At 44.0% G+C, this 213,186-nt stretch overlaps 3 protein-coding genes, 2 non-coding genes and 1 pseudogene across 10 annotated transcripts; 1 reads left to right on the plus strand and 5 right to left on the minus strand.

Annotated features, from left to right (window-relative positions):
* Positions 1 to 8,658: 8,658 nt before the first annotated feature.
* ARHGAP40 (Rho GTPase activating protein 40) lies at positions 8,659 to 58,469 on the minus strand. The gene is made up of 15 exons (XM_058433120.1): positions 58,205 to 58,469; positions 36,183 to 36,382; positions 32,595 to 32,815; positions 30,668 to 30,743; positions 30,027 to 30,175; positions 24,454 to 24,619; positions 21,442 to 21,533; positions 20,749 to 20,826; positions 20,201 to 20,360; positions 17,520 to 17,602; positions 15,405 to 15,611; positions 13,098 to 13,238; positions 12,164 to 12,333; positions 10,600 to 10,655; positions 8,659 to 9,545 (listed from the first exon to the last, which is right to left on the minus strand). Exons 1-15 carry the CDS (start codon positions 58,465 to 58,467, stop codon positions 9,454 to 9,456), a joined length of 2,154 nt encoding a protein of 717 aa, XP_058289103.1. The 5' UTR covers positions 58,468 to 58,469; the 3' UTR covers positions 8,659 to 9,453.
* On the plus strand, positions 44,570 to 45,125 carry LOC116461002 (DNA replication complex GINS protein PSF2-like; annotated as a pseudogene).
* Positions 58,470 to 72,101: 13,632 nt separating the features above from the next.
* On the minus strand, positions 72,102 to 79,345 carry ADIG (adipogenin). The gene is given in 4 exon segments (XM_032142376.2): positions 72,102 to 72,464; positions 74,501 to 74,615; positions 79,218 to 79,299; positions 79,301 to 79,345. Coding segments are annotated over 4 exon segments (597 nt in total). The 3' UTR covers positions 72,102 to 72,109.
* Positions 79,346 to 81,747: 2,402 nt separating this feature from the next.
* Positions 81,748 to 187,701, minus strand: RALGAPB (Ral GTPase activating protein non-catalytic subunit beta). 6 transcript variants are annotated; one of them, XM_032141899.2, is made up of 32 exons: positions 187,475 to 187,701; positions 171,460 to 171,675; positions 166,929 to 167,131; positions 162,576 to 162,739; positions 160,136 to 160,322; positions 150,518 to 150,649; positions 144,348 to 144,526; positions 142,757 to 142,905; positions 142,411 to 142,627; positions 140,124 to 140,159; positions 138,708 to 138,909; positions 135,468 to 135,635; positions 134,894 to 135,008; positions 134,371 to 134,518; positions 129,204 to 129,268; positions 127,581 to 127,710; positions 125,240 to 125,373; positions 120,223 to 120,405; positions 119,016 to 119,167; positions 113,593 to 113,780; positions 111,220 to 111,326; positions 109,254 to 109,406; positions 106,417 to 106,626; positions 102,056 to 102,214; positions 97,813 to 97,978; positions 95,065 to 95,187; positions 93,309 to 93,445; positions 90,617 to 90,725; positions 89,766 to 89,844; positions 86,312 to 86,460; positions 85,665 to 85,831; positions 81,748 to 84,731 (listed from the first exon to the last, which is right to left on the minus strand). In XM_032141899.2, the coding sequence occupies exons 2-32, from the start codon at positions 171,643 to 171,645 to the stop codon at positions 84,702 to 84,704; spliced, it is 4,527 nt and encodes a 1,508-aa protein (XP_031997790.1). In that variant the 5' UTR covers positions 171,646 to 171,675; positions 187,475 to 187,701; the 3' UTR covers positions 81,748 to 84,701. The 6 variants fall into 6 exon arrangements, with proteins under 6 accessions (XP_031997790.1, XP_058288751.1, XP_058288752.1 ...); XM_058432768.1 differs by lacking the exon at positions 187,475 to 187,701 and adding an exon at positions 186,957 to 187,127; XM_058432769.1 differs by lacking the exons at positions 140,124 to 140,159; positions 187,475 to 187,701 and adding an exon at positions 186,957 to 187,126.
* A 20,230-nt stretch (positions 187,702 to 207,931) lies between these two features.
* Positions 207,932 to 208,065, minus strand: LOC116461539 (small nucleolar RNA SNORA71). The gene has a single exon (XR_004246078.1). It is a non-coding gene; the product is annotated as a small nucleolar RNA SNORA71 (small nucleolar RNA).
* A 1,163-nt stretch (positions 208,066 to 209,228) lies between these two features.
* LOC116461541 (small nucleolar RNA SNORA71) lies at positions 209,229 to 209,361 on the minus strand. The gene has a single exon (XR_004246080.1). It is a non-coding gene; the product is annotated as a small nucleolar RNA SNORA71 (small nucleolar RNA).
* Positions 209,362 to 213,186: the final 3,825 nt, after the last annotated feature.

A 213,186-nucleotide genomic window follows, 5' to 3' on the forward strand; every position in this document is an offset into this window, starting at 1 on the left:
GGACAGCAGCATGGGTTTGCCAGGAATCATTTTCCTTTCTACCACCCCAGCCTTGGAAAACCAAGAAAAGGGGACGACCCCCTCCTGCAGCCCACCATAATTCCCTGCAAGTCTGTGGATGAAGTCCCTTATGGATCCCTAAAAGCTTCAGTTCCACATATCCTGTGATCTCCAGGTGTGAGGAGCAGGCAGGAATGATGGGTCCTTGAAGGTGGTGGCCCACACCTGCCCACAGCCAGGTACCAGGCAGTATTGTCCACCGTCCCCGGAACAAGAGCCTGGGCTGCCCTGCCCCCAGCGGCAGACTAAGGAATATTCACCCCTGTCCCAGTGCTCTCAGATGCCAAAGAGCCAAGAGCTAAGGAGGACTTGGGAGGTGGAGGACTTGGGAGGTGGGAGAAGCTTTCTAAGCTGATTACAGCTTAGAAAGCTTCTCAAAGAGGAGCAACTTGAATTAGGCCTTGAGGAATGTATGAGACTCCTTTGGTGTGCCTGGGGCAGTGAGTCCCAAGCCTGTCTCTGGAACAGATTAGCAGCACAGTCTCCTAAAGGAGGATTTGGGGGCTGCATTTAGGGGAGCTGAGGGTAAACCTACGGTGGTCTCAGAATTCCCAGGCAGGGAGGCTTGATAGATTTAAATGTTTCCTGTCTTCCTAAATCTCTCAGGATCCATTTGCAGTCCCTGCCCACTCTGCCCCCCGCCTGCTTGCCTTCTCTCAATTCCAGCCACACCAGCTATGCAGAGTCCATCTCAGGGCCTAACATGCTGTTTATTCTGCCTGGGATGCCCTTCCACCTCTCACCCCACTCAAGCCTCAGCTTAATATCACTGCCCCAGAAACCTCCTGGGAAACCCCAGACCCAGTCCAGCCACCCCCCACCAACCCTATGTGTTTGTGGCTCCCTGTCCTTCTTCATCGCATTTACTGTATTGTGAGTATAGAAAAATGTGTGTGATGACTGATTTCTTTTTCCACCTGAGTGCAAACTCCAAAAGGAAGGTCTGTGTGGTGTTGAGTCAATGTTCCATTCCCAGTGCCTAACTCTCAGCAGACATTTTTGTTGATTGCATGTTGAAACTTTCCAACAGGCAGAAACTGGAGTGGTGGGAATGCATTCTAAGAAAAAGGGCCAACATATGCAGAGGCTGTGATGCAGGAGCAGAGAGTAAGTTCAGAGGACATTGGGGCCAAAAAAGGAGGGGAGAGGGAACAAGGAGGCAGGGAGAATAGCTGGGAGGGGCTCTCTCTGCTTCATGGGAGTTAGGGCTGGGCTTTTGGGTGGCCCCTGCTAGTGATGAGGGACCTTGGTGAGTGTGAATCCCCTGCAAAGGTGTCTCCTGGAGACACTGTGCCTTGGAGCAAAGGGATGCTTGAGTTGGGGAGCTAGGGGCTGGGAGAAGGGCTGGGGAATCGAAGGTCAGATAAGGGACATGGTACCCTACATTAGCCCCATGTGTTTGTAGAAATTACGGAGAATGTAACTCTAGTCAATTGAATTTCCAAATAAGTGAAGTAATACTGTCATCCCAATACAGATCTCTCAAGCTTGTGACTTCAGTGTGCTCCAACAAGTTCTGCAGATGGAGTCTTCCCTTCAACACACACAGGCTGGACGTGCAGGGGAATGACCACCCAAAGCAGCCTTGAGCAGTAACTGACCTTAGTGGGGGCTTTTTTTTTTTTTTTTTTTGACAGGATCTCGCTCTGTCACCCAGGCTGGAGTACAGTGACGTGATCATGGCTTACTGCAACCACTGCAACCTTGACCTCCCGGACTCAAGTGATCCTCCCACCTCAGCCTCCTAACAGGGACCACAGGCATGTACCACCACATCCAGCTAATTTTTAATGTTTTTAAACTGTAGAGACAGGGTTTTCTATGTTGCCCCGGCTGGTCTTGAACTCCTGGACTCAAGCGATCCTCTTGCCTTGGTCTCCCAAAGAGCTAGGATTACAGGTGTGAGCCACTGTGCCCAGCCCAGAGTGGGCTTTTCAATACTCCTGCTTCCTTGCTTCCCAGGGGCAACCAACCCTGAGAAGTGTCTCCATGGTCTCCCTGGGTTCCCTAGTGGGATTCAGCTCCAGTCACCCACAGAGTAGCTGGTGCGATGCAGTAGCTGGTGCGATGCGGTAGCTGGTGTGATGACGCGCTGCTTATTGGCACCTTCCCTTCCCTGTCTCATGTCCCCACTCCCCTGCTGCTGTTTCCTTCGCCTCCCACATAAATGACTTTCACTGGAGTCCTCGTCTCACTGCCTGCTTCTGGGGACCAACACTGAGACGCTGCCAAGCCAGGGGATGCCCGCAGGGCACTCTAGGGACTTCCTAATGGAACATCCAAGGCCTGGGCTCCACTCCTACCTTGGCCACTTCAGTCAGAGCACCCCTCTGTGGGTCACTGAGCACCAATTGGCCTCACTGTGGTCTTTGTGGCACTAGGCCTTTGCGACACTAGGCCAGACTGGTGCTCCCTGTGTCCTGGGGCCACCTGCCGTTGTTGGGGACAGGCCACTTCGGGCCACCAGGAGGCATGACCAGTGTGACATGGGAGCATCACTGAATGGCCAGGGAGGGCTCAGCCCTGTCCTCCAGCACTGGGGAAGTGGAGGGCATTCGTAGTTGCGGAATTTGTCAACTTGTCCTCCTTCTCACCTCTCTCCTTGGGGTCCCATTTCTCCACCTTGCCCACTTCCCACAGGGGCCAATGAATGGCCCGGATCCTCCTAGGATTGGACCCCAAAGGCCCCGCCCACACTTCTGGCCAGCCAATCACTGCCTCCGTTGAAGATGGGTACAAAGGGAGGGGTCTGGGTGGAAACCGAGAGAGGGAGAGAGAGAAAGAGAGAAAGAAAGAGACTAGAGAGAGCTCCTGGGGAACCTGATTCATCCCTTAGCCCAGGCTGTCCCGACGATCCCTCTGACCTGCACACAACGAAAGCGTCGACAAGGGCTTTGGCAGAGATCTTTCTCTTCCTTTTATCTGCAGAGCTCCTCTCCCAGCTCATCCCGTGGCTGGCCCCTTCTCATCATTTTGGTGTCAGTTCAAGGGTCGCCTCCTCAGAGAGGTCACATCTGCCCCACCCCAGCACCCATGGCTCCTGTCCGTGCTGATGGCTTTCTACTGCCAGAACCTGGGACTCTCTGCCTAGGTCCTCCTCTGGCAGAGGAGGGTGCTGAGCCTGCCTGGGGGACCAGGTAGAAATGCCGGGGGGCAAACGCCCTGGGAGTAGCCCTCCACCAGTAAGTGGTGGGGGTTGGTGGTTAACACTCTCCCTTCTTTTCTCCACGTGTCAGCGGCGTATTCTACGCTGCTTCCCGGGAACCCCTGCAGCGTGGAGTCCCAGTTGCCGTAACCTGCTCTTTAGCACACCTTCACTGGCTTCTCCCCTCCCCACCTCACTTCCCTATTCCTCCACTGCGTCTTTCTGGGATCACCTCCCAAATAAGCACCCTGCCCTCTGGTTCCTGGTTCAGGGTCTGATTCTGAGGGCACTCAATCTAAGACCCTTCCCTGGCCCCTCAAAGCAAAGATTTGCCCACATTCCCCACGTCCTCTCTTCTCTGTGTTTTACTTTTCTCAGCAGAATTGTATTACAATATAAAATCTTTTCATTTCTAGGTTAGTATATCTCTCGCTCGCTAGTCTGTGAGCTCCACAAGGGCTGGGACCTTCCTTGATTTACTCATCACTGTGGCCCCAGCCTAGCCCAGTGCCAGGCACACAGTAGGTGCTTGATATAATTGTTGCATGACTGTAGGTTTCCTCATTTCATCCTCATCATCCTCTTTGGTGATGTAGAAAGAGCAAACTGAGTCTCTAGGAGCGTAGAGATTCAGTTTGAAAATTACCTGCAAATTTTGGTTTGGGCAAATTACCTGCAGCCCCATACCAATAAATGCAGCCTTTCCCAGGAAAGCACACACCTGAGGGCCAAGTGACAGTCCGCGCCTGCTGAGGCTCATTTCCACCCTTTGACCAAGGAAACTCTCCTGGTTGAAGACATCTTTACAAATTCCATCCTCCTTCCTCTCAGAAGATGGAGGCAGCTAGGAGCTTGTATTAGCTTGCTAAGACTCCTATAATAAACACCACAGGGTGGCTTAAACAACAGAAGTCTATTTTCTCATAGTTCTGGAGGTAGGAAACCCAAGATCAAGGTGCCAGAAAATGTGGGTTTTGGTGAGGCTTCTCCTGTCTCGCAGGCAGTTGCCACCTCACTGCGTCCTCGCGCCGCCTGTCCTCTATGCTCTCATGGGGAGAGAGAGGGAGCTCTGGTGTCTCTTCCTCTTCTTGTGAATACACCAGCCCTATTGGATGAGGGTGCTACCCTTAGGACCTCATTTTACCTTCATTACTTCTTTAAAGGCCTTATCACCAAACACAGTCACCTTGAGAATTAGGGATTCAACATATGAATTTTGGGAGGACACGATTCCATTCACAACAGAGCTCCTTAAGAGAAACATGATGCCAGCCCATGCTGGCCCAGACTTCAAAGAGCCCGGAGGAGCTGGGCACCCACTGTGAGCTATGCTAATATAGCTAACCCGGCAGTGGAGCTGGTGCAGGATCATCAATCATGACGATGCCACAGAGTAGAAAAAGATGAACCCTCAGATAGCACCAAAGATGAATGGAGAAACTGACATGTGATTAAACTGGGATCCTCTGCTGGTGGCTGACAGCCCACTCTGAGTGCAAAGTTAGCACAGCAGGGCTTGGGCTCTCAGCACTCACAGAGGCCCTGCCTCACCTCCTGCCAAGGGTAAAGGATTTTCCCCCCAACCACATCGCATCCTGTCATCCCAACCCTGGGAATGAGTGAATGAGGTGTGCAAGGGGAACAGCACAGGTACTGGGAAGCACAGGAGGATAATACCATTAGTGACTGTTTTAGGCTGTCTGGCCTTTGTTAATAATTAATAATAATGAGAGCACTGGCTGAGCACTTGCTATAAGTACTTCAGATGCATTTTCTCATTTTCATACATGAACCCAGGGAAGTTAGAGTTAAATAAGGTGATGAGGGCAACAGCTTCCAGAGGAAACAAAAGGACAGAAAGGGATTCATCCATCCATTCATTCATTCATTCATGCAGCCAATTTTTATCAAGCACCTAACTAGTACCATTATATCCACATCATATCTATCATATCCATAGAAGTGAGAAAAGCCCACATAGTCTCTGCCTTCATGGGGCTACAACCTAGTCAGGGAGACAGACAATAAAAAACTGACTCAATAAGATAATTTAGGATATTAATAAATGCTAGGAAGAAAATTAATTAAAGTGATTCTAGAGAGAGTGACAGAAGAAGCAACTTCAGATAGGGTGGTCAGAGACGGCCTTTCAAAGGAAGGGACATCTGAGCTGAGATCCGAAGGTGAAAGGAGCTGGCCATGGAAGTAGCTGGGGGAAGAGTGTTGTGGACAGAGAGAACAGCAGGTGCAAAAGCCCAAAGCAGGAATGAACTTGGGGTGTCTGAGGAGTTGGAAGGAGGCTCATGTGACTGGCTTTGCAAAGTAAGGTGGGGGTGAGTATGAGTGAAGTGGTGTCACAGACATAGGGCTTCATAGGCCAGGGTAAAGAGTTGGGATACTTGTTTAATGGGATCCCTCTGGAAAGTTTTCAGCAGGAGGGCTTTCAGTAAGATTGAATTTATGTTTTTAAAGGCCCACAGTGGCTGCTATATATGAATAGAGAGGAAAGCAAGAAGGGAGAGCAGTTAAGAGGCATGGAGGCCATCAAGGCCTTGCACCATCTGGTGTCAAGATGTAAACTCTTAACTATTTTAGATTATCATCATTCTCATCAGTCACCACCACCACCACCATCATTATCATCACCCCACTACCAACACCATCATAATCATCATCACCTTCATCACCACCACCACCACCACCACCATCATTATCATCACCAGCACCACCAACACCACCATCATAATCATCACCATCATCACCACTACCACCACCATCATCACAATCATTATCATTACCATCATCACCACAACTAACATCATCATCATTTCCATCACCACCACCACCATCACCACTACCGTCACCATCATCAATGCCACCACCACCACCATCATGATCACTGTTATCCAAGGCATAGAGATGATAGTGGTTTGGATTAGGATGGTAGTAGGAACAAAGGAGTGAAGTGGATGGATTGGAGTATATTTTAGAGGGAGGTCCAAAAGACTTGTAGGTAGACCATGGGAGGTAGAGAGGACATTGGTGAACAGAAGCAGCAACCCTGGCTGAATCCCTTGGTATCTCCCCAACTTGAATAATTTGTCCAATTTTCCTACTGCTGTTCTTGAATCTTCTTGCCGTCACCTATCAGGCACTTGATCTTACTTCAGGAAATCATGGTATGACTGAAAAAGCCCTGGATTTGGAATCAGGCATCCAAGTTTCTCACCCTGTGTGTTGACTTTGAATCCATGGTTTAACTTGTCTGAAACTCAGTTTCTCCATCTGTAAAGTGGAACTATGGTAACACTCACCTCATAGGATTGTGGGGCTAGTGCTGGGCTACATTCATGCTTCATTACATCTTGGTTCTTCAGATGGGGCTGCTAGGGAAACTGAGGCTTCTCAGAGGCTCTTAACCAGCTACAAGCTTCAAATGCTCTATTGAGGAATTCCACGACAAATGTCAATCCCTCCTTACTAGGTCTCCTTGGTTTAAGAGAAATACCTTTTCTCATTCTGAGATTATTTGTATTGTGGGATGGGGGCGGGGAAGAAGGGACATTGAGGAAGTGACCATTATGAAAACACTTTTAAATATGGGTATTTATGGCAAAACATTCATATTTATGGTCTAAAATAGTAGAGCTTGCATCTTGACACCAGACTAACCTGTCACTTATCAGCCATGCAGACAAGTAATGTTAACTTTCTGAGCCTTGGTTTTTCCTCTCCTATAAAAAGGGAATAATAGTGTGTCACATAGGGTTGTTGTGAGAATCAAAGGAATTAATATCTGTAAAATGCCTGGTGCGTAGTAACTGCTTAGTGACAGCTGACATCATCACCATCATTGCCCAAACTAAGACACTGGATTATTGTGAAGATTAAACTTGTCAAGCTCTTGGCATCATCACCATCATCAGCAGCAACAGCAGTAGCATCACTGTCATCATCACCATCAGCATCATCATTATTATCACCATCATCTCCATCACCATCATTACCATTATTACCCTCACCGTCATCATCATTACCATTATCACCATCATCACCATCAGCAGCATCACCATCGTCATAACCATCAAAACCATCAGCAGAATCACCAGCAGCAGCAGCAGCAGCATCACTATCGTAATCACCACCATCATCACCATCAGCAGCATCACCACCACCACCATCAGCAGCATCACCATCATCATCACCACCATCACCATCGGCAGCATCACCATCACCACCATCAGCGGCATCACCATCATCATCACCACCGTCACCATCGGCAGCATCACCATCATTATCCCCACCATCATCACCATCAGCAGCATCACCATCATTATCCCCACCATCATCACCATCAGCAGCATCACCATCACCACCATCAGCAGCATCACCATCATCAACATGATTACCATCACCACCACCACCACAGCAGCATGAGCATCACCATCATCATCATTACCGTCACCACCACCATCACAGCAGCATTAGCATTGGCATCACCATCATCACCATCATCATCAGCATCAGTATCTCACCATCGTTGCCTAACAGGGTGAAGCAGGTGCTGTTGATGCCCACCCATATCCCTTCAGCACTTGCTATCTGTGTACAGTGGCCAATGTCTAGTTGCCGGTATCTGTATCTCTTCTTGAGGGCTTTCTCTGAGTATTGGAGCACAGTGTGCCTGCGCTCTGGCAGGCGGAAGTACCAGGAAACAAATACCTACACTCCTCAGGAGCAGCCCTCAACCAATGACTCACAGGAGTTGAATAAACACACTGGCTCCCTTGCCCCTTGGGTAGGGTGACTCTAAAGGACATCTTCCATACTGTTTCTCACAGTTCTCCAGTGGAATTAAGCTCGAGATGCCCCCAGTGGTAGCCTGCTTGTGATTGGGCACCCTTTTATAGACTGCCTCCCCCTCTTTCTCTCATATCCCCACTCTCTTGCATTTCTTAGGACCACTATTTGCACTTGAATCTTTGCCTCACATTTTGCTTCTGGGGGAACCCAAACCGAAGACACTGGATTATTGTGAAGATTAAATTTGTGAACCTCTTGACACATATTAAATACTCAGTAAACTCATTGTTAAGTGAACAAATAAGCGAAGCCTCACCTGGCCTGAGGATACAGACCCAGGGCAGAGGAGAAGAGAAAGGGTGAGACCTGGGACTGTAGGAGATGAGAGGATTCCCAGACAGGCTGTCCCTGCAATGCCCCCACCCTTCAGCAATGGGTGTCATTACTCCATGCCTCCCCATTCTGAGTTCTCTTCCTGCCCCCACCCCACCCCCGGTGGTTGTGGGTTCAAGGCGTGGCTGGATCACATGGGCCAATGCCCTTTGAGCAGTTCAGCAAGATGCTCTCGTCACCAAGCTCCCATGTCAACTCGCTGGAAGGACAACACCTACCGAGCACTGGACTGGAGAGAAAAACAGGCAAAGTAAATGTGATGTTGAACTTGTTGTGCCTTTAAACAATTACATTTACATATTATATTATAAAATGACAAGATTGTACAAATCAACATGTAAAGCGGGAGAGCTGTGAAGCGAAGTCTTCCTCTGTCCAGTTCGCCCGGGGCTGATCATGGCTACAACGTTGGCTTCCTCTCCCTGAGGCCCTAGCCCCTCATCCTGGAAGGATTCTGAGAGGGCAAGGGGCTTGTCCAAGGTCACAGAGCTCTCCTGGTTTTGTCTCTGGTGCTGCTGCTACTACACATTGTAGGGCCACTTTCAAAACAATTTTGCCTGGGGGGAAAAAAAAACCCAACTACCTCTTGATAAAGGTGTTGAATTTTTAATTTTCCTCCAGTCTGGAAGCCATGGACAGAAGCCCATGGAGATACAAGCACCCCAAGTGGTGGTGTCATACAGCAAGCGCGGTGTAGGAAGCAACTCTCTGGAGGGCTGGGGGGTGGAGGGGAGTGAGGGCTTTGTGTGCATGGTTAAAACATGAGAGCTGTGAAGGGAAGTTCTTCCTCTGTCCAGTTCTCCCAGGGCTGATCATGACTACAGTGTTGGCCTCCCCTCCCTGAGGCCCTAGCCCTTCATCCCCTCTGAGTGGAGAGAGCACTAGCCCTGAGTCTATTTCTAAGGGGTCTGAGAGGTATTTCAGAGAAGGATGCCTTGGAAGAAAACTCAGACCTTCCCCTGAAATAGCTTTGTTCTCATGCTGGGTACATGGACACAGAGCCAGCAGGGGAGAGGAGGAGGCATCCAGGCTGCTCCTGAGACTCACAGGGTTTAGGTGGGGCTCTGTTTAAGGACCCACTCGCCATGCGGGTTGGCACGGTACAGATCTAAGAGGTAGGCATCTGGGTCCAGGCGATGCTCATCTGTGGGAAGAAGGGGTGAAGGAGGTTGAGCGGGAGGCTGTGGGAGATGCTGTTCCCCTGCAGAGCCCTTCACCAGGCAGTGCACTGTCCCCTGGCTGTATGCATCTTGACTGCTACAGCTCACAGCTACCTCTTTTGCTGGAGAACTGAGCTCCACTGAGGGAAGATGCCTTGCCAGAAAAGTGACACCCCCTTTCCCCTGGGAAGCTCACAGTCGATGACTGACACACAGACTTACCAAAGACCAGTCTCCTTGCCTCAAAATGCAACAACTCTGATGTGATTTGTACTCTAGAGCCCCCTAGTGGATCAGGCCAAGCTCCAGGATGCTAACTCTCCTGGCCCCTGCCCCTTCCCTATCCTCCTTCACTCTGTCCCTTGGAACCCTTTTCCTGAGGGACACCCCCTCAATGCATCATGTACTACTGAGGCCATGTCTTAGCTTCTGCTTCTTGGCCAGTGGCCCTCAAAGTGTGGCCCCCCCGACCAGCAGCATCTGCAATTCCTGGGAACTCATCAGAAACACACATTCTTAGGCCCCGCCATCTGTGTCTTAGCCCTCCAGTGGAACCTGAGGTTCTGGTAAAGTCTGAGGATCATTGCTCTAGAAAACGCAAAGGAAACAGCTGCCCATCCTTGGTTCCCACAGAGCCAGGGACCTCCCAGAGCTGGATATGTGTTTGCAGAATTCCTTAAGGACTCCATGGCCCCTAGGCCAAGGATGAGGTCCATCCCAGCTAGGGTGTCCCAGAGGCGTCGGTTTCACTGGTGCTACTGCGAACCTTCACACTAAACAAATCTTCTGCCTCTCTCTGCAAGCCTGAGGCCAGCTCTAGGCAAAATCCAAACTCCAGGATAGGCTCCTAAGACTTGCATAGGCTAACCTTTAACCTTACAGCAGGACTCTGCCTGGTTTCATTGAAGACAGAGACCTGAGGGGAGGGCTCATCTGCAGACCTACTCTGGCCTCCCCAAGAAGGGCCCAGTGAGCCTTTGAGGTCGAAGAATTCCCAGGGACCCGGGCTCTGTTCCCGTTTCCCACAGTGGAACTTACTGATATTCCCTCCAACTTCATAGAGGAGGATGTTGGCTGACTCCATGGACCTGTGGCTGTAAAACAGAGAGAGAGAGAAAAAAAAAACAACTACTGCCTTTTTCTTCTGGGAACAGCAAGACCAACAACTGTGCATGGCCCCCAGGCCTGGAAAGGGCAGTCCTCACTGATTTTTGGTCCCGTGGGGGAGAAGCAGCATAAGGACCCTCCTGAGAGAGCTGGAGCCAGTGACAGAGTCCAGCACCCAGGGGCTGGGGAGAGGTAGCTGGAGGGCACGTGGTGAGGCTCAGCTAGGGGTGCACCCCGCTGCGAGGCCCCTTCCTTGTGGGCATCAGAATGGAGACTGCGAGGGCAAGGGAATAAGTGGTGACAGATGGGGACAGGAGCCTGCTGTGAGGGGAAGATTTTGAGTCAAGATGGATTATGGACATCGTATGATTACATATGATAATTATGCCTATCATCTAAGAATCACAATTATTATATGATAATTATGGGCATCCTGAGTTCAATTCCATGGCCTCTTATCTGCCATGTGGCCTCAGGCAAGTCCCTTCTCTTTTCTGAGTCTTAGTGCTCCCATCTGTTCAAGGAGGAGCTGGACCAGAGACTTGCTGAAGATGACAGTCTGAGGGTCCCTTGTGCCAATGCCAACAAGGAAGCTCTTGAGGTCTCGGGCTGTTTCCTGTACCCTGGGAATGATGGCTGCACATCAGCCCCTGACCTTCTTCCAGATCCTTGACCAGGCTCTGCTCCTTGCTGCAGGACCTTTACCATGCAGTTTTCTGTGCCTGGAAGCCTCACCTTGCTCCCAGATGACACCAGCTTCCTTGTCTTCCAGACACATTGTTCCCTGCATTTCTTATGAAACCTAATACAGTTTGTAACTTGATCTTTGATTCGTGACGATTTGCTTTATGTCCAGCTCTTCCTCAGGACTGTGAGCTCTTAAGAGCAGGGCCTCTGTCTGTTCTTTTCATGGCTAGTCTGTAATTCTCTTAATACATGGTGGCCAGGTGCGGTGGCTAACACCTGTAATCCCAGCACTTTGGAAGGCTGAGGTGGGCAGATCACTTGAGTTCAGGAGTTTGACACCAGCCTGGCTAACATGGTAAAACCCAGTCTCTATTAAAAATACAAAAAAATTAGCCAGGCATGGTGGCAGGCGCCTGTAATCCCAGCTACTTGGGAGGCTGAGGCAGGAAAATCGCTTGAACCTGGGAGGAGGAGGTTGCAGTGAGCCAAGATCGAGCCACTGCACTCCAGCCTGGGCGACAGAGCTAGATTCTGTCTCAAAACAAACAAACAAACAAACAGAAAAACATGGTGCCTAGTGGTAGGCATTCATTAAATACCTATTAAAATAAATGAGTGAGTGGTGGTCATGATGATTATTACTTGGAGCCAAGAAACTCTCTAAGGTTGGAGAACCCATCTGACCACCCCAGAAAGGGAAGGCCAGGTCAGGCCAACAGTATGTGTAACTCCCTGCTGGCCTTCAGCTCCGGGGTGCAGAGCCCTGCCTGTAGGGAGGAGGCTCCTGCCTCCAGGAGGTGCCCCTTACTGTAGAAGGAGGCTGTCCACATCCTTACTGTCTTCTTGACCCTCGGAACCAGGGCTGAGGTGCTCTGTGAACTGCCTCAGGACGTGGGCCACTTTGGTGCTGGGGGTGAGAGGCACCTTCAAGGGGTCCTTGATAGGCCAGACCACCTGGATCTTTGCCACCTTGGGAGTCTGCACAGAGAGAGAGAGAGAAAGATCCATATATATATAGGAGTCAGCTCGCCTGGAGTTCAAACATGGATGCATAAACACGCATATGTGGCACTTACACAAATGCCCACGCTGAAAACCACAAGATGCACACACACACGCACACACACGCACACCGGCCACTTGGGCACAGATCACAGACATACACATTCCGGATGTGTGTTTGTGTTTCTATGCCTGTGTTTTGCACTTGTACACATAGCAGGAGTACATGCAACGCACCCACAAACACAGACATGTAGGTTTGTATAAAGACCCACCACCCACACATCGTGCACGGTGCAGCCTTGACGCTCATCAATTTCTCTGATCGGGACTTTGATAAGGAACCGTGTTCAGGACCCCTCCCAGGAATACTCAGCATTTTTGGAAGGCTCTTCCCTCCTACTATCCCCCTCCCAGCCCGAATCGCCTCACACCCCGCAGAGCGACCCCCATTTTCCCAACCCTCGGCCAGGGGCTGCCTAAAAATGGGGCGGCGGTGGTGGTTTCTAGGGGAAGTCTCCAAGTCACTCCATTTCCCCTCCCCAACCCCCTTCTAAGCCCTCGTTTCGCAGCCACGCCTCCTCTCTCCCCGTGACGGCGCCGCAGCGCCTCCTGGTGGCCTCACTGGGCCGTTGCTGGCAGCCCGGTAGCGGGGACCTGGAGGAAGGGAAGCACCGCGCCCCAGGTGCCCTCCTGTCGCTTTGGCCCTTCTGCACCTGTCTGGGGTCGGGGGCACTCACCGCCTCGAGGCCATTCCCCGCCTTGTCCCTGTCTGCGTGCATCCTCCGCAGCCAAGTCTTGAGGCCTGCGTCGCAGAGCTGGGGGCGCCTGCTGCTGCTGTCGTTCAGTTTTCGCACCTGGGCGACCAGGAAAGAGGCGACCTGGCCAGAAAGGATCAAGTCTTGGCAGGGGGATAGGACTGCTGGGGGCGAGAGGCAGAGCCCCCTCCAGGGTCATCGTGGCCTCTTCCCTGGCCCAGCGTCCCACAGGGCTTGGAAATACGCATTTGTTGGACATGGGATGGAAGCACTGGTTTGGTGGAATGTGGAGGGGGCATTCAGCCCCTAAAGTGGACCTTGGAGTAGGGGACCCTGAGAGTGGAGCCCACCCTGAGGCTTAGTGGATAGTGGTCCCCTCAACAGAGGCTGGAGGGTCCTGCACCTGCTGAGAGATAGCTGCTCACTGGCACACTCAGGCAGGGGTATCCCCAAAACACACCTGGAGCAGGCTCTGTTCTGAGAACCCCCAGACAGCCCACACTGGGGGATTCCTACAGAGACCTCCAGATCAACCCATGCCTCTCTGTGGGATCTGAACCCAGCAGAGTCAGAGAACCCAGACTCCATGGACCCTGATAATAACACGTTTCTGTCTCCCAGGGTCTGACGGAACTGGAGTCGATTCTGAACTCCCCTCTTTGCTATGTGTGTGCTGTCTAAAGGTGACACACACGGGGAAGGGCGAGGGTGATGGGGGTTCTCCCCTTTCACTTTTTCTACATCTATGTTTTCTGAAGCTTTTCTAACAAGAAAACTTTCAGGAATTTCTTGAATTTTTAAAGCTTCCTCCAATAAAAAGAAGTATTACAATCCAATGTCTTTTAGTAGCAACATTATCTCAAAGGGCTGAGTGCAGAGAAGAAAGGAACTATGGGGTTGTAAGGGGTGTAGGAGGGAGGAGTAGGGGACTTTTGACAGAGGAGTTGACTCTTGAACTAGGAGGTCTTAAAGAATGAGCAGAGGACACCAGGCTTCTGCCCTTAAAAAAAAAAAAAAAAGGGAAGGGAATTCCAGGCAGAGTAAACTGCATAAGCAAAAATTCAGAAGTGTGAAGTACTAGATGAGTTTGGAGTGCCAGCTGGCATTTGCTGTGTTTAGAACACAGAAGAGTGCCCAGGAAGGGTCGGAAAGAAAGTGGGAACAGTCAGAGAGGGCGTCACTTGCTGGTTTCTGGAATAGGAAATCTAACCTAATGACCATGGAAGAAGGCAGGGATGGGGGAAGGACTGTGCGTGGATGGATGGGTAGATAGTGGGATAGATGCATGGTTTGGTAGATGAGTGGATGGATGGATGGGTAGATAGTTGGATAGATGCATGATTTAGTTGGATAGATGCATGGTTGAGTAGATGGGTGGGTGGATGGATGGGTGAATGAGTGGATGGATGGCTTGGTAGATGAGTGGAGAGATGCATGATTGGTGGATGGGTGAGTGGATGACAGATTGGCAGATGGGTGGATGGGGGAGTTGGAGGAATTAATGGATGGATGGGTGGGTAAATAGATGGGTGGGGGGGATAGGTGAGTGGGTGAGTGGGTGGGTGATGGGCAGTTGCATAAATGGATGGGTGGGTGGGTGGGTGAGTGGGTGGATGGATGGATGGGTAGGTGGGTGAGTGGGTGGGTGGATGGGGGACTGAATGGAAGGATGAATGAACAGATGGAGGGAAGAGGCTACACATCCCTAGGTGAGAAATCAGCCTGGTCAGCAGTGGTAGATGGTGCTACCTTGTGTTCACAGGAGTCTCAAGAGCTGGAGGGATCTCAGTGCTAGGGGCACCATGCATGCTGACACCGCAGAGGGGCCTCTCTCCTGCTCTGGCTCCTCTCCTTGCTGTCACTTGTTACTCACGGCAAAGCTCACGGTGGGGGCAGGGGGTCAGGGGTATCCTTGTTGTCTGGTTCCAGGCTCTATCTTAGGCAGCCCTGTGATCCTGGGCCTCAGGGATGGGGCTTTCTCAGCAGCATAAAAGCTTTGATGTGAAGGAATTATTTGCGCAGGAGTTGGGGGAACTCCTGCAATCTGGGATAGACCAGATGGCAGCAGACTGACTGACAGGCGTGGCAGTGGAGACAGAAAGTGAAGACACTTCTTCTTGGTTACTAAGGCAGGGGGAGGAAGAAAACACAGGCCTGTGTAGAGGTCAACAAAGGTCCTGCAAGGGACACACTAGGGAACTGAAAGGACAATGCCCAGGCTCCTGGACAGCAGGGGCGGCAGGGCAGCTGCACCCAGAGGAGGGATACCCAGCGCCCAGCAGCACTCACCGTCCACAGCAGATCCTGGTATTGCACCATTATCTGCACCACCTCGGCTGCCCCCTCTGCCAGCTGCTTCTCCTTGCCTTTGGGGAGCTTAGGGGGCCGCCCTTGGTGCAGAAAGAGGTTAGGGGCCATCACGGTGGAAACATTCCACAGAGTCATCTTGTTGTGCTGTTCCCGGGCCACCACCTTCCTGAGGAATTCCAGCAGTGCCTAGGGAAGGGTGCAGAGCCTCCCTCAAATCTCAGCCCATCCCTGGCACCTCCCCACCATCCCCAGGGCATCCTGATGTGTGATAAGGGGGTGCTAGGAAGGAGCCAGGAGCTAGGAGGGCAGCAGGAGGGGCTCCCATTCCAGCTGTGTCACCAGCCCACTCCGCAACCTTTCTGTGTCTCTGTTTCCTGCTCTGCAGTGTGTCCAAAACTCTTTCCCTCCCCTGCTCCCTCAGAGACTAATGAGACAACCGGGTCAGACTTCAACTTCCAGGTAGAAAAGGGCCACAGGTCTGGAACATGGGTCATTTCCTGGTGAGGCCCAGGATAGCTCCTTCTTTCTGGAGTCTAGATCTACCCAAAATGCAAAGGAAAGCATAGAGTAGCAGAGACGCTGGGAAGAGCAGCAGAAAGTGATAAGAGCTACCATTTACTGTGTATTCTTTGTGTTCCTGGGCCTTTAGTTGGTACATCTCATTTAATCCTCACAGCAACTTTATAAGGTAGTTTTTTTTTTGTTTTTGTTTTTGTTTTGTTTTGTTTTGTTTTGTTTGAGTCAGAGTCTCACTCTGTCTCCCAGGCTGCAATGCAGTGGTATGATCTTGGCTCAGCTCATTGCAACCTCTGCCTCCCAGGTTCAAGCGACCCTCCCACCTCAGCCTCCCAAGTAGCTGGGATTACAAGTGTGCACCACCACACTCAGCTAATTTTTAAATTTTTAATAGAGGTGGGGTTTCACCATGTTGGCCAGGCTGATCTCGAACTCTTGACCTCAAGTGATCCTCCCGCCTTGGCCTCCCAAAGTGCTGGGATTACAGGCATGAGCCACTGCGCCCGGCCAAGGTAGCTCTTATTATTGCATGCGTTTTATGGATAAGGAAACAAGCTCAGAGAATGTGCCAAGAGTCATATAGCCAGTAAGGACAAAGGGACGGAGTGAAGAAGGGAGGGAGGGAGGGATGGATGGATGGATGGATGGATGGATGGATGGATGGATGGATAAAGAAAAGATGAATAGATGGATGGATGAGAATAAATGGGTGGAGGAAGGAAGAACAAATGAAAGGGAGGTGGGAGGGAAGGAGGGAGGGAGGGAGGAAAGGAGGAAGGAAGGAAGGAAGGAAGGGAGGGAGGGAGGGAGGGAGAGAAGATAGGAAGAGAGGACACATATTGAGTACCCTGCAAAGCATCATCATCTACCCCATGATTCCTCATGAGTTAGCTTTTATGATTTCCAAAACAACTAGACAAGATGCTATTAATGCTATTATCATCCTCAGTTTACTGAAAAGGAAGCAGAAACTCAAACAGGAAGACCTGGGGCCTCCTCATAGGCTGATCCTGGAGGCACATCTTGAGTCTGACTGAAGGACAGTCAAGAGGGTGCAGGGAGCTGGGCCAAGGCCCAGCATCCACTCCCATAGGGCAAGGGGAATTTGCTAAGGGTTTGTTTCCCAAACTGGTTCTGCACGGAACACCAGTGCCGTGCAATGCTGTCCACAACAAAAGAGGTCCATGATCAACTGAGTTTGGAGAGTGCTGCATACTCTAATCCCACTTGGAGATTCTCTCAAAGCCTCAATATACCAAAGGCTTTGAGAAGTCCTGGGGAGAAAAGTATTCTTAACCTTGTTTCATGAACTCTGTGTTTACCCATCCATGCTTGGCCACAAGGTGCTAACACCTGTTAGCACCACGTGGAACTGACGCTCTGCAGTGCCCACTCCGGGACTATCCTCTTTCAGGACTCATCTACTTTCTTTAGGAAAAAGTCTCAAGAGAGGTCTGTGTGGGTCATCACTGAACCCTAGCACTAGGCAGAGTTGCTGAATGAATGAGCACATTTGGAGCCATGGCTGTGGCTGTGGGCTGAGATGGCAGAGTGGTGGTCGTGCATGGTAACTCTTACCTTTAAGGCATTTCTGTTGGGTTCTGGGAGGATGAGGATGAGCAGGTGAAGAACCTGCAGGCGCTGCTTCAGGTTGGGGATGTCTGTGGGAAGGGAGGGACCTCAGTCTCCATGGGAGGCTCAGGGACTCCCTCCCTCAGTCTGGTCTCTTCTTGGGGAAATTCCAGAGCTGGAAAGCCAGGGGACAGCCAGGAATCCCTTTTTTCATAAGGTGTGGGACTATTTCCTTGTCTAATGTTGGCTCAGACAGAGCCCTGACCAGTGCTGGTGGAGAGGTTCACTTGCTGTACTTTGTGTAACAAAATAAACACACGCATGCGTGTGCATGCAAGCACATGCCGCACAGACCTAGATATGCAGTCCAGGCTGCAGCCCAGGGTCAGAAATGCAATGAACCAGCAAATCACCCTTAGGAAGGGAGACAGAGAGCTCAGTGGGCCCAGATAGAAGGTTTTCGTGAAACCCTCTGTGTTGTGAGGGTTGAAAAGGAAAAGCTGTCTCACACCTGGTGTCAGGATCTCCAGGGAGAGGAGGTAGTAGTTATAGATTCAAAGAAGGAGTTCATCAGAGCCAGACAAGACCCAGCAGCTGAGAGCTGGCTGGAACCTGGAGAAGAGCTGCGTAGGAGACAGAGGCTGAGCACCCCGGGAGCCAGGCCTGCGACCCCATATGACCTAGCTACTTACCTTCCTTCCTGCCTTCCTCCCTCCCTCCTTCCCTTCTTTCCTTCTCTCACTTATCAATAAATATCTATCAAGTACCTGTCAGGTGCTCTGCTCGGTCTAGGAATCTTGGACAAAATAGTGAAGGAGGAAAATAAAGTCACAAGCTCATGGAGCTTACATTTCAGAGAGGAGACACAATACACAAGCAAAGAATAAATCAGAGTATGATGGGCATCCTTGCGTCATTATAGAGGCTGGCAGGCAGCATGGTGTGTGGGGTCACGGAAGGCCCCTCGCAGGCACTGACCGCCAGCTGAAACTTGAATGGCAGAAAGCAGCCAAATGAGGGTGGAGGGAGGTTCCATTCAGACACAGCAGCAAGTGCAGAGGCCCCGGGGAAGGAAAGAGGAGGGGGAACAGCAAAGCGGGAGAGCCTGGCCAGACAGTGGGGAAGGAGGCGCCCAGGAGGAAAGGGGGGCCAGGCAGGACCTGAGCCGGAGCAGGTGGGCTGAGTAAGAAGTGGAATCTTATTACAAGAGTGCTGTGGAGGGTGGGCAACAGCATAGGGAAGGAGTCTGATTTATGTTTCGCAATGAGGTTGAGGCCAAGCCTGATGGTTCATGCTTGTAACCTCATCACTTTGGGAGGCCAAAGTGGATCACTTGAGGCCAGGAGTTTGACACTAGCCTGGGCAACATAGCGAGACCCCCGTCACTACAAAAAAATGTTAAACAAGTATGCTAGGTGTGGTTTCATGTGCCTATATTCTTAGCTACTTGGGAGGCTGAGGCAGGAGAATCACTTGAACCTAAGAGTTGAAGGCTGCAGTGAGCTAGGATCATGCCACTGCACTCCAGCCTGGGTGACAGAGCAAGACCCCATCTCTTAAAAAAAAAAAAAAAGAAAAGAAGAAGAAGAAGAAGAAGAAGAAGAAGAAGAAGAAGAAGAAGAAGAAGAAGAAGAAGAAGAAGAAGAAGAAAAGAAAAGAGAAGAGAAGAAGAAGAAAGAAAGAAGAAGAAAGAAAGAAGAAGAAAGAAGAAGAAGAAAGAAAGAAGAAAGAAGAAGAAAGAAGAAGGAAGAAGAAGGAAGAAGAAGGAAGAAGAAGGAAGAAGAAGAAAGAAAGAAGGAAGAAGGAAGAAGGAAGAAGGAAGAAGGAGAAGGGGAGGAAGAAAGAAGAGGAGGAAGAAGGAGGAAGAGGAGGAGGAAGAGGAGGAGGAAGAGGAGGAGGAAGAGGAGGAGGAAGAGGAGGAGGAAGAGGAGGAAGAGGAGGAAGAGGAGGAAGAGGAGGAAGAAGAGGAAGAAGAGAAAACAAACAAAACACTGAGATTGTGAGAATCAAAGGTCAGAGAGGACCTCTCAGGATCCCTGTCCCTAGCTTGGGGGTAGAAATCAGACTGCCTGAGCCTTGAAGCTTTTTGGAGAATTCACAGAGACAGGGAGAACTTCACGGTTGTGAGTGAGATCTCAGGAGAGCTGCTGTATTTTTTTGAGAAAAATAGAAGTGACTATGTTTGTACATTGTGGATTGTGAAGAAGTCAGAAGTCCAGACAGGAACATATATATGCAGACTATACATACAGCAAGGTCCGTGCAACACATGCCAATCTGCAGACATGCACACAGATGGACATGCACACACGTGTGCCCACAGATACACAGGTAGACGATGCTGATAAGCTCAACCCCATGGATGTCAAGATGTGAAGGAAATGTCCACTCATCCACGTGAGAACTAATAGGGACTGTAGTGTGCAAAACCTTAGCTTCCTCTCCTCACACACCTGAACATGCACACCTGCCATACAACACACGCAGGACACGCATGCACATGCATGTGCAACACACATTGGGCTCACATGCTCACACTTGCTTCTTCCCCTATCAGTTTGACATTTCTGGAACAGACATTTCCAGGAACAGGGAGTCCTGCCTTTGCATGGCTTCCCCTCTCCAACCAAGGCCAGTGACATCCAACTCTCCATCCCTGCACAGGCTAAGGGCTTGGGCACACTCACTAGGCACCACGGCAAAGGCTGGGAGGTACTCAGCCGTGAGCAAAGGTGTCGGCAGCTTCCGGATGAACCTTTTGAGCAAATCGGAGGCGTCATTGTGATGAACCTCGTCCCAGCTAAAAAGGCCAGCATAGAAGTCTCTCTCCAGCTTCTGTTCCAGCCCCTACAGGAAGGCGGGGCATGAAAACACAGTTGGCCCGGGGCTCCGGTAGAAGTTGCTCTACCGCTTCTCTGGGGCTTGGTTCCTCATCTGCAAAGTGGGGACAACAAGAGCACCTCCCTCGTGGGGTTGAAGTAAGGACGAGATGGTCTAATGTGCGTGTCAATGAGCACAGAGCTCTGCTCATTAAACGTTGGTGGTCTGACTCCAGGGCCCACACTCTCTGCCACCACGCTTATCGTGCCACCTTCAGCCTCTCAAACCCTCGACCCACACAGAGACCAAAGACAGATCACTGGCGAGCCAGTGACTGGATTCCCTCCCGGGTTAACACACATGTGAGGATGGGGGAGATGCAGCCTCAGTGAAGCGGGTGAAGCCAAACCATTACCTTGACTCTGGCCTGGGATCCGGGCACCCTGAGAATGCCTTCTGTGTCCAGTCCTCTCTTTTCCAAACAGGACAGCAGCTGTCAGAAAGAGAAACCAGCATTTAAACCAGGAACCGCTGAAAAGCAGGATTCAAAATGATGTGTTTGTCTCCCATGAAAATCAGAAAGAGGGGAGTACCGGGAGAAGGGTTTCCTTCATAATAATATTAGTTTTTGTGACCACTTCCATGAGCCAGGCATTCTGAGAGTTTCATATACATTTTTCTCATTTAATCATTGATAAGAGGAGAATACTGTTATCATCATCCCAATTTACAGATGTTGAAAGGGAGGCTAATGAAAGTTCAAAAATCCACCCTTGACTTTAAGATTCAGAAGTTAAAAAGGAAAGAAAAAAAAATCCACCCCAAGGATCACTTGAGGCCAGGAGTTCGAGACCAGCTTGGGCAACATAGTGAGACCCTGTCTCTACAAAAAAAGTTAAGACAAAAATTTATAAAATAAAAACAACAACAACAACAATAAAAATCCACCCCAGGTCTCTGAGCTAGCAAGTACTACAGCCAAAATTTGAACCCAGGTCTGCCTGATTCTAAAGCCCATCCTTTCACCCCTTTGCTAGATGTCTCCTGACAACGGTCCCCTGAGCCAGCCTCCGAAGGATTAAATAAACCCAAGCTGGGGGCGACTTACGGCTTGAAGGACCAGCGGGACTTGTGTGCTGGGGAGGACTTTGTGGTCAGCTTCTAGCAGGCTGTCAAGGGGCACACCGAAGAGGCGAGTTTCTGCAGGAAGTCAAACAGCAGAGGCGCGTTTCACTTCCTGGAACAATCACTGGGCTCCGACCTGCAAGATCTCCTGGGCAACTAGAATCAGACGCCTTTTCCTGTGGAAGGACTGAGCTCTCTAGAGAATGGTGGACTCAAACCTCTCCTCTTGAGCAGAACATTTGGCCTCAGCAGTAATGAAAACATTACTGCTGAAGAGATATGTCTCAGAGCAGAAAATCTCAGCTGGTGAAAGAAGCATTGAAAGGGCCTGGTGCGGTGGCTCAAGCCTGTAATCCCAGCAGTTTGGGAGGCCAGGCGGGCGGATCACCTGAGGTCAGGAGTTCGAGACTAGCCTGGCCAACATGACGAAACCCTGTCTCTACTAAAAACACAAAAAAATTTAGCCGAGTATGGTGGCGGGTGCCGGTAATCCCAGCTACTTGGGAGGCTGAGGCAGGAGAATCGCTTGAACCCAGGAGGTGGAGGTTGCAGTGAGCCGAGATTACACCACGGCACTCCAGCCTGGGTGACAAGAACGAAGCTCCATCTCACAGAATAAAAAAAAAAGTATTGAAAGGGAAGCACGCTGCTGCTTCAGAAGGCACCAGGTATAAAAAGGTAACAGCAGTCCTGGGTAGAGCTCTGGCTCTGCAGGATGGGCCAGGTCCTAGAGAATGTATTCCCCGGGTCAATCTTAACCACCTTGGCTTGAGGTCTTCTCAGGCAAACCCCTCCTTCCACATTTTCTCCACACCTTCCTTCTTTCTCCCTTCCCCGGCCTACCCCACCTCTGCTAGATTCCTCCCCCTGGTCTTTTTTATTCACCATCCTCTTGTTTTAAAGAAACAAACCAAAAAACCAAACCAAAACAAACCAAAAAATCACAATGCATAATGTTGACAACGATGTAGTGAGATGAACGCTTTCATACACTGCTGAAGGGCAGTATTATCTCAGGAACTTAACTCATAAGTACAATCTAAAGTAATCTAAGATGCATTCAAAAGTATATATACAGCAGTAGTGATTGTGTCTTATAATAGGAAAGACATGGACATCAAAAATGCCCACTAATAGGGAAATGATTAAATATATTAGAATACATCCACGAGGAGAAAAATAGTGCAGTGATTAAAAATCATGTTTTCACCAGGCAAGGTGATTCATGCCTGTAACCCCAGCACTTTGGGAGGCTGAGGTGGGAAGATCACTTGAGCCCACGAGTTCGAGACCAGTCTGGGCAACTTAAAAATACTGCATCTCTACAAAAAATACAAAAATTAGCTGGGCATGGTGGCACACACCTGCAGTCCCAGCTACTCAGGAGGCTGAAGTGGGGGGGTCACCTGAGCCTGGGGAGGTTGAGGCTGCAGTGAGCTGTGATCATGCCACTGCACTTCAGCCTGGGCAAGAGAGAGAGAGACTCTGTCTCAAAATAAATAAATAAATAAAAATCATGTTTTCAAGGAATATTTAATAGTTGTGGTAAATGTCACTATTGTTCTAAATTCATTGCCCCTCTTTGTATCCACACCCTCTGCCGTGTGAATTTGCAAATCTTCCCATTAGGGAAGCACAGCATACTTCCTCACCCCTTGCTAGGCCATGTGACTAGTTTGGACCAATAGCATGGTAACCTACAAGGTGCAAGCAGAGGCTTAAAATGCATTGTGTGGTACAGTTTGCCCTCTGAGCTTCTGCTGTCATCATGAGAGCATCCTCCAGATGGCCAGCTGGTCCCAGGAGGACGAGAGACCTGTGAGCAGATCTACACTCAGCCAACAACTTGGAGCCAAGCCCAGCCTAGATCAGCCAAGCTACACCCAGTTTACCCACAAACATGTGAGCAAGAGTAAAGAATTCTTAAGTCATGAATTTGGGGGTTGTTTGTTATGTAGCATTATCATGACAACCACTAAATGATACAATAACTGGAAAATGTCCATAAATCTATTATATATAATATTCTATAATATAGATCTATAACTATAATATATTCTATTATATATAATGGAATTATGAAACAGGGTCTCATAGTTCTATATATACAGAATTGAGACAGAGTCTCTCTCTGTCACCCAGGCCGGAGTGCAGTGGCATGATCGAGGTTCACTGAAGCCTTCACCTCCTGGGCTCAAGTGATCCTCCCACCTCAGCCTCCCGGGTAGGTGGGACTACAGGTGTGCACCACCACGCCTGGCTACTTTTTCATTTTTTGTAGAGATGGGGTCTCACTATGTCACCCATGCTGGTCTCAAACTCCTAGGCTCAAGTGAGCCTCCCACCTCGGCCTCCCAAAGTGTTGGCATTATAGGTGTGAGCCACTGCTCCCAAACCATAAGTATATAATATTAGGTGAAAAAAGGATACACACATATACACACAAAGGAAGATAATGCACTAAAAGTGCTTTTCTGAATTATATTTTTTTCCTTTTTGTATTTTACTCTATTTCACAAGTTTCCCACAATGAGCAGGAATTATTTTCATATGCAGAAAAAAAAAATGTAAACAGAAGGAATTTAGAAGCTGAGCATGTTGGCCAGGTGTGGTGGCTCACACCTGTAATCCCAGGACTTTGGGAGGCCAAGGCAGGCGGATCACGAGGTCAAGAGATCAAGACCATCCTAGCCAACATGGTGAAACCTTGTCTCTACTAAAAATACAAAAATTAGCTGGGCATGGTGGTACGCACTTGTAGTCTCAGCTACTCGGGTGGCTGAGGCAAAAGAATTGCCTGAACCCAGGAGGCGGAGGTTGCAGTGAGCCGAGATCGCACCACTGCACTCCAGCCTGGTGACAGAGCGAGACTCCGTCTCAAAAAAAAAAAAAAAAAAAAAAAAAAAATGCTGAGCATCTCTTGCTGGGAGAGTCCGTGTGCAGCTCCCTATGAGGACTGTGGCCACAGGGCTTGCCCTGGGCCGGGGCTGCTCACCTGCCGCTTTCCACTTCCCCGCCTTGCTCCTCTTCAGGTCCAAGCCGAGGATGTCACAGAGCGCGGTCAGCTCTATGAGGGCCAGAGAAGGTACCTTCCTCATATCCTGCAGGGACAAGTCTCCTATCCTTGTCACGCCAAGTCTGCCTTTGGGGATGGTAAAGTTCTATTAATAGAGAGGGAAGTAAAGACAATTTGTCAGGCTATGTGTCTGATGTGTATTTTGGGGCTCCCCCTTCTCCCCAGGGCATTTAGGCAGAAGGAAGAGCAGCGTGGATAAGAGCGAGCACTCAGGAGTCCATCCTGAAATCAAGTCCAAGCTCCACCTCTTGCAAACGGAGTGACATTTTGAGCCCGATTCTCCATCCATAATCATAAAATAGAGCCTACCTCAGAAGGTTTTTGCATGTTTGTTTGTTTGTTTGTTTCTTTGGAGACACAGTCTTGCTCTGATGCCCAAGCTGGCGTACAGTGGCATGAACACTGCTCACTGCAGCCCCCACCTCCTGGGCTCCATTGATCCTCCTGCCTCAGCCTCCTGAGTATCTGGGACTACAGGTGTGCACCTCAACAGCCAGCTAATCTTTGTATTTTTTGTAGAGACAGGGCTTCTCTATGTTGCCTAGGCTTGTCTCAAACACCTGGGTTCAAGCGATTTTCCCACCTCAACCTCCCAAAGTGCTGGAATTACAAGCATGAGCCACCGCAATGGCCTCATAAAATTTTAGTGGGAGCAAATGACCTAATGGGTATAAAGTGCTTGGCACAGTCCCAAGCACACAGCGAAGCCCCAAGAAACAGAAACTGTTTTCACTGCCTGCCTCCCACAAGAGGACCTGGAGAAGAGGGATTACCCCATGGGCTTCTTATTATTGCTTCTACTCTGGTCCTTTTTTCCTCTGCCTCACCGGGTCTGTCCCCAGCCTTGGCCATGCCACCCGCAGAAATAAAGAATGCTCAACCGTGCCATCTAGAGGCCACCTTGGGAATCTGCAGGCAGCTCCAGGCTTTCCTGCCGCCCAAGGTCAGAGAAGGCAAGCTCCTGGGCCAGGCTTGCTCAGCACTGCCTGGAGGGCGTGGCCGGACCACTTCCCAGTGCCCCTTTCGAGTGCTCAAAGGTAAAGAAATAGTAATTGATGCTTATAATACAGCCTAGTGCTTGCGGCATGGGCTATGGAGTCACACCCCCCGGGGTTCAAATCCTGACTTTACCTGTGAGTGCACACAAATAATTTTACCTGTGTGTCCATCTGCAAAATGGAAGTGATAACAGTATCTACTTCACAAGACTGTTCGTGAGATTAAATTCAATAAAGTGTATGAAACATGGTGCCTGACACATAGTGAGTACTCAATACTTATTACTAATTTTTAGTTTATTAACACAATTATCATCAACTTAATAGAATGAAATTAAATCAAATATGTGAAGTACTTGGCATAATGCTAAGTGTGTGGTAAAAGATCAATATGTGATGTCTTTAGCATTATTATTATTATTCGGAGGAGAGTCTTGCGCTGTCACCCAGACTGCAGTGTAGGGGCACAATCACAGCTCATTGTAACCTTGAACTCCTGAGCTCAAGTGATCCTCCTGCCCCAGCCTCATGAGTAGCTAAGATTACAGGCACACACCACCACATCCAACTTTTTTTTTTTTTTTTTTTTTGAGACGGAGTCTCACTCTGCCACACAGGCTGGAGTGCAATGGCATGATCTGTGCTCACTACAATCTCTGTCTCCCAGGTTCAAGCAATTCTCTTGCCTCAGCCTCCCAAGTAGCTGGGATTATAGTTGTGCACCACCATACCCACCTAACTTTTGTATTTTTAGTAGGGATGGGGTTTCACCATGTTGGTCCAGCTGGTCTCAAATTCCTGACCTCAAGTGATCTGTCTACCTCGGCCTCCCAAAGTGCTGGGATTACAGGCATGAGCCACCATGCCTGGCCCACACCCAATTATTTAAAAATTTTTTTGTAGAGATGGGGTCTTGCTATGTTGCCCAGGCTGGTCTCAAATTTCTGGCCTCCAGTGATCCTCCTACCTCAGCCTTCCAAAGTGCTGGCATTACATGTGTGCACCACCACGCCTGGCCCTTTAGCATGATTAATTATTATCATCATTCATAATTTAATGGAGAAACACTGTCAAATAAAAAGACAAGATAATGTTGAATATTAATTATCTCTGATGTTTTAGAAAGAGAAATTCATTATTAAAAAATTTTAGGCCAGGCGCAGTGGCTCATGCCTGTAATCCAAGCACTTTGGGAGGCCAAGGTGGGTGGATCACGAGGTCAGGAGATTGACACCATCCTGGCTAACACGGTGAAACCCCGTCTCTACTAAATATACAAAAAATTAGCCAGGCACGGTGGTGGGTGCCTGTAGTCCCAGCTACTCGGGGGCTGAGGCAGGAGAGTGGCATGAACCCAGGAGGCAGAGCTTGCAGTGAGCCGAGATTGCACCACTGCACTCCAGCCTGGGCAATAGAGGGAGACTCCGTCTCAAAACAAAAAAATTTAGGCCGGGTGCAGTGGCTCATGCCTGTAATCCTAACACTTTAGGAGGCTGAGACGGGCAGATCACCTGAGGTCAGGAGTTCAAGACCAGCCTGGCCAACATGGTGAAACCCTGTCTCTACTAAAAATACAAAAATTAGCTGGGTGTGGTAGCACGCACCTGTAGTCCCAGCTACTCGGGAGGCAGAGGCATGAGAATCACTTGAACGTCGGGGGTGGAGGTTGTAGTGAGCCGAGGTTTCACCACTGCACTCCAGCCTGGGCAACAGAGTGAGACTTTGTTTCAATAAATAAACAAACAAACAAACAAACAAACATAAATGTTATTTGATGTACTATGATTAATGGAAAATATTATCACTAAGAGAAACTAGGTGTAGAGTACGTGGGAGTTCTGTTTTTGCAACTTGTTGCGGACCTAAGAAAATTCCATTTGAATGAGTGAAAGTACTCTCACATTGGAATAGAGGCTACTGCAGGGGGTGGGGCTGGTTTCCTAAGCAGTAGAGAGTGGTGGTCAGTTGGGAAGGCTCCGGGGTCAGGCTGCTGGGTGTTCCTGTCCTGGCCTTTGTGGGAGCCAATTCTGTCACTTCTCCTCTCTGAGCACCACGATATGGTTTGGCTATGTCCTCCCCCAAATCTCATCTTGAATTCCCATGTGTTGTGGGAGGGGCCCTGTGGGAGGTAATTGAATCACGGGGGCAGGTCTTTCCCAGGCTGTTCTTGTGATAGTGAATAAGTCTCACGAGATCTGACGGTTTTAAAAAGGGGAGATTCCCTGCACAAGCTCTCTTCTCTTGTCTGCCGCCACATGAGATATGCCTTTCACCTTCCACCATGATTGTGAGGCCTCCCCAGCCATGTGGAACTGTAAGTCCATTAAACCTCTTTCATGCCTTTATCAGCAGTGTAAAAACAGACTAACATATGCCACTTCTCTCTCTCTCTCTCTTTTTTTTTTTTTTTTTTAGGTCTTGCTCTGTGGCCCAGGCTGGAGAGCAGTGGTGCAATCGTAGCTCACTGCAGCTTCAACCTCCAGGTGCAAGTGATCCTCCTGCCTCAGCCTCCCAAGTGGCTAAGACTACAGGCCTGCACCATCACACCTGGCTATCAAAAATTTTTTGTAGAGATGGGGTATTGTTATGTTGCCCAGGCTGGTCTCAAACTCCTAGACTCAAGCAATCCTCTCGCCTTGGCCTCCCAAATTGCTGGATTACAGGCGTGAGCCACTGTGCCCGACCCTACTTCTCTTTTTTTCTATCATACAGTCAGGGAGCAATGAGGGCACTGGAAGCCTTGGGAACAATGCCCTGGGCCAGGGCAGCCCTCGGTAAAATGTTACCTAAGATTGCATCAACTGCATCATCATGTGGTCAAAGAAGAAACACTTCCTTTAGTAATAGAGGGACTGTGAAAGACTGTATTTCCTCCATGAGAGAAGTCAGAATAGTGGTTATCCTGCAGGGAAAGGAACTACCTGGGAAGGGCATGGGGGAGCTCAGGGGGTGGTGGGGTAGGAAGTTTCTTTCTTTCTTTCTTTTCCCATATTACAAGCCATCAAGCAAGGGAGGAAGTTTCTGTACTGATTTGGTGGTATTTACACAGGCATACACACCAAGCTGTACATGGTAAATATCTGTGCACTTAACAGCAAGTTATAATTCAATCTTTAAAAATCTAACTAGCAATGATTACATCCTATTTGGAAGGAACTATGCTGGGATAACTGAATATTTTGGGAAAAAAGAATGGCCAGGTGCAGTGGCTCACACCTGTAATCCCAGCACTTTGGGAGGCTAAGGCTGGAGGATTGCTTGAGCCCAGGAGTTTGAGACCAGCCTGGGCAATGTAGGAAGAACCTAACTCTAAAAAATTTTTAAAAATTGGCTGGGCATGGTGGCATGCAACTGTAGTCCTAGCTACTTGAGAGGCTGAGGTGTAAGGATAGCTTGAGCCTGGGAGGTTGAGGCTGCAGTGAGCTGAGTGAGATGGCACCACTGCACTCCCGTCTGGGTGACAGAGTGAGACCTTGTCTCAAAGAAAAAAAAAGAAGGAAAGAGGGAAAGAAAGGAAGAAGAAAAGGAAGGAAGGAAGGTAGGTAGGAAGGAAAGAAGGGAGGAAAGGAGGGAGGGAAGGAGGGAGGAGAAAGAAAGGAAAGGAAAGGAAAGAAAAAAGAAAGAAAGAAAGAGAAGGAAAAGAAAAAGAAAAACAAAGAAAGAAGGAAAGAAAGAAAAAGAAAGAAAAGAGAGAAAGAAAAGAAGAAAAGAAAGAAAGAAGGAAAGAAAGAAAAAGAGAGAAAAAGAAAGAAAAAGAAAGGAAGAAGAAAGAAAGAAAGAAAGAAGAATGAGGAGGAAGAGGGAAGGGAAGGAGGGAAGGGAGGGAGGGAGGAAAGAACAGAACTAAAATATTGGGTCTCTCTCTGTCACTCCAGGCACAAAATTAATTTTTTTTTTTTTTTTTTTGAGATGGAGTCTCGCTCTGTCGCCCAGGCTGGAGTGCAGTGGCGCAATCTCGGCTCACTGCAAGCTCTGCCTCCCGGGTTCACGCCATTCTCCTGCCTCAGCCTCTCCGAGTAGCTGGGACTACAGGCGCCCGCCACCACGCCCAGCTAATTTTTTGTATTTTTAGTAGAGACGGGGTTTCACCGTGGTCTCGATCTCCTGACCTTGTGATTCACCCGCCTCGGCCTCCCAAAGTGCTGGGATTATAAGCGTGAGCCACCGCGCCCGGCCACAAAATTAATTTTAAAAGTAACTAGAAAAACATGTTGATGGACAGTTATGAGCTTGCTGGAGGAGGGAAGGCTTTCTAAGGATAAAAACAAAGAGCATGGAGACAATACTGACAGGACTGTTAGACTGTAGGCATCCTGCTCCCCAGTCTTGACACCCAGCGGTCACTCAGTAAATATTTGTGGTATGAAGTAAATGAATGAATGATTCAACAACTTTTGTGCTGGATGCCTGTCAGTGTGGAAGGTGTGAAGAGACGGGTGCTGGTGCCTGAGCACAGGGGTACCTAGCCACCAGCCCTGTGGACAGCATCCTCACCGGCAGGGAACACTTGCCCCAGGCAGAGATGCCTCCCCGGGATGGCCTGCTCCTCTGCAGGAGCACCGCAGCTTGTTCTGAGTAGGCAGAGTCCATGTTGAAGGCTTCTTCCCTCCCAGCCTGCTCCTGCAGCCCCCGAGGCTCTGCTGCTGCAGGGGAAGCAAAGCAGAAAGGCAGTGAGAACCGGCCGCCAGGAAGCAAGTGCTTGGGTTCCGGACTTAGGCCCTTAGTCCTAAGAAGTGATCTCCCAAGCTCAAGTTCAAAGCCCCAGGATCAAATCATTAGGTTTAGGGCTCAGGCTCATTGCCCAGGAAGTGATTTCCTAGCTATGGCCCATTGCCCCCAGGAAATGATTTCCTAGCTAAGACCCTCACTGCCCCAGGAAGTGATTTCCTAGCTAAGGCCAATTGCCCAGGAAGAGATTTTTCCCATCTTGAGCCCCATGGGCCTGATGGCAACAGCTCACTTAAGGGCCCAACCTGTCCCCTCAGGGCTCCTCACTACTGCCCTTAAGCAGGGAAGGCAGGGAGTCAGCAGGAAGCAGGAAATGCTGGGAGGTGTGCACATTCTCTTATTTCACAGAGCAGCCCTTTATGCAGCCTAGAGGATTCTCAGGGTCCTGGAGAATGAAGACCACTTACCTGGAGGAGACTTAGAGGCCCCGGAACTGAGCTGGGTCCCCTTCATACTGGAGTCCCCATTCTCTGACGACATTTTCTATGCAAATTACAGACAGTGCCCAATTACTCATGTGGGAAGCCGACGATGCTCACACAACCCCCGGAGATAGGAGCCACCCACAACCCCTTTTCACAGATGGAGCTGCTGAAGCCCAGAGAGGCTGAGTTACTTGCCCAAGGTCCCACAGCTGCTAAGTCGGGGAATGGGCACTGGGGCCCAAGTCTGGCTGGCTCCAAAGCCTGTGGTTTTAATCACTGTTATGCCACTTTAGAGGTGCTCCAAGAAAGATGATGCCCACAACCTATCAGACTTCAAGTGTCAGCAGGATACACAGTGACAATAAAAAAGTATTTTGTGCCAGCCGGGTGCGGTGGCTCACGCCTGTAATCCCAGCACTTTGGGAGGCCAAGGCTGGCGGATCACGCGGTCAGGAGATAGAGACCATCCTGGCTAACACGGTGAAACCCCATCTCTACTAAAAATATAAAAAATTAGCCGGGCATGGTGGCGGGCGCCTGTAGTCCCACCTACTCGGGAGGCTGAGGCAGGAGAATGGTGTGAACCCGGGAGGCGGAGCTTGCAGTGAGCCGAGATGGCGCCACTGCACTCTAGCCTGGGCGACAGAGAGAGGCTCAGTCTCAAAAAAAAAAAAAAAAAGGACTTTGTATTGATAATGAGGTAGGAGATGGGACTTTGGCTGAAACAGGGAAGAGGCAAAAACACCTCTCCATAAGACATGCCCACAGTGCCATGACAGTTTACCATTGCCATGGCAACACTTGGAAATTACTGCCCCTTTTCTAGAAATTTCTGAATAACTCACCCCTTAATTTGCATGTAATTAAAAGGCAGAACTGCACCTGAGCTGCTACTCTGGACACACGGCCTACGGGCTGGCCGTGCCCCTGAGCTGCTGCTCTGGACACATGGCCTATTGGGTGGCCCTGCTCTGCAGCAGCAGTCACACCACTGTATCACTGCTGCCTCCATAAATTTGTTTTCTTCTACCACCAGCTCACTCTTGAATTATTTCCTGAGTAAAACCAAAAGCTTCCAGAGCTAATCCTCAGTTTAGGGGCTTGCTTGCCCTGCATCAATAACAATTATGTAGAAAGAACCTAGGCTTTCAGGCTCACCCAAGGACACACAGTGGCAACAGGCATATATGCAGTGGCATGCATGGGAGATGAAGACCTACATGCAACATAGGCACATAGTGGAAGGCAAGGAGACATACGTGTGCAAGCCAATGCACTCTAAATACACACACACCAACACACACAACAACACACACACACAACACACACACCAACACACACCCCAACACACACATGCACACCAACACACACACTCCAAAACACACACACACCAACACACACCCCCAACACACACACCCCAACACACACAACACACACACCCAACTCACATACCCCAACACACACCAACACACAGACAGCAACACACACACACCAACACACATACCAACACCCACACACCAACACACCCCTACACACACCCCAACACACAAACACCAACACACACACCCACACACACCCCAACACACACCCCAACACACACACACCCTAACACACAACACACACCCCAACACACACCAACACACAGACAGCAACACACACACACCAACACACATACCAACACCCACACACCAACACACCCCTACACACACCCCAACACACAAACACCAACACACACACCCACACACACACCAACACACCCCAACACACATACCAACACCCACACACCAACACACACACACATACACACACCAACACAGCCCTTCAGCAGGATCACTGCGTGTCTCAGGCTGTGGTGGCAGCACAGAGATCCCAGTCAGACCGGGCCTGCAATGACCTATATGCCACTTACTCCTGAATTGAAGACCCCAAAGACATCCCTGACATCTCTGACAGGTGTCTTCTGTTGTCTTCGCACTGAGCGAGCATAGATGTCCAGCCGGCGGCACACAGCAGCCACCTGGGTCTGTGTCAGGGTGGACAGGAGCTCCTGATGATCACCGTCCAAGCCCAGGCCACCAAGGAGGCCCGACAGGCCTGTGTCCTGCAGCCACAGGGATTCAGCTTCCCCTTCTGCCAACGGAAGTAGAACCCAGATGAACACACACAGCTCTGCACTCGGCCACACGTGCTAACCAAAGTTCTGCATAGAAGCACACACTCACCTGGACACAGGAGTTTCTGCATTTCTGATCGTGAGACCTATCAACACCAACCAGACTCTTTGGGGGAGAAGATCTAATGAGCCTTCTGAGAATTGGGGGCGGGGTGGGGGTACTGATGGCATTACCTAGTGTATGGATGTCAACCCATAACATAGCAATCCCTGGAAAACAGAGCTGGCTGAAGGGCCCTGCATGTTCGGATTTTGGACCCACTTCTCTCCAAAGTAATGAACCCACTTCTCCAAAATCTGGCAGAGACCACCACAGGGTCACATGGTGTCCCCTTGGGAAGCTGGTGCTGGTTGTTGATGTCCCTTTGGAAAGTCCTCCATATTCAAGACCTTATTTGTGTTGTAATTGTCCCCTCGACTTGCTTCCTAAGGAAACTATCATAGTCCCATAGCAAAACTATTCACTGGAATGGGAGGGTGAGTTGAGACTTCAGGATCTCGGGTCCTACCTCCAGGGATTCTGCTCCAGGAGTTCAGGCCTTGGGCCTGAGAATCTGCACTTGGAATGTCTTCCTCAGATTATTCTAATGCAATAGGGTCTTCAGACCACACTTGAGAAACACTGGCCTTATCATGAGGAAATGGACAAGAGCTCTTACTGGAAGTTGAACACATGTAAGAGAGGACTGGTAGGGTGTACAGTTGTACCCAGTGTTGACCAAGTTAGTCAACAAGGTAATAATTGTTTTAAAAACTCAAACAAAACTGCTTTTATGGCAGCCTGGGTTTTACAAATAATCCATGTCTTCCCCCAACACTTTCCTTGCACTTGGGAACCAGAACAGATGCCTCCAGGGCAGCTGCAACATTGTGGGTCCATTCCTGACTTGTGCTGGCTGGTGGAGGTACTGATTCTATCACGATACCACACATTTTTTTGTTTGTACACAATCCTTTCAATAAGCCACTGTTTCTTGAAATGTAGGCATTCACCTACCACCTTTATAATTTTTATCTGTATCTAATTATCCCTGTAAAATTCCTTACCAGATATATCCCCTCAATCATGGGCCACATTTTTTACTAAAACAAATATATTTTAAAAGGAAACAAGATCCCTACCATAAATGGAGCATCCAACATCACCTGCCATGAGTAGACATTGATGGGAAAAATAAATGATTGACAATCCCTCTTGTTCAAGTTGGTATCTGAATAAAAAGAAAAGATGGCCAGGCACGGTGGCTCATGCCTGTAATCCCAGCACTTTGGGAGGCCAAGGTGGGCAGATCACCTGAGATCAGGAGTTCAAGACCAGCCTGGCCAATATAGAGAAACCCCATCTATACTAAAAATATGAAAATTAGACGGGTGTGGTGGTGAATGCCAGTAGTCCCAACTACTTGGGAGGCTGAGGCAGGAGAATCGCTTGAACCCAGGAGATGGAAGTTGCAGTGGGCTGAGATTGTGCCACTGCACCCCAGCCTGGGTGACAGAGTGAAACTCCATTTCAAAAATTAAATAAATAAAAAGAAAAGAAGGGAAAAAAAAAAACCAGTCTTGGCTCCATGCCACTCAGGATCCCTCAGCCCTGTGCTACAAAAGCTCCTGTGTTTATTTAGTTGCGTAAAGTGGCTTCTCTCTGACCCACTCTGACTCCACTGCCTGTGTATTGTTGGAAATTAGATTGCTGGCCACATCATGATGCCAGAGAGGCCACATGGAGGACCTCCTATGCAGGGCATCTCCTGAAACCACTTCTACTGTAACCAGGGATTTTTTTACATTCACACTTGGAGGCGCTGCATGTGACTATTAGGCCCTTAGGAGGTCTGCATCACCACATGGTCTGTTTTGCCAACCAGGGGCAAGCCTAGCTGAATTACATGCCAAACCAGGAAGGGTTCCATGTGGAGCCCTTTCATTCCCTCATCTGCTGAACAAGTAAGGATGGAGTACGGGAATGTGCTTGGCTCTGTTCTAGGCACTGTGGACACAGCAGTGAAAAGGGCCGATGATGTCCCTGGCCTCATGGAAGTTACATTCTAGTGGGGGTCACAGACACATGCACAGTGAAGTGCACTAGGTAAAGTCAGGCAGTGATCATTGCTGTAGCAACGAACAGAGTAGGGCAGGGGCTAGAGAGTGATGGGGCAGGGGTGCTATTTTATGTAGGGAAGCTGGTGAAGACCCTGTAACATCTGAGCCCCGTCCTGACTGGAGAGAACAAGCCATGCAGATGCCTGGGGCAAGAGCATTTGAGGCCAAGGGAGCAGAGAAGACAAAAGACTTGAGGTAGGAAAGTGCTTTTAGGGTCAAGGACCAGCAAGGAGGCCCGAGGACAGAAGTAGAGTGACAGCCAGTCAGGGTGGGAGGAGAAGAGGCAGAGAGGAGGCACGAAGCCAATTGTGTAAAGCCTGGTAAGTTATGATCTGGTGGCTTTATTACATGTCCCCAAATTCTTTGACTCTCACCCCATCAAGGGGTGGAGTCTAATTCCCCTCCCCTTGAACATAGCTGCATGCAGGGTAACAGAATGCAGCAGAAGCAATGCTGTCTTTCTTCTAAAGCTGGGTCATAAGCAGCAAGACAGCTTCTACCCGGCTCTCTCTCTTGGTCTTGTGCTTGGAACCCAGCTGCCATGCTGTGAGGAAGCCCAGGCCACATGTGGAGGCGTCATGCAGGTATTCCAGATGATAATCCCAGATGAGGCCCCCTGATGGTCACATCCACCACCAGGCATACAGATGAGAAATCTTTTGAGATGACCTCAGCCCCAGCCACCATTTGATTGTAACTGCATGAGAGGTCCCAAGCAAGAACCGCCTAGCTGAGCCCACTCAACCCCTCCAACAGTGACGTATAGTAATAGTCATAATAATTGATTATTGTTGCATTATGCTGCTAAGCTTGAGGTGGTTTGTTACATAGTAGTAGATAACAGGGACACATAATTGTTTATTACTCTGAAATAGATGGAGAGACATTTGAGGATTTTGAGCAGAGGGCTTAGAATTTCCCTAGAAAGTTAGCTCTGTAGACAGGAGACTGTTTTGTGTTCACTGTTATATCCCCAGTGTCTAAACAGTGCCTGGCACATAATAGGCACTCAAAAATATTTCCTGAAGGACTCACTCTAAGAAGGGACATAATCTAATTTACATTACTAAAAGATCGTCTTGACTGTGGTGTGGAGAACTGCACCAGTCCAGGCAACAGAGAAAATGCTGTCATGTTCTGGTTCATATCTGGATCCTTTCACATTTCTCTGCCTGGAATCAAGCCCTCCCACCACCCCTACAGGCCCCCGCCAGGGTTTCTCACCCTCTGGAAGCTGGCCTTCATTCCCGCCACTGTCCTCTTCCCTCAGCTCATCTCTCTGTTGGATCTGTTCCACCTCCATCCAAAAGCCATCCATGCTGGAGCTCTCCGCTCCAGTGGAACAGCCAGCAGAGCCAGCAGGGTGTAGTCGCAGGGGATTCTTCTGGGGAAGCTGATTCATTCGGCCTGAAGAGGGGCCAGAGCTGTAGCAAGTGGGGAAGGTGCAAGGAGGTCAGCAAGTCTCTACTTATGATGGGGGTTGTGCTGAGGCTTGTGGCTCTCCAGAAATCAGCCTGGGGCCCCTGGGGGCTAAGCAAGCTTCCTAGGCATGTTTCTCAGGGTGATCTCAGCAAACTGACTGGTGACCCATCACCCCTGTGGGATCCTTGGAAACCAGCAATGCTGCAGGGGACAGAGCAGGGCCAGACTGCTCTGCTTGCTTTCACCTTCTTGGTCAAGGCAAACAGTCTTGGACACACCTACGGTAAAGGCAGCATTCCCAAGAGGGGATTAAACACCAGGACAGGTGAAGAAATGACAGGGCAGTGTCTCACGGATCTCAATGAATTTTTACCCAGAGAGTCTCCTGTCTCCTTCTCTCACACCTCCCCCTTTGTAAGTCTGGCTGCCAAGCCTTGGTTTTCCTGTTTGTATCACAGGAGCATCTCATCTCCTGCCCTCTCCCAGCCAGCTTTGAACAGAGCAAGTACCTGATCACGGAGGTGCTATATATCAGTGAGCCAATCTCATTCTCTCAAGGTGTTGAACCAAGGGCAGAGGGGTCAGTATCAGGCATGTGAACTGGAAGCTGTGTGGGGCTGGAGTGGCCAGTCTTCCAAGAGAAGAAGAGAGGAGACCCTCTGCAGGCATGGAGGGATGTGGGGTAACCTAAGCTTGATATTCCAGGTCCCAGTTGCAGCCTCTCATGATCCAGGCTATGTGGTTTACCCCTAGAGCCCCAACTCCCACATCCTTCTCTTTAATCCCCCTCTTCTTCCCAAGCTACACTCAATGAATTTCTGCTTCATGCAATCAAAGAATCTCAGGGTAAGACAGTGCAAGTCTCCTAGTCCATATAAATGAAGTCCAGGACTTCAGATGAGCTTAGGGACAAAATGTCTCTGTTGCTGGCCCAAATCCTTGAGAAACGGTAGGGTTGGTCATAATGGCAAAAATACTAGACTGGAATCACGTAGACCCTGACACATGCCAGCAAATAGATCATAAACTACCCCTGCCAGAAGAGAGGGAAGAAATCCATTTTCCCAGTTTCCTCAAGTGGGAAAAATGTATATTCTGCAAGTTCTATAGATATTTAAGCTCCCTTATGGAAACAAACAAAAGGCAAAGAAAACCAATAAACACAGGTGGTTTGAACTGCCCTATTAAAAAGCAAGATTCATTTGGATTAAAAAGGAAAAGTCATCCACATACTGCCCTTGTTTTTTAAAAAATATATATATATGCTTTTCTGTTTTTGTTTGTTTGTTTTTGGTTTTTGAGGCAAGGTCTGGTTCTATGGCCCAGGCTGGAGTGCAGTGGCGTGATATGACTCACGGCAACCTCCACCTCCCAGGCTCAAGCCATCCTCCCACCTCAGACTCCTGAGTAGCTGGGACTACAGGCACACACGACCATGCCTGGCTAATTTTTGCATTTTTTGTAGAGACAGAGTTTTTGCCATGTTACCCAGGCTGTTCTCGAACTCCTGGGCTCAAGCAATCTGCCTGCCTTGGCCTCCTAAAGTACTGGGATTACAGCAAATGAGCCATTGAGCCCGGCCTTAAAACACATTTTTGTTAGCTATATTTTCCATTATAAAATCAATATGCAGTTATTGTAAAAATTCCCAGCAATGCAGAAGTGAGCAAAGTAGAAAATCAGTCATTCTCCTGCGGCTACGACCACATTTTCCATGCTAACATTTTGGTGTGCAGACATCTCATGTTTCTCCCCAGGCATATTTAACCTAAAGGCAGGCACTCTCTTCTTCACTCAGGGGACATTGTTTTGGGCTCATGTCAGCCAAGACACAGAACTCAAGTCCTCCACCAGCCCCACAAGAGTCCCATGCACGCTAAGCATTTGATAGCTCTTTGCTGAGGAGCTGGATGCTCACAGGAAGGTCCCCCACACAGTGCATTTATTTGAAATATCCCCATTTCCTTTTGATGGAGATTTGGGTTGTTTCTATTCATCAATATCACAAATAATACCATCTGTTACCTTTGCTCCTTTGTACAGTAGAAGAGAATCCTAGAAGTAGAATTGCTGAATCAAAGGGTTTGTGAACTCCTGCCACATTGCCTCTAAAAAAGGACTATTTTATTGGATGTTTGTTTGTTTGTTTTGACTTTACCCCTGCTGCCTGCTTAGCCCCCCTCTTGTGGGATCCCATCCCCTGGAGTCCCTGAAGCTGTATTTTGCCCTCAGCCTATGACCTCACTCACTGTTGTCCCCCCAGGTTCTGGAGGTGTAATCCAGGACCTAGGGCCAGCTCCATGGATGTGCGACCTGTGCAGTCACACAGGGCCCGGGTTTGGAAGCAACCCACACTTGGTTCAGAGCTCCGCTGTCACCATCTCAAAATTCTTAACAACGTTTGGGCCGGGCGCGGTGGCTCACGCTTGTAATCCCAGCACTTTGGGAGGCCGAGGCGGGCGGATCACGAGGTCAGGAGATCGAGACCATAGTGAAACCCCGTCTCTACTAGAAATACAAAAAAATTAGCCGGGCGTGGTGGCGGGCGCTTGTAGTCCCAGCTACTCGGAGAGGCTGAGGCAGGAGAATGGCGTGAACCCGGGAGGCGGAGCTTGCAGTGAGCCGAGATCGGGCCACTGCACTCCAGCCTGGGTGACAGAGCAAGACTCCGTCTCAAAAAAAAAAAACAACAAAAAAAAACAATGTTTGAATGAGGGACCCATGTTCTTTCTGCACACGGCCTTTCCTGCCAGGATTTTACCATAGACCCTGGCTTGTGGCTTCCTCCCAAGCGTCCTGCCCACACAGAGCTCAACTCCGAGTCCTAAACAATTCCATCCTGAAACAGACTCAAAATGTGGTAAAGCAAAGAAACCTCCAGTCGGCCAGAGCCTGAAGGAAGGGACAGGGCACAACCTTCTGGCAAGGGCTCCGGCATTTGCACAGAGCAGAAGCTTCACTGGAGACCAAGTCCCAGTTAATTATAAAATTGGCTGTTACGCTCTATTTATGCTTTTCGAGAAAACTGCTAGTCAGTGCCTCCTGCGAATCTGTTTGACACCCCATGCTGGGGGCACAGCTCCGTTTCTTTGGTTGCTTTGCGATTCACTTTGAAATTACCAGCATCTGTGTGTTTTCGTGACAATTTGAAAACTGCAGCAACTAAACCCAAGCAAAATTGTCAACACTATCACCATTTGATAGCTAAGCAGTGAGGGGGCAGCAATTATTTCTTTGGAAGAACATTCTGAGGAGGTCAGAGAGGGGCACAGGAAAGAACAGAAACAAAATGAAACACCCACAGTGCTAAAGGTGTCATTGTTTCCAACATCGCATTTTGCAGCATGGCGGTGAGTACCCCCCTTCTAGGAAGAGAATGATAGGAAGAGAACACATCCGCAAAAGGTGTTCAGAGCCTCACAAATACAGCTGATGTTTTGTTTGTTTTGTTTCCAGCGCTTTGTTGAGCTATAGAGCATGCAGAAAAGTACGCGGGTCCTAAGTATACAGCGCAACCTCCAGTTGTAATTTGTTTTTTAAACCTTTACCGAGTACTTACTACATGCCCAGCGGCAAACATGTTCAAGCATCAGTTTATTTCTTTTTATTTTGAAAAGGGTCTTGCTCTGTCTCAAGGGCAATGGTGCCATCATAGCTCACTGCTGCCTCGAAGTCTTGGGCTCAAGTGATGCTCCCACCTCAGCCCCCCAAGTAGCTATAATCATAGGCACATGCCACCATGCCCAGTTAATTTTTTATTTCAGTAGAGATGAGGTCTTGCTATGCTGCTCAGGCTGCCCTCAAATGCCTTGACTCCAGTGATCCTCCCAAAGTGCTGGGATTCCACATGTAAGCCATCAAGCCTGGCCAAACCTCAGTTTAATACATCAGTCCCATGTGGGGGTGCTATTGTTTCCAATTTACAGACAAGGAAACAGACCCAATAGGACTGGGGGACCCACCCAGACTTGTCCCATTGGCAAGTGGCAAAGCCTGGATTTGAACCCAGGTTGCAAGCCCCAGTACCAGGCACTTAACTGCCACACTAGATGATTTAGGGAGGCCCCAGGTGTGAATGAAGTAATCTGAATGCATTTTCTCTTCCCCACTGTAGACACCGTGCCCCTCTCAGAGTTCCCTGTCTCATCAGATGGTTCCATCAAGCACTCTGAGAGCCACTCCTCACACTCTTTTTGGTGTCTCCACATCCCATGAACCCCTAATGAATTTTACCTTTCATACAACTCTTCTATCCACTAACTTCTGAACCACCACTCTGGTCCAAGCCACCATCACTTCTCGCCTGGACCACAGCCTCATCGCAGTCTTCCTATGTTTCTTCTAGATATCCTTCTCTGGTTCAGAAAGATCTTCCAAGTTCACAAAACTGGCCTTTCACCGCATCTAGGAATCCTCATGGTATCCCAAGACCCTGAGGATAAAATCCAAAATGCCTTATGAAGGCATTGGACTGACCTGCCTACGCTTCTAGCCTCATCTCACATACCTCCTTCTTCCCTCTGCCTGGAATGTCCTTCCCTTGTTTGCTAACTACCCTTCAGGTCTCAGACTCAAAGTCACTTCCTCAAACACAACTTTTCTCATCCCTAACCTGGATTAGGTCTCTGCTATTTGCTTTTCCATAACACATTCATTTCTATTGGAACTATTTCTTTCTTGGCTTCTCTATTCCCCGCTGTCTCCCCAGTGCCTAGAACACTGCCTGGAATATAGTAGTTGTAGCAGATATCATGTATGGTCCCAAAATTTTTTTACAGTTCTCCCAAGGGGAGGTGGGGCCTATGTCTCCTCCCCTTGAATCTGTCAGGCTGTGACAGCCTCAGCTAAGAGAACACAGCAGAGGTCAAGCGATGAGACTTCTCTGTCTGGTCATAGTGACCAAGCTGATCCCACCTGGTTCTCTCACTCTCTGCTTGCTCCTTGGAATGGGTTGCTACGTTGAGAAGCTCAGGCCAAGTGCCAGGTCACATGCAGGTGCCCCAGTCAACAGCCCTAGCCGAACCTCACCCTTGAATCATTTGAGTGTAGGTGTCAGACACATGAGTGGAGAAACTTCCAGACAGATGACTCTAGTCCCCAGCATGAAGTCATCCCCAGCCATTCAGTCTTCCCAGGTGACACCCCAGACACCATGGAGCAGGTATTCTTGCCCACTCTGTCCCAATTCCTTACCCATCGAATCCCTGAGCAGAATAAAATGATGGTTGTTATGTGCCACTGAGCAATAGATAAACAGATTTGTAAATTTAGAAGTCAAGAACTTTGGGCCGGGTGTGGTGGCTTACGCCTGTAATCTCGGCACTTTGGGAGGCAGAGGCGGGTGAATCACAAGGTCAGGAGTTCAAGACCAGCCTGGCCAACATGGTGAAACTCCATCTCTATTAAAAAATACAAAAAATTAGCGGGCATGGTGGTGGGCACCTGGAATCCCAGCTACTCGGGAGGCTGAGGGAGGAGAATTGCTTAATCTGGAAGGCAGAGATGCAGTGAACCGAGGCACTCCAGCCTCGGTGACGGTGCGACACTCTGTCTCAAAAAAAAAAAAAAAAAAAAAGGTCAGGAAATTTGGCTCTAGTGTCAACTGGTCTGAATTTGAATCCTAGATTTGTTATTTATTAGCAATGTCACCTTGGGGAGTCCCCAAACCTGGCTGGACCTTAGCTTCCTCATTTTAATATGAAACTAACAGAGACTACCTGGGGCAGTGTAGTGTAAGAGCCAATTCACGCATTCAGCAAATGTTTATCGAGCCCTTACTATGGCCAGTTACTAGGAAGCTAATATACATAAGGTGCTTAGAATAGCAAGTCCTCAGTCAATGTTAGTTTGATCAATATATGTTGCTTCTGGACTCTTCCTATCTGAGATTCAGACAGAGAAAGTGGCTCACTCAAGACTACCCAGCCAGTGAGTGGCCTCTAGTTCCTGTCCTGCAGAGTCACAGACCATGGAAGAAATATATTCCTGCAGTGAGTCAGAGGGCTGGATCCCTCACAGAGGCTTAGAGCCTTCCCGAATGCAAAGCCCTTCTCTCCACGCACATGAACATTCCCCCCAGGTGGCCTGGAAGATGAGGCAGGGCCTAGAATTCCTTGGCTCCCATTCAAGCTCCCCTGCTCATGTTCTGTGCAGCTGTTGGCATGTCCCTTTTCCTCTATGGACCTCAGCTTCCAAGTCCGTAAAATGGGAAGACAAGGGTAGAGAAGGGTGCTTTGCAAGATGATCTTAGTGAGACCCTTGCCCGTGAGGTCATAGCAGGCAGTGAGAATAATATGACGGTGGAGCAAAGGCCTTTCCCAAAGGGCAGGGCTGCAGAAACCCATGCAAGGCTGAGAGCCACAGAAGCAAAAGCCTGCTCAGCGAAGCCGAGAGCCTGCTCAGGGAAGCTGAAAGCCAGCATGACCCAGGGAGCAAGAATGCGGGCCATCGGGATGAGCCGGTGGAGGTGTGGCCGAGCCTCCTCTCCAGCAGCCAAACCAGATCAGCTCAGCCTGGACCTGCTGGGGCAGGGAGCATGGCCTGGCTTCAGCAACCCAGTCAAGGGCTTCCCCCAAGAGTGGTGAATAGGGCTTTGGGGGCAGCCTTCAATTCCACTGAATCTAGGAGGTGGAGGTTGCAGTGAGCCGAGACTGTGCCACTGCACTCCAGCCTGGGCAACAGCGTGAGACTCTGTCTCAAAATAAATAAATAAGTAAATAAATAAAAAGTTCCTCAAGCTCTGTACTAACAGCATGTCAGGAGGATGATTCTTTGATGTGCAGGAGGGCTGTCCTGTGTATTGTAGTAAGTTTAGCAGCATCCCTGGCCTGTACCCACTAGACGCCAAAGCATCCCTCTCAGTTTTAACAATGACACATGTCTCCAGACCTTGCCAAATGTTCCCTGGGGAACACCATCATTCTGGCTGAGAAACACTGCTCAGCATGGATTAATTCATTTACTCTTCACAACTTCTTATCCCATTTCACAGATGGTCAAACAGAGGCACAGCGATAAAGTGACTTCTTCAAGGTTACCTGACTAGTAAATGGCAGAACTGCATTTGGCCCCAGGAAGTCTGGCTCTGTAGTCCATGTTCTCAACCACTGTGTAATAAGCCGCTTGTACAATGGTCTTTCCTCAATTGTGAATGTTTTCTTTTCTTTCACTGGCTGGATGCAGCCTGTGGTTGGTGAGGGAATACCACCAGCTCAGATGTAGCCCCAGCTCTGCCTCTGATCAGCTGAGCTCTTATCCCTATCACCTGAGCCACAGAGTTCCTGGACTCTTTTGAACACATCCCTTGTCCTATAATTATTGTTGGGTAATGATATGTTGTGGAACGATGAATTAAGATTGTCCCCAGTGGGGCAGGCTGGAAGAGCAACAGATAGCCGCTGTTGGGCAGTGCCAAGCTTTACTTTGCCGAGCGGGGAATCTGGGGGAAGGTGAGAAGCTGAAGGTGAAGGGAAAGGAGGGAGAGAGGTGGGTGACAGAGCTAGCCACCATCAGGGAGTGGCTATGTGGGATGCCATGTGCCTTTGGCTCTGAGCAAGCCCAGGTATGCAATGTGCCTGGGTGGTGGGGTGGCCCTCTCACACCGCTATCAACACCATGAGAAGAGCTGTCCCTGGACAGCTGCCGCCTGGGTCTCAGAATGAACACATATGGCACAGACCACAGCCCAGTAAGCAGGGAGGAGTAAGTTCAGCCGGACCCATGGCTAGAAATGGAGCCGCCCAGCAGAGCCTAGGGTAGAGCAGCTAATCCCCAGCCACCTTCAGGCACAGAAGCGGGAGTACACGATTGTCGCTTCGGGAAATGATTGCTGCTGGGTTTGGGGATCATTTGTCACACAATGATAGCTGACAGGGACAGCATGCTATTGCACAACCCCAGCAGCTCTGCCAGAGGTGCGGTGAGCCCACTCTCTGCCACTCACACCATTCCCGGGTGCCAGGTGCACATGCCACTGGCTGTGTGCACGCTCCATGTTGCACCCTATCTCCAACCCCCAGATAAAGTGACACACCTGGTTCTGAGTCAGGAATCAACAAAGGATAGGAATTGGGGCTCTTAGAGCAGAGACTGAAAGGCAGTCTCGGGGAAAACAGTGGCCGCGGCGCCTCCTCCGGGATGCTGAGGAGCCCAAGGAGACCATGAGGCCCGAGCCGGCCACTCACACCACCATGGACGCGGCCGAGGTCGAGTTCCTGGCCGAGAAGGAGCTGGTTACCATTATCCCCAACTTCAGTCTGGACAAGAGCTACCTCATCGGGGTGGGTACCTGGGGCCTTTTAACCCTGGTTTACCAGTGGAAGTACCCCCGTGGCTGGCAATTAACCTGAAACAAAAGCAGAAATGTCGACTGCTCCCTCCAGAGTGGATGAACATAGAAAAGTTGGAGAAGATGAGGGATCATGAATGAAAGGAAGCTTTTACCCCAATGCCCAGCCTCTACTACATGGAACTTACCAAGCTCCCGTTAAATCATGCTTCAGACGACATCCCGAAGGCAGACGAAATCCGGACCCTGGTCAAGGATATATGGGACACTCATATAGCCAAACTCCGAGTGTCTGCTGACAGCTTTGTGAGACAACAGGAGGCACATGCCAAGCTGGATAACTTGACCTTGATGGAGATCAACACCAGCGGGACTTTCCTCACACAAGCACTCAACCACACGTACAAACTCGCACAAACCTCCAGCCTTCGGAGAGTACTCAGTCTCAGGACTTCTAGAGAAAGGCTTGGTGCAGGCGGCTTGCTGGGGGATGTGATGCTGAGGATGTGATGAGGTACTCATGGTTCTGGAGCTCTAGAAACACTTTTGAATGCATGAAAAATGTGCAGTGGTGCAAGGAATGGATTCATGACATTGTTGGAGAAGCAACAAGTTTGTGGTTAGTCCTTAAAACTTAGCTCCCTGGGACATTCTTCAATTCCACATCTATTTCTAGAAATCAGCCTTCTCCGCCCCCCCTTTTGAGAAAGAAAAAAGCTTTAGGCAAATAAGTTATTGTCCCTAGCAGAGCCACTTGGGTCTCCTGCATGGAAACTGTCACCTTGGGTAAGTGTTCAGTGACTGGTAGGTGTAGATATAGCAGAAGTGGCCATGTGGCCAATGGCTTTTTTTCCCCCCTTCTTGATCCTGATTTCTTGGGCTAAATTTAGACCCTCCCACAGACGTGGGTCACAGAGAAGGATGGTAGATGGTGCAGCTAATGATGCTGACCAGTGCTTATCCTCTAAGCCCCGATCCACAATAAAAATGGACCCAGCTCAAAAAAAAAAAAAGAAAGAAGGCAATCTCAGGGCACAGCCATGTGCATATGGGTGTGCCAGGGAATTGTGTGTGCACAGTCACTCATGAATGTGTACATAGCCTTGTGTGCCTATGAAGAGGGTCTCTCCTCTGTTGCCTGAGGACTTCACAGGAGGTTTGGATTCTTCATGCCCACCCATATAACTCACATAACTTAATACATGATGACTACGTAAATGGTGCCCCTCTGAGTGTAACACTCTTATGCAGTGCACAACCTGAACATCAGGACACAGCAACACTCACATCTACAAAGCAACCCCTGTGGGGACAGGGTTGGGATGGGTGGGAAAGAGATGTTATAAAAGGCAAATCTTACCTTTACATTTTTAGTATCGTCTTAACTGAGCTCCTAAAATCCCTCTATGGCTACAACTTTCCCATTAAGACAAAGAAGACTGGCTCATTCTGGACAGTGTGACCATTCTTTGAATTATTTTTTTTATTTTTTTTTATTTTTTTTTTTTTTTTTTTGAGACGGAGTCTCGCTCTGTCACCCAGGCTGGAGTGCGGTGGCTCAATCTCGGCTCACTGCAAGCTCCACCTCCCGGGTTCACGCCATTCTCCTGCCTCAGCCTCTCCGAGTAGCTGGGACTACAGGCGCCCGCCACCACGCCCGGCTAATTTTTTGTATTTTTTAGTAGAGACGGGGTTTCACTGTGGTCTTGATCTCCTGACCTCGTGATCCGCCCGCCTCGGCCTCCCAAAGTGCTGGGATTACAAGCGTGAGCCACCGCGCCCGGCCCATTCTTTGAATTATTAAACAATGCTCGCCATATCTCCTTCACATAGCAATTCTGCTAGAGCTGATCTGTGGGTTATGAAAGTCACAAGCATGGCTATTTTGTGTTATAGACAATAAGAATAAAATATTCTGAAATGTAATTAATGTAATTTAGCTTCCTGAATCACACAGGAGGCTGGGCTGGGAGACAGGGAAGGCACAGCTATGGGTGCCCCCTTTAGCTGTTCAAGCTGGGCACAAATCAGAAGAACAGAGGACCCATGCTGGGCCCAAGAAGCTGCATCTTAAGCGTGGGCACCTGGCCCAGAGACCTTCTCCAGGGCAGGGTGCTTCTCCACCCTGCCCATGGGCTGGAATCTCCCAGTGAGCTTTTCCAGGCCATTATGCCCAAGCAATGCCCCAGCCAGACCAGTGACACCCAAACTGCTGGGAATGGGACCTGAGCACCTATTGTTGATTCCATTGTGCAACCAGGGTTGGGAAGCCAGGAGTATCATTATGTTGCTGGGGTTCAGAGCATTGCATAGGTTTCAAGAGTTGGGTGGGAACTGATGGATTGCATCAAAATTCTCACATAGCACTTCTGGGAGGGGCAGCCTGCATTTTTTAGATGGCTGGGGGAGATTAAGGTACTGCCCATGACCTCTGAGATGACAAATATTCCCAACAGAAGATCACGATCTACCAATCTCCATCTGAGATAGCAAACTGCATCCCCCCACCACGTCCCCAACACACACACTGGATTTTCACACCTTTTAAATAGCTTGCCATCATTTGAAAATGAGGAGGTCTCACATTTTTAAGTCCTCTAGTTCCAATTTCCCTTGGGAAAAAATAATCAGTAGAGATGATAATCCTGGGTCTCTGTCTCTAAGTGACAATTGGCTGAAGCCAAGTGGTGGCTGCCTCTTAAAATGGGCTTCCAGCCAGCAGCACAGCCCTGTGGTGCTTGCCAGAGAAGCTTCGAAAGTCTTTAAGTTGTGTAGGTTTGCCCTGATCCTTCCTTCGAACAAGGTTATAGACAATCTTGTGTCCCTTCCTGAGTCACTTCGATTGTCATCTTGATTTGTACTGGCCAATATTGTAGCCACTAGCCACCTGAGCCCTTGAAATATGGTATTTAGTATGAAGGAGGAGCTGAATTTTTAACTCCTTCCTTCCTTCTTTTCTTTTCTTTCTTTTCTCTTTTCTTTTTTCTTTTCTTTTCTTTCATTTTGAGACAGAATCTCACTCTTTTGCCCAGGTTGGAGTGCAGTGGTGCAATCTCAGCTCACAGAAACCTCTGCCTCTTGGGTTTAAGCGATTCTCCTGCCTCAGCCTCCCGGCTGGGATTACAGGCACCTTCCACCACGCCCAGCTAATTTTTGTATTTTTAGTACAGATAGGGTTTCTCCATGTTGGCCAGGCTGGTCTCAAGCTCCTAGCCTCAGGTGATCTGCCCTTCTCAGCCTCCCACAGTGCTGGGATTACAGGTGTGAGCCACCTCGCCCAGCCAAATTTATTTAATTTTAACTAATTTAAATTTAAAACTAGATACTTGTTTCAGTTACTGGAAAAGGCCTAAATATGTTTAGAACAACTTGGGTACACAAATCTACTTTTCTGGCTGTATATTTTATGAAATCTAAATATACATTAAGGATTTCTGATGAAAATTTAGCATCCTATCAGAGATTGCTGGAAATGAAAAGTACACACTGGATTTTGAAGACTTCATATTTGAAAATGTAAAATATCTCATTAATTGATATTTTTATATTGATTACATGTGAAAATATTCTGGACATATTGGGTTAAATAAAATGTTGTTTTTATTAAAATAACATTAAGTGTTAATGTTGTTAATTTGATCATATAAAAAGTTTTAGACCAGGCACAGTGGCTCACACCTGTAATCCCAGTGTTTTGGGAGGCAGAGGCAGGAGGATCATCTGAGCCCAGGAGTTGGAAATCAGCCTGGGCAACACGGCAAGACCCTATCCCTACAAAAAAAAATTACAAAAATTAGCCGGGTGTGCCCAGGCACGGTGGCTCACGCCTGTAATCCCAGCACTTTGGGAGGCTGAGGTGGGACGATCACGAGGTCAGGAGATCGAGACCATCCTGGCTAACACGGTGAAACACTGTCTCTACTAAAAATACAAAAAAAATTAGCTGGGCATAGTGGCGGGTGCCTGTAGTCCCAGCTACTCGGGAGGCTGAGGCAGGAGAATGGCGTGAACCCGGGAGCTTGCAGTGAGCCAGGATGGCGCCATTGCACTCCAGCCTGGGCAACAGAGCAAGACTCCATCTGGAAAAAAAAAAAAAAAATTAGCCGAGTGTGGTGGTGCATAACTGAAGTCCCGGCCATTCAGGAGGCATGGGCAGGAGGATTGCTTGAGCCCAGGAGTTTGAAGTTGCAGTGAGCTATGATTGTGTTACTGCACTCCAGCTTGGGTAAAAGAGTGAGACACTGTCTCTAAAAAAAAAAAAAAAAAAAAAGTTTTAAATAGGCTTAGGGTCCTCCACAAACCAAAAATAAAATCCTAAGCCCCCCAGCCAATTGAACAGACCCAATCTCTTGGCCAAGGGAATCCCAGGGAAACCTGCAAAACTGAATTCGCAGCCATGATGGGTTGGGAAGTTGGACACACCTCATTATACGCTCCTCCCTTTTGTAGTTTCGGCACAGCATCTGACCAGCATTAATGTTAAAATAGACATCACAATGGCCAGGCGTGGTGGCTCACTCCTGTAATCCCAGCACTTTGGGAGGCTGAGGCGGGTTGATCACTTGAGACCAGGAGTTCGAGACTAGCCTGGCCAACATGGTGAAACCCCATCTCTACTAAAAATACAAAAATTATCCAGGTGTGGTGGTGGGTGCCTGTAATCCCAGCTACTTGGAAGGCTGAGGCAGGAGAATCGCTTAAACCCCAGAGGTGGAGGTTGCAGTGAGCTGAGATTTTGCTACTGGGTGACAGAGAAAGACTGTCAAAAAAAAAAAAAAAAAAAGAAAAAGAAAAAGAACAGACATCACAAGACTGACAAAACAGACTTTTTGTGACAACAAGATAACAAATTATAAACAGGACCTATGGCCGTGCCAGACAAAGGTGAACTTACACACCCCTACGAGCAACTCTGACCCGGTATATTGGTTAACAGACTTCCTTCTCTTAAACATTCCTTTCTGCTGACTCCAAATTTTTAGATGAGGCTTCACTCCTCTAACCAATTGCAAATTAAAGAATCTGAATCCACGTATAACCTGTAAGCCCGGGCTTCAAGATATGCTGCCTTTTCCGGCCAAACCACTATACAGCTTCTATGCTTTGAATTATGTCTTTGCCTATAACTCTTGTCTCCCCTAAAATGCATAAAACCAAACTGTAATCCGACTGCCATGGTGACACCTTCTCAGGACCTATTGAGACTGTGTTCCCCAGGCCAGGGTCTCTTACATTGGCTCAGAAAATTCCTTAAAATATATTACAGAGCTTGGTTTTCCCATTCACACCTCGGTTCCACAATCCTCACCATGGCCTGAGATGTTACACTCTGCCACGTGACTCCCTGAGGGTCCCACTTAACCCTTGTAGGCACCAGAGTTTACAACTCCTGGTCTATAACATCTTCCTAGCTGGTTTGGGGTAGGAGGGTGGTGCAGTGGGGAGAGCTTTTTAAAATCTTATGTAAGTTGTGGATCCTCTCTCCGGAGAATTGCACACACACAGAGATGCATAACATTTAGCAAATAATTTCAGTGGTTCTCGGATCTTTGAAGGTCCATCCTTGAGCCCCAGATTAAGAACATCTGGTCTTTAAAGCCTTCAGAAAAGACCAGCAGGAAGAGCATCAGGCTGGTTGCCATGGTTACACCTCCTCTTAGGCTGGCCTAGGGGTGAGGCATGGCCTCATTATCCCTGTCTTTGCTGCACATCTTCACAGGGAGGTCCTCATCGCTCACTCTTCCATTGCACACTCAAGGGCTTAAGAGCCAGATTGTCATCCCACCTTCAGGTCTCCTGGCCCTGGGGTTGCCGCCGGGCTCAGGGCTTGAAAGCAAACCGCAATCCCATCTCTCCTCTGCCCCGCTCTCTCCTTCAGCCAGTGTGAGCTACGTATACCTCTCAGAGGCACCAGGCTCCCTCTTGCCCTGGAGTTTTGCCCAGTTGGCAGCTACTGCCAGGAACACCCTTCTCCTTCCCATCCTTGGCCTGCTCAGTGCCTACTTTGGGACTCAGCTCAGGCATCACCTCCTCCAGGAAGCCTTCTCTGCAGCCCTCCTACAGGCGTTGGGCTCATTGATGTCCTGGCACTTACCGCCCTCCATAGTCATTGCCTATTTGTTTTCTTCTTTAGACTGGGATCTCTTGAGACCAGAGATACTCTATTTATTATTGTATGAGCCCAGCTCCCAAAACAGAGCAGATATTGATAAACATTTGAAGGATGAATAAATTTCACCCAGTGGTTCTCAAAGTGTAGGCCCCAGACCTTCAGTATCAGCATCACTTGGGAGCTTGTTAGGAACGCACATTTTCAGCCCTCACCCCAGAACTACAGAATTAGAAACTCTGGGGGTGGGGTGCAGCAATCTGGGTTTGCCCAAGCCCTCCAGGTGACTCCAAGGCACTGATCTAAGCCCCAGGTTGGAGGGAGGCAGGATGACTCCTGGGGGTGGAGGCAGGGGACTGAAGTTTGGCAAAGCAATATGGAAGAGTGGCTGCGGGTAGGCAGAATAACCCCCCCCACTACCCACTACTCCCTGGAATCTGTAAATGTGTGTGTTACATGGCAAAGGTAGGATGGAGGTTGCAGATGGAATTAAAGTTGCTAATCAGCTGATTTTGGGGAGATTATTCTGGGTTGCCTAAGCGGGCCCAATGAAACCACTAAGGTCCTTAAATGGGGAAGAGGGAGGCAGAAGAGTGAAAACCAGAGAGATGGTAGCATGAGAAGGACTCAGCCGGCCACTCTTGGCTTTGCAGATGCAGGTGGACCACAACTTCAGGCAGGCAGGTGGCTTCTTGAAGCTAGAAAATTGATTGTCCCTGAGAGCCTCCAGAAAGGATCACAGTCCTGCCAACACTTTGATTTTTAGACCAGTAAGACCCATTTTGGACTTCTGACCTCCAGAACTCTAAGATAATACATTTGTATTGTTTCAGCCACTAAATTTGTGGCCCTTTGTCACCACTCCAACAGAAAACATTGACTACAGTGGCTAAGGACCAAGGCCCTGAAGTCACACTGTCTGGGCCTAGGTCTGTCCTCTTGATGTGCGGCCTATAAAATCAGGGTGATGGTGGGATAGTATACAGAAGGCAGTGAGGATGAAATAAAGTAAGGCCTGTAAAACATTCAGCCCATAGTAAGTACTCCAAAATCATGAAAACACAAGGCTGCCTTCTGACCAACGAGCAGCCAGCAGCAGCCGACAGTCCTCTTAAGATGGGGCAAACAGCCTGAGGGGACAGAGCGGTAACTAGAGAACAAAAGGAGGAGTGGGCTGAGAAGAGGCTTCCTGGAGGAGGTGGTGTTGAAACTCAGTTTTAAAGAAACAGTCAGTGAATGTCAGGGAGGAAATGAGATATGCAAATCTCCCAGGAAGGGGAGCAGGTCTTTATGCTGGGAAGTACAAAGGAATTTTCCCTGGGTGGATAGAAGTCTGTATTAGGGTCTAACCAGAACAAAGTCAGTAAGAAACAAATGGTAGTAGAGAACAATTCTCCAAGCAAATTAAAATCCAGAAGCCATAACAGAAGAAAGCTGAGTTGATTACATCAAGACTTAAAACTTTTGTATGACAAAAGACACTAGAAGAAATGTCATAGGACCTTTTTCCTCAACTGAGAGGAAATATCTGCAACCAATGATAAAGTGTTACTATTCAGTCTATGTATATAAAGAGTTCCTGGAAAGCAACAAGAAAAAGAAAAAAAATACCCAAAAAATCTGCTGGGAAAGTCGGCAGCAGATAGAAATCCACAAGCCACAGGAGATAAATGCAAATACCCTATGCGAAAAGATGTGGAGCCTCGCAAGTAATCAGGGCAATGCAAATTAAAACAAGGATGGACTCTATCAGATTGGCAAACACAGAAAAGATTGCCAACACCCAGTGCTGGCAAGTGTCGAGAAAAGACATTCTCACACTTGGATGAACATCTGCTGGTCAATTTGGGTAGAGTCAGTGATGCCTGACAGGAGGGGAGGTGGACTAGCGGCCTCCACATTGCAGGCAGGGTGAGGACCCCAGGGTTGTGAAGGGCGGCAGCCTAACCGCTTGGTGTAATTAACACCTTCACCTCTGCTTCATTGTGAGAAAATAGGGAAAATAGGAAGCTCCATCCGAAGGGACCTGCCCTTCGCTGGTTTGTAAGCAGGATCTGGGGAGGCCCCTCCTGCTGGAGAGCCCTGGAGGAAAGTGGTTTGCAAGGACTTTTTCCTGCAAAGCTGGTCAGAAGCCCCCAGCGGCAGCCTGGTTCCCGGAGCTGCGGATCTGAGGTGGCCGTTCTGGGTTTCGAACCAGGAGGATGTGTGAGTGTGAACGGCAGCCACTGTCTGAATGGCACTGATTCTAAAAATGAAGGATCAGGCCCAGAGAAATGAGGGAACTTTCCCAATGATGAGTGGAGGATTTAGGACTCAAATGCAAATATTTCCGCCATGCCAAGGAGTCAGGAGTCCTGAATGCACTTGTCCCGTGAAAACAAGCCTGTGCTATTTGGAGTCAGCTCCAAGAACTTGCCCTTTGACCACTGATATCTGACACAAATTGTTCCATTTCTACATGGTGGGCACTGTACTAAGCCCTCACATGCATTAATGTCATTTTATCCTCACAACAAGTCTATGAAGCAGGTACTGCTGTTCACAACCATTTTACAGAAAAGGAACCAAGGCTCAGAAAGATTAAGTAACTTCCCCAGAGGTCCACAGCTGATAAGTGGTGAAGCTGGACTTTCAGATTCAGGCTGTCCTTCTACCCCTGACACATTTAAACCATGTGTAGGTGATTTATTCAGTGGCTGGGTTCACATACAAGAGGGTGTGTCTGGAGAGACCAGTTGACATTGACCCCAGTGGCAGAGACTTGAGCTACAAATGAGCAAAATATGAGTGAAGGTGAACCTTGTAAAGGTGATTGATTCTACAAGCTATCTGTGTGCAATCAGCCAAGTCCTTTAACTCATTATTGATTAAGGAAATCTGGCTGGTGCACTAGACTGAAAATGGGTCTTTCTGCCTCTCTGATCTGCCTTTGAACTCTGTCGGACACTGAGCATGTGAAAAGATGCTCAGCCTCACTAATAATAATAAAAAGGGTGAATTAAAACAAGAGACAGGTTTCTCCCAATCCAATTAGCCAAGACTAGAAATGAACAATAATGTCTGGTCAAGAATGTCATGTATATTAGGAAACAAGCTCACACCCACTTGGTGAGTCTAATTGGGTACAACCTTCCTGGAAAACCACCCAGAATATGTTTCAGAATTTTAAATGTATACACCTTTGGACTCAGTGATTCCTATTCTGAAAATGTATCATAAGTACACAAAGACATATGTCCAAGAACATTGCAGTATAGTTTATAATAGCAACCAAAAGAGAAAAAGAAGCAACCTAAATTTCCATCAACAGGAGGCTAGTTAACAAAAGTACTGTCCAGTCATAAAATGAAACATCACACAGTCTTTAAAGAGGATAATGTAAGGGCAGGTGTGATGGCACATGCCTGTAGTCCCACCTACTTGGGAGGCTGAGGCAGGAGGATTGCTTGAGTCCAGGAGTTTGAGACCAGCCTGAGCAACATAGGGAGACCCCATCTCTACAAAAATTTAACAAATACCTAGGTGTGGTGGTGCATGCCTGTGGTCCCAGGATCACTTGAGCCTGGGAGGTTGAGGCTGCAGTGATTCCACCACTGCACTCTAGCCTCAGCCTGGTCAACAGAGCGAGACTCTGTCTCCAAAAGAAAAAGAAAAGAATAATGTTGATTTCTATGTCTTTCCAGGAAAAGATATTATAAAGATGGAAATGTCATTTATAAAATAGTATACATAATATAAACCAATTCAAGTATGTAAGTACAATTGTGTGCATGAATTGCATCATAGATACATTTTACATATACATATATGTAAATATTTATGAAGCACAAAATCCTATAGGATGTGCACTTAACTTCTCACAATTGCTGTTCTTGTGGGTTGGAGGTGGGAGGGGCAGGTGGATTTCACTTGCTACTTTTTTTGTATTTTTATACCAATCATGAATTAACAGAAAATATATTTCTACGGGGAGCAAGGACAAGGGGAATCCCAACAGAGTAACCTCACTCCAACTGGGTCTTTGAGGCACCTCCCAAGGCCAATATTGCATGGTTTTAAGATGAAGTCCACATAGACAGTGAATTCGGTGTACCCTTCACATTATGGGACGTTCTGTTTGATGGCAACATTGACTCTATTCATCCCTGCTCAGGCCTTTCCGGTCAGCATTTAGTGTATGATGTGGTAGTGAACAGTGTTATGTCTTCCTCCTGGACCAGCCTGTGGGCATCTTAAGGGCTGAGAGAGCATCTTATTCACGCCCACAGCCTCATGTCCATCACAGGACTTCACGTAGAGGCAGTGAGCATTTCATTCATCAGGCAAATATTTCATGAGCGCCTACAGCAAGCCAGCCCTGTGCCAGTGCTGGAGAGCCGTGGGTAAACAGAACAGATCCAGGCTTACATCCTGAAGGTTGTCGTCCTGCTGGAATTTGTTGAATAACTAAATGACTCACAAGCAAGGGACGGGTGAGATGAACAGACTCAAAGGATTGGGGGAGCTGACCTAGTGACCTTGTGAGCCAATACACAAGAACATTGGCCTGGAGCAAACAGACCAACCCTGTTCCAGAGAAGTAGTTTTCACTTTTTTTTTTCCTTTGGCAGTGGAATGTCTTCTCAATGAACAAAAGAGGTAACGGTGATATTATTATAAGCTGATTTTATAAGTTTAATTTAAAGCATTTACTGATCATACAATCAAGATAATTTTAGTTGACAAAAAACATTTGGGATACCTGAGTGGAGGTAGTATTTTTACTAGATGTTTAATACTTGAAAGATATAATAAAAATTAAATACAAATAAAATGTTTGCAGAACCCTGGTTTAAAAACCACTATTCTGGGCCAGGCGCGTTGGCTCACACTTGTAATCTCAGCACTTTGGGAGGCAAAGGCAGGTGGATCATGAGTTCAGGAGTTTGAGACCAGCCTGACCAACATGGTGAAACCCCGTCTCTACCGAAAATACAAAAATTAGCCAGGCATGGTGGCGCACGCCTGTAATCCTAGCTACTCAAGAGGCTGAGGCAGGAGAATCACTTGAACCTGGGAGGTTGCAGTGAGCCGAGATCGTGCCATTGTACTCCAGCCTGGGCAACAGAGTGAGACTCCATCTCAAAAAAAGAAAAACCACTGTTCTGGAAGTAAAAATGTTGCTTTTGTTGTTTTGTTTTCAGTAATAAAGAGAATGAATGGTTCAAATTTTAAACTCTCTTAAGTATTATTCATCTGTTCATTCAACCAGTAGCTATTAAGCACATTCAGTGGGTCAGGAGCTCTTATAGTGAATTCAATATTAACTGCCTCAAAGATCACAAGGAACCAGGAGATTAAGGCAGGGTGGTGGTGGAGTCAGGGGAACAGCCATAATAGGTAGGTAGATAGGTAGATGGATGGATGGATGGAAGACGGATAGTTGGATAGATGGTGTGATCAGCTGAATAACAGCTCCCCAAGATGTCCACATCCTAATCCTCAGTATTTGTGAATATATGTTATCAGGCAAGGGGACTCTGCAGATGTGATTAAGCTAAGGATCTTGAGATGGGGGGATGATCCTGGATTAGCCAGTGGGCCCAATGTCATCACAAGGGTCCTTATTAATGAAAGAGGGAGGCAGGAGAGTCAGAGAAGGAGACATGGGGATGACTGTGGAGGTCAGAGTCAGAGAGATATGTGAAGGTGTTACAGAGCTGCCTTTGAAGACAGAAGAGGACCATCAGCCAAGGAATGTGGGCAGCGGCAGAAGCTGGAAAAGGCAAGGAAACAGATTCCTAGAGCCTCCAGACAGAATGCACCCCTACAGACCCCTTGATTTGGGGATTTCCAGCATTCAGAACTGTTAGATAACACATTTGTGTTGTTTTAAGCTACTAAGTTTATGTGATTTGTTATAGCAGCAATAGAAAACTAACATAAATGAGAGAGAGAGACAGAGAGAGAGATGATAGATAAGCTTATGTGATTTGTTATAGCAGCAATAGGAAACATAGATAGATAGATGAATAGATAGATTAGATATAGAATAGATAGATAGATGGATAGATTAGATATAGGATAGATAGATAGATAGATAGATAGATAGATAGATAGATAGATAGATAGATAGATAGATAAACTTGTCTTTGGCTTCTTAAAATTGATTCTCATTAAAATCCTATCCTGAGTAATTTTTGCCTGGGATGGGGCAGAGCCCCACACACATAAGAGCTCAGCGAACATGCTGTATGAATGAAATGGTCTCACTAAGCTCCCCCTCCCTTTCCTGAGCCTATAAGTTGTTCCCTTAAGGGAATTCTAGGACTCAGTTGTCCTATGATCAGGATCACCTACTCCCTGAATCTGCTTTCTGAGTACAGACCACGTCTAGTCTTCAGGTCCTTGGGTGGCAAATGAATGGGGCAGTGGGGGTCTCCTGCTGCAGGTGTGTTCCAAGCTAGAACACTTTTGGAGGGCAGGGTCTATTAAGATTCTAACATTCCTTTTAAACTTGCAACTGCAAGTCTAGGACGTGAATTTTACCCATGCAAATCCCCAGAGATGTTCATTGCTGTATTGCTTAGAATCGTTAAAAATTGGAACCAACCTAAATGTCCATTAGCCAGGAACTGATTCAAATTAACCAAAGATATCCATAAAGTTGGATCTTGGCAGGGCATTAAAGTGAATGAGTTGGATCTTTATGTTACTGACATGTAAAGATGTCCATAACATTAACTGAGGGGTCGCAGGGGAAAACCTTACAAGCACATGTAACACAAGAGCCTATTTTTGTAAAACTATACAAGTTTAGGTTTGTATATGTCAAAAAGTTCTCCCAAGGTATATGTCAAAACTTTAACAGTAGTAAGTTTTCAAGAATGAACATATGTATTCCTGTACTGTTTGACTTTCTATAATAATCAAATTGTAATATGATGTAATTAGAGTGGGGGAAATGACTATTTGAAAATTCTAGTCTGGCTGTCAGTGGCAGGCTGAGCAGGAATAAGGGGTGACCAGTTCTCAGCTGAGGTGACCACACGGCCACACTGACCCAGAATCTTGACCCAGAGACTCCTGAATCTTGAGCCCCTGGGCCCCCTAAGACTCTCTACATCCAGAGGAAGAGGAAATGGCACATACTGGCGTCACTCATGGTCTCTAAGAATCTGAAAATCAGTCACCCCTGTAGGAGGCCAGTAGCCTGAACCCAGGGCAATGCTGTGTCCCAGGAAGGGTCTGGGTTTGGAGTCCCATGGACCAGGGCTAAAAGCCATCTCCACCACTTGACAGCCAGGTGACAGGGCTCTCCAAGCCTCTGTTTCCTCATCTGTACGATGGAGGAAGATTCTTGCGCACAGGGACGTTGTGAAGACAGACCGCACATGCCCCTGGCGCACAGTAGGGCCAACTTCCCTCCCGCTCCCGTGACCCCTGTACCTGCAGCCCAGGTCGGCCCAGTGCTGGGTGCAGCGCCTGGCAATGCGGGCCCGCGGGATCCGAGGACATGGTGAGGCTAGGGGCCCTGGGGCCAGCCTCTCCATCTGGGCCGCGGGGAGGAGAGCAGGCTCAGCCATGGGCTGGCACCTCGAGGATCCCGGTCCGTCGTGGTGCTGCCGCCGTGGGGCTGACTCGATCGGCAATGTGAGAGGAAGGAGTGAGGTAGGGCCCCCGTGGCGCACCCAGTTGCCAGACACCCTCATGCAGGACTAATGTCCAGCCTCCTCCTGGGGCGGGGCTGGCTTGGCCGGGGCCACCTACAGGCAGGCACTAGCGCGCGCACACACACACAATCCTGAGTCCTGCCCGCCTGCACTGGAACTTCGAAGTGGAAACGGCGCCTTTCAAAAACTGTCATGAAATATGATCTGCATGGCCACTATTATTACCTACAACCATCCCGATTTCCGAGTAAAACCACATGAATAAAGCACCTGGCTACTAGGGGTGGAAGAAAGTGCTCAGGACCCAGGGGTTTTTATCTGGCTGGGCTATTCCCTCTGAGGCTTCTCTGAGCCACGGTTCTCCTCTGTGAAATGGGGATGGTGACATTTGCCAGGAGACAGGAAACAAGCAAGCAGGAAGGTGTCAGGGTGTAAAGAGAGCAGGACCTGGGCACTGGGGCGGGAGGATAGGAGGGGAGCAGGAAATGGGAGTGGCAAAGTGAGGGGACGTCCAGAGAGCCTCCCGGGATTGGTCTTTTGGCTGGGATGTAAAGGAGGAGGAACTAGCTGGGGAAAGGCTGGGGAAGGGGAAAAACCCAGGGAATTTAACCCCCTCATCTGTAAAATGAGAACCCATTCATTCACTTAGCAAATCTTTATGGAGCTCTGTAGGGGCCCTGGGGGAAGCGACCAGAGTGTTTGAAAGCAAAGAGCAGGAGCGTGTGGACTCAGCTGAGAGGAGAGCAGAGGCTGAGTGTCAGGGTGGGGAGTGGGAAGGGGTTTCCAGGTGCCAACAAGGACACAAGCCAAGGTGTAGCAGTAGGGCATTTGGGGAACCTATGAGAAGCGCTCCTGCCAGCTTCCCTGGCGGTGTCTTATTCTCTGCATCCGTTTTGGACCATGAGCCCCTTTTCTTGCCCTCTGGCCAGGACTGAATGCCATGGACTTCACCAGATTGCCCAGGACCGCCCTGCCCTCCTCTAAGCCTCCAGGTGTCAGTGAATCTTTCCAGAAAGCATATTCGCCTGTACTCCAAGAAGAGAGGCCCCAGAGTCCTCCTCAAGGAGGGCCCCCAAGTCTATGGGTCCCCACAGTCTGAAGCTCTGCTCTGGCCTGAGGGAGGCAAGAAATGGGTCCCAAGGGCCGGGCGCGGTGGCTCACGCTTGTAATCCCAGCACTTTGGGAGGCCGAGGCGGGCGGATCACGAGGTCAGGAGATCGAGACCATGGTGAAACCTCGTCTCTACCAAAAAATACAAAAAAATTAGCCGGGCGTGGTGGCAGGCGCCTGTAGTCCCAGCTACTCGGAGAGGCTGAGGCAGGAGAATGGCGTGAACCCGGGAGGCAGAGCTTGCAGTGAGCCGAGATTGCGCCACTGCACTCGAGCCTGGGCGACAGAGCGAGACTCCGTCTCAAGGAAAAAAAAAAAAAAGAAATGGGTCCCAAGAAACTGAAAACAGGGCCCCGCTGGAGCCACAGAGCCCAGGAGCATGCATGGTTCTGGCATTAAAGATGAGAAAGGCCTCAAAGCACAAAGGGTCCTGAAAAACCCCAAGTCTCAGGCGGCTGTCACTGGCTGGAACCTGTGGACTAGGGCTGTGCAGAAGACCACCTATCCACTTCTCCTGAGCCTCCTCCTGAGGAGGAGACAAGGGAACCACGCCACTGTGAGGCCAAGGAGCTGGGGTCCAATATGTAAGTGAATTATCAGCCGAAGTGGGTGCAGAACTACTTTGGGAGCCATAGGGAGTTTTGAGTGGGAAACATGGTAGGTGCTTAATAAAGGTTGGGTGGATGGATGGATAGATAGATGGAAGAAAGAATGAAAGATTGGTTGGGAAAATGGGGGATGAGAGAAGGGATGAATGGGAAGGCAATTGAATAAGAGGATGATGGTTGGTTTGATGGGTGGATGGATGGATGGATGGATGGATGGATGGATGGTTGGATGGATGGATGTGTGGGTGGATGGGTAGGTGGAAGAGTGAGTGGCTGTGGGCATGAATATGTGAGAGCATGAGTGAATGAATGAATGAATCAATGAGCCGTTAGGTGAATGGGTGGAAGAGTAAGTGAGTGAATGAATGAATAAATGCTTGAGTGAGTAAACAAGTTAGTACCTGAGTAAATGAACTTCTAGTCCGGAACTGTAAACCTAGTTCATTGTTACCTTCCTTAGGTGCAAAGAACCTTTCAGAAGAAAGCAGGAAGGAAGAAAGAGTGGCCTGAATCTTGGATGACCGCACTTTCAAGCCTCTGTAAGGAAGTGCCCTCTTCGCTTCCTGGAGAGCTGTGTATACTCAGAATGAAGCCTGGAGAAGTGAGTGTACCTGCACTCAGGGCAACATTCCTCACCCCCGGCTGAGCCCTGTCCCAGCCCCCACCTGGAGTATCGGGCCAGGCCGGTTAGGTCACAGTGGAGTGGCTCAGACCTGTTGGCCCTGCACCCTGGCAGCTCACCAGCACCTCCCCAGGCAGCCTGCCATCAGCTAGGTCTCTCACTATTGCAGAGACTCATTCCAGGTCCCTCAGACCCAGAAAGCCCCCCAGGGCCTGTGTGCTGTGTGCTCAGCATTTCCTCCCCGCCTTTCTGCCCCTGCAAGCAGCCCCCACTCCACACTACAGCACAGTCCTATGTAGTGTGATGAGGTGGAGCCTCATAGGCTTCAGGCTGATCCTCAGCTCTGCCATTTAGGCTGTGTGACTTCAGGCAAATGCCTTAACCTCTCTGAGTCACAGTTTCCATATCATTTAAATGAAAACCTTGCCTGGCTTGAGGGGTGGTTGTAAGGATTTGGCGGGATAATACACATCAAGCACTTAAATGGGGCCTGGCACACAATGTACACAGAGCATCTAATTTCCAGGTGCTCAACTTCTTCCTTTTTTTCTTTTCTTTTCTGAGACTGGCTCTCACTCTGTCACCCAGGCTGGTGTGCAGTGGTGTGATCATAGCTCACTGCAGCCTTGACCTCCTAGGCTCAAGCGATCCTCTAGCCTCAGCTTCTGGATGCAGCTAGGATTTACAGGCATGCGCCACCACACGCAGCCATTTTTATTTATTGTTTTGTAGAGACAGGGGTCTCACTATGTTGCCCAGGCTGGTCTCAAACTCCTGGCCTCAAGTGATGCTTCCACCTCCACTTCCTAAAGTACTGGGATTACAGGCATGAGCTACCATGCCCAGCCAACTTTTTTCTTTCAAAAGTAATTTATGGAATGAAGTGCCAGCCAAGCACTGTGCTCACAGCTTTACGTGCATTACCACATTCAATCCTCATGATAACCTCTCAAGAGAGTGTTATGGGTTCAAGTGTCCTACTAAAAACATATGAAAAACATGTGAATGCCTAAGCCCCAGTACCTCTGAATGTGACTGTCAGGCCTCTGAGCCCAAGCTAAGCCATCATATCCCCTGTGACCTGCACATACACATCCAGATGGCCGGTTCCTGCCTTAACTGATGACATTCCACCACAAAAGAAGTGAAAATGGCCTGTTCCTGCCTTAACTGATGATATTATCTTGTGAAATTCCTTCTCCTGGCTCATCCTGGCTCAAAAGCTCCCCTACTGAGCACATTGTGACCCCCACTCCTGCCCACCAGAGAACAACCCCCCTTTGACTGTAATTTTCCTTTACCTACCCAAATCCTATAAAACAGCCCCACCCCTATCTCCCTTTGCTGACTCTTTTTGGACTCAGCCTACCTGCACTCAGGTGAAATAAACAGCCTTGTTGCTCACACAAAGCCTGTTTGGTGGTCTCTTCACACGGACGCACATGAAATTTGGTGCTGTGACTCGGATTGGGGGACCTCCCTTGGGAGATCAATCCCCTGTCCTCCTGCTCTTTGCTCTGTGAAAAAGATCCACCTACGACCTCGGGTCCTCAGACCCACCAGCCCAAGGAACATCTCACCAATTTTAAATCTGGTAAGCGGCCTCTTTTTACTCTCTTCTCCAACCTCCCTCACTATCCCTCAACCTCTTTTTCCATTCAATCTTGGCACCACACTTCAATCTCTCCCTTCTCTTAATTTCAATTCCTTTCATTTTCTGGTAGAGACAAAGGAGACACGTTTTATGCATGGACCCAAAACCCCGGCGCCGGTCACGGACTCGGGAAGGCAGCCTTCCCTTGGTGTTTAATCATTGCAGGGATGCCTCTCTGATTATTCACCCACGTTTCAGAGGTGTCTGACCATGCAGGGATGCCTGCCTTGTTCCTTCACCCTTAGTGGCAAGTACTGCTTTTCTGGGGGACAAGAACCCCCCAACTCCTTATCTCCGTGTCTGTACCCCTTCTCTGCTTTTCTGGGGGGCAAGAACCCCCTGATCCCTTATTTCTGCACCCTGACCTCTTATCTCTGCACCCCGATCCCTTATTTCCTTGCCCCAACCTCTGATCTCTGTGCCCCGGTCCCTTATTTCCACACCCCGATCCCTTATTTCTGCACCCTGACCTCTTATCTATACACCCCAACCCCTTATTTCTGCACCCCAACCTCTTATCTCTGAACCCCAACCCCTTATTTCTGTGCCCTGACCCCTTTCCCGCTTTTCCGGAAGGTAAGAACCCCTGAATCCCTTCCCTCCATGTCTCTACTCTCTTTTCTCTAGGCTTGCCTCCTTCACTATAGGCAAACTTCCACCCTCCATTCCTCCTTCTTCTCCCTTAGCCTGTGTTCTTAAAAACCTAAAACCTCTTCAACTCACACCTGACCTAAAACCTAAACACTTTATCTTCTTCTGCAACACCGCTTGGCCCCAATACAAACTTGACAATGGCTCTAAATGGCCAGAAAATTGCACTTTTGATTTCTCCATCCTACAAGACCTAAATAATTTTTGTCAAAAAATAGGCAAATGGTCTGAGGTGCCTTACATCCAGGCATTTTTCACACTTTGTTCCCTCCCTAGTCTCCGTTCCCAATGCGATTCCTCCCAAATCCTCCTTCTTTCCCTCCTGCCTGTCCCCTCAGTCCCAACCCCAAGCATCCCTGAGTCTTTCCAGTCTTCCCTTTCTACAGACTCATTTGACTTTTCCCCTCCTCCCCAGGCTGCTCGTCGCCAGGCCGAGCTAAGTCCCAATTCTTCCTCAGCCTCTGCTCCTCCACCCTATAATCCTTCTACCACCTCCCCTCCTCACACCCGGTCTGGCTTACAGTTTGGTTCCGCAACTAGCTCTTCCCCACCTGCCCAACAATTTCCTCTTAGAGAGGTGGCTGGAGCTGAAGGCATAGTCAGGGTACATGTGCCTTTTTCTCTATCAGACCTCTCTCAGATCAGTCAACATTTAGGCTCTTTCTCATCAGACCCCACTAAATATATACAGGAATTGCAATATCTAACTCTGTCCTACAATTTAACCTGGAGTGACTTAGATGTCATCCTGATTTCTACTCTCTGTCCCCAGATGAACGGGAAAGAGTTTTTTCTCTAGCCCAATCTCACGCTGATAACTGCTGGCTTCACAAGCCAGACCTCCAGGAAGCATTAGAGCAGTTTCCCGAGAGGACCCCCAATGGAACTATCAGGCAAATTCCCCAGGTATAGCTAGGCGAGATTACATGATTTCCTGCCTAGTTGAAAGGCTTAAAAAGGCAGCTTACGAAGCTGTTAATTATGACAAGCTTAAAGAAACTATCCTAGGTAAAGACAAAAACCCAGCCCAGTTCATGGCCCACTTAGCAGCAACCCTTAGACGATATACCGCCCTAGACCCAGAAAGGCCAGAAGGCCGCCTTATTCTTAATATGCATTTTATCACCGAATCCACTCCTGACATTAGGAAAAAACTTCAAAAATTAGAATCTGGCCCTCAAACCCCACAACAGGAATTAATCAACCTCGCCTTCAAGGTGTACAATAACAGAGAGGAAGCAGCCAGGCGGCAACACATTTCTGAGTTAAAATTACTTGCCTCTGCTGTGAGACAAAACCCAGCCACACCTCCAGCATACAAGAACTTCAAAATGCCTAAGTCACACACGCCTAAGCCACAGCAGACAAGCATTCCTACAAGACTTCCTCCATCAGGACCTTGCTTCAAGTGCCAGAAATCTGGCCACGGGGACAAGGAATGCCCACAGCCCAGGATTCCTCCCAAGCCATGTCCCATCTGTGCAAAGATCCACTGGAAGGCAGACTGCCCAGCTCGCCCCGCAGCCACTTCTAGAGCCCCTAAAGCTTTAGCCCAAGGCTCTCTGACTGACTCCTTCCCAGATCTGCTCGGCTTAGCGACTGAAGATTGACGCTGCCCGATCGCCTCGGAAGCCCCCTGGACCATCATGGACGCTGAGCTTCGGGTAACTCTCACAGTGGAGTGTAAGTCCATCCCCTGTTTAATCAATATGGGGGCTACCCACTCCACGTTGCCTTCTTTTCAAGGGCCTGTTTCCCTTGCCCCGATAACTGTTGTGGGTATTGATGGCCAAGCTTCAAAACCCCTGAAAACTCCCCCACTCTGGTGCCAACTTAGACAACTCTTTTATGCATTCTTTTTTAGTTATCCCCACCTGCTCAGTTCCCTTATTAGGCTGAGATATTTTAACCAAATTATCTGCTTCCCTGACTATTCCTGGACTACAGCCACATCTCATCGCCGCCCTTCTCTCCAACCCAAAGCCTCCTTTGTGTCTTCCTCTCGTATTCCCCCACCTTAACCCACAAGTATAGGACATCTCCTTCCCTGGCAACTGATCACACACCCATTACTATCCCATTAAAACCTAATCACCCTTACCCCGCTTAAGGCCAAAATCCCATCCCACAGCACGCTTTAAAAGGATTAAAGCCTGTTATCACTCACCTGCTACAGCATGGGCTTCTAAAACCTATAAACTCTCCTTACAATTCCCCCATTTTACCCGTCCAAAAACCAGACAAGTCTTACAGATTAGTTCAGGATCTGCGCTTTATCAACCAAATTGTTTTGCCTATCTACCCTGTGGTGCCCAACCCGTACACTCTTTTGTTCTCAATACCTTCCTCCACAACTCACTATTCCGTTCTTGATCTTAAAGATGCTTTTTTCACTATTCCCCTGCACCCCTCGTCCCAGCCTCTCTTTGCTTTTACCTGGACTGACCCTGACACCCATCAGTCCCAGCAGCTTACCTGGGCTGTGCTACCGCAAGGCTTCAGCGACAGCCCTCATTACTTCAGCCAAGCTCTTTCTCATGATTTACTTTCTTTCCACCCCTCTGCTTCTTACCTTATTCAATATATTGATGAGCTTCTTCTTTGTAGCCTCTCCTTTGAATCTTCTCAACAAGACACACTTCTGTTCCTTCAGCATTTAATCTCCAAAGGATATCAAGTATCTCCCTCCAAAGCTCAAATTTCTTCTCCATCCGTTACCTACCTCGGCATAATTCTTCATAAAAACACACGTGCTCTCCCTGCCGATCGTGTCCGACTGATCTCTCAAACCCCAACCCCTTCTACAAAAAAACAACTCCTTTCCTTCATGGGCATGGTTAGATACTTTCTTTGGATACCTGGTTTTGCCATCCTAACAAAACCATTATATAAATTCACAAAAGGAAACCTAGCTGACCCCATAGATCCTAAATCCTTTCCCCACTCCTCCTTCCGTTCTTTGAAGACAGCTTTAGAGACTGCCCCCACCCGAGCTCTCCCTGACTCATCCTAACTCTTTTCATTACACACAACTGAAGTGCGAGGCTGTGCAGTCAGAATTCTTATACAAGGACCGGGATCGCGCCCTGTAGCCTTTTTGTCCAAACAACTTGACCTTACTGTTTTAGGCTGGCCATAATGTCTCCGTGCAGCGGCTGCTGCCGCCCTAATACTTTTAGAGGCCCTTAAAATCACAAACTATGCTCAACTCACTCTCTACAGCTCTCATAATTTCCAAAATCTGTTTTCTTCCTCACACCTGATGCATATACTTTCTGCTCCCCGGCTCCTTCAGCTGTACTCACTCTTTGTTGAGTATCCCGCAATTACCATTGTTCCTGGCCCGGACTTCAATCTGGCCTCCCGCATTATTCTTGATACCACACCTGACCCTCATGACTGCATCTCGCTGATCCACCTGACGTTCATCCCATTTCCCCACATTTCCTTCTTCCCTGTTTCTCACCCTGATCACACTTGGTTTATTGATGGCTGTTCCACCAGGCCTAATCGCCACACACCAGCAAAGGCAGGCTATGCTATAGTACAAGCCACTAGCCCACCTCTTAGAACCTCTCATTTCCTTTCCATCATGGAAATCTATCCTCAAGGAAATAACTTCTCAGTGTTCCATCTGCTGTTCTACTACTCCTCAGGGATTATTCAGGCCCCCTCCCTTCCGTACACATCAAGCTCAAGGATTTGCCCCCGCCCAGGACTGGCAAATTGGCTTTACTCAACATGCCCCGAGTCAGATAACTAAAATACCTCTTAGTCTAGGTAGACACTTTCACTGGATGGGTAGAGGCCTTTCCCACAGGGTCTGAGAAGGTCACCGAGGTCATTTCTTCCCTTCTGTCAGACATAATTCCTCCGTTTGGCCTTCCCACCTCTATACAGTCCGATAGCAGACCGGCCTTTATTAGTCAACTCAGCCAAGCATTTTTTCAGGCTCTTAGTATTCAGTGAAACCTTTATATCCCTTATGGTCCTCAGTCTTCAGGAAAAGTAGAACGGACTAATAGTCTTTTAAAAACACACCTCACCAAGCTCAGCCACCAGCTTAAAAAGGAATGGACAATACTTTTACCACTTTCCCTTCTCAGAATTCAGGCCTGTTCTCAGAATGCTACAGGGTACAGCCCATTTGAGCTCCTGTATGGATGCTCTTTTTATTAGGCCCCAGTCTCATTCCAGACACCAGAACAACTTGGACTGTGCCCCAAAAAACTTGTCATCCCTACTATCTTCTGTCTAGTCATACTCCTATTCACTGTTCTCAACTACTCATACATGCCCTGCTCTTGTTTACACTGCTGGTTTACACTGTTTCTCCAAGCCATCACAGCTGGTATCTCCTGGTGCTAACCCCAAACTGCCACTCTTAGCTCTTGAAGTAAATAAATAATCTTTGCTGGCAAGGCTATGCTGAACCTCCTTAGGCTCTCTCTAATTAGATGTCCTGGGTCCTCCCAATTCTTAGTCCTTTAATACCTGTTTTTCTCCTTCTCTTATTCCATTTAGTTTTTCAATTCATACAAAACTGTATCCAGGCCATCACCAATAATTCTAAATGACAAATGTTTCTTCTAACAACCCCACAATATCACCCCTTACCACAAAATCTTCCTTCAGCTTAATCTCTCCCACTCTAGGTTCCCACGCCGCCCCTAATCCCACTCGAAGCAGCCCTGAGAAACATCACCCATTATCTCTCCATATCACCCCCAAAAAATTTTCATCGTCCCAACACTATACCACTATTTCGTTTTATTTTTCTTATTAATATAAGAAGATAGGAATGTCGGGCCTCTGAGCCCAAGCTAAGCCATCATATCCCCTGTGACCTGCACGTACACATCCAGATGGCCGGTTCCTGCCTTAACTGATGACATTCCACCACAAAAGAAGTGAAAATGGCCTGTTCCTGCCTTAACTGATGATATTATCTTGTGAAATTCCTTCTCCTGGCTCATCCTGGCTCAAAAGCTCCCCTACTGAGCACCTTGTGACCCCCACTCCTGCCCGCCAGAGAACAACCCCCTTTTGACTCTAATTTTCCTTTACCTACCCAAATCTTATAAAACGGCCCCACCCCTATCTCCCTTCGCGGACTCTCTTTTTGGACTCAGCCCGCCTGCACCCAGGTGAAATAAACAGCCTTGTTGCTCACACAAAGCCTGTTTGGTGGTCTCTTCACACGGACGCACATGAAAGTGACTTTATTTGGAAATAGGGTTTTGACAGAGATAATCAAGTTAAAATGTGGTTGGTAGGGTGGGCCCTAACCCAATAAGACTGGTGTCCCTCTGAAAGGGGAAAATCGGTCCCCGACACAGGCGTGCATATCAAGAAGACGATAGGAAGACACACAGTGGGGACACTATGGGAGGGCAGAGGCCATGGGCTGGGTGATGCTGCCACAAGCTGAGGCACATTGGAGCCACCAGAAGCTGTCAAAGGCAAGGAAGGCTCCTTCCTCTGCAGGGTTTGGAGGGAGCCTGGCAATGCCCGTACCATGACTGTGGACTTCTAGCCCCCAGAGGTTTGAGCCCACACGCTTCTGTTGTTCTAAACCACCCAGCTTGTGACACTTTGTCACGGGAGCTCCTGGAAACAAATGCAGAGGGGATTGGCCCTGTTTTGCAGACGATGACACTGAGGCTGAATGGGATGGTGATGGGCAGGTGAGGGGCTTGCACTCGGGAGTCCAGGCCTGTGGCCCCAGGGTTAGGGGTAGAAAATAAGCCTGTGCCTAGAAGATATGCTGTGACATGGGTGTGGCATTCAATGAGATGCACCGACAGTCAGATGCACCCTGCTTTGCTGATGCCCTGCGATGCTCCCACATCATGCTGGTGACTGTCCTCCCTGCGCCCCTCAGCCTGGGGAGACAGGTTTGCTGTCCCGAGTGCACCTGAGTTTCCTACAAACATCAACCGCACAGCCTTAAGCCCCATCATTCAGCTCTAGGAAGAGCCAGCGGCAGCCCTGTGGATCTGGAGACACACATCCCAGTTAAGAGTCAGAAAAATGGGCCACTTCATGGCTGTGTGACTTTGGGCAAGTTGCTTAACCTCTCTGAATCTCGGTTTTCTCGTCTGAAAATGGAACCATGATCCGACTGAGACGGCTGTTGTGAGGATCCAGTGGGATAATGCGTGGGCACTCAGTGAGCCGTGGCTGCTACGTGGGGATGATGTCTCTCGGGAGCCTGTGACTAGAGTGTCACGGGATGTGTTTACCAGTCACACACCCATCTGCTCTGTATGAGTGTGCGTGTGTGCGTGCGTGTGTGCGTGTGTGCGTGTGTGCGTGTGTGCATGTGTGCGTGTGTGCGTGTGTGCGTGTGTGCCAGAATGGGGACCTCGTCCACATCCGCAGAGGCCCGGGGTCTCAGCCCTCACCCAAAGCAGGAAAGGCGTCTCCTCACACTCCCCACAATTGTTCTCCAGTGCTGTCACCTGCTCAGGGCCCTGAGGAGCGGCCTCACCTGCCTTCTGCCTCAAAGGTTCCACGGGCATGGCAGACGCTCTCCCCAGACCCCAGTGCAGGGCCCACTGCACTCACTCTCCTCGGGGATGGCTCCTCAGCAGGTGGGGCAAGAGGGTTGGGGGGCTCTGCTGGCTTTTCTAGGCCAGAAGGGAGGCTGAACAATAGCCCAGCAGCCCCTCACAGCACAGCAGGGCAGAGCTGAGTAAGCAGTGCACGGAGACTCCACACAACGGGGCACCTGGTGACAATGCAGACAGTGCAAGGCAGAGCTTTGGCCACAGGGAGGAGTTGCCAACAGGGTTCATTCAACGCCACCCCTGCAGCTCCCAGGAAAACCCCATGGTGACAAAAACTCATCAGCTGGAGCAAGGCTCGTGTGGAGAAGGGAGGGTTTTGTGTGTGTGTGTGTGTGTGTGTGTGTGAGAGTGCGCGTGTCTATGGATGTGTGCCATCTAGCCCAGGTTTCTTCCTCATTCTCATTTAAAAGCCACAGCCTGATTGAAAACAAAATATTTAAATGTGTGAGTGCATGTGTGTGTCTGTGATAGTGTGTCTGTGTGCATGAGGTGGTGTGTGTATGTGAGTGTGTATGCGTGTCTGTATAAGGGTGAGTGTGTGTGTATGAGTGTGTCTGTGACTGTGTGATAGTGTGTATATGTGAGTGTATGAGTGCGTGTCTGTGTGACAGTGTGTGTGTATGAGGGTGTGTGTGAGTGTGTGATAGTGCATGTGTGTGTCTGTATGTAAGAGAGCATGTTGGGATTGCACAGTGGGGCAAAGGGCTGGGGAACCAGGTACTTCTAATATACTCTTGGGGCTACTTTTTGGTCGGGCAACTTAGCAGTGTCTGCAAAATGTAAATGCATGTCTTATATTCAACAATTTCTCCTTTCAGAATGTGTTCTCTGGATAGAAGCACACTTGTGGGCAAGGATTTAGGTTCAAGAGTGTTCACTGTAGCCTGTGGGTGAGAATAGAAACCTCATGCAGCAAATTCAGTGGGGCTCAAATCCCAAAGGGTGGCTTTCTGCACCTGACGAGGAGCTCAGACTTTAGCCCGCAAACAAGGGAAAGCATGGAAGACGTGAAGCCGGGAAGGGACATGTCCCAATTTGTGCTTTGGGTGGATCACTCCAACAGGGCAGAAAGAGCAGAGACCAAGGCCAGGAGACCAAAGGCCAGGAGACAAGCTAAGATTTCAGGCTCAATTATCTCTCCTTTGGACATTTAGAAGTCGTGGTGGCTGGTGGGGTGTGGAGTGAGGGAGAAAGAAGGGATAAAGATGATGCCCAGTTGGTACCTTGGAGGGCCTGTCCCTTTATCCCCCCACCCCCATCATCCTGCAGCCTCTGGAACCTTAGGCCTCCCACCATACCTCCCCCAGCACCCCACCTGGGGAAGAACTGGCACGGTGGAGTGGGACCTGGGTCTGGAGTCATGGAACCTGGGTTCAAATGCCAACTCTCCCAGTGTAACTCTGAGCAACTTACTAACTGCTCTGTGCCTGTTTCCCCATGTGTAAAACAGAGGTAACCAACCTACCTTGCAGAATTCTTTTTTTTTTTTTTTTTTTTTTTGAGACAGAGTCTCGCTCTGTCACCCAGGCTGGAGTGCAGTGGCACGATCTCGGCTCACTGCAAGCTCCGCCTCCCGGGTTCACGCCATTCTCCTGCCTCAGCCTCTCCGAGTAGCTGGGACTACAGGCGCCCGCCACCACGCCCAGCTAATTTTTTGTATTTTTAGTAGAGATGGGGTTTCACCGTGGTCTCGATCTCCTGACCTCGTGATCCGCCCGCCTCGGCCTCCCAGAGCGCTGGGATTACAAGCGTGAGCCACCGCGCCCGGCACAGAATTCTTACAAGGGCTAAAAACAATCATATGTATTTGTTTTTGTTTTTGTTTTTGTTTCTTTGAGACCGAGTCTCACTCTGTTGTCCAGGCTGGAGTGCAGTGGCACGATCTCAGCTCACTGCAACCTTCGCCTCCCTGGTTCAAGCGATTCTTGTGCCTCAGTCTCCCGAGTAGCTGGGACTACACGAGCCATCACACCTGGCTAATTTTTGTATTTTTAGTAGAGATGGGATTTTTGTCATGTTGGCCAGGCTGGTCTCAAATTCCTGACCTCAAGTGATCCACCCGCCTTGGCCTCCCAAAGTGCTGGGATTACAGGTGTGAGCCACTGTGCCCGGCCAGCAATCGTATGTATAAAGCACATAGAAAAGTGCCTGACATGTGTAGTAAGCACTCACTAAATGTTGAGCTACTCCTATAGCTATTCCTACTCCTACCAAACTAGGCACTTGGTAGACACTCTGCAGCTATTTATCAAATATTTGTTATTAAGATCAGCCTGAAGTCCAATCAAGGAGTGAATTTGAAATCAGAGAATGGAAGCTCAGAGCAAGCCCCCCATCCCCGTTGAACAGATGGAAGAGGGTTGGGCTTTCCCAAGAAGGTCCTAGATGGCATGAATCAGGGCCAGGGCTGAGTCTCGGACCTACGCTGGTTGAATGAATGACTTGGTCAGGCCTGGTAGGTTTGTCAGGGGTCCCCCGGGCATGGGAAGACCCTCGCTTCTTTAATATGGACCCACACCCTCCGGCCCAGCCCTGCTTTAAGATCCCTCTGAATTAAATTGGCCAATTTCTCCCCATGGGCCTGCTCACTGCTCCCATGCCCTCTCAGACTTGAGCGGCTCCCTGCAGGGCTGGAGGTCATCTGTGATGCTGGAGAAGGGCTGGGTCCTCTGGAGGCTTTCACATGTTGGTCTGAAGAGGAGATGAGTTGGGAGTTCCAGGGAGGCACCGCAGTTGCCAAAGTCCTCTTGCCTCCCTGGCAAGTCTGTCCCATCCACTTCTGCCATTGCCACTGCCCTGCTGACTCCAGGAAAACCACACTAGAAACAAAAGGAAGGTTGAGGCTAGGGATGCCATTGGGATGAAAAAGTAAGAAAGAGGCGGGTAAGGCCAGACGAGGTGGCCTGTTTTTTTTTTGAGACGGATTACACCTGTAATCCCAGCACTTTGGGAAGCCGAGGCGGGTGGATCATCTAAGGTCAGGAGTTCGAGACCAGCCTGACCAATATGGTGAAACCTTGTCTCTACTAAAAATAGAAAAATTAGCCGGGCGTGATGGCATGTGCCTGTAATCCCAGCTACTCGGGAGGATGAGACAGGAGAATTGCTTGAACTGGCGAGGAAGACGTTGCAGTGAACTGAGATTGTGCTACTGCACTCCTGCCTGGGCAACAGAGAAAGACTCCGTTTCAAAAAAAAATAAAAAAGGGAAAAAAGGAAGAAAGAGGCATGTAAGTGATGGGGGTGGGAAGGGCTGTGCATAAATGGGATAGGGTTCTTGTGCAGGGTCTGAAAATCTTTTCTTATGCCACAGATGATATAAAAACAGGTCAAGCTACATAATTCGCAGGGCCCAATAGCAAATTAACACGTGGGACCCCTTGTTCAAAAACTAAGAATTGCAAGACAGCAATAGCCGAGCATGAAACCAAGCCTTGGACCCTTCTGAGCCTGGGACCTTGTGGGACTGCTGGTTACACATCTGTGGAGCTGGCCCCGTACACGAATCTCGGAGGGCATGCATAGGAGGAGTGAGTTTTCCTGGGAAAAGGACCCTCAGTGGTCAAGGTAGGACCCGAAAGGCTAAAAATCATTACAACTGAGGTTAAGTGAGGGGCCCTCCTTTTCACCACCTCCTCCCTCCACTCAGGCAGGGTCAGGGGCTAGTGAACATGCTGCATGAACCAGCTTCAGAGTAGGGCAGGCTACGGTGGTCAAGGAGACAGAGAAAGGCGGGCACATGAGAGATGGAGATTAGAGTTGGGAGAGAGAGGCGAGAAGGCTGGCTCCCGGGTTCGTGACTCGGGCAACAATCAATCGACAGTGGTGCTATTCATGGAGATGAAGAAAAGCTAGCAGAAGATCAGGGTGCTGTTTTGCTTGGCTAGGTGGCAATGGGAATCAAGATTCCTATTCTAGGCATGAGAGGGTGTCAAGCAGACAGATAATAAAGCTTGGGAGGAGATTAGATGAGACACACACATTTTGGGGCCATTGGTATAGAGATGGCATCTAACCCCACCGGAATGGCTGAGGTCTCCTAGGAATTCAATGGGTGCAAGGGCTCTTGGGTACAGCATCTGATTGCCCTGACATCTCACATGAGAGTATGTGTGTGTGCCTCATTTGTAAATGTTCTCACTTGTAAATGGAGGTGAGAATCATATCCTCATCATAGGATTTCATAAGTAAGCTTGTGGAAGGGGAACGCTTAAGACAGGCCTTGGTACCTATTGAGCCCCCAAGGATACCAGCCATTGTAATAATAATAATAATAATATCATGTCATCCTTCCACAAATATGTATTGAGCCTCCAGTGTGTGTCTGGCAGTGTTTTGGGGCTTTGGATGCAGCCACGATTAAACGTGTTAGAAGGCGGTAAGTACTACAGTGAAAGGAAAGCAGAGCAGGGTAAGCAGCACGATGCAGAGGATGGGGTGGGGGCTTCAATATCGAATAGGGTGGCCAGTGGGGCCCTGCTGAAAAAGTTGACATTAGAGCAAGCCCTCAGAGGTGAGGGAGTGCCCCACACAGATGTCTGAGGGAACAGCTGGCCAAAGACCGTCAGGAGAGTGGTGGGGGTGAGGCCCTAGGGTAAAGGGTAGGGGAGCTTTGTAAATGCTCCTTGTGGCACAGGGGGCTGGTCCTCCAACAGGGCAACACCAAGTCTCCCCCACGATGAAGCAGAAGGCTCTCACATGCTGGAGAGGGCCCGTTGTCCAGCATGGCCAGGGAGCATACCTCTAATATGGTGGAGGCAGCCTCTTGCCCACATAGCAGCTGCCCAAGGCTTTGGGTGGGCCTTGACGCTCCCCCTGGTCCCTGGAAGGGCCTCACCTGGCACAGCAGGCTCACTAGCAGGGCCTCGCCTTCTCTTGGCCGTGGAGTGTCCCCTTCCAGCAAAACTTGGCTGGGCCTTTGCTCCAGGGCTCCCAATCCAAGCATACATCGGAGTCATTTTCCTCTGAATCTGTGGAGATATGAGGCAAGGCCTCTCGGATGGTCACATCCTGTCTCCTACCCCTGACCCAGGAAGGAGTCCCCTGCCAGGCCTGGGTATCCCTGCAGCCTTGCCTGAGGCTAGGGCCAAGGCAAAATCCTATGAGCCAGCCTTGAGGCCTCAGGAAAACTTCAGAGCCTTAAAGGGTGACCAGGGACCAAGAAAGAAGGTTGCTCCTGTGACTCGGAAAATGGCCATATCCATCTACTAGAGGGGAGGACACAAGGTGAGCAAATGACATACTGTACTGGACATGGTCCAGGAAGAGGCAGTGAAGAGACACAGTTATTGACCCATCCAGGCATTTGTCCACTAGTTCATTCATTAACAAATATCTGAGTATGAAGGCACAATGATCTCCACTGTAGCACTATTTTGTGATGAAACACACACACACGAACAATAAAACACCTGGAAACTGTGTCCACGTCCACAGATCACAAGAGCTCTGGGTGACTAAGCTGTGGCACAGTCACACCACATGGAGACCTGGACCCTCCGTCTGATGGCTTGTCATGAAGCTGTTAAAATGTTTGCATCATATCTGTATCTTCTGACTTGCAGGATATCTACAGTATATTATAAGCAGATTGAAGAGAAATGTAGGATCTTTTTGTTTTGAAAAACAAATGCTGCACCATTCCCCAATTTGTTTTGAAAACCTGCACATGTTAATGAGTTTGCTAACAGACTCATCTTGGGGAAGTAAGGTGAGAAAAAAGAGGGGATGGGGAGGATTATTTTTCTTACTAAACTCTTGCATTGTTTCACTAGTTGCAGAGAAGTAACAAAGGTTGTTTGTACAATGGGCATAATATCAGCATCTTCTAGGACGAGGGTTAGCTGAAGGCAGACATGTAAAACTCAGCACAGGACTTGGCACAGGCCTTCAACAGCGTTGGCACTTAGTATGTCTTAAAAGTCAGTAGGGGCCTGGCACAGTGGCTCATGCCTGTAATCCCAGCACTTTGGGAGGCCATGGCGGGCGGAACACAAGGTCAAGAGATCCAGACCATCCTCGCCAACATGGCGAAACCCCATCTCTACTAAAAGTACAAAAATTAGCCGGGCGTGGTGGTGCACACTTGTAGTCCCAGCTACTCGGGTGGCTGAGGCAGGAGAATCGCTTGAACCCAGGAGGTGGAGGTTGCAGTGAGCCAAGATTGCACCACTGCACTCTAGCCTGGTGACAAAGCGAGACTCCGTCTCAAAAAAAAAAAAAGAAAAAAAAAGTCAGTAGGATGGCATGAAGAGACTGTTCTTCACTAGAGAGAGTATTTTTTGAACATAGAGTATGTGCAAAGTGTTGTTACATTCATTTTCTCATCTAATCCTCTTACCAACTTCCTGAAGTCAATTACTAGTATTTTTTGTACTTTACAGATGAGAATGGTGAAATCACTCGTCCAGGCTCACAGCCAGGGAGTGGTACTACTGGATGCAAATTCAGCCTCCCCACTCCACAGTTCCATTGGGTGTGTTTGGACTCGGGATTTAAAGGCAGCTTTGAATTGCATATCTTGCTCCAAGGCCCACCATGAGGGGTTGTTGCGCCACTCTTCCGTTTCAGCCCCAAACCCATCTCTTTGGAGGTTTCCCTTTATCGTTCTGCAAACTACTTTCAAATCGCAAAAGGAAAATGCCGGCAGCAGGGCATCTTCCCCTTGAAGGGTGTGTGTGGCTTCCTCCACCTTATGGCCATGTCATGACCAGACAGTAGCACTGTCCCCACTGACCAGCTTCTGCAGGAGTTGAGCTGCCCATTATCATTTTTGCCTCAGTGCCAGTTTCATCAGGCAGCTCTCCTTTCTTCCCCATTTGCTCCTCCTTCGACTTGGGAAAGTGCATCCTGTCGGGTATGCCATGCTTAACCCTCTGTATTCTGAGGCCTGAAACTGCCCTGAGGAGCTAGCAGGAGTGTTGGGGGGTGGTGAGGAGGAGGCGGCAGAGCTACTCCTGTCTGCTTTTCAAACTGGATTTCAGGCAAACTGATTCCAATAAAGGGATCTGCAGCAGAATAGAAAACTGCAGGTCTGGGTGTCCTGACCCTCTTAGCCCCCAAACCCTGACCTTGGGTCAGTTCTCAGCACAAGGGCAAACACACACAATAATACCGGGAGTTTTAGAAGATGGGGAACCTGAGGGAGGAATGCCCACCTCACTTTAAGGACGGTTTCTCTTCATTGCAAAATTAACAAAGGACTTACTTCAAAATGCCACATGACACCAGGGAGTAAACAGCCTCTCAGGAGAAAGTCTGCAGAGGGGTTAGAGTGGGGTAGGTTGTGGATGGTTTTGGAGTTGGGCCTCCAAGCAGAGTGAATGCTGGAGGAGATTCATGCCGCAGGCCTTGGCCTGGGTGGTAGGAGAAATGTCTCCACTCTGGAGAAGGCATCCAAAGCCACACCACCTGCATTTCCTCCCACATTGACAAAACCAGCATTGGCTGGACTATTTCCTCAGCCTACAGGAACCTACGATGTGCCAGGTGTGTATGTGTACTGTGTGCCCTGCCCTGTAAGTACCTGATATGCATCGACCACTGTCACAACCCCAAGGGGCAGGTACTAGTGTTGTCTCCATTTTGTAGATGAGAAAAGCAAGGCTCAGAGAGGTGCCCACAGTCACGCAGCTGGTAGGTGGCAGAGTCGGGATTTGAAGGCAGACAATTGGCTCTCTTAAGTAGTTCACAGATGTATGACCTTGGACAGGTTGCTTCTCCTCTCCAAGCCTCAGTTTCCCCAATTGTGATGTAAGTATTATTAAGCAGGGCTATTCTGAGGATTAAATAAGATTATGCATGTCCAGTGTTTAGCACAAGGCCTGGTATACAGTCAGTGTTCCAAACAGGTTCACTATTATTAGGAACTATTAACAAGCAAGGATGAGGCCGGGTGCAGTGGCTCACGCCTGTAATCCCAGCACTTTGGGAGGCCGAGGTGGGTGGATCACCTGAGCTCAGGAGTTCGAGACCAGCCTGGCCAACATGGTGAAATCCCATCTCTACTAAAAATACAAAAATTAGACAGGTGTGATGGCGGGCACCTGTAATCCCTGCTACTCGGGAGGCTGAGGCAGGAGAATCGCTTGAAGCCAGGAGGCGGAGGTTGCAGTGAGCCGAGATTGTGCTACTGCACTCCAGCCTGGCTGACAAGAGTAAGACTCCATTTCAAAAAAAAAAAAAAAAAAAAGATGAAATCTGAACCCATATCTTCCAGACTCCAGAGAGACAGCTTTTATCGCCAATATGCAAACAAGGCTGACTCCCCACCAGCTGTGGGGCCCAATGCCTGAACTGTGCCCCTCAGGGAGGGCTGTGGTCTACCCTGGGACTATGAGGAGAATATACTTTAAATAAACATTTTCTAGAAACAAGAGGACATCCCAAGCTCTTGGCAGGAACTCCCAATAATTACACAATTACAAGCCCCTACATTTGAGATCATGGGGCTAGCTGGGGTGTGGGGAGGGACTTCTCACCCTGCCTCAACGACATCTGACCATTGCTGGCGGCATGTGCTGCGCCCTCCCTGCCTAGCTGGCCAAAGGTCATGGCACTCAGCAGCAGGAGGTGAGAGGTCAAGTGGTCCCCACAAAGAGGCTTTTTTTTTTTTTTGACACAGGGTCTCAATCTGTCTGCTGGAGTACAGTGGTGTGATCTCGGCTCACTGCAGCCTCGACCTCCCAGGCTCAAGCAATTCTCCCACCTCAACCTCCTGAGTAGCTGGGACCACAGATGCATGCCACCACACCTGGCTAATTTTTGTATTCCTTGTAGAGACGTTGCCTGGGCTGGTCTCAAACTCCTGGGCTCAAGCAACCTGGCCACCTTGGCTTCCCAAAGTGCTGAGATTACAGGTGTGAGCCACTGTGCCCAGCAGGAAGAGACCTCTTGCTGAAGGGGATGCTCAGGGAGACACATGCCAGAGAAGCAGAAGTCCCACTCCTGCCACACAGCAAGGCCATATCCTGGCCCAGCCACCCCCAGCTTCCTCCACAGCCAGCTTCGTCCCACCTCTTGCTCCTCTTGATGGCATGCTGAGGTCAGAATCAATGTCAGCTGGCTCCCATGAGCCTGTCTCCCGAAGAAGCCGGATCCTTTCTGATACACGGCCTAGGCAGAAAACAGTGAGTGGTCTGCAGGTACCTGAAAAATGCCTAAGGCTGCTGTATCCCATCGTGCAAGCTGTTTACTGCACAAAAGCACCCAGTTGAGAGGGTGAGCGGGGCTGAAATCCAGCCCACGCTCTGCTCACAGAGCCTTGTGCCCCAGCTGAAAGGGGCACCTAGAAGTTCATCTGCCTGGAGGGATAACCTCTTTCTAATTTGTTCAAAAGATCACTCTCGAACTCTAGGTTCAAACTCTAGGACTCACTCTCGAACTCTAGGTTAAGAAACCCTAAACAACCAAACCAATCCTTTCCACTTAAGAGTTGACTGCTTGTATCTAAGCCAGCACTTAAAATGACTGAATGAAGCCCCTTCTGCAGTTGTTTCAGGACACACTGGCCTATTCGGCCCGCTGCCTAGCTCCAGGATTAGGGCCCTGCCTGGACGGGGTAAGAAGCTCACCTTGGCTAAGTAAGAAGCGTAGCCAGATGATCAATAAGAACAACAGCAAACCCAGAGGGAGGCAGAACCAGAAAACCAGGAAAAGAAAATGTGAGGTCATTCACCAGCGGCATCAAAGGGTACTTCATGGCGCATGTGGGGCTAAGCTGGGCCAGCCTGGGCTGGGCCGGCAGGGCTGCCCCAGGGGACCTGGCAGGCTGGGCCACGCTCTGCTCTCAGCCCAACTGTGACTGAACTGTGACATAACAAGGAAGTCACAGTGTACTTCAGGCAAAGCATGCAGGGGACACTTTTTGGAGGGAGAGCTGTTCTGGATGAAAGGGTGGGAAGTGAGGCAGTGAGACAGACAGTCTGGCTGAGAATTAAAAAGCCCAGGTTTCCAGGCAGGCCTGGGTTTGAATCTCAGCCCAGTAGCTATTGGGTTCATGACACCCCTTTGACCCTCTTTCTTGTAAGATGGAGATAATTCTGTTAAGTTAGAAAAATAGATGGGACAAAAATTACCCCAGGGATCGGTGTTCATATATCTGAGGTCACAGACCTCCTCCAGGAGCCAGCTGGGTCCCCAAATCCTATAATATCAGCTGTGTGTGCCCACATCCACACTTGGTGGGGGTGCTGGGGACTGCGGCAAACTGGATGGAGCTTACTGCATCCTAAGCATGCAGTGATGGCAGCTCCAACGAATAACTGCTACGGGTGAAATGCAGGTCCATTACTGCAGGACTCCTAACTTTCCCAAGACAGGCAAGAAGTCTGGATTTCTATGTGAAATCTCCCAAGTTTAAAATGTCAGATCAGACCTTGTTAAAGCACTGTTGGCCAAACAAAACATCTGCCAGGCTGGATTGCTCACTGGGCTGCCACTTGAAACTTTTAAAATCTAACACACAGTAGATGATTCTAATGATTACTAGATTAAATTACTATGAATGATTATTACTTAATCTGAAAGCTTCTGTGCCTCTCCTTATTAGGGTTTTCAGTGAGGGGCTTCTAATGACTTGAATCTTGTTCCTTTATCTCCTGAGTGGCTGGAATACTTCCACATGCCATCCTCATCTTCTCCTATCTGTCATCCGTTCACTCATCAAGTCTTCAGTAAACCTCCCTGTGTCAGACCATGGCAGAAAGGAGGCTTCGGGCTTCCCACTGGAGTGGCTGCTGCACGGTATTCTCCAACAGGACCCTTGGACCACCTGCCTGTGACTACCAGCAGGTGGGTGGGTGCTGGAGTGTATTTATTAAACATGCCAATTCCCAGGCTCACCTTCGTCTCCTCAGACCTCTTGGGAGTGGGGGTGTGGCTTGGGATTCAACACACTGATAAGCAACCAGAATGATTCTGATGCAGGCTTGATTTTGAGACCACAGCATCTCATGACTAAAAAGCACCTGTTGAAAAGGCAAACCCAGGTCCAGGCGGGGGGAGCAGCTGCAGGAAGTGGGTGGTAAACCTAGGGAGAAATATGGAGCAGAAAACTCCCTTATAAGAAAAGACACCAGTTCAAGGAGAAGGACGCATGGGGCCAGCAACAGGAAAAAATACGAGCATGGGAGGGGCTGGGAGAGCTGGGGCATGGTTTCAAGAGTCCTAGCCCGGCTGTGGGATGGCCAGAATTCCTACAAGAGGAAGTCTGGGAAAATGGACTAGAATGTGTGTCCAAGAGGAGCAGTGCCCTGGCAGGGTGCTCCTGATGCAGGGCCCAGAGGCCAAGAGAAGGAGGAGCAGGCGGTCTGGGTTGGGAGTGATTCCCTGGCACTGGGTCCTGAAGGGGCTGGGGTCAGAGAGAGAGAGAGTTGAGCAGCATAGCTGGGAAAGGCTTGAGCACACATTTTTTTCCTGGCTACAAAACCTTTCCAGACACCAAAACAGGGCTACTGTGCAGTCAGCGTCCCTGGCCACTAGGCCCAGTTGGAGGTCCTGTTGTGCGTGGGCAGAGCAGGCAGAACACACACTGCAAGGTAGGCAGCTCCCAGGCACAATTCAGAGAACACACGTCAGCAGCTCTTGGCAGAGGCATGACCACAATGGTTCTCAAGGTTGTTTCAGGTGGTCCATTCACTCCACTATGTGTGATCTAGGCCTGAAGGCACTCATCTGGCTCCAAGATGCCTTACACAAAGGGGACAGTGGGCGGCAGGGGATGATCTCTGCACCTCCCCCTTTTCCTGACTGTCTAGCCCTGCTAGGGCTCAAATATTCTGCACGCAGAGGGCACAGCTGGCACTTTCTTGCTCCCATAACATAATCATCTATCTCCTCAGCAATTCCCAGGCCCTGAAAGGTGAGCCTCTATTGGCAGTGTTTTAATTATACAAGCTCCTTCCAGCAGAGAAGGCCAAATATTTTTCTTAAAATTAATCAAACTTTGAGTATTTCATGAAATACTCATTTAATGTTCATTTAAACTACAGATCTAAATTATAAAGGGCAGCCAAAGCCGAGCAGACATCCCCTGAAAGGGTAAAATTAACAGCACCAGTGTAGGAGTAAAGCCCCAGCCTGTATCCAAAAGCACATACAAAGTTATTAGATAAGAATCTCCTTAAAATTTAATTGACTAAATGTATTACATTCAATATTTCATGGGCTTCTTCTGGACAAAGGATCAGCATAAATACAAACAAACCTCTGGACCTTCTTCCCTAACTGACGAAGATGAAACACAGGAGGCAAGGGGCACGGGCACGCCTTCATATTTACACTTTGCCTTTACTTTACAGTTCAGTGCCGGAAATATTTACAGAAAATACAATAAGAAAAAGATCATGTCTTGGCAACAGACTGAAATTCATACAAACTGTATATATGATTTCAAGCAAATAATGATACTGCTTATTTTTTAGCCACAACTGCCAAGCCCTTCAGAGGAGAAAGATGTCTTGGTCACTGTAAGAGATGAGGACTTGGGAAACTTGGTTTGCTTCAACAAGTATTTATTGGGCGCCTACTATATGCAAGGCACTGTGGAATCCCAAATTATACCTTTTCCCTCACCATTTAAAAAAGAAAAGCATCTGAAGAACATGAGTTGATATTCTGAGAAAAACACTATTAAGTACATGGCTTCTTTAGCTACTAAGAAACCCACCGTTTGATTCCACATCGTACGGATGAACCACCTCCAATCTCTCCAACTCAGGAAAAGAGGCTGTCATGGAAATCTTTAAAACAGACCATCTGACTCCAGTGTCATTTCATGTAAACACAGCAATCAGTTCTTTTCAGGAAGAGAGAACCTGAATGGGCTTTAAAATGGTGAATACAGAACTACTGCCAGCAGGAGTGTCAAATTACCTCTAATACATGTTTCTTTTTTTTTCTTTTTTCTTTTTTTTAACCATCTACCACAAAACACATCTTTGAGCAAGGCTAACTTCCACTTTGGGTAAAGCTCCATCTTCCAGAAGAAATGAATAAAGACTCTGCCTCTCTAGAACCCAGTCTGCAGAGTCTGACAAATGCTTCCCTAGTGTATGGAGAAGGTAACCATTCATGAAGGCCTCATACACAGAACCTGCAGCAGGTAACTGACATTACTGGCCAAAGGTGTGGTACTTGTATTTATCAATGAATCCAGAGGAAAATGGACTGCCCTGAAATAAACGATCTGGAAATGAAGGAAAATGTGCATGTGTGAGTGTGTGTGTGTGTGTGTGTGTGTGTGTGTGTGTGTGTGTGTGTCTGATTAGCCCTTTCAAAGGCCCAATGGATGGAAGAGGGTCTCAGGAGGAAGCCCTAGACAAAAAGGAAAGCTAGCTAAATAAGGAAAGGATTAACAAGGTAAAAGCCCTCCTCACTGTCCTCCGTGCTCCCAACCAAAGGGGAGGAGAAAAGCTCCCTCCTGCAACTTAAGGCAGTAGAAGGGCAACCTTACTTACCACCTTCCTCTTCACAGAATGCCACACTCATCCACCCCCTGGCATACCCAACAGATATAGCAACTGAACTGTTTACGCCACAGACAAAAGTGGTCCTGGCTTCCCGCCAGAGGCTAGAACATATGCTGGCAAATTTATCAATGGACTACTAAATATTAATATTAGGTATTAAATATGTTCCTCCAGTGCTATTCTACTCAAAGTGATTTTTAACACAGGCAGGTGGGTAAAAATAGTGACCACGAACTCAAATCCATACTAGTGAAAGAGCTAAGGGTTCTTCCCACTCCCTCTTTGGGAAGATGTTATTTTGAGCAGAAGGAACCAGCGCCTGGTAAGGTATGGGTATCCCATATTCCACTGGCTCCGTACGCACTGGGAGTTTCATGCCTTCGGGGGCTGCACATCCTTCCTTCCCTGGAAGACGAGGGAGTCTCCCAGATCACAAATGCATTCAACATGATTGTTCATGTATCAAATACATTGGAATTACAAGGAGTTGCCAGAAATTAGAGCTAACTGAAGGATCTTGCAAGCCCAACCCTCATACACACACACAGCACATTTTTCTGAAATTAACTATGCCAAAGGTAAAAGTTTGATCTGAAGAATCACACTGAAGAAGTACATCTACATCAGTTATTTTTAACCTCTGGAATGCTGTAAGTTACATATTAATTTATAGCCTTCTCTGCTCACTTCAACTAGAACAAGAGCCCATTTTCCCCTCAAAATGTCAATCTAGAATTACCTTGAAAGTTATTAAACCTCATCTTCTTCCTGTGAACTACTAGAACATTTTTAGGGTAGAATTTGCTCATCTTTATCCCATATGCCCTCTCCCATGCTACCATCTGGAGACATCAATTTATTGCCCTTAAAAAGAAAATCAACTACTGAATAATACTATAACCTGAATGGAAAATGGAGTCATAGAAAGAGGAGGTTATCTTTACCTGAGCTTAAAACAAACATGAAGAACAAGTTATGGCAAACTTTAAACCAAGAGCTGCTATGCCCGTATTTCTTGCTTATAGATGGCAAAATGCACATTTCTGGAATAAGAGACATTTGCACAGGGAATTAGGTCCCACACTATCCCCACTCCCTAAGTAAACCACCAAAACATCAAACCAAACAGATTGTTGTAGCTCTGACCCATAGTCTACTGACATCAGAGTTCAAGTGGGAAAACACCCCTTATACAACTGTGATCGTTCCTCTTTGGACTTTAAATATCACTTATTTTCTCAACATAAAATAATCTTACTAAAGAAGAAAGCACATGAGAAGAGGATAAATGAGCAGTGTATACTATAGCACTGTAACAGGAATCCTTGGATGTTCTGGGTCTGGCCACCTCAAAAGTTTTATCCCTGCAGAAAAGTAGCAGCGAGGTAACAGAAGTATTTCCAAAACCTGGCAGGGATCTGTTGGCTGGCAAAGTCCAGAAAACATGACAACAGCCATTTCTTACAGTAGCCACCCAAAGAGGTGGTCACTCATGTTTGTCAATTATGAGGAAATCCAGTAGTTCTCTGGGAGAGATCTGAATTAGTAGCGTTGAGAGGCTATTCCTGAACCCCATGTTAGAATCCTTCATAAACTACTGCAGTTTGCTGCTTGGTCCTGAAATAAGAGACAATGGATGAAACCAAATAATCTTCAACCCTTATTGTGAATTTACATTTCTTTAAATGATATTTAATCAATGAATCACAAATGTTTAACCTGTCATTATGTCACCCCGCTGGACAATAATGGAGAGAGTGGGGGTATCACTGCTGTCTTATAACTTTTAACCCCACAAACTTTATTTGCATCCCCATTAAAGGACAAGGCCATGCTCCATTTCTGATCTGTTCCTGGGTTGCTCAGAAACTGAGGCTTTCAGACAGATCTGTGCAGTGATGAGAAGGACAACTTTTTGAAATGTGGAGAAAAAAATATGACATCTTTTAAAGTCAGGCTTCTTATCTGAGCAAAAAACATGTATCATCTTTTCTTTTTGTCAGTGTGACAGCTGGATGACAAGAAGACCTACAAGTGAGTAGAAGGCTGTGACTTCTTTCCTTCTCCTCCATGCTATCAACATGAGTCTTTAAATGTCCTGTAAGATTCTGAGATTTTAATTTTGAATACAACCTCCTAAAAAGTGAGGTATAAAACTATCTTCAACTTCTATATTGCAAATTTGTTGATACTACCAATGCACGTGTTTAACTGAGATGCATAAAAGCCTTTCTCCTCAAAAGGCTTATGTTTAACTAAAATTGTCACTTTTAAAAGAAAGTTTATGGCTAAAATGTATATCATCATTATCAGCAGGAGTATGATTGTGTCTGGGAGCCCATTTCACTAGATAGCCCAAAGTCTTCTATCAAATGGGTTATAATGTGTTTCTTCTATTCTGGTGATTAAACAGTAAGCTCTTGGGAGTGATTTGTTTTTATTTTTACAGTGATCACCTATCAAACTGTTCTGCTGTGTTATAGTTCCCAAACTGGGGTTCAGCAGTCTTAGAAATTCAGTGGTCTAAGAACTGCAGTTCTTGAGTCCAACCTCCTGGAAAAGTGAAGTATAAAACTCTGGCTCCAACTGCTTGTTCCGGTACTTGTTGACAATGTCGGTGATTTTCTGTTTCCGGCGGACATGGGGGGGACTGTAGGAGTCACTTTCCAGTCTCTTTCTTCTACAAATGTTAATTACAGTCTGCCTCACCAGAAAGCCTTGAAAATAGAGAGTTTTAAAATAAATGTTAGAAACTAGTCACTTACATAGGTGAACTATAAAAGTATTCAGGTGAACTATTCTCCGCATACTCAAACTATTTCATTCAATTTGCAAACTTCCCATCCCCAGAGAGATAGACATAGTGCTAAGATAAAACTGTCAGAAGAAACACACAATGACAAGGGAAAGGAGAATCAAAATCTAGTCTAAAAATCTATTTTCTGTCCTGGATTACAAACAGCTATCTTCAATATTTTAATACTAGAAGTTAGTGAGGTTTTACTTATACTTACTAGATTAAGGACAGATTAAAAAAGAACAAAACATGTTCCCTTTTTAACAAGAGCCATACCATTTCCTACATGTGGAAGCTATTAAGTAATTATCACCATTTCCTTATTTTTACTTCTTTTTGGTTTATAAAAATGATAAAGAAAAAGAAAATTTAACTCTTCAGCCACATATGAAGACCTTACCAAGAGCTCGCCTGCTGACAATCATCCCATCCACAAGAGGGATGACCATGTTAAATTTTCCAATGGCTCCTTGAATTTTTATCCGGAATAATCCAGTGTTTAAAGGGTGGATGAAGATGACAGGAACTTCTTTTTCAAGAGTCGTAGATCTTAAGAAAAGAAAATTTTTATCTCAGACACCCAAGAGTTGAAGTCCCTCACATACAGCCTAAGATTACTAAAGGGACCTGTTGCTTGAGGGTGGTCTGAGAAAAGCCAAGGGGTCAGTGTGCTCAGAATCTGCTTTCTGGGAATCTATGCTGCTGCCCCCTATAACACCTGGTCCTAAAGGTCCATTACTGGGTTAACCTTTCTAAGCTAACAGAAAGGGACTGAAAACATATATATGCTTGGAAAACCAATAGGGACACTGGGTGGAAGGAGAGGCCAGAGAACTCTACTGCATGGAGTTAAGAATCTAGCAACCAGCTATGGGACTTTCACTTTAGTTCCTCTTCTTGTAGAGAACAAAAGTGTGGCCGGCCATAGTACAAGGAATTCCAGCATAGTCAAGGCTGGTAATCCCAGAGGAGAAGCAGGAACACAGCTTCGGCCCATGACAGGAATCCCTGATATAATTTTTTTTCAGGGTGGGGAAGGAAGTTGGGAGAGCCATTAATCTAAGCCAGCTACAAATGTCCTTCTCGGCTATGGTGATAAATGGCCACACTGTGGCAGGGCCAAAGCCCTCACAGCCTCTGGCCAGGCGGCAGATGCTAAAGTTGGCAACTGCCCCTATGGAGGGGTGAGTTACTCATTACACACCAGGGATAGGCCAACCCATCTAGTATTACATGTTATTTGTGATGCTACATGTTGGGGTCTCTTTGCAACACAATGAGTTTTCTTTCTATATAGGTAAGGTGATTTTGGCCAAAGCAACACTGAATCAATCTTTCAAGACATTAAAAAAAAAAACCAGAAAAATCAATCCTTGAGTAATTCTGTCCCCAAGACAAATTATAAACTTTGCTAATCTACCAATAAAGTATACATTTTACTGTCAAATTGTATTACAACCTTTGACCTAAAAAGCTGAAAACTTGAGAGGCCGAGGCAGGAGGATCGCTTGAGCCCAGGAGTTTGAGACCAGCCTGGGTAACATGGTGAGACCTTGTGCCCAGTTGTTTTTTTTTTTTTTTAATTAAATTTTTTTTTAATTAAAAAAAAAAAAAGATGAAAACAACGAAGACAGTATATGATAAGTAAGTCTCTTCTAATTAGTTCCAGAAAAGTCTACTCATGACTATTCTATAGTCTCTTCTTTAGCAAGTTAGTGTCATAAAGAAAAAAGGACTGTTCCAGATTAAAAGAGACTGAAGGAATTAAAACCAGATATATAGTCCTGGAGTGAATTCTTTACCAACTGTGAAGAATATTTTAGTAAAAATGAAGAAATTTGAATGTTGGCTATTAGATAATATTAAGAAAGTATTACTAACTTTATTATTGCGATGTTATGTTTAGCTATCTGAAAAGTTTCTTACTTTTCAGATGCATACTGATGTATTTGGAACGTTAAGATATCTGTAATTTGTTTTAGAACACCAAAGCATAAAAAACATGGAAGTTTTAAGAATGACTTGCCCTCTTTTAGAAGTTTAAAATGATAATGCTAAAATAAATCATCTTTACTGACTTCATTTCAACAACAATCATCTAACAATATTAGAATAAATTCATCTTATATGCAATTTGAATCAGCACACATAACTAAAAGGAACTTAAAATATCAAGTTTGAGGGTAGCTCTGTGATGAGAGAGATGCAGGGTCAATGCATTTGGGGTCAAAGGCCTGGATCCAGGTAGCTTTCTCCTGCATTTACGGGATGTGTGATACTAATGAATAACCTCTTTGAGCCTATTTTATCCCACTAGTAAAACAATAACTGTTGAACTCTTAGAGTTATAAACCAAAAACAAGCAAGCAAACCTTGAAAACTACAAAGCCTATACAAATATATTGTTACCATTCTTAGAATCAGATTATTCTCTTTTTATCCTTCTTGTGTATGGGCAAGTAAAACAGAAATTTTAACCCAATTATAAAGTTAGTATTACATTTTGCTTAGAAACATGTTTCCGTTAATTAGCTCATATGATTTAGGATATTTTAACTGCTATTTGGCCACACTGTTTTGGCCAATTTAACTCCATTATTTCAATATAATATTGCTACCCTATTATTATGGTCTTTATTATTATTTAATTGCCTCTACTTCTCCATTTTTCTTTTTGCTCTAGATAAATGTAAAACAGTAATTAATTATACTATTAAAACTCTTGCTAAAGCACCCAACATCACTAATCACCAGGGAAATGCAAATCAAAATCATAATGAGATAGCACCTCATTCCAGGTAGGATGGTTATTTTCAAAAAAACTAAAAGAAAACAAGTGTTGGCGAGAATGTGGCGAAAAGGGAATCCCCTTGTATGCTGTTGGTGGAAGTGTAAACTGGTGCAGCCACCGTGGAAAACAGTATGGTTCCTCAACAAATTAAAAACAGAATGTTCATATGATCCAGCAATCCCACTTCAGGGTGTATATCCAGAGGAACTGAAACCAGGATCTCAAAGAGATAGCAGCACTCCCATTTTCACTGCAGCATTCTTCACAATAGCTAAGACATGGAGGCAACCTAAATATCCATCAATGGACGAATAGATAAGGAAAATGTGGTGTACACATACAATGAAATATTATTCGGTCTTAAAATGGAAATCCTGCCATCTGCGACAACATGGGTGAATCTAGAGTACATTATGCTAAGTATAAGGCAGGAACAAAAAGACAAATTCCACATGATATTACTTATATGACAAATCTAAAATAAACTCAGAGAAGCAGAGAGTAGAATGCTAGTTGTCAGGAACTGCAGGGAGGGAAAAATGGGGAGGTATTAGCCAAAAGGTGGTACAAAGTTTCAGTTATGCAGGATAAGTCCTAAAGATCAACAGTATAGTACAGTGGCTACAGCTAATAATATAATATTGTATACTTAAAAATTTGCTAAGAGGGTAGATCTTATGTTAAGTGGTTCTTATCACAAAATAATAATAATAATGAATTAAGTGGGCAGGAGAAAACTTCTGGAGATGGTAGAAGTGTTCAGGAATAGATTGCTGTGATGGTTTCATGGATATATACTTATCTCCAAGCTCATCAAGTTGTATACATTAAATATGTATAGCTTTTAACAAGTCAATCAGTTATACCTCAATAAAGTGGCTTTAAAAAAATCCATGCTATAATAATTTGATAACCTTGTACACTGTATACAAACTTCCTTTGATCTTTTTTCTGTTTTTATTTCTAATTGTCTACAACTCTTTCGTTTCATAATTCCTTATTAAGCTGCAATCAATATGTTAAAAAAAGACATGCTGATGAACTTCAAGCAAATAGAGTGTACCTCAGTGAAGTGCTACTATTTGCAGTAGTTTCCACACCAGTACTGATCTCTGTCATCAGCTCTGAGAGGGGAAAGTTTTCTGGAAGAAAATAATAGCATTACAATTAATATCTCCCTCATTTTCCCAAAAAGATAATAGGAAATCTAATTTTCTAATCTCTTTACATAAGTGAGTGGCAAATATATGGACTGTGCTGTCCTGAAATACCATCTTAATTATTCTCTACAAATTAAAAAATTCTCTCTCAAGACATTTTTTAGCTAATTTCATCTAAAGCAAAGAGTTTTTAGAAAATATGTTCTGTGATCTTTGAGGGCTTGGTTGAAAAGTAACTATCACACTTTGCCACAAACTCTGGGCTGGATGGGATTTTAGGCAAGTATATATTTCTAATGCTCTAATGTTGCTTACGTAAAAATCATGAGAAACTTACCCAGAGCGCAACTCTTAAGGACAAAGTAAGCTTTATACTAAAACGAGACAGTAGGGCACATGAGTGGAGAGAGGGTAAGTGAAGTGCTTCCCCTTCCCCTTTCCAGAAGTCCTGGGATGACTGAGACCAACTGGCAACAAATCACTGACTGTGATGTCAACATGAATAGCTAAAAGCTTTGTATCTACTGGTCTCATCGAATCTTCACAACTATGAAAAAAGTACCAGGATTTAACAGAGGAGTAATATAAGGCTTAAAGAAACTGAGTAGTGGAGCTGGGGTACAAACCGAGGCTTGCTGAACTCCAGGACTAGCTCCTGGCCACACCATGCTTATGTGCCCACTCCCTGTAGACATTTAGCAAGTCATTGTCACATATTGCCATTTTATTTATGGACAAAGTCCTCATACAGTACCTATATCATCATAGCGTTCCACCCAGACTACAGAAACTCTTGTCTCAGGTCCAAGGGGAGGAACAGGGCGACCCTGAGGCAGCTTCCTCATTCTGGAACTGGGACTGAGCTATAGGAAGAAGACAGACAGCAGGAAAGACAACAGCAACAAAAAACGGGCTTAATAAAACTACCCAGTCATTCGTCAAGGTGCTCAGTGACATAAGTATCAGGTCATGGAAAATCACTTTACGAGAAAGTGTACACATTTGCAACAAAACTCTTCTTTGGCTCCTGTTCATCAGTCTTAACCTAGGACAAGGCTTAAAACTGTCAAAGAAAAAAAATGGAAGGAATACTGAATAATTATAATTTGCATTAATAAAAACAAAATTTACACAACGTATCTTAATGAGGGCTTAAAAGATTTGAGTCTATCTCTGTTAGGGCCAGAAAGCAGTACACTTCCCCATCACAGCAACATCACTACTTGTCTGGGGATCCTAATCTCTAAAATGTCCCATCACAAGTTAATCCTAGATCCCAGACCAAATGTCTCCTACTGCAATTTATGCTTAATTGCTTTTTCTCATCAGTAGAAAGAAAAACGAGTTGTTTGGGCATTCATTACCATGCAGTGTGCTTCCGGCTTCCCGCCACCCTAATCAACTCTAAGTTTCACTGCAAGGTTAACAGGACTATGTGGCTCCCCTTTAGCAAACTGGTACCCTGAGCTGCACCTCTTTTGAGGCATGCAGCAGAGCTAAGTTTGTGCTAAAGCCCTAAACAAAGCTCATGTGTACAGAGGGGAGAATCTCATACTTGAGGTGAATTTTAAAACTAAAACTGCTTTATTAGCACAGAAATATACATGTCTTTACCAGATGACCAGAGTCCATGGCAAGTCCCCCCAGATGCTTGTATCTACTCTGACATTCACAGAAAATGGCCAGACCAAGAGATTTCTCCCAAACTAGTGACAGACATTTGGCCATATTCACAGAATACTTTCTTAGTATCAAGGCCCCTAATTAGCTTTGACTCTCTGACTTCTTCCCTAGATTTAAAGAGCTCCTGTGATTAGGTCAGGTCTACTTGGAAAATCTCCCTTTTGATTAACTCAAAGTAACCCAATTAAACCCACAAGATCCCTTTGCCAAATAATGTAACATAATCACAGTTATCCTATCATATTCACAAGTTCCACCCACACACAAGGAGGGGACATTGTACACAGGCAAACGTCGCTGGGAGTTACCTTAAAATTTTGCCCAACACCCTGGCATTTTTCCTGCAATCTTGCTAAACTCACCTCAATAGTTCTGGTGGATTTTAAAAAAGATTCCTGAGGGTTTTCTACTTACATGATCATGTCATCTGCAAATACATACAGTTTTAGTTCTTTGTTTTTAATCTTTATGTACTGTGTTTCCTTTTGTCTTATTTCTCTGTGTAGGTCCCTCCTCTATCATGTTGAATGTTAAGTGGTGAGAATAGGCATCCTTGCCTTGTCCTCCACCTCAGAGGAAAAGCATTCAAGAATAATGTACAATGTATAAATATAATGTTAGCTGTAGGTTTTTAGTAGATCCTCTGTATCAAGTTGAGAAAGTTCTATTCACAGTTTGCTGAGAACTTTTCTCATAAATGAGTACTGAATTTTTGTCAACTGTGTTTTCTCCATCTATTGAGATAACCATATGGTTTTTTTTTTTTAGTTTGTTAGTGTCTGCAAAGTACAGTATAAGTGAGAAACAAAAACATGGTGCTTTATCTGGGTTCTAAGGAAGAACTGTGGTGGCATTCAGAAAATGAGTATAAGGGCAGCTAATCACTGAATACTAGTTCTGTCCGCAAATCTCAAATAAAAAAAACTTTTAAAGTAACTATTAGATTTGGCTAAAATCTTGCATTACTATGCAATACTGACTGATCATCTCTAAATTGTACTCTGTAAAACCTTTTAAAAACTCCTGATTTTCAAATCAGTCTACTCCAGGGACTATTACACCATCTGGCATTTTTTTCCTAAATCAGTTTTAAAGGTAAAAACCTTCCCGTATTCTCTTTTAAGCATATACTTACATTAAAAATATTTTTCACTGTGGAAGGAAGCAACCTAAAATCCTGTACAATGGAGGAACACCTTTAGTTAAGCTGACACTTCTGTCTTTGTTATGATTTGTTCTAAGTCAATCTTCCTACACTTCTGACCTGATTACAGATAAAGAAGTAACATTTGCTGATAAGGTAAGAAAAAAGATAAAGCAAAAAGCTCCTCTTGTAGTAGGTGCTGTGTTCCTCACTCAGAATATTTATCCATATACTGAGTTATTCTCCATAATGTTCCTATTTTTATATGGTCAGACTTGTTTAAGATGAACATTGCAAGATTAAAGATAAAAAACATGTAGTTACTACAGTAACTTTAGTGGATATTTCAGGGACAAAATTAAAACCTAGGCTTAAAAAGGAATCAAGTACGGGACCAGAATGGTGAAATTAAGAGAAACCACAAAGGCTGTCTCAGAATGAACTATTTGTTACAGGCTGAAAAAGAGAAAACCGTGAGAATTTCATTTTAAAAAATTAAGTTGCTAAGGAATCAGTACTCTGATATAAATACTCAAAGTTAAAAGCTTTTCAGGCAGGATTCTATAATTATGCTGATTTCACTACAAAATTTTGGAGACCTATCAACAAAGTAACTTACCCTCTGTGAGGAATTAAGATTGTCTGTATGATTGGGGAAAAGCTCAAGTGTCAGGGATGGCTGTTTCAGAATTCCTGGCATAAGATCCATATTTGAATCACTATCTTGGTCCGAGATGTTACTTTCCAATGAATCAGCTATGGGGTAAAGGAAAAAAAGCAACTATAATACATACCACTTATTTGGAGCAAGGCTGTTAAAATTAATTATGCTCACCAGTCTAACCTAAATCACTTAAACAAAGCATTGCTTCGAGAGCAAGGGCTGACAAACTTTTTTCTGTAAAGGATCAAGTACTCAGTATTTTAGGCTTTGCTGGCTATACAGATCTCTCGCATATTCTTCTTTGTATTTTATTTATAACCCTTTAAGAATGTAAAACCCATTCTTGGCGGCATTTGGCTTGTGCCACTATGGTTTGCCAGCTCCTGCTCTAAAGGATAACCAAAATAAGACTAGAAAATATTTGACGTTTCAGATGTAGAATATAATAAATGCCATTATTACTCTCTGAATTATTTAGATTATATATTCAATCACGTAGCATTGTGCCAAACAGGCACCGGGACATCCAGAAGCTACAGAAGATCTAGTCTCTGTGATTAAGAGCAATCTGGTTGGAGATAAGTACACAGAAAGTTATCCTCCACCCTATCCAAAAAAATCCCCAAATATCAGAAATAGGAGGAAGCTGAGTTGGAGTGGGCACAGTTGGCATAGGAGATGTTTCACAACAGGAGACAAAGACCCAATTGCAGGAGCTACAGAGTAAGGACAAGGCTCTAGCTCTGGGAGGACTTGTCTGGTACTAACAGGCTGGGCCAGAGAAACCAGGCAGGTATGTCTCCAAAGAGGATGGACAGGTTCTGGCTTCTGGAATTATAGTAGTAAACCAGAACCTTGACGGGAAGCCCAACAGCTGTTATAATTCAAACCTAAACCATGGAAGGTCCAACCTTCCAGGGACACAGCTAGCCCCAGAGAGTAAGACAGGGAGGGGCCTAGAGTGAGAAAGCAAGGGTCCAAGTACAAAGGTTAGGCAGCTACCAAGGTAGGGCACAACAAAAGTCATTAGTCTGGAAATGAAACTGTGAAATCGTGACATATGTATCCCATCCTACAAATGATCTCAAAGAAGAAAGTGAAGTTTCCCACCTACTGCCTGACCACCTACTCGGTCAGGCATGAACAAACAGGCTTAATTTGCAAAGAGCAAAGGTTCTGGGCAAAATAAAACTGTGAGTTCAGACTAAGAAGTAATAATTACTCCCAATTCTTAAAAAGAAAAATCTTGGACCACCATCTTTTCTAGGCTGCTTAAGTTTCTCTTGCTCAGTGTTAGAAGAATGGCCATATGCTATCATGAGATACTTCCAGTTGTAGGATTCTAGGTGGTTCCATGCAAAGGCTCTGATACGGGAATAGAAAAGTAGGTGAGGGATCACTCGTAATTAGAGAAAGAAATGAACTGAAAAATAAGCCTATGTATTGATTAATTAAAGAAAGCAAAATATCAGTTGAAATGGGATTCCTTCACTATTTAAAGATTATTAGAGGGTCAGTCTGCTTGTCTTTAACTACTTTCCATTAAAAAGTTAAGAGAAGTCATCTTGTGCTTCTGCATATTCTGTTATAATGCCTTAGAAGCTAAAGAATGCCTTGGATCACTTCAAAATCTCTTCTAATGCAGTAATATCACACAACCCAGGAATATAAAAATAGATCCTAAAACAGGACCATGCAAAAATGGTCTTACTTAAGGACTCCACAGGAGAAGGAACCACAAAAGCAATTTCTGTAAGGGCATCAGCATAATACAGCACCTTCTTCTGTCCATTGAAAATGCTAGCTCCAATGTCTTCAGAGGAAATCACTTCTTCTGGGAAAAAGAAACACTACATTACTGCTTCAAAAAGTAGAAAAAAACCAGTATCATCTTGCTATATGAAATGTTAACTGGTTAATAAAGTGATAAATAGAATATATGTTTCCAACAAGAACCAATTAATATGAAAGAATATAATGCTTATTAGATGTCTTTATTTTGAAATCATAAAATCTTAATTTCATAATTTCTGAAACGACTGTAGATCAGACCACTTCTGATTAGCAGGGCTTTTAATTCATGTGTATGAAGCAGATTAAGGGAGCAGTCCTTTGGATCCAGTAAATAAATAATCAAAAGGAAGACCATCCCAGTCCCTCAGAAGGGAGTTGGGCCAGAGACGCAGGCGGGGGTGGGGGGGGGGGGGGGGGGGGGGGGGGGGGGGGGGGGGGGGGGGGGGGGGGGGGGGGGAGGAGGAGGAGGAGGAGGAGAAGAGGGAGAGGAGTATGAAGAGGAGGAGGAGGAGGAGGGAGGAAGAGACAGAGAGAGAGAAGAAGACAGAGAAGACAGAGAGTGCACATGTGCGTTATCTCTGGACTCCTGCTTTTAAGGCATATCTATCCCTGGTCTCTCTCTATGGCTCCTCAAGTTGGCCTATGTTCCACCTTCCTCAACGGTCAGTGACACTGTATAAAAATGTACAGCCAGTTTTAGTAACAGTATCTGCTCTAAGCCAGGAAGACTGAATTAACAAAAGAAACATTCATGAGAGCTGTATAGTTCTCAATTAAAATGAACTCAGTGTCCTACCAGCAAAACATAAAAGACCAACAATCGGACCAAAAATTGGAAAGGGGAAATGGACAAGTACTTCTCAGGAAAGAAATAAAAATAAGATATGCTCAACCATTATTAAAAATTTCTCAGTGAAAAAATTGGAAGATACTTAATTCTGGTGAAGGTATGGCAAATAGGAGCTTTAGACAAGAGGTTAGCAAACTTTTTCTGTAAAGGACCAGACAGATAACATTTTAGGCTTTGTAAGCCACAGGGTCTTTGCCACAACTATTCGATTCTGTCATTGTAGCATGAAAGCTGTCATAGACAATGTATAATCTAGAGTGTGACCGAGTTCCAATAAAACTTTATTTACAAAAACAGGGCTTTACTTTTCTGAATCCTGGTGTGGGCTCTGGGCAGGCACTTTGTATCTGCTGTAGTAGATGCTGTGGTTACTATCCCAACAGCCACTCTATCCACCCCTATTCTGCAGCAGGCAAAATGTGCAGGTGGGACTGACCTCTGATACTAGTTCTAGCTTGTCTGTATCTCTCTACCAGAGTCATTCTATCTTTCTTACCATAAGGACAGGCTTGGGATAGTCTAATTGCCATATAGTTACGGATTCGGGGAGTAGGTGGTTCTGAGATCTGGCTAATCTCTCCTCTTCAGGCTGCTGTGGTACGTGAATGTAAAGCCTGGAATTGCCTTTCTGCACTATTAGAGAAGCCAGGCTGGGGACAAAGCCACAATATGGAGAGCAAAGCTAAAAGAAAACTGTAAACAAATAAAACAGGAATGCTAATCAAATGACACCAAAAACTTAACCAACCTCTGGAATTTTCAGTTACATGGGCAATAAATTATCTTCAAAATCTAAGGCAGTTTGGGTCACATTTTCTGATACTTGCAACCATAAGTATCCAACTGATAAATTTATCAAAAGGAAAAATGTGCACTGGGCATAGGCATTATCCACTTTAGAGAGGTAACACTAACTTTCCAGTGACCTCAGGAGCCCAGGAACAGAAAGCATTAGCCAGGTGGGGCAAAGGTCTTAAGTTGAAATTTATACTTGCTCTGCTACTTGTTATCTTGATTACAGTTCCCAGAGGATCTGAGGGGATGAGCAAGAATCCTCAGAGATGGTCAGTTGTTTACTACAAAGGTTTTGGTATAATATCCCAAGAATATAACCTTTAAGTGTGACTCTTTTGATAGCCACAGTTGATAAAACACACTGGTTAATATAAAACTACTTATAAGACAAAACATGCTTGTTAGGAAGCTGTATTGTTTGTATGGATGACCTACCATTTGTATAGAAAATTGAATCTTATGCATATTATAAAAAAGGAACTTATCAGCATTGTAATAAGCCAGTCATTTTGTATTAACTCTATCATTCTGTGTATATATATCTTTCATATACACTGAAAATGTCTAGAATATATAAACTATTATTAAGTTACCCTTTCAGGACTGGGATTAGGGGAAGGATACCTTCCCTCTATATACCTCTGTTTGTTTTTTAGAGACAGGGAGTTGCTCTGTCGCCCAGGCTGGAATGCTATGGCATGATCATAGCTCCAACTCCTGGCCTCAAGTGATCCTCCCACCTCAGCCTCCTGAGCAGGTAGGACTACAAATACATGGCCCTCAAGCCTAGAAATTTTTTCATTTTTTGTAGAGACAGTGTCTCGCTATGTTTTCCAGGCTGGTCTTGAACTCCTAGCCTCAGTCGATCCTCCCACCTTGGCTTCTCAAAGACAGGCATGCGCCACTACACCCAGCTTGGTTTTGTATTTTTAACAAGACTACAAATCATAGTAAAGGGGAAAAAAAAAACAAGACTAACAAACAAGAAACAACTGACATTTGAAACACTGTGAGTTTTACCTTGTTGAGATCCTTCACCATCATCACAACAATTAATAGACCAACTGGTAGAAACATGCCCAGTCCAACCAGGGTGTCTGCCCACATCTACTGACCAGCCAAGGGAAAGCAAAAATTCTAGGAAATGTGGCTGAACAGTTCTGGAAGACTCCACATTCTTTAAAATCTGAAATACATACCAATCAACAGCTATAATGAAGGAAACAAAAGAATATATCAAAATAAATCTTCATAAAAATTGGTTAGCTCTGAAGCTTGACAAATCATGTCCAAGCTCAGAATAAATTTGAGGATATATCACTATAGAGAAAAATGCATTCTCCAGAGTTAGACAGATTTGGATTGGCTGAGCCTTGGGCAAGTTTCTTAGCCGCACTGCCTCAGTTTCCTAATCCATAAAGTAGAGATAATAACAATGGTTGTGAAGTAATGCAAGAAAAGCCGTGAGCTCTCTTCCTGGCAAAACAATTACTGAACCAGGCATGTTTACTAAAAGACACTATGTCCCTGCCTTCATGGAGTTTACTGTCTGGTTAATGAGAAACATTACATAGGTATGCAATTATTTAACTATAAATCTTGATAAATGCTATAAAATCTACTAAAATTCAATAAACATTAGGTGTAATTAATCAATGAGTATGAAAATATCCTTTTCTTAGGCCAAAGAAGAGAATTCCAGGAAAAATGAAGTGGCCAGAAAGTTCTCTCCTCTTCACTAAGTACTAAATGTAATGCATGGGCTTTCTACTGGCCTCACAAAGAGTCCCTCACTCTAAAACAGTGCTTCTCATCTAGGGGTGATTTTGCTCTTCAGCGGACATCCAACATTTGGAGACATTTTTGGTTGTCATAACTGGTGAGGCACACTACAAATATCTAGTGGTAGAGGCCAAAGATGCTGCTAAATGTCCTAAAATACACAGGACAGCCCCCATAACAAAGAACTTATCTGGCCCAAGATGGCAATAGTGCTGCTCTTGAAAAACTCACTTCTAAAGGAAGGAAACTAAGAAATTCCTTTGCAAATGAAAAATAAAAGGGGGAGGGTGGAGAGCAGAGTATATCAAAATCATCTGGGAAATCTCCTAAAAATAAGGTTCTCTTCGCCTGCTCTAGACCTTCTACATTAAAATTAGTGAAGGCGGAATCCTGGAATCACTATTTCTAAAAATTCCTCCAAATGAATGTGATGCAGCCAGTCCACAAATCACTGATGTCATTCATACAATGCTAATCTATACCAAGATCATACAGAGGCCTGTGAAAGTCAAAATATAGGAAGTTACATCCATTACATCTGACCCACTGCAAATCATCTCAAGGTCATTACCTCTTAAACACAAAACCAGTCTATTTTTTTTTTTCTTTTGAGACGGAGTCTTGCTCTGTCGCCCACGCTGGAGTGCAGTGGCGCAATCTCTGCTCGCTACAAGCTCCACCTCCCGGGTTCACGCCACTCTCCTGCCTCAGCCACCCGAGCAGCTGGGACTACAGGCTCCCGCCACCAAACCCAGCTAATTTTTTGTATTTTTAGTAAAAACGGGTTTTACCGTGTTAGCCAGGATGGTCTTGATTTCCTGACCTCATGATCCGCCCACCTTGGCCTCCCAAAGTGCTGGGATTACAGGCGTGAGCCACCCCGCCCAGCCTAAATCCAGTCTCTTTTGAAGTGAACCTATTTAGTTTACCCATATCCCTTCACATTCTTATGGGTGCCAAGAAACTGACTTAACAACCATTTCTAGTTTTTGCAATTCAAATTTTTATCTAGAAGTAAAACTTTTCAATAAACAATTTTTGAAAATTTAGTCAAGAAGCAATAAGTGAATCAAATTCAACTTTCATGCTACTTGCTGGCAGACAGAAATTAATCTTAATCTACCCTGTGGCTAGGGAAGGCAGGTCTCAGACATTCCAAAGGAAGTCTCAGGAAATCTTCATTAATTCCTAGTCACCCTCACCTTCTAAAAAGCTAAGGAAACTGAACTGGGTTAGGGGGTGCCTCAAGGGTTTGTGTCTTCTTGTACAGGAAGGAGAAAAGTGGCTCCATTATTCTTATACAAACAACGCACTGACTTGCTGCAAAACAGATCCCCACCTCTATAATTAATCCAATTTTACTGAGGTTCTTCTAAAACACTTGACTCCATCGGTCTCATCTCTGGCTACCACCAGCCCACCTTCTCTTAAGCTCCAAGCATATTAGACCCCATAATGAATTTCATGAAGAAATACTCTCTTTACCCTGAAGAATTTACACGTTATTATTACTTTGTCAGTGACAAACTGCTTCTGCCTCCTTACCTACAGTTAATGCATACCTTAAATACCAGGTAGAATATCTTTTCCTCCAGGCCACCTTCTTAAAACCAGATTAGGTTTTCCTGCTATGGCTCCTATAACATGCTTTAATGACCCTATTAACACCCTTTACAATGGTTGTTTGCTTATTTAATCATCTGCCTTCCCTTCTATGCAGTAGTTTTAGGGGGCCAGAAATCTTGTAGATTTTGTTCAGCACTATAACCCTGGTACCTAACAACAGACACTTCCTAACTTTTTACTGACTCAATAACAAAAAAAAAAAAACTTTCTCATAAATCAATGTTCTTTTCTAGGAGCTCACAACTCATTTGAAACAGTGCTTCTAGTGTAAACATTTGGAAATTTTGGTAAATTTCTTTAGGCATGCTAATTTGATTAGCTGATGGTCTTAAAATGACTACAGTAAAATTCCAGGATCATGTAGTCACAGTGCCCTACACATCTGAATACTACATTTTACAACTCTTCCTTCGGCTCTTTCCTAGTTACAGTCGGTAACTTCCTGCCTATTCCTTATTTCAATTATTCCTTTCCAAAAAACACTTCAAGTCTCCTGCCATTTTGCTCTCAGTTTTCCATTCTCACCTACCTTACATTTTTCTTCATCCTTCTCCTAGTTGCTTTGTTCCATGTATCCAGGTATGTTTTACTTAGTCCTTCTGTTTTGTTTTGTTTTTGAGATGGAGTCTCACTTCTTCGCCCAGGCTGGAGTGCAACGGTGCAATCTTGGCTCACTGCAACCTCTGCTTCCCGGGTTCAAGCAGTTCTCCTGCCTCAGCCTCCCAAGTAGCTGGGACTACACGTGCCTGCCACCACGCTGGCTAATTTTTGTATTTTTAGTAGAGACGGGGTTCCACCATGTTGGCCAGGCTTGTCTTGAACCCCTGACCTCGGGTGATCCATCCGCCTCGGCCTCCCAAAGTGCTGGGATTACAGGCGTGAGCCACCGCACCCGGCCAGTCCTTCTGTTTTTCTCCTTTATTTCAGGTGTTATTTCCCCCACTGCACACTATGCATTCCTCAGCTGAAATGATCTGCTTCTGAAATTACTAGGAAGGTGAGCTGCTTCTCAAAAGGGAAACCATTACTTCTATATCCTGGGATGCTGAGGCACAGGGAAGATGTTCAATAAATATTTGTTGCTGTTGTTTTATTCTTCTTGAACCTTACTTTAACTTTTTATGACTAACCTTCGTTATTTCAGTTTCTTTTGCCTTATGAATCTGAATTCCTTAAGGGGAAGAAAGATATCCTACAGCTCCTATTTAAATCACATTCCTTAAGGGTCAAAAGACTCAGGACTCCAAGCATCATAGTTTTCATTAATTCTGTTTTCAAACTGGTTCACAGCAAGTCTTTAGGCATCAAGTATAAAATACTTCTTAGCATAGACAAGTGCATTCCATGTAAAATTTTGTATATGAAAATGAAACTTTTTAAGGAATGTGAGTCTCCCTCAAATTATCATGCCTAGAAAGGCACTGAAATTTGATAGCAGTCACATCTCACTCCCACTTGAGCTAAGTAATCACTTTGAAGCTGCGTGCTATATGGACTCTAGACTGCGTGTCACCACCAACAGTTCATTAACTAATCTAACAGTGCTGGACACCACAGCTCATACCCTACAGTTCAATACTTTATATCCACTCACTAATCAATGTTATTTCTATAAACCAATGAGAAGTCCTGAAAAACAACTTTTGTAATCACCTACTCTCCTGACTCATCCTTTTTATCTTTAAAAACTTGAGCCTCTCCTTTGTTCTTGGGAGCACTTTCCAGCATTTCCCAGGCCGCAGTCCTCAACTCTGGCCCAAATAAACTCTCCATATTAATTTTGCCTCAATTATTTTCTTTAGACGTGTATTTATAGCACAAAAACATACCAAAAAAAAAAATTTGTAACTCTTACCTCTTGGTTCGTTTTCTGACCTGGCTTCATATAGAAAATAAAAACTGTGTCAAAAGGACGACATGGCAAGAGATCCAGATACCCAATGTCATCAAAAAATCCAGGTATCGTGGAATCAAGTGCAATAAGGTGAGGAGGTAGACGACTATTTGCAGGTTCCTGCCACCAAAAGAAGAAAGAAGCAATTATTACCTATTTTCTTTCATTGTTATAATTATAAAAACAATACTTGCTCATGGCTTAATAAAAATTAAATTAAAAAATATAGAATGGTAGGAATAAACACAACCATAATCCTAAACTAAAGAAACTGTTTAACATACTTCCTTTTAGTTCTTTTATTTGCCTCTTTTTAAATTAAAGACAACTGAGATTATATTGTGTATATAATTTTTGGATCCTGTTTTCTCTATAATATTGTGCTTTCTAGAACTTACTTTTAATGTACCTTTTTTCTCATTCATTACTGGTGAAATGTGAAATGGTACAGCTACTTTGGAAGACAGTTTGGCAGTTTCTTACAAAGCCAAACATAGTCTTACCATGCGATGCAGCAACTGCACACCTTGGTATTTTCCCACAAACATCCAACAAAAGCCTGCACACAAATGTTTATAGCAGCTTTATTCATAATAACCAAAACGTGGAAGCAACCAAGATGTCTTTCAATCAATGAAGGGATAAATCAACTGTGATACATCCATACAACTCAGCAATAAAAAGAAATAAACCATCAAATCAAAAAGACACATTAAATGCATACTGAATGAAGAAACCTTAAATGCATACTGATAAAAGTGAAAAAAGCCAGTGTGACAGGACTACATACTGTATGATTCCAACTACATGACATTCTGAAAAAGGTAAAACTATAGAGAAACAGTACAAAGACCAGTGGCTGCTAGGTGTTGAGTGAGGAGTGAAGAGGGAGGGATGAATAGGTGGAGTACAGGAGATTTTTAGGGCAGTAAAACTATTTGTACAACTGTAATGGTAGACACGTCATTATACACTTGTCAAACCCCAGAGACCTGTACAGCACAGAGTGAACCCTATTGTAAATCACCAACTTCGGTTAGTAATGCACCAATACACTTTCATCAATCGTAACAAATGCACCACATCAATGCAAGATGTTAATAACAGGGGAAACTTGGCTGTGGGGAAGGTGTATGACAGCTCTCTACCCTTTCTGCTCAATTGTTCTGAAAACCTAAATCTTCTCTAAAAAAATTAAGTCTACAAATTTTTCAGAAATGCATTTTTGTTTTGTTTTCCTCTTAATCGCCTATCTTCTTTGAGATCTTGATCTTGCCAAACAAGGTTTTGCTAACCGTAGTATATCTTTTAGGAAAGCATCCTCCAGAGAAAGCAAGAATGATTGTCTTTCACACTGGCAAGGATTGTGAGTCTAGCCTTCTAGTCAATTACATAACATTCCTAGCAAGGTCTAGGGCAATATTCTATAATCAAAGACAATAATATTTCTGCAGTCAAACATAAGTGTATTCACACTAAGTGACATAAAACTATAAACAGCCTGATGTCAATTCAGGTCCAATTTTGCCACTAAATGAATTTACTACAAATATATAAAAAATTTTCCAGTTTTCAGTTTTTACTTTGAAATCACGGATAAGGAATTGTGGACCTGAAGCATGTTGCAATACACCTTGTAGACCAGAATGTTCTCATTCTTTTTTTTTTTTTTTTTAAGTAAGGTATTTCTTCAGCTTGTTCTTCTGTATGATCTTCTAAGCCAGGAACATAACACATACATATTTTATATCTCTTAATAATTATTAAAAATTTCTTCCTCTATGTCTTATACATAGTTTGTTAAGGTAACTTTTGTCAATATCACAGCTGTAAATGGGGCATTTTTGCATTGTATTTTTAACTGAATATCATAGACATGATCATTAATTTTTGTACTTTTTTGTATGGCAACCTTAACTCTCATTTATTTTAAAGATTTTATTGATTTTCTTATGGTTGTCAAACTAGAAGTCATATTACCTACAAACTGTCTTCTCATTTCCAATGATTTTTACCTCTTAGTTTAACATTTCATTGACTTTCCTCATTTTTGTACTGTACTGTAGTTATATAAGAATTTATCATCACAGGAAGGTCCTCATGTCTTTATTTTGCAATTTCCTGCTAATCTATAATTATTTAAAACTAGAAAGTTTAAAAAATGTCATTGACTAAAAAATTCTCTTTGTTAAATAGTAGTCAAGGTAGATAACTTTTACCTCTGATTTTAACAAAAGATTCCTCTAGTTTGCTCCTGGGTTGCCATTTAGAGAAATCTTTTAAAGTAAGAACCTACACTAGTAGTGCTGGCTTAGTTTGTTATTTTTTTAAAAATCAGAATATGATTCTAATAAATACGGACTTACTGCTTCATTGTCTGAACTGCTAATGGGACCAAATTATTTTCTTAATAGCTTTATTAATATTTCCCGGTAATTAATTGCTAAGTTCCTGGGATAAATCTTATTTGATCATGGAAAACAATTCACTTAACATGCTATTAATTCAGAACTAAGTCTGCTTAGCATTCCCTTTAATACTTTTGTACATACATTCATAAGTAAAACTGGTTTGTAGTTTTGTATGTATGAGCTGTCTGGTTTAAGTTATTAGAAATATTCTAAGGTTCATAAACCAGGTAACTTTATTTTTCCTATGTTCTCATACAGATGAGAAAGCATGATAATTATTTTCTCAAAAGCTTAAGTTTCAACTAGAACAGAAACAGAAGTGGAAAACTATAATCTCAGAAACAAGGCTATTAGGGCCTTTCTTGTGTCCCTGAAGTCCATAGGAAGCATTAATTTTCTTCTAGTATATTTTTATTTACTGCTTCTACTCTGTTCAATTTTCTCCACTAGGAATATGACTAATGATTTATAAGTTGTGTCTTTTTTCCTTGCCTTCCCTATTTACCACTATATTTCTTATAATTTTCCTCTCTCTGCTCTTTTATTCTGCATTTTAAGTTTTTATGTTCATATGCTGCATCAAACTCAATTTTCTACAAAAAAAAAATACAAAAATACAAAAAAAAAATTTTCCCTCTACATACTGAAATACAAAATCAAACAGCAATGTCCCCATTACTCTCCTACAAAGCTAAATGGCCTACAACCAGGTAGTTCCTAGGGAGTAAGGGCAGGGGACAATTTATGCAATAAGCAACTTCTTGCTTGGCAATCTTCAGTAGTACTTTTCAAAACAAACAGGACTTAGAATAAATTCCAAGTCCACCTCCAGACAAGTTATTTCACATGTTTGAGCCTCTATGTCCACATCTATAAAACAGGAATAGCATCACTTGTCTTGTACATTTTTTTTTTCCAAGAGACAGGGTCTCACTCTGTCAACCAGGCTGGAGTGTAGTGGAGTGACCATAACTCACTGTAACCTCGAACTCTCAGGCTCAAGCAATCCTCTTGCCTCAGACTCCTGAGAAGCTAGTATTATAGGTGTGCCACCACACCCAGCTAATTTTTAAAAACAATTTTTCGTAGAGATGGGGGGGGGTCTCACTATGTTGCCCAGGCTGGTCTTGAACTCCTGGCCTCGTGATCCTCCTGCCTTGGGCTTCCAAAGTGCTGGGATTATAGGCATAAGGCACCGCACCTGGCTGTAAAACTGTTTTACGGCTAATGGAATTAAGAATAATGGCAATATTTATCTTACAGGCTGGCTTACTTTGTGCTAAGTACTATACCAAGTATCTTCTACGAGTTAACACATTTAATCTTCACATGATCAATGAGATGGATACTTTTATCATCCTCACTTTATAGATGATGAGGAACTAAGACAAGATGAGAAACTCACAAAAGACCACATAGCTGGCAAGCAGTGATTCCAGGACATAAAGCCAGACAGTTTGATCTTACAAACTAGACAACATAAGAAGTGCTTGACTTACAAATACTACAGTTCTTTTCTAAAAGAGGCATGAAAGAGCAAAGTTAATTGTAGCTTATATTTTTAGTAATAATGCTTACCAGGGGAAGATTTTTAACATTCTTTTTCTAATTATCTATAGATTTCATTTATCTGTGTAATATGGGTACTGTGTTATCTAGGAAAATTCAGAGTTAGATGTATCATCAAACCAGTCCCCTCAGACAGAACTCTGAATGCATTCATGGGGAGACCTGTACTGGCGCACAAACTATAACCTAGAGCAGCACAGAATTTCATTTATTTGTACGCAGGGTAAAATTTTAACCAGTTTTTTTTTTAATTTGCTTCTATCCTCATAAAAATATTTTAGCTATTGTCAGCTGAATGTTAACTTGTGAATATATTTATTCATAAAAGTTCATGAAAATTACCTTCAGTGCTTCCAAGGACAAAAATCCAAAGTGTGAGAGAAAAAGGCGGGCTGTTTGGAATTCCTGGGCAGGAGGCGGGGGCTTGCAATCCGTAACTGGGTCAGGAAAACTTCTCTTCTGCAATTCCTCCTCACTCTGTTGCTCAAGGTGTATTTCATAAGCAATCTGCTGGGCCATGCCACTCCTTAATTTTTCATGTCTCTCTTCTAACTGTAATAAACCAAATATTTCATTTTTTGAAACTATTATCAAACTAGTAAGGCCAATCTTAAGTCTTTTTGTTTTGTTTTTTTTTTGAGACTGGGGTCTCTCTATGTTGACCAAGCTGGTCTTGAACTTCTGGGCTCAAGTGATCCTCCTACCTTAGGCTCCCAAAGTGCTAGGATTACAGGCATGAGCCCCACTGCACCTAGCTAAGTCAATCTTAATTTTAAAATGAAAATAAAGCTACAAACAACAAAGAAAATGAAGATAATTTTCAGTGATCAACATTTTGATTCAGTTCAATGTAGAGTATGCCATTAAGCAAACATGGTTCAAGGTTAAAACAAATGCCAAAAAAACTTCCCTATACCTTCAACAATTGCTCCTTCATGTTCTTGCTGTAAATGAAAACATTCAGTCTCTGGTTCCCTTCAAATAGGCAAGAAAGGGGGCAGAGCTGTCGCTGTCACCCCTCGCTTGCAGATCACTGTCCATCTTCACCCTGACATGCTCCCTGTGTTTTGAATTCCTCATCTGTATGGATGACATGACTGTACTCTTAGAGACTTCTCCCACCTTTCCTTCTGATCAGTCCTTGTTTAAAGTTCCATCCCCCGGTGAGTGACGATCCTTCTAACAACCTGGCTCAGAATTCTACAAGCTCCTCAACCTTTACAACTTTGGCCATCCATGAAAACAAACTTGAATCTGATATGTGCCCTGCTTTCCAGGGCTGTAAGTCTGAAATTCCCTCTCCAATCATAAGGCACCTTGTGCAACTCCTATCCCTTCACTCCCTGAGCTCGTGTTCTACTATTGCTGTGGGGCACTCAACCCCTCCCCCTGCTTTCCCACTCCACTAGCATCCTTCTGGCTTTATCTGCTTTCCAACTAAACTGAAGCCCCCACATCTAACAGCTAAATACCCTCTCCTTAAGCACATTAAATAGCTGTGTTGAACCTCCTTCCAAATTTCCACACCTGTCAATCTCCACACCAAATTCTTTACTTATGCTTCCAGATCCCAAGGACTTTTGAAGAAAGTCAGCAGAGTGAGTTAAATAACTTCACTATAGATAATGCTACTTAACCTCAGCTGCATTGCCTGGCAATTCTTAAGAACTGTCTTGGATCCCCTATTACACTGCCAAGAACCAGGATTAAAATTTTCATAAACTTCTTCAATTTCCCTCCTTTCCTAAATGTCTCTGAACCTTCACCTACTCCCTCCTTCTGTCTTAGAAGTATCTCTTTTCTAGACTAGACTCTTGACCCTACTGCCTCTATTACTTGTAAGTCCCACTGCCCATCTTACAGTGTTAGCCAGACCCCTCTCTACTAGTTTCTTCCTTTCAATCTATAAGCATGTTCATAATCCTCACATCCTTGAATGTAAAAAAATATTTAAAAACTAGCCTTTTCTGGCCAGGTGCGATGGCTCACGCCTGTAATTCCCAGCACTTTGGGAGGCAAAGGCGGTTGGATCACCTGAGGTCAGCAGTTCGAGACCAGCTTGGCCAACATGGTGAAATCCCGTCTCTACTAAAAATACAAAAATTGGCCAGGCGTGGTGGCGTGCACCTGTAATCACAGCTACTCGGGAGGCTGAGGTAGGAGAATTGCTTGAACCCGGGAGGCGGAGATTGCAGTGAGCTGAGAATGTGCAACTGTACTCCAGTCTGGGCAACAAGAGCGAAACTCCAACTCAAAAAAGAAAAAAAAAAAAACAAAAAACTAGCCTTTTCTTTCCTTAATGAGGCCATTTCCTCAAGCTATAATATTACCCATTCTGTTTCCTTGCCTTTACTGTTAACAGTGTAGTTTCTATTCACTGCCTCTCCCTCAATGCATTCACTCCCCAGCCCTTTGAACTGTCCCTCCTACTGTACACACCTGTTCTCAAAGGTCACCTAAATTTCATGCCAAAATCCAGGGGACTTTTTCTATTCCTTCTTCTCCCTGGTCTCTCCAGCATTGGAGAGTGTAGCCCTTCCTGTTCTCTCATGTCCTGACATACTTCTGTCCCTGACTTCTTAAAATTCTTCTCCCTTGACCTAAGAGACAGTTATCTTAATTAACTCTCTAAATTAATCTAAAGCCAAATAAATTTTTCCCATCTTCCCAAACCTATCCTCTTCCTAATGTTTGTATTTCTGTAAATGGCACTGATATCTCTTTGTCACTCAAGCTCAAAATCTAAAATTCTTTGGCTCTTTTCCTTCCCTCATCAATTCACGACTGCTTGGATCTACCTCCACAATACATTTTATATATTAAAATTCCGTATCAGTGAAATAGTCCTTCCTTTCTTATAAAGACTTAGATTTTCATAATAGTCACTGAACTGGTCTTCCTTCTCCAAATAACTCTATTACCAGAGTCTGATCATGTCACGACACTACTGAAACCTACCACGAACAGCCAGGCAGCCCAGCGACACCTCTAAGAGATATGCAGTTCCTTTCGATCAGCCACAATCTGTTTGTCTTAAACATGGTAACCTCCTGGATGATGGAGGCCCATGTCATCTTACAAATCATCTCCAACAACACTAAAAGCATTGTCTTGACCATGGAAGTCGTAAGAATGTTTCTATTCATCCCCTTGACAGCAGCTAAAAATAATGTACTTACTTCTTCAGTGACTATTTCATGCAAATCTGGAATGCTGAGATCTGCTTTCACAAAAGGAATCTTGTCCACCTCTTCAGGAAACGGCCGATGTTTCACAGAATATTTAAATCCAACGTCATTTTTAGGAACTGGGCGAGGTTCAGGCACAAAAAGCTGTTAAAACAAGTAACATTATGTTTATTACACAGGGTCCAATACCCATCTGTAATGACATGTATTTCCCTGGTCTCTTAGGGCCTGTGTTTCCCTAGGATTACATGTCACAAAAACTCACTCAGAACCTGCAAATGCTACAGATAACAATAAAGGGAAGCAGCCCGTGCCCCTCTGTACTCTATTTTCCTAAAAATATTCATTGACTTCTTACAGATCTCATGACTGACAAATGGGCTGTGGACCTCTACTGCTGCAGGCCTGAATCTCCCACATTCAGTGGTAATCCAATGGGTAAAGCATTTTGGAGCTTTAAGACTCAAACTTTCTTCCCCAGGGGCTCTCACATCATTCCATATAATTAAAGACAAATTTGGCTTCACTGGGCATCTCTAGAAAGTGATTTTAACAAGAACCTTAATACGGCTTAATTGAGAGTATGGGCACCACATCTAGGTCTTCATAGCTCCAAATCCATGCTTTAATATGTATATGGGTACATGGTGAACCCTAAACAAATTTTAGCTCCTTTCCTGGTCCCCTTCCTCTTCAGGCTTCAATGCTAACTTACTGGCTTACAGAGTTGCTGACAGAATGTGATCTGTACCCTCCCCCAAAAATAGAGTACTGGGTGATAAACACATTACATCTAACAGAGACATCTAAGATATTAAATGATTTTAGGCACATGTTCCAATTTTGTGGTGTCTCTCAAATGCTGGTGAAATATTAAGTCATATTTTAAATTTTTAATAGCAGAAGTAAAAGCTTACAATGTTATAAGTGAAAAGAGCAGTATACAAAATGACTCAAATTCTATTCAAGTGTTATTGTGTATGAAAAGAAAAAAAAAGGGAAGGAAATCCAATAAAATATTAGCAGTGGTTATATTCCTCTGGATAGTGAGTAAAGGTGATTTAAAATTTCTTCGTTATCTGAATTTTCCAACTTCTCAAGTATTATTCACATAATTACAAATGTAATAAAATAAACTGCACCCCAAAAGAGTTCATTAAATTATACACAGCATATGTGTGTGTGTGTGTGTGTGTATGTATTTTTTTTTTTTTTTAAATTAGGCTGGGCGTGACAGCTCTTATCTGTAATCCTAACACTTTGGGAAGCTGAGGTGGGAAGATCACTTGAAGACAGGAGTTTGGGATCAGCCTGGGCAACAAAGCAAGACCTTATCTCTACAAAAAATTTTAAAAATGAACTGGGTGCCATGCATGTGCCTATAGTCTCAGCTACTCAGGAGGATGAGGCAAGAGGATCACTGGAGCCCAGGAGTTCGAGGCTGCAGTGAGCTATGATTACACCACTGCACTCCAGTCTGGGCAACGGAACAAGACCCTGACTCTTTAAAAAAAAAAAAAAAATTTATACAATATATTACCCATTATTACATAAGAACAAATCATATAAAACAATTTCAAACTAAGTCCTGTTGATGGGCACATCAAAAGTCCCACCAAATTTTTTTTCACGTATGGTATATATCTGACTTTTATTACATGTAAAATTACATGGAAAAAACTGGGGTCATTGTCCACAACAGCAATTACTCCTAAGTAGATGTCAGAATCACCTGGAAAGCTTTCTGAAAAGACACCTGCCTTGAAGATGTCTTTAAAGAGTAATTGAGTACATCTGGAATTCTAGGTTCCTAGATGATTCTGATACGAACCCACTGACTGAGAATCTGGCTAGGGATCAAAAATATTCATTTGATCTGTGTCTTCTGTTGGAATGTTACCTAACCTTTAAATTACAAAACACACACACACACTTCCCTGTAACTTCTGATGAATACCTTCTGATTTGCTTTTGCTCCTCTGGGTAAAAGACAAAGCTGTTGTGCCCAAGCAAGTCTTCCAGACATCCCCCGGACCAGCACAGTGACAGAGGGGAAAAAATCATCTAGAATAAAATATGTACATAAAAGTTTTAATTTCAGACAACCACCATTTAAAATAAACTTGTTATCAACTGCAGAGCTTCTCATAATCAAAGGCCCAACAGTGTTTCCTAAGCTTTGATCTTTTGTGTACCACCTCTGTGGTTTCTGCCGTACCCGTACCCGTACCCGTGTACTGTAAGTACTATTACTTTGTATCAACCACTCTTGTGCATCTCTAAATGGAAAATCATGAATTTTGGCATGCTAATTATATAATCTTAAAGCACATGCTTAAAAATACATAAAATAATGTTCACTAATGTATCAACTAAGATCATCTCACATACCTCCAATGGTACATGTACACATCTGTGGGAAACACTGTCCTAGTAAATACTCTTAACCTCCCAATGTTGGAAACAACTTAAGTGTAGAAAGATAGACTGGGTGTTTGCAGTGTTAGTGTTATATCTGCCCATGCCTTTGTGTACCACTGACCACCACAGGCAGGCACTGTTCCATCTCAGCAGAAGTTCAGGGACATGATGGGTGTGGTAAAAAAAAAAAAAAAAACTCAGGAGGGACTTCCTGAGTGACCCAGATCCTTTTTTTTTATTCTTCCGTCTCAGATATGGAAGTCAAATGACTTCAAACTTCTCTATAATTTCTTCTTATTACAATAAACTATTAAAATGTCCTCGTAAATCTGTACAATTCCAATTGCTTATATTTTTGGTAAACTTCCTATGCAATGAAATTATTTGAAATGCAAGTAGGAGAATCTTAAAAAAGCTGGAAAAAGGCCAGGAAGCCTGAAGGGGACACTGGGATTTTGCAGACTCCTCAGCAAATGGCTTGGAGTAGGAGGCTGGAGGAATCATGAACAGGCACAGGCTAGGAAAAAAAGCCAAGCAAGCTCCAGGTCTAGGGTAGAGAAGGATGAGATGCCTGTAGAAAAGACTTGGGAGTAGCAGTTCTGAAGTTAGACAATAATAAAAGGCACCATTCCATTTCATATTAATGTCACCACATCTTACCACAACACAATAGAAGTTTATGATGGTATTCTTTTCATCTCAAACTACATGGAAATGTCTCACTTTCACTTTATGGATTTATGAGCTCCTACTCATATAATCAACAATACTGGCACAGAACTCTTCGCCTTTACAAAGGCAAGAAGGCAAATCTTGAATCACTGAGCAAATCCTATCACTGTGCGACAACAATAATAGAAAGGGACAATATAGGGTTTAGAAAATCTGGGCTCTAGTCCCAAGTAACCCTGGGCAAGTCATATACCCTCTGTGAGCCTGAGTTTTTTCACTCATAACTAAGGGAATTGTATACCAGGTGATTCCATGGGTCACTTTATACCCACAGATTCTGTAACCTTCACTTTCCTTCCCCTTCCCAGCAATAAGGGTCTGAGAACACGTTTCTTTTACATACTGGCTGATGCCAATTACCATCAGAAAAAAAAATGTACTTGTGGATAGTTTGGGTCGCAGTGATAATCACATATTGTGAGATGGCTTATAATTGAGGGGGAGAGAAAGGAGGAAAACAGTGCATGTTGTGTTAATGGAAAATCACTGAAGGATTTTCAGTAGGGCATTGGCATGGTCATTTGTAGTTGAGGATGAATACTATGGTGGCAGCAAGTAGGATGGAAGTAGGGAAAACACATGTTAGAACTGGCAAGGGGTTTGGGGGTTGGGGGAATCAGAGTAGGTAGGAAACAACTGTAATAATCTAGGTGAGAAATAATAAGGACCTGCACTTGGATGTATTGGGAAAATACAGAGGAAAGGAAAGATTCAAGGGTCCCTGGGAAGATGGAAACTTAGAAACTAATTATATAAGTGAGTAACAGGAAGGGGCAGGTAAAGATAACTCCTCAAATTTCTAGCCTGTAGGTAGCACCAACAATTGATACAGAACATGAGGAGTGAGAGGGAAGGGAGCAGAGGGGCAGGATCCAAAGTTCAAGGGGAAAGAAAAAGTGACAAAGATAAACAACACAATGGAACCCACTAAAACACCACTTTTTATAAAACTACAGAGCTGGTTCGGATGCACATCAAGAGCCTTTAAAACACTCTAAAAATATGTATATTCTATTTTTTGGCCCCCTATTTTTCAGGTGCTATTGTCCCACAGCTAGAAGTCTTTCTGACCTACTTAGAATCTGTAGGCTGTCCTTCCCTGATCCTGGAAACAGCTTCATGGTACTGGTAACACTGATTAAGCAGTAGAGAAGGCTCAAAGTACTTATAAACTTACTCTGCTCATTTCCAAGAGGTTGTTCCAGCATTGCCAGGATGACACTGTTATCCAAGACAAAGTACCGGAAACTATGCTTGTTTATGGTTGGCAGCCTGGAGTATTTAATCAAAGTGGTCTCATTCACAAGACTACAAGGAGAGGCAGGACCACTAGGTGACGGAAATGCGCCAAGCAACTGCATAATGCTATGGAGAATGGAAAAGATAACAGTTAATTCCCAAAGCAAAATCTTCAGTTTACCTTGTGCATCAATGTGTCCCCTTCTACTCTTCTGAATTTTAATTGACCACAGCCATGCTTCTTGACAGGTCAGATTTACTCCTTGTGGTGAATGCCATGGCATGCTGTCCAGACTCTCCCCTCCAAGATTAAAAAGCCCATTACCCCAGATGCATACTTGTATGTCTTTATTTCAGAGACATTTAATCTGCCTTTCCAGTCTGGTCAATATCCAGAAGAGAAAATGCAGTTAGGCTGGTATAATTTGATCTCAGTGACCTACTCCCTTACCAGCAACCTATCTGATATCTTAGAATCTTGCATGGAACACAGCAAGCTCATATTCCATATGCTTTGTGACAACCGTCTCTATCCCATTTTAGAAAACCAAAGCCATATTTTCTCATTATTGATCTCCTGGTGTTTAAAAGCCGTATTTTCTCATTATTGATCTCCTGGTGTTTTCTCCTATTTTCTGCAAACCATTAGAGGCCTGAACTTAATGCCAAGTTCTCCTGGTCCCTGAAGTTCTGAGACAGTCTTCCTTTTAAGAGGAGAGGAAACGGAAGAAAAATAATCTGCTGAGCAATGTTGACTTCCATTGTTAGAGATCTTTGGGTTCAAACCTTAGAGCGAAAGAGGAGAGGCCATTCAAGATGAGAGTTGAGATGACAAATGTGGTGTTGTGGAATACTGATCTTCCAATTGAGATGCATATGAAGGGCCAGATGATATTAGAACCACAAGATAAAATCTTTGTTTTAACTTTAAGATACTTTCTTTCTATGCTACAGTTCCTTCATTATAAAATGGGAATAATAATGGTACCTATCTGATAGGATTGTTATAATATTATGTGATATAGTATCATAATATCACAACAATTGACATAATATCCTAACAATCCTATTCTCATAGGTACCACTATTATTCCCATATAGCATTATTATTCCCATTTCATATTATACGAAATAACATTTCATATAATATCATGAACTTGCAGATAGATTTAAAAGTCCCTGTGGACCTGAAGGAAGTGCTCTGATGATGTGCTTTGTGAGCCTATCTGTTCAATATTTTTATCAAGGTATTTAGAATACACAGGATATGCTCATTAAATGTCCAGTTGACCAAAAGCTGAGCTGCAGAGATAATATACCATAGAAAGAGTTGAGATCCAAAAGAATCTTAAAGACTAAAAATAATGAGGTAAATCTTAGATAAAGAAATTTCAGGTTTAAATGTAAAGTTCTGTGCATTACTTTCAAACACTCCCAAACAAGTACAGGATGAGAAAAACAGATGAAAGGTAAACGTGTGAAAAGAAACTCAAGGATTTTAGTTGACTTAATGCAAATCGCCAAGTTCTCAAAAATGCAATGCAGTCTGAGTACATTTTAATGAAAATGTAATATTACATAGAGTTTAAAGATCATCAAATCATATCTAGAATATTGTACTCGGCTGGGTGCAGAAGGCTCACACCTGTAATCCCAGCACTTTGGGAGGCCGAGGCCAGAGGTCTGCTTGAGCTCAGGAATTTGAGACCAGCCTGGGCAACACAAGGAAACCTCAGCTCTATTTCTTTAAAAAAATACAGCTGCGTACACTGGCTCACACCTGTAATCCCAGCACTTTGGGAGGCCGAGGCGGATGGACCACCTGAGGTCAGGAGTTCAAGACCAGCTTGACCAACGTGGCAAAACTCCGTCTCTACTAAAAATACAAAAATCAGTGGGGTGTGGTGGCATGCGCCTGTAGTCGCAGGTACTCAGGAAGCTGAGGCAGGAGAATTGCTTGACTCTGGGAGGCGGCAGTTGCAGTGAGCCAAGATCATGCCATTGCACTCCAGCCTGGATGACAGGGTGAGATTCTGTCTCAAGAAAAAAATACAAAATAATAGAGTATTATACTCTGTAAACCACCTGTAAGAGGCGCATAGTCAAACCTATGCCAGTTGAGAATAACCAGGATGATAAAGGTACTTGAATCTTTGTAATACTTAAAAAAAAACAAACAAACTGAAGGTAATAGCAGAAATGAACCAGAGAGAACATGAAGACTGCTTTTGGATACTGCTACTGCTACTGCCTGGACAAAAAGGATTTAATGATCAAATGTATGAATTAGAACCAACACATAGAAGTGGGAGAGATTTTAGCTCGATGTAAACATCAAGTTTTTAACAATTAAAATGAAATGGGCAACCTTGGGGGTTAGAAAATCCCCAAATTAGAGGCTAAATAACTTGGTACACATGTCTTAAAGGTGACAGGCAAAGGGACTGTTGAAATGACTTCCAAGAGCCCTAATCCTGAATTTGTATTAGTGTACACAGAGAGGAAAAAAAACCTAACCAGCTAATCTGCACTCCATAATTTTCTACTACGTGTTCAGCACTATGTTGGCAAAGAGGCAAATGTGCTCCCCAGATTGGGGAAACAACACTAGCATGGATCACATGTAACCAGGTACAATCATGACAGTATAAAAATTCCATGCTGCACAGCAGGGTCAGACAGAATGAGCACAGAAGCTCAGAAAAGAGTCATCTTCAGAAGCAGAATAACCAAAGGCCCCATGGAGGTAGCTAGATTTGCTATAAGCACTGAACAGTGGAGGATATAGCCTAAGGAAGAAAAAAGAGGTCCTGAAACCCAGGGGAAGAGCATAAGCAGGTATAAGCATGGCCAGTTCATAGCCACAGTGCTCTATCAGGCCTGACAATGGCAGAAGAGACAAGATGCAAAGCAGTGGTGGAAAAGATCAGATGGTGCCCTTGAAAACCAGATTGAGGAGTTTAGACAACAAGGAAGGAAACAGATCTACTCAAGGTTTTCAATCATTCAAGCAGGAGGATCAAAACTGTGCTTAGGGATGATGAGTTTTGCAATAGAATACAAAATGAACAAGAAGGGCTAAGAGATCGAAAATAGGGCAGTTGGGCAAGAAGTGAGGAGGGCCTGGACTAGGAGGCTATCCAGGTTGGAGGGGATGGAGGAAATACTTTACAAAAATAAAGTCTATTTAACTCAGTCACTGGCTCATGTACATGGGGAATGACAGAAAGATAAATGGGAGAAACAGCCAAAGTTCTGTGTTTGCATAACTGGCAAACAGCAATGATACTAACATAAAGCAGCAATTGTGAGAGAACAGAGAAATCTGGTTAGAGACACATTTCATGATGACAGTTAAGACTGAAAACTGGAGATACCGTTTGTCAAGTTGCTAGCAGAGACAAGACAGCTGAAGCGAAACATATGAGCCATCTAGCTTACTGGTGAGGTTGAGAAGAAGCATCCCGAGACTCTACTCACCCTGAGCACATATCCAATCCTCATTGCCAGTCATGCACTCACAGGACACCCCATCCAGGCTAGGATGGAGCAAGCTTATTTTTGTATAATGAAGAGTTTCTAGTGAGAAATGTCTCCTCCTTTCTCTCCATATCCTTCTTACTCTTCAAGACATGCATCAAGTTTTAGTTCTATGACACTTTTTTTTTTCTGAGATGGAATCTCACTCTGTCGCCAGGATGGTGTGATCTCGGCTCACTGCAACCTCCGTGTCCTGGGTTCAAGCGATTCTCCTGCCTCAGCCTCCTGAGTAGCTGGGACTACAGGTGCGCACCATCACGCTCAGCTAATTTTTTTATTTTTAGTAGAGGCGGGGTTTCACCATGCTGGCCAGGAGGTCTTGATCTCTTGACCTTGTGATCCGCCGCCGGCCTCGGCCTCCCAAAGTGCAGGGATTACAGGCATGAGCCACCGCGCCCAGCCCTATGACACTTTTAAGGGTACCCTGACCCACACATGGTCTTCTTTCCGAACTTATATTACTTCTAGTATTCATCATCAGCATAAGCACATGCTTCAGCAGCTGTATTCACATTTTGTTTTTTAATTTTCTAGCTATTAGCCAAACCTCCATCAAGTCACCGAAAGTCCAGCATTTGCATAGTGAGCAGGACTAAATGACAGAAAGCATTCTTCTAAAAATTCACTGAATGACTTAAACCCACAGGAATAGAAACAAATCCAACTTCATTGTGCATGTCCCAAGTAAGCAACAGGCCACTGAACTCGCAGAAGATGCTGGGATCTTGGTAAGGGCTGACTTACACACAAATTTTCAAGCAGTTTTGCCTGCTACTTTACTAAGACCAAGATGCCCCAGCCCACACTAACTTGCCACTCCTCCTTTCTGCTTTTACATTTTCTGAGCCTTCATCCACACATATCCTTTAATAAGCCCCATCTTTCCATGTGTACCATGGTTCCACCTAATTTCCACTTACTGTTCCATTCAGTCCACAAATGTGGCTAAGCTGCCTTCCTTCCCTCTTTCCACTATGCTCACTTACAAGCCAAACAAAAACTCTCTCAACTTTCTCTGCTACTCTTTTTGAAGGTACCAAACTCCCTGTCTTTACCCCTTTACTACACCAAAATGCTCAAAACAGCAGTCTTGGTGCCTTTTTACCCACCCTGTACTCTGGCTTGCAGCTCAAACTTGACCCATCCTCTAAGAGTCAGGTCCAGTGTCATTTTCCCTAAGAATGTTACTCTGACTTCCCCTTATCTGAAAGTATTCATTTTCTCCTTCCAACTCCCCAGCATTTTATTTATACCTCTTCTCTTGGAGCACTTATTTTCCACCTAATATTATAGCTATTTGTGTTCACATTTTATCTTCCCTACCAGACAAGATGGTAGACATAGTGGTGACTAAATCAGACTTATCTTTATGATCCTGTTCTCAGCTCTTAAGAGAGTTTATAAATCTTGGTTGAATGAACCTATACTATGTAATATAAATGGTATAGCAGAGAATACAGACCACTGAGCTAGAAAGCAGATCTAACAGTGTAACCACAGAGAGACAGACACCATCTCTGGACTTAGCTATCAAAGTGAGGGGGTACAGTAAGTCTAGCTCTAACACAGTATTACTTGAATTAACATCAAACGGTATAGAAAAAGAAGGACTCAAACTCTCAACCCCAAGTTCCTAGTTTCTTTTGGTCAAACAGGTAAAAAAAAATGTAGATTTTCTTTTCGTTTTATTTCTGAAGAAAAAGTATTCTAAAGGGGCTGCATCACGCAATGCTGAACAATCAGGAAGGAAATGAAACAACATGGATCACTGCTAACCCCATCTAATTCCTAAGCACAATCCCTGCGTGGTCACTTCCATACCATGTTAGGGTGGCTTCAGCAGCATCCTTTACCCTCATAGATGCAGGGTTTGGCTCCTTATCTCCTTTGTACTTGACCTCTTGCTCGCTGTTCCTGGACTTACTTCCTGAGATACCCAGTTCCACAATCTCCAGTACTTCCTTAAGACAGTCCTAAAAGCAGGAAACACAGATCAATTTTTGGAACACACCTTTCTCATGAGAAGACAAGGAAATCCATCCAAACGCTAACAGTGGTTGCGTTTTGGTGGAAGGGCTCCAGTTTCTTGTTAATTTCTTTAATGGGTATATATTAACTTCATAGTAATATAATAAACTTTACACCCCCACCCCCTAATTTCTCTTTAAAGAACTAAATTTTGGTGTTTAGAGTGTTAGATAAATAAATTCAATTCAACTTTCTTGTAAAATTACCAAAGACTGTAAATCACAAAAGCACAAATCAAAGAGATTAAATAGTAATTCAGTTAAGCCTGGGATAGTGTAACCAGAGACAGGCACCATCTCTGGACTTAGCTATCAAAGAAGGGGGATGGTTTAAGACATATTATAATATCCAAAGGAAATCTTGTCATTGACATTTTTAGGTAATTTCTGGTATTAGAACTTCAGAAGCCATAATGAAAATGACTAAAATTTAATCAACAATATTATTCCTTAAACTACATAAAGGTTTCTATAAATATCGAATGATCTCTCCTTTTATTTGCGCTGTGAATTCCTTATAACACTTGCTTCCCTATAAGGAAGACATTACATGGACTAGTTATCTGCGTCCATTTGAGAATGAAGAAATGCGTATGGAGTAACATTTTCAATAGAAGCAACCTTTACAGATGAGCTGTGCTCTAGGTTTGCAGCCTGGCAATCATCTGCCCTTCTTTGTTTGGTGAAGGGTGACCGAAGTGCCTACTACCTATCTCCAGGCTACCATCCTTTCAAGAAAGAACAGTCTTGATAGTTCAGATAAATTAGTCAAGGTCTCATCTTTCTAAATAATTTCTCTGAGTTAATTTGCAACCAAATATAAGCAAAATGACGGTTTTCAAGTTGTACCCAAAAGGACAAGTGTTCCACTGTAATCTAACAAGTATTTTCAGTTTAAAGTGTGCAATACTGTATTTAAATTTAGATATTCTCTTTCAAAAGGCATTTTGCTAGCATACATTTTTGTTTTTACTTAATGGTTTAAAATAAAATAAACTCACCTTTTCGTCAAGCATATCAGGGTGCTCTGTCAGCCAGACACAGAGACACTGAAAAGCTGCCACTATCATGGAGTGCAGATCCCTGGAGTGTAAAGGAGCTGGCCGACTACACTGATACACAATGTAGGTGCACACAGAACTGATGGCTCGCTTCCGGTCTCCTGAGTCAACCATCACTTTTACCTGAGCATATTCATTTGGAGAACAAAAACAATCAGCCAGGAATTACTGTACCAATTTCAAGGCATTTGCACTGAAGCTTGACCTGTTTGACAATGTGACACACTACAGGAAGCCTTGCTTTTTTATATTATTTATATACAGGAACAGATTATTCAGATGTATTGTAATACTCCACAAAAAATAGTGGCATTTTTCAAGTGCTCAAACAATATTTCATTTTAGCATGGTCTTTCATGCCCTAAAACCCAAACCCATTGGGTATACCTGTTCATCATTGCCAGAGACTGAAAGAACATGGGCACATTTCTAAACCCCTAACCCAACCTCACAGTGATGCTGTAGCCTCTGCAGAAAGTTCTGTGCAGCTGCTCAGAGGCATAATTGTCATACAGCAAATTGCCCAATTTTTCAAGTATACAACTGGTCAATTCTGACATAAGTATGCACCTGTGAACTATCACCACAATCGACAGCGGATGTATCTATCACCTCCAAATCTCTTCATGCACCTTTGTGATCCTTCCTCCCACTCCTCTTTGCCCCTCTCCCTAAGCAACTGCTGATCTGCCGTCACAATAGATTAGCTTGCATTTTCTGGAGTTTAAATAAATAAAATCATATAAAAATCATACAATACGTACTTTTTTTGGTCTGGTTTCTTTCACTCAGCATAGTTATTTTCAGACTTAGCTACACTTTTGGGTGTATCAATTCATTTCTATTGCTGAATAGTAGTCCATTGCATGGATACACCACAATTTACCTAGTTACTTATTAATGGACATTGGGTTGTTTCCAGCTTCTGGATATTATAAATACAGCTGCTATAAACATTCATGTACAAGGTATTTATATCAATATATGTTCTGTTATCTCCTAGGAGTGGAATTATTGGGTCATATGTAGGTGTATGCTTACCTTTTTAAGGAACAGTCAAGCTGTTTTCCAAAATGGTGGTTCCATTTAACATTCTCATCAATAGTTCCTCCACATCCTCACCAACATTTGGTATGACCAGTCTTTTATATTTCAGCCATTCTAATAGATTTGCAGTGGTATCTCATCATGGTTTTAATTGAATTTCCCTAATAATTAATGATATTAAGTATTTTTTCATGTGCTTATTTGTCGTCTGTATATCATCTCTGATAAAACATCTATTCAAATCTTTTGCCCAATTTTTAATTGGGTTGTTTGTTGTATTATTAAGGGCTTTTGTTGTTGCGTTTTGTCGCCTTAAAAGATTTTATTAAAGGTCTTTTTTTTTTTTTGAGACGGAGTCTCGCTCTGTCACCTAGGCTGGAGTGCAGTGGCACGATCTCGGCTCACTGCAAGCTCCGCCTCCTGGGTTCACGCCATTCTCCTGCCTCAGCCTCTCCTAGTAGCTGGGACTACAGGCGCCCGCCACAACGCCCGGCTAATTTTTTTTTGTATTTTTAGTAGAGACGGGGTTTCACCGTGGTCTCGATCTCCTGACCTCGTGATCCGCCCACCTCGGCCTCCCAAAGTGCTGGGATTACAAGCGTGAGCCACCGCGCCCGGCCTTATTAAAGGTCTTTACAAGGCAACATCCAGACTCCAGATCCAGCTGCCAAGGAGACCCTATTACGCAGTTGGGGCTGGGTAGAGCATGGCTTCCTAATCATCTGTCCTGAGATGGGCATGGTGAATAGTATCTCATCTTTCGGGTCCACAGTGCTCATGTGGTCAGGCAGGTGATTCTTAAGGCCAATCTTACCACTTGGGCCCAGGACGCATGAACTTCACTCTGAAGCCCAGCACACCCTGTCTTAGCAGCACATGGTGAATGGCAGTATCAATGCAGTAGTTAACAAGGTCTCTGCTGTGGATCATCAGATCATACACAAAGTTCATGAATTCAGTTCTCTGTCCTTATAGTTTCCCTGACACCATGACCTCGTAGCTCTTGCCTCACTCTCCATAATGAAACACAGCACACTACAGAAGTCTCTCCTCACAGCAAACCCTAATAGTAGTTTACAGCACAGACTCTGGGCAATGGCACAGAGAATTATTTTAGGCCACCTTTTCAGCATAAAGCTTTCCCTGCCCTCAAGCCAAACCTCTTCTGAACTATCTCGGCCAATTCACAGATCCGGTGGTTCTTTTCACCAAGAACATTCTGCATCCTGGAGGTTAAAGTAGTGATTTCTATTCTGGTTGGTATAACTTGGACCTCAGCTCCAGAGTAGTCACCTTCTGCAAGCTTCTGAGTGAAGAACTCGCTCAGTTTATTTCTGAAGATGCTATCAAACTTCCTCTTCTTAGAAATTTTCACCACCATATTGCGGCTGTGCACCACCAAAAGGAAAGGCTATTATTGAGTTCTGAGAGTTCTCTATGTAATCTGAATACAAATTTTTCATCGAATATATGCTTTGTAAACATTTCCTCCCAGCCTGTGATTTGTCATCTCATTCTTTTAACAGTGTTTACTAAAGAACAGCAGTTTTAAATTTTGAAGTCCAACATATCAGTTTGTTCTTCTAGCGTAACAAATAAGAAATCTATCCCAAGGTCACAAAGACTTTCTCTTATTTTCTTCTAGAAGTTTTATTGTTTAGGTTTTATATATATTTTTTACGTAATAGAGACGAAGTCTCACTATGTTGCCCAGACTGGTCTCTTCCTGCCTCAGCCTCCCAAAGTGCTGGGATTATAGGCATGAGCCACCGTGCCCAGCCAGTTTGAGTTAATTTTTGTTCATAGTGCAAGGTATGAATCAAAATTTTTTTGTTTTTTGTGTATGACTATCCAATTGTTTTATAGTACCTCTGGTTGAAAAGACCATCCTTTCTCCTTTGAATTACCTTTGCACCTTTGTCAAAAATCAGATGACCACTTATGTATGGATACATTATTTTCTTCCACTGATCAATTTGTCCACCCCTATGCCAATACCAGGCTATTGTGATTACTGTAGCCTTACAGTAAATCATGAAATCAGGTAGTGTTAGCCCTTTATGAATTGTTAGGCAGGTCCAGAGCAGTGCTCCGTCTAGGACTAATTATTCCTTACTACTGAGTGTACTAAAGGTCACAGGAAACAGTACCTTGCTCTCAAAGACAGTGTGGTCCTGTATGTCTCACAAATGGCTGTTTTTTATTTTCTGTACCAGTAACTGCTTCTCGCAAAGTTATGATGTCTATCCTGGAGGATCTCTGAGGTAAGCTCTAAGTGGTGGTAAGAACACCTTAGGTTTTATTGCTTATTTTGTTTCTTACGGCTTAGGTAAGTCACAGCCTCATAACTGAAAAATAAGGATTTGAACCATATCATCCCAGACAGTAGCACCTGGTTATCAGCTTTTTGTTCACAAAATATTTTACGTATTTCCTCAATTATATATTATATGTAAGATAATCCTGTTCATCTTAGTGACAAGAAAACACCTAGATGTTAGAGAAAATGCAAAGAAAGTGAAACTCTCATACACTGGGAATGTAAAATGATTCAGTCACTGTGAAAAACAGTTTGGCAGTTCCTCAGAAAGTTAAACACAGGGTTACCATATGACCCAGTAATTCTGCTCCTAGGTGTACACCCAAAAGAACTGAAAACTGGTATTCAAACAAATACATGTACATACATGTTCACGGCAGCACTACTGACAACAGCCTAGAGATTAAAACAACCCAAATGTCCATCGAGTGATAAATGGGTAAACTGGGGTATATACACACAATGAAATATTATCCAATCATAAAAGGGAATACAGTTCTGACACATTCTACAACATAAATGAAACTCAAAAACATTACATTTAGTGAAAGAAACCAGACACAAAAGGTCACACATTGTATGATTCCATTTATATGAAATGTCCAGTATAGGTAGATCCACTGAGATGAAATGGTGGTTGTCAGAAGAGGGGGTAGGGAGACTGAAGCAAAATTGCTTCATGGGGATGGGGTTTCCTTTAGGGATGATAAAAACATTTTGGAACTAGAAGTAGAAGTTGCTCAACATTGTGAATGTACCAACAGTCACTGAATTGTTTGCTTTTAAATGGCTAATTTTATATTACACAAATTTCATCTCAAAAGAAACAATACACTCAGAGAAGCACAAATGACCACCAAGTTCTAAGGTTCCACAAAACTGAAGCAACAGCTGGGAAAGAAATCTAAAAAGTGTAGCCAAGGCCGGGTACAGTAGCTCACATCTGGAATCCTAGCACTTTGGGAGGCCAAGGCGGGTGGATCACCTGAGGTCAGAAGTTCGAGATCAGCCTGGCCAACATGGTGAAACCCCATCTCTACTAAAAATACAAAAATGAGCTGGCTGTGATGGCGTATGCCTGTAATCCCAGCTAGTCGGAGGCTGAGGCAGGGGAATCGCTTGGAAGCAGAGGCTGCAGTGTGATGAGTTTGCACCACTGCACTACAGCCTGGGTGACAGAGCAAGACTCCATCTCAAAAAAAAAAAAAAGGTGTAGCCAATTTTCACTTATCTCTGATAATGGAGGATGGCAGAGCCACAGGTAATCCCAAATGGCACACATTAGGATAATCATTTTTTACAAAATCAATATGCATTCTATTATTATATGCAAAGAAATAAATGGCAAGTATTGAAATGTTTCCTATAATTTAATGGTAAAAATCTCATTCATACTCTTTGAACCTATTTTTAAAAAGTAAAGTTCATTTCATAGAATATCACTTGGAGGCTCAATTTTGCACACTTTGGATATAAACTATGTTTGAGTATGATCAACACTAAAATACCCACACAAGGGGTCAAGAGATACAGAAAAAACAGCCAAGGCCCAAGGCTGTTGGGTTAAAATAAAAGGACTGTCTTCCTCACCTTTGCAAGGCCAGAGAGGAGCTCTAGAGCTGCCAGTGATATGCTCATGTCTTGGCGCCACTGGGAGTTGAGTCTTTGGGTGACGAGATGAATGCTGCGAATCAGGAGCCCAGCAGCTGAATCTGTATTAAGAGCTAGGATATAACCCCAATGCCACATCCCACAGGGAGGGAAAACAACTAAGCATTAGTAACGAGAAGCACAGCATCCACTAGGCACAGACCACAGCAGCCACAGTGAGAATGACGGGCACCCACACAGTGCTATGCTCCCCACCCCACTGGGTTGAATGCCAAGCCCGACTACACGATGCACAGGCACATGTGCTAGACCAGAGCAGCTTCTAGTTCCTGGTTCACGCACTTTCACACAACCGTGGGATTTGGCAGTTTCAGTGTCATTTTTATAACAATGTAATTTAAAGTTTCTAAATTATCAACTCGTAGAGAGCTACATTTTCAAAAAGAGTGATGAAAAGGTTATCAATTATTTCCTTGAAACTTTATAGAGGAAAGTTCTAATTTTACGGCCTCCTCAGATGCTAGGAATTACTCTAAAGCAAGCATCTGTTGAAATTACTTACAGGGTTTAAGCCATCAAAACTCACATGCAATGCCTTTTCAAACACACTTTAATTCTCCAGGATTACTTTAATACTTCTAAAAAAATTAAATAACCAAGCCACTGTATTTTTATTTGGGCTCCAATCTATATTTAAAAGCAATCACTAGTTAGCTAATAGGAAATTAGGAAAAATTAAATAAGGACAAATTAAACTGAATTTATAAAGGAAGCTTTAGGGACATTATACCTGTCGATCCTATCAGAAAGAGGGCAGTGACAACAGAAAAAGGAATGATCATTAAAGAGAGACACTCATGCGACACTAACACAAATCAGGATTTCTTAGTAAAAAATATTTTACAACATTACAAGCAGAGCTCACTAACACCAGCTCAAAATGCTGAAACGAACAATAATCACTTAAAACATTTATATTAGAACACATGCAGTAATGAAAAATTTCTTTTTTCTTTGTTTTTGTTTTCTTTTTTTTTTTTGAGATGGAGTCTTGCTCTGTTGCCCAGGCTGGAGTACGGTGGCGCAATCTCGGCTCACTGCAACCTCTGCCTCCCGGGTTCAAGGGAGTCTCCTGCCTTGGCCTCCAGAGTAACTGGGATTACAGGCACCCACCCCCACCCCCAGCGAATTTTTGTATTTTTAGTAGAGATGTAGTTTCACCACATTGGCCAGGCTGGTCTCGAACTCCTGACCTCAGGTGATATGCCCACCTTGGCCTCCCAAAGTGCTGGGATTACAGGCATGAGCCACTGCGCCCGGCCAGTACTGAAAAATTTATTTAGCTTAAACGTGTTTCAGAAAGCATGAAAAATAATTTTCAACCTATAGAATACCTAAATCTACATACACATGAATAAGATACTTTAAATAACTTCTTCACAAATATAATATTTAAATGTGTCAAATATCCACATAATGGCTTTATGTATCTGACATGTTCAAGGATACTTGCTGCAAACTTAAACCATAGAAACATGCCTCATGAATTCATGAACTCATGAACACGGCTCATGACATGCCTCATGAACCTCATGAACATGGCTCATGAACTGTCCAGATGATTAAAAGATTAAACTCACATCTAAGAATCTAGATATCACTCCAATCTAGCTGGATAAGTGCTCACAGATTCAATACACTGTTAGTACTTGTGTAGAAAAACATAAAGGTACCCACAAACTCACAGAATCCATAAAACAACTGCCCAAGGTAGCGGACAACCTTGTATAGGACGCTTGGCTGGCAAATGTTTTAGGTGGCAGGGCAGAAAATAAAAATATTTCAGGGCTAAAGAATCTAGTGAGCTATAGTAGGGGGTACATAGGTTTTAACATGAAGACATGCTCTCCTCTGGGCTGCTATCTAATCCATCCCCCATCACCCTCCTTGCCACACTGCAATAACTGGCTTATTGGACATCTCTGCCACTACACTGTGAGCTCTGAGGCAGAACCCACATCTTATTTGGTTCTCTACCACCACACATAGTAGAGAATTCAGAAATGTTTCCTGATCACCCATTACTATCAATTATAAAACCTAATATACTACCACAAATCTAATAAACTACCCAAAAGCTATACAGCTAAATTAAAAAGATTTGTTTTCTTTTTCTTAGCTTCTTAAGACTGACATCCTCTCTATTATACTTAAGTACACAAAAAACATGAACATTAAAATTTTTAATGTTTTTGTTTTATAAATGTAAGCATTAAAGTCATTCTATTAAACTTTGAATTTCAAAAGAAACACGACTAACCATAATCTCTTAAGAGAGCTTGAGCAGGTCTCTCACTATCCGGAGTCGTGGGCTCCGTGCTTCCACCACTTGCTGAACTAATACCACTATTGGTGCGACTATGACTCTTCAGGTTATTTTCTCCACCACCCTAGTCAAATGAAAATGAATCAAGTGTTTGAGGATTACATCACAGTTTACAAGTATAAATAAAGGTCAATCATTAAAAACCATGTTGATAAAGCAGAATGTGCCAACTGAATAGTACAAACTGATAGTAACAGAAATTGACAAGGGATTAAAACCACTGTGGTATTTTTACACACACACATCTACTGGAGGGTATGAAGGATTTGACTACTACAAGTGCCCATACTGGGGTCTTCTTTGCCACTATTTACAAAGGGCTGGCCCAGCTTTTTCATCTTTACTAGATTTCACTAGATTCCAGGTCCTTAAAAAAAATACCCTAGTGCCTCCCAAGCAAAACCTCAGAACAGAAATATAAGCTTAAAAGGTATGAATAAGGCCAGGCGCGCTGGGTCACACCCGTAATCCTGGCACTTTGGGAGGCCGAGGCAGGCGGATCACGAAGTCAGGAGATCCAGACCATCCTGGCTAACACAGTGAAACCCCGTCTCTATTAAGAAGCACAAAAAAATTAGCCGGGCACGGTGGCGGGCGCCTGTAGTCCCAGCTACTCGGGAGGCTAAGGCAGGAGAATGGCGGGAACCTGGGAGGCGGAGTTTGCAGTGAGCAGAGATCACGCCACTGCACTCCAGCCTGGGAGACAGAGTGAGACTCTGTCTCAAAAAAAAAAAAAAAAAAAAAAAAAAAAAGCATGAATAAACAAACAGCAACTTTCAAATATAGTTATATCAGAACACACAAACAATAAAATACTAGGGTTAGTTTTAACTCCCGTATGTATAGGGGCTAATAAAACTATCTGTTAGACTTCCCTCATTTTTCCCCCATATAAATACAGTTCATTATATTCAGATCAGTAATTATTCACCATCTACTGAGACATGAATGTAATTTCCTTAATAATAATTTGATCACCCATCCTACATCTACTCAGCTTACTACATCTACCCAACTTACTCCAGTATACGCTATTAACTCCCCCATTCTCTTGCCTCTACTCCAAGTATAGGGATGATATATCTTGAAGACAAAGCAGAGAGCACTGGAAGTCTCTGAGAAGCATTTTTTATTTAGAAGCATTGGTGCTTTGAGAGACTTGCAAACTTAGGTCTAGAGGGGTTAGAAAGAATTGATGGGTAAGAAAAAGTTAAACTAGTTGCTTGCTGGTTAGGGCTTTTCCTAGGTTATTCAACCAAGTTTGCCACCACAGCAAAACAAGTAACAGTTTTAAGCAGATACTGTTCAGGAATAAAGACTGGATTTAGCTGTAGTTTCTCTCATACAGAATATCTCGGGAACCTGATGTACAGCTGATGAGGCACTGAAAAGCAAACCTCAAAATATACATTATTTTTAAAAAGAAAACTTCTGAGCCAATGAGCAGGATTTACAAACCAAAGGCCTTTAAAATTCACAAAGATGGACATTCTGGAATATAATTTACATAAAATTCAAAAGTGATATTCTCTGACAGATTGCATGTATGCTTCTTACCATCTCCATCTGGCAACCAATAGCTTCCAAAAGTGCTGAATCTTGAACAATATTTAACATTGCCCCTACAACAACAATAAAACAGTATTTTATATAAAATACACAAGAACACTAAAATGGCTAAGACATTTTATATGATTAATAGTAGAGATAAGAATATAATTTTGGTTGAGCATTCCTGAAATACCCATGAAATTACAGTTGGCTCTTAAACAACACGAGCTTGAACTGTACATATGCAGGTTTTTTTCAATAAACATGTTAGAAAGTTTTTTGGAGATCTGTGACAATTTGAAAAAACTCCCAAACTGCATAGCCTAGAAATATTAAAAAAAAAAAAAAAAAAATGGCCAGGCACAGTGGCTCATGCCTATAATCCCAGCACTTTGGGTGGCTGAGGCGGGGTGGGAGGTCGAGTTTGAGACTAGCCTGGTCAACATGGTGAAACCCCATCTCTACCAAAAATATAAAAATTAGCCGGGCGTGGTGGCATGCACCTGTAATCCCAGCTTCTCGGGAGGCTGAGGCAGGAGAATTGCTTGAACCTGGGAGGCGGAGGTTGCAGTGAGCCGAGATTGCACCATTGCACTCCAGCCTGGACAACAGAGCAAGACTTCATCTCAAAAAAAAAAAAAAAAAAAGAGAAAGAAAAGAAATATTTAAAAAAGTATAAAAAGTTAAAATTGGCCAGGCATACTAGCTCATGCCTGTAATCCTAGGAGGCCGAGTCAGCAGGATTGCTTGAAGTCCTAGGAGCTTGAGACCAGAGTGGGCAACAAAGCAAGACCCTGTCTCTAAAAATAAATAAAAAATAAAAAGCTAAAATTTATCAAAAAACTTACGTACACAAACACTTACAGACCATACATGATGCCATTTGCAGTCCAGAGAAATGTAAACAAAGATGCAGGATTAAATAACTGCATAAAATTAACTGTAGTACATGCTGTACTACTGTAATCATTTTGTAGCCTCCTGTTGTTACTGGGGTGAGCTCAAGTGTTAATGAGTATCCTGCTTAAAATACAATGTGATGCTAACCATCTCCATGTGAGTAGTTCATCTCTCTAATAGACTGAATACTGCAGTAAACTGCATACCATGGTTCTCACATGTTTACTGCAACACCATGAACCTTGACTAACACCATAGGACCCATAGGAAGTGCCACTAGTGATGCTGGAAGTGCTCCCAAGAAGCAGAGAAAAGTCATGACATTATAAGAAAAAGCTGAGTTGCTTGATATGTACTGTAGATTGGGGTCTACAGCTGCAACTGCCCAACAGTTGAGATGATTTATCTTATAAACAATTTATGGTATCAATAAATACAGTACTATAACTGTATTTTCTCTTCCTTATGATTTTCTGTTTTTTGAGATGGAGCCTCACTCCGTCGCCCAGGCTGGAGTCCAGTGGCATGATCTTGGCTCACTGCAACCTCTACCTCCCGCGTTCAAGCAATTCTCTGCCTCGGCCTCTGAGTAGCTGGAATCACAGGCACCCGCCACCACACCCGGCTAATTTTTTTTTTTTTGTATTTTTAGTAGAGACGGGGTTTCACCATCTTGGCCAGGCTGGTCTTGAACTCCTGACCTCGTGATCCACCCATCTCAGCCTCCCAAAGTGCTGGGATTACAGGGGTGAGCCACCACGCCCAGGCTTTATTTATTTATTTATTTATTTTTTTGGAGACGGAGTTTCGCTCTTATTGCCCAGGCTGGAGTGCAATGGCGCGATCTTGGCTCACTGCAACCTCCGCCTCCCCGGTTCAAGCATTCTCCTACCTCAGCCTCCCAAGTAGCTGAGATTACAGGCATGTGCCACCACACCCTGCTAATTTTTGTATTTTTAGTAGATACAGGGTTTCACCATGTTGGCCAGGGCGGTCTCTTGAGCCACCCGCCTCGGCTTCCCAAAATGCTGGGATTACACCATTTATTTCTTAATAAAATATTCTTTTCTCCAGCATACTTTATTGTAAAAATGCAGTATATATTACTAATATGCATAAAATACAAAATGTATTAATCAACTGTTATGGGTAAGGTTTCTGGTCAACAGTAGGCTATTAGTAGTTAAGTTTTTAGGGAATCAAAAAGTTGTATGTGGATCTCAATTGCTCAGGGAATTGGCAACACTAACCCCCATGTTGTTCAAGGGTCAACTCTACTAATAAATCCACTGATGGGTCAGAAGAGACTCTTTAAAAATTCCCTAATTCTGGCCAGGTGCATTGGCTCATGCCTATAATCCCAGCACTTTGGAAGGGTAAGGCAGGTAGATAATTTGCTATCAGGAGTTCAAGACCAGCTTGGCCAACATGATAAAACCCTGTGTCTACTAAAAAATACAAAAATTAGCCGGGCGTGGTGGCGGGTGCCAGTAATCCCAGGTACTCAGGAGGGTGAGGTGGGAGAATCGCTTGAACCCAGGAGGCAGAGGTTGCAATGAGCCAAGATCGTGCCACTGCCCTCTGGCCTGGGTGACAGAGTGAGACTCCATCTCAAAAAAAAAAAAAAAATTCCCTAAAATAAATGTGGGCCAGGCACAGTGGCTCACACCTGTAATCCCGGCATTTTGGGAGGCTAAGGAGGGAGGACTAGGGGAGCCCAGAAGTCCAAGACCAGCCTGGGCAACAGCGCAAGACCCTATCTCTAACAACAACAAAAAATTAGCCAGGTGTGGTGGCACACGCCTGTGGTCCCAGCTACTTCAGAGGCTGCAGCAGTAGGATCACTTGAGTCCAGGAGGTTGGGCTGCAGTGAGCCATGATTGCACCACTGCGTCTAGCCTGGGCAACAGAGCAAGAACTTGTATTTAAAAATAAATAAATAAATAAATAAATAAATAAAACTAAATACATAAAAATAAAATGAATGTGAAGGTCAAATTTTGCTTTATATAAAAACATGCTCATTATCAGATATTTTTTAACTGGTGTAAAAGACCAGATGTAAGCATCTCAATTTTAAGGGTAATACTAACTAAGGAAAATATTATGGAATACTTTCAAAACTGAGTTCTAGTCTTAAAAATAAAACAAAAATTACTGTCTGTTTTTTTCTACAGGGAAAAAGAAACAAATAAATAAAACAAAAATTATAAAATAAAGTCATTGCAATACCTTTCTGACCACACTGCTTTTTAAGAATGATTAAAGCCACACAGTCTGGGGCTTGTTGACATCTACATACCCTGAAGTAAGCTTCATTTATTTATTATCAAGGAACCCATTGTCCTGGAAAGGCTAGGACAGAAATGAGATGGTGAGCCTAACACACTGCTTCTCATCCCAGTGGGAGGTACTCTTGCCCACTATGGATAAAGAGAAGACGGAAAGAGCTTTGCCACCTTATGGCAAGACTAACAACTGACTCTTCCTTGTAAAGTACATAGGGAGTGCCTCAGAGCAAGGGCATAACAAAACCAACTACTGCATCAATCGTAAAAATTATATGATTTCAAGCAAAATTATGTTCTTTAAATAACCTAAAACATTGTAACTTGGAGGTTCTCACATATCAAAACATCCCCCTCCACATAAACCACCCTCTGTGTTCAGAATGTATCTGAGACAGTATCAATGCCACTGGTAGACTCTGGTTCCAAACCTTGGTCAGACCGACCACATTAACTTCAGAAGGTCTCTAAAAGCCCAGCCTGAACAAGAATATAGCTATACATCGTAACTGAGAATATAAAGAGCAAAAAACTCCATTTGTGAGTCTAGAAAATCGTGTCCACAATTAATGGCTTTTGAGACTTATGAAACCCTAAAAAATTTTTTGCCCAGCTACAGAAAACTCCAGTCACCTACTAATTAGGTGTCTCTGGATAAATATGGTTCTTGGCCGTTGTGAGCCATCTCTTCAGGATCTGTCTCTCAGTTTTAGAGGCCTTTTAGAAACCATTTCAAGGACTGTGTTCCTGTTGGAAGGACATACACCCCACCTCCTCTGGGGGCATAAGGGCTTAAAGGGAATGTCTGATCCCACTTTTGAACAGATAAAAATCTAAGATGCTAGGAAGAAGCTGAATTCTTGTCTTGCTAATGAAGAGAAGAAAGAAAACCTCTAATCACTGCCAAGGTCAAGTCATCCTCAGAGATCCATTGCTCCATAAGCGGGGAGTTCTAACTGCCACCCAGGTTTGTGGGCTGGGATGGTATTTGCATTCACATGGTTCAGTGGGGACTCCTGTTAGGTGGCTAAGGAAAGCCCTACTTTCCTAAGAGCTTCCACTGTCAAGGGTGGTGATCTTAATAACCAGGATTGCACTTCAGTGGCAACAACTGAAAACCCTTTGCTTTCAAATGTAATACATTGCTGTTTACCCAATTTGAACATCAGATTAGAGGAAGAAAAGAAGAGCTCCTCTGTTCATCAGGGTCTCTCTGAAGATTTTCGGGGAGATAAGACTGTCCCTTAGTGCTAACACTAGATTTGTCAATCACTAAATACCTTATATTTTGAAAAACATGTAAAAAGGGGGGGAGTTTAAGCATTTAAACAAACAAGATAATTTCAGGTTTTGTGCTGTGAAAAAAATGATGAAATAAGATCATCTTTAGCAAGTATTGTTAGGGAAGCTCTCCCTTAAGAAGATGATGAAGAAAAGCTAAACAAAAATCTAGGGAAAGAACATCCCAGCAGGAGGGATATAAAGTAAGGTTCTGAAGAAATCATTAGCTAATGTGTTTGAGAAAAAAACGACTAGGAGGAAAGTGCAGACTGACCTGTAAGTAATGGGCAGGAGTAAGAGGAAGAGGCAGGAAGAAGAGGAAGAGGCAGGAAGAAGAGGAAGAGGCAGGAGGAAGAGGACGAGGCGGGAGGAAGAGAAAGAGGCACGAGGAAGGACAGCAGGAAGAAAGGAGGAAAGAAGAGAGGGATGGGAAGGAGAGGCCACGAGTGGAGAAACGAGAAAGGGGAGAAGAGAAAGAAAAGCAAAAGCACAAATAAATGACCAACCAAGACAACTGTAACACTTTATTTCCCTCATCTCACTGCTTTAAATTTTTTTACATTAAAAAAATAACTTGTGCCTCTGATTCAGAATAAGTAGAGCTACATTAGGTTTAGGCTCCCGTCACCAACTGCCGCCTCCTCAGCAGGCCTGCAGTCAACAGTACTTTGGTTTCACTTACAAAATAATGTGTGAATACAAACCTAATATCATTTGGGTGTTGTTAGGGTCCGTTTCAGTTTGCAAGGCACCTATTAATATATTCACAAGTCTCAACTTCAGGGATAGAAAAGTTATTGGTTTATCATAAGAAGAGCTGTCATCGTTACTAAACTTTCCTTCCAGGACCACCTATGGAAAAAACAAATAATATTTAACATCAGCTATTGCAGCTCATGACGCCCATGTGGGAACAGCTAGAGTGGAGGAACATATCAGTCTAATGAGAAAGGCTTTCAGTCTAATATTAGCCACTGTACTAAATCTGTCACTAACAATATGTTAATAGATGTCCTTAGCCTATAACTGCTTGAAAACTGGTAGAAAAACTGACAGAACTAAAAAAAAATCACAAGTCAACTTTGTTAATTCACTTGAAATAACTTGACGAAATAACTTGAGTTGAAAAATAAAAAAAGCTCCTGTTCCATTTTTAACATTCGATTTGACTTAAATTAGTACAAAAAACAGAATATAGAATATAAAAAAACTTTAACAAAACATTACCTCAGATTTGACTGTGCCAAAATGATGAGGGAGGGGCAACAAAGAAAGCAGGATATTAATGGAGGATCTTCGCAATTCTGTTGGATTTACATAGCTTTTGAATTTTGAGAGTTCTCTGCCAAAAAATAAAAAGCTATTAGTATTTTTGAACTAAACTACATTTTTAGCTACTGCCAAATACATATAATGCCAATTTTTCCAAATCCAAGCATTGTGTATTTGTGTGTTGTATATTTCTAAGTTAAACTGTTACTGAATTAAACTAGAAGTTGATTGACTGATTTCTTTATCTAAAACGTTAAGGCCTACTCTACAAAGGTAAGACCTCTGTGTTGGAGTTGTTCTTACCCTTCTAGACCAGGCCAAAAACGATTCAACAAGCCCACAGACAAATCAGAACTGAAGGAGTTCAGGGATGAGGTGGGTTTGGACACACTACACTCATTTAATGTCGCCTGAGTTCTCTTGGACTATGAAGACAACTGGACAGGATACATTAGGAAACTGGGGAGGAAGCACCAACAGACCAGGCCAAATCAGACAGTTGATATAATAGCAGAGAATGATAGCTTACCTGTCAGGCAGAATGGTTTCAAGAGCTGAAATAAAGTAAGGAACCACAACATCAATCCCTTTCAAGTCACAGCAGAACAAAGGAGGAGAGTTTAGAATAACGCTGGCCAAGACAGGATGGCACACATAATCATTTATCTGCAAACCTTGAATTAAAAGCATGTAAAATCTAGGAAAGCAAGAAAAAAATTTTAAACAAACTGCTGATCAAAAGTTTTCATAATTATTATCTGCTACATAGTTACTGAAAGTCTATTTCCACTCGTCACTATTTTTACCCTTTAAAGAAAGGGCATTATTGGAATTACTGGAATTTACTAGAATTTTATCCTTTAAAAGTTATTACTGGAATTACTGGAATTTTACCCTTTAAAGGGTATTACTGGAATTAGAACAACTCTGAATCACATACACTAAGACTCAAATCATCTTTCTTAATGAAGAAAAAAAAATTCACGTCTATTGCACCTTCTCAAAGCTTAAGCCTTGCAACTCAAAGTTCTAGGGGACTGCAAATAAGGCAACTAGAACAAAACAAAACAATAGGCTGCAGTGCTTTTCAATAAACTGGGGGAATTGCTGAGTTAAATTCCGTGAGAGAAAAATGTTGCAACATTTAGTAATTCCTAGGGAAAAAGGTGTGTTTACATTTTTGTCCCTTCCCCATTATTTTCGGGGGGACAATGAAAGAAAGAAACCTGCATTCGATCATCTGTATTCATCATGAAGGTCACCTGAATAAGATTCCTTTTAGGAATACACCTGAATATACCTTAGTTTTTAACTCCACCCCCACCCTCTAATTGACTTACTAAGCATTCAATCTCCTGTTACTCAAGAGCAACTACACTGTTATACTCTTCTATTGTGAGGTGCATTTCTCTTCTCTGCAAAACTCTTCAGAAACAACTTCATCACCTACTGGTTACTGCTCGACCCATTTCAATCTCTCTCTCTCCCTAGAACTCAACTAAAACCATACTAGCAAATAACCAATGGGCTCTCGATTGCCAAATCCAAGAGACATGACTAAGTCTTAACTCATTCTGCCTTTTGAAAGCATTCAACCCTCTGACTACTCCCTTCTCTCCTTGTTCTTCCCTGATTTCTTATGACCATTTTCTTTTACAGGTCCTCTTACTCTACCTGCCCCCTAATGATGGTGTTCCTCAGTCTGACAACCTTAGTTCTCGAAGCTCTCTCTTTTACTAATCTGATTTTAAACACTTCTTAAGTCACTAAATATAATCAAATCATTCTAACCCACACCTCTCAACTGAACTCCAGATCTATTAGCCCAAAGCTTACTGGATATCTGGATGTCTACTGATTACTATGGTACTTCTGTGCACAATATCTGGCACAAAGTAGGACTTAATAAATAGTTCTTGATAAATATCCCATAGGCACTTCAAATTCAGTCGACTCAAAACTAAACTAATCACTTGCCCTCTCATGAATCTGTTGTTTTAGTTTGTCCTACTACCACCCATTCAGTCTTATGGCTCAGTCAGAAAGTTCATGGTGATAGCCTTCTCCCCTACTACTAGAGTACCATTTAGGTTATCTCCCCAGCCCAGAGTTCCTGAGAAACATGCCCCCACAACAAGGGGGTGAGCTCCAACACCCTTATGTGACCCACCTTCACAACTGTAGCTGACTAGACCAGAGACAGGCAGATTAATTAGATCCTCCTTCCCAGGAGTTTATAATTAAAATTCAGAGATACTAATTGGCCCTGATGGTCACCTAGACCAAGGCCATGAAAACTGGGAACTTTTTTTTTTTTGGGGGGGACAGAGTCCCACTCTGTCGCCCAGGCTGGAGTACAGTAGCACGATCTCGGCTCACTGCAACCTCTGCCTCCTGGGTTCGAGCGATTCTTCTGCCTCAGCTTCTCGAGTAGCTGGGAGTACAGGCGAGTGCCATCATGCCCGGCTAATGAAAACTGGGAACTCAGAAGCACATTACAATATGAGAAAATGATCTGCAGAGAAGAGAAGAATGAAGCAGTTCTGGCAGACCAGGAAGACAGAGAAAGAGAGAGGAATAAAGTTGTTTTGGTCCTTGAGTATCTGCTCTTCATGAGGCCATACTGCATTTCCTGACCTTAGCATTTAATAAATATCACTAGCTTCTCACAACTTCTTCTCCTTTTACTTAAGTCAGATTCAGAGGGTTTCTGTTGCTTAAACCAAGTGCCGATAGTTAAGATAACCCTGCCTAGTTGCCTGTATATACCATTCTTTTTCATATCTATAAAATTCTGTACTTGGTTCCCTCTGATAGGGTCAGTTTAATTCTATCTCCTGAGAACCTAGCAAGTATGCAGGTATCTAAACACTCTGTTGATATTAACCTCACTTCTGCACCTGTGTGAATGATCAGTTAAGGAAGGCAAAACAGTGTCAAGAAGAACGGGAGGGCATTATGAGTTAATTTTGGAGAAAAGTGACAAAGTCTAAAGTATAATGGTGGGGATAGAGTGAAAAGAGAGATCAGAAAGAGGGCTAAGTAGAAGAAAGGCAAGAGTTGGTTGATCAACTAAAGATACAGAAGAAGAGGATTCTCAAATGACTCTTCGTTTCTGGCCTGAGCAACTGAATGGATGGCAGAGGCATTAACAAAGATGGCTGAAGCCACAGATTTGGAGAAGATGACCCTAACCAACTTCCTAACATAGGCTAAATACTACTCATCCTTTATAAGTCCAGCATAATCACTTAATCCCCCATAACTCTTTCCTGAATCCCCTAGAGCAAATAAATGTGCGCTGCTTCTTTCCCTGAATGCCCACAGCACATTATCTGTGCCTCTCCCATCAATATCCTATTCCTGCTGGATCATTGTTATGTGTGTACATGGCTTTGTGGCTTTGCCCAGAAAATAAGCTCCCTGGAGGCAGGATTTACAGCTGACTTATTTCTGGACTGCCTACATGGGAATACTGTGCTAAGAATTTGTTAACAAATTATTGTGGTCCTTCAAAATCTCTCCATATTAAAAAGATTCAAATAAGATGACATAAATAGCACTTCTAAAACAAAAAGGGTGTTAAAGGTCTTTACCAAATCTGATGAGCCAGGTAAAATGAAAGATTTCAGGCAAATGTTGATCACTTACAGACATCTGTAGGTATTTCAGACCAATATTCACTCATCGGTTCAGTCGGCCAAGCAACACTACAATGGCTTCACTATCAAAACTATATAAATGAAAAAACAAACAAAAATTCCAAGACCTGGATAAATAAGCTGGCAGAATCTCTTCTCCAGTCTTCTTGCTACAAAAAATCCTACACAGTGTCCCACAAGCCTCAGCTCTTCCTGCTTCATAGTTATCAGGAAATTCACTTGCATCAAACATAGGATTGGAAACCATGGTGTCTGTGGACATTTGTGACCCTTTCCGTCGAAACTCCATGCTAGCTTGTGTTGTAATGGCTGGGGAGAGAAAAGGAGGGTTTTATTATATTTGCAATATGCCACGTAGGCTCATGGGACCCTGGACACAAAGATCAAATATTGGTGTCATTAAATAGCTACTTGAATCCAATAAGTGCTTTTGTTTAGCAACTATGTCTTAATATTTTTAAAAAGGGCTCTCTGAAATCTTCTTTGAAAATAGGTTACAATTAATTTACAGTGGCATTGTCAGTTTAACAGATTGTACAAGAAGCATTTTTCAACTGAATTTTTGATCAGCAGAGTACATTTGTGTATATCTGTATCCACATACAGATATATAATACAGAATTTGGCTTTTCTATTATTTCTTTTCTGTTTTTTCTTCCCCCTACAGAACGATGCTTAAACGTTAAGAAAAATAGCTACTGCAATTTACACATTATCCCAGATGGACATCCTAATTAAATGGGCAACCCTATGCCAGTCTGTATACTTTAGGGAGAGGGCAAAGTAAGGATGCAAAGTGGGCAGGGAGAAAAAGAGAGCATTCCCACCACCCACCCAACTCCAAAACACACACCAAAGAATCGCTCAACCAAGCAAAATGAGAATGAATTTTAACAACCACAGACAGCAGCTAACTTGAGGCTGATAAATCAGAAAATTGGATTGATAAAAAAGATTATCAAGGTCATTCATTATCACTGAAACAGAAGCCCTTTGAAAGTTGCTTTTATTTTTAACAAAAGATTTCACAGTGTATTGAAAATCACTGTGAAATCTTTTATTACTCTACATGAAATGCTTAAATTATTTTATAATAGATTTAATAGAATACAGAGTCAAGCATAAATCTTTATGCAACTTCCCATGAGCCATTTTTAGTCCTAAATAAGCTATCCAGCAATAATACATTTGAAAAACACTACATGCAGAATGCATACAAATCAAACACTAAATCTGTATAAAAATAAGCTTAAAGCTTTAAAAAAAAAAAAAAAGCCAAAACACAGTTAGTGCAAAGTCCTGGAATTCATGACATGACCAGACTAGTATACAGAAATAATGGGACTGATTCAGGCAGATTAATTTGCTTTTGCCAACAATCTTCCCCATTCAAAACACAGAGAAGTATTTTTCTTCCCAAGTGCAAAAACTACAAGAGACAATGACAATCAAATTTTTAATGGAATTATGAAAAAAATAAAAACATGACTGCAATTAAAGAGAAGCTTCTGGTTCCTACTTACAAGATTTATAAGAAAGAAGAATTTGGATAAAAGATGCTGCAAGATAATAGAAATAAATGGAAACAAATCAAAGGACAGTAGTAATTATAAAATACCTTAAAGATGGTGAAATTTTACAATAAATTAAGAAGCTTTTTAGCTTTTTAAAAGTTAAATTAAAAGCTTTACGATACCACAAGCTAGTTCAAAAACATAGGAAATTGTGCATTCAGGTCCAAAATTATGATTTTTGTATCATGCAAAACAATGAACGAAGAAAATTACACAACTACAAAGAACTGAGGTTTTGAAGTGCCCATAACGTGCATTAAAATTTTAGTTCATTAACCCTTCCCAGCTCAATGTTACTTTTACAAAGCACAGTGTACTGTCATGTAAATCTAAAGCTAACCAGTTCAAAGAAGCAAACACTTTAAGTTAGAGGTGAACTACATGGCAGAATTCCTTGATGGCAGCCAGTACTTAAAAAACAGTTAATATACCCAAGCCTCCCACCAGACTTGAGACCTCAAGATTGGCACCTAGCATTCTAACCCCTTTAACTATTTGGACACCTCATATCTCCTGGGTAATGTAACAGCCTTTATCATCTCTGAACACAATGAGGAGAAAACGAGCTTCTATCCTCTCCCCAGCAAGGAAAAATTTTAAAGTAAGATGTTGTTCACGTATGATTTGAAGTCTGGTTTTTATCTTCCGGTGCAAGAGGGTGAGCAAAGCTGTTACAAACTCCCTGGAGAGCAAAAAGATCTATAAGTTCCCTTTAAGCAAGCCCACCAACCAAGCAGCAGGTTGAGCCATTCTAGATTCACAAATTTCAGTGTCAACAGCTCTATACCCAAAAGTTACATTGTAAGAATTACATCTTAACAAAAATAAAAAAGAAAAATAGGACTGATTCATTCTAGAAAATGCAAATTAATAAATATAAACATGGTACAGAAAACTCAAAATATAAGGTACATGAACATAAAGACAAGAATAACCCAATAGTCGTTTTTTAAAAGTTTTCACTTATTGTAAGTAAGCACATTTACCTATCCCAGAAGCACTACTTTCAAATTGTGGATAAAATTATAATATGAAAATGGAAGAATATAAAGTGTCTGAATTTGAACAAAATAAAGCAAGCAAAGATATCCCTAAACTCAACCATGGCATTTTCAAATTATATTCCTAAAAATCTTTATATTCACAACTTTTCTAAATTAAAGATTTGTAAGAATATTTAAAATAATTACATGTATAATGTTCACAGACATAGATCCTAGTTCTGAGATGATAATAATAATAGCTAAGAATTATAATAACAGCTAAGAATTCACTTCTGAGAGAAAGCAGAGACCCTTCTGGTCATTATATTAGTTTTATCCTTGGAATTCACAGTCTCCCTAGAGATACATAAACTAATGTAATTAGACATCTTTTTGTCTTGATCTATTTCTAACCCCAGTAGAAGAGTGGTTTCTTACCAAACAATCAATACACTCATTAATGCATATATTACAGTACCTGGCCCATAGTAACAGCAGCTCAATAAATGCCAGCCATTGTCATTTTTCAGCTAAGACATATAAATATTCAAAACATTGTGCCCTACCCCACCCATCCATCTTGCACCCTATGCCATTACTTTCAAATATAATAGTTAAGATGACAAAAAAAAAAACACTAGCTCTTATTTAGACAGTTTCCTTTTTATAATAAAATCTAAATGAAGATATCAGGGTTGGGTTATTAATTCTCCACCAATCAATCTTATTAAGTTAAAAAGCAAATAATATTTTTGAAAGTGTGCCCTTGAAATAAAGTTCTCTAGACTAAAATCTGAGAGGTTAGAGTGTAGTGTGAAGCAAAAATTTTCTGATGTTTACATGTACTAATGAGTGAATGGCTGTCAAAATCGAAGAAAACACTTCTTGTAAAGTAAACTTCCAGTTCGAATTTTTAATTCTTTATATAAATTTTATTATCCTGGCTGACATGAAGGGAACTTCCAGGTCACCTACTGAAAGAAATCTGATTCAACAAAATGTGGCTAACCTTAAATATGTCTAATAAAACCAGACAAAAGGCCAAACCTCATAGAACATACATAAAAAGAACAGGGAGGAAAACTTCTTAAGTTCTGTTACTTCAGCTGGAAGGGGTTAAGCACAAGACATTGCTTGGTCAGAAACAGAGAGCTTTTTAAGATACATATTAATCTTGCAGGTAGGAAAGACTAAAAAGAAAAAGAAAAAGGAAAAGGAAAATAATGATAACATATTTCTTGAGTAATATTTACCAGTCATGCTGCTGTCTCTGTTTATCCCATTATGAAGTTTACAGTGAACAAATGCTGCATCAAATAACCATGATCCAAAGAGATTCAAAATGCTGTTAACCTTTGGTCTCCGAGGGGCAGGCAGTGGCCGGGGTTCTGAACTAGTTTGATTTGGACTTGACAGAGGAGAGGTGGAGGACGTCTGGTGCTGAACTTTAGAGGCATGAGTAGTACTAACCTATTAGAGGAACACAAGAATACACCCATACCAATGAAAAGTCTGAGAAAACAGCAAGACTTTATAAAAAGAATGGCAGATTAAAAAGCCAACCTTATATAGCATAACAATGGTGATGTAAACTCTTACTGTGCTTGTCTTCATGGTGGCCTTATTCACAGTAACAGCCCGGTGCCTCCGGTTATGCGGTGGGGTGGTACTGACAGCAGCACTTTGAGGCATACTTAATCTATTCACAGGTGTTGGGGGAGCACTGTCTGATCGGGGTCTAGAAATACCTTAAAAAAAAAAAGACAAATGAAATTATTCTTCATAGGTCAAAATACATGATCAGAAAATTTTTCCCAGCAAGCTAGTGAAGGCTTGGGACATATAGACTATAGCAGAGATTGCTAGTTGCCTCTCAGTATCTACTCACTATTTCTTCCTGAGTAACAGAACACAAACTTTAGCTGGACATGGCTACCTAGAAAAAAAATGACTCAATTTTCAAGCTCCCTTTGCACCTAGATGTGGCCATATTTTGACCATAAAGAAGTTGGTGACTGTTGGGTAGGTCTTGTAAGAGATCTTCTTAAAGGACCAATTATATGCAGACTCTCCTTTCTTCCTAATTCTTGGACAGGATGTTTGGAACTCACTCAACCATTATGGCCCATGAGGCACTGTGCAAAGAATGGAGAGCCAGCAGATGGAAGGGCCTTGGATCCCTGCTGGTGATGGAACCATTATACTGGCCCAGTACTGCCTCGCTCTAGGTTTAACATATGTGAAAATAAGCTATCTTGTCTATAATAGGATTTTTGGTTGTTACGTAGCAGCCAAACTTAATCAGAGCTAACATATTAACTGTACATTGGCCAGGATCGGTGGCTCACGCTTGTAATCCCAGCACTTTGGGAGGCCGAGGCGGGTGGATCACAAGGTCAGGAGATCGAGACTACGGTGAAACCCCGTCTCTACTAAAAAATACAAAAAATTAGCCGGGCGTGGTGGCGGGCGCCTGTAGTCCCAGCTACTCGGAGAGGCTGAGGCAGGAGAATGGCATGAACCTGGGAGGCAGAGCTTGCAGTGAGCCGAGATTGCGCCACTGCACTCCAGCCTGGGCGAAAGAGCAAGACTCCGTCTCAAAAAAAAAAAAATTAACTGTACATTAATAAGTATACATAAATATTTTAGAAAATATTATAAATCACTGCCTTTCAACAGGTTAAAAAATTGACTTTTTATATATCTAAAATGTGAAAAACAGCTTAAAAGAATGGCTCACTAAAAGTATAATTTGTTTTTTAATGATATACATGAGAATGGTCCCAAATGCATTTTCATCTGTATTTTCTTAGATAGCTAGTATGCATGAACACTCTTTTCTTTTGCAATCATTTATTCTCATCCTTTGTCCATTTATCTGCTAGGCCTAATTCTTGTTCTTAGCACCTTGTTTGATGTATTAGGTGGGTGCAAAAGTAACTGCAGTTTTGGCCACATTACTTTTAATGGCAAAAACCGCAATTACTTTTGCACCAATCTAAATATTTACATAGAAACGATAACCCTCTGGCTATTTTATTTGTTGCAAATAATTTTTTTCCTCGCTTGTTATTTGTCATCAAATCTGTTCATCTTTTCCTTCGGATGTTTTCTAATAACTCCTAGGGTTAGCCTCTAGAGTTACCTAAATGAAGCTCTTCATGCATCTAGCAACATACACAAAATTCACCTAAGAATGCATCCACCAGACAGCTGATTCCACGCATGGCACGAAAAAATATTTGAGGCAGATGTTTAAGGCAGGGATACTGATTCAATTCTTGCGGCATTCCGCTCACATTCAAGAACTGTTCCTGAAATTTGGGAGTAGAGCTTATAATAGCTGGGTTACTCAAATCCACAGGATTACTATTAAAAGAGAGGAAAGAATTAATCACAAATTTAGAAATGTCTATAGCAATAAAATACATGTAATCTAATTTAAGAATAGGACTGTGCCTATTTCTCTGATTCAGAAAAGAGACTGATTTGTATTTAATGGGCTAGTGATTCAAATATCAACACTTCTTTACAGTAGATCTGCAGTGTGGTTACATGAACATTGCCTATTCAGAGCATGAGAATCAAAGTAAGACTAGAAAAAGTTTTAATTTTTTAAGAGTATACATAGAGGCTTTTTCTAATATGTTAAGAATTAAGCAATAGAAGATGGACATGGTGGCACGTGCCTATGGTCCCAACTACTTGGAAGGCTGAGGCAGATCACTTGAGCCGAGGAGTTCAAGGCTGAGGCTGCAGTGAGCTATGATCATGCCAATGCACTCCAGCCTGAGCAACAGAGCAACACGCCATCTCAGGAAAAAAAGAAAAAAGAAAAAAGAAAAAAAAAAGCAATGGAATGGTAAAGCTATAAATATGTCAATAAGAGCTCCAAGGAGAAAATTTTACTTTAATATTAACATTTTCAATTAAAAAAAAACAACTATATTTGAAAATCAGGATTAGTGTTATAGTTTTATGTTGTGTTCATGTGTATGTACTAAAGCCATAAATTTCAAAAGTGTATTTGTGTTTGAACTACATTTTATGTACAGTTTGAAATATTTCCATTAAAAAACAGATTATGATTTTTTCACTCAAATGGTCTGCTTAGCATTCCATTAAAAAGCCTCTCCAATTCAAAGTAATACTGATAATCTAAAGCTGGTAAACAGAATTTCCACTAGCTACAAGGCAAAAGAACTAGGCTGAGAAATAGGAATCAGTGATCTATACATGCTCTACCTTTCGAAACCTCTTTTTCCACCCACCAAAAGACTTAATTTCAAGTAATTGTAATTGGGGAGAGGAGAATGCGTGTGCATGTAAGAAAAATGGGCTTCCAGTAGTAGCACACTGTTTCCATAGAACTGTACTAGCCCATCAAGTAAGACAGAGGAGGGGAGATTCGTCTCCAGCAGCAGTGCCTGCTGGGGGCTGTAGTTCAACTATTCACAAATTAGAAGAACAAGGAGTAAAGCTGAAATGGAACTACACCTAAGTCCCGCAGAGCTTGGCTAAATTCATGTCTATTGCAAATCAAAAACTGGAGAGAGAAAGATTCATACCAGCTTCTCCAGAGGTAAACCAGGAATGATTTTATTGGCTCCCAAATATTTAGAGAACAGACTCAAGAAAGTAAGTAAAACTTGAAATAAGAATGGGTAACAAAGGATACAAAAAACTAAAAGAAACTGCATTCCTGCAGTTCCCAATGCCCCGTGTACCTGACACATTTGAGGAACCTGTTAAAAAATCCAGATTCCACCTAAATTTACTGAAACGATCTCCAGATGGGGCCTAAAGGGCAGGTGGGCATACACAAGTCCAAAGACAAGCATTTGAGAACAGTATGGAAACAAAAATGAAAAATATTTTTTGGTTTTCCTGGAAAAAGATGAATCACTAACATACAAGACAAAATGTTGATGCCTATCTCCCCATCATATTCAACCTTCATCCTAGGAAATCTGCCAACAATCACAAATAATCACAATCATAAAAAATCCTCATGACCTGCCTTCTACCCACTCGCAGCTCGTTTAAGAAAGGAGGTAAAACTGTCCTAAAGGAGGTATCCAGATGTCTGCCAGAGACCTAATTAACGAAGATAATTTGATCCAATTTTCCCTTTGGAGAAACTAAGCAAAGGGAAAGCCCCTGTGAACTGAAAGGACAAACACTGAAGTCAAACAGTATCACAGCTATTTACACCACTGGGCAGTTATCAAGAGACTGCACGTCCCCCTCTCAAAGGCAGGAGGAAACAGGGACCCAGGAGGAAGCCTGCTGGAGAAAGAGAACAATGTGCATGCACAAGAGAATCAAAAAAGCAAAGAGAAACAAATGACAGAGTGGCTTGTCCTGAGGCTGCCTTCATCCCTCCCCAGCATGAGAAAGGGTTGTTCGCTGCTATATGGAGCCTAGTAAGACTGCTCTATCTTCACATAATCTCTTTTTCTCACCTGCATTTGCTTAAGTCGGCTCCTCTTTTTGCAATCCAGAATAACTCTGACTAAAGTACCAGTCAGCTCAAGAACAAAGATTATCTAAGAACTACCTCTAAAAGAGATTCAAGGACTAGAGTTTTACTGTTCATTTATTTCAAACTCTTAAGGAACATAAAACTTTGACACAACAGACCATAAAAAGCGAGAGAAAGTTTTCCTATCCAATTCATCAAAAGATAGAACTACAGACAATTCAGAAAAACATTAAAAGAAAAGCATTCCATAACCAAGCAAAATTTTCTTTCAGGAATGACAGATGGTTCAACATTGGGAAATTAATATTTCACACCAACAGATGAAAGAAGAAAAACCACTTAATTGCTTAAATGGATCCAAAAATATTATTTGAAACAATTCAGTACTATATTTTATTTATATTTTAATTTTAAATTTTTTTTTTTTTGAGACAGTCTTGCTCTGTTGTCCAGGCTAGAGTGCAGTGGTATGATCTTGGCTCACTGCAACTCTGCCTCCTGGGTTTAAGCAATTCTTGTGCTTCAGCCTCCTGAGTAGCTAGGATTACAGGTGCACCACTATACTCAGCTAATTTGTTTTTCGCATTTTTTTTTTTTTTTTTTTTTTGAGATGGAGTCTCGCTCTGTCGCCCGGGCTAGAGTGCAATCTCTGCTTCCTGGTTCAAGCAATTCTCCTGCCTCAGCCTCCCAAGTAGCTGGGATTACAGGCATGTGCCACCACACCCGGCTAATTTTTGTATTTTTAGTAGAGACAGGGTTTCACCATGTTGGCCAGGCTGGTCTCGAACTCCTGACCTCAAGGGATCCGCCCGCCTCAGCCTCCCAAAGTGTTGGGATTACAGGTGTGAGCCACCATGCCCAGCCTGTTTTTTTGTATTTTTAGTAGAGACGGGGTTTCACCATGTTGCCCAGGCTGGTCTCGAACTCCTAAGCTTAGGTGATCCACTCATGTTGGCCTCCAAAAGTGCTATTATTATAGGCGTGAGCCACCGTGCCCGGCCTATATTTTTAAAAATTTTTAACTGCTGGCCGGGCGAGGTGGCTCAAGCCTGTAATCCTAGCACTTTGAGAGGCCAAGGCAGGTAGATCACGAGGTCAGGAGATCAAGACCATCCTGGCTAACATGGTGAAACCCCGTCTCTACTAAAAAATACAAAAAATTGGCCGGGCATGGTGGCGGGCGCCTGTGGTCCCAGCTACTCAGGAGGCTGAGGCAGGAGAATGGCGTGAACCCGGGAGGCGGAACTTGCAGTGAGCAGAGATTGCACCACTGCACTTCAGCCTGGGTGACAGAGCGAGACTCCATCTCAAAAAAAAAAAAAAAAATTAATAAAATTTTTAACTACTTAGGAAACCAGGAGCATAAAAAAGAACATCTAATATCAACAACCAACATCCTACTCAAAATTCCATATATTAGAGGCATTCCGATGAAAATCAGACCAAAAAAGGTGCCAAAACAGTATCACTTTAATTCAACAGTGTTCTACTTCTGATGAATGCAGTAAAATAATATACAGAAATAATTGTAATAATAGCAACTTTCAAGCACCTACCATGCACTAGGCATCATACCGTTTTACATGCTTTTTCTTCTTCAATACTTATAGCAAGATGGTAGTATCATTATTCCCATTATGTAGACTAAAAAGAAACTGAGGCACAGAGAGAATAAATTGCTCAAGTTCACAAAGAAAAAACTAGCAGAATTTAACTCAGGTCCAAGTCTTACTGCATCCAAAGTACTTTTAATTAGTCACTAAAACAAGTATGAATTATTAGAAAAGAGACACTTCTTATTTGCAGATATGTGCCCATATCTCAGAAGAATCAGTGAAATATTCAGAACTCTTTTAAATGCTATATATAATATACAAAATAACATGCAGTAAGAAATGTTCTTTACAGCAGTAATAACCATCTAGAAGACAGAATAGCAGAAAAGAGTTAGCTTTTCAAAACATCAGCAACAAATACCTAGAAACAATGGTAAAGAAAATATTAAAAATCTTTGTGAAGAAAACTGTAAAACATTCCAAGAAGACATGCAAAATTCTAAAAAAAGAAAAAGACATGCTCTTAGAAAGGCAGACTCAATACCAGATATCAGTGTTTCCTAAATATAAATACAGGCTTAATACAATTCTCATCTTTGGCAGAGTCTGGCTAGCTGTTCACCACTTTCTCTTTTCTTCTCTGTTCTCTTGCAATTAAGTGTGGTGTGTGTCTAAGTTGTGGCTAATGGAAGGAATATGAGTAACAGTGATTTATATTACTTCAAGGCCTGACACAGAAAACCCTCCCACAAAATTTTCCTTGCTCTCTGTTCCCCATCTGCTAGCCAGATATGAGACTCCTGCTTATAACATTGAGGCCCTAATGGAGTCATCTGTTGAAGATGAAAGAGCCTCTGCCAGCTGGGTCCCTGAATGACTATGTGAGCAGAGCCAGTCCTGACTCCAGACTTTTATAAAAGATTTTCAGGTTCATTTGCTAAAGCAGAACATATTCCTTACCCTAATTAATACACAATCCAAACCCCAGAAGGTTTCGCTGAGGTTTTTCCTTCTGTTGGCTTATGTTTTGTAACTTGAAAAATTGGTTCTAAAAATTGATCTGAAATGTTAAACAGGCAAGAAGAGATAAATATTCTAAGAGAAGGAAAAAGAGAAAAAGACATTAGACCTACTAAATATCAGTAAATATTATAAAGTTAAAATAAGAGTGTGAATCTGATATAAAAACAAATGAAGAAATTAATGCAGTAATATGTGAACTAAAGACAAATTCCAGGCTGGGCGCGGTGGCTTGATGCCTGTAATCCTAGCACTTTGGGAAGCTGAAGTGGGTGGATTGCTTAAGTCCAGGAGTTTGAGACTGGCTGGGCAACGTAGGAAGACCCCATCTCTGCAAATTACATGCGTGTGTGTGTCTGTGTATGTGTGTGTGTATGTATGTGCGTATGTGTTTATATATATATAAAGACAGATCCTGAGGTATATAAAAGAACTTAATATTACAAAGGAAACAACATTGGGAGAAATCATAGGTGACTATCTGATCAAAGAACACAAAGGAAATAGAAAATGATCACAGAAAGACATTTAAAAACTAAGATCACTGACAGCTGAAAAACACAAACTGTAACTACAAAATGGTAAGAAATGATAAAAAATGATTAACATACCTAACTTACAAAAAGGTCATAAAGAGTAATTCAGAATCACTGATACACAAAATAGAAAAATTAGGCTAGTCAAACCAGAAAGAGAAGATATGCAAGGAAAAAATTTAAGAATCAGTTTACAACAGAATAAATGTTCCACAGAGCACACAGATGGGGCTGGAAGAGGGACAAGTAAAAAGTGATGAAGCTGAACTGAAGAGAATTACTATATAAAAGACAGGGACAGCAGGAAGTAGCAGTATACCCCTCTGTGAAATTTTAGGGTGTATCTCCCACTGAAACTTTAAACAGGCTATTGGAGGAGGGCTCTGAGAGGCAGATTGACCAGTCAGTGCTGGGCACAGAGAGAAGCAAGGCAACCTCCAGTCCCCACAGAATGTGACAAAATCCCAAGAGAAAGATCATCAGCCAGGCTGCAGTAACAGGCAAGAGAACAAGTGCGGCATCTACCACAGGGAACACGTTCCTAGAGAGTGTAAACCAAGAGCGGCTGAGGACAGCCTAACCCTGCTGGGATGGGGAGAGCAGGAGGCACAGGACAGAAATGTGCTTGTTGTCCAGCTGGGTTCCATTTGATGAATGGTGCTTAGTGTCCACATTCTGAATTCAAACGAGAGACTTACAGCATGGTTCCTGCCCTAAGATACTTACTAGGTAAATGGCACATTAAATAATAAAATAACAATACCTTAACATGTGTAAAAAGCGAAACCATGTCTGTGCAACACACTCATTATCCATTTCTGGAGGGATCAGACTGGCATCTTCATCGGGAACTTTAAATGGAGGAAATGAAGGACCATATGTAAAGCGTAGCAATCTAGAAAATAAATGCACACCACTGAGTCCATTTCTTAACAGATTGAAAAATACACTCAAGCATAGAAACAAGACAGAGAAAACAGATGAAACGTGTACCTCACATAAGTGAACAAGACATATGGAAACCTGCATTTATAAAACAGACAAACTGAAAGAGGATTTCTAGTTTTTTTATGTTTGGGATGATAGATATGCCAATTACTCTGATCAATCACTATACATTATACATATATATCAAAACATCATCACAAATATGTACAACTATTATGCGTTCATGAAAAAAAGTTTTACATTGAAAACAAATTGGAGACTTTCAAGATGATTTCTAATGGAAAGAAGCTGGGAAGAAGAGAGTATATGCTGGTGTATATATTTTATATGTAATACACATGTTATTATCAGCATCCTCTTTACAAGATACACGAGTTTTTGGGTAAAACAAACAAGTATACCAAAAAAAGAGTGTTTTAAATTTAAGATACTTATTTAAGTATTAAGTATCTTAAATAATTTAAAATAATTATTATTAAAATACTGTTACTTCCTGCTGTCCCTGTCTTTTATTTAGTAATTCTCTTCAGTTCCGCTTCATCACTTTTTACCTGTCCCTCTTCCAGCCCCATTCGTGTGCTCTGTGGGACATTTATTCTGTTGTAAACTGATTCTTAAAGTTTTTCTTTGCATCTCTTCTCTTTCTGGTTTGACTAGCCTAATTTTTCTACTTGTGTATCAGTGATTCTGAATTATTCTTTATGACCTTTTTATACGTTAGGAATGTTAATCATTTTTTATCATTTCTTCCCATTTTGTAGTTATAGTTTGTGTTTTTCAGCTGTCAGTGATCTGAGTTTTTAAATGTCTTTCTGTGACATTTATATGTTTATATGTAATATGTGTCACATATCTACATTACATATTACTTATAAATTATAGCTATATATGTAATTATACTTATATAATTATATAATCATACAATATTTAAATTTTTTAAAAGATTCACCTCACTGCAAATTTCTGCAATATAACTAAGTTATAATAGTTTTACATGAAGTTTAGAATTTATGACATACCATAAAAATAACTCAACAACTCAATTACTTAATAGTAATATTCTAAATGTACTAAAACTTATTCAAAGCCCTTTAACTCAATTATTCTCTATCTAGAGAGAATATAATCAGAATACATATAAAGACTACGTATAAAGCATTCATATCACCAATATTTTTAAAATAAAACAATGGGAACAACATAAATATCAAAACAGCGGGGGAAGATGGGAGGATTGCTTGAGGTCAGGAGTTCGAGGCTAAAATGAGCCATGACTGCACCACTGCACTCCACCCTGGGCAACAGAGCAAGACCATATCTCAAAAAAAAAGAAAAAAACAAAAACAAAAAAACAACGCTGGCATAGTGGCTCACGCCTGCAATCCAATCCCAGCACTCTGGGAGGCCAAGTCTAGTGGATCACTTGAGTCCAGGAGCTTGAGGCCTGCCTGCCTGGGTGATATGCAAAACCTCATCTTTACAAAAAATACAAAAATTAGCTGGGCATGGTGGCATGAACCTGTAGCTCCCAGCTGCCACGGGAGGCTGAGGTGAGAGGATTGCTTGAGCCTGGGGAGGTTGAGGCTGCTATGAGTCCTGATCATACCACTGCACTCCAGCCTGGGCAACAAAGCAAGACCCTGCCTCAAAAAAACAAAAATAATAACAACAATAACAAGGAAATTATTAAATGAATTATAATTCCAATTATATAATGGAAAACTACAAAACCATTAAAAATATGATCTCAACAGCTATTTAATGAGAAAAAGTTTGTGTAACTAAAGTGACAAGAATCAGACATCAAATGAAAAAAGCAGGTAATATTATATAGAATAATTTCAAACTGGCATTTTTAAAAAGGGAATTAAATGGAAAAAATACATTAAAATATTAACATGGGTTGGCTCTGAATGATAGGTATCTGTCCCTACATTTTCCAAATTTTCTATTATAAGCATGTACTGTTATTATAATCAAGATAAAAGCATTACTTAAAAACAGATTCGTAATTTTTTTTAAAGCAATCATCCTGCCTCAGCCTCCCAAAGTGCTGGGATTACAGGTGTGAGCCACCCCTCATGGCTAGATTCATAATATTCATGTTCTCTGTGATATACTAGAATCGACAAAATATTCCAAAGCTTCATTTTTTAGTTTAAATAATAATAAAGATGTAAACATTTTATTAACTCAGAAAAAGAGAAGTCTACCTTCTGATACATAACACCACCTATGAAGTTTTTGTTCCTGTCACCCCCTCTCTTTGCCCCCTATCAAACCTGAATGAGATCAAGTCTCTAGATCTAACTACCAGTTTATAGGAAATATAGCGGGGCAGAGGAATATGGTAATTAACAATGTGGACAAATCCAGAATGTGAAACACTCTGTAAGACAACACAGTTTCTTCAACAAAAAAACTGCAAAGAAAAGTAAAGCAGAAACCTAGGCCAGGCGTGGTGGCTCAGGCCTGTAATACCAGAACTTCGGGAGGCCAAGGCAGGAGGACTGTTTGAGCCCAGGAGTTCAAGGCCAGCCTGGACAACATGGAGGAACCCCATCTTGACCAAAAATATAAAAATTAGCCAAGCATGGTGGTGCACGCCTGCAGTCCCAGCTACTCAGGTGGCTGAGGCAGGAGGATCACTTGAGCCTAGGAGATTAAGGCTGCAGTAAGCTGTGATTGCACCACTGCATTCCAGCCTGGATGACAGAGTAAGAAACCCTGTCAAAAAAAAAAAGAAAGAAAAAAGCAGAAACCTATAAAGTTGTCCTTCAAAATTATGGGGGATTGATGCAGGACACCCCTTAGATGCCAAAATCCACGGATGCTCAAGTCCCCTTACATAAAATAATTTAGTATTTGCATATAACCTACACACATCTTCCTATATACTTTAAATCATCTCAAGATTACTTATAATACCTAATACAATGCATACACATCCCTTCATTTGCACAGATTCGATGCAGTACTCAGTAGAAGGCAAATTCAATTTTTACTCTTTGGAATTTTGTGAAATTTTTTGCCAAATATTTTTGATCTCTGACTGGCTGTGTCCATGGATACAGAACCCACAGAGGGCCAACTGTACCTGGAAATTTGAACACTGACTGGCTAACTGATATTAAAGAATTGTCAACTTTTTTAGGTGTGATAAGGGTATTATATTTTTTAAAGAACCCTTATCTGTATCTAGAGTTATACAGGTATAACTTGGAGATCTTGCAGGTTCAGTTTCACACTACCCTAATAAAACAAACATTGTAAAAAGCAAGCCATGCACGTTTTTTTGGTTTCTCAATGCATATAAAAGTTATGTTTGGACTATACTGTAGTCGATTAAGTATGCAATAGGATTATATCTTTAAAAATCAATGCACATCCTTAATTTAAAAATATTAATATTTAACTGCTGAAAGGTGCTAATAATTATCTGTGCCTTCAGCAAGTCATAATCCTTTCCCTTTTTAAAATTTTCCAACTTTAATTTTAGATTCAGGAGGTACATGTGCAGGTTATCTGGGTATACTGCATGATGCTGAGGCTTGGGGTACAAATGATCCCATCATCTGGGCTTTTCAACACTGCTCCTCTTCCCCCACCAGCAGTCCTCAGTTTCTAATGTTGTTATCTTTATGTCCATGAGTTTTATGTCCAATGTTTAGCTCCCACTTATAAGTAAGAACACGTGATACTTGGTTTTCTGTTCCTGTGTTAATTCACTTAGGATAATGGCTTCAAGCTACATCCATGTTGCTGCACAGGACACAATTAATTCTTTTTCATGGCTGCATAGTATTCCATGGTGCATATTTTCTTTACCCAGTCTACCACTGACGGGCATCTAGGCTGATTCCATGTCTTTGCTATTGTGAATTGTGCTGCAATATATAAAAGTGCATGTGTCTTTTTGGTACAACGATTTGTTTTCTTTTGGATATATATACCCAGCAATGGGATAGCTGGGTTGAATGGCAGTTGCATTTTAAGTTCTTTGAGAAATTTCCCAACTGCTTTCCACAGTAACTGGAACTAATTTACATTCCCACCAGCAAAGTATAAGCATTCGCTTTTCCCTGCAGTCTTGCCAGCATCTACTGTTTTTTTGACTTTTTAATAATACCCATTCTGCCTGGTGTGAGATGGTATCTCATTGTGGTTTTGATTTGCATTTGTTTGATGATTAGTAATGTGGAGCATTTTTTCATATGTTTCTTGGCCACTTGTATGTCTTCTTTTGATAAGTGTCTGTTCATGTCTTTTGCCTGTTTTTTAATGGGGTTGTTTTTTGCTTGTTCAATTGTTTTAAGTTCCTTATAGATTCTGGATATTAGATCTCTGTCGGATGTATAATTTGTGAATTATTTTCTCCCATTCTCTAAGTTTTCCGTTTACTCTGTTGATAGTTTCTTTTACTGTGCAGAAACTCTTTAGTTTAATTAGGTACCACTTGTTGATTGTTTTCCTTGCAATTACTTTTGAAGACTGGGTCATAAATTCCTTCCCAAGGCAAATGTCCAGAATAGTGTTTCCTAGGTTTTCTTCTAGTATTCTTATAGTTTGAGGTATTACATTTAAATCTTTAATCCATCTTAATTTTTGTATATGGTGAAAGGTAGGAGTCCAGTTTCATTCTTCTGCATATGGTTAGCCAGCTATCCCTGCACTATTTATTGAATAGAGAGTCCTTTCCCCATTGCTTGTTTTTATTGACTCTGTCAAAAATCAGATGGCTGTAGTTATGCAGCTTTACTTCTGGGTTCTCTATTCTGTTCCATTAGTTTATATATCTGTTTTTGTACCAGTACCATGCTGTTTTGGTGACTGTAGCCCTGTAGTATAGTTTCAAGGTGGGTAATGTGATGCCTCCAGCTTTGTTCTTTTTGCTTAGGATCTGCTTTGGCTATTAGAGCTCTTTTTTGGTTGCAATATGAATTTTAGAATAGGTTTTTTCCTAGTTATGTGAAAAAATGGCACTGGTAGTTTGATATGAATAGTGTTGACAGGAATAGTATTGAATCTGTAGATTGCTATGGGCAGTATGGCCATTTTAATGATATTGATTCTGCTAATCCATGAACATGGAATGTTTTTCCATTTGCTTGCGTCATCTAGAGTCATCTTTTCACCGGTGGAGGGTATTGCCTCATTGATGGCTGTAGACTGATCAGGATGGTGAGGGGTGGCTGTGGCAGTTTTTAAAAATAAGACAACAATGAGGTGTGCCACATGGACTGACTCTTCACAAAAAATTTATCTCTGGCATGCAATGCCATTTCATAGCATTTTACCCATAGTAGAACTTCTTTCAAAATCAGAATCAATCCTCTCAAACTCTGCCATTATTTTACCAGTTAAGCTTATGTAATATTCTAAATACTTTGCTGTCATTTCAACAATGTCATGGCATCTATACCAGGAGTAGATTCCACCTCAGGAAACTCTTTGCTCATCCATAAGACTCCTCACCATTAGTTTTATCATGACATTGCAGCAATTAGTCATCTCTTTGGGCTATACTTCTAATTTGTAGTTCTCTTGCTACTTCTCCACCTCATCTGCAGTGACTTCTTCCACTGAAGCTTTGAACCCCTCATAGTCATTCATTAGGGTTGGAATCTACTTCTTCCAAACTCCTGTTAATGTTGATATGGCAGCTATAGCCTTACAAAACGTATAGTTGACCCCTGAACAATGCAGGGACTAGAAGTGCTGGCCCCTCATACAGTTGAAAAATCTATGTATAATGTTTGACTCCCCCAAAACTTAACTACTAATAGCCTACTTCTAATCAGAAGCCTTACCAATAACAAACAACTAACACATATTTGGTATGTATTATTATATATGGTATTCTTACAATAAAGAAAGCTAAATAAAATGTTATTAAGAAAATCATAAGGAAAACCAGATGCAGCAGCACACCCATAGTCCCAGACACGTGGAAGGCTCGAAGCAGAAGATATTGTGTTGGGACAAAAGTAATTAAAAAAAAAAAAAAAAAAATGGCAAAAGCCGCAATTACTTTTGCACCAATCTAAACAGCTTGAGCCCAGGAGGTTTAAGGGTATAGTGCACTATGATCACACCTGTGAATAGCCATTACACTCTAGCCTGGGCAACACAGCAAGCCCCCCTCTTTAAAAAAAATCATAAAAAAGGGCCAGGCACAGTGGCTCATGCCTGTAATCCCAGCACTTTGGAAGGCAGAGGTAGGACGGCTCACATGAGGCCTGGAGTTAGAGACCAGCCTGGCCAACGTGGAGAATCCCTGACTCTATTAAAAATACTAAAAAATTAGCTGGGCATACTGGCTCACGCCTGTAATCCCAGCTACTGGGGAGGCTGAGGCACGAGAATCACTTGAGTATGGGAGGCAGAAGCTGCAGTGAGGCAGAGGTTGCAGTGAGCTGAGATTGCAGCACTGCACTCCAGACTAGGTGACAAAGTGAGACTCTGTCTGAAAAAAAAAAAAAATCATATAAAAGAGAAAACACATTTACATTTACAGCACTGTACTGTGTTTATTGATACCATAAGTTTATGTCATCTGTTTACAAAGTCAATTGTCTGCCTGAAATGGCAGGTGACCACAGCTGCAGACCTCAAACGACAGAACGTATCAAGAATTCAACTTTTCCTTGTAATGTCATGAGTTTTCTCTGCTTCTTGGGAGCACTTCCAGCACCACTAGTGGCACTTCCTATGGGTCCCATGGTATTATTTATTCCAGGTTTACAGTATTATAAATTAAATATGACGAAAAATAAATGAAAACTGAGACATCACTTTTTACTGAGATACACTATTTACTGGAGAGATTAACTGCTCAAGCAGAGATGGTAAGTGTCACATGGAGTTTTAAGTGAATATTCACAACACCTGAGCTCATTGCACTAGCAACAGGAAGTGGCTACAAAATTATTACAGTAGTATAGTATGTACCACAGTTAATTTTATGCAATTATGATTTAATACTGCAGCTTTTATGTTTGTTTACATTTCTTTACCTATTGTTTACATTACTGCAAATGGTATCATGTATAGTCTATAAGCATTTGTATGCGTAAGTTTTAATAAATTTTAATTTAGTATAATATATTTGTGTATATTTTATGGTAGTAAACGACACAAGACTAGCATGTACATATATTTTATGCCTATGACATATCTAATTTTTTCTTAATTTTTTCAATATTTCTAGGCTATACGGGTTTATTTGCAAATTTTTTCAAATTGTCTCAAATCTCAAAAAAAATTTTCCACTATTTTTAATTGAGAAAAATCTACATGTAAGTGGACCCACACAGTTCAAATACATGTTGTTCAATGGTCAGCTGTATTTCTTAAATAAGATTTGAATGTCAGGCAGGGCACAGTGGCTCATGCCTGTAATCCAAGCACTTTGGGAGGCTGAGATGGGTGGATTGTTTTGAGACTAGGAGTTGGAGATCAGACTGGCCAACATGGTGAAACCCCCACCTCTACTAAAAATACAAAAACCAGCAGGACATGTTGGCACACCTCTGTAATCCCAGCTACTCAGGAGGCTAAGGCACAAGAATCACTTGAACCTGGGAGGCGGGTTCTACAGGCACAAGCCACCACACCTGGCTATTTTTTGTAGAGACGGGGTTTTGCCAAGTTGCCCAGGGTGGTCTCAAACTCCTGGGCTCAACTAATCTGCCCACCTCATACTCCCAAAGTGCTGGGATTATAGGTGTGAGCCATTGCACACAGCCAGAATAAATTTAACATCATTCTTAGTATATGGGCTGCCAAGGCGAGCACAAACTTAACATCATTCTTAAGGGCCCTAGGATATTCCAAATGGTAAATGAGCACTGGCTTCAGCTTGCCAGGCACTGACTTCTCCTCTCTAGCTATAGAAGTCCTAGATGGTGTCTTGTTCCAATACAAGACTGTTTAATGCACACTGAAAAATCTGTTATTTAGTGAAGCCACCTTCGTCAATGATCTTAGCTAGATCATCTGGATCACTTGCTGCAGCTTCTCCATCACACTTGCTGCTTCAGCTTGCACTTTCACGTTATAGACATGGCTTCTTTCCTTAAACCTCATGAACCAACCTCGGCCTGTTCCTAAGCTTTCTTCTGCAGCTTCCTCACCTCTCACAGCCTTCATAGAACTGAAGACAGGCCTTGCTCGGGATCACGCTTTGGCTTAAGAAAATGTTGTGACTGCTTTGATCTCCTATCTAGACCACTCGAACTTTTTCCATATCATAAATAAGCCTGTTTTGCTTTCTTAGCATTCCTGTGTTCAGTGGTGTAGCATGTTTAATTTCCTTCAAGAACTTTTCGTTTGCATTCACACCTTGACTAACCATTTGGTGCAAGAGGCCTAGCTTTCAGCCTATTTCGGCTTTCAACACACCTTCCTAATTAAACTTAATCATTTCTAGCTTTTGATTTACAGTGAGAGACATCCAACTATTCCTTTCACTTGAACACTTTGAGGCCACTATAGAGTTACTAATAGGCCTAATTTCAGTATCATTGTGTCTCAAGAGTGGGAAAGAGACAGGAAACAGCTGGTCAGTGGAGCTGTCAGAACACAAACAACATTGATCAATTAAGTTCACCATTTTATATAGGTGTAGTACGTGGCACTCTAAAACAATTACAATGGTAATATTAAAGATCACTGATCATAGGTCACCATAACAGATAAAACTGTAAAAGTTTGAAATACGCAAGAATTACCAACATATGACGGAGGCACAAAGTGAGCACATGCTGTTGGAAAAATGGCACCGACAGACTCGCTTGATGCAGGGTTGCCACAACCCTTCAATTTGAAAAAAAAAAAAAACAAAAACATGGTATCCGTGAAGCTCAATACAGTGAAGTGCAATAAAACAAGGTATGCTTGCATATTAAAATCAGGATTGAAATGAAAAAATAAGTCTGAAAAAAATGAACCTAAGAGTGTACTTATAAAACAGTGATGGTATTATATATAAATGGCAAAAAAGGTAAAATTATTATTATAAAAAAACTGCCTACTTTGGTTATAAAGTAGCATGTATAGTATGGTCCCATTCCTGTAAAATTATATATAAATATACATGGTAGGATTTCAGAAGAACTTTTCTATTATACCTTTCTATGGTTTGTTTCTTTAAAATAATGATTATGCATATTTTAATTATCAAAATAAGAGGATTTTTTTGAGGGGGAAGTAGGGTATAAAATTTATCTGTTTCTCAAGAATACTTGATTATTCTGAAAGGTTTTTAACAGGCACTAGCCAAACTGTTATATCTGTTTAAAAAGTGGCTCAATTCTGTATCTAAAGTACAGTAATAACAGACCCAGCCTTTGTTATAATGTATTCCATGAATGCCAGAAAGCTGCCTAAGGTCAGACAGGTGAAGGAAGGCAAGGCAATGACAATAACCTACCTGGAAGTGAGCGCACAAATGACCTTGCTCCACTGCTCCACCACTGCTGGGTGATGCCTCCAGTTAGCCACCATCTCCTTGGCTGTTTTCCAATAAGGAGGTGTTGGGAAGCACCGAGTACAAGCTAGTAACCACACCTCAAAGAGAACACCAATCAACTTCTCTGCTAGATTCTCAGCAATGCCACCTTACCAACGAAAAGAAAACACATCTTTGGCAAACTTATTTTTAAAGCAGAATCTTTAAGACACTGATTTGGGAGAACTGGTCAAAAAATTAAAATAAGTGCAATATTAAGTTTTGACTTTCAAATAATCATTTAATAGTAAAAATGAGAAGCAATTCTTAGGAGTTCCTGTACCCAAAATCACAGACACATCAAAAAATTTTTACTTTGAAAGATTTCAAGTTGCCCTGTTCAATTCTTATTGAAGGCCTTAATCCTCCAGCAAGGGCGACAGAGGGACACAGGGGAGAAGGAAAAGGATGACTGCCTATGATTACTGACTACTATGAGTCAGTTTCTATGCCAAATAGTTCATACAAATGACCTCATATAATCCTCACATTAATTCTGCAGGATAGGTATCTGTAATACCTAATACCAACTGCTAATTATACCCATTTTGAAGATGAGAAAACTTAGATTCAGAAAGTTTAAGTAACTTCTCCAACTTCATGCAGCCAGTAAGTGAAGGAATCACAATACCCATGTCTTTTTACCTCCAAACTTTGCCACACAATGCTCCAAGTATTTGAAAGCCACCCTTCAAGGAAGAGAGACAGAGAGACAAATAATGGAGCAAAAGGACTGGTGCGAGGAAGGACAGAGCCTTAACCATGAAAATGGGGCTGTTCCCCTGTTCTAAGCCCTGGAACCAGGTGGAAAAACAGCAGTGGTCTTTACACTGCATAGCTCCAGAAGGCAAAGTTGGGACTCACAGGAAAAGTTGTAAGAATGTGTGTTTCAAATGAGCAAAACCAAAGTTTCAACAACAAAGAGCCCAAGAGGAGGATGAATTGTCTGCCTCATGCTGTTGAGATCCCTGGCATGGGGAGTAAGTAGCAGAGAGGTGATGAATCAATGACTGTCCAGCTATTGTCAATACTAGACAGAGTATTACTATCATCGCATTCCTTCCCACACTGAAATTTCATGCTTCCTTTTAGATATTTCCCTGAACACTGCATCTGTGTGAGAACACAAGCACACTCACATGTGTTAGTCAACAGAGTACACCAATGAAGAAGCAACAAGAGAACTTGGAACTAGATGATCAACTTATAGTTTATATACACTGTGCTATATACAAAGCAGGGATTCTGAAATACACTGTAAAGTCTTATAAAACTGGAGGCATTTAATGGCTAGCTAATGAATGGCAAACTGGCACACTTCCAAATAGAACAGTTAAAAGACTTTGGAAGTTTCATTTGCTGAGTAAAATATCTTCTGTCACTATCAAGTTTTCAGACTCTACTTTGATAACTACTTTGTAATACATTATCTATAGGCTTTAATTTAATTGGTTAGTTGTTTCTTTTTTTTTGAGACAGAGTCTTGCTTTTGTCACCCAGGCTGGAGAGCACTGGCGCAATCTTGGCTCACTACACCCTCCGCCTCCCAGGTTCAAGCGATTCTCCTGCCTCAGCCTCCTCAGTAGCTGGAATTATAGGTGTGTGCCACCATGCTTGGCTAATTTTTGTACTTTTAGAAGACATGGGGTTTCGCCATGTTGGCCAGGCTGGTCTCGAACTCCTGACCTCCGGTGATCTGCCCGCCTCGGCCTCTCAAACTGCTGGGATTACAGGTGTGAGCCACCATGCCTGGCCAGTTGTTTCTTATATAGGCTCTATCCTAACTTTTTTTTTTTTCTTTTTTTGAGACAGAGTTTTGCTCTTATTGCCCAGGCTGGAGTGCAACGGCATGATCTTGGCTCACTGCAACCTCTGCCTCCAGGGTTCAAGTGATTCTCCTGTCTCAGCCTCCCAAGTAGCTGGGATTACAGGCACCCACCACCAACCTGGCTAATTTTGGTATTTTTAGTAGAGACGAGGTTTTACCACGTTGGCCAGGCTGGTCTCGAACTCCTGACCTCAGGTGATACACCTGCCTTGGCCTCCCAAAGTGCTGGAATTATAGGCGTGAGCCACTGTGCCTGGCTTATCCTATCAAACAAGCTACTGCTCCCATCATTATCAAACATGCATAATTCACTGAGTCCCTCCCTACATTAGCAAAATCATTACTGAAGGTAAAATAACTTCATTAGTGCTAAAGTTATATTGTGCCTGAGGGTTTCCATTCTAAGAACTGTTAACCTTTGTTTGTAAACCGTCATGCCAAAATTTAAATCCCCAATGAGTCTACCGCTCACTGAGTTTAAAGATGAACTGTATTTGGAGCTCAGAAATAAATTAGAAAAAAAAATAAACAAACCTTGAACAGTTGGTGGGGCCAGAAGTATGTCATTAATCTGCAGAAGAAACAACAGTAAGACTTCCCAGGTTTCTCGGGCCATGAGAGATGACTCACGGGCCAGTTTCTGAATGGCTCTCAGGACCTGTAAGCATAGTCGAATCTGACTGGAACCCTGTTCCTGTCTGAAGAAGACAGACAGATATCACTGACAAGCCTGGAGGAGAGACAGCAACAGCTTCAGGACAGGTGACTTATGGATGTAGCAAGCAGCGGTCCAATGAAGCTCCCTAATATTATCAGCAGAGAGGGCTAGGCATACCATCTTCAGTTTAAAGCTACTTCTTACTCGTCGTAAAGTTAAGCACTCTGGGATCTAAACCTACCACTCCTATGAGAATGGGAAAGCTTCTGGGAGGAAGGTGGGAATACTAGAACATAAACTTCACTTCTGGATTTTCTATGTCTAACATGTGCCTAACACATAATAGCAGACACTCAATACGTTTTTGTTGAATGAACAAGTAAATACCCACAGCCACCCTTGCTGCTCACATTGAAGCAGAATGGCCTTGGTATTCTTTTTTAATTTTTTTAAACACATATTTGCAAGAATTCTGCATGTGATTTTATAGTGCTCATAGTCCCTCTGAAGCTAAGGTCTGTTAGAGAAGGGCCTACAGGCCAGAAGGAATAGCCTAATAGGTCCCCAAAATTGATGAGATATGCAGGCATTGCTTCAGAAATAAATACCTGCTACTGCTGCTCTAATTTTAGAAAAAGACACTTAGCCAAAGATGGAGGCTCCAAGGTTCCAGGATACCCTGGAACAACAGTTTTAAAACTCACTGCAGGACCATTTTTTCCAAGGGAAATCTTATAAAGAAGAATGATCTACAAAACAGATCAAAGTATTTTGGCTAGGATTGAAGATGAAGACAGAGGTCCAGGCCCTAGCCCTTACCCTCACTTTCCAAAGTAGACCACTGAGAATTTTGAGAGTAGGAAACCCACTGTACTAGCAAGTGGTAAGCTGGCCTCCAGATCTCTTATGGAAAACCCAAGAGAAGTATCTAATATTACTGAAAAAAGTCTTGAGGCCAAGTTTCTACATATTGTCATTTGTCACAAAGAACTGATAGAAACATATCTGAATCAGACTGGGGAGTTTCCTCAAGAAATTCCAGAAAATGAAGTGAGTTCCCTCAGAACGGTCAACCCAACCTTAGAATAGAGATTCTCAGATTCTGGGCTATGATGCAGAAAACTAGACACTTACCCTAGAGTTGCAAGCAAATGACACCACTAAGTTTTCCCTGAAGAAGTCAGACCTAAAGCAAAATGATGAGAAAATTGCCTAGGAAGAGCCAAGCACCTCCAGGAGCGGGGAGATGTTCCACATTCAGCTAAACGTGGATCTAGTCCATGTAAAGCCCTAAGGCTCAAGCTTGTGTCTATTGCTCTGGCTTACTTGAAGAAGAATAAAAAACTATATCATAGCCCCAAACCTAATCAAGTAATATAAGAGGAAGCCCAGAATAAGAAATAAAAATACCATTAATGGCCCTGGGACTGACACTCTTCCAAAAGTGCATGCCTCCTACATGGTAACTTAGGTCTACCTACCATTTCCAGGTATTTGCCCAATGACAGGAAAGGAAATACCTGTTCCTCAGGTACTGAGGCTCCTTCTCATTCAGAAGGCCTAAATTCAGATGCAGGGTCCAAAGTTCTAAAGCTAAAAGAAACAAGGTAACCTTTACATTAAAAAAAACAGAAGAGCTAAACACCAGAGATTTCCCTTTCAAAAATATCAAGTTACTTTTTAAAATGTAACTTGTGATCTTCAGAAAAACTGCTTTAGAACAGTGGTGGTGAATGATGGCCAATGGGTCAAATCTGGCCTGCTATCTTTTATTGTAAATAGAGTTTACAAATATGGCCTACTATCTATATTGTAAACGAAGTTGTATTGGAACACAGTAATGATCATTCATTTACATATTGTCTATGGCTGCTTTCATGCCACACCAGCAGAACTAATTTTAACACTATATGACCCACAAAGCCTAAAATGCTATCTGGCTCTTTGTTAACCCTGCTTCAGAACAATAATATGTTTTTTTAAAGTACAGTATAGTATATGTGAGCAATTAAAACCTTAACCAACTTTAAAAGATGATTTACTCTTCACTCAATCATAAAAAAAAAAAATCAAACTGATGGGCAAAAGAGAAAAGTTACGTTCATTCTGACATAATCTCTAGCAAAATGGTAAAGGCAGTTCCCTCCGTTTTGAATGTCAGTTTTTATAAGAACAACTAATTAAGTAAACTTAGATGACAGTTTTGTGAACTATCAGAATCAAATAAACAACTAAAACTTCAAATAATGGGAGATGAGATCATAACACCAATACTTAGCATTGAAAATATTCAGCTAATTTTCCTAAAACATTCGCCAGGAAGAGAACTCTAATTCTCAGTTGAGTACCCTCTCAGAATTTACTAACACTTATGCACACATACTTTTGAGAAAACAAGGTAATTACCAAACAGCAAAACCATTTATAAGGTAGTCATGTTTCTCAAAGGAGAAGAGTAAAGGCACAAGCCTAACTAACTCAAAAGCCATTAATTTTTTTTCATCAATACAAATTAACTGAGCACTGAGAGGAAGTAGGCTTACGAAGAGGAAAGAGACACAGTGACAATACTACTCATGAGACTATCCCAGGCATGAAGAAAAAGCCCAGTAGGCTCCTAAATAAGATAACACGAAAGTATTAAAACTATTATACCATTTTAGAAGAACCTGCTTATAAACAATATTCTAAGTACTCCCAACCATCTCCTGTTTTTTTGTTTTGTTTTGTTTGAGACAGAGTCTCGCTCTGTCGCCCAGGCTGAGTGCAGTGGTGCAATCTTGGCTCACTGCAACCTCCGCCTCCCAGATTCAAGCGATTCTCCTGCCTCGGTCTCCCATGTAGCTGGGATTATAAGAACACGCCACCACGCCCAGCTACGTTTTGTATTTTTAGTAGAGACAGGGTTTCGCCATGTTGGCCAGGCTGGTCTCGAACTCCTGACCTCAGGTGATCCACCCGCCTCAGCCTCCAAATGTGCTGGGATTACAGGCATGAGGTACTGCGCCTGGCCCATTTCCTGTTTTTAATTCCGTGTGAAATCAATAAATACAAACAACATGCATTTAATTAACACCTAAGCTAAGTACTAAGTATTAAAATACCAGTATTGCACCAGATACTGTGGAAGCCTAAAATAGAGACAACACAGTTCCTGCCTTCAAGTTGGTTAGATGGGGAAAGGAGACACACATTTTAAAAGATAAGCAACAAAACAGTGAGAGATACAAGAGTGATACAGAAAGTATCATATAGGTTCGGAGAAGATGTGATCGCTGTGGGCCTGAGTCGTTAGGTAAGACTTCTCACAAGGCAGAATTAAAGAACCAACAAGAATGAGATGTGGTGATGGAAAGAACAAAGAGGAAGAAGACAAAAAGACATCATGATGGGAAAGATCTTTAAGAGGTCTTAGAGGAATGTCTGACTTATGAGTCTGATTACAGAGCAGCACTCATGCAGAATTAAGAACAGCTAGTCTAATTAGGGGCCAGATTACAACAGGCATTTCACGCATGGTATGGTGCTTACACCTGAGCCTACTGACTAGCGTTCTGGAGACTTCTCTTTTTTAATTCAGATTTTCCAAAGTAATCTTCCTTCTATATTTAGAAAGTTAAAAACTTACAGAGCTGGTTTTCACAGTCCCTCACCGTATGACAGACCAAAAGCTCTAACCAGAACTTTACCAAAAGGAAACCTGTTCTACTGCTCCTTGAAGGTATCCTATATTATGATATTTAAGGCCCTTGACTAAAAAGATGGAAAAAAAAATCAGAAACAAACTATCAAGAGGAATCTTTTGGCTTACTACCAATTTGCCCATAATCATTTCAAGTGTCTTCATTCTCTCATAGGAAAGATGCCTATTAAGGTAGATGCATCTCCCTTAGTTGTGTTTAGCCTAAATGGAGACAAGAATTGTGATAGGCAAAAGTATGTATTTTTTGAGTAGAAGGGAAACATATTACAGTATTTTAATATCTAACAGGTATGAGATTTTAGAAGCAAAGCCAAAAACCTTTAAAGAACACATACCTGTTAAAAACTCCTAGTAAACATTACATAAGCCCATCTCTCCTTACATTCACATTAATACAATCTTTAATTGAACACATGAAGTCACTGTTCAGAGGACTAACAATGAAATCAGCTCCTATACTACAGTAACATTTATGAATATTTTATGATGACCCTGATAATGGGCCAGATAGACAGGTATAGCTTACCTTGGTACAAAAAGATTTTGTAGGTGTTTTAGTATAGTTTGAACATATTGATTAGGCTCTTTAATAACTGGCAATGGAATAGAATCTTTCGGCAACACTAAAGCCATAATCCAGTCTGTATATACATCAACGCAATATTTTACAGTCTCTCCATCCAATGGAAGGGTCAGTCCATAGCAAATTACTTCCATGGTCCATTTTACCTACACAAAAGAAAATATCCGTATAGAATTATTATACATGCCTATCTCAGTAGACTGATTTAAAATGCCAATCTCTTTTATTGCCAAAAACCTCTAAAATTGACAGTATATTCGTCTCAACGTAAATATCAGATTTATTTTAGATAATGCATTTTTCACATATCAAACATACAATTTCCCAAGCAAAAGATTTAAGAAGAAAATAAATTACTTATTTTTGAATATCAAGCCTATGCTGGTTTTCACCCTTTAGATATTACTATTATTTGCTCTGTGAACTAAAAAGTAAATACAGGTCATTTCAAATTTCCATAGAGATTAGAGATACAAAATAGAACATTTTAGAGTTTTTTCTCCACTTAATGTTTGGGTATGTGTAGCATTTAGAAAATCATATAAAGTCAGTCACATTCCATCTCCAGATTATGCAAATGAACAAATAACAGGAAGAAAGATGAACTGTTTGACTCTTATTTTACAACTGTTTTCTCTGCCAAAAATAATAATAATAATAATAATACTTAAAATGAAGAACAAACACAGCTGAGAAAGGATTGAAGCTGGGTAAGATCTTAACAAGGCATTTAGCTGCACTGAATGAGTCCCAGCCTCCTGACCTAGCTGAATCACATCCTAAGGACTGAGAGAACTTGCCTAAGAGACTGCTGAACCACTAGGCTGCCTGCAGTCATAATTGTAGAGATTAAGTAACCTGGCCCAAGTCACTGGTTTATAAAAGGTGGAGCTGAAAACTTGAATCTTGGTCTTCCAACTAGAAGGCGCCACTGGGCAACTTTTTCCAAAATGACTTTGGCACATTAGTCGAATATTATTCTGTCATGTGGTATCCTGACCAATTATAAATCCAGCCGTTCTACCATCATCTGAGCTATATGTCTCCATCTATGAGAAACCCCAATTTGCAAAAAAGGGGAGGAAACTGTATTACAGACATTGTAAACTGGAAAGTTTAAGTGAATTCCAGACAAAACTTTGAGACAAATTACTAAGCAATCAGTGAACACTCACAAAACAGAAGCATGATCACCAAGACCCAGCCTGCTCAAAAAGATCAAGCCATGCCAAATGAGCTTCATTCCTTTATTAATAGGGTTACTATTTAGAGGGCTGACAACAGTGTAGTCCTTACAGTTTACAAAGCACTTTCATAAATATCATCTAGCCATCACAATAACTCTGTGTAGACAGGGTAAACTATCCTTACTTTATACATAAGAAAACAGAAACTTAGCAAGATTAAGCAATTTGGCACAAGTCACTGGTTTATAAAACGTGGAGCTGAAAACTTGAACCCTGGTCTTCCAACTAGAAATTTGAAGCTATTCTCACCATACCATTAACAGAGTTCTCCGGCAAACGGGTATCTGGGTGTTAGCAAGAAATCTAGACAGACCCAGGATCTCCTTGTGGACGAGATGCAGACATATGGCCCAGAGGATGGTAGAATGGCTAGATTTACAACTGGTCAAGACACCACATGACAGAGTAACAGTAGATTAATGTGCCAAGATCATTTTGGAAAAAGGTGCTCAGTGGCATGCCAAAGGCTCTGCCAAGATTCTAACTTAGGGGAAAAAAAAAGAAAAACAGTGTATGCTGATCATCTGTAGATATCACAAAGCTAAAAAGGATGGCCAACTTGTTGGACAGAAATTCAGGATTCAAAAAGGCTTCAATAGCTTAAAACCAAAGTTAAATCTAACAAGATAAATATATGTATTAAATTTTTTAAGCTCAAAAGCAACCACAAAGGTTAAGGGTAGGAAATATATGGTTTAACTGCAATAAGTGTTAAAGAAGCCTGTAACAGCACAGTGAAGCTGTGACAAATTTGGAGCAGGGTGTAGCAAGATTTAGCCACATAAGAGAAAGATTCTAAAAGACATTGCAGGTCCCTAATTATCAGATAAAAAACCAAGAAGATATCTTTGGTGGCATCTTCACACAATTGTTTAATTTTATAATTCTAGGCCAGGTGTAGTGGCTCACAACTGTAATCCCAGCACTTTGGGAGGCCAAGGACTGTGGATCACCTGAGCTCAGGAGTTTGAGACCAGCCTGGCCAACATGGCAAAACCCCGTCTCTACCAAAAATACAAAAATTGGCCGGGTGCAGTGGCTCACACCCGTAATCCCAGCACTCTGGGAGGCCAAAGTGGGCGGATCACCTGAGGTCAGGAGTTCGAGACCAGCCTGGCCAACACAGACAACCCTTGTCTCTACTAAAAACAAAATACAAAATTAGCCGGGCATGGTGGTGCATGCCTGCAATCCCAGCTACTCGGGTGGCTGAGGCAGGAGGATCGCTTGAACCTGGGAGGCAGAGGTTGCCAAGATCGCGCCCTTGCACTCCAGCCTGGCCAACAAGAGTGAAACTCTGTCTCAAAAAATAAATAAATAGGCCAGGCGTGGTGGCTCACGCCTGTAATACCAGCACTTTGGGAGGCCGAGGCGGGCGGATCACAAGGTCAGGAGATTGAGACAACCCTGGCTAACACGGTGAAACTCTGTCTCTACTAAAAATACAAAAAATTAGCTGGGCGTGGTGGCGGGCGCCTATAGTCCCAGCTACTCAGAGGCTGAGGCAGGAGAATGGTGAGAACTTGGGAAGCGGAGCTTGCAGTGAGCCAAGATCATGCCACTGCACTCCAGCCTGGGTGACAGAGCGAGACTCCGTCTCAAAAATAGTAATAATAATTAATAAATAAAAATACATTTTAAAAATACAAAAATTAGCCAGGTATGGTGGCATGTGCCTGTTGTCCCAGCTACTCATGAGGCTGAGGCAGAAGAATCGCTTGAACCCGGGAGGCAGAAGTTGCAGTGAGCCGAGGTCATGCCACTGCACTCCAGCCTGGGCGACAGAGCGAGACTCCGTCTCAAAAAAAAAAAAAAGTATAATTCTAGAGGAAACAGGAATTCTCATCTCTTTTCAAGGGTGAGAAAGGAGAAAAACAAGGGCTGCACCAGAGCACCTCTATCTACTCACGTACCGTTTCTTCCCAGGAGAAGGCAACAAGGGATCACAAATGCACCAGGAGGAGAAACACCAGGGCCTGTGCTAGTCCTCAGGGATAAATCTAGGGTCCTCTGAAGAAAGAAAAACGTTCCTCAGACTGAAGACCTTTACTCTTCAGAGACCCATGGCTGAGGGAGGATCCTACCCCTAGAGCTACAAGTTTTAGTCTTTTATCTAAGTCTAATCTCTCCTTCACAGGAAACCAAAAAGCAAACAGAAAAAAAGGGTCTGAGAAATAGTGTACAGGTTTTGCTAAATGTGAAGTCTGAAGGTTGCATGAGCTTCTTCAACACAAGGGACAAAGTTTTAATCCTGCATCTTAGCCAGAATTTATACTAGCAAGCTCCTCTATCACTCCATTCTCAGGGCCCCTTCACGACTTCCCAGTGGCAACTTTTTAACTTCAGCCTGGGCCACTGAACCCAAGAATAAAGGGCCAGCTTCAGGGCAAGCCATTCCAAGAGCCCCTATCTTTAGAAACAGTAAACACCCAGCCTGGGCAACATAGTGAGAACATCATCTCTATAAAAAAATTTTTTAAATTAGCCTGGCGTGGTGGCACGTGTCTGTAGTTCCAGCTACTTGGGACTCACTGGGGTGGAAGAATCATTTGAGCCCAGAGAGACTGAGGCTGCAGTGAGCCGTGGTCATGCCACTGCACACCAGCACGAATGACAAAGCAAGACTGTGTCAAAAAAAAAAGAAACAGCAAACATAACCCCAATTCCAATCACCTAGGCTTAGGCCAGAAGGGCTTGGCTTCTCTGCAGCACTCTTAAACCTGGAAGCCAGGAAAGGGTAGGTAGGGATGGGGACAGGGGAGAGCTTAAGCACAGCATACACGTAGCCTGAAAACTCGACATGAGTCTTCAGTCGGGGCCATCCAGAGGTAGGGATGAGGCCTTCCAAACACACTCTAAATGGAAATCAGAAGACTAAGCCTAGATCTTTGGGGAAAGGGTTTGACATTCAAGTCTCTGTCTTGGCCTTTAGCTCAAGTGGAGAACTGACCATAACTAGTAAAAAGTCCCAGCAGCAAAACAGTACAACTCATTCCTTATAACCTCTACAAACTCCGAGTCCCAGCCCTCAACTCAAACAAGATCAAAATTGAGAAGTCACACTATGTTGGGGAGAAATCCATTAAAAAGTTGACATTCTACTACAGCTCTTTTCAAAGAAAAAAGAACAAAAAAGTTAACATTAAACAAATGTACATTTTCAGACTTCACACTTCAAGAACAAATGTACATTTTCATATAAGAGAAGGAAATTTAGAAATACTTACTTCTTTGTCAGTTTTTAACAAACTCTCACTGCCAGCCACTGAAGGGGTACCTAACACCTGCCCAAGAGGACGGACTACAGCATTTGCCACCTCTCGTCCAACGCTCTCTGGATAGCTGTGCAGCACACTGGTATGGCCTTGATCATTCTGAATCACCAAATGCAGTGACCTCCACTCAGAGTACATCGTGCCACTAAAGTACAATCCAAATGGCACCTGAAAAGACAAAACAGAAATGCACGTCAAATTATACTACTGGAAATTAACAGAAATAAATAAAACAGATATATAGACTATTGGCATGATTAAGAATGCTGCAAACATCTTGCCTCTATCAATGTTTTTCAAACTGTGGGTCATGAAACTATCAATGTTTTTCAAACTATGGGTCATGAAATAAATGTTATGGATAATACCTGTTTTAATTAGATGGTATAGGATGTATAATAAAGGCATCACACATAATAAAGGTAAGCAATGTTTCTGTGAAATTTGTTTCCTTTGTAATATATGCATATGTTCTGGGTCACAATGGAAAATACATTTTTTTCTTTTTTTTTTTCTTTTTTTTTGTTTTTTTGAGATGAAGTTTCGCTCTTGTTGCCCAGGCTAGAGTGCAATGGTGTGATCTTGGCTCACAACAACCTCCATGGTTCAAATGATTCTCCTGCCTCAGCGTCCTGAGTAGCTGGGATTACAGGCATGCACCACCATGCCTGGCTAATTTTCTATTTTTAGTAGAGGCAGGGTTTCTCTATGTTGGTCAGGCTGGTCTCGAACTCCTGACCTCAGGTGATCCACCCGCCTCAGCCTCCCAAAGTGCTGGGATTACAGGTGTGAGCCACCGTGCCCAGCGGAAAATACATTTCTTATTATAGGTCTTAGTCCGAAAATTTGAAAACATAACCCTAATGTGAATATGTAGTCTCCTAGATTTTCCTGCAAGATAACTGTATAATTTTTCACACTTGTATATTTATCTGGAATTTACTTCTGTAAGTGGTGTTGGAAAGGTCTGATTTTAATTTCTTCTAAATGTATGGTCAGCTGTGTCAGCATCACCTCTTAAAAATACATCCTTTTCACACTAAACTGAAATACTAATTCTGTCATATATTAAATTTTCATTTCTTCCAGAATCTATGAAACTTCTGTTCTATTCAACTATTTGTCTATTCCCATGCCAACCCATAATGACTTCAGTTCAGTGGCTTTATAGAATGTTTTTTCCAAAACTTTATTGTCTTTTCTAGACATTTATTCTTCAGTATACGATTTATTATTTTATCCAAATCAAAAAAAAATCAACAATAAAGCCTTGCCAGAATTCTAATGGAAATTGCATATACCACCTTGCCAGCCTCATCTTCTACTGCCACTTTCCCACAAACATCCCAAGCAATGGCCACAAAGAACTACTGATGATTGCTCAAGCCCAGCAAATTCTTTCTTACCCTAAGTCACTGGTCATGCTGCTCCCACTGACTGAACTGCCATTCCCTGCCTTGATCCACCTTATGAAGTACTCAGCCTTCAAAGCCCAACTCAAATGTCCTCTCTTTGGTAAAACCTTTCTTGACTCCTTAGACCAACTCCTCTCAGCTGAGTGCCTATTACCGGATGTTCATATAAAGCTGCCCATTAGCTCATTCGTTAGTGGTGTACAGATACATTCACCACAAAAGTGTCAGCCATTTTTGGGTGGGGACCTCGCCTCCTGAACCTCTGAGTCCCTGGCACACAGTGGACATTGATCATGTGTTTGAGAGTGTCAAGGTTTACCGATGGGAAAAAGGAAGATATCAGAAGGTATTCCCTCTATTCCACTAAAGTGTGTCCAAAATTTTGTATGTTATATTCAAATAAAAATTGAAAAATGTTCATTTGTTTGAAGGTAATTACTAGTAAAAATAAAAGTTGGATGGTTTCCAAATACTAAATGAATATTTAATATTCAGGGTCCATCACAGCACATTACTGGAAGAAAACAGATTTTAAGAAGGAAAAAAAAAAGGACAAACTAGCTCTCAAACTCTACTGTACACTGAAGAATCATCAGGGGAGGAAAGGGTCTAGCTGAAAATGCAGACTCCTAGACCCCATTCAGAAAAAGCTCAATTCTGCAGGTCTGAGCTGGGGCCTGAGAGTCTGCATTTTTAAGAAATGGCCACTACCCTCCCAATTCTGAAGAGAGGAGTATACCTTAGGGAAGACCAATCAAAATAGGTTTAATAGCTATTAAATCCTTCTGACAAACTTTTTTTAAGTTTTTAAATGTAAGAAATTTTCATTCTCTAAATGTATTAATGTTTAAATGATTAAATGAAACCAAAAAAATGCTTTCAAGAAACATGTAAAATAGGAAGATATAGGCCAGGCGTGGTGACTCATACCTGTAATCCCAGCACTTTGGGAGACTGAGGTGGGTGGATCACCTGAGGTCAGGAGTTCGAGACCAGCCTGGACAACATCATGGTGAAACCCCGTCTCTACTAAAAATACAAAAATTAGCTGGGCGTGGTGTCACACACCTGTAACCCCAGCTACCTGGGAGGCTGAGGCAGGAGAATCGCATGAAACCGGGAGGTGGAGGTTGCAGTGAGCAGAGATGGCGCCATTGCACTCCAGCCTGGGCGACAAAAGCAAAACTCCATCTCAAAAAAAAAAAAAAAAAGATATAGAAAGGATACAATGAAAAAGCTAAACTTAAAACATCAAAATATATGTAACAGAAAAAAAGATGCTAAACTTTAACAAAATGCAGACAAAAAACATTAAAACAAAGAAATGCATTATAATTACAAAAATATTAAGTAAAACAATGAAGAGAACATGAACATTAGAAATAAACATGGAAGAAACACGAAGGCAACTAAAGTATCATTTTGTACCTATTAAACTAACAAAACAAGTGATAAAACTCAACTGTCTCACACCTGTAATCCCAGCACTTTTGGGAGGCCGAGGTGGGCAGATCACCTAACGTCAGGAGTTCGAGACCAGCCTGGCCAACAGGGCAAAACCCCGTCTCTACTAAAAGTACAAAAATTAGGCGGGTGTAGTGGCGGGCACCTGTAATTCCCAGCTACTCAGGAGGCTGAGGCAGGAGAGGCTTGAACCCGGGCGGCAGAGGTTGCAGTAAGCTGAGATCACACCACTGCACTCCAGCCTGGGTGACAAGAGTGAGACTCCGTCTCAAAAAAAGAAAAAACAAAAAAAACAAAAAACTCAACTCCGATGGGGAGGTAAGGACCCAACTGAGATTAGGGCAATGATTTTTAATAGAAAAACCTGTCACCTAGAGGCACTGTGGAAATAAGTGTACTTTTGGTTAGCACAATGATTGGGGCAAGCTTCTGGCATTATAGGCAGAGTCAGGAAATCTAGACATCCTGTACTGCATGAGACAGTCCTGCACAATGAACAATTATGCCACATCCCACATGACTTTTGAACATCTGCTAGAAAATCATTGTCTAAGCCTAAAAATTAACTTCATTTACATATAAATACAAAATACATTGTGCTATTTTAATAGACTGAATTTTCCAATAATGCAATTAATCATGTAAATTGAGGAAGACTAAGCTTCATTATCTTTAGAACCAAGAACTGTTCACAACTCTAGAAAAATCACATCACCAGGCCAGGTGTGGTGGTGGCTCACGCCTGTAATCTCAGCACTTTGGGAGTCCAAGGCGGGCGGATCACCTGAGGTTGGGAGTTCGAGAATAGCCTGACCAACATGGAAAAACCCCGTCTCTGCTAAAAATACAAAATCAGCCAGGCATGGTGGTGCATGCCTGTAATCCCAGCTACTCAGGAGGCTGAGGCAGGAGGCTCACTTGAACCCGGAAGACAGAGGTTGCTGTGAGCCGAGATCATGCCATTGCACTCCAGCCTGGGCAACAAGAGCTAGTATACAAGCTCTATTTACAGCTATTACTCAGTTCTAGCTGTCACCTAGACGGAATGCAGACCCAGACGTGCCAGATAATCCAATTTTTGAAGAGACACAGAAAATCTGGACATTTCTACAGTCTCCTACTCTTTAAATGTTATCAACTAAACTCAAAACAAAACAAAAACAAAAACACACAATGTTGGCTAAAAAAGAACTTATCTATGGTCCAATTTATGCCTCTGATCACAGATAAAGGCATGTACTAGTTTTGGTAACTGAATTAGCAAAATCTTTGTGGAAAGAGGATAGTGAAGTGTATACTTTGTATAAGCTGTTGGTGCCCCAGAAGTCACCCCAACCCACCTTTGTTGCAGGGGCTAGGCTTATAACCCAACTATGGAGGTCCTACAATTTCACTTTATTTCATCGTGGTTGCTGTTAGGGAAAAAAAGGATAAGGCAAAGTGCAGTGACAGATTTGGTAGAGGGAGTTCCATTAGGCCCAGTATTGTCAGTGGCCAGCCTACTCTTTTTTTTCTTTTCTTTTCTTTTTTTTGAGATGGAGTCTCACTCTGACACCCAGGCTGGAGTGCAATAGCGCCATCTTAGCTCACTGCAACCTCCGCCTCCCAGGTTCAAGCAATTCTCCTGCCTCAGACTCCTGAGTAGCTGGGACTACAGGCGCCCACCACCACACCTGGCTAATTTTTGTATTTTTAGTAGAGATGGGGTTTCACCATATTGGCCAAGCTGGTCTAGAACTCCTGACCTTGTGATCCACCTGCCTCGGCCTCTCAAAGTGCTGGGATTACAGGCATGAGCCACTTCGCCTGCCCAGCCTACTCTTAAACACACAAATAAGAACCTCCTCTTGCTGTTGCAGCTTAGGCTATCCAAAGTAACAAACCTCGCAGATCCTGGAGAACATTACTTTCAGGAGCCAGTACTGCTGCACCGCCTAGGCCCTCCTAGGCAAGAATCAACCTCTCAGCATAGTACCATGGCATCTGCATCAACCTCTCAGGATAGCACCATGGCAGAACCCTCACGTGTCTTGATCACACTTGCCATGTCTTAGTCTACTTGCCATGGGGCTGTTTGTAGCTCCATCCTGTTAATAAGTTGGCACACTTGTAATGCACCTCAGGCTGATATGTCATTTTCCTAAACATTCACCCAAGGATAGCATGAACGTTTTGCCAGTACAAAGCAGAAGACAAAGAGTGCCTTGACCCGGTAATTTGACTTAAGTTTATCCTTATAAAACAGCTCAATTTTAAACAATGTACAAGATGCTCACTGTAGTATTACATATGAGATGGGGAAGTGGGTGTAATTTAACTTCCATCAATAATGGGAAAATTTCATAATTAGGACATATTAATTCTATATACTATCATGTAGCCATTAAACACTGAGATTACAAAGAATCATAAAAACATAGATGAGAGTGGTTAAGAGCCAGTGTAACATTGCAAAAGTTACTCTACTTTTGTGTTGGAACATCCTCATCTGTAAAATGGGGATAATAATAGAATAAGGCCAGGTATGGTGGCTCATGCCTATAATCCCAGCACCATGGGAGGCGGAGGCAGGCAGATTGCTTGAGTCCAAGAGTTTGAGACTAGCCTAGGCAACATGGAGAAAACCCAACTCTACAAAAAAGACAAAAAGTTATCCAGGCGTGGTGGCGCACACCTGTAGTCCCAGCTACTCTGAAGGCTGAAGTGGGAGGATCACTTGGATCCTGGTGTTGGGCTGCAGTGAGCCATGATTGTGCCACTTCACTCCAGCCTGGGCTACAGAGCTAGACTCTGTCTAAAAAAAAAAAAGCAAATAGTAGATTAGGAGCCTACACATTGTGTTTGTTGTGGTGGTAATTAAAGAATCACATATGTAATCTGTTTGAAACATGCCCTTGTACATGTAAGCAATCAATAAATAACTATTAAATAGAGAAAGAAAAACATATATATCGTAATTACAACCAGATAAATGCATAGGCCAGACGCGGTGGCTCACGCCTGTAATCCCAGGACTTTGGGAAGCCAAGGTGGGTGGATCACCTGAGGTCAGGAGTTCGAGACCGGCCTGACCAACATGGTGAAACCCTGTCTTTACTAAAAAATACAAAAATTAGCTGGGCGTAGTGGTGTGTGCCTGTAATTCCAGCTACTTGGGAGGCTGAGGCAGTAGAATCTCTTGAACCTGGGAGGGTGAGGTTGCAGTGAGCCAAGATGGCGCCACTGCACTCCAGCCTGGGTGACACAGCAAGACTCTGTCTCAAAAAAAAAAAAAAAGATAAACATATAGCTGTGACTAAAGATTAGAAGGATGGTAGAGAAGTGCAAGTACAGTTGACCCTTGAACAACATGGGTTTCAACTGCTAAGGTCCACTTACATATGGATTTTCTTCCATTTCTGCCATCCCTGAGACAGCAAAATGCTGTCTCCCCTTCCTCCTCCCCTTCCTCCTCAGCCTCCCCTTCCTCCTCAGCCTCCCCTTCCTCCTCAGCCTACTCAACATGCAGATGATGAGGATGAAGACCTTTATAATCCACTATCACTTAATGAATAGTAAATATATTTTCTCTTCCTTATAATTCTTAATAACATTTTCTTTTCTCTTACTTTAAGAATATGGGATATAATATACATATATATATATATATATATATATATAAAATATGTACTATTTGACTGTTTATGTTATTGGCCAGGCTCCTGGTCAACAGAAGACTACTAGTAGTTTTGGCAGAGTCAAAAGTTACATGAAAATTTTTGACTGCACAGGGTCAGTGCTCCTAACCCCTATGATGAGCAAGAGTCAACTGTAGTTTTAACTTAGTAGTAGAAATGTTGGTACAACTTAACGTAATATGTTTTTATTACTACATCTTCATGATATAGAATTGGTAAGTATATGTCAGTATCCTGACTATACATGTGAACATTCAGAGACACTGGCAGGGACCACCAAGTAGACTTATTCAATAAACAGCTATTAACCATCTATTTTGTCCAATGCAGTGTTAAAACCATGAAGAAGAAAGACTAATAGGACTTGGTTCCTGTTTTCAATGAGTTTATGGCTTAATTAAGGAGATTAAGATTTATACATTGATATGGTTTGGCTCTGTGTCCCCACTCAAATCTCATCTTGAATTGTAACGCCCACAATTCCCATATGTCATGGGAGGAACCCTGTGGGAGGTGACTGAATTATGGGGGCAAGTATTTACTGCGCTGTTCTCATGACAGCGAATGAATCTCACGAGATCTGATGGCTTTCTAAAAACCGGAGTTTGCCTGCACAAGTTCTCTCTTTGCCTGCCATCATCCACGTAAGATGTGACTTGCTCTTCCTTGCCTTCCGCCATGATTGTGAGGCTTCCCCAGCCACATGGAACTAGGATTTCTCCATTAAACCTCTTTCCTTTGTAAATTGCACAATCTCGGGTATGTCTTTATCAGCAGCATGAAAACAGACTAATACATACCATAAATAACTGTAACATAAGTTAGAACATTAAAATGTTGAATGTGATTTTTTAAAAACTATAGGCAAGACATCATGGAAGTTCAAAGGAAAAAGATTACTTTTGATTGAAAGATAGGCTGAGCTGGAAAACAACAGGGTAAGATCAGGGAAGACTATAGATACAGAGCATATGAATTGCATTGAAGGAAAGGTATAATTTTGACGGAGGTAAGAAAATTGAGGTGGTAAGACTGACGGTAAAGGGGCAGATGAGGCTCGGTGCAGTGGCTCAAGCCTGTAATCCCAGCACTTTGGGAGGCCGAGATGGGCAGATCATGAGGTCAGGAGATCGAGACCATCCTGCCTAACACAGTGAAACCCCATTTCTACTAAAAATACAAAAAAAAAATTAGCCGGGCATGGTGGCACGCGCCTGTAGTCCCAGCTATTCAGGAGGCTGAGGCAGGAGAACGGTGTGAACCTGGGAGGCGGAGCTTGCAGTGAGCCAAGATTGTGCCACTGCACTCCAGCCTGGGCAACAGAGTGAGACTCCGTCTCAAAAAAAAAAAAAAGGGGGGGGGGGGTGTTGGCGGGGGGCGCAGATAAAAGAGAGAATAAAATACATAGAAGAGCCAAATGCGGTGGCTCACACCTGTAATCCCAGCACTTTGGGAGGCCGAGGCGGGTGAAATCACCTGAGGTCAGGAGTTCAAGACCAGGCTGACCAACATAGTGAAACCCCATCTCTACTAAAAATACAAAAACTAGCAGGGCATGGTGGCATGCGCCTGTAATCCCAGCTACTCAGGAGGCTGAGGCAGGAGAATCGCTTGGACCCAGGAGGCAGAGGTTGCAGTGAGCCGAGATCATGCCACTGCACTACAGCCTGGGTGACAGAGCGAGACTCTATCTCAAAAAAAAAAAAGAAAGAAAGAAAAGAAAATACATAAAAGAAAGGAAACTTGCTTCAGGTAGCAAAAAAAAAAAAAAAAAAAAAAAAAAAAAAAAAAAAAATTCCAGAAAAAAAAAAAAAAAAAAAAAAAAAGCACTAGAAACTGAAAACCCAGAGCTAAAGGAAAGAAAGCTATATGTAGAAGGTGGTAAGGTTTCAAAGGTAGGCAATGACCAATTTTGAAGGATTCTGAATGTTCAGATTGAATATTTGTAATTAATTCAGTAAAACTGGAGGCAGAAAATGAGCAAAAATTTAACCTTATCTTAGCCGGGCATGGTGGCGCACACCTGTAATCCCAGCTACTTGGGAACCTGAGGCATGATGATCGTTTGAACCCAGGAGGTGGAGGATGCAGTGAGCCGAGATTGCACCACTGCATTCCAGCCTGAGTAACAGAGAAAGGCCCTGTCTCAAACAAAAAAAAAAGAAGAAGAAAGTTTAACCTTATCACAGGCACGACACATCAGGAACTAAATTTCCATTAAAGCAATTTGATAGAAGTGTCCAAGATACACTGAAGGGATAGTGGAAGAGCAAACTCCAATGTGGCTACCATATAGGCTAAGGTTGAGGGTGGTCAGGGGGGTAATGGGGAGGTGTCAGGCACTGTAGTGAGATATAATGAAATAACTGAAGTTAGATGATTAAGGACTTCAACTGCTATATTAGGGATCCTGAGTCCCCTCCCCAGTTGGCTGTCTGCTATCAACCTGAGCTGCTAGCAGAGAAATCTCTACCTTCAATGCTCCAGAAGCAAATATGATAGGAAAAAGGGGAAGAAGTCAACAGTGCTCCCCTGCAGATCCCTTAATTTCCTTCCCAACTCTATACGTACTCATTTTCTAGGTATCCTCTCTGGAGGTTGTGTGTGCTGGGTAACAGCTTATGGCTTGTAAGCACCACCGCAAAATAACATGCAAGTCTGGTCTAAATGACAAATTACCAAAATAATCAATACAATGGTGGACACTCTAAGACCACAGCCTGACATTAATTACATCAATTGATTCAAACAATATTTATTACATGCCTTCTATGCACTAAGCACAGAAAATAAACAACATCCCTGTTCCCAAGGAGCTTCAAGTCTCATTACAAAAAACAATTCTTTAAAACTTTGTAAAGTACATCCAGACATCAGTTATTTCATTAAACAAACATTAAACACCAGCTACATGTCAAATTTGTCCTAGGATTTAGGGATACAAATATAAACAAAACACAATGGCTGCCCAAGAGAAAGTTTCATAGTGAGGAAGACAAGAGAAATCAAAGGTGACACCACGGTACAGTAGTATTCAATATGGTAACTGATGAGTTATGACAGCAGCATAATACAACAAAACAAACTACTTGAGGCTGGGCTTGGTGGCTCACACCTGTAGCCCCAGCACTTTGGGAGGCCAAGGCGGGTGGATCACTTGAGGTCAGGAGTTTGAGACCAACCTGGCCAACATGGCGAAGCCTCATCTCTACTACAAATACAAAAATTGGCCGGGTGCAGTGGCTCATGCCTGTAATCCCAGGACTTTGGGAGGCCGAGGTGGGCAGATCACCTGAGGTCGGGAGTTCGAGACCAGCCTGACCGGCATGAAGAAACCCCATCTCTACTAAAAATACAAAATTAGCTGGGCGTGGTGGCGCATGTCTGTAATCCCAGCTACTCAGGAGGCTGAGGGAGGAGAATCACTTGAACCCAGGAGGTGGAGGCTGCGGTGAGCCAAGGTGGTGTAATTGCACTCCAGCCTGGACAACAAGAGCGAAACTCTGTCTCAAAAATAAAAAATAAAAATAGTAATAATAAAAATACAAAAATTAGCCAGGTGTGGTGGCGGCTGCCTGTAATCCCAGCTACTCAGGAGGCTGAAGCAGGAGAATTGCTTGAACCTGGGAGGCGAAGGTTGCAGTGAGCTGAGATCACGCCACTGCACTCTAGCCTGGGTGACAGAGTGAGACTCCATCCCAAAAAAAAGAAAAACTACTTGGGATCTTGCTTGAGCACAATGTACCTTTGCATAATTTATCATTTTCAAAGAGCTTTTACATGTTACTTCATTTTACTCCAATAACAACCCTAGAAGGTTAGGTAAGACAGACGTCACTAACCACTAGGTATGGAAACAAAGTAAAGCTATGGCTTGCTCAGGATCACATCAAGTAACAGCAGATCTGGGACAAGAAACTCCACCTCTTGCCTCAAAGTCCAACGCTACTTCCCTTTGTCCTGACTCCATATCTCACCATATGACTTTGGATAAGTCAACTGGCATTTCTCTTTTTAAGACAAGGTCTCACTCTGTCGCCCAGGCTAGAGTGCAGTGGCCCGATCTCGGCTCACAGCAGCCTCTGCCTCCCAGGCTTAAGTAATCCTCCCACTCAGCCTCCCAAGTAACTGAGACCACAGGTGTGTGTCACCATGCTCCGCTAATTTTTAGAAAAATTTTTATAGAAACAAAGTCTCATTATACTGCCCAGGCTGGCCTCAAACTCCTGGGCTCAAGCAATCCTCCCACCTCGGCCTCCCAAAGTGTTGGGTTTACAAGTCAGCTACCGCACCCAGCGACCTGGCATTTCTTTGTCATAGTTTCCTCATCTGTAAAACGGGAGAATACCTGCAGTGCTATCTAGAGTGACCTGGGAGAAGGATCAAATAAAGCAACCTAAGTTGACATACTTTGAAATGTACCAATGGAAGGTACACATTATAAGACATGCCTATTTCTCTTGGGAAAAATAGGATACAGGGTGCCAAAACACTGAGTAAATAAATAAACTGTGCTTTTTTAAGGTGCACCAAATTCATCCATATAATCTCATGACTAATAAAGGAAGGGACTATACTTCGTATCTCTGTTGCAGTCCCATTGACCCCATAAGGCAAACATCAATAAAGCTGGCAAAAAAGGAATGTATTCACCTATGTACCAGATGCTATTAGAGATCCTATCAAACACCTGAATTACAGGAAACAAAGACAGGTTCTGCCTGCATCTCTCCCAAAACATGGAAAACGGTAGTTTTTGGTAAGCTACCCAAAGAACATTTGAATACCCTGTCTGCCCCCTACCAGCACCACCACAGTTCTCATCTTTTATGCCTCAGACCTTCTCTGAGGCATAAAACAGACCTCTGTCCAATACAGCAGCTATCTCATGTAACTATTTAAATTTTAAAAACTTTTAATTTTAATAGTTTTAAGTTTAAACTATTTGAATCAAACATCACTTCTTTAGTTACGCTAGTCATTTTAAGTGCTTATGAGTCACATGTGGCCAGTGGCTACCATATTAGAGCAGATAAGATTTAGTTCCACAATTGCAGAAAATTCTATTTGACAGAGCTGCTTCAGATACTACACTATTATTTTATTATAACTTTGATTAGACTTCTTGAGGACAGGGGCCGTGCCTTATTTATCTTTGTATTCCCAGTTTATATAGCTAAGTGCATTCCACACACCAAGTACTCACTATCCTCAACTTAGGATTTTCAACTGTACCAGGGTGTGAAAGCGATATGCATTCAGTAAAAACCATACTTTGATTATCCACATAACCATTGTTTTTCACTTTCAGTACAGTATTCAATTACATGAAATATTCAACACTTTATTATAAAATAGGCTTTGAGCTAGACAATTTTGCCCAACTGTACGCTAATGTAAATGTTCTGAGCATGTTTAAGGTAGACGAGGCTAAGCTATTCTGTTCAGTAGGTATATTAAATGCATTTTTGGCTTACGACCTTCTCAACTTTGATAGGTTTATTGGGAAGTAATCCCATCATAAGTCGAGGGGCCTCTAGATATCTAATTGAGCTTCTCAAACATAGCAGATCACTCTCTCCCCTTCCCTATCCCATGCACACACAGACATGCAAACACAACACAACAACACACAAGACAACCTTTCTCACGGGGAAGGGGTCGGGGGTGAAAGGGGACACCGTCCAGAGGAAGGCCTGCTTTCTAGTCCTGGAGGTGCTAGAAGCTAACCATGTAGCCTTGGCCAAGTTACTTTCCGCATCTATAAAAAGTTAGAATGAAACTCCACGCACCTTAATTTTAAAACTTAAATCATCTCGCACCAAAGAAAATCAAGCATTCTGCCCAAAAAGTCTTTGCGCATGTCAGGAAACACACCTGCTAACACCGATGAGTACCTCGTATTAAAAAGAATCCATTTCGGCCGGGCGCGGTGGCTCACGCCTGTAATCCCAGCACTTTGGGAGGCCGAGGCGGGCGGATCACGAGGTCAGGAGATCGAGACCATCCTGGCTAACATGATGAAACCCCCGTCTCTACTAAAAATACAAAAAATTAGCCGGGCGAGGTGGCGGGCGCCTGTAGTCCCAGCTACGCAGGAGGCTGAGGCAGGAGAATGGCATGAACCCCGGGGCGCAGAGCCTGCAGTGAGCTGAGATCACGCCACTGCACTCTAGCTTGGGCGACAGCGAGACTCCGTCTCAAAAAAAAAAAAAAAAAAAAAAAAGAATCCATTTCTAGGTCCCAAGCTATCATGATTAGAGTCACTTTTGTTCTCTGAGCATGTGGAATTTTTCACCCTTACTTTGGGGCACAACTACAGACTTAAAACTTCAGCCTTAAAGATTGAGTTTCTTCCATGTGCTAAAGCAAGAACTGGATACTGTGTCCACATCTGATCAGACACACAAGGACAAGTTTCTTAAGTATCTGAATTTAACATAAGTTGTCCCATCAGTTTCTATTAGTGCTAAGCCTAAAAACTGACCAAATAATACAAAACGGAACCAAGAAAATTTTTCTATAACAATCCTTATAAAGAATATTTTATGGGCCGGGGACAGTGGCTCATGCCTGTAATCCCAGCACTTTGGGAGGACTAAGCAGGCAGATCACTTAAGGTCAGGAGTTCGACACGAACCTGGCCAACATGGCGAAACCCCCTCTCAACTAAAAATACAAAACAATTAGCCAGGTGTGGTGGTGGGCGCCTATAGTCCCAGCTACTCAGGAGGCTGAGACAGGAGAATCGTTTGAACCCAGGAGGCGGAGGTTGTAGTGAGCCGAGATTGCGCCACTGCACTCCAGCCTGGGGGACAGAGCGAGACTGCATCTCAAAAAAAAAAAAAAAAAGAAAGAAAGAATATTTTATGAAATGTGTTTTTAATTCAGTCTACATACTTTGTCATGTTTAACTGCTATACAAAAAAAAATCTTTACTGTCCAAAAACCTCTTCATAATGACCTTCACACACATATTCACTAACTTTTGCAAATCCTTACACGGTTTTAAGACCAACCAAGAACAAATCCAATCTGAATTATTGTTCTGCCTTCCTTTAAACTTGTAAATACGGCAAATGGGGCAATGGCAGTTCAGGCATTCTGCAATAAATATGTGCTAAATTTGTCAATTTCTGTGACATCATGATTTTACTCTTAATTAAGTACTTAACGTCATCTCTCCCGGTGAACAGGACCAACCATTACCAATGGCAATCCCATCTGCTTGTATTTACCAAATACCAACAAGGCAGTGGCATTTAGTGGATGACAACTAAACACTTTTTTGGACAATGAAGTAGGGAACACATGCAAAGGTCTAACAGTAATAAAAAGACTTTCCCTACAGACATGATTGCGTCTGATTGTGATAGAATCAGACATTAAAAATCAAACAATGTTGATTGCACATGGTTAGTTACAGAGTGCCTTGCAATTGGTAAGATCTCAATGTGTGTGTTCAACGGCTGGACAAATTACTGAACGTAACTAGAATATTCATTCCTAAGCAAAAAGAACAAAACTCTATAAGCTGGGAACTACCACACATCTTTTACAAAAATGGAAATAGAGAAGAATCTGTTCACGACATGATCTAGCTATGACATAAGGACCCAAACCTTCCACTGAGTAAAAGCTTTGTGAGTCTGTATGTCAAAGCACCGGAAGGAATACAGAGATGAAGAAAACATAGTCCCTGCCCTAAAGCTTCTCATAATCTAGAAGTAGGGATAGAACTACAACTCAGAAAAATAACTGATAAGTTTCACTATGATGTTCCTAAAGAGCAAATTGGAAGGACTCAAGGTGGGTAGGGGTCAGGGACAGAAGTATCTTGAAGGGAATGCTTAAAGCTAATGCAGCCAGAGACAGAAAGAAAAGGGTATGTAGGCCTGGCACGGTGGCTTACATCTGTAATCCTACCACTATGGCACGCCATAGTGGGCGGACTGCTTCAGCCCAGGAGTTTGAGACCAGCCTGGGCAACATGGAGAAACCCCATCTCTACAAAAAAAATTAAAAAATTAGGCAGGCGTGGTAGTCCCAGCTACTTGGGAGGCTGAGGTGGGAGGACTGCTTGAGCTCAGGAAGCGGAAGTTGCAGTGAGCCAAGATCATGCCACTGCATTCCAGCCTGGGCAACAGAGCAAGACTCTGTCTAAAAAAAAGAAAGAAAAAAAAAGGGTGTGTATATGTATATAGGAGAGAGGAGAAGTGTATGCGTTTGGGTGGGATGGCCAGAACGTTCAGAGAATGGTCTAGGCAGACGACCAGCATATGCAAAAATGACCCAGAGGTTAGAGACGCTACACCTATAAGTATTGTATATTTAGGAAAATTGCAAACGAGCAGTTTGCATAAGATGCATACATTTTAAATGTTCCAGATGACTCAGAATCACTGCAGAGAATCCCACCCCTAACAGTCTTTCACAAGGTGTAGTGGTCAGTGAACCTAAAGATCTCTGCGGGTGGAACTTGCAAGTTCAACAAGCTCCCAGACAATTCTCCCGCACACTTAAGCTGGAGAAACAGAGATGCTTTTTGAGATGCAGAATTATCAAATTACATGCGGTTCCCAAACTTTGCTGCAGGCTGGAATCACTTGGGCATCTTTAAAAAAATATATTGAAGTCTGGCTTTCAACTCCAGACATTCTGATTGTTTTGGTGTGGGATGCCACATGGGCATCAGAAACCTTTACAAGTTCCCCCAGGTGATTGTATAGTGTAGCAAAGTTGGACAGCCACTGCCCTAACTGTTAAGCACTTGGGTCTCTGGAGTTGGATGCTTCGGTTCAAATTACTAGCTTATGTGACCTTGGGTAATTAAGTCACCCAACCACCCAGGGACTCAGTGGCCTCGTCAGTAAAATGGGGACAATAATCCTACCTCATACATAGGGTTGCTGTGAAGTTAGACGTGGAGAACATAATGTCCTGGGCATGATGCCTGGCGGATAAGAAGCGCTTAATGGGGGTTAGCTGTTTACTCTCATCATCAACTCTTCCTCATCAGAGTGTCACTGTGCAATGGGCAACATCGTCCCCACTGGGCGGCAGCAACTCGCCTAACCTTTCTGCTGAACCAAATTCTTTGCGGGAGTTGTCTCGCTTCGCTCCAGACCCGCCCCCTCCCCCAGGTTGCCAGGAGAGAGCTTCGCCCGGCTGGGGTAGCTCCCAAGGATTAGACCGGGTTTACACAGACGCGACAGCAGCCGCCCACTCCAGGGCCAAGCTTTCCCCGCCCCCGTGGGTCTCCCAAAAATTTGCAGATGCGCTTCCAAAGGCCGGGCCCCTGGAGCACCCAGAGCCGAGAAACAAGCCTCAGCGGTCCCTTGACCGCCGGGAGGGGAAGAGAGAGAAGGAGAGGGGAGGGTCCGGCCGCGGCGGGGCCGGCTGCCCGGTTACCTGAGGCGACGGGCGGGGCCCGCATCGCCGGGGCGGGCGCCGCCGCCGGCCGTCCTCGGCCTTCCGCCTCACGCGACCCGCGCCATAGGGCTGGCGCTTTCACCGCCCTGGCCGGCCGTCCTCAGGCGGTCCGTCAGTCCACCCGTCAGCGACTCTCCCAGGGCGCCAAGGGACGACGAAGGCCAGTCGGGCCAGCCGGCTGGGATCTGCTCAGGCAACTTCCGACTGCCAGGGGCGGCGGCGTCAAATAACTCCCCAGCCAAGTGGGCCACTGCGCGTGCGCAGTGCGCCTAATCAGTGCTTTCTGCGGGGCTGAACCGGTGGCGTCAAATAATTCCCGAGACACAGAGCCGGAAGCTGCGCCTGCGCAGCTATCCCAGATCGCCGCGCGGGTCGCATTCCGTTCCTCCCTTTCCGGATAAAGTGGAGAGGGAGGAGTGAAGTGACGGATGCACCTACCTCATCGCGGCACGGAGGAGGCGCTCCACCTGCGTCCTTAGGAATCTTACGGCATCCACTCTGCCTGCTTTCGGTGCAGACGGATAAGGGGCTTCTTTGCAAGATTCTGGCTCCCACCCAGGTTCTAGGAATTTCTCATATCCCACCATTACAGCACTCTTCCTCTGAAATGATGCCCTTTGCTCGCCGCCGTCATATTACACGGGCACAGCATTAGTTACGAACAGTGCTCTATTCCAGGCCCAGTGTGGGTTACAAAGGTGAATCGAACATAAGATTTAGAGCCTCTCATTAAAGAGCTGAATCTGATCGAGATAAGACAGTAATAATAATAGTAAGAGATACTACTTCGAGTACCTGCAATGCGCCAGACATTTTGTAAACAGTACCCCTTTCAATAATTTGCTTTCACTTCAACGAAGAAAATAATACCACTGGAGAGGTACAGCTTAAGTGCTTTGAGAGTCTAAAGTAGGAAACTTGGACTGAGAAAGAAGAGGAGGGAGGGATGGTGGAATTCTTCACGGAGGACCTGGCCTTGAGACTGACCTTGGGTATTGAGAGAGGGAGGAGGGGTCAGGGTGTTGAGTAGAGGTGAAGGCACGGTTGTTTGAAAAGCAGAAGGGAGCAAAGAAGATTCTGACCCCTCACCTCAGAAGAGACTATGGAGGAATGAGTGATAAGAGTAAAACTGAAGAGTGTTTCCTCAAGACCACACCTCACCCCCCAGGAAAATAGCTACAGGAAGGAAGAGGGAAAAGGAGGGTAAGAATGTGCTAGGACAGGAACGAGGCTATGTCCAGGACACTGTGGATCCGAGCAATACATTTCAATTAAACACAGTGTGACAAATTATGTAGTTGGCTAACTTAAGATCTTTTTCAACCACTCCCTTGCCTTTCTATACTACAGGGGCTGAAAAGCAAAGCACACAGCTCTCAACTTTCTTTGCTGCTAAGGGTGGCAGTGAGACAAAGTCCTGGCCACTAAGATGTAGGCAGAAGTATCAAAGGAGACCTTCCCTTCTTCCCTTGGAGAAGTTTATGTCCTTCACTTTTCCCCTGCTTCATGCTTGGAAGTGGGTAACACCTGGGGGCACAGCAGCCTAGAGGCCATGAGGAGGGCTGTGCTAAGGAAGGTGGAGCAGAAAGACAGGAGCCTGTTTGTTTAAGTCATACTCAAGCAGCTACACAAACCCTGTACTACCTTCCTGTCTTACGGGGATGAGGGATCTTATGTATACCAGAGTTTGTTTTCTGTTACTTGCAACCAGATGCATTCTAACACGATTAATACTGAACACCTGTAACAGACAAGGGAGGGGTGACTAACTGGAAGAACAACGAGTGATGGGAATTGGAAAAGTGACAGGCACAGAGGATGGGAAAGCTGTCCAAAAGCCCTTGGGGAGATGATGAAAATACAGCTATCACCCTCCTAGTGATTTCAATTCATTCCTGAAATTCTGCTTCTAAATGGAAAGCTGTTAAATTTTTCCCATTAATTAAAATGGGCAGAATTGTGTTCAATTCCAGCCTAAGGCACCTAAATATTTTTAACAGAAAAAATATATTGATGCAACAGAAAATTATACAAACAATAAATAATTTTGCTTAAAATATGGTTTTTACATAAAATATAAGGCAGTAAGACTTACTGCTCTGGACAGAAAGACAAGATTTAATATTAGGTGCAAGTTGGTGGAGGAGAGATGCAAGTGAGTGGTTCTCTAAATGATAGTTTGTTTTTTTAAGACACAGGGCCTCGCTATGTTGCCCAGGCTGGCTTCAAACTCCCAGGCCCAAGCGATCCACCTGCCTCAGCCTCCCAAGTAGCTGGAACTAAAGGCACACATCACTGTGGCTGGCATAAAAGATATGTTTTTTCTGCACTCTTTGCTAATTTTTTAAAACTTTTGAGGGCTTCACTTAAACAAACATAAAAATAAAACACACACACACACATATACCTCGAGGGAAAATTAAAGACTAAACATTAGGACACTTTGAAACATTTGAGAAAAGCACATATGTACAATAAACTTAAGAGACACATGAGATGCTAGACACAGTAAAACATTCTGGATTCTCCAAACATAGTGCACAATTCAAATTTGTTCCACGGCATGATCTCTAACTAGAAACATCGACTAAATTGGGGAATGTCTTCGTCTGAAACTGTAATGTCAAAATATCATTTTGTATAGTATGTTTGGAAAGGCACAGAATTGGAAAAAAGAGGAGCAGCGGTATAAGCTTTTGTGACAGACTTTTTTCCAAAGATGACTACACCAGTCTGTTTTGTGTTATTTATCCTGAAAGCATCATTCTGGGAGATGCTATAAAGTAATCTATATGAACCATCCCATGATTCTCCTTACGATGTAACTGACACTCCTCCCACTGAGAAGTGGGATTGATGTTCCTTCTCCTTGAGTCTGGCTGAGTCTGTGACCATTCCAACCAACAGGGCAAAAGTGATGCTATGTGATTTCTGGGGCTAGGTCATAAAGAAGACACAGCTTCTACCTGGCTTGCTCCCTATCACAATGCTCACTCTTGGACCCCAGCCACCATGCTGGGAGGAAGCCCAAGCCATATAAAGAAAACATGAAGAGGTGTTCCAGCTACCAGCCCTAGCTAAGTTTCTGGTGACAGCATCAATAGCCAAACATATGAGTGAGGAAGCCTTCAGATGATTCCAGGCCCCAGGCTTCAAGCCTCCATCCCAACCTGACACCAAGCTGAGCAGGGACAAACTAACCCTATTGAGAGCAGCCCATAAGAGATGCAGATCCATGAAAAATATTGAGCAGTCCATATAGCAGATTCATGAGTAAAATAAATATTGTCATTTACCCCAACCACTAAGTTTTGGGTTAAATTGTACACAGTCGCAGTAATTGGAACACTTTTCAAGAACCATAATTGAGAAAAGTTTGTAAATGAACAGCTGTATGTGAGATATGTCTGTGGCCATTTTTTTCTTGTTTTATTTTTCCTTCTTTTTTAATTGTGCAGTACCAGCTTGGGGTAGAAGCCGTTGGTCAGACCCATTGCTTTTTCTCCTGAACCTAACACAACACTGGCATGGTGTAAGTGCTCAATGAACATGTGTTGGATGGATGGATGGATGGATGGATGGATGGATGGATGGATGAGGGGACTGATAGAAACTTCATTGGCTCAGTGCTGAACCCACCTTCTTGCTCCTACTGTTAAGTCTTAGTGGATAGTATCCAGTGGTTGATGGTAGTAACACCATTAGATTCAGGCAAGTGAGGCCCCTTGTGCCAGACCCTGTGCCTTAAGAGGGTCCTGCACTTTGGACTGTATTCCTCAAAAGTTTTTAAGTGCCCTTCTGGGGCTAGCAATGCCATTTAGGAAGGGTGTCTCTGTCTAGACCAGATCCCATGTGACTCTTGTTGACCACAATTTTCTACCTTGAAATTTTCTAAGTCTCTCTCCAGTGGTTGGGACTAGCTAGGGTGAGTGGTGCCATCTAAGTAAGGCAATCGAGCTCCAGAACAAGTCTGTTCCCTGTGGGTCCCACTTGCCATTTCCCCTCTTCAGGGTTCTCTCCAACCCTCTCTCTCTTACCCCTACCCATCTCTCACACATATGTAGGGTCAGCCAGATGCCCTGAGAAGCTCCAGAATTCATGTTTATGGAGTCATCATGGCCAGATCTGGTTCTGAGAGCAGCCTTGCAAGCAGCTCACTCCTGCTGGCTGGTGTAGAATTTCTTTCACCAGGTTACATGAGATTAGGCTGTCAGAAATGGTGTTGACATGCTGATTTGGGGTAACTTTCACTCACTTGGACACAGCACGAGTTCAAGGGTCTGGGCTCTGTAAATGCTTGTGCTTGAGCTGCCTGAGTGGGTATATGCCTTGGCTTGTACCTCTGTCTTCAGACCAGAGTACCACCTCTGGCTTATTGCAGCCAGGGTGATCTTGGGGAGGGGGATACGTGTGGCAGGCATCCTTTACCTGTGCACCCCTTCCCCAGCTGACTCCAGGGCAGTCACCTCACCGCTTTGGCAGACTCCGGATCACCTGTCAGTCTGTCCTCCAGGATTGGCCATGTCTATCTCCTCTGTCTTAGTCTCCTCAGGTTGCTATAACAAAATACTACAGCCTGGGTACCACAGTGTGAACAACAGATGTTTATTTCCCACAGCTGTGGAGGCTGGGAGGTCCAAGATCAAGGTGCTGGCCTATTTGGTTCCTGGGAGGGCCCTCTTCCCCACTTGCCTTCTCGCTATGTCCTCCTGTATTGGAGAGAGGAAGCTTTGGCGTCTCTTCTGCTTCTTATAAAGGCATTAAACCCTGCTGGGCACAGTGGCTCACGCGTGTAATCCCAGTACTTTGGGAAGCCCAGGCAGGCTGATCATTTGAGGTCAGGAGACCAGCCTGGCCAACAGGCAAAACCCTGTCTCTATTAAAAATACAAAAATTAGGCCGGGTGCAGTGGCTCACGCCTGTAATCCCCGCACTTTGGGAGGCTGAGGCGGGCGGATCATGAGATCAGGAGATCGAGACCATCCTGGCTGACATGGTGAAACCCAGTCTCTACTAAAAATACAAAAAAATTAGCTGGGCATGGTGGCAGATGCCTGTAGTCCAAGCTACTCGGGAGGCTGAGGCAGGAGAATGACGTGAACCCAGGAGGTGGAGCTTGCAGTGAGCCAAGATTGCACCACTGCACTCCAGCCTGGGCGACAGAGTGAGACTCCATCTCAAAAACAAACAAAAAAAAATACAAAAATTAGCCAGGCATGGGGGCGCACGCCTGTAATCCCAGCTACTCGGGAGGCTGAGACAGGAGAATTGCTTGAACCTGGGAGGCTGAGGTTGCAGTGAGCCGAGATTGTGCCACTACACTCCAGCCTGGGCGATAGAGGTAGCAAGACTCCATCTCAAATAAATAAATAAATAAACAAACAAACAAACAAACCTATCATGGGGGTTCCACCCTCACGACCTTATCTAAACCTAATTACCTCCCAAAGCCCCACCTCCTAATACCATCACATTGGAGGTTAGGGCTTCAGCATATGAATTTGGGGCCAGGAGGTGGGGGGAACACATATTCAGTCCATAACATCCACCAAGGATTTTTGAGATGTTGCTCCCCAACACCAACATACACCTCCCATTGATGTACTTTCACGCCTCCAGTTGATGTGATGACATTATTCTCTCATTGGTCTTAAGCCATGGAGAATAAGAGATGGAAGTATTTTGCTTAAATGAGCTTGCTCTTCTCACTCTGCTCACAGGCCCCTTGCTGTGCTCCCTGCTAATGGTGGCATGTGGAAGGCAGGGGTGCAGTCATCATTGAAAGCAACCACATTATAGGAATGCAGCGATTTGGGCCTCAAGAGGTCAAGACACAGTTGGAAGAGGTGTTGTCCTACATTGCAGAAAAAAATTCCCAATGGTAAATTTAACACGACCAGAAAATAAATTATCATGCACATTTTCCTGCACACTCTGGGCAACATTTATATTTGTAGTTCTCATCAGTAAGGCACAGTAACTATCTTTGAGAACAAGTCAGCCACCCATGGATGATATAGCATCGTACATAATGATATATCCAGCATTAAATAAATGTATTAGGGAACTGCAAAAGCAAGATCTTCAATAGTAACAGGTTCCAAACAATGTACCTTTTTTTGTCATGAGAATATAAGAGTAAGCAGGAATGGCACATTTTACATTAAAAAAAACAAACAGAAAAAAGATGAAGAGATGGTTCCTGGACTAGAATAGAAAGAGACAGGGGCCATGCCAAAAATCTTGGTCCTGGGCCTTGCACCCTGCAGGACTGCCTTGGCTGGTGTCCTGCGCTTCCCCCTATAGTCTCCTGAAGCTCCTTTGAGCCCACTTCCTCCACTCTTGAGAACACTATTTTCCAAGTAGTCCTGATTGTCAGCCTGAGCCCTCACTGGGCCTTCACTTGTACCCCAGAACACCCCCTCCAGTAGAAAAGGCCCAATTTACACACACACTTCTCCTTGGAGGGAGCATACCTGCTGTTTTATTTTTAATGCCAGGAAATACATTTAGGGACCAAAAAATAAGGGCAAGCCATTGATAATGGATTGTTTTCTGAATACTGTGTGCAAAGGCTGCCATACATGTTTATTTTGAGAACTCAGCATGCCACCCTGTTTGCTGGAATCCCTCATTAGGTAGGCCAGTGTCACAGATGGGAAAGTCAACCTGGATAAGCAAAATACCCGCAGTGCCTCATCCAACAGCCAAAACCCAGTGGAATTCCATAATAACTGGCCATTTGGGGCAAGTTAAGGAAAAGACTCAGGCTTTTAGCCAGAATGCGTTGGTGACAGAAACCTAACTTATGCTAAAAAGAAATAAATAAAGAGTAATATTGATTGGAAAGCTTACATAATCAAATGAGGGGGAGGGCAGAGATCAAGTCAGACTTGCAAGACAACACCAGGGAGTGGAATTCCATTGGGACTCCCCGTCCTGTTTCTCTGCCTCTCTCCATCTACGGACTTCTAATTTTACGCTCACTCAGCTTTCTTGCATATGTGAGGAATGCATCCCAGGTTTACCTTAGAACAAATCCCCATCCATCTTCCACTGAGGGTAGGCAGAACTGCCACCCCTGCACAACTGCCACATATGGCTGTGCAGGTTGTGTACTGCACAACTCATGGAAGCACCACTCACCTATGGTTGAGAAGTAGAAATGCGAGGGATGCTTGGCTGAGCCAGTGACACTGAAAACGCTTAATTTAAAGGAAAGAAAATGATAGGTTTTCCTAGAAACAAGGGTAGTCCTTGGTGAGCCCATTCCAAGAGAGTTCAAGGAATCCCACCCTGGCCCATAATGATTGGCCTCCCTAGTCAAGCTTTCGGGGAATAATGCAAAGGCATTGGCTCTGCAAAGCTTTATATCCCCAGGCTGAACTCACGTCAAGCAGAAGACAGTTAAAACTGAGACAGCAGAGCCCATACAGGGCCTATTAGAGATGGAGAGAGGTTTGCAAGGAAAGTGGGGCCTTCTGAAAAAGGTAGCACACATGGCAACACCTATGACACAGGAGCCGACAAACCTTAAAGTTACTTAGATATTTGCCAGAGAAAATGGTCACATTTATATTCCTGTGTGACTTGTTTCACTATAGAAAAGCTGTCTGACCCGGGCACGGTGGCTCACGCCTGTAATCCCAGCACTTTGGGAGGCCGAGGCAGGCAGATCACTTGAGGCCAGGAGTTTGAGACCAGCCTGGCCAACATGGTGAAAGCCCGTCCCTACTAAAAATACAAAAATTAGTTGGGCATGGTGGCAACTGGCTGTAATCCCAACTACTTGGGAGGCTGAGGCATGAGAATCACTTGAACCAGGGAGGTAGAGGTTGCAGTGAGCTGAGATCACACCACTGCACTCCAGTCTGGGCGACAGAGTGAGACTCTGTCTCTAAGAAACAAAAAAGAAAAGAAAAGAAAAAGAAAAGCTGTCTGTCTTGGATTTGGCAGGGACAGTATTTTTTCTTTTTTGAGACAGGGTTTTGCTCTGTCACCCAGACTGGAGTGCAGTGGTGAAATCTTGGCTCACTGCAACCTCAACCTCCCGGGCTTAAGCAATCCTCCCACCTCAGCCTCCCAAGTAGCTGCAAATACAGGTACAGGCACCACAATACCCGGCTTTTTTTTTTTTTTTTTTGAGACGGAGTCTTGCTCTGTTGCCCAGGCTGGAGTGCAGTGGCACAATTTTGGCTCACTGCAACCTTCACCTCCTGCGTTCAAGCTATTCTCCTGCCTCAGCTTCCTGAGTAGCTGGAATTACAGATGTGTGCCACCATGTCCGGCTGTTTTGTATTTTTAGTAGAGATGGGGTTTCACCATGCTGGCCAGGCTGGTCTCGAACTGCTGACCTCGTGATCTGCCCACCTCAGCCTCCCAAAGTCCTGGGATTACAGGCGTGAGCCACCGTGCCTGGCCTTTTTGTATTTTTTTTAGAGATAGGATCTCACTATGTTGCTTAGCTGGTCTTGAACTCCTGAGCTCAAGCCATCAGCCTGCCTTGGCCTCCCAAAGTGCTGGGATTACAGGTGTGCACCACCACACACAGTCAATATATATATACGTATATATATATACGTATATATACATATATGTGTGTGTATACACACACACACACACACACACACACACACACACACACACACACACACATATTTTAATGTTAAAACCCTTGCCCCAAACAAAACAGGCTGGGTGCAGTGGCTCACGCCTATAATCCCCACACTTTGGGAGGCCGAGGTGGGTCTGACACTTGAGCCCAGGAATTCGCGATCAGCCTAGGCAACATGGTGAAACCCTTAGCTGGGCATGGTGGCATGTGCCTGTGATCCCAGCTACTTGGGAGGCTGAAGCAGGAGGATTGCTGAGTGGAGGTTGAGGCTGCAGTGAGTTGTGATTGCACCACTGCATTCCAGCCCGGGCAACAGAGGAGACCCTGTCTCAAAAACAACCAACCAAAAAAAGAAAAAAAAAAAAAAAGAAAAACAAAACACAGTCTCTCTAGCAGATCTAAATAAAACGTGACATAAAACCTGATTTCCTTCAGCACCTCCAATGGAAATGGAACTTATTTCACAAAGCTAAGATGGGAAAAGATCTCATTCCTTTTCTTTGTGGAATAAAATATAATCTGTTCTGTGTCTGCATTGTACTGCACTAGTGGCTCATTCAATCTCAGTAGTTACTGGGGCTCTGATTCCCTCGGAGTGCTGCAAAAATCCTGGAGAAATGCCAAAGACACTGGGGAGAACTCTCTGAACTTCCATCTAACCTGTGTAATGAGTCACACACTCCCTTACTGGTGGGAAATTCTTTCCCAATGAAAGCATTTGAGGCTATAAATTTCTCCTATGTACTGTTTTAGCTATACATGATACAAGTTTTGATAATACAGTATTTTCATTATCCTTCAGGTCTGAGTATTTTTAACGTTTGTTTTGTTTTTATTTAGACTTTACATTGTAGTGACATATTGCAGTCATCTTTCCTTTTTTTTTTCTTTTTTTTTTTTTTGAGATAGAGTCTTGCTCTGTTGCCCAGATTGGAGTGCAGTGGTGGCAAGATCTCAGCTTACTGCAACCTTTACCTCCCGGGTTCAAGTGATTCCCCTGCCTCAGCCTCCTGAGGAGCCCTCCTGACTCGTGCCACCACGCCTGGCAAATTTTTATAATTTTAGTAGAGACAGGGTTTTACCATGTTGGCCACGCTGGTCTCAAACTCCTGACCTCAGGTGATCCACCTGACTCAGCCTTCCAAAGTGCTGGGATTAAAGGCGTGAGCCACCATGCCCAGCCCATTTATTCCTGATACTGATGTGCTGGTATCAATATTTGAGACTTGCTTTGCAGCATAAAAGTTACCACATTCTATGCTGTAGATGATATTTGTAAATATTGTAAATATGCCAACAATATTAATATATACCCCAAAGGTGCTTGAGAAAAATATATATTCTTTCAGTGTGGGTAAAGATTTCTAAATATATATTTTTAAAATATCTATTAAAATCAAACCTATGTTCCAAATATTACAGTATGAAAAGGGAAAAATAAGAATTTCACAGCAAAGAAGTCTGGCAGTCACCACCTTAACCAACTGATCAAGGTTAATGTCACTTATGATGAGTCACGTTGATATGATGTACCCCCAATACGATGTGATGAGAAGGGCATTTCATCTCTGGCGTATTCTTCCCAGAAACCCGTAGCCTCCAGTCTAATCATGAGAAAATGTTAGGAACACCTAAATTGAGGGCCGGGTGCAGTGGCTCATGCCTGTAATCCCAGCACTTTGGAAGGCCAAGGTGGGCAGATCCCCTGAGGCCAGGAGTATGAGACCAGCCTGGCCAACATGGTGAAACCCCATCTCTATTAAAAATACAAAAATTTGGCCAGGTGCAGTGGCTCACACCTGCAATCTTAGCACTTGGGAGGCCGAGGCGGGTGGATCACCTGAGATCAGGAGTTCGAGACCAACCTGGCCAACATGTGAAGCCCCATCTTTACTAAAAATACAAAAATTAGCCGGGTATGGTGGCGCACATCTGTAATCCCAGCTACCCAGGAGGCTGAGACAGGAGAATCGCTGGAACTCAGGAGGCAGAGGCTGCAGTGAGCTGAGATCCCACCATTGCACTCCAGTATGCACGACAGAGAGAGACTCCATCTCAAGAAAACAAAACAAAACAAAATACAAAAATTAGCCGGGCGTGGTGGCACGCATCTGTAGTCTCAGCTACTCAGGAGGCTAAAGCATGAGAATCGTTTGAACCTGAGAAGTGGAGGCTGCAGTGAGCTGAGACTGTGCCACTGCACACCAGCCTGGGCAACAGAGCAAGATTTCATCTCAAAAAAAAAGAAAAAGAAAAAGAAAAATCCAAATTGAGAGACATTCTACAAAATATCTTACCAACACTTTAAAACTATCAAGGTCATGAAAAACAAAGGAAGACTGAGAAACCATTCCAGATGGAGGAGATTAAGGATACATAACTAAATGTAATGTGCTATTCTGTATGGCAGAGAAAATGGACATCAGTGGGAAAACTGGGGAAATCCAGATGGGTCTGTGGTTCAGTTAATGGTAATGTACCAGTGTTAATTCCTTAGTTTTGACAAATGTGTCATGGTTACATAAGATGCTAATATTAGGGGAAGCTGGGTGAAGGGCATATGGAAACTCTATGTACTAGGTTTTAAATTTTTCTGTAAATCTAGGGCTGGGCGCGGTGGCTCACGCTTGTAATCCCAGCAGTTATTCCAAAATAAAAGTTTTATTTAAAAAAAAAAAAAGCTGCTCATGGCAGGGCATGGTGGCTTATGCCTATAATCTCAGCACTTTGGGAGGCCAAGCGAGTTTGAGACCACCCTGGTGAAACATGTTGAAACCCTGTCTCTACTAAAAATACAAAAATTAGCCAGGTGTAATGGCGGATGCCTGTAATCTCAGCTACTTGGAAGGCTGAGGCAGGAGAATTGCTTGAACCCGGGAAGCAGAGGTTGCAGTGAGTGGAGATTGCACTACTGCAATCCAGCCTGGGTGACAGAGCAAGACTCTGTCTTAAAAAAACAAACATCAGTCTGTTTAATCTTCACCACATCCCTCTAAAGGAGGTCACTGAGGTGCACAGAGTTTAAAACTTGTCATCAAAGTCACCCAGTTAAGTTGGACCAGATCTGTGACTCCGAAGCCAGTGCTCACACCACTCCAGGCTGCATGCCAGCCACACCAACCGCCGTTGAGCTCCTCCCTGCATCCTCCACACTGCTTTTGCATGTGGACCACTCTCCTCCTTTGCTCAGTTAAGTCTACTTCCCTGACTCCCAAGAGGTCAGGTGACCTATTTACTCTTGCAGCACCTTTCCCTCTTCCTCTGTAGAATTTCTCACAGTTTTTAACAATTTATGCATCTTGTTTATCTTGATGAGATTATGAGCTAACAAATGTCTGTTTTCACTGGCGTGCATTCACAGTGCTTAGCACAGAGGCCAGCACTTAGTAAACAGGTAGTGACTGACTGAATAACCAACGCTGGGTACACTAAAGTTAACTCCAGTAGGATCTGTGCTAGAGAAGCACACCCAGGACTTGGTGTCCTGCCTTCAGAAGGCTCTGGAACATGAGGCAGGATTCCATCAGGCACGCCTGATATATACCTTGCCCTGCTCTGCCAAGATGGAGGAGAGGGGATACCAGAGAATGGGAGATCCAAGCTGGAGCAGCTTCATTAAGCCCCCACAAGATGCAGCAGCCTTCCTGTAAAGGAGGCATCCTTGAACCCTTTATTGTCTAAATCTATGATGTCCAGTAAGATAGCTACTCGCCATAAGTGGCTACTGAGCGCTCTAAATGTGGCTAGTCTAAACTGAGATGTGCTGGCCGGGCGCGGTGGCTCACGCCTGTAATCCCAGCACTTTGGGAGGCCGAGGTGGGCAGATCACGAGGTCAGGAGATGGAGACCATCCTGGCTAACATGGTGAAACCGTGTCTCTACTAAAAAATACAAAAATACAAAAAAATTAGCCGGGCGTGGTGGCGGGCGCCTGTAGTCCCAGCTACTCGGGAGGCTGAGGCAGGAGAACGGCGTGAACCCGGGAGGCAGAGCTTGCAGTGAGCCAAGATCACGCCACTGCACTCCAGCCTGGGCGACAGAGTGAGACTCCGTCTCAAAAAAAAAAAAAAATTAAAAAAAAAAAAAAAAACTGAGATGTGCTGTATGTATAAAATATATACCAGATTTCAAAGATTTCATTTGGGGAAAATCTTATTAATAATTTTTAATATTGGCTGGGCAAGGTAGCTTACGCCTCTAATCTCAGCACTTTGGGAGGCCAAGGCAGGTAGATCATTTGAGGCCAGGAGTTCGAGACCAGTCTGGCAAACATGGCAAAACCCCATCTCTACTAAAAATACAGAAATTAGGGTATGGAGGCACATGCCTGTTGTCCCAGCTACTTGGGAAACTGAGGTAGGAGGATCACTTGAACCTGGCAGGCAGAGGTTGCAGTGAGCCAAGATCATGCTACTGCACTCCAGCCTGGGTGACAGAGCAAGATTCGGTCTCAAAATAATAATAACGATAATTTTTAATATTAATTACATGTTGAAATAACAATATTCTTTGATGTAATGGGTTAAATGAAATATATTAATATTACCATAATTTATTTCACCTGCTTTTTATTTAATGAGGTTACTAGGAAATTTTATATATGTGGCTCACATTATGTTTCTAACTGGACAGCATTGTCCTACACTATAAGCTCCTTCATTTGCTTTGTTCAGACCCAAATGCCCATCTGAGAGCAAGGCCCAGCACATAGTGATTGTTCCATAAGTATGTGGAGTGTGAATTCATATAACTTATTATCTATATACATTTATGCAATCCTCTTGAGGGCAACAACTTTCTTGTTCATCATGGTATCTCTATTCCGAGCACAGTGCCTAGTAAATATTTTTTGGATGGACAAATGAACCTTCATTCTGTCCAGCTCTTCATTCTCCTGGCTCAATTCTGCCATGGAATCTCCCACCCACTGTGTCACAGGGGCTCTGGTGCCAGGCAATAATTTCCTGGTAGGATCATGGCTCTTCTTGATGCGAATCCTGGTTATTGGGTCACATTGGTGATACCCTTCTCAAGTTTCCTCAAGTTCTGTGGGTCTGGGATGACTCTTGCTTCAGACGCAACAGTAGTGGGAAGGACACTTGATATTTTGGTGTTGGCTAAAACATGGCTATTGTCCTTGTACATGTCAGGTTCGTAAGTTCAATCTGCAAAACCATTGATTTAGATGAGGACTATTTCAGCAAGTCTAAATAATAGGCAATAATTTGAAGCAGATGGAACAAACAGTAAAATATCCTAATTTCCAGTTTTCCAGTACAAACAAGCATCTGACAAGCTTGGTATGCTTATGCTATTTATGAAATCAGCCTGAAACATTTTTCACTATTTAATACAGCAGCAAATGGAAAACTAGCTGAGCCACTCATTAGGTGTGAGACAGGTCTCTTCCGTTTCTTTGAGCCTTGGTTTCCTTATTTGTAAAATGGAAAATAATTAAATCTACCTCACTGGGTTGTTGTGAAGATTAAGTGAGGTAATTATATATACAGGCTTAATACAGTGCATGGGATTTAATAGAATTTCAATCAATGGTAGCAGTGATTAACACCAAACCCACTGGGATGTCTGCAAATTAGCAAACGAGAAAGAAGAAAGTATTCGTGGTGCCTTAACAGAAGAGCCTGTCATAATGACATTTGATATTTGTTCTTCATTTTAACTATCAACAAGCTATATGTGCTCATCAAATAAAAACAGCAGACATTTATCGAGCACTCCATGCAAGGCAGTTACTATGTTATGCATTTAACATGCATCATCTTAATCATTGCGATTTGGGGTAAGTGCTATGTTGATGGTCAAATTAGACAGCCAGAAGCTGACGGTCAGGGAGGCAAAATTATGTGCTCCAGGCCCCATAGCAATTAAGTGGCCACATCAGGTTTTCGTGTGTTTTTGTTTATTTGTTTGTTTGAGACAGGGTCTCACTGTATTGCTCAGGTTGGTCTCAAACTCCTGGACTCAAGTGATCCTGCCACCTCAGCCTCCTGGGTAGCTGGGATTCCAAGTACGAGCCACCTTGCCCAGCCACATCAGATTCTTAATGACTTCACCAGGCCCACCTGTCATCAGTTGTACTCACAGAGGCAGAGGGGCCTGCATGAGTTATTTCTGGCGCACGCTATCAAGGCCTCTGCTGGCCTCATTCCTCATCCCTAAATGTTGACTGAGCGCCTTCCACCCGTCAGGCATTATGTTGGTATGCTTTTTGACTATAATGAGAAAAGACTCATTTTGCTCCCTTTAGTAATGGAAGTAGCGAATGTAAGGGCTCTCAAAAAAAAAAAAAAAGAGGCCATGTGTGGTGGCTCACGCCTGTAGCACCACCACTTTGGGAGGCCAATTTGGGAGGATCACTTGAGACCAGGATTTTGAGACCAGCCTGGGAAACATTGTAAAACCCCATCTCTACAAAAAAATACAAAAACTAGCCTGGCCTGATGGCACACAACTGTAGTACCAGTCACTCAGGAGGCTGAGGCAGGAGGATTGCTTGAGCCCAAGAAGTTGAAGCTGTAGTGAGTCCAGATTGCACCACTGCACTCCAGACTGGGCGACAGAGTAAAACCCTGTCTTAAAATAAATAAATAATTAAAAACAGGCTGGGCATGGTGGCTCATGCCTGTCATCCCAACACTTTGGGAGGCCGAGGCAGGAGGATCACTTGAAGTCAGGAGTTTGAGACCAGCCTGGTCAACATGGTGAAAGCCCGTCTCTACTAAAATTACAAAAATTAGCTGGGTGTGGTGGTGCACGCCTGTAATCCCAGCTACTCGGGAGGCTGAGGCAGAAGAATCACTTGAACCCAGGAGGCAGAGGTTGCAGTGAGCCAAGATCACACCACTGCACTCCAGCCTAGGTAACAGAGCAAGACTGTCTCAAAAACTAAACTAAAAATTTTTTTTTAAAAAACGAAGAGGAATCTTGGTCACATGGCCAAGCCTTATAAAAATTCAGAAAAAACTGAATCCCCAGGCCTCATGGCAAGTCAGAATACTGCTCACAGTCATGCCTGGAGGAGCACGAACGTGGTTTGGAAACTGAAATTTCATTCTCCACCTATGAGTTCTAGAAACTTGCAACAGGAGCTCACTTGCAACAGGAGCTCAATGTTCCATGCTCCTAGGCTGCTGTTAAGACTTAATTACTCTGTCTCTTCCTGTTTCTGCAACCAATTACTCAGTCTCTTGACATGCAGAACTCTCCCAGCAGAAACACTGCAGGGCTCGGTGATCACTGCTATGGGTCCTGGACCAAGGTGATGGGTTAGGCCTATCAAGGCTGTCCTTGGGTGACTGAGCTTCTCTAGGCAACTGAGCTATGGTTGGAGGTGTGGGGGATGGGGAGCTGACAGGTGCAGAGCTTGGCCTCTAGAAACATCCATCCACGTGCTAACCAGTTAATTCTGGCCTGATTCAGCTGCCAACCTCACAACATGGTGAAACGTTCCTAATCAGAAGCAGCACTGCAGTGGCCTCAGATGCCTGTTGTCTCCCCACTTCACTGAGACTGGTATCCAAAGGAAAAGCTTCCTTTTTTTTTGAGACAGAGTCTTGCTCTGTCGCCCAGGCTGGAATGCAGTGGCACAATCTCGGCTCACTGCAAGCTCTGCCTCCTGGGTTCACGCCATTCTCCCGCCTCGGCCTCCCGAGTAGCTGGGACTGCAGGCGCCCGCCACCACGCTCGGCTAATTTTTTGTATTTTTAGTAGAGATGGGGTTTAACCATGTTAGCCAGAATGGTCTCAGTCTCCTGACCTCGTGATCTGCCTGCCTCGGCCTCCCAAAGTGCTGGGATTACAAGCGTGAGCCACCGCGCCCGGCCAGGAAAAAGCTTCCTATTGTCCATGGTCCATGCGGTGATGGCGGCTTGCACAGGCTGCAGTGAACGCCCAGCAGTGAGAGCTCCTCACTTTAGTCAAATCACACCTCCCTGTGGAGGCCTTCCTGTCTAGTCAATTTAAATGCCACTCCCTCTGCTGGTCCCCAAACTTCCTATCTTGTTTCCCTGCTTTATGACTTTCCTTAACATTTCTCAAGCATTCTACCTATTTTAGTACTTTGTTTTATGATATGTCCTTGTCCTCCAAAATGTAAGTACAAAGCAAGGATTTGCTCTTTTGCCTGTTTTGTTTACCGGTTCCTAGAATTGTGCCTGCACAGAACTGATACTTGATATGAATGGAAGGAGGGGCGGGGAATCCAGTCTGGGTGGAGGTTCCACCGGCAAAGGCTTCCTGAAGAAAGTGACACAAGCTGAGTCAGCTGAGCTTGAAGCGGAGGATGCATTCCAGGCACATAGGCTGGGAAAAGAACATGTTTAGGGGCCTTAAGCAGAAGGGTGGCTGAGGCCTAGGGTGCTTGTGTGAGAAAAGGGCGGACATGCAGGCCACAGGCAGAGTGAGGAGGGCCTCGCTATCTCCTCTGGAGAATGGGAAGTCTAGGCTAGAGGCTGAGGTTAGGGTTGGGCGAGGGTGGCAGAGGGCAGGAGAAGAAAGACCTAAGAGGCTGGGCGAGCGATGAGGACCATTTACAATTGGAAAGGGAGTTCCAGTGATTGACAGGAGCTGTCCTTTATCGAGCACTTCCTGTGTGCCAAGTGCTATGCTAAGAGCTTCTAACATATTAGTTCACCGACCTTCACATCCAGCCTGCAACCACTAGGATGCATGAAAATAGGGTGATAAATGAGGGAACCCTCCACAAATCAACCAGTCTGGCTTAGTAAGGAAAATTTTATGCCAGGGGCCAAGCCACGTTAAGTGATCCTCTCTCTATAGCTGACACTGTCTTCCCCCACTGTGTGGCAATCTCGCCTCTTCCCTTGTTTTTCAGTACTCCATCACTGTTGCCTCCTATAGAACAAACTAAAAAGGGCGTAAGGGACCCCCACGTTGCAGGATTGAGGTAGTGGGTCAAGAAGAGCATGAGAGAGAGAGAAAGAGAATGAGAGATTAAAGGAGAAGGGAGGAGTGTAGACACTGGTCCTATTAGCTGACAGGAACCTGCTTAGCAATGAGAGGGGTCAGTTTGCTAAGGAAAGACAGGTCTGCCAATTCAAGGCACCAACCAGTGTAAAACTTCATTAAAAATAGTGGACTCAGAAAAGGGGAGAACTTTGGCCCCCTTTCTTTGGTGGGGAAAATGTGGTCATTTCTCACTAAAGGACAAAGGCCACAGTTGGATAAAACTGGCCAGAGAGGGGTTGCAGCAGGTGGGGGGATCTTCAAGAGAGCAAACCAGAGGTGTCAGGTGGTTCTTGGGTAGGAATAAGGAGGGGGGCAATGCAGAAATAAGGCCCTCGCCAGAAATGGCTGGCAGAGCAGACTCTCAGCCCCCAAGAATGTCTCCTGATGGCAGAGGTCATCAGAGATGCCTGATAGCCTGGTTTCCCTCAATCCTAGTCACAGTTCTTTCTTTCTCTTTCTTTCTTTTCTTTCTTTTTCTTTCTTTCTTTCTTTTCACTCTGTTGCCTAGGCTGGAGTGCAGTGGCGTAATCTTGGCTCACTGCAACCTCCACCTCCCGGGTTCAGATGATTCTTCTGTGTCAGCCTCCTGAGTAGCTGGGAATATAGGTGCCTGCCACCATGCCTAATTTTTGTACTTTTAGTAGAGATGGGGGTTTCACCATGTTGGCCAGGCTGGTCTCGAACTCCTGACCTCAAGTGACTTGCCCGCCTCAGCCTTCCAAAGTGCTGGGATTACAGGCGTGAGCCACCATGCCTGGCTTAGAACAGTGATTTCTATTTCAACTGAAGGAATGGAACCAACTGACTCCCAACTTTCTACCATGGCCTTTGGGAGCATTCTTGTGTGTGAAATTTACCTGAAAAATGAGGACAGAGCAACATATGCAGGTGGTGACACACATATAATGCACACGTAAGCACATCACTGTGATCACTGCTACCAAAGAGAATCCCCAAAGACCAAATCTATTTCATGGTAACAGAAGCCCCAGCGGCAGGCACTGCCTGCCACACCCCCAGAGCTCTCCACGGGCAGCTGTTCCTCATACATTCCACTCTCTCCTCTGCTCAAAACCAACTCCTACATTCACCTGCAATCCACCACCTGAGCTCAGGGCACTCTTGCATTCCTCAAGGACTTCAGCCCCTGCCTCCATCCCTAAGTCATCCCGTCATGGTCTTCTCTCCCAAAGCCTTGGCTCGAATGTTTCCCCTGCCAACTTAATCCTAACAGTTCCCCTTCTCTCCTAAGCCTGAACAACCCCCCAACCCCTAGATGCACTTGGGATTATTGTTCAACCCCAGTCCAAATCCCACGTCCCATCTCACATTCCCTAGGTCAAGCCTTGGGTATGTGTCAAGGGGAAAGTCTTAATGAGTGAGAACCAGAAGACCTGCCCTTGTGATGCAGTCTCTACACCCAGTCTTGCTGGCACACGGAGATACTGATAAAAAAACCAAACACACAAAAATGAAAGAACAAGCAGCAGGGCATGTTTCAAGATTTATTGAGTGGGTGAGAGGACAATGGTCCATAGCACAGAAAAAGTCAACAGGAACAAATTCTTGGTTTTCAGAAGTCACACCAGGAGGAGGCGGAAGGGCATGGAGGATGGCCACTGGATGGCCTGGCCTAGATAGAAGAAAACCAGTCTTCCTGGGCCATGGCACTCTGTGGCACTGGCAGGGCAGAGCCAACTGAAGGGTCTTCAACTCTGGATCCCAAGTCCCCAGAGCCACAAGGCTTTTCCTCTGCCCACCCACGCTGAGGGAATAGTCGATTAATGTTGTGCTGAGACAATAGGGGCAAGAAGGTCTGGCCATGCATCACAGGGTGACATCACTCGTCACTCTTGGTCTGTGATCAACCCCCAATCTAAAAGAGAAGACAAATGAAGCCAGCGGCTTGGAATTTCCACCTCGGAAACACAGGCTGACTTAACCTCTTGGCATTCACTTACCATGAGGAGGCCCCTCCGGGGAAGCTGGGACCCCAGGTCATTGTCCTGAGAGGCTCAGTGCCTGCACCTCTTGGGGTTTCCTCTAACAGTCTCCAGACCCAAGGTGGCATCCCTGGAGTGAGGAAGGGCCACAGAGCAGGAGGCTGCAAGTACTTGGTCTCCAGTGTTCTGTCGTCTTTCTTAAAGCTGATGTCAATGGGAATGCCCCCAGTTAATCAGTCGGGTATGAGTTGCCAGTTTCTTTCATACCAAACTCATCTCAAAAAGGAATCTCAATGCTCCCAAAGAATAGTCAAAATAAAAACTTAAGAGTCTAGCAAAACTGTCTTAAGAGTCTTGACAGGCAACCGAGCAGATGTGCAACTGGCAGAAAGACAGCTCAAGAGACCTCTCAGGGGCCCTCCCATAGATGTGCCACCTCACCGTGCTGGGAGCCAAGGACCACCCCAGCAGCCATCCCTCCATGCTTTCATTACTTGCCTGCACATCTGTCTCCCCAGTGGGACTGACTCTTGCTCATCCCAACCTCAAAGACCTTCTCATGTTGCTACCCCTCCCTGGAATACCTTTCTACTGCCCATCACATCCCACTCCTTGAAAGACTTGCCCAGGCCCACCACCTCCAAAAGGCTGCTTCTCTTTGAAAATCTTAAGGCAGTGACTGTATGCCACCCAACATCACACTTATTCGTTAAAAATAATTCACACAGGCTTTTTCCACCATCTAGTATCCAAACCTTGACACAGAGAGACTCCTCTCTGATAACAGAAGGCTAAGCTGAAAAAAGCCACACTAAAGTGTCTCCCATCACTCACTCACACAGCATCCTGCAATGCTCCTGAAACCAGAAGGTGCTGGCAGGAGAGAAGGAGTGTGTGAAAGCGCCAGCATTTGAAAGGGACAGGTGTGAACCCTCCAAACACGGGAAACGGCTTTCAGCAATTCCTCTCCCTGCGTTGTCGATGACCAGAGCACAGGCAGCCCGTGATCATTTTTGAATGCAGGTGTATACAAGGGCAGAGAGAGATCCACGAGGAGAAACAGATGCCAGCAGCCTGTGGACTAGGTCCAGTCCAGGAAAACAATCTAGCCCAGCACAGGATCCCAAAAGTGGCCCTCCTTCCCTGTAAAAGCCACATAGAACTTCCTTGCCAGGAGGAATCACAGAGAAGTCACATGGGGCAAAAACAACGGGAAAATATTGGTTGGTAATGATAGGAATCATGTGGTCTGAAGTACCACAAAAGTCACCTCTGTCAGAACGTTATTTTCCAAATGAAGAAAATTAGGTTCTGAATCAGTCCTTGACTGGGATAGTGGCAGAAGGGGATTCAAAGCTAGGGGACAAGAGTCTCTGAAGCCTAGGTCCACTCATTTTCCATTACAACATCCTGCTGCCCAGGGAGAAGGGGCAGAGACCTCTTCTTACCTAAGTGGGACTCTGGAGGTTTCCCCCCAGCAGCAAGCCCTGAAGGCACATGAAGGGCCAGAGGTGATCTGGGTTGGCTGGGTGGACAGCGGATCTGGGGATCCACAGTGCCATCCTCATCTCACTTCTCAGCTCCCCTACACCAACCCCAAAGCCCCTGGGAACATGTACAGAACTGTACTAGATATAAGGAACCAACATTCCAGAGAATGAACCAGAGATCTTACCTCAAGGACACTGAGGTCTAGCATGTTCCCGACATGACAACTCCCATGCCTCTGCACACAGTGGACTATCTGCAACAGATGATGCCATGAGTGAGCACCCAGCTTGTCCCTGCTCACAGCAGGGATGGCAGGCAACAGGAAAGGGCTTAGCACAATAGTTACCAGACAGTAAACATTCCTAAGCAAACATACTATTTCCTCATAAAAGAGAAAATAGTTAACTCTACAGAGGAAGACAGTGGATGGTCTATTGCAGGGTGAGGGTGGCCAACACTGATCAATGTGTAGTTAATCAGCAAAAGACTGAAAGGAGATCAAAACCAGGTTTACAGCAGTGTGCCACGGCTGAGTGGCAGTGACTCTGCTGGTCATCAAGGGGAATTTAAGCAACACACATAGCCTGGTTCCCAACAGCAGGGAGCAGGAAGTGAAAGCTCTAATCATGACATAACACACACGGCAACCCCCAATCCCCTGGAGGCCCCAGGTGTGTGCAGCTTTGAGAAGCAGGAGTGTAGGAAAGCTCCCGGGACAGGAAGGTGAAGATGTGGACCCTCCAAACACAGCAAGCTTTCCCGCATTTCCTCTGCCTGCACTACCAATGACCAGGACATGGGCAGCCCTGATCACTTAACGGAATGCAGGCGCAGAAAAGAGCAGAGGGGATCCAGGAACAGAGGCCAAAGTGAGCTGCTTGGAGATTGCCAAAGCGCCAAGCCCAAAGGACCTGAGCGCTATCCACTTAAGGTAGTACAAAGCTCTCATCTGCCCCCATCAAGAAAGTCACAGAAGACCAATTTTTGGTTTAAAAAAAAAAAAAGTCTTAAATTGTTCATTCACCCCACAAATATTGAGTATCTACAAGTAGCCAGACATCATGGGGTCAAAAGCAAGAAAAACTTGCAAGATCTCCCCACTTACAGAGCTTTTGCAGTTTCCCTACATTACAGAAAGTCAAGCTCAGGAGAATGAAAGAACTTAGCCAGGCTCTCCTCTGCACCCAGCTTTGCCATACAGTTCTCGGAATTCAGGACCATGCCCTCCGCTGGGGTCCGCCAGAAGGGAATCTGAAGGGTTCCCCAAGGTGCTCATGGCCAGCACCACTTACCCAGGGACATCCTCACACCGCGGACAGTGGGAGCCCCTCAGGGAGTGCAGATCAGGGTGCTGCAGGAAAAATGGGGGCGTTGGCTGGTGCGGAACCAACAAAGCCATCCAAGGGAGAGCTGTCATCTGTCTCCAGGAGAGCCCCACAGCCCACGAGGCCTAGGCAGGGAAGAGCGTAGGGAAGGGGCTTAGTACAAGGTCCTGGCAAAGGAGTCTGGAATTCGCCCCTCTGGGGCCCTGGGAGCGTCCTCCATTTAAACCTCAGCCAACTGGTCTGTAAAATGGAGGTTTTACAGCTACTTTTTAAAGGTTATTGAGAAGAAAATGAGTTCACGGTTCCAAGGACGTGGCACAATGACTGACACTTTGTAGGCAACCGAAAAGCAGCTTTGGGGGCTTCCAAAGTCAGGAGTCGAAGATCGGGGTCGGGGGAGTGAAAGTCGCGAGGTCTCTAGCCCCCCTCAGCCCGCGTGCAAGGCCCCGGGCACAGCGTTGCCGAGCCGTTTCTAAAAGGGCACTAAGCCTCCCCGCAGAGAGGCTGTGCCGACCTGTGGGGGTCTGACGTCCGCATGGGGTCGGCTTAGCCCAGGGAAGGCCGAGGGCGCGGCTCACCCGCCAGTCTCTTTCCCGAGGACACGCGAAACCCGAGGGGCCCACCCCGGCGGAGGGGACGGACCACGCACCAGCGGCTGGGCCTGACGTCCAGCCGGCTCTTCCCACGCCCCTTGGGGCCTCAGTTTCCCCTTTTGTCGGGGAGGAGGTACACAGCACCGGCCTTGGGAGGCCACCGGGGGTTCTTGGGAAGACCACTCCTCGGGCGCTGCCCCTCATTGACTCATCCGGAGCGCCAGGACGGATGGCGGCAGGTACAGGGATAACCGCGCGGAAGAGGTTGAAGGGTAGGCCGCAGCCACAAGACGCTCTCTCCAGTGCTCAGCGCCCGCGAAAATACGGCTGGGGGCGCGGCTGCAGCCTAGAGCGGCGCTTCCGCCAGGCCCCTACCTGCGCAGACGTGCCTGCAGCGCCCCCTGGCAGAACGGAGCTGCAATTCTGTCCCTCCACTAACGCCCTTTATCCAAGCGTTCACCTAAAGGAGCATCCCTTCATGAGTTCACTCATCCATCCATTTACCCAGAAAGTATTTGTGAAACATCAGCTTCCATTTGAGGACACAGTGAGAAGACAGCCATCAGTCTATTAACCAGGAAGTGGGCCCTCACCGCTTCCTAGTTTACCAAATCTACTGGTGCCTTTGATCTTGGACTTTTAGCCTCCAGAACTGTGAGAAATAAATTTCTGTTGTTTATAAGCCACCCAGTTCATGATGACACTTTGTTATGGCAGCCCAGACCGGCGTCGGCTGGCAAATAGGTCAGCTTGGACCATGGCCAGCTTGGTGTCCACACACCCTCCCCTCCAAGCAAAAAAATAGAAAAAAATCCACTTCAAACATGCATCCCTTCTAGCATTGGCAAGAGTGTGTCTGCAGTCTTGTTTTGTTTTTGACGTCAGCAGACAAATAAAGGGTCAGCCATTGAGAATAGACTGTTCTTTTAATGCTGTAACAAAGGCTGTCACAACACACTTATTTCAAGAGCTCAATATACTGCCCTGTTTGCTGGAATCACATACTACGTAGGCCAGTGTTCCAGATGAGAAAGTCAACGTGGATAAGCAAAATGCCCACAAGGCTGTATGCAACAGCCAAACCCTCAATGGAATTTCTTAATAACTGGCCATTTAGGACAAGTTAAGGAAAAGACTTGGGCTTTTAGATAGAATGTGTTGGTGATAGAAACCTAACTTATGCTTTAAAACTAAAATACATTATCGGAAAACTTATATAATCAAGCGAAGGGAAGGGCAGAGGTCAAGCTGGGCCTCCAAGACAACAAACACCAGAACTGGAATTCCATCCCTGTCCTGCAACTCTGCCTCTTTCTCTGGGTGGACTTCTGACTTCACACTCGCTCTGGTTTTTTGCTTATAGTGAGGGACATATGCCACATTTACCCAGGGTAACATCTCCATCCTGCTTCCACTGAGGGTAGGCAGGACTGCCACATACGGTTGTGTAGGTCGTATACTGCACAACTCATAGGAGCACCATACACATCATAGCCTATGGTTGAGAAGCAGAGATGCCAGGGATGCTTGGGCAGTCTGATGACACAGAAAACACTTGACTTAAAAGAAAGAAGGTGTTTTCCCTAGCATGTTCTTCTCTGGTGTAGCAGAGTCACCTTATGTCATACCATCTAATCCTTAAATGATGGTCCTTCTAATAAAGGCCCTTGAAAATATCTCTGAAGGGCAACACTTTTGAAGAATTTTTTCTCCATGTTACTTGAGATCAAGCAGAAGACTTTAATTAAACCTGTGACAGTGAAACCTGTGCACGGTCATTAGAAAAAAAGGTTTGCAAGCAGTAGCGGGGCTTTCTGAGAAATGCTATTCTGAATTCTACAAACTTTTTTTTTTTTTTTGAGACAGAGTCTTGCTCTGTCACTCAGGCTGGAGTGCAGTGGCGTGATCTCAGCTCACTGCAACCTCTGCCTCCTGAGTTCAAGGGATTCTCCTGCCTCGGCCTCCTGAGTAGCTGGGATTACAGGCGCACATCACCACAGCCTGACTAATTTTTGTATTTTTAGTAGATTGCATCATATTGGCCAGGCTGGTCTCGAACTCCCAACCTCAGGTGATCTGCCTGACCTCGGCCTCCCATGTGCTGGGATTACAGGTGTGAGCCACCGTGCCCAGCCTGATTTTCACAACCTTTGACACTCAAGCTCTCAATTCTCAAAATTACCTTCTGGGCCAAGGATAGGCACTTCCACCCCTTCTGGAGCTCTGAGAGGAGTCACCCATCTCTGAGGTCCCTCATCTAATTTGTTTTGAGTGTGGGTTAGGACTTGTTGAGGCTGCACACCCCTCAGGGTGTCTGTGCTTTGCTTGTTCATGGGATGCTTGGCTGAGTCCCCACTCCTTCCTGAGTAAGCTCACCCAGCAGGCCGGCCCTATCCAGCATGGCAGTGTGTGTGGTAGGGGTTGGAGGGTGGGCTGCAACAGAGGTAAAGGAAGGAGGAGCAGGTGTCAGGGAGCCTGCAGGTGGTCACATCCAGCTGTCACCATTGATAAAGATACAACTGATTTCCATCTGCCCAACTCTCGTGTCCACCTCTCCCCAGTGGTGGGGTCAGAAGGCATTCACAAGGCAGAAGCACTACTCCTGCCCTTCAAGGGCACTGAGGCCAAGACTTTCCAACTGAAGTCTGCCAATTTTTTTTTTTTTTTTGAAACAGGGGCATCCCGCTTTGAGTGCAGTGGTGCAATTTTGCTCTGTCATCCAGCTTGCAGTGCAGTG

This window comes from Hylobates moloch, unplaced genomic scaffold (genome assembly GCF_009828535.3).
Source record: "Hylobates moloch isolate HMO894 unplaced genomic scaffold, HMol_V3 SCAFFOLD_21, whole genome shotgun sequence".
NCBI classification, from domain to species: domain Eukaryota; kingdom Metazoa; phylum Chordata; class Mammalia; order Primates; family Hylobatidae; genus Hylobates; species Hylobates moloch.

Coding starts and splice junctions, on each gene's coding strand:
- ARHGAP40 (XM_058433120.1), bottom strand. CDS start 58,467: ATGAGGGTGTCTGGCAACTGGGTGCGCCACGGGGGCCCTACCTCACTC. Junction 30,744..32,594: donor TTGGGGTCTTCAATTCAGGA/GTAAGTGGCATA, acceptor TAATTTGCATAG/AAAATGTCGTCAGAGAATGG. Junction 20,827..21,441: donor TCCCGCTGGTCCTTCAAGCC/GTAAGTCGCCCC, acceptor TCTTTCTGACAG/CTGCTGTCCTGTTTGGAAAA.
- RALGAPB (XM_058432768.1), bottom strand. Junction 111,327..113,592: donor ACCTCTTGGAAATGAGCAGA/GTAAGTTTATAA, acceptor ATTTTATTCTAG/ATGATTTTTTCCCCTCTGTC. Junction 93,446..95,064: donor TTCTCCTGTGGAGTCCTTAA/GTAAGACCATTT, acceptor TTTACCCCATAG/CTGATTCATTGGAAAGTAAC.